At 43.3% G+C, this 239388-nt stretch overlaps 1 protein-coding gene and 1 long non-coding RNA gene across 2 annotated transcripts; one reads left to right on the forward strand and one right to left on the reverse strand.

The window, feature by feature from the left end:
- Positions 1-306: 306 nt before the first annotated feature.
- Positions 307-178517, forward strand: LOC140076571 (rho GTPase-activating protein 6-like). Its single transcript, XM_072123150.1, has 12 exons — positions 307-416; positions 580-710; positions 979-1017; positions 38034-38260; positions 90025-90217; positions 92398-92453; positions 135997-136147; positions 141521-141669; positions 145096-145260; positions 174014-174111; positions 177913-178034; positions 178128-178517. Exons 1-12 carry the CDS (start codon positions 385-387, stop codon positions 178286-178288), a joined length of 1524 nt encoding a protein of 507 aa, XP_071979251.1. The 5' UTR covers positions 307-384; the 3' UTR covers positions 178289-178517.
- Positions 12506-26815, reverse strand: LOC140076572 (uncharacterized). The gene is made up of 3 exons (XR_011849617.1): positions 26755-26815; positions 13479-13570; positions 12506-13092 (listed from the first exon to the last, which is right to left on the reverse strand). It is a non-coding gene; the product is annotated as an uncharacterized lncRNA (long non-coding RNA).
- Positions 178518-239388: the final 60871 nt, after the last annotated feature.

The raw sequence follows: 239388 nt of genomic DNA on the forward strand, positions 1-239388 counted from the left end.
ATACAGAAGTATATTGGAAAATTGTAGATCTTTTTAATAAACAAAAAATATTAATTATTAAGTAGACAACCCCTTTAAATTCTTATTACTTAAAAAGAAAACCGGAAAAATTAATTTGTCAAGTGCTACAGAATTTGATGGTGCTATATAAATAGAGATTTATTATTATTTTTACAAGTGTGTTACTTTTTTTTTATTGAATTACAGAAAATGATACCAGCTTTAAAACAAACCCAGTAAAGTAATTTCTTATGGCAAACCCCCTGCAGTACTCCTCCCTTCACTCCTCCTCTCCCTTCAAACTCTCCTCTTCTGTTTGCTTTTGCTTCAGTTCCTGTGAAGCCGTAACAGAAGAGACCTGCGGGCTGCATACTTTCTCACTTAATGGATTCAATGGAACCAAGTTACAAGAAAGGGTAAACTAGGGGGGTGGGTGTTACAGTTCTAGTTAAGCTACTTACAGGGCAGAAACCTTCCCTTATTTTATGTTTAGTTCTTCTAGTAAATTGAACTTTCATATGTGCTTCCAGAACTTTCATAGCATTGTCATTTTAATGCTCTCTGTGTTATTCTTATTAGGATGGTGGAAGCTGCTATGCATCTTCCTGCTGTTCACCTACAGAGTTTGTCAGAGCTGGAGAGGTTTCGACTGCAGGAGATTGCACTTTACACCCTTCAGCAGCGTGGATTCTGCACTGACATCAAGCCGGGTGAGATGCATATTAATATGCATAGTAATACATTTGTACCTAAAGAAAAGTGCAGCTTGTATGCATGTGTGTCGTGTATCACTACTAGAGAGACTAATGGGTAAGGGGCACTTTCCCAGACTGAAAGGAAATGATCTGTTTATTTTTGGGATTCCCTCTGGAATGTGCTGCATGCAACCATTGACAGCAATATGTTCCACATTATCTGTGTCCTACCTCTGTTGAGCTGCCTTCTGCCGCACGCTAACATAGACCAATTTTATTGTAGGTTATCAAAATGCGAAGAAAAAGAGGCAGGAGCGAAAAGGTATATTATTATATAAACTTGCGAACTTGATAGATCATATAATGTATATAGTATACAGTTCCACAGTCACCTTCTACATTAGCAGCCATCATGTTTCTTGCATAACTTCATGCATTTTTTACATTTCTCACAAGCCTAATTTTTCTTTTTTTGAAATTCATTCACAAATTTCCTTAAGCTGTTTGGTCTAATAAAAGTTTGTATAATGCATTACTATTCTGCAAGTTTATTAATACAAACTTCTGCTCCATTTTATTATGGCATTTAACTACAAGGCTTATGCAGCTGATGGCCTACAAAATGGATATTGTTTTCAATTAAAGAAGTTTTCCCACGAAGGAAAGTTCCATGGGATAGGGCCTAACTTGCTGATCAGCTGGACCTCTCGTCGCTTAGTCAGATTAATGGAGCAGACGTCCGCGCATCTCCGATCTATGGATCTCCATCAGCTCCACAGAGATTAATGGAGCAGAAAGGTCATTCTCAGTCTGAGGAGCGACGAGTTATTTGACAGCCCCTCGTTTTTGCGATTTGCGGCGGTCTCAGCACTGAGACCACCACTGATCAGCAAGTTAGGCCCTATCCCTATTGTGGGGAAACCCCTTTAAGAAGATGCCTAAAACTGATGTTGACTTTTAGAAGCCTGCAATACATGTACAAGTACAGGAGCCTCTTCAAACATCCGATCAAGACAGAAGGGGTTATGTTAGAATCAGGACATTTTGTTTGACTCCTTATTACTGATGAATCAAAATGGTTTTTCATTCATTTACTACTTTGTGAAAGTTGATGTCAGCGCCACCGCTAGGATTTTCAGGGCCCATTACTGCAGAAGTTTTAGACTATTAGTTATTGTGGCCTTCCCAAAAGTCTAGAGTTTTTTAATTATCTTATGTTTCGGGAATAAAAGCAGTACTTTAACAAAACAACAACATAACTAAATGTGGGGACCGTACAAAACAATTTTACTACATACTTCAGGGGAAGAAAGAGAAGAAAATTTGGCACTCACCACGTGATAAAATATATCTTCTTTATTACTTACATCGTAGACATCATAAACAGGTACCACATAGACAGGGAGAGCAATGTGATAGCGCGGGAGCTCCCGCGCTATCACGTTCCTCTCCCTGTCTATGTGGTACCTGTTTATGATGTGTACGATGTAAGTAATAAAGAAGATATAATCACGTGGTGAGTGCCAAATTTTCTTCTCTTTCTTCCCCTGAAGTTTGAATACTCTGTCCTGTGTCAGTCAGAATTTAGAGCACCACCATTTGCATTCACCTATATGCGACACTTTCCATTATAAGAATTGGCTAAAAGGGTCATACACACCCCGTTCATTACCGCTATAAGACTAAACTAAACAAGCTGTGCCCCATAGTAGTTTCTTTCTTTTTCAATACAATTTTACTACATAGATACAGCAGCAGAACCAAGAGTACTACGTAAATTCATTACCAATCAGCAGTAATATGACTATATAGACACAGCATCACAATCAAGCTTACTACATAGACACAAGGCCAAATCCAAAGTAACAACATAGCTACAAGACCAGAATCAAGATTACTACATAGATATGTTACCAGAACTAAGCTTACTACATAGATACTGTACAGGCAAATGTAGTTCCAATTATAGGAGAAGAATACAGAAAGTCACAGCACATGGGAGATGCTGCAGATTTGTGAGGTCATGGGTAATGCCAGCACAGGGTCCTCGCAGTAACCAATACAGTCATAGTGCTCACACATAGCCAATGTATCACAATGCCCCAACAGTCGCCTAGATGGTCATAATGCCCCCACAGTGGTCCCTTGACCAAGATAGTCCTAGTCCCAACACATGAGCCAAGATAGTTACTGTGCCAAGATAGTTACAATATTCTCCCAGCAGTAATATATATAGGAATATAGGAGGAGATTTAACAAATGCTGATGCATAATGCGCCAGAGCTTGATGTTCACCCTACCTCTTTGGTGCCACAGGATATATCAAGAGCCTCCGGCCTCTTGATATTAATCCGGCACACCTGCACGGCTGGACAACTTTATGCCAGATCCTGCCTGGTGCCGTATTGTACTATATTGGCCAGTGCTGGTAGTACCACTTGGTGTTAAAGAGCCTTGCACCAGGAATTGCAACTTTATCAAGATAAATCCTACCCATAGTCACAATGCCCCCACAGTATGCAATATAGTAACTGGGGCTCAACAGTAGTGAACCCCACTGTAAGCAATAATCACAGAGCCCCCAACAACAGCCAATAGTCACTTTACCTCACGATAACCAAGTCACAGTGAACGATAGAAGCCAAGTTACAGTAATTGCGAGAGAAGCCGACTCACAGTTCCACAGTAGCCAAGTCGCAGGGCCTTCCCTTGTTTAACTACCCCCACCCCTCCCCAATACTAACAGTGCCTTTATAGTTTTAGAGAGAAATAAAATCTCATCTTGCTTTTCTTCCATTTCATGCCTTCTTCCTTACGTAGCTACAGGAAATGCGGTTCAGGCGACATTTTATGACATCTGAAAGCTTCTGGGCAATGCTCTAAAAACTAAGAGTGTACAACGTTTGTGCAGAAACAACTCTACAAATATAAAAATGCAAATATTGTATTTTATTTTGATGTCCAGAAAAAGAATTACCACAGCCAGCAGCAACCACTAAATCTACTCTCCAGTGTGGTTTTTGCCCAGGTGGCATTGTGAGAAACCCTCACTGATTTTTCTCTGATGAAAAATTAAGCAATGCACTTTTCCTATGTTACCTACTTACATAGTTATAGTTACATAGTACTTTTAAAAAAGATATTTCTCCATCAGGTTCAACCAAGGGAGGCAAGGGACAGACGTAGGGGATAAAGTATCTAGGCCCTATTCCAAATGTGGAGGAACCAGTCCAGACGTTGATGTTTGACAAAGTCCTCCTTGCTTTAGAAGCATCTTATTGACATTACATGATGTTATGTCCCAGAAAATAAATAGCATAAGGATTATTACTCCCCAGTTTAAAAACCTTGGATTTATCCACAATCAGCGTCAATGGCAAATGGACACCCAAACATTCAGTGTGTACAATTCAGCTTTCAGCTGCTGAACATCCTCTATAGACTGCACTATACTGTAGCCCAGCAAAGAAATGTGGGGAGCACCATTAATAGCTGGTGACCATTGTGAGTGGGAATCGCTGGCCACAACTTGCTGGATACAAGCTTTCAACCAGTTTTCAAATGAAATTGAAATGCCAATTAAACCCTCTATACTAAAAGACCTTATTTTCACCATTAGATATCTATGTCGGTGTCAAAATCTTTTGCAAAGTGCAACAACCAGGGTCAATTCTATCCTTTTTGCTGCCTGAGACAGAAATTGTGCCCCCTCCCTCTTCCAATCAGAACAAGGATTGGCCCACTGCTAACATGCAAATCATGTGGTCACATATTTCATGTGTTTCAGTTTTGCTTAGGGTCAGGGTTGCGCTTAGAAACTGCAATACAATTGGAATGTGTGAATGCAGCCTTAGGACATTTGAGCTATGCACTTTACAGGGGATGGGTTATCATACAGTAACATTACATACATAAGGAGAGGAGTCTTACCACCCTTACATTTCCTCTGCATATTCCTGCCTTAGCATTTTGAAAGGCCCTTGCCTTGACATTGAATGTGGATAAATGCAAGGCTTTGCAACTAAGGACTAAAAATCCATATCCAACTTATTTTCTAGGACCTTGGTTTATGCAAACATCATGCAATGTCAATAAGCGGTCTCTAAAACCAGGGTTAGTGAGGAAAATATTCAATAATTTGCAAGGGTGGTAAGACTCCATACCACTCTGGCAACACACCAGACTAACACAGGCCTTAGATTTTACATAGAAGCTGCCACAAGACTACAGGCACAGAGCAGGGCGCACTGAGGTCTTGTTACACTACTGGTGAGTGGATCGGATCTATGTGAAGGAAGGTCCCGGCACTTTCAATTCTTTATTATAAATACATCATAGAACAAAAAATAGCAGCCATGTAGTTCTCGGACATGTTCCTTTTTCAACTTCTGCCAAACTTTTAGCAGGCTTCTGATTATATAATAAATTTGTGTCTTCATTTCTGGTCACACGTGGAAACAGTTTCTGGTACATCGCATCATCGCTATGTCACAAAGGTTCATGTGGCCAACTCCGATCATGTCATTATGTGATCATGAGCCTAAATTGTTTACTGACAAGTAATGCATAGCATCTGAACAAGCACTCCATGTACAGGCTCTGGCCACTCTCATAATCAATTATATGTATGTCTTGAAGACACAGATATATTTGATTTTATTCTGCCTTTAGGACCTGCCTTCTGGGCAGATGCAGGCTCCCCCTCCACCTCTGGTTGGTTACGCCCCTTAGTCTTACCTCAGGCAAGTAGTAAGGAGCTTGGACGGGTAGCAGACAAGTCAGAGCAGCGTTGAATCACACACAACTATACTTTTGCAATTGACACGAAGTGTGGGTTGGTTGCGGGTGGCACTGGTGGGAGGAGAGGCGCACTGTACAGTGCTCGGGACCCGATGGTGGCACCAGTTGCTATCGCAATGAGATGAGAGGTGATTGGCCTGCGTGCTGCCCCCGAAAGGGCTCTGCAATCTGCCTTTATTCCTTTTCATCTTGCCTCATGGACGATGCGGCCCTGCCTAGAACACTGTATCCACAGCTGCTCTTCTATTGAGGCGTTCGCTTAACTTTTTTTTCAAGAGATCAAGTTAGATCAGGTTTTCTAAAGACAACTTCTGTCCCTAGAAAACCATGTGAACTATAATTCATAACATTATTTGATGTTATAGACTCCTGTATATAGTCCTTTAATAGCCCCTCAAGTATTTTTGCAACAATGGAAGTGAAGCTTGGTTGCTTTCCGCAAGTCTCTTGGCAAAAGTACCTGTCACTAATGAATCTATAAAAATCATAAACGGCAGCAAAGCAACATGTAAGGATTTGTTTAATTGATCTTCAATTGGATCATAACTACATTCAGTCAGTCATTCACTTTATTATTGGATGTGTTAACAGCACTGGCACCACTTACAGATTCTCTTTTATATTGATCAAACAGAGCTAAAATTAAATCTATTCATTTACTATGCTTTTCTTGATCCCCAACTTGCCTTTTCAAGTAATCAATGGTCCTGACTGCTCTGATCTGTTTTAATGTTTTTAATATATATATTAAAGCACTAACACCTGGGAATCGGAAAAACTCAAATCCCGGGTGTTCAACCCCTTACATACGGCGATCATGCATGAGCATGGGTGTAAGTTTGCCCCCCTTGATCGGACCGCCCCAGTGTGCTTACCAGGGGATTCGATCCTTCCTGCCACAGCCCCGTGGTCCAGCTAGTGCCCCGAGGCTGCCGGCTCCTCTCCACGCCGGGTTCCGCCTGGACCCGGCTGTAAGTAACTGAGCATGGGAAGCACTGCAATACAAACTTGTTCAAGCCCATGAGTGGAAAAGTTAAAAATGTAAAAAAAATCTTTTTATAATAATTTAATAAATAAAATAAAAGTCCCATAATACCCCCAGTTATAAATAAAATCCAAATAAATGTATACAAAACACAAAAACAGCATGCATATTAAGTATCAGTGCATCCGTATTAATCTGCACAATAAATATAATTCAATATTGAACGGCTTAAAAAAACACATACTTCCCATAATATACAATTTTTCATCAAAAACCATCACAAAAATGTTTTAAAAAGTGATAAAAAAAGTAATGCACTTTAATATGATATGATAAATAAGCCCTAAACCAGATCTGTCAACAGAAAAATACAGAATTTATGCCCCTTAAAAGTGTGTTTGTATGCCCCTTGAAAATCTCATGAATAAGCTATAGACCCCCAAAATGAAGTTTCTATACAAGTGTATCTCACCCTGCAAATAATAAGCCCTCATATGTTCACATTTTATTTCATAGCCTGTACATTGTGACAATACAAATCTGCTGTGAATGGCACTGCTTCCATTCCATGCCCGGCCATCTGCCCATCCAGCAGTCACTACCACATATGGGGTGTCGCTACACTCAGGAGAAATTGGGCATCAAACGTTGCAGAGCATTTCATCATTTTATTTATTATGAAACTGTCAGTTTTGGCCTAAATAAATGTATTTTCCAAAAAAATTCTAAAGTTTCTAAATCGCAGGTCCACATTATTTTAACCCATGTGAAATGCTTAAAGAGTTAATAGACTTAATCAAAATTGTTTTCCATATGTTGAGGGGTGTAGTTTCTATAGTGGGGTAATTTATAGGATTTAACTATCAGTTAAGCCTTTCAAAGTTCTAAAGTTCTGCACCTCATAACATCCTAGAAAAATGTGAGGACGTATCATTCCAACATAAAGCAGACATTCCAGAAATGTTAGTTATCAAACTTTTTGGGTAGTTTTACACCCTGTCTGGAAGGAAGAACATTGCAAACTTGAAAATGAAGAATTTTTATGAACTTTTGCCAAATTTTCATTTTTTTCAGAACGAAATGCAAAACTTATCACTTAAATTTTACAATTTAACATTTAGCATGCTCACTTCATTTAACATGAAGTACAATGTGTCATGAGAAAACAATCTTATAATCACCGGGATATGTTAAAGCGTTCCAAAGTTATAACCAATTATTGTGACACAGGGCAGATTCTAAAAATCGAGTCTGGTCACTAAGCTTTAAACTGGCTACGTCATTAAGGGGTTAAATTCCTGACCTCATTAAAGGAGTTACCAACTTTTACTGTGTTTTATAGAAGGGCAGGTGTTATCGGAGACAGAAGCCTATCATCTCCGTAAAATTGTATGTCATCTCCCATGTCTGCCAGGCTACTACTGCAGCCAAATGCAGTCCCCAATGGTGAGCTTGGCACAAGTACATTTTCACTGCTAAACAAAAGATGAGCAGCTGCCATTAAAAACCAAGGAGTCACTAAAGGTAAAGAAGCTTTTATTTTATTCCACTTCTTTGATGTAAAACAATAACTTAAAATATTTATTGTTTTTATTATGCACAAATCTTAACATACTGTACTACTCTACAAATGACTGCATATTCCAAAAGCTGGATACGGAGGGCTATGTTATGCCATGTCATTGTATTATATGGACCATATAAGGCACCAATCTCATCTTGGACACATCTATTGACCCATACTAGCATCATTTTACAGTTCTATAGTGCTGTGAATAATAAGACTTTCTGTTGGGACTTGATATTACGCAGTTTGTACAGTTTGTTAGTTATTGCACCTGTTATTCTAAGCTAAAACCATGATTGGAGACTAGGAAGAGATAAAGTGTAATGGAGAGGTGTGTACCTGTGTGTTTAATTATTCCTGGCCAGTGGTGGATTACGATTCTCATAGGACCTGGGCTGTATGAATATTATAGGCCCTACAAGTCTGGATTTCACTTCCTACTTGTGGTACTAGAATCAATCTTCTTGGGGAATGGAGGATGCGTCCCTTTGTCCGATCTGTAGTTTCAGGACCGTTGGAGGACATTCATGTGTATTGAGAGCAGGAACAGATGTAGGATGATTTCATGGGTGAAATATAAAATGTCATATAAAAACTATTGCCCAAACTGCCTATATTATAATCCACTACTGTTTCTGGTTTTGGCTCACAATAACTGATGCAGAAATTAAATAACCTGGGTATGAAATGCCCCTCATATGTATGATAGCTGTGTGAAATGACCCTCATATGTATGATAGCTGTGTGAAATGACCCTCATATGTATGATAGTTGTGTGAAATGACCCTCATATGTATGATAGCTGTGTGAAATGACCCTCATATGTATGATAGCTGTGTGATCCAGACATATACAGTAGATTTCATTACATCGTGATTACAAAATGCTATTGTGCTAGTAATATAGAGGCATTATATTCTATGGAAATTCCATTTTGTCTTCTTGCTGTATAAGTCACCAAATGACCAAAGCTATTTGGCACTCTTTTTTTAGATTGACTTGGCAAATTAAGCCTCACTTATAACTTTCAATTTCTTGGGAATCGTTGTAAAGTTTCAAAGTTGAATCAGAAATGTCAGTACAGGGCATTTGAAGATTTGTTTTTCAATACAGAACAACTACATAGTGGCCACATTTTTATTGAAGTGGTATATAACATGCTGTTACTCTGTCTGTGTACTCTAATGGAGTAGAAATGCATTTGCTAGTGGGAGTTCACAGATGGACAGCATGACTTCTCAGCTTAGGAAGTATCCGAAAAATACTTTTTGGCATTAAATTGGTAATAAAACACTATATAACACACATATATGGCATTAAAACACTTATTCATGGACTGACCCAGTGGGAAAGTATTGGGAATTAATGTTCCTAGGAGATAATATCTGGTCATTCCAAAATATTATTCTGCATTTAAATATGATATTACGGCATATAACGGCATATCATTTTTATTTGTCGAATGCATATAACTGCATAACTACATGGTCCATTTATTGGAAAAGACTGTCCTAGGAAGTGATGTTCTAGATCAGGGGTCCCCAAACTTTTTACATAGGGGGCCGTTCATTGTCTCTCTCAGACCGTTGGAGGGCCGGATAAAAAGCGGTACATGTGACCGCATCTGTAATACACTGCCCCCCCCCAATTAATTATTTAATATGCTGCACCCCCTTGTGAACTATTTTATATATTGGCCCAATGAATTAATTAATTGGGTCAATAAATTATTAAATATGCTGCCCCCCCCCCCTATTAATTACTGGACTGTCCCTTAAAATTAATTATTTCCTATGCTGCCCCTCCACCATTAGTTATTTTATGTGCCCCCCCCCACCCACCATTAGTTATTTTATGTGCCCCCCCACCCACCATTAGTTATTTTATATGCCCCCCCACCCACCATTAGTTATTTTATATGCCCCCCCACCCACCATTAGTTATTTTATATGCCCCCCAACCACCATTAGTTATTTTATATGTCCCCCCCACCCACCATTAGTTATTTTATATGTCCCCCCCACCCACCATTAGTTTTTTTATATGTCCCCCCCACCCACCATTAGTTATTTTATATGCCCCCCACCCACCATTAGTTATTTTATATGCCCCCCACCCACCAACCATTAGTTATTTTATATGCCCCCCACCCACCAACCATTAGTTATTTTATATGCCCCCCCACCCACCATTAGTTATTTTATATGCCCCCCCACCCCGGCCACCATTAATTATTTTATGTTCCCCCCCCACCCACCATGAATTGTTTCATTATTAGGGCCCCCAGCCGGCACAATGTTTTAACTTCTATTAAAAAATGCTATACTTACCTCTGGCTCCCGCGTCCTCTTTCTTCGTGCGGCTGTCGGACAGGAAAAGGTGCGCGGCCGCGTGTTGACATCATCACGCGGCCGCGCATGCAGGTTCAAGGAGCGATGTGCGCCGGGGTTGTCTTCCGGCCACATCGCTCCACCTGCAGTAATAGTGCTCGAGCGGCCGATTCCGACCGCATCGAGCACTATACTGTGGCTGGCAGGAGCTTCCTGTCCGGAAGGACGGAGGCCCCTGCCCGACTGCCGAAGTCTGCGGTCCGATGCGACGGGGGCCGCATGGAAACGGTCAGCGGGCCGCATGTGGCCCGCGGGCCGTAGTTTGGGGACCCCTGTTCTAGATAATAAGGCTTTAGTTCAAGAATAGATACATGTAAAAAATCTTTTTTTAAAATTTTGTCTGGAGCTACAATTATGAAATATACAGTTCTGACACACCTGTGCCCCTCTCCGTGGCGGAACCTGGTCCCTAGCTCACTCATCTCTCCACGTTCCTGCTCCCGTCCTGGCTGGCTTCCTAGGATGCGCGCGCATCGGCACTCACAGTTTTAAAGGGCCAGCGCGCCACTTTCGGGTTTTCTTTAAAAGCTGGCTTCTCCCAGCAACCCCTGACGGATCTATGCCTATGAGAAACCTGTTACCTGTGCCTCATGCTAGTCATTGGATTTCCCGTTGTGGTCCCGGACCTGACACTGACCTTGCCCATTCGTTGCCAGCCCTGACCTCCTGCTCCATTCCTGTTATTGCACCTTTGCCGCCTTCCCTGACTTTCTGCCTGTTCCCGACGCCGAGACTGCCTTGTGTTTCTGTAAGCTCTCATTTGTGGTAAATTAGACCTTGAGAAAGATCAAAACGCGTTGGTATGCATGTTCAATATGCATGCATGTTATCGCCATAAATTTTAAAGCTTTGCAAACAAGTTTTATCCAAGACTATACAGTACCAGACCTATCTTTCAATTTGACCTACTGGGATCTCTGATTCTCTGGCCTTGAGCCCATGCACACAATTAAGTCTTGGTTGGTAAGGTGAACTGAGTTGTTTCTATTCTATAATACTCCCCCTCCTGCTCTATTTACAACTATAACTAGAACTATAACACTTCCCCGTAAGATAATGATGTCTGAAGTGAAACGCCCCTTTTAGCCTCCTAAAATGACTCATTTTAGGCAAATAAGACTTTGAAATACATTTTATACCCTTCGTGAGGGGCGAACCGTCTGAGAGTCTCTTTGGGAAGAGTCTGTGGACCCTCTGGACCACCGCAGGGGTTGCCTAGGCAACAAATGAAGGAGACCACCGGACATGGACCATAGGATACGGACTACCGGACACGGACCACAGGATATGGACCACAGGGCATGGACCACCAGACACGGACCACGGGATATGGACCACAGGATACTGACCACCGGACATGGACCACAGGAGGCGTCTTGAAACGCACAGGAACACGGAGGCGCCTGGAAACGCACAGGAAACAGGACCTGGGGACACACACAGGAACAGCACATTGGGAACACACAGGAGGCTTTCACTTCAGTGGGAAGATTTGAAGATCTGGCGGGGAGTGAATGGAGCTGCCTGATTCTATTGGAAACTCGGAAGTGACCAGCGGCCAGGAGGCAGGAGGCGTGCGGCCTGCATTCCGGGACCAGGAGCCTGGAGCCAGGAGAGGTAAGTGCGAGCTGGGGGACGGGGACAGGCAGCCAGCGGAGCATGAGTGTACCCGCGATCCGCGACATGGACCGCGGGAGCACCCGTGACAATATATATATTACACACACACACAATAAAGAAAAAATGCCATCACTCCAATATTTAAAAAAAAAATAAAAGGATACTTTTATTCCCACACGTCAGGCAACGGTGTGTGGGCTGTATGCTTAAATACAAATGTGCTTAAATACAAATAACACAATGGAAATGACATCAGATATTCCAAAAATATTTGACATCATCATAACATGTGTATATAACATGTGTATATAACGTGTATATGCAGTACGTATCATTAGATTACCACAATCATATATCGGCACACAATATAATAGGTAAGCATTGGTGGAAGTGTCAAAGTGCTAAAAATACATACATTATAAATAATCTTATGCCAACTGCAGTTCTAAATACACCATTAGTTATGCTCCACTGTTATAGTGTAACTAAGCATAGTGGTAGATCATGTGGCTCATTGGACCCTTGCGCATGCGTAGGTGTACTCAGTGTGACGGAACTGCCATCTTAGATAGGGGCATAAGCAAGTGAGGGACTAATATTAAATATAAAAGAGACACATAATTAAGAAGCCAAAACCCAAGGCTGTCTATTCAAATTAATGTACGACAGCCCTATAACACTACCAGACTCCTGGCAGCATGTTGGCTACTTATCAACCAACTGTGCTAAGAATTAGTCAGTAAATTACACCCCCAGATGCCAAACAGGGAAATATTCACATTGTATACACTTGGGGGCATATTTATCAGGGCCTCTGCGCCAGGAGTGCCGGCATATGATAAATATCCTCCTTGGTCTCCATATGGCCACCCCTTCCCCCCCTTCTCTCTGTAAAAATGGTCACTAATAGATCTTTACCCACCACTTATATATAGTACTTCAGGTCTTTAATATGGTAAGGCGATGATCATATCTTCAAAGCGACAAGTGATAAAGTGAATTTGTGTTCTTAGTGATTTTTCAGTGAAATCTTATCTATAAAATAAAGAGATCATATGTTAATTTAATATTTATATGTATATATATATCCCCTTGACATGTTCAATTATGTGCACTTTTAATGGAATAGTAATAGACTTTCCCAGTACGGGAGTATTGTATTACCTTTGACAATCATCTTACAATTGATGCAATTCAAACAAGGGAAACGCCCCTTTCTTTCAACAGATAAAAATATTTGCAATCTTTTCCTCTCAGGACCTAGGTCTGATCTGACCAATCGGTCCTTCAAAATATCCAACCTCTTATTAGAAAAAAGAGGGGATTTTGGAGGATTCCTGGTTTCTTTAAACCATCCCTTAACATGGACCAGTGTTTCCTAATCACATTAAATAGCATGACTAGAAGCAGTGTGTATTTACCTTTGAGGAGCTTGTCCCTTGACATACAAACAAGTCAGTTGTTAAACCAGAGGTACCCAGTGTCACTTTTACGTCCAAAAATTGTATCTCTTCTATGGAATAAAAAATTGAAAATTTAACAGAAGGGTCAATGGTAATCAAAAAGTGGGAGAACTTCAACAATGTATTGTCATCTTCTGTCCAAATTGCATATACATCATCTAACGCCAGCAGCATAAACAACTTACAAAGTGGTGCGATACATAGATTCTACTTTCCTCCAAAAGGCGCATGTAAATGATGGAGTTTGTGGATGCAACATTAGAACCCATCGCTGAGCCCTTCATTTGTACATACAATCTGTCTTTAAAAAGCAAATAATTACAGGTAAGTATTTCAGGAGAGATAGCAGGAAGGTTTGACTTTCAGTCGACATTTGGGAACCCGACAGAAAATGTTTAACACCATTGATACCATTAGTCTCCTCAATGGTTGTATATAGGCTCACTACATTGAATGATACCAAAAACACTTCAGCGTCTGTGGGTATTGTAAACCCTCTGTCACGGGTGTCCCTGCAATCCATGCTTCAAATCGCAGGCACACCCATGCCCTTCTCCGTGGAGGCGCTTCCCCGGCCCCCGGTCTGCACTCACCTCTCCGCGCTCCTGCTCCCGTCCTGGATAGGTCACACCCTTCCGCGCTCCCTAGGGCGCGCGCGCGCACAGCACTCGGAAATTTAAAGGGCCAGCGCATCGGTGATTTGCGCTGGTCACTTCCAGGTTCTACTTAAGCCGGCAGCTCCCATCACTCCACGCCGCATCTTCATCTATTTCTTGTGAAGTAAAAGCATCTCTGTGTTTCTGCGTTCCCATACTTGCTCCAGTGTTCCCGTGTTCCTGTTCCCTTGTTCCTGCTCCTGTGTTCCCTTGTTCCTGCTCCTTTACTCCCATGTTCCAACGTTCCTGCATTCCTGTTCCGTGTTGCTGTATTCCCGTTCCCTTCTGCTCTGACTTCCCCTTGCTGACCCCGGGTTGGACATTGACCTCGCATCTCTGCTGCCAACCCTGACTGCCCGATTGCCTGACTACTAGACTGTCACCTCCTAAGGTACCTCAACCTTGGCTGCCACAACGTGCTAGTCGAACCTGTGGAACGACCTGGTGGCACCCCGCCGCAGTAAGACTTTGCGGCAGGCTCTGGTGAAGACCAGGTGCCACTTAGATTCCGGTCCCGGTGGTCTAGAGGGTCCACTTGTCCTGAACTCTGATACCCTCTCAACTTGACCAAAAAGTCTGCAGTGTCTCATATGTAGGGTGATGATTCAATCACATATTTTCTAAGGGCCCTATCCAGTATATTGCAATGTTACTGAACATAGACTCTGTGACAAAACCTATAGGGCGACCCTGGTGGGATAGCCTTCATCTCCTCTCTCTACATATTAGGATGTACAAAACATCTAGATTCATTTGATTTCAATATCCCGTTTTACAGCAGTAATAAAGGCTTCTACTGCCGGTTCCAATACTAAGTTCTAGGCCGTGCACCTGAGTTTAATCTCAATCTCTCTCAATCTCTCTCTCTCTCTCTCTCTCAAACTCTCTCTCAATCTTCTTCCTGTAGTATCCTCATTGGTGCCAATTATTCTCCATCAGGTAGAGAATGTCACGAAAATTTCTCCCAGTCGTGACTTATCTCTGCAGAATTTACCACCCGGGTGACTGTAGTCTCTGGAGAAAATCTCCACACTCCGACCCTAAAAAAATCACAGTCAATACAATGTCCCCTATATAACAGCTAAGTGTCCCCTGCATATACAGATAATAAACTGAAACCCATCAATATACTATAATATATACTACAATATCATTAATCCGGTAGCCCCAGCACACTTTCCCAGTATATATAGGTAGCCCGTGCCCTCAGTATATAGCCAGCCCCATAGTATATATCCAGCCAGTCCCCTGCCCACCAGGATGTAGCCAGCATGCCCCCCCAGTAGTACCTAGCCAACGAGCCCCCCTGTAGTATATAGCCAGCCAGCCCCCCTGTAATATCTAGCCATCCAGCCCCCCTGTAATATCTAGCCAGCCAGCCCCCCTGTAGTATATAGCCAGCCAGCCCCCCGTAGTATATAGCCAGCCAGCCCTCCTGTAGTATATAGCCAGCCAGCCCTCCTGGTAGCATATAGCCAGCCTGCCCCCCAGTAGTATCTAGCCAGCCATCCTCCCTGTAGTTTATAGCCAGCCAGCTGCATGTAGTATATAGCAATGCTGCCCCTTGCAGTATATAGCCACCCTTTCCCATTAAGTGTATAGCCAGCCTACCCCCTGTAGTATATAGCCATCCTTCCCCATGTAGTATATAGCCAGCCAGGCCCATGTAGTATATAGCCATCCTGTCCCATGTAGTATGTAGCCATCCTGCTCCCATGTAGTATATAGCCATCCTGCCCCATGTAGTATGTAGCCAGTCTGCCCACTGTAGTATATAACCATGCTCCAAAAAATAATAGAATAATACTCACCCGACTGCACTTAGAACCACATGGTCCATCCCGGCTGCACACAGCGGCAACCAGCTGGTCGCTAAGGGGGCCGGAATGGCGCCCCGGGATGGGAGGCGAGGGTAGTGTCCTCGGCGATTGCCTACCCTCGCCTACCTCCCAGCCTTGATAGTCTTCTTAGTTTAGGGTGGAAATGGGAGATTCCTGCTGTCCTGCTGTCCCGTCCATAACTGCTGGCTCTGCTGTGTGCTGTGGAAGTGCAATGTTATATTACGCTGTACAATGTGCAGCATAATATATGTATATAATGGTGCACATCCTCCATTCTTTAGTGTGGCAGGGTGGGTGGCCAGGCCTACATAATAGCAGTCACTATTCCGTAGTGTGTTACATTACACATGCTTGTTCAAGCCAAGCTGTAAAAGTAAATAAAAAAAAGTTAAAAACATTGAAAAAAAACACATTTTAATTAAAAGAATTAATTAAATAGAGTAAAAGTCCCCTAAACACAAACATTCCCCACATATTTGGTATCGCCACATCCATAACAATCCGTACAATAACCCAGAAACATTATTGGACCTGCTCGGTAAACGCCGTAAAAACAAAACCCGAAAAAAATGTACATTTTTCATAAAATCTCATCACAAAAATGTTCTAAAAAGTGATCAAAAAAAGTTATGTGCGCCAAAATAGTACCACTGAAAAGGACAACTCAACACATAAAAAATAAGCCCTAAACTAGCTCTGTCAACCAAAAAATATTAAAGTTACGTCTCTGAAAAGATGGCGATGCAAAAACAAATGAGATTTCCTCTATATTAGTTTTTTTCCAGTAAAATTGTAAAAATAAATTAAAAACTATATAAATGAAGTATCACCGTAATCGTAGTGATCTATAGAATAAAGATAATATAGTATTTTTAGTATACTGTGTACGACCCCCCAAAAATACAAAAAGAAAGTAAACCAAAATTGACAATTTTCTTTTCACCCATACATTCAAGAGTTAATAAAATCTCATCAATAAGCTAATGACCCACTAAAATGAAGTATTTGTAAAGTGCATCTCATGTCGCAAAATTAGATGAATAGCGCAGCTTCCCTTTGATGCCCTGGCGTGTGCCCATATAGCAGGTTACCACCACATAATGGGGTATTGTTATACTCGGGAGAGATTGGGTATGACATTTTGTGGAGCGTTTTAGTATTTTATCCACTGAGAATTTGTAGATTTTTTTAAAAAAACACATTCATTTAGACGAAAAAATTTTACTCTCAAAATTGCATCCCACTTTGTTTTAACACCTGTAAAACAATTAAAGGGTTAACAAAGTTCATAAAAGTTGTTTTACGTACGTTGAGGGGTGTAGTTTCTATATTGGGGTAATTTATGAGGTTTTACTTTTATTTAGGCCTCTCAAAGTGACTTGAAACCTGAGCAGGTCCCTCAATAGCAGGATTTTGCGTTTTTTTATCAGAATGTGAAAAATCGCACCTAACGTTCAAATCCCCATAACATCCTACAAAAATAAGAGCATGCATAAAAAACCATGTTTTTTTGCTGTTATGACTATGTGTGGAAAAAGTAGAACATTATGAAGTTCGAAAATCGAGAATTTTTCAAATTTTCACCAAATATCTGATTTTCTCATAAATAAATGCAAAACATACCACCAAAATTTTTCAACTAACATGAAGTACAATGTGTCACGAGAAAACAATTTTAAAATCACTTGGATATGTTAAAGCGTTCCGAAGTTATAACCATTTATAGTGACACAGGGCAGATTTGAAACAATGGGCCGTGTCAGTAAGGGGAAAAGTGGCTTCGGCATTAAGGGGTTAAAAGGAGCAGCTAACATTGTTTCAGAGATTGCTCCATTAACACAGGTGTGGGTGTTGATGAGGACTGGGCTGGGGATCAATCTGTCATGATTAAGTAAGAATCACACCACTGGACACTTTAAAAGGACTCCGGTATTTCTCCTCTGTTAACCCCTTAATGCTCTGTGCCGTAGCTCTACGGCGCAGAGGTATAAGGAGTGTATGAAGAGGGCTCACGGGCTGAGTCCTCTTCATACAAAGGTGGAGGTTTTTGCATTTTGCAGAAAACCCCCACCGCTAATAACCGCGGTCGGTGCTTGCACCGATCTCGGCTATTAACCCTGTCATTGCCGCCAGCAAAGCCGCTGGCGGCGTTTAAAAGACAGCGGCGCGCAGGCGCCACCATCTTTTTTACAATCGCCGCGCCCCCGAACATCATCGGGGGGCGGCGATTGGTTGCCATGGTAGCCTCGGGTCTTCTTTTGACACGAGGCTACATGGCTTCTGGAGATTCGTTACAATGAGCCAGTAGCTTATTGTAATGAATGACCTGCAAAAATGCCATATATTGCAATACAGAAGTATTGCAGTATATGGTAGGAGCGATCTGACCATCTAGGGTTAATGTACCCTAGATGGTCTAAGAAATAGTGGAAAAATAAAGGAAAAAAAAGTTTAAAAAATAAAAAAAATTAATAAAATATTAAAAATTCAAATCACCCCCCTTTCCCTAGAACTGATATAAAACATAATAAACAGTAAATATCACAAACATATTAGGTATCGCCGCATCCCAAAATGCCCGATCTATCAAAATCCAAAAACGGTTACGGCCGGCGGTGACCTCCGAGGCGGGAAATGGCGCCCAAATGTCCGAAATGCGACTTTGACACCTTTTTACATCACATAAAAAATGAAATAAAAAATTATCAAAATGTCGCACAGACTTCAAAATGGTAGCAATGAAATCGTCGCCTCATTTCGCAAAAAATAACACCTCACACATCTCCGTGCACTAAAGTATGAAAAAGTTATTAGCTTCGGAATATGGCAAAATTTTTTTTTTCTTTTTTGTACACAATCAATTTTTGAAAATGTATTAAAACACAATAAAACCTATATAAATTTGGTATCACCGCGATCGCACCGAACCAAAGAATGAGGTGTTATTTTGAGTGCACAGTCAAAGTCGAAAAAACTGAGCCCACAAGAACGTGACGTGCGTTTTTTTTTCAATTTTTCCACATTTGGAATTTTTTTTCAGCTTCCCAGTACCTGGCATGTTAAAATAAATAACATTACGGGAAAGTATAATTTGTTACGCACAAAATAAGCCCTCACACAGGCCTATACACGTAAAAATGAAAAAGTTATGGATTTTTGAAGTTGGAGAGCGAGAAATGAGCGGAAAAACCCTACGTCCTTAAGGGGTTAAGCATGGTTATCTCTAAAGAAACATGTGCTGTCATCATTGCACTGCACAAAACTGGCCTAACACGGAAGAGTACCGCAGCTAGAAAGATTGCACCTCAGTCAACAATCTATCGCATCATCATGGAATTCAAGTAGAGAGGTTCCATTGTTGCCAAAAAGGCTCCAGGGCGTCCAAGAAGGACCAGCTAGTGCCAGGACTGTTTCTTAAGTGTTTCAGCTTCGGGATCGGGCTACCAGCAGTGCAGAGCTTGCTCAGGAATGGCAGCAGGCAGGTGTGAGTGCATCTGCATGCAATGTGAGAATGGGGAGACTCTTGGAACAAAGCCTGGTGTAAAGGAGGACAGCAAAGAAGCCACTTCTCTCCAGAAAAAACATGAGGGACACACTGATATTCTGCAAAAGGTACAGGGAGTGGACTGCTGAGGACTGGGGTAAAGTCATTTTCTCTGATGAATCCCCTTTCCGATTGTTTGGAACATCTGGAAAACAGCTTGTTCGGAGAAGACAAGGTGAGCGATACCACCAGTCTTGTCTCATGCCACCTGTAAATCATCCTGCAACCATTCATGTGTGGGGCGGCTTCTCAGCCAAGGGAATTGGCTCTCTCACAGCCTTGCCTAAAAACACATCCATGAATAAAGAATGGTACCAGAATGTCCTCCAAGAGCAACTTCTCCCAACCGTCCAAGAGCAGTTTGGTGATCAACAATGCCTTTTCCAGCATGATGGAGCACCTTGCCATAAAGCAAAGGTGATAACTAAATGGCTCAGGGAACAAAACTTATAGATTTTGGGTCCATGGCCTGGAAACTCCCCAGATCTTAGTCCCATTGAGAACTTGTGGTCAATCATCAAGAGCCGGGTGGACAAACAAAAACCAACAAATTGTGACAAAATGCAAGCATTGATGTGTAAGAATGGACTGCTATCAGTCAGGTTTTGGTCCAGAAGTTGATTTAGAGATTCCAGGGAGAATCGCAGAAGTCCTGAAGAAGAAGGGTCAACACTGACTTGCTGCATTAACTCATTCTAACTGTCAATAAAAACTTTTGTTACACGTAATATGATTGCACTTGTATTTCTGTATGTGATAAAAATCTGACAAACACACAAAAACCAGAGGGCAACAGATCATGTGATAATATAATATTTGTGTCATTCTGAAAACTTATGGCCATGATTGTACAATCAGTAAGGGGTTCACACAGACAAGTGGGAGCAGGACCCTGCCTGTGAGGGCTCACAATTTATATGGGAAGGAAGATGGATAGACGAGGTGAGGTACCAGAGCTGTAAATGTGAGTTGTAAGCGAACCTGAACAGGCTCAAGTTACATTTGAAGGTTTGGAAAGTGGGAGACAGTCTGACACATTTTGGTAGAGAGTTCCAGAGTATGGGAGCTAAAGGTCATGTGAGGAGTGGAGATTATGTGTGGGACGCTATTGGCTGATGAGTTCAGAGATAAATGGAGGGGACAAAAACAGGTGTCTACACCTGGATCAAAGTGGGATGTTGGGGATATTTTTCCTAATTATGTCATATCTTCTTACCGGGGTCTACTGAGGAGAAGATACATTAAGTTTACAAACTCCAATATACCAAACATTACTATGCAATATTTAGCCAAATACCTATTTTGGTTAAAGACAAACATCCAAAGGAAATCCAGCATAGTCACGGAGAATGCATTAAAATCCAATATCTTTCTTATTTCTTCATGTTAAAAAAGCTTGAACACATAAAGCAACACACGGACAAGTCAGACCTACGCGTTTCGTCTAAATCGTCTTAATAATGGTCCTGTCTAACAAGAGTACACCTCATCCATTTAAACCATATCGATTAACACCTGTGGAACCAGGTAAGAGTCACATGATGCAAAGAAAAAAGGGAGGGGGGTAAGAAAGAGTGATTGCCTCTTATCGTGTCTAGGCACATATTCAGACTATAGTACCACAGTATGATGCAAAAATATAAAAAAACATACAAAAGTCACAAAGTAAAACAAGTAAGAGAACAACTAATAGGAAGCATTATATTATATGTTTGTGGAGTCCATTTGAAATTCATACATTTTTAATTTTATATTAATTATTGAATTATATGTGTTTTAGTTACATTTCTACAAAAGGAATATTTTTGTTCGTTAAATGATTAGTTTGTTTTTATTTTATTTATGTTTGCCATAATCCATTTATTTATCAATTTATTAATTTCTTGAAATAGGAAAACATAAATGGACTCTCACGATATGTCCATTGTTAAAAGTTTATTAATGGGATATTTTCAGAATTTTCATCTGAATAAGTTCAGTGTCTACTCAGGAGAACTTAAGGAATTTTTGATAATGGTCACTTTTGGTTCACAATTTCTTCATTTTTGATTGTCAGTATTATTTGCAGGTGGGGGGGGGGCAATGGAGGCTCATTTTTCCCCCTCACTTGCAAATATTTATATGACCCAATGGGAAGAATTGTATCTCATGTCATCGGATAATCCCTTTAATAAATCCATCAAATCGTCCGGTCGCTTTATTGACGACTTAGTGTTCATGTGGAAAGATACAGAACAAGAATTTAATCAGTTTTTAACGTATCTGAATATTAACCATATGAATTTGAAGTTTACAGGTGTATTTGGCGGTTCAGAAATTCCTTTTCTAGACATTGTGCTTAAAGGGGAAGGCAACAGAGTAGTCACCATTCCCTATCGTAAAGAAACAGCTGGGAACACTATATTGTTAGCTACTTCGTGCCACCCACACCATGTAATTGATAATATCCCGTTGGGTGAATTGATGCGCACGAAACGTAATTGTTCAGTACAACATCATTTTTTGGTTAAGGCTAACAAAGCATGTGAACGTTTAAAAGACAGGTGTTACGACCAGAAAGTTTTGGATAAATCCAAACAAAAAGTTTCAAAAATGGAAAGACATAAGTTACTGACCCAAAGCAAACAGAATAAAAATATGGAGGAGAAAGGAGATAAAGGTAACATGCAGGTACTAATTGCCTTTGTGACTGCTTTCAGCAACCAGTTCTCCAAGATTAAAAATATTGTGAAAAAATACTTACCAATATTAGAACAAGACAGGAACGTTGCTGAGTGCATTCAGGGGGCGTTAGATTCAGCGCCAGACATGCTCCCACGATAGGAAATTTAGTTAGCACTAGCATTTTCAATAGTGCACGGAAAGAGGAGTTTTCATGGTTGTACCATCCAGGAAACCACAAATGTGGTCATAGAATTTGTAATGTTTGCTAGTTTTTGGAAACGGATAATTATGTCATCTCGTTTGCTACCAACAAGAATCATAAGGTGACATCATACATTAACTGCAACACGTCACATGTAGTGTATGTTATAGCGTGTAATTCATGTAAATTGCAGTATGTGGGATTTACACCTTGTCCCCTTAAGACCCGTATTAGACATCATTTATCAGATGTTCTAAGTACAGCATCTAATATCTCAGCTGTCTCCAAACACTTTCGGGATGTACACCTAAAGGATACATCATCCTTTTCTTGGAAAGGATTAGAAAAAATTTCACGACCAATTAGGGGAGGAGATCATAAAAGAAAACTCCTCAACAGGGAGACGTTTTGGATTTTTCTGTTGAATAGCAGAAGGGATGTTATTTTATGGAATAATTAAATACAAACAACAAAGATTCATTGTCTGAAAATATCCCATTAATACACTTTAAACAATGAACATAACGTGAGAGTCCATTTATGTTTGTCTATTTCAAGAAATTAATAAATTGATAAATACCATATATTCCAGCGTATAAGACGACCTGGTGTATAAGACGACCCCCCTACTTTCCTGTTAAAAATATAGAGTTTAAGATATATTCGCCGTATAAGACTACCCCTTTTCCAACAGCCAGCTCCCCCTGTATATTGCCAGCCTGTACCCCCAGTATACAGCCAGCCCCCCTGTATATAGCCAAACTGCCCCCCCCCCAGTATACTGCCAGCCTGTACCCCCAGTATACAGACAGCTATTATACAGCCTGGCGGCCCCCCAATTGTGCAGAATGCCGGTCCCCCAGTTTGCATCCTGCCGCCTCCCCCTCTATATAGCCAGCCTGCTTGGAACATTAAAAATACAACAGCTTCTCACCTTTCCCGCGATCCACCGAAGCTCCGCTGCTACACTCCGGCCGGCGGTGACAGCTCATTGAGCGCTGGTGGCTCACAGAATATGACGTCAGCCGCGTGCCGACATCATATTCTCTGCGACGCCGGCACCCACGGAGCTGTCACCGGCGGCCGGAGCGTAGCAGCGGAGCTTCGGTGGATCGCGGGAAAGGTGAGAAGAAACATTACCGGCGTATAAGACGACCCCAGACCAGACTGAAGATTTTTCAGTCTTCAAAAGTCGTCTTATACGCCGGTATATACGGTAAATGGATTATGGCAAACATAAATAAAATAAAATCATTTAACCCCTACGGGATTCAGCCTCTTTTGGCCTTTAGGACGCGGTCCCATTTTTCAAATCTTGCCTGTGTTACTATAAGTGGTTATAGCTTTGGAACGCTATGAGATATCCACGGGTATACATTGTACTTCAAATTAGTTAAAAAATTTGGATGAAATCTTTTGCGTTTAGTTATGAAAAAAATGAAATTTGGAAAAAATTTTGAAAAATTCTTTATTTTCAACGTTCTAAATTCTCTACTTTTGATAGCACCCAAATAAATTCATAACTTACATTTCCCAAATGTCTGCTTTATGTTGGCATGGTTTTTTAAGATTTCACATATTTTACTAGAATGTTATGAGGCTCAGAATTTAGGTATAATTTTTCACATTTTTTGTAAAATCCCCAGAACCTGTATTTAGATGGACCTGCTCAACTTCTAATTGACACTGAGAGGCCTAAATAATAGCAAGACTCAAAAATTACTCTATTATGGAAACTACACCCCTCAACGTATGAAAAAGCACTTTTAAGAAGTTTGTTAACCCTTAAGGTGTTTTATAGGGGTTAAAACAAAATGGAGGTGCAGTCTGCAAATTGTATTATTTTTTCACAATACACTCATTTTGGGTGGAAAATTAAACATTTACAATGGATTAAATGAAAAAAGGCTCCACAAAGTTTGATACCCAATTTCTCCCGAGTACACCGATACCCTATATGTGGTGGTAACCTGCTGTATGGGCGCACGGACCGGCATAGAAGGGAAGGAGGCGCCATCCAGATCAGATTTGCTAGGTCACATTGTACAGGCTATAATTTCTTTTTTTTATGTGGACCTATAGGGGCTTTTGCCACATGAGATGCACTTTTCTGGTACATAATTTTGGGGCATCTATGGCCAATTGGTGAGATTTTATTAACTCTTTGTTGGTAGAGGAAATGAAAATCATCAATTTTTAGGAAATTTTTTTTTTTTTTGGCCGTTAACCATTCCATAAAAATAGTATATTATTTTTATTCTATGGGTCGCCACGATTACGAAAAGACCTCATTTTTACTGAATAAAAAGTAATTTGGAAAAATGTTGTTAATTTTAGCATCACCGTCTTTCATATGCATAACTTTTTTATTTTTTGCCTCACAAATCTGTTTAATGGTTTATTTTTTGCGAGAAGGATTGTTCTTTTTAGTGGTCTTATTTTAGAGTGCATAACATTTTTTAAATCACTTTTTAGAGCATTTTTTATAGGGTATTAATTGAAAATTATCTTTTTTGGAGCTTTTTTGTTTTTTTTATATGGAGTTCACTTTGCGGATCTAATAACGATTCTGTTTTATTATGCAGATTGTTACGGACGCAGGGATACCAAATATGTGGGGGTTTTGTGTATTTTATTCAATTGTACTGAATAAAAACTAATTTGGAGAAAATCTTGTTCATTTTAGCATCACCATCTTTTCATATGCATAACTTTTTATTTTTCGGCTGACAAAACTGGTTAGGGGCTTATTTTTTGCGAGAAGAGTTGTTCTTTTTAGTGGGCTTATTTTAGAGTGCATACATTTTTTAAATCACTTTTTAGAGCATTTTTATAGGGTATTAATTAAAAATGATCTTTTTTCGAAACGTTTTTGCGTTTTTTTTTTCTCTGGCGTTTACCTTGCGGGTCCAGTAATGATTCTGTTTTATTATACAGATTGTTACGGACGCGGCAATACCAAATATGCAGGGTTTTTTTGTGTTTTTTATACTTTATTAAGTGTTTTTATGGGAAAGTGACATTTTAGGGGCTTATATTTTTATGTATTTATGTATTGTATTTATTCTAATGTGTTAACTTTTTTTACTTATACATACTTGAACTTGAACCAGTGATGCTCTGATTGCTGGTTCAAGTTCAATATACTGCTCTACAATACTATTTTATTGTAGAGCAGTGTAATCTGTCTGGCATGCTCGCCCATGCTCAGACAGTTTACAGTCAGACCCGGAGGGGGTCTGACTGCCTCAGACATCGGGCAGCTCCGGGGCACTTAGCAGTCCTTGGAGCTGCCCAGAAGTGGATCGGATCCCCCGGTAAGCGGCGCGGGGGATCCGGTCCATAGCGCAAACACCCTTACACGCCGCGGTCATGCTTGACCGCGGCATATAAGGGGTTAACACCCACAATTGGAGCCGGCTCCAAGGACTGACAGCCTCTACTTCTGGTGCCGGCTCCGTTCGTGAGCCAGTGCCAGAAGCAGGACTTTATAGCATGTCCCCGTGCGCTTAGCATCTAGCCGCGGGGACATACTATAACGTCCTAGTGCGCCTAGGGGTTAACGAGCAAAAATATTCCTTTTGTAGAAATGTAACTAAAACAAATATAATGCAATAATTAATATCAAATTAAAAATGTATGAATTTCAAATGGACTCCACAAACATATAATATAATGCTTCCTATTAGTCGTTCTCTTACTTGTTGATGTACACATTGTTTTAATTTGTGACTTTTGTATGTTTTTTTTATATTTTTGCATCATACTGTGGTACTATAGTCTGAATATGTGCCTAGACACGATAAGAGGCAATCGCTCTTTCTTACCCCCCTCCCTTTTTTCTTTGCATCATGTGACTCTTACCTGGTTCCACAGGTGAGGTGTACTCTGGTTAGATGGGACCATGATTAAGTCGATTTAGACGAAACGCGTAGGTCTGATTTGTCCGTGTGTTGCTTTATGTGTTGTCAAGCTTTTAACATGAAGAAATAAAAGATATTGGATTTTAATGCATTCTCCGTGACTATGCTGGATTTCCTTTGGATGTTTGCCTTATCACTGCGTGGAGGGTCCGCACGCTGAATATATCCGTGCATCGGGAGGATTGCATACTTAACCGCAAAGGTGAGCTGCCCACACCGTTTGTTTTTATTTTGGTTAAAGGGGATGGCCACTTTTTTATAAATCTCTTTATTCTGCCACAGATATACGCTGTATAAACTGGATGGAATATAGTAGAACTCACTGACATTCATTCCACTGCATTGCCATTTGCATGAAGGAAGGATGCAATGGATGTGCTTTAGGTTCAGTTCAATAGCTTTACCTTAGAAATGACATGCCATGCGGTCAAAACACATTGCTCCTGCACAGTGAAGATGAATATGTCTGCAACAGTCACAAATGGAGGACAGCATGAAGGAGGAAGTGATGCCACAGCAAGAGGAGGAGAAACTGAGCAATAGTGCATGATGGGATAGCAAGCTACATACACTCACCGGCCACTTTATTAGGTACACCTGTCCAACTGCTCGTTAACACTTAATTTCTAATCAGCCAATCACATGGCGGCAACTCAGTGCATTTAGGCATGTAGACATGGTCAAGACAATCTCCTGCAGTTCAAACCGAGCATCAGTATGGGGAGGAAAGGTGATTTGAGTGCCTTTGAACATGGCATGGTTATTGGTGCCAGAAGGGCTGGTCTGAGTATTTCAGAAACTGCTGATCTACTGGGATTTTCACGCACAACCATCTCTAGGGTTTACAGAGAATGGTCCGAAAAAGAAAAAACCTCCAGTGAGCGGCAGTTCTGTGGGCGGAAATGCCTTGTTGATGCCAGAGGTCAGAGGAGAATGGGCAGACTGGTTCGAGCTGATAGAAAGGCAACAGTGACTCAAATCGCCACCCGTTACAACCAAGGTAGGCAGAAGAGCATCTCTGAACGCACAGTACGTCGAACTTTGAGGCAGATGGGCTACAGCAGCAGAAGACCACACCGGGTGCCACTCCTTCCAGCTAAGAACAGGAAACTGAGGCTACAATTTGCACAAGCTCATCGAAATTGGACAGTAGAAGATTGGAAAAACGTTGCCTCGTCTGATGAGTCTCGATTTCTGCTGCAACATTCGGATGGTAGGGTCAGAATTTGGCGTCAACAACATGAAAGCATGGATCCATCCTGCCTTGTATCAACGGTTCAGGCTGGTGGTGGTGGTGTCATGGTGTGGGGAATATTTTCTTGGCACTCTTTGGGCCCCTTGGTACCCATTGAGCATTGTTGCAATGCCACAGCCTACCTGAGTATTGTTGCTGACCATGTCCATCCCTTTATGACCACAATGTACCCAACATCTGATGGCTACTTTCAGCAGGATAATGCGCCATGTCATAAAGCTGGAATCATCTCATACTGGTTTCTTGAACATGACAATGAGTTCACTGTACTCAAATGGCCTCCACAGTCACCAGATCTCAATACAATAGAGCATCTTTGGGATGTGGTGGAACGGGAGATTCGCATCATGGATGTGCAGCCGACAAATCTGCGGCAACTGTGTGATGCCATCATGTCAATATGGACCAAAATCTCTGAGAAATGCTTCCAGCACCTTGTTGAATCTAAGCCACGAAGAATTGAGGCAGTTCTGAAGGCAAAAGGGGGTCCAACCCGTTACTAGCATGGTGTACCTAATAAAGTGGCCGGTGAGTGTATATAGATCAAGCATAATCTTTTGGTTTAGAATGATGATAAAGCCCTACCCTCCCTTGGGTTTTTGTATAGAGGATTTTGTTTCCTTTTTAAATGTTTTTATTGGTTTTTGGTTTGGTGTATATTTTACATTTGTTGTTCATATTGAGTGGAATAAAGATTATCATTTTGGTATAGCACATGGTTGTTTCGCATTATTGCTTAGCTTTTTTCATGTGCCCAGTTCTCTATTATCATGTGGAGTTCCTCCTTAATGATTTTGGACTAGTAGTTTTGAACTGGCTTAGAATCCATCTTCAATTCTCGGCAGGCACCTGTAAAGTTGGTCCCACAGTCGGATCTCTGATTTACTCATCCTCTGATGACGAGAAATCGTCTTAGAGCATTGATAAAACTGGAAGTATCCATGGACTCTATAACTTCAATGTGTATAGTACGTACACTTATGCATGTAAACAACACTGCCCATCGTTTGCTCGCAGCGTGACCACCTCTGGTTCTGCGTGCAGACACTGACCATGGCCCAAACATCCATACCAACATAGGTAAACGGTAGCTTGTCCTGTCAATTTACAGTTGCTGCAATTTCCCTCTTGACGTGCGACATGAAACACAGTTGTGAATTATGTGAACAATCTGTCTTTTTGCTCCTACTGTCCACAGGCCTGCGGCTCTTAAAGCACCCTCGTAAAAATGTCTGCCCTGGTGCTTGACCCTTTCATGATGATGCCGTATGAGCAAATTAGTTACATGGTGATAGCCAGGTAGAATGAGTGGATTCTTTTCACACACTTCTAACTTGGCCTTGTTCAGGTGGCCACCAACCCTCAGCATACCATAATCATCAACCCCTGGTTTCATGTTGACAATTGGGCTACTTTTTGGAATGTCCTGTCTGTCACAAAGACATTTCAGTTCATTATGAAAAGCACTTTGTTGTACATTACGTATCACTAACATTTCACTCAGTTTAATGTCTTCTGAGAGAGGCTTGCAACACATGTGCCATCCACAACATTCAGTGCTATCGTTACTGGTATGAAAACACTGCGCAATGTGAACTAATCTTGCAATGGTGTGTTCAATTTTTAGCCATCTGGAAAAACGTTCAAAGCGGTGACAGTTCAGGCCGGAACTCCTTTCAGACTTGGTGATGTGGGTACTCACTTCAGGACGTATCTCAGGATCGTTGTCAGGATCTTGAAGACATCTTCATCAGATGTTTTTTTATTCTCATTCAAAGTTTCAAAAATTATTCCACAGGAAGTACTAGGTGAGAGAAGCCTAAACCAATATGAAATATACAAAAAGAATACAAATCGTGATAAAAAATTTGCTTTTACTGAAATGATTAAGAATGAACAAACAGTAATATGGCTTCAAAGAAATTGTGTAAACTAAACCCCCGCAGCATTTCAGCATCCAACTATCCTTTCCCTCAGGTAAGACAGTTACCATCAGAGGTCTTTACATATATACTCCTGTCTTTACGAGTTTACATTGTTGGTTGTTGCAGATCACCAATCAACCTCTTTCCTTATTAGGGAAACCTCCACTATCCCTGCACTATCTAACAGTGTAAGGGAAACCTCCACTATCCCTGCACTATCTATCAGTGTAAGGTAAGGACATTCATTTTTGATTATAAACCATCACCTTTATAGGTATAAGGCTATACACACCTTAACATATGTTTGTTACATCGTTTTCATTAGGGTATCCCAAAGGTGAACCTATTTATCCCCTGATGAGCCCTATAAGGGTGAAACAGGCCCTGTCGGGATTTGGTTGCGCAATAACCCTTATGACATACTCTTTTCTCTGTCTATAAAGACTACCAAATATACTTCTTGCACTTACCTGCATTCGACTGGGACTATACCTTTAGACCAGGTCCGTTAACAGGGCCAGCTATCTAGGGTAAGGTTCCTGTCGGGGTCCGTGGCCATCTAGGGCCACAACCCCGAGGTTAGGTCAACAGGGTGTTCTAGACCTCGGATATAGGGCACTAACAGGGAGAGTGATAGCCATTCTGACCCTTGCCCCTCACGCCTACAGTCATAGCACCCTGATTCCTTTTCCTCTCTTTTCTACACTCTATATGGCCATAAGGTGCCCGTAACCATCTTACTGTCCCTCTCTTTCTGGCACCATTACGGAAGAACATCCAGAAACCAGAGTGTAGTTATCAACCTTTGTTACTAAAAGATGTGTAGCCTACAAAGGTGAGCTCTCCCCCTTTTTTTCTTTACAAGACTCATCAATACTCTTGAACCTTACAAGGAGGTCACCAGGCTCACACTTGCATTGCATCTTTTTATTTTTCAGATGGGCACCATACGTTTACACAATTTCTTTGAAGCCATATTACTGTTTGTTCATTGTTAATCATTTCAGTAAAGCTAAGTTTTAATCACGATTTGTATTCTTCTTTTTTTTTAATTCTCATTCAGCAAGAACTCTGGATCTGTCAGCCAAGAAGACTTGGCAAAGGTGCTAACAGACGATGGTCTGGTACAATCTGCAGGGTTGAGGTTAGATGACACATAGTGCCATTGTTCAGTGATGGAGGATTTTCTAGTCCTTTCTAAGTCCTTTCTATGCAGTTACTGACATAGACATAGAAGCATTTAGTCTGATTGTTTACATAACCTAGGACAACTTTGCTGTCAGTGTAGAACTGATTGTCATCTACATGAGTATCAAGCTCATGCTGTATAAATTCTGCAATTTCTGCAGTATAGTACTGCGCCACACAGTTCAAGTCTTGAGATGGTGTGCTCAGGTTTAGGGGCTAGTTTAGCCTTTCCAAACAGAAATCCAAGATGAACTTTATTGCAATTGTCAATTACCTTCAGGTAGGCAACAGCTGCAATGGCCTCAGTCGATGCATCTGAGAATATGTGAACTTCCCTTCTCTGGCTTGTGATGAGAGATGCTTTAGTGTAGCAACGTGGCATGTGAATCCTGTCTAAGGCATGCAGGGTTTCTTTCCAGGATTCCCACTTCCTCTGCTTGTCATGAGGCAGTGGAGAATCCCAGTCCTCAATAGCTGAATTTGCCCTGTACAGTCAAAGGTGCTACAAATCCCAATGGATCATATAAGCTGTTCACCACTGAGTGCACTCCACATTTAGTGAACAGCTTGTCTGTACATTTGAACTGGAAGCCAAGAGAATCATTTAACAAGTTCCATCTCAAACTCAGACTTCTCTGAACTGGAGGGATGTCTATGCCTAGGTTCAAGCCTCTAAATTCTGTGGCATGGTCAGTGGATTGAAAGCCTTTCATGACAGCAGTACTGTTGGAGGCAATTTTGTGTAACCTCAAACAAGCTTTAGACAACATACCTTATGTGCTTTTTAGCAGATCTACGGCCTCTTCTGCTGTGGGCAAGGACTTGAGTGCGTCGTCCACGTAGAAGTCTCTCTCGACAAAGACAGAGTCTTTTCCATAATTCTGAATCACCAACGGAAGCAGTCCTTCGTAGGCCATACGTAGCAACAGGACTGTTACCGAACACGTGCACCTTAATACGATATTCAATCATTTCTTTGTTAGTGTCATTGTCTCTGTGCCATAGAAACCTGAAGTAATTTCTGTGGTCTTCTCGTACGATGAAACAATGGAACATTTGCTCAATGTCAGCAGTAATGACAACTGGTTCCTTTCTGAATGGCATAAGCACTCCTACCAAGTTGTCGGTCAGGTTTGGACCTGTTAGGAGAAAGTCGTTCAGGGACATGCCATGATGCTTGGCACTGGAGTCAAATACCACCCTGATCTGGTTCGGTTTCCATGGGTGATATACTCCAAAAGAATGAAGATACCAGCATTATTCCTGTTCTTGCAAAGGTGGAGCTGGCTCTTTGTGGTCCTTGCAAAATATCCTTTCCATAAAGGCCACAAAGTGATTTTTCATCTCAGGCTTGTTTCTTAATGTACGTTGCAAGGAGATGAATGTGGATAATGCTTGTTCCCAGTTGTTAGAAAGCCTGGCTCTTTCAGTCCGAAAGGGTAAGGGTGCAACCCAATGATTAGATTGATCCTTGAAGCATTCATGGTCCTTTATTTTGATAAACTCTTTATCTTCTATGGAATAAGCTACTCTGTTGTCATTTTGTGTTGTGAGAAACACTGATCCTAGGTCATCATAGGGTGTAAGAAGATGCTCCTTTACCTTGTAATGATGAGGGCATGGCCTAAAGTGAGTTGTGCGACCATAATTGAACACAAAGGTTTTAAAGGAGTTCACTTGAGATGGTCTAAGATTCTTATCCGAACACACATTGCCAATGATTACCCAGCCTAGATGAAGTCTTTGTGCATGTGGGGCATCATCTGGGCCATTGCATTGTTGACGTACCTTATGAACGCTCAGAATGTCTCTCCCAAGCAAGAGAAGGATGTCAGCATTCAAGCCCATAGGATGGATCTCTTTAGCTAGGTGTCTCAAGTGGGAATGATGATAAGCAGCTTCAGGAGTAGGAATTTCCTCCCTATCATCAGGTATCTGGTCAAAAATGATAAAAACACAGTGCAACAAGTCCCACTTTAAACAATAAAAAAAGGAGTATAAAAAACTCTGACCGGAGCTCCCAATGATCCCAATACGGCTGTTGTTCAAAATTCCTTCAAAGATCTTCAATTATATTCTACCGATGAGAAAAGTTTTGCAACAAGATGTAGGTCACTATTCAGAACGTCCTTAAGGTGCAGTTTTCTCCTTAAACTCATTCAACAGTGTGGTAGCAGAAACTAAAAGAGAAAGTAGGCACCAAATCGCATAGTACGTTCTTAAAACTTTGGATTTTATTCTTAAAAGTTATACTCACAAGAGTATGTTTAAAATGTGCATAAAACAGTATACAAAACGGGACGCCAGCTCCACTCGCTCGCCCGACCCTGAGTTTCGCCGTTCTCAGAATTAACGTTGGTAGGGATATATGGATATTCCTGTTAATTGGAGAAATAAGGTATCCAGTGGCTCTTCTGCCAAGGGTCTCTACACATACAGAGCAAGTGTTAAGGGTGTGTGGAATTGCTTCTCCCTTTATACCGAAGATCTCAAAGAACTTGGGTTTTGCCAGAGACCTGTTGCTTTGTTCGTCTATTATGGCATACATCCTGATGTCCCTTTCAGGTTGCCTTTCTGGGTAGACACTCACCAGACACACTTTGGCACAGCACTTGGAACCATTCTCCTTGCCACATACTTCCATGCAGGAGAAGGAAACAGTGGTAGTAGCTGAAACTTGAGCTGGTGGCTCCCCACCATGCACTGTGATGGCCTTAGATGCTGCTTGAATTTGTGGGTTTTCAGGAGAAGGGGTAGGGTGCATGGTTACAGCGTGTTTGTCACTACCGCATTCAGTACACTTACAGTCTTTAGCGAAATGGTTTGAAGAAGGACATTACTTGTAACAAATCCTAGTTCCTTGAGCATTTCTCTGCGTTCTTGCAAAGTCTTTGCTCTATTCCTACGACATTCATTCAGTGGATGAGGTCTTTTGTGTATGGGGCACATACAGTTAGGGTCTTTGTCTTTATGGACAGGAGCGTCCTGTCTAGTGTTTCAGGATGCAGCCTGGTGGTAGGAATCTGTCTTCCTAACAGACACTGTTCCTCTTAAGTCTCTGTGTTTGCTTTTTTGGTTTTCATACCTTGAGCATGATGATGAAGCTGGTGGAGTAGATTCTGTAAAGTCAAAGCTGGGATCATTTTTCTTCCGAGCTTGTTTGCTGAAGAATCTGGAAAAGTAGGAGAAGGGTGGAAAAGACAAATTGGACCACACTTGCTAAGGGTCCGTGGACCGCATTTCCGTCGGTTTTCCTGACTATTTCCAATTTACGCTGTATTTAACATGGGTTATTGGCGCACACGATTGGATTTCCATTATCTTATAGCCAAGGTGGCTGACTGTGTTCACTCCATGGACTACAACCAGCATACAGTATTCCATTGACCAAGCAAGATTGTGTGGTTCTGAAGATCATAATATATACACATTATACGGTACATACATTTTACAACTTCACAGGCACATCCAGCACACATACACATGTGTATACATACATATAAGTCACACATCCACGTAATACAAACATAAAATAAGCAATTGTCACAGACATGCACACTCTTTATGAAGGGTACTGGAGGAAGAATCTACATGCTGATGAGCAGCAACTGTCTGGCAGGAATGAATGATTCCTGCTGTGGCTTTAGAAATCACCCCCAGCTCTCTTAGGGTGCTGTCACACGGCGGTTCTTGGACCGTTCTTGGTGCGATTTTTAATCCATTGAGAAAGCATGCATTTTTACCATGCATTTGGCTGGTTTGAATACGTCTGACAGCTTTTTACACTTCCCGAAATTAAGAAAAACTGATTCAAACCAGGTAAACACATGGCCAGCTGTATGTTATGAGATGATGCCTTGTTCAAGTCCCAAAGGGGGACAAAAAAAAAGTGTAAAAAAAAAAACTAATTTTACAAAATTAAAGTCCCTTAAATGCCCCATATAGTGTAAAACTCCCAAACACAATAAAATGTAAAAATCACCACACAAACAGGACATATAGGGTTTTGCCATGTTCGTAACAACCCGTACAATTAAATAAAATGAACCCGTATGGTGAACGCCTTAAAAATAAAAACAAAGGCAAAATTTGTTTAAGCAAAAAATAAGCTTACAACCAAAGAAAAACCAATAAAAAGTACAACTGGTCCCGTAAAAAATAAGCCCTTAAAAGCTCAATCAACAAAAAAATATATATAATATTTAAAAATATTACACCACTTAGTAGATGGGAATGCAAAATCAAGGGATTTTTCTCTCCAAATGAGTCTTTGTTTTGTAGAACAAGTCAAACATAAAAAAGTTATATAAATGGGATATCACCTGACCCATAGAACATAAATAACATGTTATCTATGCTATTTGGTGTGTAAAACACAAAAAATTGCTGAGTAGATTTTTTTTGCGATAACACCCCAAAAAAGCTAATAAAGGTTAAACGATGGGGTATGGAACCCCCAAATATAGGGGCTTATTTACTAAGGGTCCCGCAGACTCATTTTAGCTGGAAATTCTGACGTTTTCATATTTGCATCTCTGGAACAGTAATTTAGAAGGGAATCTTGGGGCACGCAATCAGATTTTGGTGCAGCGGCGCCAACTTTCATACAACGCAAATCGGGGATCGGACGATCCGACTGATTCGGACAAACCGGGGGATTTAACTTTAAAATTGTGTCACAAGACATGCACTTACATACACTGGGAGGAAGATGGTGAACTGTGGCGGACCTGATCGGGAAGCGACACATGCAGGAAATCAGGCGCACAATCTTATTATATCGCTGCATTCAGGAAATCCTCTGGACCGGGTAAGTAAATGTACCCCATAGTGTTACTGCAATCTTGGAGGGGTCTAGTTTTTAAAATCTGTCCACCCTTTGGAGGTTTTTACTGTCCTACTATATTAGGGGCTAAGCCAATGCGACATAGCGCCTGAAATCTGTTCCAGCAAAATCCGCCAAAAGACACTTATTCCCTTCCAAACCAAACTGTGCACCCATGCAGCAGTTTGTGATCACCTGTGGGATATTACTATATTCAGGAGATACTGGGTAACAAATAACGGGGTGCGTTTACTTCTTTAACCCCTTCTAAAAAAAAAAATTAGGCGCAAAGCAGGGTTTTTTGGAAATAGATTTTCAATTACAAAAACCAATGTAAATTGTGGTGGTAAAAAGCTCATCATAAACCTTGATAAATTCTCTGGGTGCTGTTATTTTCAAAATAGGATCATTTATAGGGGTTCCCTGTACTCATGCTCTGAAACTTTTCAAATATACAATGGCACCTAAAAACAATGTCATTGAAAATTTAATGTCTCCTTCCGTCCTGTGCTCTGATGTGGGCCCCTAAAGTAGTTGACATTTACATGTGGGGTATTGCTCTGCACAACAAAACCCAAGATGTATTTTCTCATTTTATCCTGCATGCATGTGTAAATTTTAGGACTAATCATTTTATTGTCAAAATGTTAAAATTCCAAATTCCTCCATTTTGTTTTAATTCTTTTGAGAAGCTTAAATAGTTTTCACACTTAACAAAGGCAGTACTGTATAGTTTGAGGGTTGCAGTTTTAAAAATAGGACGATTTGCAGGGAGTTGCTAATAAATAAAACTTTGAAAACCCTTACGAAGATGAATTGTCCTCTAAAAATATTGAATCTGAATTTTATCTAAAAATATGTTAGCATAAAGCAGACATATGGGAATCTGTTTGATGAATATAACATTTAGAAATGTTCACCAAATTTCAATTTATTTTACAAATAAGTGCAATATATTTCGAATAAAATATAGCATAAGATAAAGTGTGCTAAAGTTATAACTGCATATCGCGACACAGGCAGATTTGAAAATTGGGCTATGTCGTAAGGGTTCAAATGAGCTTAGTCCTTAAGGGGTTAATATCTGCTATTAATAGTCGACACACATAAACGTCAGCAGGGGGACCCTTTGGGTGATGGCACATGTTGCGTTTTTGGCCCGTTTTTAAGCAGTCCGTCAAAAAACCGCATGCATTAAAAAATGCATGCATTTTTGAAAAACGCATGCCTTTTTTTGACAGGTTTGACCAATTATCTTAACTGAAACAGGTCAGAAACGCATGCGATTTTCAAAAACGCATGCATTTTTTAAGACATGAGGTTTTTGACGGACTGCCCAAAAACGTGCTCAAAACTCCCCATGTGTGAGCTGTGCCTAGTGTCTCCAGTCAGCACAGGTATCAGCATGGGGCACAGCAGGAGAGGTGACCCGGCCTTACACCCAGGAGGCTCCTCTGCAGCTCCTGATAGTTGTGGTGGGGGGAGGATGGCAGCACAGTCAGAGGTCACATCGCTGCTGCCTTGTGTGATGTCCCAGCAGCTGTATCCTCTACACTGACCATCTCCACAGCAGGGGCAAGGGAGGACAACCACTTTCATCATATAGTAAGTAAGGTCAGTGCACTGTATGATAGAAGACAGTCATCAGGTCTTGTGTGTCAGTTTTGTGACGTACAAGCCCTGCAATAATAGCAACGCCTTGCAAATCGCCAGACATTGCGATTATTTTGCTCCTCACACCTTCTCCATGCCAAGAGGGCATAAGGGAGATGCAGACAGCGGCGCCTGCGCCCTCGCTATAACCTGTGAACTTTCATGACTGAAAGTTCACATGTTACTAAGCATTTCCACACCTGTCTAATTGTAACCGATCTATTACAATGTGTGATTTGCACATAGTAATAGATGATGCGGAAAATCCCCATATACTGCCAGACTGTAGAATGGCAGTACATGGTAGGATCAATCAGACAACCTACAGTTAAAGTACCCTAGAAGTTAAATAGTATACATATTTGTTATTTAAACTATAAATATCACAAAATTATGTTTTTTTGTCAAGGTGACACACCACCCGAGTTATGATCGTTTTTTTGGCGAATTTTGACACACCAAGCTCAAAAGGTTGCCCATCACTGCTCTATACCATACCTGAGTGGCCTTTTGGATCATTTATTTTTTGGGCGGCACGGTGGCTGAGTGAGTAGCACGTCTGCCTTGCAGCACTGGGGTCCTGGGTTCGTATCCCACTCAGGTCAACATCTGCAAAGAGTTTGTATGTTCTCTCTGTGTTTGCGTGGGTTTCCTCCGGGTACTCCAGTTTCCTCCCACACTCCAAAACATACTGTTAGGTTGTTTAGATTGTGAGCCCCATGGGGACAGGGACCAATTTGACACGCTTGTGCAGCGCTGCATAATCTGTGTGCGCTATATAAATAAAAGAATTATTATTATTATTATTTTTAAAATTTCTGTAATGTTTTTTTCTAGATACTCCACATGGATTATTTGGGGTTACTCTTTTAGATGTCATTGCACAGGATCGGGTGGAACGACAGCGCATTCTTCCTGTTCGAAATAGAAGAGCATGTGCTGAAGTTGAGAGTAGTGTCTTGAGCTTTCTGGTCCAAACACAACGTGCATCTGATCCAGGCGTGTTAACAGACATTCCTCTATCATCCATACTGAGCTATGGTACAACACAGACAAGAAGAAGGGTGAGAAATCCAAATGATTTAAAATACCTTTACTATTGACTTTATCATACTGCCATGATTATTCTTCTTGCACTACTAGCAGTTTAATGAACAGTTTCAGACTACAGAACACATACCTAAATAAACTAGTGATGCTTCACTATAGGATTACCAGAGATAGCTGAGCATTGTTCCGAGGTTTCTACCGCTAATAGAAATATATCGAAAAGCCTGCGAGATTGCTTTAAATACAGCTCCTATAGCTCCTTATTCTGTGGAAAGGGCATTTGTGGTATTTATGAACCACACAAAATCCTTAAGCCTCTGCTAATGTACTTGTACCTTCACAGGCTGTTCCCTTATTCAATGACATAATGGTAAAGCCTTGCACTGTAATTAGTAAGTAATCATATTTTATAGTAGCAGCATACCATTGGGAACTACAAGTTAATGAGGTATTTTTTCTAAACTGAATAACCGCAAGTTTATTAATCTATTATTGTATTCTAATCCCCCCATTCCCATAATAATCTTGATTGCTATCCTCTGCACCATATCAGTTCTACTTTATCCTTTTTGTACACTGGTGCCCAAAACTGTACACAATGGGGTACTTTTACTAAAGGTTTTGTGCCTGTTTTCTGACGGACTTTTAGGTGTAAACTACTTGGTATTTAAGAAGTGTCTGTGCCACTATAGGGGCAGATTTATCAAGTGTCTGAAAGTCAGAATATTTCTAGTTGCCCATGGCAACCAATCACAGTTCAGCTTTCATTTAACCAGTGCTCATGAATATTCTAAAGGGGAGCTGTGATTGGTTGCCATGGGGAACTAGAAATATTCTGACTTTCAGACACTTGATATATCTGCCCCATTTTGTCCCACACAGTTTCCCACATCCATAGTAAATGTGCCCCAATATTCTGTGTGTGGTCTGATCAGTGATATGTATAAGGGCACAACTATGTCCTTATGATGAGAATCTATTATATATTTAGAACATAATTGTACTTTTTGTTTACATGGTCCACGTGCATAACTTGACATTTATCACAAGGTCATTAATAAAAATATTAAAAAGAAGGGGGGCCCAATACTGACCCCTGTGGCACTCCACTGGTAACGTCAACCCAATCAGGGAATGTGCCATTAATGACAATCCTCTGTTTTCTATCACTAAGCCAAATTCATACCCAAACTAACAATAGTACTACACATCACTCCACTTATAGTCTATAGGGTGCTCAAGTAGGGAAACCAGTCCATAGATATGTAAAATAAACACTTGGCACTCCTTTAGAATGAAAGCATGTAAACTTATTAAGTGATAAGCAATCCAAAAAGTAAATGTATGTAACATTTCGGTCTTGACTAAGACCTTCATCAGACACTGTAAACAAATAAAAAATTTAATAAATATGTGGAAAACACATAAACATATAAACCATCAGACTAAAATGAGTAGCAAAAATCATAATAGCAGTAGGGAATGGACTATCTAGACAGTCGTTCTGCCTAATATATAACATCAAATAGTGAATCACAGTAATGGATAAAATTGGTACTGACATACACTCACCGGCCACTTTATTAGGTACACCATGCTAGTAACGGGTTGGACCCCCTTTTGCCTTCAGAACTGCCTCAATTCTTCGTGGCATAGATTCAACAAGGTGCTGGAAGCATTCCTTAGAGATTTTGGTCCATATTGACATGATGGCATCACACAGTTGCCGCAGATTTGTCGGCTGCACATCCATGATGGGAATCTCCCGTTCCACCACATCCCAAAGATGCTCTATTGGATTGAGATCTGGTGACTGTGGAGGCCATTTGAGTACAGTGAACTCATTGTCATGTTCAAGAAACCAGTCTGAGATGATTCCAGCTTTATGACATGGCGCATTATCCTGCTGAAAGTAGCCATCAGATGTTGGGTACATTGTGGTCATAAAAAGATGGACATGGTCAGCAACAATACTCAGGTAGGCTGTGGCGTTGCAATGATGCTCAATTGGTACCAAGGTGCCCAAAGAGTGCCAAGAAAATATTCCCCACACCATGACACCACCACCACCAGCCTGAACCGTTGATACAAGGCAGGATGGATCCATGCTTTCATGTTGTTGACACCAAATTCTGATCCTACCATCCGAATGTCGCAGCAGAAATTGAGACTCATCAGACCAGGCAACGTTTTTCCAATCTTCTACTGTCCAATTTTGATGAGCTTGTGCAAATTGCAGCCTCAGTTTCCTGTTCTTAGCTGAAAGGAGTGGCACTCGGTGTGGTCTTCTGCTGCTGTAGCCCATCTGCCTCAAAGTTCGACATACTGTGCGTTCAGAGATGCTCTTCTGCCTACCTTGGTTGTAACGGGTGGCGATTTGAGTCACTGTTGCCTTTCTATCAGCTCGAACCAGTCTGCCCATTCTCCTCTGACCTCTGGCGTCAACAAGGCATTTCCGCCCACAGAACTGCCGCTCACTGGATGTTTTTTCTTTTTCGGACCATTCTCTGTAAACCCTAGAGATGGTTGTGCGTGAAAATCCCAGTAGATCAGCAGTTTCTGAAATACTCAGACCAGCCCTTCTGGCACCAACAACCATGCCACGTTCAAAGGCACTCAAATCACCTTTCTTCCCCATACTGATGCTCGGTTTGAACTGCAGGCGATTGTCTTGACCATGTCTATATGCCTAAATGCACTGAGTTGCTGCCATGTGATTGGCTGATTAGAAATTAAGTGTTAAAGAGCAGTTGGACAGGTGTACCTAATAAAGTGGCCGGTGAGTGTAGATCACATGCTATATGAGCAAGATAGTGGGCTACCTGTCTGTATGGGCCAATATACGTTTACATGAGTATGCATAGTAATCATAATTAGGTGAGGCAGACCATGGATACAGTTTCAGAAAATCATACATGCAATGGCTTATTTTAGATTTCATAACTTATGGTATAGGCATGATAGTGCCGAAGTAGCAGGCGTGCATATTGTAAAATCTACTGTGGGTATTAATGTGCACGTATACTGGTCATAAGTAAATAAAGCGGACAATGGATATAGTAGCAAAGCTACATATAAGCAATGACAGATTGTAGGTTTAATGGCCTTGGATATGGGCGAAATAGCGCCAGAGTAGTAAGTAAATCAAGAATCAGAGAAAAAACTAATTTTATTAATATTCAACACTGAACACAAACATGCATATAAAATCAATTAAAACTGTACCAAAGTACATACAATTGTCTACCATGTTATGCACTATGGTCGGTGCAAAAACAAGACACCTCCTGAATGGGTGGTATCCACCCAAAACCACCCCTAAACAATGAAAAGACACATATAAAGTGCAAGTGCATCTGTCAAGCTGCCATGGAAGTAAGGGTTAAGTGAATTAATGCCTACAATGTACACATGGTAAAAAGTCGAAAAAGGTAATGGAGGCAAACCCTAGTACATATAACAAGTGACCTGGCAAACAAACCAGAGAAATAGCAGCATGCAGGCAGGGTGGTGGAATGATCAGGAGGTGGAGGGCTTTCTATTGACTGAGAGTAGTAAGTAAGCGTATTGCTAAGTATACGGCAGCAAGCCCTTTTGGCATACAGGCTAGTGTATACAGAACTCATACTCACCGGATTGCAGGGGGAGCGAAAATTAGAAAAACATGCAGCTGACCATTTGTTGAAGATTGGATACAGGAATGGCGGAAGCCTTCCACCAGGGAGAAGAGCTGGTGTATGAGGTATACGCCAGCATTTATATTGTGACCAGAAACCTGGAATCCGGAAGTGACGTTCCGGCTCTGCATTTCACTGTGGAATACATCACCCAGGTAATAGCAATCTTCTGAATCAACCTGAAGAAATGAAACCAAAAATAGCAGAGGAAGAATATGTTGTACTACGGGATGTACTAAAGAAAGATGGATCAAAATCTATAATAAATAAGTGAAGATGGTATATGTGAATGAGTATGGATGTAGATAGGATATGATGGAGCAATAGGAAATATAAATGTGGTGTAAAGAGATATCTTGAGTGCGTGTATTATAATCAGTAGATGTGGAATGTACAAGTATGCATGAAGGTGTAGTATGTTGTGTATAAGGGGGTAGAGAGAAATGAGTGAAGAAAGAATGAAATGAGAGAGGAAAAAAAGAAAGAGAGAGTAAGTACGGTAGAAGAAGAAATAAAGAAAAGAAGAAAAGACATATTTTTACCCATGCAATCCGGATGGAGGAGAGTACCAATCAGCGGATCTGTAGAGAAACACAAAGATGTCAGTATAATCGAATAAATAGAATACAAAATTAATGCATCAGATGAAACCCTGGATCTCATATTTCCTATTGAGACCATGAGGAGTCATGTAGTTGAGGAGATGGATCCAGAACACCTCTCTGAGTTTTAACTGTCTAATTCTGTTGTCGCTGCATCTAGGTGGTTTGATTTGTTCCAGAACCTAAAATTTCACTTGTGTAATACTGTGCTTTGCCTGGTCAAAATGAAAGGGTAATGGTAATATTTTTTTTGCACTTGATGTTTTTATGCTTGGAGATGATCTGATCACTCTAACAGTCGAAGAAAAATCTCTAAAACCAAGGAAAACGTTACTGCTATTGTAAACCAACTATCGTCCACATTATCCAGTGAAGACTTCACTTCCCTCAACGACAAGACACAACAGTACTTAGGATACTACAAAAAAAAGTTGGGACAAAAGAAATGTTATAAAATTTATCCACGATACCGATGACTATCACCATGACAGGGTTTATAAATGGCAGGATTTCTCCTTCTCACGTCACCGTCACCGAAATCACAGGGATTCCATGGAATCGTCAAGCTCCAGCTCAGAGCAACCTGGACCATACCCATATCGGGGTAGTTTTAAAAGCCAAAGACACAGACCAGGACCACTAAGAACAGGCGAGGAGGCTAGTGCCATCGCATTACAAGGTCCAACGATGACCACGAGGTCTCAGGTAACCAAACCCCCCCTTGTCGTCAACATTTCATCAGTCAACCTAAGCCGATAACAATTAAGGTTGTTACAGAAAGGACTTTCTTCCTGCCCATCATAGAGACTCAAAACATTTCATGCATTATAAATGGACCTCTAGAGGTTCTACAGAACTTTGAGACTGAGAACTTATTTCACAATGAGGACAATTTGTCCAATGACTGTACTACAGTACAAGGAACTTTGGTTTGAGCCCAAGACTTGGGCTTACCAGCCAAAAGCACCTATATGCCATATAAGGGTGACCATAACATTGAGACCTTCATATCTCTCATTTCCAGAGATTTCAAAAAATTTATAAAAGAGGTAGAGAAAGGTAAACTCCAGGACCCTACTAACATTTCTAGCTTAGAAAAACAAGCCCTCTGTTCCCTCTTAGACAACAAAACGATCACAATAAAACCAGCCGACAAAAGCAGAGCAATTGTCATTATGGACAGACAGGATTATCTAGAAGAAATGCATACACAGCTTAACCCCCTAGAGCTCTGGGCTGTACAAGTACGGTGCTGAGCCAATGCCGGTGCCAATGCCGAACTGGCATCGGGAGCCGCGGGATGTCTACCCGGTAATCTACCGCTTATATGCCTGGGTAACATCCACGATCCAAGTGGGCTCTGTTCGTGGGTGTTTAATCCGTTTCCGGGGGATGCCATCTGTTTCTATGGCAGCCCTGAGATGCGATCAGGACCCCAGGGCTGCCGGCAGGCAGTGCCATTAAGAAGATATACCTATGCACAGACACGGTACTGAATTAAAAAAGGTATGTAGAATAAATCACCAACTGATTTATCAATAATATAAACTTTATTAAATAAACACAAAAGATAACACATGTTTAGTCACTATGACATAAATACAACTCATAAAAACACCATATGGTGAACTACAGGCACATCACAAGTCCTGATAAAAGAATATCTTGCTACAGGCCAGATTAAAATAGCAACAACTTATCAAGTGAAAAATAATGTAAGTGATATATAAATGCTTAATTCGATATAAAGTATCTGTCTTTAACACCACAGTACACAGTGCATGAAAAAATATATATTTGCATATACGACAGAAAACAGGCAGTGAGCGCCACCTGTGGGAGAAAAGGTGCATCATGCAATAAAATGAATTTTAAACTGTGCCTTTAAGATGTGACGTCATCTTAAAGGCACAGTGTCAGGCTATGCATGTGCGTCAGTATTGCAGAGTCTTATCATGAACAAGCAATCAGATGATTGCTTATTCATGTCCCATGGTGGAAACAGTAAAAAAGTTAAAAAAAAAAAAATGTATTCAATAAAAAATAAATTAATAAATCAATAAAAATGCTCATAAGCCCCAAAACATATAAAGAGACAGACATATAATGCACAAAAAAGTCTAAATCATAACACAAACCCGACATATATAATATCACCGTGTCCGTAACAACCCGTAGAATAAAAATAATTATTGAGCCCATACGATGAATGGTGTTAAAAAAAATGTTTAAAAACCCGCCAAAAATTATGATTTTTACCTACCGTATTTTCCGGACTATAAGGCGCACTTAAAAGCCTTGGATTTCCTAGGAAATCCAAAGTGCGCCTTATAGTTCGGTGCGCCCTATGTATGGCACAGGGCAGCGGACCATACTTACATAGGTCCCCGCTACCGGAGACCGGAGACAGCAGATCTCCAGCGGGAACTGCAGACCACGCGGCACGAACAACTTCTGCCGCGTGGTCTGCATTTCCCGCTGGAGATCTGCTGTCTCCGGTAGCGGGGACCTATGTAAGTATGGTCCGCTGCCCTACTCCACCTCCCACTCACCTTCCCCATTCACCTTCCCCGCGTCGCCGCGTCTCTTCTCAGCGTCGCGTCCCGTCGGGTCTCCGCTCCGCCCCCGGACCTCCGACACGCCCCCGACCCTGCGCCTTATAGTCCGATGCGCCTTATATATGGAATTATTACATATATAAGGCGCATCGGACTAATGCGCCTTATATTCCGGTGCGCCTAATGGCCCGGAAAATACGGTATTTAATCCCACAAAAATGCAATAAAAAGTGATAAAAAAACTAAAAATAAGCAAGCCATCAACCAGCTCTGTAGCCAAAAATTTAAAAATGTTATGCCACTTGGAAGACAGCGATGCAAAAAATTATTTTTTGCCCACATTAGGGATTTATTTGGCAAATTTAGTAAAACATAAGAAAAAGTATTCATGTATGGTATCCCCATAATCGTACTGACCCATAGAATAAAGATAACAGGCTTATTAGGCTATACGGTAAACACCAAAAAAAAAGTGAAAATCCAGTACAGAATTGATGCTTTTCTACTCCTGACCTCAAAAAAAAGTTCATAAATTTTCAACAATAGGATATACCAACCCTAAAATGGTAACAGTGGAAAAAGCATCTCATCCCGCAAAAAAAATGCCATCACATGGCCCCAAAAACAAAAAAAGCAAAAATTTTATAGCCTACAAAAGGGGCCAATGAGGAAACTAAAATCCTGGCAGCTGCAGGGCGCTCCTTCCCTTCTGAACCTCGCTGTGCCCCCATAAAACAAGTAATGGCCACATGTGGGGGGTCTCTGTACTCGGGAGAAATTGCATAACAAATTTTAAGATGGGCTTTCCCTTTTTATACTTTGGAAATGTGTAAATTTTAGGGCTAAATGAACGTATAAGGGAACAATATGACCATTCTAAATTTCACCTCCGTTTTGATTCAATTACTATGAAGATCTCAAGGGGTTAACAATCTTCCTAAAAGCTGTTTCTGATAGTTTGAGGGGTGCAGATTTGAAAATTGGTTGATTATGTAGGGGGTTTTTAATGCTAAATAGTTAAAATTTCTTTCAAAACAGTATTTATCACCAAAATAGTAGATTCTGAAAATGTAATCAATATTCGATTTGTAAGCCGATTTGTAATAAATTATCCAGACATTTCAAAAATTATGAAAATGTAAAGTAGACATATGGGAAATGTTATTCGGCAACTTATTTAGGTGCTAAAACTATCTGCCTGAAAACACAATAATTTTTTCTTTTTTTTTGTGCATAAACGCAAAACGTATCAGACCAACATTTGCCACTAAAATGAAGTACAACATGTGAGAAAAAAAACTATCTCAGAATCGCTGTGATAAGTAACAGTGTTCAAAAGTTTTAACCATATAAAGCGACACATGTCAAAATATTCTATAACTCCTGTCATTTACATGTACTCCCCAAAATACACATGAGAATACAAAAGCCTCCAGGCCGACCTATTGCTGCATCTACAGATTCACTTCTATGTCCATTAGGCATTTTCATAGAGAAAATGATCACACCCCTAATTAAATCCTCCCAGTCATTTCTCTTGGATACATCCGATTTTCTAAAAGAGGTCCACACCATTTGCCAAATACCCAAAGAAGCACCTGGGACGTAACTAGTTTATATACTAGTATCCAACATGAAAAGGGTCTACATGCCGTATCTAAACTGTTAAACAATTCTTCTCATCCACCACAGGTGAAAAAACTCTGTCTTGACCTAAACCATAATTATTTCATGTTCCAGGACATATGCTAAGTTATGGAAAAGATACATTGACAATATCATCTGCATATGAGGAGGTCCATTGGATACCCTACTCACATTCCACTCCCATCTAAATAATGTTTGGCCGGAAATTGGCTTCCTTAGGCTATTTATCTACAGATTTGTTCACAAAACCGACCGATCACAATAGCTTACTTCATTTCTCTAGTTCCAATCCCGTACCTTGCAAAAGATCCCTACCCAAATCACAATTTCAACGGCTACGTAGAATAGAGACAGACCCCATCCAGTTACAATCACGTTTAACTCAACTGCAACAGAAGTTCCAGGGATGGGTATATCCCAAAACAATCCTAAATAGTGAACCTTCACCATCTGTTAGACCCACCCCTGATGTCCCACATGTTACTTTTGTGCTTCACTATTATCCCTCCATCTACCGATTAAATAAACACATTTGCAGTCATTGGTCCGTCCTCAGGAATGGATACCCTGATATATGTTCCTCCCAATCTCAGGGATAGACTGGTTAAAGCTGACGAAGGCCTGGTCGGGCCCTCCAGGCGACAACGCTTCCTTGGCACCCCTAAACATGGGACCATATCTCAATTGTGCACAGTGTGGGAATGTACAGAAAGGAGATACATTTATCACCCCAGAACAGGTACAGCATATACCATTAAAGGAACCTACCACCACAAATCTACCTATAAAGGTAGATCGGGTGGTAGGTGCACTTTTTTGGTAACTTTTATCAAACTTTTATGCTAATTTTATTATGCGGCTACTGGGGCATGCAGTAGCCGCATCTGAGGTTACACGAGGCGGCTACTCCACGCCCCGGTAGCCTCTTTTCTCCTCCTACTCACCATCTTCGGCGCGCAGCTGCTTGTAGCCCTCGTCCGACGATCCTGCACATGCGCAGAACAGCAGGCCCGTGCCTGCGCAGTCACTGCTCCGAAGCCGGGGCTGCACAGGCGCGGGCCTGCTGTTCTGCGCATGCGCAGACTGCAGGATCGTCGGACGAGGGCGCGCAGCTACGCGCCGAAGATGGGTGCTGTCCATATTTGGAACTTTGAATATTAATAAAAGTTAAGTTTTAGGCCTGATTTAGGACAGTTAATAAATAACCTGCAAAAGTAGACACAGTGCTATTTATTCCTACGTCATTAATAAATAAATTAAGTAGAACTGGGCCAAGCACAGAAACCTGTGGTACACCATTTATAACTGGTGAATTGAAGACTTTATACAGCGGCACAGCAATAACAGAACTGAGTTTTTTAACTCCTTAAAGCCGCAGTCCTTTTTCGTTTTTGTGTTTTCATTTTTCACTCCCCACCTTCAAAAATCTATAATTTTTTTTATTTTTCCATGTACAGAGCAGTGTGATCGCTTATTTTCTGCGTAATAAATTACACTTCAAAATGGTGGTATTGAATATTCCATGCCGTGTACTGAGAAGCGGGAAAAAATTCCAAATGCTGTGGAAATTGGTAAAAAAAACGCATTTGTTCCGTATTCTTGTGGGCTTGGTTTTTACGGATTTCACTGTATGCCCCAAATGACATGTTTACGTTATTCTTTGGGTTAGTATGATTACGGGGATACCAAATTTGTATTGGTTTTATAATGTTTTCATACATTTAAAAAATAAAAACCTCCTCTAAAAAAATTTTTTATTCTTTGGTGTAAGGAGCTTTGGGAGGGGTAGTTTTTTGCGGATGACGTTTACGGTGTTATCATTTTTAGTACTGTACAACGTTTTGATCACTTTTTATAGAATTTTTAATTTTTTTTTAAACTGCAAAAAAGTGGCATTTTCGACTTTGGACCCGATTTTCCGTTACATTGTTAAATGCAGTGAAAAATCGTTATCATATTTTTATAGATCGGCATTTTCAAATGCGTCGATACCTAATGTGTTTATGATTTTTACTGTTTATTTATATCAGTTCTAGGGAAAGGGTGGAGATTTGAGGTTTTTTTATTTTTGTTAGTTTTGTACCGTACTTTTGATGGGTCAAATAAAGTAACCTTCTTGAGATTGTGGCTATTGCTCATTCATTACCACATTATAGGACCAGCAATTGACTTCAAGAAATAACGGTCAGGGTATTACATTGCTCATACATTACATGTGGTATATTGCACAAGCTTCAAGAAGGAAAATAAGATATCGTAGCCAGTCCACCTGTTGAAACATGAATTAACTTTGACACTAAGAAAGACCTATTAAAGCAAAATATTGACCGTTTGTGCCATAAATTACAGCAATGTTGCCACAATACAGATAGGGCACCAACAATATACAAGTTGCTAAGCTCAAAAAGCAAATAACCAAAGAAGAAACAAAGTGAGTGTGCGTTACTAAAACATGAAATTTATTGATATGTGTTAAAAATAAAACAATCACATAATACCAGGTGGTTACAAGGCAAACAGCCAAAATAGGTGCTGGGCAGCACAAATAGTTAATGGACAATAGGCAAGATATTACATAACATCATAAAGTGCATAGTGCAAAGCCCTAGAGACCAGTCAATGCTGGATGAGTAAACAGTAAGTAATAGGAGCGCAAAGATGGAAATAAAACAGTTATACCTACAAATTTAAAGTGTCAACAGCGCATGAGAGGAGAGCTGCCCAGCACCTCCCCGACACGTGTTTCGTCCTCACAGGACTTTGTCAAGGGGTGGTGCTGTGGACGGCGCAGGAAGATTAAATCATAGAAGCTGACCAATAGAAGAAGCAGGGCGCACCTGCGCCAAATGAGCGGGAGGTGAAATGTATTGGGCGCATGATCCGTGACTTGTGCGTCCGCGTGGTGGGTAGGCGGGACAAGTACGTCACCCGGAGCAAGTCACATGATCCGGATGACGACATGAGCCGCCGCCCACACGCGCAGGCGCACAGCGGTCAGCGGGCATGCGCACCTTACACCTAAGGACATCGGACGCCATGTTGAATGTGGGATGAAACAGTGTATCAACGGTATCTTGAAACGTGATGATGAGGCGTGTAAGTGTGGGAAAAAATAGGATGGAAGGCGAAAAGGATATGCATGGGCCAAGTACTGAAAAAAGAGAAAACAGGTTGAACCAACCAACTACACAAAAGATGGATATGAGGTGAGTAGTGTAGATAGTGTGCAGACTGCAGTATAAGTGATGTGGATGGTGTATGGTAAGTATACAAAAGTGGATGTGCAGACATAGGTAGGTATACAGACTGCAAAGAGAGGGGACCATCTGGGGATGGGATGCTACAAGGGCAAAAAAGCATGAAGTGCATCAGATGTAAATATGTGCATGGGGAAGTGGTGTGATGTGAAATAGTGTACAAGGACCATGTGCAAGTAGGAGGTCCTGGGGAAAAGGAGTGAAGTGAGCAAAAGTGATGCTTGGAGGTAATGTGCAACATGTGTAATCAATGTTGCAGGTGCATAGATGCGAGAAGAGACCACAGCCGTGATAAGAAAAGTGATGTGCGAGGAGTGACACTGAGTGACAAAGTAGGATGTGCCAAAGGATGATGTGCAAAAGATTGGCAAAAGGTAGTGTAGCGGGGAGTGCCAAAGAATAACATGAATAGGTGAAAAACACAGTGCGCAAGATGTGATGGACCGTGAAAGAGGTGAAAGGATGAAGTGGGGGCGAGGTGGAGAAATGGTGAAGAGAAACAAGGCATCGCGGTCCTGGTGGCTGGCAGATGAAGAAACGAAGTCATCAATAGTCCAATATCCCCGAAGGGCAGTAAACGTAAGTAGCTTCCAGATCTTCCGACACAGAATTAACGTTCTATAATACAAAGAAAATAAAAAGACAAAATGAGTTAAAATCTTTAACATACAAATGAATTAAAAACATGAAGGAGCACCACAAGAGGCGGACACAGAGAGCGGCAGAAGGAGGCAAAGGGTAAGCCTATAGGTGAAGGATATTTACAAGAAGGCAGAAAACCCGAAGTTCTCATTTAGTCCATGAGGGGACACTGTATGAAGTGTCTAAATCCATTTCGACTCTAATTGGAGTAATCTCCGTTTAAGAGCCCCACCACGAAGATCTAAATTAACGTGGTCTATTCCTATTACCTTGAAGCCTGATGGATCCGAGTGATGAGTTTGCTTAAAGTGCCGAGGTATAGGTTTCAACTTCAAGATATCCTCCTCTTGGAGCACAGCCGATGAAGCCAAGATCCCGGTGACACACGTACCCTGAGTTTAAGTTCCCGTGTCGTCATGCCCACGTAAATTTTCCTACATGGGCACGTGGCATAGTAAATTACGCCCTTGGTGGTACAGTTAATGGGCCATGTGATCTTGTACTGTCTTGTCCCGTCTGATCGGGAGAAGTGTGTTGATTTTTCCACATTTGGGCATGCAATGCATTTCCCACAGGGAAGGCAGCCCCATTTTGGTGGTTGTACTCCAAAAATTCGTGTAGGTGGATCAGGAACAAAATAACTATGCACAAGTGAATCCCTGAGGTTGCGTGCCCTGCGGGACACAATAGATGGGAAGGGGGTTATTATTTTTTCTAGAATAGAATACGAAGTAAGAATCGGCCAGAATTTCTGGAGGATATGCTGCATATCCTTCCGTCGGTTATGGTAAGTAGTGATGAATCGAGGGGGTTGTACAGTTTTCCCAGACTTCTTAGGGTAGAGGAGAGAATTACGGTCAGTAGTACAAGCTCTTCTGTACGCTTTGGAAATGCTTCTCTTGCTGTAGTCGCGTTCGAGAAAGCGGTTCGAGAGATCTTCAGCTTGTTTTTCAAATTCTTCAGAAGAAGAACAGATTCTCTTCATGCGTAAAAATTGACCAATGGGTACGGCATTGATGGTCTGAGGTGGGTGAGCTGAGGTAGCATGTAGCAAGCTATTAGTCGATGTAGTTTTCCTGAAGACGTCCGTCTGGAGATATCCCGAAGAATCCTTCATGACACGAATATCCAAGAAATCTATGGAGTTGGAATCAGATGACCAAGTAAGTTTGATGTTCCGTTGGTTATTGTTCAGCACATCAAAGAAGGATTTAAGACCGCAGAGCACGCAACCTCAGGGATTCACTTGTGCATAGTTATTTTGTTCCTGATCCACCTACAAGAATTTTTGGAGCACAACCACCAAAATGGGGCTGCCTTCCCTGTGGGAAATGCATTGCATGCCCAAATGTGGAAAAATCAACACACTTCTCCCGATCAGACGGGACAAGACAGTACAAGATCACATGGCCCATTAACTGTACCACCAAGGGCGTAATTTACTATGCCACGTGCCCATGTAGGAAAATTTCTGTGTCGGAAGATCTGGAAGCTACTTACGTTTACTGCCCTTCGGGGATATTGGACTATTGATGGAATGACTTCGTTTCTTCATCTGCCAGCCACCAGGACCGCGATGCCTTGTTTCTCTTCACCATTTCTCCACCTCGTCCCCACTTCATCCTTTCACCTCTTTCACGGTCCATCACATCTTGCGCACTGTGTTTTTCACCTATTCATGTTATTCTTTGGCACTCCCCGCTACACTACCTTTTGCCAATCTTTTGCACATCATCCTTTGGCACATCCTACTTTGTCACTCAGTGTCACTCCTCGCACATCACTTTTCTTATCACGGCTGTGGTCTCTTCTCGCATCTATGCACCTGCAACATTAATTACACATGTTGCACATTACCTCCAAGCACCACTTTTGCTCACTTCACTCCTTTTCCCCAGGACCTCCTACTTGCACATGGTCCTTGTACACTATTTCACATCACACCACTTCCCCATGCACATATTTACATCTGATGCACTTCATGCTTTTTTGCCCTTGTAGCATCCCATCCCCAGATGGTCCCCTCTCTTTGCAGTCTGTATACCTACCTATGTCTGCACATCCACTTTTGTATACTTACCATACACCATCCACATCACTTATACTGCAGTCTGCACACTATCTACACTACTCACCTCATATCCATCTTTTGTGTAGTTGGTTGGTTCAACCTGTTTTCTCTTTTTTCAAAGAGTGCAGTACTTGGCCCATGCATATCCTTTTCGCCTTCCATCCTATTTTTTCCCACACTTACACGCCTCATCATCACGTTTCAAGATACCGTTGATACACTGTTTCATCCCACATTCAACATGGCGTCCGATGTCCTTAGGTGTAAGGTGCGCATGCCCGCTGACCGCTGTGCGCCTGCGCGTGTGGGCGGCGGCTCATGTCGTCATCCGGATCATGTGACTTGCTCCGGGTGACGTACTTGTCCCGCCTACCCACCATGCGGACGCACAAGTCACGGATCATGCGCCCAATACATTTCACCTCCCGCTCATTTGGCGCAGGTGCGCCCTGCTTCTTCTATTGGTCAGCTTCTATGATTTAATCTTCCTGTGCCGTCCACAGCACCACCCCTTGACAAAGTCCTGTGAGGACGAAACACGTGTCGGGGAGGTGCTGGGCAGCTCTCCTCTCATGCGCTGTTTACACTTTAAATTTGTAGGTATAACTGTTTTATTTCCATCTTTGCGCTCCTATTACTTACTGTTTACTCATCCAGCATTGACTGGTCTCTAGGGCTTTGCACTATGCACTTTATGATGTTATGTAATATCTTGCCTATTGTCCATTAACTATTTGTGCTGCCCAGCACCTATTTTGGCTGTTTGCCTTGTAACCACCTGGTATTATGTGATTGTTTTATTTTTAACGCATATCAATAAATTTCATGTTTTAGTAACGCACGCTCACTTTGTTTCTTCTTTGGTTATTAACTTTGACACTAGACAATCAGACACTCACACACACATACCAGTATGTTCACTCTCCTTTGTTATGGTAATAGACAGAAACCAAAGAGACTTAAAGCGGTATAGGGATTCGCACACCATCTAGACGAGATGCGCTCAAATTTCCGGGGACACTTCCTGTGTCCTTACAGGGAGCGGTAGTTAGGGATTACACTGTTAATAAGCAGAATCCATCGCTTTAATGGAGGGGGGGGGGGTGGAGGTCCTTCCATGACATCACCACCACTCTACGGGCATAGTATAGGGTGAACCTGAAAAATTTTTTCTCGTAGTGGCCATTAACCCCTTCACGCTCCGCGGCGGATATATCCGCCACGGAGCGCAGTGACTTAGCGCTCAGTGGCGGATATATCCGCCACGGCGCTTATGCCGGCTCGGCTCTGGATCAGAGCCGAACCGGCATCGGGAAACACGGGGTGCCGGCTGTAACTAATAGCCGGCACCCCAGTGTAACACCCGCGATCGGAGTTGTCTCCGATCGTGGGTGCTTAACCCGTTAGATGCCGCGGTCAGCGCGACCGCGGCATCTAACAAGTATCTGGGGGGTCTTTCCCCCACGATCGGCCCCCCCGAACCGTTTTCGGGGGGTGCCGATCGTTGCTATAGTAACTCTGGGGTCCGATCTGGACCCCAGAGTTACTAGCAAGAATTGCCAGTAAGATGGCGTCTGTGACGTCATCTTACTGTCAAAGTGCCAGCCTATGCAAGTGTATAGGCTGACACTGATAATACTCTGCAATACATGAGTATTGCAGAATATTATCATGAACAAGCAATCTGATGATTGCTTGTTCATATCCCATGGTATAAAAGTGAAAAAGTAAAAAAAAAAGTTATTCAATAAAAAAATAAAGTCATAAATCACTAAAAATGCCCCAAACCCCCAAAACATATAAAGAGACATATAACTCAAAAAAAAAGTCCCCCCACATATATAGTATCACCGCGTCCGTAACAACCCGTAGAATAAAAGTAAATCATTATTGAACCCCCACGATAAACGCCGTAAAAAAAAACTGTTATAAACCCTCCAAAAATTATGATTTTTACCTTTTCAATCCCACAAAAAATGCTATAAAATGCGACCAAAAAACCATATGTACTCAGACATGATACTGGTGCAAAGTACAACATGTCCCGCAAAAAACAAGCCATCAACCAGCTCCGTAGCCAAAAACGTAACAAAGTTATGCCACTTGGAAGATGGCAATACAAAAATTATAGATTTTTCCCCACATTAGGGTTTTGTTTGACAAATTTAGTAAAACGTAAGAAAATATATTCATGTCTGGTATCCCCGTAATCGTATCAACCCATAGAATAAAGCTAACATGATTATTAGTCTATACGGTGAACACCAAAAAAAAAAAAAGTCAAAAATCCAGTACAGAATTGATGCTTTTCTACTCCTGCCCTCAAAAAAAGTTCCTAAATTTTCAACAATAGGTGATACCAACCCCAAAATGGTAACAATGGAAAAAGCATCTCATCCCGCAAAAAAAATGCCGTCACATGGCCCCAATAACGAAAAAGCTAAAATTTTATAGCCTTCAAAAGGGGCCAATGAGGAAACTAAAATCCTGGCAGCTGCAGCGCCCTCCTTCCCTTCTGCGCCTTGCTGTGCGCCCATAAAACAAGTCACAGCCACATGTGGGGGGTCTTTGTACTCAGGAGAAATTGCAGAACAAATTGTATGGTGGGTTTTCTCTTTTTATATTTTGGAAATGTGTAAATTTTAGTGCTAAATGAACGTATAAGGGAACAATTTGACTATTCTAAATTTCACCTCCATTTTGATTCAATTACTATGAAGATCTCAAGGGGTTAACAATCTTCGTAAAAGCTGTTTCTGATAGTTTGAGGGGTGCAGATTTGAAAATGGGTAGATTATATAGGGGGTTTTGATGCTAAATATGTAAAATTTCATTCAAAACTGTATTTATCCCCAAAATAGTCAATTCTGAAAATCCGGAAAAGCGATATTCTATTTGTAAGCCGCGTGACATCAAAATAAATTATCCAGACATTTCAGAAATTATGAAAATGTAAAGTAGACAAATGGGAAATGTTATTCAGCAACTTATTTAGCTGGTAAATCGATCTGCCTGAAAACGCAATGATTTAGAATTTCGAAAATGGCAAATTTTTCAAAAAATTTATCATATTTTCTTTTTTTTGTAAATAAACGCAAAACTTATCAGCCAAAATTTACCACTAAAATGAAGTACAACATGTGGGGAAAAAACAATCTCAGAATCGTTTTGATAAGTAACAGTGTTCAAAAGTTATAACCATATAAAGCGAAGCAAGTCAGAATCCAAAAAATCGGGCTGAGCCTTAAGCTGTAAAATGGCTGCGTCCTTAAGGGGTTAATAACCTTGTTTATAAATGCCATGTTTTAGGAAAACATACCATCCTATGTTGATTGACAATGAAATCAGTAGAGCCACCAGGATACCCAGGAGCCATCTTCTCCAATACAAAGAAAAAGTGAACAACAATTGTGTACCACTAGTTGTTACAATCCACATTTGGAAATACCAAGAATAACCTCAAGAAAACTCCATCACATACTCCACAAAGATGATGGCCTAAAGACAATGGGCCACATTTACTAACCAGCCCTGTGCGATCCCCGATTCGGAGAGTCTGCCGGAATGCACATCTGCCGCGATTCAAGAAGATCCTGCATGTGTCACGTCCGGCGGAGTTAATTTTCTTCTTCCCGATGTATTTAAGTGCTTGCCTTGAGACACAAATTTAAATGTTAAATCCTGCACTTAGTCTGAATCCGTCAGATCATCCGATGGCCCACTACCCGATTTCTGTTGCGTGAAAGCCAGCACCGATGCGCCAAAATCCGATCGCGTGCAACACAATCCCTTAAAATTCGGAAACCCAACGAAAATTTGGCCACGGGACTCTTAGTAAATAAGCCCCAATGTTCCCTGACCCTCCATTGTTGTGCTACAGGCAACCCGCAAACCTAAGGAATATTGCGATCAGGAGCTCCCTTCCATCTAACATACAAAAAGGAACTTTCCCATGTAGTGTCAGGAACTGCAAAACCTGCTCTCTGATTTTGATCACAGACAAGATACAGATCTCCAACACAGCAGGAATATAACATCCCGGGGAAATTGCTCCACTTCTAATGTGATCTACCTGATTGTGTACACAAAATGTCCAGTGGGGGAGTCTTTATGGTGGAAAGACAGGACAAAAACTTACTCTTGCATCCTGACAAAATCCTGGGGTAGTCACAGGGGCTGGACTTTGGTTTGCATGCATTTCAAAAAACAACATGCGACTTTTCCTAGCTGCAGGCTGCCTCCATGTTTGTGCTCCTGTACAGCTTGTCCCTCCCCCACTGATGTCAGGCTGACCAGGCTGTGATCTCTGAGAAGAAGCAAGAGGTGGGGGCCAAGCTCTGAGGAGTGGGTAACACAGACAAGCCGTTGTTTTTTGAAATGCATCAAAAACAAAGTCCAGCCCCTGTGACTACCCCAGGATTTTGTCAGGGAGTAAGAGTAAGTTATAACACACAATTATATTGTAATGCAAATGCTTAGGAAAGGCAGAAAGGCAGATTTGCACTGCTGGTGTGAAGGGCTTGTGCAACCTGCCTTTAGTGAAAATGAGGTCCCTGGTGACAAGTTCCCTTTAAAGCCCGGATAAGGTGTCATTGCCACAAAATATCTAGTATTAAAGGGCAATTCTGGTCACAAAATGAGTGATGAATTTGAAGTATATTACCCTCTTTGACAGCCTGCATACAGGACTCAATCTATCAAAGGGATGCATGACCCTCTACAACCTCTAATAAATATTATCTTATGGGTCATCAGAGACTCCAGAGTCTTTAACTTAGAGGCAATAAACCATCACACTGCCCAAGTCATCTAATTAAGAACCTGTTGTCTCTACTTTGTTATTGCTATTGTCCTTTTTCTTAGGAAGGTGGGATGTAAACTGTTTATTGTTCTTTTGTTTACATTTCGTTGGCATTACTTGTGGTTTATAAGATCTGTGTCACTTCAGAAAGACCATTATAACATGCCTGATGAAGGAACCTAAGCTGTTTTTAGGGATTTCACTGTATGCCCCAAATGACATGTTTACTTTATTCTTTGGGTTAGTATGATTACGGGGATACCAAATTTGTATAGGTTTTATAATGTTTTCATACATTTAAAAAATAAAAACCTCCTCTGAAAAATTTTGGGAGGGGTAGTTTTTTGCGGATGACGTTTACGGTGTTATCATTTTTAGTACTGTACAACGTTTTGATGACTTTTTATAGAATTTTTAATTTTTTTTAAAACTGCAAAAAAGTGGCATTTTCGACTTTGGACCCGATTTTCCGTTACATTGTTAAATGCAGTGAAAAATCGTTATCATATTTTTATAGATCGGCATTTTCAAATGCGTCGATACCTAATGTGTTTTTGATTTTTACTATTCATTTATATTTATATCAGTTCTAGGGAAAGGGTGGAGATTTGAGGTTTTTTTATTTTTGTTAGTTTTGTACCATACTTTTGATGGGTCAAATAAAGTAACCTTCGTGGGCCGAGCCCTCTCCATAGCCGGTAAGTATTTGCTGCAGCCGGTAAGGGTGTTTTCCTGCAGATTGCCGCCAGCAAAGTCGCCGCCATCTTTCTGAGGATCGTCGCTCCCCGTGACATCATCGGGGAGCGGCGATCCGTCGCCATGGTAGCTTCGGGTCTCACGAAGACCCGAAGCTACTTCGGGTTAACCCATTCATTACAATGTGCTATTAAAAAAAATAAAAAATTCTATAAAAAGTGATCAAAAGGTCGTACAGTCCTAAAAATGATAACATTGTAAACGTCATCAAAATCCGCAAAAAACGGCACCACCCATAGCTCCATACACCAAAGTTATGGCAAAATCCCCCCAAAAAATTTTGTACAGGAGGTTTTAATTTTTTTAAATGTATGAAAACATTATAAAACCTATACAAATTTGGTATCCCCATAATCGTACCGACCCAAAGAGTAAAGTAGACATGTCATTTGGGGCGTACAGTGAAATCCGTAAAATCCAAGCCCACAAGAATACGGCACAAATGCGTTTTTATTTTACCAATTTTACTGCATTTGGAATTTTTTTCCCGCTTTCCAGTACACAGCATGGAATATTAAATACCACCATTTTGAAGTGTAATTTATTACACAGAAAATAAGCCATCACACAGCTCTGTACATGGAAAAATAAAAAAGTTACAGATTTTTGAATGTGGGGAGTGAAAAATGAAAACGGAAAAAAGATAAAGGGATGCGGCAGGAAGGGGTTAAGAGGAAAATAATTATGTTATGATTGCTTTTCCCAGGGGTTTCCTGGACAGTGACATTTTGTACAATTTCTGCATTGTCTGCACAAGGTCCAACAATGCATCACCTCTTGTGGGATCTTCTACAACAGTGGTGGCGAACCTTCGGCACTGGTGCCAGAGGTGGCACTCGGAGCCCTTTTTGTGGGCACTCAGGCCATCACCAGAGATGACTCCAGGTATCTTCCTGCAGTCCCAGACAGCCCAGGACTTGCTGTGCACATTGCTATTTTAAAGTGACAGGGCTACCTGGGACTACTGGAGGAGTGGGAAGGTGTGGACAGATCTGGATTATTGTAGCTTATGCTCCGGCCCTGACAATTCTTCCTGTTTTTGGGACCTTGCAGGGAAACTACAACGATCATCCAAATGTCTTCTATTTTCTGCTTTATTGGTGTCCTCAGGGTGCTGATATGAATGAAAATTGTGACAGAGCAGGAAGTATAAATCACATATTAAATTTCTGTGCTGGCACTTTGCGATAAATAAGTGGGTCTTGATTGTAGTTTGGGCACTCTGTCTCTAAAAGGTTCGCCATCACTGTTCTACAAGGTGTAACTCAAGCCTGGACTAAGATTCTGTACTGCAACCTTGGCTGCAACAGCAGGCTAGTCGCACCTGTGGAACGACCTGGTTGCACCCTGCCGCAGCAAGACCATCCTGCTTTGCGGGGGGCTCTGGTGAAGACCAGGTGCCACTTAGATTCCGGTCCAAGATGTCAGCTAGTACCATCTCCCCTGGTGGTCCAGGGGGTCCACTGACCTGAACCCCGCCAAGGTGCTGCTTCCTATTCTGGCTGATCTTTTCAGCATTGTTGCCCAGCAGTCCCAGCTGATTGCTTCGCAAGGAGAACTACTTGGCCAAGTTACTTGATGACAGTTCTTGTGACTTCTCCAGTCACACCGGCTTGTCTACCAGCGGCTAAACCAAGGTTCAGACTCTCCATACCTGATAAGTATGATGGGGATCCCAAGCTCTGCAGTGGCTTTATTACCCAGTGTTCATTGCATATTAAACTGATGCCCTCCCAGTTTGTCACCAAACACTCCAAGGTGGCATTCATCCTCAGCCTCCTCTCCGGGAAAGCCCTCCCTGGGCTACCGATCTATGTGACAAAGGTGATCCAGTCACGGCCACCTATACCGCATTCTTGGCCGAATTCTGGTCCATGTTCGAGGAACCCGCAAAGGCTTCCTCAGCTGAAACGGTGCTGCTGAACGGAGCTCTCTTGGAATAATGTGGCGCTTCAGCAACATTTAAAAGGGACTTCTCAGGTCAAAGATGCACTGGCCGCCCGTGACCTGCCGGCTACTCTGAGAGGTCTCATCACCCTGGCCACTTGGATAGACGTGCGGTTCATTGAGCGTGCTGAAGAGTTGCGCCACAAGCAACCACAGGCCCGGTTTCCATGTCTACCTCACTTGGCTATGGTTTTGCAAGGACCGCCCCAGCCTCCGGCCACACAGTTTGCAGGGAAGCCTATGTAAGCGGACAAGGTCCGTCTTTCCACCATTGAATGTTCCAGACGTTGCAAGGAGAATCTGTGCCTGTACTGCGCCAGTCCCAAGCACTTCATTGGGACTAGTCCTGCCCACCCCCAGCATCTGGGAAACACCAGTACCTAGGGTTCATGGGTGAAGCGTCCCTAGGTTTGAATACAGCTTCTCAACGCCTGACAGTTCCTGTGCTCCTACGTGTTGGTACCCGCACTCCAATACAAGTTTCTGCTCTCTTGGACTCTGGCTCTGTGGGGAACTTTGTGGATGTCGCTCTGGTCTTTTAGCATTATATTCTGGTGGTTCCTCTCAAGAAGCCCCTTGCCATATCTTCGGTCAGTGGACAAGTCTTGTCCGATCCGGTCCGGTACTGCACTGAGCCTGTCTCTCTTCAAGTTAGAGCTCTCACCAAAGAAAGACTGTTCTTTTATGTCCTGCCACACTCCACTTCATCTCTTCTCCTGGGTCTTCCATGGCTGCAACTTCATGTCCCAGTCCTCAACTGGAAAACTGGGGGGTCCTGCTTTGGGGATCAGATTGCCACTCACACTGCATGGTGACTCCTCTACCTGTCCTGTGAACAGAGTTGGGATTTATGTTTATAGATTACACCCAGTCTAGGGCTACACACATGCAGACAAATCTATGCAAAGAGGACAAAAGAGCATGTGTAAAGTAGCAAACAAATGCAAAATCACTTTATTGATGAAATGGACAAAAGACAACATCAGCAAGACAGACAATAAATAAAACCATTTAAAAAGGAGTGCACCCGTCAATCCAAGATCAACCGGAGCCCGACACCTGATAATGTCGGGTTATCCGAACCCGAGCCCCAGAACACCATCTCACAACTCAAATGACACAGATAGGGCATGTGTCTGCGGAAAAAAGCTAAATAGCTATACCAACATATGATCCAGCCAGTAAATAAATGGAATAAGGCACGAGTGTGCGAAATGATCCTCTGTACCTGGATATGTAGTATACAGTAACGAGCCCACAAGGCACTATGCCCAACTGATATTTACCGTGAGGTGTGAGATGGACGTGAGGACTCAGGACTGGTCGCCCCACGCGTTCCGCCGCGTATCGCAGCTTCTTCTACCTGTCCTGACTTCATCTGTTTCTCCCTACTCTCTGGAGGGTCTGCCAGCATGCCACCGGGACTTTGAGGATGTTTTCTCCAAAAATCAGGCTGAGACTTTGCCACCGCATCGTCCCTATGATTGCCCAGTGGACCTGCTGCCTGAAACCTCGCCTCCTAGAGGCCGTGTCTACCCTCTCTCTGAGATGGCTGCCATGTCCAGATCCGCAAGGGTGATGAATGGAAGACAGCGTTTAACACCCGTGATGGGCACTTTGAGTACCTAGTGATGCCCTTTGGACTATGTAATGCTCCTGTTGTCTTCCAGGAATTTGTGAATGACATCTTCAGGGATCTGCTATACAGATGTGTTGTCGGCTACCTTGACGACATCCTGGTCTTCTGCCCAGACCTCAAGACCCATCAGTCCCACGTACGGCAAGATCTTGGCCGCCTCTGGGCTAACCGTTTTTCTCTAAGCTGGAGAAATGTCAGTTTCACCAATGCAGCCTTCCATTCCTCAACTACATAATCTCCAACAGAGGTCTCCAGATGGATCCTGATAAGCTGTCTGCAGTTCTACAGTGGCCACGCACAGAAGGTCTACGAGCCAGACAGAGGTTCCTGGGATTTGCGAACTATTATCAGTATTTTATTCCACATTTTTCCACCCTGGTGTCTCCCATCATGGCACTTACCAAGAAGGGTGCCAATCTTCTGCTTGGTCTCCTGAGGCTGAAGAGGTGTTCTCCAGGTTGAAGTCCGCTTTTGCCTCGGCTCCTGTTCTCACTTGGCCCAACATAGAGAAACCCTTTTATCTTGAGGTGGATGCATCCTCCATAGGAGCTGGAGCTGTGCTCACCCAGAAAAGGCCTATGGGTCGAACTCTCACATGCGGTTTATGTTCCAGGACTTTTTCTTCAGCAGAGAGAGATATTATTCTATTGGTGACAGAGAACTGTTGGCCATCAAACTTGCTCTGGGGGAGTGGTAGTATCTACTGGAGGGAGCTCTTCATCCCATTTGTGCGTACACTGACCACAAGAACCTACTGTAACTCCAGACAGCGCCTGAACCCCAGGCAACCCCGTTGGTCGCTGTTCTTCTCTCGCTTCAACCTGCTGATTCATTTCCATCCTGCGGACAAGAATATCAATGCTGATGCACTGTCCCGTGCCTTGGATGTCGTTGGAGAGGAGCCTGCTCCTCGGCATATCATCTCTCCTGAACAACTTGTTGTTGCAGCTCTGGTGGATCTTCGGCAGTTACCTCCTGGCAAGACGTATATCAGACCTGCACTCTGGAAGAGGATTCTGTCTTGGGGTTCATTCTTTGTGAGTGGCTGGGCACCCAGGGGTGCAACGTTCTGCTTTCATCTCCTGCTACTATTGGTGGCCAGGCCTGACTCAAGATGTTTGGGATTTTGTGGGATCCCGCTCTTCATGTGCCAGCAACAGAGCCTCTCATCTCAAACCAACTGGACTGTTACTTCTGTTGCCGATACCCAGTCGCCTGTGGTCTCACATGGCAATGGACTTTGTCACTGATATGCCTCTCTCCTCTGGCAATACTGTCATCTGGGTGGTGACGGACCGGTTTTCCTAGATGTCCCATTTTGTTTCCCTTCCAGGTCTTCTGTCTTCTCCATGGCTTGCCAGTTTGTTCTTCAAGCATATCTTCCGGCTGCATGGACTTCCGCTGCACATCGTGTCTGACCGAGGGGTCCACAATGTGTGTCCAAGTTCTGGCATTACTTGTGTAACCAGCTGTAAGTTCATCTGGACTTTTCTTCTGCTTACCACCCTCAGTCGAATGGTCAAGTAGAAAGGATGAATCAGACTGTTATCAGGTTGTTACCTCAGGCACTTTGTCTCTGCCTGTCAAGATAACTGGGCTGAGTTCCTTCCTTGGGCTGAGTTTTCCTATAACTCCCTGGACTCTGGGTCTGCTTGCACAGCTCAGTTCTTTGTGGTCTACGGACGAATCCCTGGTCCTCCCCTTCCGCTGTCTACCCATTCCAATGTCCCGGCGGTAGAGTATCTGGTGCAGGACCTTAAATCAATTCGGGACCAGGCCTGCCAGTCTCTTCTCCAAGCCACAGACCGCACCAAGACCCAGGCTGACAAGAAGCGTCGGCCTTCTCCTGTTTTCTCTCCAGATGACAAGGTGTGGTTATCTTCCAGATATGTCCGGCTTAAGATACCTAGTGTGGCAGGGTGGCTGCCACTAGAGAAGCTTTTGGGCATAAAATGTGCATTTTGCCTTATGAAAAGCTGAGTAGAAGACAGACCTGGAAAAGTTGGGTCTGTCTAATTAAGTTAATTAGTTTTCAGCTGGAGGGGCTGCACTAATACATGGGGCAGACTTCTCACTGGGCCCCACCCTGGGGAAGAGACAGGCTACGGCAAAGGCCTGTGGAGCGGTGGCAGTGAACTGTTACTGTGTTTTTGGGGTGGCTGGCAGTAGGCCAGCACCTGGTGAGGTAGGGAACCTCGATGTGTAGTTAGTGCCGGAGAGGCTTAGGTGTTATTTTTATGTTTTGAGTTTGTGTACTGCCAAATAAAGCTGGCTGAGGCCAGTTTTAACCTTACTCACATTGTGTGAATTCCCTGTGTGTGCTGGTCGTCTGCTTAGGAGACGACGATCCCCGGAGCTAATCCCTTACACTAGCTACAAGCTTGGTCCCTGCTTCCTTGGTCCTTTTGAAGTTATCGAGCGCATCAACCCGGTGGCCTACAATTTCCACCTTCCTCCATCTATGTGCATCCCGAACTCCTTCCATGTCTCCCTCATGAAGCCAGTCTTCTTGAACCGCTTCTCTCAGCAATCTCCTCCTCCTGCTCCTGACTCTACTGGTCAAGGAGGTATTGGACATGAAGACCGTGAGGGGTAAGCAGTTCTTTCTTGTTGACAGGTAGGGGTTCGGGCCTGAGGAGAGATCCTGGGAGTCTGAGGAGAATATCCTGGACAGAAGTCTCCTCCAGAGATTTCTTCAGGCCAAGAAGAGGGGGAAGCCGAAAGGGGGCGGTACTGTCTTAGGTGTCCCTGCGATCTTTGTCGCAGATCACAGGCACACCCGTGCCCCTCTCCATGGTGGTGCCGCTCCCCTCCAGTCCGCACTTACCTCTCCACGATCCTGCTCCTGCCCAGGATAGGCCACATGCGCGTCCCCGCTCCTGTGGAGGACGACGCATCGCTGACTTCCTGGTTTCCATATAGACAGACGGCTCCCATCATTCCTCACCAGATCTTTGAGCTACCTTGCCTTAGTGAAAGTCTCCCTGCGTTGCTGTTCCCGTGTTCCCGTTCCGTCTGCCTTGAATTCCTGTTGTGACCTCGGACCTGACCTCTGCATCTCTGCTGCCTGCCCTGACTACGTTTCTGTGCCTGACCTCGAGCCTGGACAACCTTGCCTGCCACCGCAGGCTAGTCGCACCTGCGGAATGACCTGGTGGTACCCTGCCACAGCAAGACCATCGCGCTTTGCGGCGGGCTCTGGTATAGACCAGGTGCCACTTAGATTTCGGTCCCAAGTGTCGGTTAGTACCATCTACCAATTTGGAGCACAATCAAAACATTTATTTGTACATGCCTCCAGTTGTTAGCTTGTGAGTTACTTAAGCCTAAATCCTGCTACCAGCCTCCCTGGATCTCAGGAAGAGGGATGTCCACCCTCGAAACGCGTCATTCTCATATTTATAAATAAATTATTGTGTCTATGTGGAAGTGGACCTTTGGAGTCTGATTTTTGTTTTCCAAATCCCTACTGGACCGTACTATACAGGTTACAGGACAGTGTGCAGTCATCAGCACTGTAGGCATACCATCTAGCCTATCTCGGGTAGTTTCCCACCTATTGGGACCTGGGACACCTGTGGGATAGTCCACCTGATTTGACTCCTCTTACTACTCTATGGGAGTGCAAGCTCTCTTTTTTTGTTTTATTTCCTGGGGAGAAGGGCACCTCGGGATTTAATGTTTTAAAATTGTATTTGTTTTTTAACCCTTTAACGGCCAAGCCCTTTTTAGTTTTTACGTTTTCATTTTTCCCTCCCCACCTTCAAAAGTCTATAACTGTTTTATTTTTTCATGTAAAGAGCTGTGTGAAGGCTTATTTTCTGAGTAACAAATTGCAATTCATGGTGACAGTATTTAATATTCCATGCTGTGCACTGGGAAGCAGGAAAAAAATTCTGAATGCAGTGAAAATGAGGAAAAAACGCATTTGAGCCATTTTGTTGTGGACTTGCATTTTACGGCTTTCACTGTGCGCCATAAATGACACGTCTGCTTAACTTTTTGGGTCGATACGATCACGGAGATACCATACTTGTATAGGTTTTATCTTCTGGCGCTAATAACTTTTTTATACTTTGGGGTATGGAGCTATGAGTAAATTTCTTATATTTAGCAAAATGGCAAAAAAGTGGCATTTTTGATTTTGGCCGCTATTTTCTATTGCAGGGTTAAACGCCGGGAATAACCGTTATTATATTTTGATAGATCAGACATTTTGGAACGCGGCAATACCTAACATGTTTATGATTTTTACTGTTTATTTATATTTTTATCAGTTCTAGGGAAAGGGTGGAGATTTGAGTTTAATTTAATAAGTTTTTTTTTTCTTTTAACTATTTTTCAGATCCCTTGGGGTACTTTAACCCTAGGTTGTCTGATTAATCCTACCTTATACTACCATACAACAGTATAGCAGTATACAGGCAGTCCCCGGGTTACATACAAGGTTCTGTAGGTTTGTTCTTAAGTTGAGTTTGTATGTAAGTCGGAACCGTATACTTTATTATTGTAACCCCAGTTAAATTTTTTTTGATCTATGTGACAATTGGATTTTAAAAATGTTGGATTGTCATAAGAACCAGGATAAACAATAAATGTTAATTACAGGCACCTGTGATAACTGTTATAACTGTTTATTGTAGCCTAGGACTAAAGTACAGTAAATTACCAAAATCCAGAGGTCCGTTTGTAACTAGGGGTCGTATGTAAATCAGGTGTTCTTAAGTAGGGGACCGCCTGTATGGGGATTTTGCACAGCATCTATTACAATGTGCAAATTGCACATAGTAATAGATAGCCTAAAATTTGTGTGACCTTAGTCATGGCAACTGACAACAACTCTCCGATGACGTCACAGGGAGTCACAATCCGAGCCAAGATGGCGGCGCCCACGCTCCGCCGCCGCTTTAATCCCGCCGGCAGCTATTAAAGGGTTAACACCTGATCGCGGGTGTCAACGACAGGTGCATTATGCAGCAAACACCCACTGAGTATGAAGAGGGCTCAGCCCGTGACGATGTCCGTCAAGATTGAGCGGATTCTTAATTAATAGATACTGTGTAACCATGTTTAGACATGGTAGCCAAGTTTCTGTTAAGCATAAAATATATATGTTACCTTGGCATTTCGGTACCAGCTACAAGCTACCACATGATATCAATGTAAAGGAATAAAGATGTATATCACCAAGTAAAAAACTGTAAGGAGCCTGTCGCCCTTTTGCACACCAGGTTTTGGTCTCATCCAGAGGGTCAAAGTATTGACCATTATTTAAATCATGCATCAGGAGTAATGTATGCGCTGTATTCCTATCAGGGGTAGATTAAGACTTCCATGGGCCCCAGGATGTATGAATATTATTGTCCCTACACTCACTTTTAAGTTCATTTCCTACATATGGTAATATAATGAAGCTTCTTGGGGAATGGAAAATGTGTCACTTCTGCCTGCTTTCAGGACCTTCAAGGAGAATCTTCAAAGATCCAGAAATGGCTAATGTGTATTGAGAGCATGAACAGATGATTTAATGGGTGATTTTAGGGGCCTAATTTAGGGGCATGGGTAATTTTATGAGGATTTAATGGCTGAAATTTGAGTGGTTTGTGTGGGCATGGGCCCCCTAGAAAGCTTGGGCTCCAGGCTACTGCCTATATTACAATCCACTACCAATTCCTATACAGTAGCATGCATTATGTTGGCTTAATAGGTGGTGGTAGGTTTCCTTTAAAAGCATTTTGGGCACATTTTTAGAATTGAAGTCTTATGTCTATGTATATGTCACAACTGGAGACATGGACACAGTGGGTCACAGTTAAATTTGGGATGTGACTATACCCTGTTTCTCTGAAAATAGGACACCCCTCAAAAATAAAACTAGTGCAATTTTTTCATGTTAGCATAAGGCCTCACCTGAAAATAAGACCTAGCGGCAGTCATTGCTACAGCTCCCCGCATGCCATGTATTAGTATTAGTAGATCTTTTAGATACTACAAGAGGTCCAATGATATATTGGACACAGAGCTGATGCCGGTTCAGCTCAACATCTGAGCCGAACCGGCATCGGGACACACGGGGTGCCGGCTATAACTAATAGCAGACACCCCAGTGTTACACCTGCGGTCGAATTGCCTTTGGGGTCTGATCAGTCACACGTAACGCAGGGTATGCTGGTAATACTGAGGCTGTGGTCACACCTAACGCAGGATATGCTGGTAATACTGAGGCTGTGGTCACACCTAACGCAGGGTATGCTGGTAATACTGAGGCTGTGGTCACACCTAATGCAGGGTATGCTTGTAATACTGAGGCTGTAGTCACACCTAACACGGGGTATGCTGGTAATACTGAGGCTGTGGTCACACCTAACGCGGGGTATGCTGGTAATACTGAGGCTGCGGTCACACGTAACGCGGGGTATGCTGGTAATACTGAGGCTTTGGTCACATGTAACGCGGGGTATGCTGGTAATACTGAGGCTGCGGTCACATAATGCAGGGTATGCTGGTAATACTGAGGCTACGGTCACACGTAACGCGGGGTATGCTGGTAATACTGAGGCTGCGGTCACATAATGCAGGGTATGCTGGTAATACTGAGGCTACGGTCACACGTAACGCGGGGTATGCTGGTAATACTGAGGCTGCGGTCACACGTAACGTGGGGTATGCTGGTAATACTGAGGCTGCGGTCACACGTAACTCAGGGTATGCTGGTAATACTGAGGCTGCGGTCACACCTAACACGGGGTATGCTGGTAATACTGAGGCTGCGGTCACACGTAACATGGGGTATGCTGGTAATACTAAGGCTGCGGTCACACGTGGGAGTTGTAGTTCTTCTGTCCACTGTTGTTCTATATGTATATATACATTGCAGGGATGTAAAGAGGTGCACTGTGTGTGTGTGTAAATTTGATGCACTTGAATATTGTACCTTTTTCTGGTGCTGGAAGCTATCATGAGGGAGCAGCAGCTCATCATCCATCCTGAGCTCCCGCTGCCACGCACAAGAGGGCAGCCTGTGCTGTGTCAGGGGGATGATGCTCCAGCAGTATCTGCTAGCTGATTGGTGGCCCCTGATGTCTGTCATGACCAGGAGGAAGTGATCCCACTGTGACATCTAGTGGGCCCACGTCCCCTGGTCTGTGAGCAGTGACAGCATTATCTGCTCCTTCAGTGAGGCAGCAGCATTATCATGGCAGGGGTGTAACTATAGTGATAGCAGCCATAGCAACCGCTATGGGGCCCACAGTGTCAGGGGGCCCCAGCTTCCGACCTGACACACTAAAGAGTGGAGGATGTGCATCATTATATCCACTTTGTACATCATAATATGTACCTTATATACTCGAGTATAAGCCTAGTTTTTCAGCACAAAATTTGTGCTCAAAAACCCTAACTCGGCTTATACTCGAGTCAACTAAAAACATAAAGACAAAACTCACCTTTCTGACGTCACCCATAGGTCCTCTTCTGTCTGAGACAGAAGAGAACCTATGGGGGACGTCGAAAAGATGAGTACAGTGTTATTTTTTTTCCTACTACAGGGGCTGGGCAGGCTGTATGCTACAGGGGTTGGGCAGGCTGTATGCTACAGGGGTTGGGCAGGCTGTATGCTACAGGTGCTGGCAGACTATATACTGGGAGGCTGTAACCAATGCATTTCCCACCCTCGGCTTATACTCGAGTCAATAGGTTTTCCCAGTTTTTTGTGTTGAAATTAGGGGTCTCGGATTATACTCGGGTCGGCTTATACTCGAGTATATACGGTATATAACATATATGTGATGTATATATGCTGCATCTGTGATGTGTATATGTTGTATGTGTATACGGTGTATGGCATCTGCATATACTATATGTGTGTATATATGCTGTGTGTTTGTAAATGTCACTGTATGTATGTGTATATGCTCTATATGAGCATATGTGCATAAGTGTATAAAAGTGTGATTGTAACTTGCATGTGTGAGTATACAAATATGTATAATTTTCCATTGGGAAGGGGGGCCCCATGCCGAAGCCTGCAATAGGGCCCTGACACTCCTAGCTATGCCACTAAATCAGGGGTTGAGGTGCTCCTGCAGTGAGGATTAAATGTCAGTGCATTACTCCTTCCTCACTGCCCAAGCACTGCTGGGGGAAGAGCAGAGAACCTGTGTCTCCCTCCCTGCAGGAAGTCATCTCCCCCTGTTTACCCCCTCCTCTTGCCTCAGCTGAAGCAGGCACACAGGAACTTGTGCACATGCCATGCCTGCCAGGAGGCACAGTGTGCCTTATGATAATGAGGGGCCGGAGTCAACAGCCATCGGGACCCACCAGGGTTTTCACCGGTATCCCAGTGGCCCAGTCCAACCCTGTCTATGATGTTGTTTCAGGAGAATATAATACATATAATTGGCTTGTTAAAAGAGCTTTCTAAAGAGATTATCATGATGAAAATGGTTAGCAAATGCATTGGTGGTCTTGCCTATAGCTCCATAAATTACAAGGATGATATCACAGATTCTAGAAGTACAAGCAGCATGGCCACTTTGTCACACTGAGTCTGCTGGGCCTCAAGTTAACACAAAAATTCACCAACTATTGTCAGGCAAGAATTCCCTGCTAGTGGTAAAACAAAGGTGACCCATTTAGAGCAGCCACAATAGTATTAAGTTAAAGGGAACCTGTCACCAGGAGACCATTTTTTGCACTCCCCCAGTCCCCACAGAGCATAGTACATACACTGCCAAAGTGTTTTTGTATAAAAAAAAATTGGTTATATTGTGCCTTTCATTAGCATCTGCTGTGTGACTAGGCAGTTGCCAAATGGGAGGGTCTGGAAAGGAGCAGTTTCCCCCCAATCCTTGGGAAACATGTGACCTTTTCAAATATACGAATAACTCCCCTCACTCGGGATTGGCTGTAGAGGAGCAGGGGGCGTCGCTAAGCCAGGTGTTTTCATATATTTGAAAAGTTCACATAGAGTAACTGTTCCCCAAGGGTGGGGGGGGGCTGCTCCTTTCCTCCCATTTGGCAACTGCCTAGTCACACAGCACATACTAATGAAAGGTACAATATAACATATCTTTTTTTCTGTAAAACCAATTTTTAATACAAAAACACTTTGGCAGTGTATGTACAATGCTCTGTGGGGACTGGGGTATTGCTAAAAATGGGTCTCCTGGGTACAGGTTCCCTTTAAGTTGTGAAGAGAAGCTCAGTGCAAGCTATCCATCAGCAACACTTAAAAATCAGCCATTATGTCTTTTTAAAAATGCCTGGCTAGGTAAAAGGAACTGTGAAATGTAGTAGGTTCAAACAAGGATGTAATATCTATTCCATCACTTTGACACACATGCAGGAGTGTCATCATGGTCTGCAAAAGGAAGAGGAGCTGGAGTTTCACATGGTAGAGGAACAAAGCCATCGACAGAATCCCAAAACACAGGTTCACCAAGATTCCTGTGTAAAGAACACAGAAATCATTAACCTGTCCGGCAGCAAGATTCACTAGCAGTATATTCTCCACCAACTGTGAACTTATCAGAGGATGCTAGAGTGAAAAACACTGAATTGGGGACTGTGACCAGATGAGACATACATTCCTGGCTTGCTAAAAGCCCAAGAAAAGGGTGACACTGCCAATTCATATAATACAAATAGCTATATATTGTATACTGAGACTTGGAGAATTGAGATGAGGTGCAGTTTTCATGGAGAGGGGGATAGTTTAAGGCCTTTAAGGAGACACTATTAGTTGGCGTGCAGGGCCGGTTGTAGACAAAGTGGGGCCCTGGGCAAAACTAAAAGTGGGGCCCCAAAATAAAACTATTTTATGACCAGTCACAGTCAGTAGGAGGCTCCATTTAGTATGGTAAAACAAACTGTAATATGTACAAACTGTAGAATTTTATAGGAGATAGATAGATGATAGGGAGATTGATGGACAGCACGGTTGCTCAGTGGTTAGCACTACAGCCTTGCAGCGCTGGTCAACACCTGCAAAGAGTTTATATGTTCTCTCAGTGTTTGTGTGGCTTTTCTCCGGGTCCTCCGGTTTCCTCCAACACTCCAAAAAATTACTGGTAGGTTGAAGAGATTGTGAGCCCCATTGGGGACAGGGACTGATCTGGTAAGCTCTGTGCAGCGCTGTGTAATCTGTGTGCGCTATATAACTAAAGAATTATTAATTATAATTATTATGATAGAAGATAAATATTAAAGATGATAGAGATTTCTAGATGCAGAACTATAAAGTATATACAGTAGATGGATATGAGAGATAAATACAGTAGAAGAGAAATTGATTGATAAATATATAGAGAAAAAGCGAGATATATAAATGGTCATATCAAAGGAGATAGATAACTAGACAGACAGATATATAGACAGGAGATAGATGATAAGCATCTTCACCCGGGAATTCAACGAAGGGATATTAACCCTTTCACCGCCTGGCATTTCTGGATACTTTGTCGCGTTATTGACCAGAGCAATTTGTACAATTTTTACATTTAAAAATTAAAGTAAACGCAACAAACCATATATTTTCTGAAAGCAGATACTTGCCCCATTTTCAAAATTGCATTAAAGAGTTTATAGACATAGGCACCTTAATGCAATTTTGATTCGAACTAAAACATTTTACAAAAAAATACTTAATATTTGACTTTGATGGCAAAAAAATGTGCTCCAAACAGAAAATATTTACCTTCACATCTCCGATATGTCCTGTATTGATATGTTCCCATAAGTAAATCCACATAATATCACTAAAACTGTAATATGTAGATATCTGCCTTTCAGCCACAAATTTTAAGACACAACCTGCAAAATATAGCAATAAAACAGAATAAAAAGTAAAGGCACCATAAAACCTATAGAATTTTGAAAGCAGACAATCGGGCGATGCATTTGGCAACTAACATTCAAAATTTCCTCTAAAATATGTACAAATCCAGATACTTATATAAAGAGAATATACTTTTCCTAAAACAGTAAGATGTGAGGAGATCATACAGACCCCACACCAATATATTCACCAAATTATGCAGAAAAGGGAACGTTAAATCCACAGGGGACACCAAAGTATTTTTGTAGAAAATTGCACTGAACTTCACACAGATGTATCATTGTATGCTCCTTACACAATGGTAACCCAATTAAATAACTACGCTATATATCCATAAACCGAGCTAATGAGATAGCAAAAGTCACGTTTAGATGTGCTCCAATGTATTAGCCGCACAATAACAGAACCCTCCGCACTTCATAAGAATTTGAGTGAGAACGTCATAACATAGGTGTAAATAATGGAGGATGGTGTGAAATAAAAACTTTATTCCAGAACTTGTGTGTGTTTTTGGTGTTACATATAACTTTATGGACATGTTCTGGGTCGCGGTGTTAATGTATAATAGCCACATCAGGTGAAGAGGATCGAATGTTCATCTTATCAGTCAATTTTCGCAAAAAAAAACTATCACAAAATAAAAGGCAACAAGAGAGAAAGTGTGTTCTTAGATAATTCTGTATAGAGAAGGGTTAAAAACATGAACATTACTTGATATTATCCTATTATCTGTGAGGTGCAGCAGCTCCTGTGTGCAGCAAATTCTCCCTGTAGACTGATGGCTAAGAATCTGGAGTGGGTTAACTGTTAAACAGCCATCAGGAGTGATTTTTATATATAAAAATGGCACCTGATATTCTCACCTGAATATCTCTGGATCCATAGCACCTGGAAATAAAATTCAAGATTCATTTGAAAGAAGAGATTGTCCCCTTCCATTCAGGGGCCCTGGGCAATTATCCACTTTGTTTACCCATAGCGACAGCCCTGTTGGTGTGGAGTACAGTGCAGTGGCTGCAGTAGATGCCTTCATGTTTCTATTATTGATGGGTCGTTTGGGAATTACCCAGCACAAAGAGCCGGCTTTTTCGTGTAAACGGCGGGCGTCTGCTCCCTTCAGTGAGCCAAAAGATCACCTATTCCCGCCCCTAAATGGCTCACCACGCCCCTTTAACCCAATAAAATCTGGCTGAAAGTGGTTTGGAGTTTGGGATTGGCTGGCCCGATGCTCCCTATTATATATTTAATAGGGAGCCATTCTGGAGCCAGAAGTGAGCAGAGCCCAATGATCCAGCTCACTCAGAAGAGGTGGACCTCCCATCACTAGTATCTATTTCTAGAACTTTTCTTATGAACATAACAAGTGAACACAAGCTGCAAGTGTCTCCTGACTGAAAAAAGTCCCCTGTTAGAAGCAGGCCTGGAGTGACTGAGGCAAAAGGAGCAAGAGTCTAGATTGTTACTAAGGATACATTTTTGTGTAGAGACCTAAAAAAAATTGCTTACATCCAAATTGAAGAAAGTGTGAGTGTATGATCTTTTTTAAATTTTACCCCTTGTTTCCCAGTTTTACCTGTTTGTGTACTATACATGACTATTTCTATTCTTCAAGTCTGAAAGCAAAAATTAAATTAATCTATCCTTATTTTCCACTAGTTTTTATGGAATGGTATTTATATGTGACAGTTAAGGAAATGGGATGTGGCAGGAAATTAGTTCCAGATGTTGCTGTTACAGCAGCTGTCAGATTCATGGAAATTTGGAGACTTGATGCAATATTTTCCTCAAATAATTGTACTGCAACAAATATTTTTATACAGCTCTATGACATATGTCATTTTAAGATTAATGCATATGTAGCTAGGTTGGTGTGGCTTTGCTTAGTAAAATTTACAGATACAATACATTCCACCATATTGATTGCATTCTTATTATTAATGGTGTGGTTGTATAATGGTTCATTATACCAATAGTCACTTCTCCAACTCTGATTGTGTGGTTTCTTTCTTAGGGAATTAATACATTGAAAAGTTTTCCAGGATGGGAAAAAAAAAGAACTCCTTAAAGAAGGCACTTCCCTATATATAAATGCTTCACTTTTAAGATGCTTTGTGACATGATTTGGGATGATAGCCCAACAAGTAAATTTGAAGGCTTACCTGAATTACTATTACAATCCTAAAACAACTGACTCCCCACAACAAAGCATAAAGTTGCAAACTGAAAAAGAGCTTTTTCCACCACATCCCCCATAATGGCCCACATGGAGGATTCATTTTGACCTTTTGACAGGAAGAAGAGAGGTTAAAAGTCCCCTTCCCACATCCTCTCTCCCTCTCATGGTATAGGTGGGGGTTATTGTTTTACAGTTGGAGGGAGGGGATGAAGATGTAGGTTTCTCCCTGGGGCAACCACCCTGTAGATGTAGGGATCCCTGGTGGAGGTAAATGGTAACAGCCTTGCACAGGGATCACTCAGAGGCAGAGTTTGTAAAGCATTCAACTTACAGTTTGTTTATTGGAATGGCCACAAGAGCAGTAACATTAACTGGGTCGAGATAACTGGTTGGACATAGTCCCACAGGAGATGCTCACAGCCTGGTAAAGGTAGCTTCAGGCTGGAGAGGATAGTTGGCTTCTTCAGAAGAAGGATGGGGCAGACTCCTAAAGCCAAGCCAAGTGTGTCAGGGCAACATGTGCTTCTATGAAGTCCTCCTGGACTGACCTAGAACTTTCCAGCATCAAGGGGTTTAATAAACTCCCCTTGTGAGGTGGTAAGCTTATTAGCACTCTCCTTGCATTGTAACCATAACACTGCATGTGATTGGTCAACATAAACACATAGGGGCAGATTTACTTACCCGGTCCATTCGCGATCCAGTAGCGCGTTCTCTGCGGTGGATTCGGGTCTTCCGGCGATTCACTAAGGCCGTTCCTCCGATGTCCACCAGGTGTTGCTCCTGCGCTGAAGTCCACCGAGGTCCGCCGGAGTTTATGATCCGTTGCTGGGTGCAGGTAAGCGCGTGTCCAGCGACACTATTTTTTTAAATGCGGTGTTTTTTCCGAATCCGTTTGGTTTTTGTTCGGCCACGCCCCCGATTTCAGTCGCGTGCACGCCGGCGCCAATGCACCACAATCCGATTGCGTGCACCAAAAACCCGGGGCAATTCAGGGAAAATCATGGAAAAATTCAGGTAAACCGCTGTAAAAACGCGATTCGGGCCCTTAGTAAATGACCCCCATATTCTTTCTCAAGCAAATATTGAGCAGCTGTAGTACCAAGTGGGCCAGTAGAAGAGAAGAACATCCCACATTAAGGAAAAATACTCTTTCTTAAAGGCCTTATTCTATGGAACCTATATGGATTGCAGGATTAGTGGGCGCTACTTCTAGAAGGAATTTAAGGTTCACACTTTTGTAACATAACATATCTGGACGGGATGTTAAATATGCACTCACCTTTTTGTGTTGCAATCTCAGAACAACACAAATGTATCTCTATATAGATAGTCAGAATGGCACTCCGGCAGAAGATGCTTGGTGAGAATGCTGAGAGGAACATGCCTGTCCCTGGCAGTATCATTCCAGCAACTGTCTGTACCTGGAAGTCTCATTCCAGTGACTGTCTGTCTCTGATACTCTCATTCCAGCTACTGTCTGTCTCTGGCAGTGTCATTCCAGGGACTGTCTCTGGCAGTCTCATTCCAGGAACTGTCTCTGACACTCTCATTCCAGTGATTGTCTTGGTCACTCTCATAACTGTCTCTGTCTCCGCCTGTCACTTTGTCTATGGGGAGAATTATCAGAAGTGTCTGAGAGCAGAACTACTCTAGTTGCCCATGGCAACCAGTCAGAGCTCAAGTTTCATTTTTGCACAGCTGTTTATAAATCTCCCCCTATCTCTGTATCCCTATCCATCTTACCTCACACATACGCTGTCTTCTGCTCATTGCCTGGTGTAGCCAATCAAAGCTCAGACCTGTGGCAGAACAGCAACCAATCACAGCTCAGCTTCCAACTGCCACAGCAGCAGCAGACAATGGCTCCTGTATAAGGTGGGTAATGAGTGGATTTTGGAAAGCGCGGGGTGAAAATTTCGGCTCAAAACCTGCTCTAAGATGTTCCCTGACTAACATGCAACAACAGTGCAAAATTTGGTTTATTGTAAACGCGACGGTACAGATTCCTTTTGCTAACATACATACAAACACACACATACATTCAGCTTTATATATTAGATATGATTATAAAAATCTGTTATAAAACATGTTTCAAGCCCGTTCCAGATTCTTTGTCAGTTAAATATAGCATATGCAACCAGATTAAGACAACATAATTTATAAAATGGCACAGAATTTATAAAAAGGCACAAATGAGTTGCATGCCTTGTGTGTGAACCAGAGATAAACATAGTGTAAATTTTGGTTTCATTCAGAAATCCAAAAAAATTCACAGTAAACTCATGAATAAAATAGCTAAGATTTCAATTTTATACAACATGTCTTTTGTATCCTTGACAGGACGTGGAATAAGGCAATAGATAATCTGTTATTATATGGTGAATACAAAATGAAAGTATACTGACCAATAGGGCTCGAGTGGGGAGTAAAACTACGGAAGGCGGCATGGCCGGTATGACACAGAATAAGAACAGTCATTATAGATACATTATAAAACTAAGATGGATTATTGGACCTTGCAACAGTACAGTACGAAGATAGGGATTTTTAACCCCTCCCTTCTCGATGTCCAATATATCGGACACTGAGCGTAGTGACTTGGTGATCAGCGTCTGATATATCGGATGCATGATTTGGGAACTTGTGACTAAAACTATAAATCTACTAAAATTCTTAAAAAATAAGCAAACGTAAAAAATTATGGGAATATAAAGAAGACAAACGGCTAAAGTTTTCTACAAATAAATTTGTGGTATAACTTTTTGTATGACATTGTTCCTAAATTGTTGAATTTTTCCCCCCAAAAAACACAACCAATCTGCAAAATTATACTACTAATATAAACTACAATGTGTCACGTGAAAAGATTCTCAAAATCAGTTAAATTCCAGTGAAGTCCCATAAATTCCAGTAACACCCCACATTAAGGTAGATCGGTAATCACATCTTTAAAATCAAACAACTGAGTTGCTTCCAGTACTGAAATGTTTCTCCACATGTTTTCTCATTAGTGTGCCTGTTCAGGATATTCTTGGCCTGACTTTGTCTCATATTGTATACATTATACTTTAGAATTCTTGGAAATATGCCACTGTCTACTGAGGCTTGCATAGTTGCACATGTACACCACAAGATTGCTTTTCAATAGCTGTTCCCAATTGTAAGTTTTATTTTAACATTTGAAGGGTCACCAAATTTTACCCTACCAGAAGGGTATGAAATATTCTTTCTATAATTCTCTTTTATCTCAAAATTTTGCTGTTAAACTATAAAAAATGTCCTCCAAATTCATATGAAAACGAGAAGAGTCATATTTTGGCTTAGATTAGTCAAGATTACAAGTTGCAGGTGGAGTGCTTTTGGTGTCATATTAAATAGAAGAATCTCATCTTTGAGTTCACACTAGTCTTGTCATTCATTATCTGTAGCTCACATTTCCAACTTTGTCTATAATCTGCCTTATCTCAGATAAAATATGACTCTAAAATCAAAACCTTGTGTGAAACTACACAAAGTGGTAAACCAAGTGGTAGACCAATGCTAAAATGTGCCTGATAAAAAAAACAAGCAAGAAAGCTATTTTTTTCCCATAGATCACTGGTGGCAAACCTATGGCACGGGTGCCAGAAGTGGCACTCCAAGCTCTTTCTGTGGGCACCTGGGCCATCGCCCCAGCACACCAGACAGGACTCAAAGAATTTTCCTGCAGTTTCAAACAACTTAAAGATGCTACTTTCAGTGATATTTTAAACTGATACTAACTTGGCTACTTGGGACAAAGAAGAGGGAGAATGTGCAGGCAGGGCCAAATTATCTTTGGAGGACACTTGAAAGAAGCTACAATGATGCAAAAGTTCCCATTCCTTTCTATTGTGTTGGTGTCCACGTTGTTGAAGAACGGAGCAATAAGTTACTGCATTAATTTTTGGTTGGCACCTCGGGATAAAAGAGGGGGGGTTTGGTGTTGCAGTTTGGGCACTCGGTCGCTAAAAGGTTCGCCATCACTGCCATAGATCATTGATAGCATAAAGCAGTGGTGGCGAACCTATGGCACGGGTGCCAGAGGTGGCACTCGGAGCCCTTTCTGTGGGCACTCAGGCCATTGTCCCAATTTCACCAAACAGGACCAAATCTTCCTGCAGTCCCAAGCAACTTAAGGGATGCTGCTCTCAGCGCTATTTTAAAGCAACACTCTACTGGCTGTTTGAAACTGCAGGAGAAGTAAGGTGTTGTCTTTGGAGGTCCTCCTGCTGGACCCACCATTCTTCCTGGAGAGAAGCTACAATGATGGTCTGAATTTGCCCACCTTCTTTCAACTATATTGGTGGCCTTAGGAGAGCCAATACAATTGAATGATGTTGAAGAACTGATATCAATAAGTTACTGCTTGAAATGCCATGTTGGCACTTCCTGGTAAATAAGTGGATTTTGGTTGTAGTTTGGGCACTCGGTCTCTAAAAGGTTCGCCATCACTGGCATAAAGCATGAAAAATAGCCAATTTGCAAAAACATGGAACAGGAGAAATTTAAAAAAAGCTTCTTTTGAAATGCATTTTAGCATTTGTATGTATAAAACATTTGTATGTATACTCATGGGACCAAAAATTGTAAGGCATTTTAATTTGCCAAGGATGCCAGATGTAACATAAGTCAACCAGATTGTTGTTCTGCTCCTGTATTGCCCCGTGTTCACGCTATCTTTCCCCTGGTCTTGTAGCTGGTGCTTCAGTGATTGGGGTCATTAGGAGGTGGTGTATCCCACCATGTGTCATCTTAGATAATATAATGATTCATAGATGATTGCAGCTCTGTATGTGAATTGTGAATCAGAAATGATCTAATGGCACATACAAGGCTGCTGCTATGGATGTGACTGGAGCGGCAGAGATAATATAATGATCATATAAGATAAGACTGTAACTTTGGATGTCACTGAAGTATCAGAGATGATCAAATGCCTCAACAACAATGTTGGTGAAATGTATGGTAAAGATAAAACTGCAACTCTAGATGTGACCGGACTATCAGAGATGATCTAATGACTTTACAACAATGTTGGCTAGGTGTCACAATTGATATACTGGTTCTCACTGGGGCAACCTCTTAGTGGCTGTAATATGGGTAATGGCTGGGTAATGGATGAGGAGCCCATGGTGGTACAGCCTTATCCATGGAACTGATGGAGGCAACGTAGTGCAAAATAACTCACAGTTCTTTATTGGAACAACTGCAGGCAAACGGCCAAAACTATCTCAATGCAGATTCCGGATTCCTGGAGATTCCGGATTACTGGAGTGGTCATGGAGAGTGGTCCTCAGGATTTGGTTCACCAGACTAGTAGTAGGTGAAGGCTGGGATGGAGCTTTGTCCAGTTGTGGATGCCGCAGCTTTTGTCCTGGGTTTAGCTGAGTGTCAGTGCTGATGGTGCACAGACACCTAGGGGGATATTTATCATACGCTGGCGCTGCAAATTCGCAGCCCGATTCATGATGAGGCTTCTGCCTCTTCGTGTATCGGGCTGCCAGCTGCGCAGCGTTTTTCCTACGCCAGGCAGGGCCTGGCGTAGAAAAATACGCAACCGGCGACTTTTCACATATGAAAAGTCGCCGGCAGCACCGAGTGCGCAGGCGCAGGGACAGTAACGCCCCGCGCCGGCCCACTCCAGTCCGGACGCGCCCCCCGCTCGGCCGGCCGCCCCCCCCCCCTTCACGCCCCTTCACGCCCCACTGGCGTGAAGGTGGCGGATTGAGAAAAATAATCGCAAAAGCTAGCAATAAGCTAGCATTTGCTATTATTTCAGGGCCTTTGCGCCACTGGCGGTGCGCAGAGGTCCTGATAAATATCCCCCCATGTCTCCCTTCACTCTGTGACAGGATGTGCTCTCTGCTGGGAGCTAAGGTCTAAGAGGCCAAAGAGCTTGTTCAGGCTCTTGAGAAGGAGCATGAGGTCCAAGAGGCGTGTGCTCCAACTGCACAGGGGTTTTATTATTTTCCCTGGTCAGGTGGTAGCACCTCGCCAATCACACTCCAGGTTACAATACAGCCAAACTCATTGGTCAATAACTTACACATAGTTAACTGTTGCCTTTCCAGGCACTATTTCCAGGCTGTAATTACTAAGTCTCTCCTGTCAAAGCTTATTGCATGGAGAGGGACACTTTCGCAACACCTACTTAACCCTTTGCACCCGCAGGGGTGTTGCACAAACAATCAGAGCTCATATTATTGCTGTGCAGCAATAGAATCGGAGCTATGATTGGTTGCTCTCCAGGCTAACTGCCTCAACTGCCTATATTTTGTTTTTATGTTACTAAGCATATGTTGGAAAGTGCAGGGTGAAAATTTCAACTCAAAACATAGGCTGTGTGACAGGAAGCAGCTGTGCAAAATGTGAGGATTTTAAATCCTATGGCGCAGATTCCTTTTGCAGACATACTGTACATACACACTATAGTGAGACATTTTATCAGAATTATCTGGGAGTGAAACTGTTGTACTTGCTCATGACAACCAATCAAAGCTCAGCTTTTATTTCAGGTTATCATGAACTAAGTCTCAAACAAGGTATCATGCTAGCTAAGAATAAGTATAACTAGAAACCTAGGAAGCGTGAGCAGGAATCTCATGTGATCTCATAGCCCAACCTCAATAGTGATTGGGTTCAGAGAATTAATCAGCATCGGGAGCATGTCACTAGTGTGAGAAGCTGTCATTCCCAACTATGAACCAGAGCTAATGCTGCAGGAAATTGATGGATGCGGTACTAATAAATACAAACAACATACCCAGCTAATCCCGTGTTCACACTGCATAGTTCAAAAAGCCACAAAGGTGCAAGCAGCACCTTTTCAGCCACATACCACGGACAGACAATGATGCTAACACAGATGTTACAGTACCACCCTTTTATGAGAGGCCACCGGATCCAGGTAAATGGTGTAAAGTGTTATCCAAACAGTTGGCTGTATTGCAAACTGGAGTGTGTTCGGAGAGGTGCTACCACCTGACCAGGGGGAGTATAAAACCCCTGTGCAGTGGGACCACATGGTCCTTCAGAGTGTGTCAGCAGTCCAGACCACATGGTCAGAGTGAAGAGAGAGTCAGTCTACAGCACACCTTTAGTGCTGTCACAAAATCCAATCCCAGGAACTGAGTCAGGAGACTCTGATCCAGAGCTGCAGCTATCACACTTTGGATACAGCTCCATCTCCATTATCCCAGCCAGGGCCGGCTCCAGGTTTTAGTGGGCCCCTGGGCGACAGAGCCCTAGTGGGCCCCTTTATGGGCCGCCCTCCAGTAGTCACACTGCCCCCCCCCCCATCCCCGTGTACACATTCCTCCCCTCCCCCTGTATACACACTGCCCCCTTCTGTATACACACTGCCCCCCTCCTGTATACACACTGCCCCCCTCCTGTATACACACTGCCCCCCTCCTGTATACACACTGCCCCCTCCTGTATACACACTGCCCCCCTCCTGTATACACACTGCCCCCCCTCCTGTATACACACTGCCCCCTCCTGTATACACACTGCCCCCTCCTGTATACACACTCCCCACCTCCTGTATACACAATGCCCCCTGCATACACACTGCCCCCCCTCCTCCTGTATACACACTGCCTCCCCTCCTGTATACACACTGCCCCCTCCTATATACACACTGCCCCTCTCCTATATACACACTGCCCCTCTCCTGTATACACACTGCCCCTCTCCTGTATACACACTGCCCCCCTTCCTGTATACACACTGCCCCCCCCCCATGTATACACACTGCCCCCCCTCCTGTATACACACTGCCCCCCTCCTGTATACACACTGCCCCCCTTCCTGTATACACACTGCCCCCCCTCCTGTATACACACTGCCTACCCTCCTGTATACACAATGCCCCCTGTATACACACTGCCCCCTCCTGTATACACACTGCCCCCCTCCTGTATACACACTGCCCCCTCCTGTATACACACTGCCCCCTTCCTGTATACACACTGCCCCCCTCTTGTATACACACTGCCCCCCCTCCTGTATACACACTGCCTCCCCTCCTGTATACACACTGACCCCCTCCTGTATACACACTGACCCCCTCTTGTATACACACTGCCCCCCCCCCCCCTCCTGTATACACACTGCCTCCCCTCCTGTATACACACTGACCCCCTCCTGTATACACACTGACCCCCTCCTGTATACACACTGACCCCCTCCCTGGCCCCTGTCATGTCTCCCCCTCACCTGATGCAGCTCTCTCCATGTTGTTACTGCTTTCCCCGGCATGTCATGTGACCATGACATCATCAAAGGTCCTTCAGCCTTCAGCAGTGAGTGCAAATGCTGGGGAAAGCAGCCTGTTAGGATAGGGTACACACAAGACAGGGGAAGGTGAGCCCTGAGCTTACCCCAACCTCTGTCCCTTCCTATAGCCCCCCCACGCTAAACCGTGGGGCGACTACTTGAAGACTCGGAATATACTGAGTAAGTGTGGATAAGGGCAAACACAAACAGACTGACAAACATAGAACATGAAAGAATAGTAAACAAGCCGGAGTCACAACTAGAGGGAACGTCAAAGGCAGAATCAGTAAGCAAGAGTCAAAGTCCAAAAACTAGCCGAGTTAACAACAATATAGATACAGATACTGAGCAATACAAACGAGCAGCAACCAGGGAGAAAGGGATTTTCAAACACTGGCACTGGGAACTAGTGAAGCTGCAATTTATGCAGCCAGAACTCCACCTCCAGAATCTGATAGGAGCTGGACAGTACCTGGGAATTAACCCCTCACGGTGCAGAATAACCAGGCACCCAGCAGAGGTTCAAAGTCCCAGCCCCTCCTAGACAGCGCGAGATCTTAGCAGCCGCTGCCCAGGACGAGAGGTGGAGTTTGCGCGGATACGCGCCGGGGTACGGAGAACGCTGCTGGCACCACCAGAAGAACCAGAAGTCCCAGCAATCTCCCTAGCGAACCTGACAGTACCCCCCCCCTGACGGGGGGCCTTCGGACCCCTAGATCTTAAAGATGGCTTCTGAGGGTTGGCCTGATGAAACAACCTGAGCAATACAAACGAGCAGCAACCAGGGAGAAAGGGATTTTCAAACACTGGCACTGGGAACTAGTGAAGCTGCAATTTATGCAGCCAGAACTCCACCTCCAGAATCTGATAGGAGCTGGACAGTACCTGGGAATTAACCCCTCACGGTGCAGAATAACCAGGCACCCAGCAGAGGTTCAAAGTCCCAGCCCCTCCTAGACAGCGCGAGATCTTAGCAGCCGCTGCCCAGGACGAGAGGTGGAGTTTGCGCGGATACGCGCCGGGGTACGGAGAACGCTGCTGGCACCACCAGAAGAACCAGAAGTCCCAGCAATCTCCCTAGCGAACCTGACACAGCCAGTGCAAATGCTCTCATCGCGATCTGTGTCCGGAGGACACAGATCGCAATGAGAGAGGAAAGGAATCTCCCGGGCAGCAGCGCAGATGTCCTGCTGACCCGGGGAGATCCGTGGGCCCCTCCAGTACCCCGGGGCCCCGGCACTTGCCTGGGTTAGCCGGGTGCTGGCGCCGGGCCTGATCCCAGCCTGCATATACCATCAGGCTGGTGCCTTATCCTGCGGAACACTCTCCATAACCACTCCAATACCAGAATCCGAATCTGCTGTTTGACCGTTTTGGCTTGTTGCCGGCTACCTGTTGTTCAATAAAGAACCGTGAGGTGATTTGCACAACGTTGCCTCCGTCTGATCCCTGGATACGGCTGACTACCACCACGGGCTTCCCCATCCATTACCCAGGGACTTATCTTGCAGACACTCAGGGGTTGCCCCAGGGAGAAACAAGTACTTCAGCCCCTCCCTCCTTATTTCTTGCACACACCACCTGCTGGAGCCCTGCCAGGCTGTAGGGCAGCCCTCCGGTCCCCATACCAAGCACCGTGACATCAGCACGCCATAGGCCGCAATAGCCAGCCACTTCGGTATTCTGGGTCGCGGCTGCCTCCAGGCCCCAATGGAAAGGCTAGGCCCCGGTGGGGGGATGTTGCACTTCTATGACACAAAGGCGAAAAAAAGGGGGTACAAATAATTTATCCACAGGGATGCTTCTGGTGCTCTTAAGAGTTAGCAATGAAGGTAGCAAGATCAGAATCTAGGGTGGCAGGTATGACAACAGGAGTATATTTTGAGATATTGGAGGGACAAAGACAACTATCAATGAGCATTTGCCCATGAAAGAAAGTTTTCAAATCTTCATCCCCTAGTGATGTTAAGTTTACTCAGTTGTATTGCTGCTTTTGCTTCTATCTCATTAGCTGCTCAGTGTACGATTGAGCTGTGTGGGAGGCAGTAGCCGAGCAGACATTGAAAACTACACCAGAATAACTGAACGAGTGAACACAGCCTAAAAGTCAGCGCACAGGGCCTTTAAGGGTGCGGTCACACATACTGCCATCGTTGTGTTTAGAAATGCAGCGCTAGAGTACGGTGGCAGGCCGAGGCACGATCGTGTATGTGTTTCTATGGAAATGCAAGTGATCAGAACCAAAAATCGGGTTCTGATTACGATCGCATAAGTTACCATAAAAAGGCATACATGATCAGGCCGAGGCCTTCCCCCGTACTCTAGCACTGTAAACAGTGTATGTGTGACCGCACCCTAATAAATGTGGACCATTTATGTTCAGGTACTGCATGTATTTGGATGCATAAATGAAATAAAGTGTTGGAAAATGTTGCTCTGTAGCTGATGATAAGGCTAGGTGACAAATATTTAAGGTACTGTGGCTGTCACTTCTGTGGGGTGGTACTGCCTGCACCAGCGCAGACGTATGTGCATGGCCAGCAGCTTTGTACTTTGCTCCTAGTAGTTGCCATCCTGATCACTTGTGACATGAAGGCTGAAGCCTGGAATCCTCCACTCACCCAATAGGACAGTGATGGCAAACCTTTTAGACACCCAGTGCCCAAACTACAACCAAAACCCACATTTTTTTCGCAAAGTGCCAATGCCACAATTTAAGCAGTAACTTATTACTACTTGCTCTGTCACAGGTTTAAAATCTATAGTCACCTGAGGACACCAATACAGTAGAAAGAAGGAGAAGAAGTTTGGATCATCATTGTAGCTTCCTTCTAGGGTCCTGGGCTGCCTGTAAAGATAACAGATGACTTCGGCACATGGTACCAAGGGGTCAATCATGCGAATACTCTAAGTCAGTTAGAAATTGAGGCAGGTGGCGTACTAGAACAGAGGGTCATGACAGGCAACAAAGGATCACAATACTAGCCATGGTCGTATACTAGGGAGCACAAATCAGAGACAGAGTCAAGAACAGAGTCAAGAACATGGCGGGGGAGGGCACACAAAGAAAGTCAGCAGGAGAAATCACCAAATAGCAGGACTAGCAAGCTAGGAACCTTTGCTCAGTCGCTGGACTATATGGCTACTAGTGCACGATGATGTGAGAGAGATGCCACCTGCACCCTAAGGGTGCATCCACACGTTCAGTTTTTCAGATGCAATTTTTAGAGCCAAAAGCAGGTGTGGATCAAAATGGGTGAAGGTTTATCATTGAAGAGAAGCTGCTCTTCCTCTATTTCACTCCAGTTCTGGTTTGGAGATCAAAGACTGCACCTTAAAATCTGAAAGTGTGGACGCACCCTCAGGGAACTGGAGGAACTAGGATACCTTACAAAGGACTACGTTCACTGAAGGGCTATGCTGGAACATGGTTGGACAGACCAGCTAAAGGTTAACTTGCTATGGGGAACATGACCAGGGGTGGAACCCTTTGCCATTGTTACATCGGGCAGCATTTCAATGTTCACCTCAGGTAGCATAAAAGCTACCCTGTTTCCCCTAAAATAGGACATCCCCCGAAAATAAGACCTAGTACAATTTTGTTTAATCTTAGAAAACATGAGAGATTGGGGCCAAAAATTCCAATAGTTCAGAGTTTGGAGAGTAATAAGGATGTTTTAGAAGTTTATTTTTTTTTGTTCACCAATAAATGTAAATTCTTGTACATGGAAAAATAAGACATCCCCTGAAAATAAGACCTAGTGCCTCTTAAGGAGCAAAAATTAATATAAGACACTGTCTTATTTTCGGGGAAACAGGGTAGAATAGGCAATCTGCTAGGCAGAGATCCAAGCAACACAGGGAGCACCTGACTAGTGTTTGGAGCTGTCAATCACAATGGGTTAACTAACTATGAGCCAGAGCTAATGTTACAGAAAAGAGACGGGCATGGAACTTATCAACACAAACATTATAGTTAGCTAAACTCATGTTCATGCTGTTGTTGTTCAGAAAGGCACAAAGATGCCATTTGCACCTATATTAGCTGCATGCCACAGTGGATGACGCTGACACAGAATGTTACAATTTATTTCTAGCATGATCTGGTATATATGGTATAAATAAATATAGTCCTATAGGTAAAGTGTCTATGGATATAACTCACTAAGCAAATCTTAACGTGTAACACATGCCCATGTATACAAGCAGGGGTGCGTCTGCCATGAGGCATATTGAGATTTCCATTTAGGGAGGCAGGAGCAAAGGCCCACATCACTAGCTCTACAAGAGAGAGAGGGACGCCTTCACTATCCTTCACAATGTTTTCATTGCACTTTTCAAAGCGGTTGCGATTTTGAAAACATTTACATTTGTGGTCTACATTTTGAAACACTTGTGATTACATGCACACAGCAGGGAGAACAAGGTCACTGCAATTTTACAAATTTCAAGTAACAAAGCTGCATGTAATTAACGCACATCAAGCATTGCGTTTTTAAAAACGTAAAGCAAAAAAATGAAAAATGCTGGCGTAAAAAGGCAAGTGTTTTCAAAGCGTTCATAATCGCAACAAAAATGCATCAAAAACACCACGTGTCACTGGCCTTACAAGCAGAGCACAGAAGAAAGGAAGGAAAATGCAGAATTGGTTAGTAAAGAGTTAAAGTTGCATGCAGTTAGTGAGTGTGATAGGCCTGCCCAAATAAATTAGTAAATTAGCAGCAGCACGTGTTTAGACAGCGTAATATATGGACAGTCACATCACAGGTCCTCCCTCCTTCCGAGCGACTTATGCGGTCGGCAGGGCTGGGGGGAGGGATGCAATACTCTGCATCCAGTCCCCATAGCTGTCAAATGCCTCCACTGAGCGCATACATCTGCATCCTTTTTGACTTACCAGAGGTATTGTGGCTAGACGGAGGCAACAACTATGCCTCAATCTGCCACTATCTGTCAATGTGTACTCTAAGCGTATACATCAGGGGCTTTTCCCAGGTATACACTTAGTGCATACAAAAAAAGTGATCTGCCTTTAGACACAGCAGAAATTTAGAAGTAGACTGTTAAGTTTGTGTCTGGGTCTTCTGCTGTTATTATCAAGCTGAGAAGACGCTGAATTCTATCTGGTTCTTTTGAGTTGGCAGTGCTCTATGCCTGCACTTCTGATTATATATACCTCACACGGCTCTCTGCAAACTTTTTTCTGAACCAGAAAGGGTTAAGGCTCTCATACTCAGATTCATACCCCTCCTTGGAGCAGACTTCCTACTCTAATAAATTCCCATGTGTGCTATCCCAATTGCTGGTTAAAGATTTTCTTGCTAGCCTTCTTGTCTTCGCTTTGCTTGCTATACATTTGTATTTTTGTTTTTTGATATTTGGCTTACTTTCTTGACTATTCTACGATTCAGTACTTTATATGCTATCTCAGTTGTGAACCAGATTGTGTTATTTGTTTGTCTGTCTAATTACGCGTCAACACCATCTTCGTGTATATCCAATATCACATAAGATATGCAAGCAGTCACGGTTGGAGTTTTAAGGTTCACTGTCCTCTCTGTTGTTCCTGAGTCGTGTGCCCAATACAAATACTAAATATGATATCAATGTGTGAACATGCATCTTTACATTGGCCTTGGTGAAATATAACTGTGCCATTATACACATACATTCCTGTGGCTGAGGTAAATAAATGGAGAGATCAGAAAGTAATGATGAGAAAACAAAATAGATTTTCCTATTACCGGTATATTACATCATGTAGGGGCTACTGTATATATATTACATTGTGTAGTGGTCGTTGTTAGAATTTGTAACACACATTTATTTTCTCAACATACTTTGTTAATCCATAAAAATCAATATTTTAATTTATAAGCAAATTAATGTCTCAGTGCACAGTGCATAGCTCGCCTGCCAGTAGCACTTGCTGTTGTCACTGATTGTTTTTCATGACCGTGTACCATCCCTTAACACCTTGGAGATTGAGCCTGCATTGCAGTTCAGCGATTTAAATGCAGCGTATGTGATGTAGTATGGATACTGTAAACACACAGTGTATGGATTACAGACAGAAAATTCCCTGTATATAGCAGAACCATTTGGATCTATGGGCGTGCTGCAAAAGGTTTTAGCCTGGAAATTGACGCAGGGTTCTGATTTTAAAATCTGTGATCAAAACCATTTTCTGTTCCAGATTTCAAGTCTATTAAAGGTGCATGTGACCTGGAAAATCTGCATGCAACAAAAAAAGACAATTATCATTGTGTGTATTCACCCTAAACATGACAAGACTAGACACAAGGAAAGCAGAAACTTGAAAATACATCAGTTTGGAGGGATAGGAATAGATTGGAAATAAACCACAGTATGCTGAAACTGGGAAGGAGACGTGTCACATCCTAACCCCATTAGTAAAGATTTTATACAAACATATGTTGGGTTTAGGGCATCTGTATAAGGAAAATGCATTAGCTATATACAGTAACATTGTACAACCTTTTTACTAGATACATTTTCAAGTCTTTATTGGCGCATGTTGTGTGCTCATAGAAATAGATCTCCATTATCTGAGCATTTCATGGTGTGTAAATGTCAAACTCCTAACTCATTGATCAATACTTTATCAATGATTATATGCTGAATGTAGAACTTATAAAATATGACAGACACCTTTTGTTTACATTACGTGCAGTATATACTCATATAGTGCAAGGATTTAGGTTCAAAGAGGTTCATATATCTAAATCAATTCATATTTTTGACAGGTACAGTCCCCCTGTTACAATCTGGTTTGTACTTCTTTCATAAAAATAGGAAAATAGGTAAGATATCCATAGTTAATTGCATACTATTGTTTTTTAGGGGGCGCTTTGTGTTGATTCTGTTGCCGAGCTGGATGATGGAGATGATCGTCTTCTTGAAGCACTACAGCTGTCCCATCCTGCAGAACTTCCTTCCCACCAGGAAGACAATAACTATTGTTTAAGTTTAAATCCTATTTACAAGCAAGTGCCTCGAATTGTAGAGAGATGCTGCTCTCACATTGAGAAGTACGGTAAGATTTGTCTGATAATAGTGAATTTTATGTAGGAGCATATGTATCTTGGTATATGTCAATATTTCAATATGTTTTTCTATTATTATTATCTCAGGTGTTTTGCAACTGCTATATAATGAGTTTAGGAGTTTCTTATGATTAATTCCTTAATTTGCCCAGCATGATATAGCAACGTACGCATATTTGTCACATTTAAATCTTGGTTAATTTAAATCGTGCAATGACATTTATGCCTCCTGCCAGTACTCCTCTGCTCCTCATATTCACACAAACCATTAATCACTCACAACTCAACCCAGGGGTCTGACATGCTGCACACCAGTGAGTCTTTTTGGCAGCAGACTTCTATCCTTTCTTTGTTCGCACACCTGCAGAGGGTGACTTCTACACCAATGAGCAAAAAGCCGTAATCGGGAACGGGAAGAACTCAAGTTTTTCTACAGGCTGCTCATGGCTCACATAGGTTCTGCTCCAGTGCTGATCTTCTAGTTGCCTTTCTGCAATTATGCCTTATAAACAATAAGCACTGCCTTAGCTTAGTTTAATAGAACTGTGCTCTGTAGAAGAACTCCGAGGCTCGATCTGGTTCTGCTAGAAAATATTTGCACTTAAAATTGTGTCTAAATCAAGAGTCACAGTTAATGGATCAGCTTTAGGTGCTTTAAAACAGCTGGGTTAATACAATAAATGCTGAGTAAGTGAAAGTCAGTTTTATGTGAAGAAGCAAATTAGGTGCAAAGACACAACAAAATCTGCAAAAGTCACTATAACGGAAGCAAAAAAACAAAAAATAAAATATAAATAAATAAATATACAGGCAGTCCCCGGGTTACATACAAGATATGGTCTGTAGGTTTGTTCTTAAGTTGAATTTGTATGTAAGTCGGAACTGTATATTTTATCATTGTAATCCCAGCCAGAACTTTTTTGGTCTCTGTGACAATTGGATTTTAAAAATGTTGGGTTGTCATAAGAATCAGGATTAACAATAAATCTTCATTACAGACGCCTGTGATAACTGTTATAGCTGTTTATTGTAGCCTAGGACTAAAGTACAATAAATTACCAATATTCAGTGGTCCGTTTGTAACTAGGGGTCGTATGTAAGTCGAGTGTTCTTAAGTAGGGGACCGCCTGTGTATACACACATATGCAAGTAACTGTTTGCTCTGGCAAGTACTGAATTTTGATGACCATAGCAAAGAGGACTTGTTACCTTGATTTCATAAAAGTAGCCAAGATTTTATAAATATAGAAAGTGACTGAATTTTAAAAATTCTGAGATCAAAAAGGATTTTTAATGATGAAAACTGTAACCAGAAATAGTCCTTTAACTGTTACCGTTGTCTATCCTCTGTGGGAAATTGCTCTGGTAGATGCCTTATAGCAGTGCAGGAAACAGGGACACACGCAGGGTTAAAGTCCAAAATCAAGTGTTTATTCACACTTCTGTGTCAAAACACAAATTCAGCCTTGGCTAAGGCACATACAAAATACAAAATAAACCCGCCCTGGCTGAGCACTGCCTAATACAACAACAGCACCTAACTATACACTTACCAGGCTGCCTAGCACATGCTCTTGGACAGCAGAATATCAGGAGGCACTCAATTACCTTTGCTGTGTGAACACGGTCCAGCCTTCAGCTCTCCAGGTAGTGCCTTACCTACTGCTTCTGGCCTGCAGTCTAAATCAGGCTCTAACGAGGTCTGTGGCCTGCCCCTGTGGGCTATACAGAAACCCCGGACCAAAGTCCAGATGGAGTAGGAGTCCCACTACCAGCCTACCCCTGCTCCATAATAAGCAGGCCCAGTACGGACATTGCAAAGGGGTCTATGCTAGCTGGGCCAACATAGACCAAACAGACTTCTCCTGCTTACTACAAGTCTGCATTAACCATTGGGTTACTGCAGACAAATCCAGGGCTTTTACCATGAGCTTTTTATCTGTCTGTAGGGCAGATAGCGGTTCTCCCACACGATCCCTCTCACTTTCTCAAACCTCATAAAAAATAGTATTTTGATAACCACTCCTATACCAATCCCTTTGGGGGATTATTCTTGCATTCCACTTCTACATTTAGTAGATTAGTAAAATTAAGGGGACAAGTAAATAACATGATCAATGTGACTTTATTCCCATGATATTACATGATACCTGTGTTTTTTTTGCTTCAGGGCTTCAAACAATTGGAATATTTCGTATAGGGAGTTCAAAAAAAAGAGTTGAACAGGTAAGTTTTAAGAGTTTAGTTGTTTATTTAGTATTATCAGGCCGTTTATGGGGAGGGTACCTAGGGCACATACCAGGGCCATAATTTCCAACAGTTGGCTGAACTGGCTCATCTATGAATAAGGACCAGAAAAGGTCTAAAACGCATCAGATGACATCTTTTATTGCTGTATACTTTTACTGCTTTATGCTGGACTAATAAAGACTATTCCACGTTTTACATGAAAAAGAGAGTGCTAATCGAATTGCTTAAGGGTGTGAAAGGCATCTCTAGGGTACAGCGGATTTGTGTTTCTTGGATTGGACTGAACTTGCTGCCAGCCAAGTCCTAGCCAATCAGTGTTAGGTTTGCTTGCTTGATCAGTAGCCTAGGCTAAGGTTGCCTTGGGCTAAAATCATGTAAGTAGGAAGATTGAAATGAACAATAAACGTAAAGGATATTTGTTGGTAATTGTTTAACCCCCACAGTCAGTTATGAGTGGCATGAATAATCAAGTGTTTATGAATTGGGTATAGGGGGTTCTCAGACAGTTATGAGCTATATTATTGACACATGGTTTGGTCATCATATAACACATTATGGATCCATGACTCCCCTACACTCACATTTACACATAGACTCCCCCACACTACCGTAAACTGACACCATACATTTACATCTCCATTCTGATTCTGTTGCTCCCACCCCAACTTTATTTATCCCCCTCACTCATTCTGATTTGATTTGGATAAGTCTTCTCACATTTAGAAAAAAAACTGTTAATAGTTAACCCTTTCCGCTGATACCCTTTTCCATTTTGTATTTCCATTTTTTGCTCAGGTAATTGGAAACTTTATAACTTCTTAGTTTTCCGTGTACAGAGCTATATGTTGGCCTGTTTTCTGCAAAACTGTATTTTTTACTCTATATGTGGGCAACGGTATTTAGTATTCCATACCATGCACAGGGAAGCTGAAAAAAAATTTTCAATAAAGAAAATTAATGAAAACCTAATTTACACCATTTTCTTGTGAGCTCCGTCTTTTATAGGATTTATTAGGTTTTAATATATTTTTAATAAATTAAACCTTTTGTACAAAAAACTGTTTTCATTTTGACATATTCTGATGTCAATTATATTTTCATACTTCAGTGTACATACCTGTGTAAGCTTTCATTTTTTTGCTGGTCATGCAATCACAGTGAACTTTATTCACAGCATGGATTCATGGGACTATCACTTTCTGTTCTGATTAGTCATTCTGGGTGTCCCAAACTCCCAGAAACCACATAATCTGAGCTCTATTCCCTAAGAGAGAATAGAAAATTTGAATTACATCTTATGTTGGGACAAGCCGTTAAATATACAGCCGCAAATATTAAATGTGCGCCACTGTCAAGGCTTTATTCAGTGGGGGCCTCCAGCCCTTTATGTCTAGGCCTATAACTGATGCAAAAAAACGTATAAATATAAGATTTGTGAAATGTCCTTAAAGGGCATCTACCACCGGTATGAAGGTCTATATGCATACAATCTTTCATCAAGGTGGTAGATGTCATTTAAGCTTGATAACTTCAGGACACCAAACTGCTACAGTATTTATACCATGATTGTGACAATCTATGACACAAAATGGGCGGTCCCCTACTTAAGGACACCCGACTTACAGAAGACCCCTAGTTAAAGATGGAACTCTCTGCCCCCTGTGGTGAAGCTCTCTAGATGATTTACTTTAGTCCCATAAAATAGTGGAATCCAGTCACACTGATTTTTGTTGTTATTTAAGTCGTTTTATTTAGAAATGCAAAATCTGTGTAACGTTTCGGTCAATCACTGACCTTCGTCGGACACTGCAATATATTAACATAGTAGTGCATAGGTAAGTAAGTGTCAACAAGAGGTGTAGTTAAACATCAAGAAAGTAGAGGTGTGACACCAATGGATACATATATTCATATATACATATATACATTACATTCAAGAGTTACAAAAATGGATAAATGTTCAGTGCAAATAATGAAATTACAAAATCGGTATTTGGGGATTGATATACTCTCAATGGGGTCAAGCAACGTCCATGTTGAATACATCTGGCATGATGTCATCATCGTATGTAGAAATTCCCCAGGGGAAAAAAAGATTGTTCATGGGGTAAGAGAGACAATTAACTGGCAGGTAGCCAGTAATATCGGCAATACTCCTGTGAATAAAAGTATAAGGAAAACGGTAAGTCTTACCAATTAGATGATGTTAGCAATGTGCATTGCTGCTGTGCAGGCTGTAGGCGCTTAGTGAATAGGCGGAGAGTCCGCTCTGTAAGGGGGGAGCGCTGGAAATGGCAAGCACAAGTGAGGTTTAAATGTAATTGGAGATGCCGCGTTGTGACGCGGGAACTTCCGGTTTAAACCGGAAGTACGTCATCGCGTGCGTTCCACCGCAGGATCGCGGTGGAACGCATGTCGCGATTGGAGCATGCGCTGTGGGGGAGGTAAAGGGATATATGACGGAACCATATGTTGGAGGAGCGTTATTCAAGAATCAGTAAACGGAGCATAAATGGGAAAATAGTAGGGAATAGAAGTGGACATGTAGGAGAAATAGAAAGTTATAGAGGGGATTGCATCTAATTATAGATGCAAATGCAGAGTACTAAAGATGATAGAAGTTTGAGAAAGAATCATAGTTATAGGCAAATATACAGAATTTTGTTAGTGCCAACATATTGTACATATGATGTGAATTATACAATACCATATCGTTGGTACAAGACTGGTAAATTTTTTCAACGTCTCTGAAAGGGAATTGAGAAATGATGACATGTTAATAAAGATTAGCAAAAACTTTGAATATTGTAGTCCCTGTTGAGTCCTTTGGGTGACAATGTCTCTAGTGTATGAATCCAGTAGGATTCACGTTTCTTGAGGATTGTAACTCGGTCCCCGTTGCGTCTCGGGGTCCCTACTTGTTCAATTATTTGAAACTTAAGTTGGTTAATTGAATGTTTGGCCTCAAGGAAATGGGCCGGTACTGGTAATAAAGTGTTCTTAAGTCTGATTGTGGACTTATGTTTAGAGATTCTCTCTCTTACTGGTAGAGTGGTCTCTCCCACATATGCAATACCACAAGGGCATTTGATCAGGTAAATTACGAAGTCTGAGTTACAGGTAAAGAAGTCACGTATCGGGTATCTTTTACCAGTTTGTGGATGCGTGAATGTGTCACCCTTTTGCACATTGTTACATTGCGCGCATCTCAGGCATGGAAAGGTGCCCTTTTTCTGAGTTCTCAGAAAAACTTGTTTTGGTATTTTGACTCCTGAACCTATGTCTGCTTTGACTAACTTGTCTCGCAAGTTATCAGGGCGTTTGAAGCATGGTAAGAATGGTTCTTTAAATTCCTGGATATTGGGATGTCCTTTTTGTAAAATTGGCCAGTGTTTGCGTATAATTTTATGGATTTTAAATGAGAATGGGTGGTATGTATGTGCAAACGGTATCCGTTTCTTAGAGGTTTTGTCTGGTCTGGGAGGTTTTCTTTTGTATTGTGTCAGTGTGTCGAGGGGATATCCTCTTTGGGAGAATTTCAATTGCATTTCCTCTAATCTAGTGTTGAGGACTTCGGGTTTGCTGACTATTCTCTCTAATCTCTTGTATTGGGAGATAGGGAGTGAGTTTTTGGTGGCTGTAGGGTGACAACTGGTAAAGTGAAGAAGATTGTTACGGTCCGTAGGTTTAGTGTATAAATCTGACCATAGAGACCCGTCTGGTTCTTTAATGATCAATGTGTCAAGGAAATTAATTTGATGTTCATCACTATGTAAGGTGAATTGCAGTTCTGGCCATACTGAGTTAAGATCACATAGGAATTTTTGTAGGGAGTCCAATGTGCCCCCCCATATGCAGAACACGTCGTCAATATAACGTTTCCAAATATGGCAGTGGGTTAGAAAAAGGTGGTTAGTATATACATAGGTTTCCTCAAAGAAAGCCATGTATGTGTTTGCATATGGGGGTGCTACATTGGACCCCATGGCTGTGCCCTGACGTTGAATGTAAAAGGAGTCCTGGAACATAAAATGATTTTCGGTTAGTACTATATTTAATAATTCCAGGCATAGGTTAATCACGTTGGTAGGATGCGTAGTTTGTTTGAGTAATTCACCAACAGCTCTAATGCCTTTATCGTGGGCTATGGAGGTATAGAGACTGTTAACGTCTAGGGTGACTAGAAGATCTGTGGGATTGATTTTATTGATGTCTTTGATAAGGTCGAGGAAGGTGTTTGTATCTAGAAGAAAAGATTTTGTTGAGTGTACTAATGGGGTGAGGATTTTTTCGAGAAAAATGGATAGTGGTGACAGTATGGATTCAGTGGAAGCTACTATGGGTCGGCCTGGTGGTTTAGTGAGATTTTTGTGGATTTTGGGGAGAGTGTAGATTACCGGAATGATGGGTGTTTTCTTGGTTAGAAAGGTTTGGGTTTGGAGGTCAATAGTACCTACTGAAAGGTGTTTAGTTAGAGTGTCTTTTATTCTTTGACTGATCCTAGTTGTGGGATTCTTAGTCAATTTTTCATAGATATTGGTGTCACTGAGTTGTGAAAGTATTTCTTGGGTGTAGTCTGTTTTATCCTGGATAACTATTGCTCCGCCTTTATCGGCTGGTTTTATGACAATATCTTTGGATGTAAGAAGATTCGATAGAGCCAGTTTGTCTGTACTGGTCATATTATTCGGTGCATGTAGTCTACCTGATTGGATGTCTTGTCTAAGTTGTATGACCTCTCTGTCTACTATGTTGATAAAAGCTTCCACACTATGTGACCCTTTGGGTGGCATATATTGGCTTTTATTTCTTAGTCCTAATGTTGTTAGGCTAATTGGAGAGCTAGATTCCCTGTTTTGTGGAATCGAGTTCTCAAAGTGTGTTTTCAGGCGTATGTTCCTGTAAAATCTCTGTAGATCCATCTCAAGATCAAAGGTGCTAAATTTATGGGTGGGACAGAATGATAGGCCCTTTTGTAGTAGTGATACTTCGGCTGGACTAATTATTTTGGAGGAAATGTTAACAACTAATGGGGTTTCCCTACCTGGGACCGAGTTGTCATCGTTGCCATGTTTCCTCTTGTGTTGCCCCCTCCGCGTCTTCCTCTTCCGTGACGTCCTCGTGTTGTTCCTAAAAAAGAAGAAGGTTGAATGTGGTCCTGAGGTTCTCCCTCGATGCTTGAGGCCGAGGAGTTGGCTGACGATCTGTAGTTTCTTCGTTGGAAATATGTTTGAAAGTTGTCCTGCCATCTGTAGACCCTATCGTTGAGGTAGTCCTCCGCGTCCCTGAAGAACTTTTTCCTTTTCTTGCTTTCTGTTTCTTTCTTGAAGGTGTCTAGATAGTTGTTAACTCTGGTTTTGAGTGTAGTGAAATCTTCTGAAGGTAGGGTATTCTGTAGTTGTGTTTCAATATTCTTAACTTTATCTTCTAGATTTGTAATCTCTTTGTGTAGGAAGTCGATTGTGAGGGTTATCAGATCTAAAGAACACTTGTTTAGAATGTGTTCGTACCGAGAACAATAATCCTTGTTATCTTTGAAGAAAGTAGGACGTAATGGGACTCGTAGTCCCCTAGGGATTCTTTGGACCCGTAGGTACTCCGAAAGAGTGGCGCAATGGAGTTGGGAGTTAAGTAATTGTTTGGAGGATCGTTCAAGATCTCTGGTTTTAAAGTCGTTTGTAGGAATCTGTAGGAAGTCAGTTGGTAGTTGTGTCTGGGCTAGAATGCCAGCTACCTCTTCTTGGTTGTATGAAAATATCGGTAATGACATATTCTGCGGGTGCTGGTAGTCGTATGGGTAACACACTTTTTGTCTAGGAGTCGTACCGCACACCGGGTTATGGTTACTTCAGGTGCTCTGGATAGGGACCCAATCCCGTATATACATAAAATAGTGGAATCCAGTCACACTGATTTTTGTTGTTATTTAAGTCGTTTTATTTAGAAATGCAAAATCTGTGTAACGTTTCGGTCAATCACTGACCTTCGTCGGACACTGCAATATATTAACATAGTAGTGCATAGGTAAGTAAGTGTCAACAAGAGGTGTAGTTAAACATCAAGAAAGTAGAGGTGTGACACCAATGGATACATATATTCATATATACATATATACATTACATTCAAGAGTTACAAAAATGGATAAATGTTCAGTGCAAATAATGAAATTACAAAATCGGTATTTGGGGATTGATATACTCTCAATGGGGTCAAGCAACGTCCATGTTGAATACATCTGGCATGATGTCATCATCGTATGTAGAAATTCCCCAGGGGAAAAAAAGATTGTTCATGGGGTAAGAGAGACAATTAACTGGCAGGTAGCCAGTAATATCGGCAATACTCCTGTGAATAAAAGTATAAGGAAAACGGTAAGTCTTACCAATTAGATGATGTTAGCAATGTGCATTGCTGCTGTGCAGGCTGTAGGCGCTTAGTGAATAGGCGGAGAGTCCGCTCTGTAAGGGGGGAGCGCTGGAAATGGCAAGCACAAGTGAGGTTTAAATGTAATTGGAGATGCTCCGTTTACTGATTCTTGAATAACGCTCCTCCAACATATGGTTCCGTCATATATCCCTTTACCTCCCCCACAGCGCATGCTCCAATCGCGACATGCGTTCCACCGCGATCCTGCGGTGGAACGCACGCGATGACGTACTTCCGGTTTAAACCGGAAGTTCCCGCGTCACAACGCGGCATCTCCAATTACATTTAAACCTCACTTGTGCTTGCCATTTCCAGCGCTCCCCCCTTACAGAGCGGACTCTCCGCCTATTCACTAAGCGCCTACAGCCTGCACAGCAGCAATGCACATTGCTAACATCATCTAATTGGTAAGACTTACCGTTTTCCTTATACTTTTATTCACAGGAGTATTGCCGATATTACTGGCTACCTGCCAGTTAATTGTCTCTCTTACCCCATGAACAATCTTTTTTTCCCCTGGGGAATTTCTACATACCATGATGACATCATGCCAGATGTATTCAACATGGACGTTGCTTGACCCCATTGAGAGTATATCAATCCCCAAATACCGATTTTGTAATTTCATTATTTGCACTGAACATTTATCCATTTTTGTAACTCTTGAATGTAATGTATATATGTATATATGAATATATGTATCCATTGGTGTCACACCTCTACTTTCTTGATGTTTAACTACACCTCTTGTTGACACTTACTTACCTATGCACTACTATGTTAATATATTGCAGTGTCCGACGAAGGTCAGTGATTGACCGAAACGTTACACAGATTTTGCATTTCTAAATAAAACGACTTAAATAACAACAAAAATCAGTGTGACTGGATTCCACTATTTTATGTATATACGGGATTGGGTCCCTATCCAGAGCACCTGAAGTAACCATAACCCGGTGTGCGGTACGACTCCTAGACAAAAAGTGTGTTACTTTAGTCCCAGGCTGCAATGATCAGCTGTAAAGTGTCTGTAAAGAAGTTTTATTGATAATCCTTGGTCCCAACACATTTCAAAAAATTTTGAAACTCCCATTGTAATTTTGAAACTGGATCTACAATTACAAAATATACAGTTTTGACTTACATACAAATTTAACTTTATAACAAACCTATGGAACATATCTTGTACGCAACCCTGGGACTGCCTGTACCTGACTATACCAGCTGAATAGGTCTTTAACAGGGCCAGTTATTGCAGGGTCAGGATCCAGTCGGGACTTTGGTTAGATAGGACCACAGTCCCGGAGCTAGGCTACCAAGGTGTGATAGAATTTTGGTTCCGAGCCCCCACTGATATCATCTATCACCAACCCCTTTGTTTTCCATTCTATGCACTCACTACGGATCTCCTCGCACTTAACCTATACATTAACCAACTCTTTTGACAGTCACACATACCAGGGTGAATTACTCTTGGTAACTTCCTAAGGAGCTTCATAGATAGCCTACTTGTGATTCTTGAGACGTAACGACAACCTACAAGGTGAACCTTACAGATGCCTTCACCACACAAATGAGGATACTTTTAGCAGGTTCTTACATGCTCGATTATCCTTCCTCTTTCTAGACTGGTCACCAGTGCAGAAGAACAGAACATATCTACAGCACTTCACAACAATTTTTATGTAAACATTTTTAGTGAAGTAAAAGTTATATTTTAAATCACTAATTGTACTCCTTTCCTATATTCAGAAGTGATTTACGGGCCACCTCATCAAGAAGCTGAGAGTTCCCTTTTTCTATTATTTGTATGGTAAAATAAGTTGAAAATTCTAAACAAGTATTAATGATTTTATTGTCATACACCCAGAAAGAGTTAATAAAAAAAATCTCATCAATAAGACTGTAGTCATCCCAAAATAAAGTAACTGAAAATAAAATCTGATCCTTCAAAAAAGCCCTCAAAAGCCCTCAAATGTCCACATTTAAAAAAAATAGCCTATACAATCTATACAACTATGTAGATATGCTCTGATTGGCATTCCTTCTGTCATATGAACTGTCGTGTACCTATACAGCAGTTTACCAACACATATGGGGTATTGCCATACTAAGGAAAAATTGGTTATCAAACATTTTTTAATCATTTAATTTATTGTTAATGTGTAATAAGTGGGCCAAAATTAATGTAATTTCCCAAAAATTACAATTTCGAAATTGCACCTCCATTCTGATTTAACCCCTGTGAAACACCTAAAGAGTTAACAAACTTCTTAAAAGTTCTTGTACATACATTAAAAGGTATAGTTGGGAAAAGTATAATTGGGAAATTTCTGGGGTTTTACGGTTATTTAGATCTCTCATACTCACTTGAAAGTTAAAAATTAAGTTTTGGTGATTTTCATGAAAATGTGTAAAATTGCACCTAAAGTTTTAAGCCTCAGAATAACCTAGAAAAATAAGAGCACATATAAATAATCATGCCAACACGAAGCATAGCAAATGATTGCTATCATGTTATTTGGGTGGTATAAGTATCATTCTGGAAAGCAGAACATTCTGAAACTTTGAAAATGTAGCATTCTATTTATATTTCCATTTTTTTCATAGCTAAATGCAAAACATGTCACCCAAATTCTTCTACTAACATAATGTTTTATGAGAAATAATCATAACCACTTATAATGAAACATGTTATAATAATAATCTTTATTTATATAGTGCCATCAAGTTCCTCAGGACTTTACAAATCATAAGGACAATTACAAATGTATTGCATTGCAAAGTACAAACAGTCATATGGAACAATAGAAGTGAGGGCCCTTAGATTCTAAAAATAGGCCCTGGGCTCAGAGGTGAAAATTGGCTTGGGAGTTAAAGGACACCTGTCATCAGGTCTCTGCCACTAGTCCTGTCACCTCTACCTGTTGGAGCAGCTCACAAGGATCCCATCCCAGCCTTTATCTAGTTATTTCATACATTAATCATTGTAAAATCATCTATTTTTTTTTATCATGTAAATGACGCTGGTCACATGGTCAGAGGCAGTGATGTCACCCCTGTTAACCCTCCCCTCTCCTCCCCCTGCTCATGTCTGTGTGTAATGTATAGTAAAGTATAGTAAAGTCTGTGCTGCATCTGCTGACATGCTGCATCCTCCTAATATATAGATGAGAGACACAGACATCATCTACACATGAATCTGACATGTTCTGCTGTAACACACACACATGCACACACAGGCTGCATGGGGTGCGGCCACCAGCACCAGGAAGCACATCATTATACAGCCTCATGTCATTATACAGGCTGTCAGTCATGCACTGGGGGTGTGGCTGTGCCTCCCACTCATGAATAAGGTGGACAGCTTGAATATGCTAATGCTTCATTGGACATTTCACAGGTCATTTGCATACAGCTTTAGGACCTCATTGCTTAGGTTTACAGGCATGTAGAGGGACAATGAAGGGATAGAGGCAATGCTCTCTAATGGCAGTTTATGAAAATATATTTAGTTTAGGGGGGTTATTTTGCATGACGGGTAGAGATGAGCGAACACTAAAATGCTCGGGTACTCGTTATTCGAGACGAACTTTTCCCGATGCTCGAGTGCTCGTCTCGAATAACGAACCCCATTGAAGTCAATGGGAGACTCGAGCATTTTTCAAGGGGACCAAGGCTCTGCACAGGGAAGCTTGGCCAAACACCTGGGAACCTCAGAAAAGGATGGAAACACCACGGAAATGGACAGGAAACAGCAGGGGCAGCATGCATGGATGCCTCTGAGGCTGCATAATCGCACCATTATGCCAAAATTATGGCCAACAGCATGGCCATGACAGAGTGACAGAATGAAGCTAGATAGCATCTAAAACATCCAATAATTGACCCTGACACTATAGGGGACGGCATGCAGAGGCAGCGGCAGCAGCGGCAGGCTAGAGAGTGGCATGGCGACATACCCTAAATGGACTCAGGCTTCAAACCAATGGGTGGCAGAGAGGAACCAAAGGAGGTGAGCAAGAAGCGCTCAAATAATATCGGTACATGATAAAAGTTTGCCAGTATATTTTGTGGATTACACAGCAGGGTGGCGACAAAGTTAACATGGAAGCCATGAAAACAACCCAAAATTCTGCCTGACACAGCTCGTTTGATAAGGGGACCATGTATGGAGGCAGTGAACTAGTAGTAGATTAAAGGTGCTGCAGTTAAAACTATGTTAGTTGGATCTTGGCATGGAGCTGGCGCTCCGCTGCCAGGCGAGCTTTCGCCAATCCAAGCCCCTGTCTATAGGCTACTCCCCAAACAGCACTTCTAAGAACCTTTTGTATAAGATCAAGTGTAGTAGCGTTCTTATAAGTTTAGGATATGGCGGGTGAGGGGAATGTAAACAGATGCGCAAGAAGCGCTGAAATAATATCCCTAAATGGTAAAAGTTTGCAAGTATATTTTGGGGATTACACAGCAGGGTGGCGACAAAGTTAACAACTTTGATGTGGAATGCCCTGTAATAGCTCTTGGGCGGTGTGCCTTTTATCGCCTAGGCTCAGCAGTTTCAGCACCGCCTGCTGTCGCTTAGCGACGGCACTGCTGCTGTGCCTAGAGCTACCGACTGATGGCGCCATGCCCACGGATGGTAATTCGGAGGAGGAGGAGGTGGAGGAGGGGTGGGAGGAGGTATAGTAGGCCTTTGAGACCTGGACCGAGGTAGGCCCCGCAATTCTCTGCGTCGGCAGTATATGACCAGCCCCAGGGTCAGACTCGGTCCCAGCCTGCACCAAGTTAAGTGTAGTAGCGTTCTTATAAGTTTGGGATATGGCGGGTGAGGGGAATGTAAACAGATGCGCAAGAAGCGCATGATGCGCATGGAGCTGGCGTTCCGCTGCCAGGCGAGCTTTCGCCAATCCAAGCCCCTGTCTCTAGGCTACTCCCCAAACAGCACTTCTAAGAACCTTTTGTATAAGATCAAGTGTAGTAGCGTTCTTATAAGTTTAGGATATGCCGGGTGAGGGGAATGTAAACAGATGCGCAAGAAGCGCTGAAATAATATCCCTAAATGGTAAAAGTTTGCCAGTATATTTTGTGGATAACACAGCAGGGTGGCGACAAAGTTAACAACTTTGATGTGGAATCCATGAAAACAACCCAAATTTCTGCCTGACACACCTCGTTTGATAAAGGGACGATGTATGGAGGCAGCTATATGGACGACTTTTGGAGGTAGCAATGGAGACAACGTGTGGAGGCTGCTATGGAGACAATTTAATTTGGATAGTGCCTGTATGTGGCAGTCCCAAACATTTTTCAAACCAGAGGAGCAGGTAGGTGGCCCTCCAGTAAAATGGGATAGATTGAGTGCCTGTATGTGGCAGTCCCAAAAATGTTTCAAACCAGAGGAGCAGGTAGGTGGCCCTCCAGTAAAATGGAATAGATTGAGTGCCTGTATGTGGCAGTCCCAAAAATTGTTCAAACCAGAGGAGCAGGTAGGTGGCCCTGCAGTAAAATGGAATAGATTGAGTGCCTGTATGTGGCAGTCCCAAAAATTGTTCAAACCAGAGGAGCAGGTAGGTGGCCCTGCAGTAAAATGGAATAGATTGAGTGCCTGTATGTGGCAGTCCCAAAAATGTTTCAAACCAGAGGAGCAGGTAGGTGGCCCTCCAGTAAAATGGAATAGATTGAGTGCCTGTATGTGGCAGTCCCAAAAATTGTTCAAACCAGAGGAGCAGGTAGGTGGCCCTGCAGTAAAATGGAATAGATTGAGTGCCTGTATGTGGCAGTCCCAAAAATTGTTCAAACCAGAGGAGCAGGTAGGTGGCCCTGCAGTAAAATGGAATAGATTGAGTGCCTGTATGTGGCAGTCCCAAAAATGTTTCAAACCAGAGGAGCAGGTAGGTGGCCCTCCAGTAAAATGGAATAGATTGAGTGCCTGTATGTGGCAGTCCCAAAAATTGTTCAAACCAGAGGAGCAGGTAGGTGGCCCTGCAGTAAAATGGAATAGATTGAGTGCCTGTATGTGGCAGTCCCAAAAATTGTTCAAACCAGAGGAGCAGGTAGGTGGCCCTGCAGTAAAATGGAATAGATTGAGTGCCTGTATGTGGCAGTCCCAAAAATTGTTCAAACCAGAGGAGCAGGTAGGTGGCCCTGCAGTAAAATGGAATAGATTGAGTGCCTGTATGTGGCAGTCCCAAAAATGTTTCAAACCAGAGGAGCAGGTAGGTGGCCCTCCAGTAAAATGGAATAGATTGAGTGCCTGTATGTGGCAGTCCCAAAAATTGTTCAAACCAGAGGAGCAGGTAGGTGGCCCTGCAGTAAAATGGAATAGATTGAGTGCCTGTATGTGGCAGTCCCAAAAATTGTTCAAACCAGAGGAGCAGGTAGGTGGCCCTGCAGTAAAATGGAATAGATTGAGTGCCTGTATGTGGCAGTCCCAAAAATGTTTCAAACCAGAGGAGCAGGTAGGTGGCCCTCCAGTAAAATGGAATAGATTGAGTGCCTGTATGTGGCAGTCCCAAAAATTTTTTAAAACAGAGGACCGGGTAGGTGGCCCTCCAGAAAAATGGAATAGATTGAGTGCCTGTATGTGGCACTCACAAAAATTGTTTCAAACAGAGGACCGGGTAGGTGGCCCTCCAGAAAAATTAAATGCATGAAGTACTATAGCAAGAGCCAGTGGGCCCTGTCAAAAAATAGCCATTTTCCTCTGCTTTACTGTACAAAGAGGAGGAGAAGGAGGAAAATGAGGAGGAGGAGGAGGAGTGGATCAATTATTCAGGTTGAGCTTCCTTCACCTGGTGGAGATTGGAAATTCTGAGAAATCCAGCCTTTATTCATTTTAATAAGCGTCAGCCTGTCAGCGCTGTCAGTCGACAGGCGTGTACGCTTATCGGTGATGATGCCACCAGCTGCACTGAAAACCCGCTCGGACAAGACGCTAGCGGCAGGGCAGGCAAGAACCTCCAAGGCGTACAGCGCCAGTTCGTGCCACATGTCCAGCTTTGAAACCCAGTAGTTGTAGGGAGCTGTGTGATCATTTAGGACGATGGTATGGTCAGCTACGTACTCCCTCACCATCTTTCTGTAAAGATCAGCCCTACTCTGCCGAGACTGGGGACAGGTGACAGTGTCTTGCTGGGGTGACATAAAGCTGGCAAAAGCCTTGTAAAGCGTACCCTTGCCAGTGCTGGACAAGCTGCCTGCTCGCCTACTCTCCCTCGCTACTTGTCCCGCAGAACTACGCACTCTGCCGCTAGCGCTGTCAGAAGGGAAATACTGTTTCAGCTTGTGCACCAGGGCCTGCTGGTATTCATGCATTCTCACACTCCTTTCCTCTCCAGGGATGAGAGTGGGAAGATTTTGCTTGTACCGTGGGTCCAGGAGAGTGAACACCCAGTAATCGGTGCTGGAATAAATTCTTTGAACGCGAGGGTCACGGGATAGGCAGCCTAGCATGAAATCTGCCATATGCGCCAGAGTACCAACGCGTAAGAATTCACTCCCCTCACTGGCCTGACTGTCCATTTCCTCCTCCTCCAACTCCTCCAACTCCTCTTCTTCTGCCCATACACGCTGAACAGTGAAGGACTCAACAATGGTCCCCTCTTGTGTCTCGCCAACATTCTCCTCCTCTTCCTCCTCATCCTCCTCCACCTCCACCTCCTCCGATATGCGCTGAGAAACAGACCTCAGGGTGCTTTGGCTATCAACAAGGGAATATTCTTCCCCCGTCTCTTGTGACGAGCGCAAAGCTTCCGACTTCATGCTGACCAGAGAGTTTTTCAACAGGCCAAGCAGCGGGATGGTGAGGCTGATGATGGCGGCATCGCCACTGACCATCTGTGTTGACTCCTCAAAGTTACTCAGCACCTGACAGATATCAGACATCCACGTCCACTCCTCATTGTAGACTTGAGGAAGCTGACTGACCTGACTACCAGTTCTGGTGGAAGTTGACATCTGGCAGTCTACAATCGCTCTGCGCTGCTGGTAAACTCTGGATAACATGGTCAGTGTTGAATTCCACCTCGTGGGCACGTCGCACAACAGTCGGTGAGCGGGCAGTTGGAGGCGGCGCTGCGCTGCCCTGAGAGTGGCAGCATCTGGGCTGGACTTCCTGAAATGCGCACAGATGCGGCGCACCTTCGTGAGCAAATCAGACAGATTGGGGTATGTCTTGAGGAAACGCTGCACTATCAGATTTAACACATGGGCCAGGCATGGCACATGTGTCAGTCTGCCGAGTTGCAGAGCCGCCACCAGGTTACGGCCGTTGTCACACACAACCATTCCCGGCTTGAGGTTCAGCGGTGCCAGCCACAGATCAGTCTGCGCCGTGATGCCCTGTAATAGCTCTTGGGCGGTGTGCCTTTTGTCGCCTAGGCTCAGCAGTTTGAGCACCGCCTGCTGTCGCTTAGCGACGGCACTGCTGCTGTGCCTAGAGCTACCGACTGATGGCGCCGTGCCCACGGATGGTAGTTCGGAGGAGGAGGTGGAGGAGGGGTGGGAGGAGGAGGAGGCATAGTAGGCCTGAAACACCTGGACCGAGGTAGGCCCCGCAATCCTCGGCGTCGGCAGTATATGAGCAGCCCCAGGGTCAGACTCGGTCCCAGCCTCCACCAAGTTAACCCAATGTGCCGTCAGCGATATATAGTGGCCCTGCCCGGCAGCACTCGTCCACGTGTCCGTGGTCAGGTGGACCTTGTCAGAAACGGCGTTGGTCAGGGCACGGATGATGTTGTCTGACACGTGCTGGTGCAGGGCTGGGACGGCACATCGGGAAAAGTAGTGGCGGCTGGGGACCGAATACCGAGGGGCGGCCGCCGCCATGAGGTTGCGAAAGGCCTCGGTCTCTACTAGCCTATAGGGCAGCATCTCCAGGCTAAGCAATCTGGAGATGTGCACATTAAGGGCTTGGGCGTGCGGGTGGGTTGCACTATATTTGCGTTTCCGCTCCAGCGTCTGGGGTATGGAGAGCTGAACGCTGGTGGATGCTGTGGAGGATCGTGGAGGCGACGATGGGGTTTTTGTGCCAGGGTCCTGGGCAGGGGGCTGACTAGCAGCTGACACAGGGGAAGGAGCAGTGGTGTGCACGGCCGGAGGTGAACGGGCTTGTTGCCACTGAGTGGGGTGCTTAGCATTCATATGCCTGCGCATACTGGTGGTAGTTAAGCTAGTAGTGGTGGAACCCCTGCTGAGCCTGGTTTGGCAAATGTTGCACACCACAGTCCGTCGGTCATCCGGTGTTTCCTTAAAGAACCTCCACACTTCTGAAGATCTAGCCCTCGCCGCAAGAGCCCTCACCACGGGAGCTTCACTAGTTGACAGTGGCGCTGATGCACCAGCTCTGGCCCTGCCTCTCCGTCTGGCCCCACCACTGCCTCTTCCAACCTGTTCAGGTCGAGGACTCTCCTCCGTCTCAGAAGCACTGTGTTCACCCGGCCTCTCAACCCAGCTTGGGTCTGTCACCTCATCATCCTCCGATCCCTCAGTCTGCTCCCCCCTCGGACTTCCTGCCCTGACAACAACTTCCCCACTGTCTGACAACCGTGTCTCCTCATCGTCGGACACCTCTTTACACACTTCCACTACGTCAAGAAGGTCATCATCACCCACAGACTGTGACTGGTGGAAAACCTGGGCATCGGAAAATTGCTCAGCAGCAACCGGACAAGTGGTTTGTGACTGTGGGAAGGGTCCAGAAAACAGTTCCTCAGAGTATGCCGGTTCAAATGCCAAATTTTCCTGGGAGGGGGCAGACTGGGGGGGAGGAGGCTGAGGTGCAGGAGCTGGAGGAGTGGGGATTTCGGTGACATGGGTGGACTGCGTGGAAGACTGACTGGTGGTGGACAAATTGCTCGAAGCATTGTCAGCAATCCACGACATCACCTGTTCGCACTGTTCTGGCCTCAACAGTGCTCTACCACGAGTCCCAGTAACTTCAGACATGAACCTAGGGAGTGTAGCTCTGCGGCGTTCCCCTGCTCCCTCATCAGCAGGTGGTGTCTCACCCCGCCCAGGACCACGGCCTCTGACCCCTGCAGTAGTTGGACGCCCACGTCCCCGCCCTCGTCCTCTACCCCTAGCCCTCGGGTTAAACATTTTTAAAATGAGAGTTATAACTTTTTTTTTTTTTTTACTTCTTTTTTTTTTTTTTGGTGTTTTTTTGTGTGTTTTTTTTTTTTTTGTGTTTTTTGTTTTTTTTTGAGTTTTTAAAACCAAACAATCCTATCCTATTGCTATGGCTATTTTCTAGCCAAGTATCAAAGGAAGCACACTACTATGCCAGATGAGATGACACTGAGTTATTGCCTAATAGAAATCCAACCCCTACTGAATTTTGCCACTTCGGCCTTTGCTATGGATATGTGCGCCACTAAGCGCAGAACACAGCGGTCGCAAGTCTCACTACAAATTGCTCAGAATTGGCAAGTACATGCACTGCAGAAACTACAGCCACCAGCAGATCAACCAGAAATCAAATATATAGAACGCTACTGTAGGCTTCAAGAAGCTGTTTGTATTCTCCTATGGCTATTTTCTAGCCAAGTATCAAAGGAAGCACACTACTATGCCAGATGAGATGACACTGAGTTATTGCCTAATAGAAATCCAACCCCTACTGAATTTTGCCACTTCGGCCTTTGCTATGGATATGTGCGCCACTAAGCGCAGAACACAGCGGTCGCAAGTCTCACTACAAATTGCTCAGAATTGGCAAGTACATGCACTGCAGAAACTACAGCCACCAGCAGATCAACCAGAAATCAAATATATAGAACGCTACTGTAGGCTTCAAGAAGCTGTTTGTATTCTCCTATGGCTATTTTCTAGCCAAGTATCAAAGGAAGCACACTACTATGCCAGATGAGATGACACTGAGTTATTGCCTAATAGAAATCCAACCCCTACTGAATTTTGCCACTTCGGCCTTTGCTATGGATATGTGCGCCACTAAGCGCAGAACACAGCGGTCGCAAGTCTCACTACAAATTGCTCAGAATTGGCAAGTACATGCACTGCAGAAACTACAGCCACCAGCAGATCAACCAGAAATCAAATATATAGAACGCTACTGTAGGCTTCAAGAAGCTGTTTGTATTCTCCTATGGCTATTTTCTAGCCAAGTATCAAAGGAAGCACACTACTATGCCAGATGAGATGACACTGAGTTATTGCCTAATAGAAATCCAACCCCTACTGAATTTTGCCACTTCGGCCTTTGCTATGGATATGTGCGCCACTAAGCGCAGAACACAGCGGTCGCAAGTCTCACTACAAATTGCTCAGAATTGGCAAGTACATGCACTGCAGAAACTACAGCCACCAGCAGATCAACCAGAAATCAAATATATAGAACGCTACTGTAGGCTTCAAGAAGCTGTTTGTATTCTCCTATGGCTATTTTCTAGCCAAGTATCAAAGGAAGCACACTACTATGCCAGATGAGATGACACTGAGTTATTGCCTAATAGAAATCCAACCCCTACTGAATTTTGCCACTTCGGCCTTTGCTATGGATATGTGCGCCACTAAGCGCAGAACACAGCGGTCGCAAGTCTCACTACAAATTGCTCAGAATTGGCAAGTACATGCACTGCAGAAACTACAGCCACCAGCAGATCAACCAGAAATCAAATATATAGAACGCTACTGTAGGCTTCAAGAAGCTGTTTGTATTCTCCTATGGCTATTTTCTAGCCAAGTATCAAAGGAAGCACACTACTATGCCAGATGAGATGACACTGAGTTATTGCCTAATAGAAATCCAACCCCTACTGAATTTTGCCACTTCGGCCTTTGCTATGGATATGTGCGCCACTAAGCGCAGAACACAGCGGTCGCAAGTCTCACTACAAATTGCTCAGAATTGGCAAGTACATGCACTGCAGAAACTACAGCCACCAGCAGATCAACCAGAAATCAAATATATAGAACGCTACTGTAGGCTTCAAGAAGCTGTTTGTATTCTCCTATGGCTATTTTCTAGCCAAGTATCAAAGGAAGCACACTACTATGCCAGATGAGATGACACTGAGTTATTGCCTAATAGAAATCCAACCCCTACTGAATTTTGCCACTTCGGCCTTTGCTATGGATATGTGCGCCACTAAGCGCAGAACACAGCGGTCGCAAGTCTCACTACAAATTGCTCAGAATTGGCAAGTACATGCACTGCAGAAACTACAGCCACCAGCAGATCAACCAGAAATCAAATATATAGAACGCTACTGTAGGCTTCAAGAAGCTGTTTGTATTCTCCTATGGCTATTTTCTAGCCAAGTATCAAAGGAAGCACACTACTATGCCAGATGAGATGACACTGAGTTATTGCCTAATAGAAATCCAACCCCTACTGAATTTTGCCACTTCGGCCTTTGCTATGGATATGTGCGCCACTAAGCGCAGAACACAGCGGTCGCAAGTCTCACTACAAATTGCTCAGAATTGGCAAGTACATGCACTGCAGAAACTACAGCCACCAGCAGATCAACCAGAAATCAAATATATAGAACGCTACTGTAGGCTTCAAGAAGCTGTTTGTATTCTCCTATGGCTATTTTCTAGCCAAGTATCAAAGGAAGCACACTACTATGCCAGATGAGATGACACTGAGTTATTGCCTAATAGAAATCCAACCCCTACTGAATTTTGCCACTTCGGCCTTTGCTATGGATATGTGCGCCACTAAGCGCAGAACACAGCGGTCGCAAGTCTCACTACAAATTGCTCAGAATTGGCAAGTACATGCACTGCAGAAACTACAGCCACCAGCAGATCAACCAGAAATCAAATATATAGAACGCTACTGTAGGCTTCAAGAAGCTGTTTGTATTCTCCTATGGCTATTTTCTAGCCAAGTATCAAAGGAAGCACACTACTATGCCAGATGAGATGACACTGAGTTATTGCCTAATAGAAATCCAACCCCTACTGAATTTTGCCACTTCGGCCTTTGCTATGGATATGTGCGCCACTAAGCGCAGAACACAGCGGTCGCAAGTCTCACTACAAATTGCTCAGAATTGGCAAGTACATGCACTGCAGAAACTACAGCCACCAGCAGATCAACCAGAAATCAAATATATAGAACGCTACTGTAGGCTTCAAGAAGCTGTTTGTATTCTCCTATGGCTATTTTCTAGCCAAGTATCAAAGGAAGCACACTACTATGCCAGATGAGATGACACTGAGTTATTGCCTAATAGAAATCCAACCCCTACTGAATTTTGCCACTTCGGTCTTTGCTATGGATATGTGTGCCACTAAGAGCTAAACACAACGGTAGCAAGTCCCCCTGCTAATTCCTCACAAAATGGTAAAAGATGCAAATTAAAATAAAAAAAGTAGAACGTTATTGTAGCCCTAAGAAGGGCTGTTGGGTTCTTTGAGAATCACTCCTGCCTAACAGTAAGCTAATAGAACACCCTAACGCTTTCCCTGACCAGCAGCAGCTCTCTCCCTAGCGGCATCCAGAGACAGAATGATCCGAGCAGCGCGGCCAGCGGCTAGTCTATCCCAGGGTCACCTGATCTGGCCAGCCAACCACTGCTATCGACGTGTAAGGGTACCACGTCATGCTGGGTGGAGTGCAGAGTCTCCTGGCTTGTGATTGGCTCTGTTTCTGGCCGCCAAAAAGCAAAACGGCGGGAGCTGCCATTTTCTCGAGCGGGCGAAGTATTCGTCCGAGTAACGAGCAGTTTCGAGTACCCTAATGCTCGACCGAGCATCAAGCTCGGACGAGCATGTTCGCTCATCTCTAATGACGGGTTCTCTTTAAGGGGATAAAAAGAACAACCTTGACTAGCCCTTTTATTATAGTTGCTGTGCATTTGCTTTCCAATCCACTTTTTATCAATGTAATTGCCCAAGTACTTATAATTCTCAACAACTTACACTTCCATGTCATTGATCATGTCTTGATCACAATTATGGGGATATCCTCTGTATTCTCTGTGCCGTAATTATGAATTCCTTGTTTTCACCTAAGTTTAAAGAAAACCTACCACTTTCAAATTGTACTTCTAAGCATCACATATTGTGCACCAGCTCAGGGTGAGCTGCTGCCAGAGCATGTCTTCGTTATTTTCATTATGCCCTGTATTGCTTTTAAACACTTTTTTAATCTTTATATTCAAAGCATCTTTGGTGCTCGGTGGCACGCGCTTGGCGCACCATGCGCGCGACCGCATGTGCACCTGAAGAGGAAGTGCCAGAGAGTCGGTGACTTACGCGCGCATGGTCACACGCATGGTGCAACGAGCGTGTACCACCGTGCGCTGAAGCTGCTTTGAATATAAAGATTAAAAAAGCGATCAATACAGTGCGGGGGGCTCTTCTTAAGACCTTCTTCAACTCTGTAGTGGCACCAGCCATCTTCTTTGGCATAGTCTGTTGGGGAAGCAGCATCTCAGCGAGGGAGAGGAGCAGACTGGACAAATTGATTAGGAAAGCCAGTTCTGTCCTGGGGGGTCCTCTTGACACAGTGCAGGTGGTAGCTGAGAGGAGGACACTGTGTAAGTTGAAGTCTATTCTGGAGAGTAGCTCCCATCCCTTGCATGAGACTGTGGTGGCATTGGGGAGCACATTCAGTGACCGACTGCTTCACCCCAAGTGTGAGAGGGAGCGTTATCGTAAGTCCTTCCTCCCCGCTGCCATCAGGCTGTTCAACAAACAAGGCCCAAACTGAAGTAACCTGCGCCCCCCACCTAACCAGTCCCTGCAGGTCCCATCCACAGACTAAACATCAAACTGCCGATCATTGCTTGTCTCTTTTTTGTCTTTTTATCCCCATTTTCTTTTTGTTCATTTATCCCTAATATTCTCTGTACCCTCTCTGCTGCTGTAACGCTGTGAATTTCCCCACTGTGGGACTAATAAAGGATTATCTTATCTTATCTTATAATGAAAATAACGAAGATATGCTCCGGCACCAACTCACACTGTACAATTGTACACAAGTACAATTTGAAAGTGATAGGTTTCCTTTAACAATGGACCATTATCCTTACTTCAGTTAACAAACGTATCAATAGCCTCACAATAATCCATGTTACTTTCATTGTTATTGCTGACTCTCTGCAAATGCCACTTATGTTGTCAGTACAACATCTGTGGTCACAAGTATACAGGGAAAAAATAAATGCGGACAAAACTGTCCTATGAAGGACCCCTATGTTACTTCTTCATACTGTGGATATACATTTACTCATACGGACTGCCTGTAGACGGTCAAATGGGTAGTTGCTAATCCAATTCATAGCACAGTTATGTACTTCCATTGATATCAGTTTTGCACAAAGAAATTCTGGTTTTATAGAATCGAAGGTTGAACTAAAATAAACCGAACCAGGGCAAAACGCTCCTCCAGGTAAAAGAACAACTGGTGTAATAAACTACTGTGTCCTCTGCTCAAAGTTTTTCTGTGTAAGCAAATTAAAGATTGGATCGCAGTTACCACCTTTTACCACCTGAGCACCAATTTCTAAATCACTCTCATTGGGGCAGATTTACTTACCCGGCCCATTCGCGATCCAGCCGCGCGCTCTCTGCGGTGGATTCGGGTCCGGCCGGGATTCATTAAGGTAGTTCCTCCGACGTCCACCAGGTGGCGCTGCTGCTCTGAAGAGCATCGGAACGCACTGGAGTACACCGAGCCGGGCTGAGTGAAGGTAAGCGCATGCCGAGGGACACATTTTTTTTTTAAATGTGGCGGTTTTTCCGAATCTGTCGGGTTTTCGTTCGGCCACGCCCCCCGATTTCCGTCGCGTGCATGCCAGCGCCGATGCGCCAAAATCCAAACACATGTGCCAAAATCCCGGGGCAATTCAGGGAAAATCGGCGCAAATCGGAAATATTCTGGTAACACGTCGGGAAAAACGCGAATCAGGCCCTTAGTAAATGACCCCCATTATCTTTGACTACAGGGCTATATGAAGTTGCAAATGCTGCACACTGCACATTTTGTCAAATGTCTGTGTTCACTTTCGAGACCTGCCTTTTGTCCAAACCATAGGCTGTTATATATTCCTAGTTGCCCACAGAAACCAATCACAGCTTCCCTTTAAAATATTCATGAGCACTGGTAAAATGAAAACTGAGATGTAATTGGTTGCCATGAGCAACTATGAATATTCTGACTTTCAGACAGCTTGATAAACCTGCCCCAATATATTTGGAACTATAATGGCATATTTGAGAGAAAAATGCTATTTTTACTCTGTACACTCCTTCATACATTTTTTGAGGGGTGTAGTTTCCACAACGGGGTCACTTCTCAGGGGTTTCTATTGTACCTCAAGGGCTCTGCAAACCAATTTGGTGAAAATGGAGCTCCAAAAGCTAAATTTCATTCCTTCCCTTCTGTGCCCTGCCATGTGCCCAGACCATAGATTAACCGCATATGGGGTATTGCCGTAGATAAACAAGTTTTTCCTGCACTACCCATGAGAACGTGAATTAGGATTGTTGAGGTGACTGTTTCCACTGCCATGAGTTTGTCACAATACATTTAATACTAAAATGGCATATTTGAGAGAAAAATGCAAATTTTTACTCGGAAACATTCACATTATATTACATTTGGGTCAGCACTTTGGGAGTTAAACTGCTTATTATAGCCATAGATATATTCTTTGAAGGGTCACTTCTCATGGGTTTCTATTATACTGGTACCTCAGGGGGTCTGCAAGTACAATGGTAAACCCAAAAAGAATTGTAGCCAAATCGGCCCACCAAAAACCAAATGGCACTAAGCTGTGTGCCAAATCAGCAGGTGACATCCACGTTTGGGGCATTGGCATACTCTAGTGGCACACTGTCACTATAGAAGAAACTGCTGAATAAATTGGAGAATTCATTTTTATCTTCTGAATGTCTACACTTTAGAGCTTAATGGGGATATTCATTTAAAAAATGAAAAAGTTAATATTTCACCTCCATCTTTGGAGAAAAACACTTAAAGGAAATCAAGGAAATCAAAAGTTTACTATCGGGCAGTCCTCTGCACATCACACAGGCTACCAGACACTTGCTCAGCTTCTAATTATGCATGGTTCCTGCTTGTGATGGCTTCCACCCACTCCCTATGGACAGCCTGTGTGACATACACAGGAGTGCCAGAGGGTAATTAGCATCGAGGAAGTTGGTGGTGGTGGCGTTGAGTAGCAGCTACTGGAACAAGTGCCTCAGGTTGGTCAAGTCCCAGCCAATCATTCAGGGAGGAGAGCTCTACCAGCTCCTGATGCATGTGCAGGTTGGGCTTTTTTGCCTTGTCCCTGCTCTTCCTCACCACTATGTTCCTCACATGCTCTCGCCTCTGACTGCGCTCAGGGTTCAAGTGGTCCATGTTTTTATTACCATGCAGAGTTGGCAGGGCTTGAGGGCTCAGAAAAAATGGTAGCTGTTGCTCCACCGGGGGATTACCCAAGGCTCCATCAACTCCTAATTATAATATCCGTAAATACCTGAAGATTTTAAGAAATTAAGTAAAGGAAAAGAAGACTTATGACAAAAGTTTTCTATAAAAAAAAAAGTCAATATGACTTTTTGTCTAAAAATAGCTTTAAACTTTTGCCAATTGTTAAGTTTTTAAAATTTTCAAAAAAGTTTTTCCCCACAAAAAAACAACCAATCAGCAATAACTAACTACTTACATAAGATACTAAGATAAGATTAGATACTATACTATAAGGGTAATTTTCATGTTTACCTGGAACCTCCACAATAGCGCTGACAGGGGGAGTTACAGAGGGATCAACTCAGTGTGGGACTACTGCAAAGAATATTTTCTTGCAAAAGATAGTGTTGGGTCGGCCCTACATTGAGCTTATAATGCTGATGATGTTCTCCTGATGGTAACAAATGGTAATTGATAATCCATCTGACTATTGTGGGTCTGCTGACAGTAGCCCCTTTGTTTTTCTCCTGGAACTGTATAAAAAAAAAACTTGGATGTTCTGAAACAAGTTGTAGCTTGTAAGTATTTTAATCTACACCTTTTGACACCCAAGCAATGATATTCTTCATTTGTTTTAGAGGATTGTTGATTACTAAAAGATGATAGAGTAATCTCCTGAACAAGGTGGATATTCAATACTACCTTTGGTAGTAATGGGGAATGTTTTTTCAGTATGATCTGATACTATGGAGGTTTGCAATTAAAAGCATGGATTCCACCTATCTTCATGTCTGTAGTTATTGCTAGAAGGCAAGCGGTTTTTAGGGTTTGGTGCTTCAATCAAGCTCTATCAATGGGCTCAAAAGATGGTTTCATCAGTCTAGCAAGCACTAGAGAAAGGTCCCAAGAGGTGTGATGGAGAGGAGGATGAGTACAATCTGTGGCAGTAAATTTATTAATCCACGAATAGTCTGGTATCTAGGAACACACTGAGGGCTGCCACTTGCACTTTGGGGACTTCAGACTTTTTGCCAGTGTCATCTGCCAAAAATCTAGTATTGAGGCTGCCCAATAAGTCAACCTGTTTTAGAAACCGTTAAAAGCTTTCCATAATTTCCGGTAGATTTTAGATGTGACTTCTTTCCTTCTTTTTAGTAGGATATAAATGACTGATTCAGAGAACCCTTTTATTTTCAGGATGTCCCTTTCAGTTTCCATGTCGTTGGATTCAGCACCTTGGATTTGGTTGTAGAGACAGGCCCTGAGATATTAGATCATAATAATCCCCCTTCTTGTATGTTATGTGCTGACTATTGCAAGCTCTGTCTAATGTATTGTGAGTTTTTGTTCTACAATGTTCAATAAAATTGATTCAACATAATAATCCCCTTCTGACATCTGAAGTAGTGCTGTAAACCATAGTCTTTTTATCCAGACGGGAGCTATGAAAAATTTTCTATTTGCCTGTTCTGCCTGGTTGCAAATATGTCCAGAACATACTTCCTCCATTCCTTTGCCCAGGGAGTCTGCTTTCTGGTTCAGTACCCTTTTTAGGTGAACCACTGACAGGGATATTCTTTTTGCCTACCTGAAGATCTGATCCACCACCTTGTTCAGGCTGATGCTCATTCTGCCCTCTTGCTTGTTTAAGTAGCCCACCGAGGTGGCATTGTCTGTGAAGATGTTACCCTAAGATGAGATGAGAAAAAAAAGCAGGGCATCTTTTACAGAAGTTAATTCTCTCAGGTTGGAGGCAGCTTTTGCTGTGACAAGGTCTCGAGGCCCCAATGCCACCCTGGATTCCAGTTAGGCAACCACAGTCTCTGCTACTGGCATTGATAGTTTTGGCTACCCCTTCTATTAGGCTTTTCCTCAGGAACCAATTCAGACTTATTATATCCATTGGAATTGTTACTTTCTCTATGTTTATCCCAAACAGAAAGGTCTGACATGGATCTGTGCCAACTGTACTGCTGGCAGAGATGAGGTCATAAACCCTATCACTTTTTATAATTTTCCTGATGGAGGGGTTGTTTGTGCTTTTGAAGGTGTAAAAAGATTTTTGCTTTTTCTCATAGTTTTTATTGTTTTATCTTTGTTCTAGGGCTTGTATGTAGCAGGGAGGACTGCATTGGTGTGGGTGGTAATGCCTAGGGTGCACTGTTTGGGGGGCACTAATAGTGGATTATGATATAGGCGGTTTGGGTGGTAACCCAGGCTCAAGCCTTCTAGGGGGCCCAAACCACCCACCTAATCATATACTGAGAAGGAACTTCACCCATGAAATCTGCAATAAATATAATCCTTCTCTCAATAAACATGTACATAAGAGCAATTTCCTTACCTTATTTGTATATAATATTTTTGTAACCAACTCCCAGTGTGATTTATACTTCCGTGACCCCTCAGGACGCCACAGTAGGTGGCGAAACATGTTGGGGAGGTGGCTACTATTTTAATGCAGCAGGGCCTGAGTATGTGAACAAGACAAATCATGGGGTACCGTGTGTGAATAAGGGGATCCCCTGAGGAAGCCCATATAGCGGGCGATACGCGTGGGGCATTCCTACCTCTTCTCCCACAGGACCCAGATCATTGGTAATATTACTTTACAACATATCTTTGACTTATGCACTTTATCTATTTATTTGCACTTTAGTTGCTAGTTGTTTTGATGGCACATCTTGCACTTTAGCTACCATGCAGTGCTCTGTGTAACTTGACATATTCTCATGTACAGGAACTTTTATTATCATGATATATTCTTTTGTTGTAAAATTATGAATTTTGTTGATACCTGTATATATACCTGGGGGTCCTGAGTTTCTTACCCACTTCTAGGGTATTTTAAGTGTTTTTATCATGTATTGAAATTAAATTATAGTGGAAGTTGTAATCTTAATCAACTTCACAGTGGGGGGAGGGGAGGCAAAGCATACTGTAATGTTTACAACCTACCCCCCCATGCCCCCCCTCATCCTTACCTTATGTACTATCATTATCTTAAGAAGTTTTATATTACAGTTTGCATACTTGGCATGCTTAAAGCCTGGGTGTTATGTTTGTTCTATATCTGATAGCTCATTGAGAAGCAATTTGTTAGTTAGGTGCTATGTTTGCAATGTTTGGGCTCAGCTTTCCATTATTATTTATTGGTACTTATTCTACAAATTTCAGTATCATTAGTAATAAAACTGCAAGGTATCAAACAGTAAAAAACTGTTGTAAGTGAGAATACAGAAGTGAAAAACTTTGATTCCTATACTTTTTCTATAAATATTTTTCAATACCGTAATAATTTTTTGCAAAAGGTTAAACAGAGTAATGCCAGAAATACAGTTATTCAAAAACAAAGATATTACTGATCTATTTTGATCAGCCTAACAATAAAACCAATATAACTTGTGAAGCCAAATCAGTGAGTTATAAAATCCACAAGACTTATGCCAGAGAATAGTTGGACGGCATTTCTTTTAACTCCTGTTTTTTCAAAAGGCCTGTTTTTCAAAACTGATGTCGCTTTATTTGGTAATAACTTCAGAATGCTTTAAAGGGGTTTGCCCATGAAAGAAAATTCTGAGGGTGCAGTCACAGGTTGCGTTTAAAAACGCATTGAAACAGCTGAAGTGAGATTTGCCTAATTAAACAACTGTTAACACTTACGTTTACAAAACACAACCATTAACACATCGTTAACACATGCTTTAACGCATTTGTTTATTAACGCAGTGTTAATACATGCATTAACGCAATCGATAACATTTGCATTTTGTAAATGCAAGTGTTAACAGCTGTTTAGTTAGGAAAACACACACTTATTAAATACCTGTGCAAGCCATTTTAGCCCTGAAAAACATGCACAGTCCGACAAAAGTGCGCAGCACGACCCGTAGTAAATGAGCCCCATTATGATTCTTGTGTGCTGACAATGTGGTTAGATTATCAGAGTACAGGTTTATATAGAACAACAAAATAAATGGTCTAGTTGCAATAAGATTAGGTGTATTTCCAGCTTTATTCCAGGTTCTTGTGAAACGTCCACAGTTTACTTAACACATTTCTGGCATCTAAGTGCCCTTAAAGGAGTAGTCACATTAAGTTTCATTAATCTGCCATATATAAACATTTCTTCAATTAGATGTTATTAAAAAATGTTCCTGTGTGAAGGTAATTTCCCATAAATGTAGTTATATGGTCCCTTAGAAACAAGACTGTGTCCTTGGATACGGCCACCTCTGCTGGAGGAATTGCACAAGGAAACAAAAAGTTTCTGTATATGAAATGTCCGGGAGTTACTGCAGGTCCTACAGCCATCCCGTGGTAATGATTTCTGAAGCCAGGTGGTCAGGCAGAGTTCAAAATGTGAAGTGGTCGTATCCGAGGAAGCTATCTCGTTTCTAAGGGATAACTTGGCCACATTTATGAGAAATTATCTTCACACAGGAACATTTTTTTAATAACATCTAATTGATGAAATGTTTAATTATGGAAAATGAATTTAATTAAATGTGAATGCCCAGATGGGAATACCCCTTTAATCCATGACTACAGTTCTGTGGAAGAGGCTGCTATTTAAAATACTAGCAGCCAATCAGCATGTTACGTGTCATTCCACAGCAGGTATACTTCTAATTATAGTATAGTTATTCCATAACATAAAACCTCCACATATTTATAAACACATATTTCATAAGTGACTCTTCCACAGGATAATTAATAAACAGACTAGTAACAATCTCGATTATTTTGAATATACTTGATGAAGCACAGATGAGCGGTGATCGGTCATGTCTGTTGTTTGCAAGCAGGAGTAATTCAGCTTGTTGCTCCAGTGACCTTTCATCCTGTTAAACATTTGTTTGCTGGTGTAGGAAGACTTGTAGTGAGTAGACAGATGCACGCACCACCGCTTGCTCAAGGAACCCATCTGAATAAATAATCATTGGTACATATTGCCTATGATATTACTGTGTATAAAATTTTATTTTAACAAGGTGAATTTGACAACCACCATCTGTTAATATATGAGGTGCTTTTAATGTTATATTGCATCCTGTAAAATATACTTATATATGTAAAAAAATATAAATATGTTCCTTTGACAGCAGTTGTGATTCTGAACTCATTAGTGTTTGATTTTCCTGATGATTAAGATGTTCTGAGAAAATAGGGGATCATTGTTGGTGATCCCTGGCGATGTAATATTATGTATAAACAGAATTTTATTACCTCTGGTGTTCATGTCCAAGGTGTATTGGTGCTTATAATGGTTGTGAACATGGATACCTAATTTTTAATTATTTTATTATTATTTTAATTATTATTTTGTTGATCTCCTGACTGCCCTCTTGGCGACGTTTGTTTTCATGATGAACAGGATGTGGTTTCCTCAGATGTGGCGATACACATGGGGCCTCTCCCCCTAAATGCAGGTTTGATCTTGTTGATATATGTTGGATATGGTGGTCGTATATGCTGTTGCTTATGCATTGCACGGCTATTAGCCACCATAAGGACACACTATACTGTGACTAAGATGCATTATGTGACAAGCTAATTTTTATATGTTTATTGTTGCCTCTGCAATGCAGTAGTGTGGATGGATGTAATTTTTGTTATCTCATAACCATTCCCTGATCGTACAAGTGACTTGGTACGTGTATTTTAAGTGTTTTTACTGGTATATCAATAAACTTTGTATGTTTCTGCAAAAAATACTATCTGACAGAAACTTCTTACATACCACATCTGTTGTTTAGAGTTCATTATTTTCTGCATTATGATGACCTTATTGTTGATCTTGCTACAACCGGTCTCTCATTTACACTAATCCAACTTCCTCATCACACCCCACTTCCTGTCATGTGCATTGGACAGGCAGGGGAGGGAGGGGATGGTGTGAAGCAGAGGAAGAATGCATGAGGAGACACAGGCACGCACAGGCTGCAGCTGCCCCTCCCCTGGGAATTACCACATGCTGATGTCAGGTAGTCAGGTAATGTAAATTAAACTAATATATAGGGTTGAAACAATCCATAGATATTTTTAAAATCAGCATAGCATAGGCAATTGGAAGCTAACACCAGCAAAAAATTACATTCTTCGTGCAAAGGAAATCTACCATTAAAATCAAGTATGATAAACCAGGAACACTTACTCATAGATCCAGGCATGTGACTGCGATAATCTTCTTATATTTGTTTTCCATGGGCTCCTTCCTTCTAAAATTGACCTTTACAATTATTCTAATGAGCCTGAAGGGCCCTGAAGGGTGTTTCCAGAGCCTCTCAGTGTTGTTTCTTCAAAGGCTGTTACAATAAGCCTAGCAGGTCTCTCCTGCACTTCCTGTTGCTACACAGTGTGAAGAAGGAGAGAGAGTGCACGGGGTTGGTTGATACACGTTCTGCTCATCTTAACAAATAATTTTAAAAGTTGATTTTTGAATATTGAAGTATAAACAACGAGGCATGCGCATCTGTGTTACATTTATAGAGACAGGTCCACACACTAAAATACACCAATGAAAATTACCAAGAAAGAGAGTGTGCTTCATCGGAAAGTAAAGTGAAACAAAAAATCTTTATTAATTCATAGAGATACAAGTACATATGACATTTAAAAGTTCAAAAGTACCACAAAGAGCAACATAGGTTAGAAGGGGTAAGATAACTCCACTCTGTCCACCTCCCCCGACCAATAGTGTTGAAGTAGTTAAATAAAAAACAAATTCACGGGTCAGAACCCAATTGTAGAAAAACTACCTGTTGCTTTAGTCCCTAGTATTGTAAACATGCATTAGATGTAAATCAAGTATTTAATTGCTGACATAATCAAGCTGGCACCGCTTCCGTTCATATAGTACATGAAATAGGATACATGGAAAGTAAAGTGCATGTGCATTAACTCCATTCTTGTGACACATCAAATAAGAAACTTCAAAGATAACATGCAAGTGCATTAGACCAAAGTAAAGTCTCTACGTAACTGCAAAACATAAATCTGCAGCAGAATGACACTAATGCACTGATGCACAAACAAACACCATTCCCTAGTCGGGGTGGGAGGCTCCCCACGCGTATCATCACCTGACACCCAATGCGACTTTGTCAGGGGTATGAAGCCTCATAGCCATGTAGCTCACCTTTTAAGCTTCTCATCTCTTGTCAATCAAAGTACCTCTAATCTAATCTGGATTAAAGCTATGCACTGCTGGCAAATAAATAACATATTAGTAGAATTGTATGAATATAATATGAATTATATGATTTATATTATGAAGACAATTATATCCAAATCGTTGCATAAGGGTACTGCATTATGGCAGCCATCTCTTCATTAGATGATCACATAGTCATAAAATTGGAATTTATGCCAAAGTGGGGACATATACTAATACATACTAATGTAGGGATTATCCCAAATATCCAAAGCATAGATGCTTAAAGGGGTTGTCCGAGTTCTTGAAAAAAAAGTTAAAAGTGGCCGGGACAGGGCTGCTTAAAAAAAATAAAGATGTACTTACCTCCCGGTGCCCTCCCGTATCCGGCTGTGTATAGGGACGGATAGGCGTGCCTGGCCACGGCCGGCCGGAAGCTGAATCCAGCGCTGCTCCGGCGGCCATGTTTGTTTACATGGTGCCCGGACTGGAGCGACAGCAGTGCAGGATATGGGAGGGCACCGGGAGGTAAGTACATCTTTATTTTTTTTAAGCAGCCCTGTATCGGCCACTTTTAGCTTTTTTTCAAGAACTCGGAAAACCCCTTTAAGCATCAACAATATAACAAAATATTATCATTATTAAGAATATTATGACAGTCACAGTGCCTGGATCTAAGAGTAAGTGTCCCTGGTTTATGATGCTTGATTTTGATGGTAACTTTTCTTTAACTTACCAGTCTATTTTTGAAAACAAAAACGTATCGCACAGGCTACCTAGGTATGATTTAGCTGCAGCGTCCCCTGGTATCCAAAAGTTTTGCCGATTAAATAAAAGGACCCATATGCCTTTTTACATCAAAATAACATTATATATGTTGTATATAGAATTGTTTCCCTTGCATCTCTTCTTTGGTTGTACGTGATGGACATATATTCAACCGTATTAACTATGTAACTTTGTATCAATGTAAATAGGATATGAATTGATTTAATAAAATCAGAATTATAAAGTGAGCGAGCTCTGTGTATTCCCATTCTGAGCTTACCGTAGGTGCACTTGGGTGCGGGGACATATCTGGGGTACTGTGGGGACATTACTAGGGAGGCTGTGGGGGTCATTATTAGGGGGGGGGGCTGTGAGAACATTCCAAGAACCCTCCTGTGGACATTACTGGGAATACTGTGATCACATTCACATTCTGGTGCTGAAATCTTAATGCATGTGATCACATTCTCTAGGGATGCTATAAGCACATTGCTGGCGGGCTGTGAGGAAATTGCTGTTGGAGCTGTGAGGACAGTACTGGGAGGGCTGTGAGGACATGATGGGGGGGAGGGGCTATGAGGACATTATGGGGGGAGGGGCTGTGAGGACATTTCTGGGAAAATTACTGGGGCACTGTGAGGACATTACTTGGAAGGCTTTGGGGACATTACTGGGGGCTGTGTGAGGACATTACTGGGGGCATTGGGGATAATACTGGGGGTGCTGTGAAGAAATTAGTGGGGGTGCTGTGAGGACATTACTGGGGGGCTGTGAGTACATTACTAGGGAGGGCTGTGGGGACATACACTCACCGGCCACTTTATTAGGTACACCTGTCCAACTGCTCGTTAACACTTAATTTCTAATCAGCCAATCACATGGCGGCAACTCAGTGCATTTAGGCATGTAGACATGGTCAAGACAATCTCCTGCAGTTCAAACCGAGCATCAGTATGGGGAAGAAAGATGATTTGAGTGCCTTTGAACGTGGCATGGTTGTTGGTGCCAGAAGGGCTGGTCTGAGTATTTCAGAAACTGCTGATCTACTGGGATTTTCACGCACAACCATCTCTAGGGTTTACAGAGAATGGTCCGAAAAAGAAAAAACATCCAGTGAGCGACAGTTCTGTGGGTGGAAATGCCTTGTTGATGCCAGAGGTCAGAGAAGAATGGGCAAACTGGTTCGAGCTGATAGAAAGGCAACAGTGACTCAAATCGCCGCCCGTTACAACCAAGGTAGGCAGAACAGCATCTCTGGTGCCACTCCTTTCAGCTAAGAACAGGAAACTGAGGCTACAATTTGCACAAGCTCATCGAAATTGGACAGTAGAAGATTGGAAAAAAGTTGCCTGGTCTGATGAGTCGCGATTTCTGCTGCGACATTCGGATGGTAGGGTCAGAATTTGGCGTCAAGAACATGAAAGCATGGATCCATCCTGCCTTGTATCAACTGTTCAGGCTGGTGGTGGTGGTGTCATGGTGTGGGGAATATTTTCTTGGCACTCTTTGGGCCCCTTGGTACCAATTGAGCATCGTTGCAACGCCACAGCCTACCTGAGTATTGTTGCTGGCCATGTCGATCCCGTTATGACCACAATGTACCCAACATCTGATGGCTACTTTCAGCAGGATAATGCGACATGTGATAAAGCTGGAATCATCTCAGACTGGTTTCTTGAACATGACAATGAGTTCACTGTACTCAAATGGCCTCCACAGTCACCAGATCTCAATCCAATAGAGCATCTTTGGGATGTGGTGGAACGGGAGATTCGCATCATGGATGTGCAGCCGACAAATCTGCGGCAACTGTGTGATGCCATCATGTCAATATGGACCAAAATCTCTGAGGAATGCTTCCAGCACCTTGTTGAATCTATGCCACGAAGAATTGAGGCAGTTCTGAAGGCAAAAGGGGGTCCAACCCTTTACTAGCATGGTGTACCTAATAAAGTGGCTGGTGAGTGTAAGTGCAGGTTTCTACTATTAAATCTTAGGCCACTTTTGGGAAACATTGTTTCACCTGTGTTTCCTGTAGCTGAAAATTATAAGTATAGTTGTTTTTATTGCAAGCACAAGAGGTGGGTTATGTAAATTTGGTACATATGCACTGGGGCCGTGCCCCGGATCTTTTACTACCCTTGTAACGCCCTTGACTAGGGGCCTCTAGCAAAGGATGGAATACCAAATGATCATCCGTTCTAAGATGCTTTAGGATCTGCCAGAGCATCCGGGTGTAAGCAAATGCTGTCCTTCACTGGGCCCCCACAATTTTATTTTTGGAACGAATTAATGTAGAAAATCGACTGCTCAATTTGTTATGAAATTTCTCCTATATTCAAAAATACCTCACATTCTGTCAGAAATTGCTGTAATAACACTGAAAAGAGCTGGATGGGAAAACACTGGCTTTGGGCTTTTGGAGTGACCAATTCATTAGAACTGTTCAGTAGTAGTGTTAGGTATTTCATTTAGTTTGTTGTTCTTGGTGGCAGCTTTTCTTCAAATAAGTTGTATATGTGGTATAAACATAAACTCAAACAGCATTTAATAAAATTAAAACATAAAAAACGTTCCCTCCTTCCTGAATTACTCACCAATTTAGTCATTCAACTCAAGCAGTTCTTGACAGCCTCTGTTTACCGATGAACAGCCATGCTTTGCTGTACAATGACTAAAATGTTCCCTGCACTTTCTTCAAAATCTCAGACATTACCTACAAGTATTAGTTTAAGTGTAATTCTTTTTTCCATTTTTCCTTTAGTGTTTCTTTTTTGCTAATATATCAACTATATTATGATAATAACACATCTACTTACTATCTTCATAAAGATATAAAAATTTGAAAAGTGACTTTACACAGCAACTCTAGGGACATTAAACCCCATTCCCCCTCCGTGGGAAACCATCTCTTCTTGGGCCCAAAAAAACAAGAACAGTTTGGCAGGCATTGGAAAAGTTGAGAGGCCTAATCTAGGTCATGGGAACCCAAGAGGACATACATGGATTTTTTTTGCAAAAATCAGAACTTTTATGCAGACTTCAAGCCAACATTAAGAGAATATATAATTTTAGATTAATACCACAGGTTAGATAATTCACAATTATTCTATAATTATTATACAGGGTTAGGGTTTATAAAGCTTTAAAAAGTAATTATGGAACATCCCTGGTAGCATTTCAAGCTTCAGTTCAAAATCGCTGTGCACTGGTTTATTCAAGCTTGTGTAAGGCTCAGGCCCACAGAAACTTAATCATTGCAATGGTCACGTATGAATAAAGTATATTTGACGGGAAAAATTGTGCAATTACGGACATGCAACTTTACGGTTTAAAAAAAACAAACATCACATGCCCTCTACCAGCACTGACAAAGTGTTTCACACAATCTCTGAGAGAGCAGAATGACTGCTGGCTATTGGGGACATTATTAATGGTTACTAGGGGCATGACTGCTGGCTTCTGGGGTCATTGTTAATGGCTACTAGGGGCATGACTGCTGGCTACTGGGGGCATGGCTAATAGGGCCATTATGGTTGCTACAGCAGACATCACTGTGACTAATGGCTGGCCAATTTGGCCCCAGCGGGCCATCACTGTAACTAATGGCTACTAGGAACATCACTGTAACTAATGGCTACTGGGGACATCAGTGTGACTACTGGGGTTGACACTGTGTCTACCAGCTACAAGGGGGCATCACTGTGATTACCAAGGACATCATTCTGGCTGCAGTGCGCACCACTGTAGCTACTGTAGGTTTCGCTGTGACTAATGGCTACTGGAGATTACTATGATTCCTGGCTACTGGGGGTGTTATTGTGTCTACTTGGGGCATTACTGTGGCTAATGGCTACTGGAGGCTGCATGAAGCTTTACCTCACCACGTATCAAGCCATCAGCAAAACCATGCAGCACCAGACATCACCTTAATGGTAAGAAATACTTTATCCATCATTGGTTAGCAACAGCATAACAATCTTATTAATAATGTACTTGTATTAAAGGGGTTTTCCCACAAAATTTGGTTAGGGAACCTTTTGGAGCTGACGCATCGCTCGTCAATTTCCGTCAGCTCCATTGAGATGTATGGAGCAGAACGTCATGCGCAGCCGCCTGCTCCATTACTCTCATGGAGCGATGAGGGGTCCGACTGAGGTACGCGTGACCCCTTTGGACCCCTTGTTTTCGTGATCTGAGACCCCCAGTTTTAAACATATTGGGGCACATTTACTTACCCGTCCCTTTGACGCCGCCGATCCAGAATGTCCGACGAGGATTCGGAGCTGCCGCAATTCACTAAGATCATGCTTCCAATTTCCTGCATGTGTCACTTCCCCACTGAGGTCCGCCGGAGTTCACCTTCTTCTTGCTGGTGCATGTAAGTGCTGATCTTGCGACACAATTTTGAAAGTTAAATTCCGCGGTTTTCCGAATCAGTTCGGCTGTCCGACATCCACACCCCCCGATTTGTGTTGCATGCAGGCCAGCGCCGATGTGCCACAATCGTGTGAGCCAAAAACCCGGGGCAATTCAGTGCAAAACGGAAAAATTTTCTAAACCTGACGGAAATGCGCCCAACGGACCCTTATTAAATGTGCCCCATTGTATGGCTCTCACAATATTAAATTTTAATATATTTGTCATTCATAGCTAAAAAGGTTCCCTACCCCAAATTTAATTGGTGTCAAAAATATTTACTTTCATCTTGACATCCAAATCTGGGGTATGTATTAAAGTGTAAATTATAGTAAAGTGCAGCTTATAGTCTGAAAAGTGTACAATATCTTCAGAAATTAATGGAAATGTACCAAAGTTATATCCCCAGGATTTCTTAATTAGTGGTCCAAAGTAACGCAACAATAAAACATTGGTTTTCAATTTAGATGTAGCAATTTCAAAGCAGAAACTGAATGAACAGCGCATGCTGCAACAAAGGCCCCACTTGTTAGTGATTGGTTGCACACCCTTTGGCACTCATGACAGCCTCCATGACAGTGTTTCTTGCACTTGTCTGCTGGTATTTTCGCCCACTCATCCTTTGCAATTTGTTCAAGCTTTTGAATGTTTGCATGGTTCTTTTTCCTATTGGTAGATTTTAACTTACCACAAAGATTTTCAATTTTCAATTCAGGTCAATACTCATTGCTGGCAATTTTAAAACCAACCATTTTTTCTTGTTGAACCATTTTCTGAACTTTTGAATGAGTGCTTTTGGTCACAACTCCTGTGATAAGGTGAAGGATGTTCTTTTCCTTATAAGTGTATGGATGACACATAATAAACTTTATTAGTACAACATTTAAAACACACTTAAAAACCCAAAAATGGGTGCATATCACAAAAGCTCCCCAAAAACATAGACAGAAAGGATGACAAAAAATTGCCATAATAGGTAGTATAAGGGTAGGTAATGGTCTTGAAAAATGCACAAATTTACCTAGGACCAAGAGTCAAAGAAATTTCCTACACAGAGGGTGTATATTATAAACATGAGGTCCAGTGCAAATAAAGTGCAGACAAATAAGGTGCAAATCTACATTACCATATAAATAGATCCGGTCTGGGGAGGAATAGGTGGGGCACTTTACATGCATTTCATGGTGCCATTTTTGCTTTTGTCCATGCATCAATTGGTCAAAACTTCTCAACAACACACTGTTATCCAAACAGTAAAAGGTAAAAAAAATCCAACCATATGCATAATATTGTCTAAAAAAAATTGAATTTAGCGACAAAAAAAGTTTACTGTCCACATACAAACTCCACTCAGCAAAATATAATAATTATATATTTCTGGTATTAATCCAACAAAAATTGTTATTCTTTTCATATGTTTAATAATGTACTAAAAAAACACCAAAAGTTTCCAACATGACCTCTATTATTTATGTTTTATGAAAAACCTGTTTAATGAAATGTAATTGAACATGAAAATGGGAATACAATTCTAATTTTCCATAGTTACTATAGTTACTAGTGTTGTGTGTGGCAGGCAAATGCCAGTGTCGTGTGGGCCCGCTATGTTGGATGGAATTGTCTCTCCCTGTGATGTCATTGGGGAGAAAAGATCTGTATGAGACTCCAGGAATTGTAATTCTGCAGGACCTATAACAGTGTAGCAAATTATCAAATTACATTGCAAAACTGTAGTATTGCAGTATATGGTAGGGGGTATAACATCTCCTAGGGTTAAAGTACCCTTGGGGTCTGTGAGAAAGTGAGAAGTATTGTTTGGGAGGACCTGTATCTGTCCTACAGGCAGATGAAAGGTACATGGTAAAGGCCCTGGATTTGTCTGCAGTAACCCAAGGGTTAACCCCTTTACGCACCTTGATGTGATTCTACGTCATAGGATGTGGGTCGTTCCCGCACCTTGACGTAGAATTACGTCATGGCAATCGCCCGCGCTCAGTAGATGAGCCCGTGCGATCGCCGCGGGATCCCAGCGGTACGCGGTAGCCGGGATCCCGCAGTAACAGCCGATCGTTACCATGGCAACCCTGAATTCCGATAAGGACCCCAGGGCTGCCTATAGTAGCTGCCTGTTAGGATCGTGCACTGTGCACGATCTAACAGTGCAGCTGTCAGCCTATGCAGAATGCATAGGCTGTCTATGGAATATGCTGCAATACATTTGATCACTTGTTGATGTCCCACCCTAGGACAAAATAAAACAGTAAGAAAAAAGTTTAAAAATAAAAGTGAAATTGAAAAAAATTATTAAAAAAGAATAAAAGTCCCTTGAAGTGCCATCCGATGCAGTAATCAAATAAAACATAAAAAATACCAAGAACAAATACAGCTAGTCCAGCAGAAAATAAGCTCTAAACCAGCTCTGTAAACAAAAAAATATAAATGTTCTGCCCATTGTTACTTGGCGATGCAAAAACAAGCACATTTCTCACAAAATGAGTTCTATATTCTGCAAAACAAGTTAACCATAAAAAGCCATATAACTGGGGTATCGCCGTAGTCGAGATGACCCAGAGAATAAATATAACACATTATTTTTATGGTACAGTGAACGTCTGTCAAAAAAATGCTAAAAACCATAAAGAAGAATTAATGATCTTTTTAACCACCACCAAGAAAGAGTTAATAAAATTTGATTATTAGCTATTGAACCCCCTGTAAATGATGTACCTGAAAAGTGGACCTCATCCACAAAAAAATAATCCCCCCACATTTTATAGCCTGTAATATGTGACATTGAAGATCTGCTCTGAATGGCGCCTCCTTCCGTTCTATGCCCGGCCATGTGCCCATACAGCAGTCACCACCACATATGGGGCATCCTCATACTGGGGAGAAATTGGGTTTCAGACTTTGTGGCTATTTCGTAATTTAATACTTTGTAGCGGTTTAATTTTTGGCCAAAATTACAATATAAACCAAAATATGTATCTCAGCACTATCCCAATACGGTTACCGGACTATTGTGGGTAATAGATGCACAATTCTTCCCAAAAATTGTGTTTAAAAAAGTAAAAAAAAAAAAATATATATATATATACGACAAATGAAGGTATATCCGTGGAGGACGCCGAAGATAGCTAGATGGACAATTGGCAGTATAGTTGTGAATGTCCAGATGTGGAAAAAATGATGACAGTCTATATGTGTTATAAAAGTGGCGACTGGTAGTAGAAAATTAGTGCAAGCTTATATAGCATGTGGAGTCAATACGATGTATTGGTGTAGCACTGGGTTTTTATCATAGATTGTGCTTGCTGCTGAGAAGTAAACATGGGATATTGCACTCACGCTTTCACCCCGCAATTATTAAGGGGTTCTTGAAGCTAGCCATCACGGATGTTGCTTGTGGGAGCGATCGTCTTGACTCAGCGTTTGTTGTGCACATGCGTGAGCCCGCTGTGCTTGGTGGGATTAACTCTGCCGTATCCCAACCAACGCGCCTCCCAGTAGTCCAAATCCACAGGTGGAACGGAGGTAATCCCGTAGATACAAATAAATGTTAGCACCTGTTGAAAGTTGTCTTAGATGCTTCATATAATAGAATGTCCTCTTTTTTTGGCGTCTTTTTCTGGCGTTAATCTCCATGGTAACCGGCTAAAGAGATAGTTTAAGATAAAATCGCTAAACGTGTTTCAAAGCCTCCTCTTGGATTTTTCCTCAGTAGCTGAACTGTAAAGTAATAAATCAATAAAAATACCCATAAGCCCCATAACCTATAAAGAGACATATAACCCAAAAAAAAGTCTAAATCATAACACAAACCCCACATATATAGTATCACGCATTTGTAACAACCTGTAGAACTAAAGTAAATCATTATTGATCCCTCAGGATGAACACCGTTAAAAACCCACCAAAAATTATGATTTTTACCTATACACGCCCACAAAAAATGCAATAAAAAGATCATTAAAAATGTTCAAAAAACATATGTACTCCAGAATGATGCTTTTGCAAACTACAACATGTCCCGAAAAAAAAAAAAGCCATCAACCAGCTCCATAGCCAAAAAATTAAAAATGTTCTGCCACTTGGAAGATTTTTCCCACATTAGGGTTTTATTTGACAAATTTAGTAAAATGTAAGAAAAAATATGCATGTATGATATCCCCGTAATCGTATCAACCCATAGAATAAAGATAACATGATTATTAGGCTATACTGTGAACACCCAAAGAAAATTGAAAAACCCATTACAGAATTGATGCTTTTCTACTCCTGCCATCAAAAAAAATGTTCCTAAATTTTGAACAATAGGGGGTACCAACCCCAAAATGGTAACAATGGTAAAAGCATCTCAACCCGCAAAAAAAATGCCATCACATGGCCCCAATAACGCAACAGCGAAGCCTACAAAAGAGACCAATGGGAAAACTAAAAGCCTGGCAGCTGCAGGGTGCTCCTTCCCTCCAGCGCCTTGCTGTGCGCCCATAAAACAAGTAACAGTCACATGTGGGGGGTCTCTGTACTCTGGAGGAATTGAAGAACAAATTGTAAGATGGGTTTTCTCTTTTTATATTTTGAATATGTGTAAATTTTAGGGCTACATGAACGTATAACTGACAAAATTTGACCATTCTAAATTTCACCTCCATTTTGACTTGATTACTATGAAGATCTCAAAGGGTTAACAATCTTCCTAAAAGCTATTTCTGATAGTTTGGGGGGTGCAGATTTGAAAATGGGTGGCTTATTTATGGGGGTTTTGATGTTAAATATTTAAAATTTCATTCAAAACTGTATTTATACCCAAAATAGTCAATTCTGAAAATACAGAAAAATCGATATTCGATTTGTAAGCCGCGCGATATCAAAATAATTTATCCAGACATTTCAAAAATTATGAACATGTAAAGTAGACATATGGGAAATGTTATTCAGCAACGTATTTAGATGTTAAATCTAAAACGCAATGATTTTGAATATGGAAATTGCACATTTTTCAAAAGAATTCATAATTTTTTCTTTTTTTGTAAATAAACGCAAAACTTATCAGCCAACATTTACCACTAAAATGAAGTACAACATGTGGGGAAAAAACTATCTCAGAATCGCTTTGATAAGTAACAGTGTTCAAAAGTTATAACCTTATAAAGCGACGCAAGTCAGAATACAAAAAATGGGACTGAGCCTTAAGCTGTAAACTGGTTGCGTCCTTAAGGGGTAAACTCTGCGTGTGTCCCTACTTCCTGCACTATAATGTATGTACCAGAGCAATTCCCCACGGGTCTAAAAAGTGGTTTCCATAGAACTGATATAAAAATAAACAAAATCATAAAAATGCTAGGTATCACCTCGATCTATCAACATATAAAAACGGTTATTCCTGGTGGTGAACCCTGTAACTGAAAATAGCTCCCTAATGCCTGAAAAACACCACTTGTTGCCATATTGCAATACATAAAAGATTTTATAAAAAGTGATTACGGTCCCCAAAATGATCCTGCAAAAAATGACACCTTCCACACCTCCATAACCCGAAGTATGAAAAAGTTATAGGACAAAATGAAGACATTTCTTTATTTTATACAAAAGGTTTACATTTTTGTAAAAATATATTAAAACATAACATAGCCTTTATAAATGTATTATTCACGCAATTTTACCCACCCAAAGAATAAAGTACAGGTGACATTTGCACGGTGAAAAGTTATGGATTCTTAAACATAATAACATAAATAAAAAATGGAAAAGCAAAAAAAAGGAAAATTATCTGGTCCTTTAACCCCTTAACGCACTGCGCCGTAGCTCTACGGCGCAGAGGTATAAGGGATGTATGAAGAGGGCTCACAGGCTGAGTCCTCTTCATACAGAGGTGGGGGTTTTTGCATTTTGCAGAAAACCCCCACCGCTAATAACCGCGGTCGGTGCTTGCACCGATCGCGGCTATTAACTCTCTCAACGCCGCCGGCAAAGTCGCCGGCGGCATTTAAAAGACGGCGGCGTGCGGGCGCCGCCATCTTTTTTCCGATCGCCGAGCCCCCAAACGTCATCAGGGGGCGGTCTTCTTTTGACACGAGGCTACATGGCTTATGCAGTTTCGTTACAATAAGCCAGTGGCTCATTGTAATGTATGACCTGCAAAAATGCCATATATTGCAATACTGTAGTATTGCAGTATATGGTAGGAGCGATATGACCATCTAGGGTTAATGTACCCTAGATGGTCTAAAAAATAGTGAAAAAAAAAAGAAAAAAAAAAGTTTAAAAAATAAAAAAAATTAATAAAATATAAAAAATTCAAATCACCCCCCTTTCCCTAGAACTGATATAAAACATAATAAACAGTAAAAATCACAAATATATTAGGTATGGCCGCATCCCAAAATGCCAGATCTATCAAAATAAAAAACCGGTTACGGGCGGCGGTGACCTCCGAGGCGGGAAATGGCGCCCAAATGTCCGAAATGCGACTTTTACACCTTTTTACATAACATAAAAAATGAAATAAAAAATGATCAAAATGTTGCACAGACCTTAAAATGGTAGCAATGAAAACGTCGCCTCATTTCGCGAAAAATGACCCCTCACACATCTCCGTGCGCCAAAGTATGAAAAAGTTATTAGCGTCAGAAAATTTTTTTCTTTTTTGTACACATTCGTTTAATTTTTGAAAATGTATTAAAACACAATAAAACCTATATAAATTTGGTATCACCGCGATCGCACCGAACCAAAGAATAAAGTAGGAGTGTTATTTGGAGCGAAGAGTCAAAGTCGTAAAAACTGAGCCCACAAGAACGTGACGTGTGTTTTTTTTTCAATTTTTCCACATTTGGAATTTTTTTTCAGCTTCGCAGTACATGGCATGTTAAAATAAATAACATTACGGGAAAGTAAAATTTATTACGCACAAAATAAGCCCTCACACAGGTCTTTACACGTAAAAATGAAAAAGTTATGGATTTTTGAAGTTGGAGAGCGAGAAATGAGTGGAAAACCCGCGTCCTTAAGGGGTTAAAGAATCCAATACAATTTGATTAAAGAAATAAGAAATATATATATATGGGCGTGTATGCGAAGTATCGGCATGTATGTATTTTTATCAGATTGAAATGAATTTTAAAAAATGACCACGGCTTAGCAAGCTTTTTTGTCTATTTATAATAATAATTCTTTATTTACATAGCGCACACAGATTACGCAGTGCTGCACAAAGCATGACACATCATAAACTGATGTGAGTGCAAAGGTTGATCAGCCTTAATAAATTTGGTGCATCCCAATTTGTATAAACCCCCCTATTTGTTTTCTTGATTAATTATTTGTAGTATTTTTTTTTTTTTTTACTATAGCTGCGACAGGAGTTTGCTATTACTGGAGATATGCTTCTTGGAGAAGACAACTGTGTACATGACGTTTCTGCTGTTCTCAAGGCATTTTTGAGAGACTTAAAGGAGCCCCTTCTACCTTGGGAGCTGTACACGGCATTCATACAAACTGCCGGTAAGTACCTACTAATATACAGGCAGACCCTGGGTTACATACAAGATAGGTTCTGTAGGTTTGTACTTAAGTTGAGTTTGTATGTAAGTCGGAACTCTATTCTTTATCATTGTAACCCCAGTCAAAAACTTTTTTGGTCTCTGTGACAATTGGATTTTAAAAATGTTGGGTTGTCATAAGAACCAGGATTAACACTAAATCTTAATTACAGACATCTTTGATAACTGTTATAGTAGTTTATTGGAGCCTGGGACTAAAGTACAGCAAATTACTAAAATCCAGAGGTCCGTTTGTAACTATGGGTCGTATGTAAGTCCGGTGTTCTTAACTAGGGGACCGCCTGTACTGCTGTTTTAAACCACAGTGATATACTGTACATCATCATGTTATAATTGTAAGGCAGAATAACAAATAATATAGGCTGACATTGGCTGTAAACATTAACAATAAGTTTAGTATAAATAAGCAAAAACTAAGTACAGTACAATGCACAAGTCCTCCTATTCAAAATATCGTCTTACGTATATTGAAACACTATATAAAGAGCAGTCTTCATAATGGTCACCATTTTGTGCATAACCCTCTCTAAATATATAAAGTGGGTACAGAAAGTATTCAGACTTCCAGACTATAGCATGCATAACTTTAAATCGGCTGTATTGTCATGTACTGGAATGTTATGTTTCCCAAACCTTCTGTTTGTAAAATGAAAACTTCAATAAAAACTATTGAAAGTAAGTAAAAAAGTATTCAGACTGCTTTACATTTTGTACACTCTGCACCCTATTTTGACAGAAAAAAACCAAGAAATGCAGGTATTTTTGCTAATTTCCATTTTTTTTTTACTCCCCACCTTCAAAAATCTATAAATACTTTATTTTTCCATGTACAGAGCTGTGTGAGGGCTTGTTTTCTGCATAACAATTTAATTTTCCATGCCGTGTACTGAGAAGCGGGAAAAAAATTCCAAATGCAGTGAAATTCGTGAAAAAATGCTTTTGCACCATTTTTTTTGTGGGCTTGGATCTTATGGCTTTCCCTGTGACAAATAACTAATAACTTTTTCATAGTGTACATCGGTCTTTATGGTGATTTTTTTGTGACTTTTGATGACGATTTCAATGTTACGATTTTAAGGACCGTGTGGCCTTTTGATCACTTTTTATATAATTTTATATATTTAGCAAAAAAGTGGCATTTTTAACTGTGGGCGCTATATTCCATTATGGGGTTAAACGCCAGGAAGAACTGTTATTATATTTTGATAGATCAGACATTTTGGGATGTGGCAATAACTAACATATTTATGATTTTTACTTTTTACTTATATCATTTCTATGGAAAGAGGGGGTGATTGAATTTTTATGCTTAATTATCATTTTTATTTTTTTTACTATTTTTCAGACCCCCTAGGGTACTGTAACTTTAGATTGTCTGATTGATTCTACCATATCCTGCTACCATAAACTGGCATTTTACGGAATGGCAGCATTTGGGGATTTTCCACTTCATCTATTGCCATGTGCAATATGCACATTGTAATACATGGGTTAAAACAAGACAGCCTCGGGTCTCTGTCTCGAGGCTGTCATAGTAACTGATCACCGGTGCCCTATGACCTTACAGGGGGTGGTGACCGAATCCAATATGGCGGCACCCATGTGCTGCTGGAAATTGAATGCCTCCGCTGGCTTTGTACTCACATGGTTAACACCTGCGATTGGTGCCAGCACAGGTGTTATCGGTGGGTTTTTGCTGCACTATGGATCCCTTTCCATCCTCCCACTCCCGATGCATGCCATACTATTACGGCAGGCACTGGGAAGGACTTAAACAAGAATTTAAAAAATTTAAATATCACATGGTCATAAATACTCAGACCCTTTTCTCAGTATTGAGTAGAAGCAACCTTTTGAGCAAGTACAGCCACGAGTCTTCTTGCGAATGATTACAAATGTTTAGAAGAATATAATCTATCCTTGGCCAGATCTGTGCCTTGCCACAATTCTTTCTCTGAGCTCCTTGGGCAATTCCTTAGAACTCAAGATTCTCATGTGCTCTGAAATGCTAGGTCATGAGCTCCGTGAGGTCGTATATAGACGGGTGTGTGACATTCCTAACAAAGTCCAATGAGTTTAACCATTTCACTGCCATGCATTTCTGAACATTTTGTTGTGTTATTGGGCAGAGCAATTTTTTCAATTTTGCCGAGTAAGCCGAAATTACAGCATAAAGAATTATACTAAACCCCAACAAATGATATATTTTCTGAAAGCAGAGGCTTTCTTCATTGTAATAAAGAGTTTATAGACATAGGCACCTTCAAAATTTCCTCTAAAATATGTACATATCCTGAATACTTATACAGGCAGTCCCCGGGTTACATACAAGATTAGGTTTGTTCTTAAGTTGAATTTGTATGTAAGTCCGGACTGTATATTTTATTATTGTAATCCGAGCCAGAACTTTTTTGGTCTCTATGACAATTGGATTTTAAAAATGTTGGGTTGTCATTAGAATTAGGATTAACAATAAAGCTTCATTACAGACACCTACGCTACTGTTTTTTGTAGCGTAGGACTAAAGTACAATAAATTACCAATATCCAGTGGCCTGTTTGTAACTAGGGGTCGTATGTAAGTCGAGTGTTCTTAAGTAGGGGACCGCCTGTATAATGAAAATCTACTTCCCTAAAAACAGTAAGCTGTGAGGATATCATACATAACCCACATGTGTATATTAACTAAAATATGCAGCAGTGTTAAATCCACAGCTGGCGACAAACAGTTTTGGCACAAAATTGCACTGAGCTTAACACAGATTTATTATTGTATGCTCTCTTACACAACTGTAACCCAAATAAAAAAACTATAAATCTGTAAACCAAGCTAATGACATAAAAAAATTTCTTTTAGATGTGCACCATTGTATTAACAGAACCCTCTACGGTTCATAAGAATTTAAGTAAAAACGCCACAACATAGGTATAAATAATGGGTATAAATAATGGAGGGTTGGTGTGAATTCAAAACTTTTTTTCAGGAACGTGTGTTTTTTGTGTTATATATAACTTTTTGGACATGTTCTGGGTTGCATTGTTTATATGTAGCCACAGAAGGTGCAGAGGATTAAATATACTATTTTTATGCTATGGGAAATGGCCAAAAAAAAAACCAAAAAATCTTCCAAAAAAGAGTTAATAAAATCTCACCAATTATCTATAGATGCACAAACTTTGTGGAGCCTTCTTTCATTTAATTCATTTCAAATGTTTAATTTTCAAAAAATATTACAATTTGTAGACTACACCTCCGTTTTGGTTTAACCCCTAAAAAAAACCTAAAGGGTTAAGCAAACTTCATAAAAGTGCTTTTTCATACGTTGAGGGGTGTAGTTTCCACAATGGGGTAATTTATGAGTCTCGCTATTATTTAGGCCTCTCAGTGTCCATTAGAAGTTGAGCAGGTCCATCTAAATACGGGTTTTGCTGATTTTCCAAAAAATGTGAAAAATGGCACCCAAATTCTGAGCCTCATAACATTCTAGTAAAATATGTGGAATCTTAAAAAAACATGTAAACATAAAGCAGACATTTGGGAAATGTAAGTTATGAATTTATCTGGGTGCTATTATTATATGCATCAAAAGTAGAGAATTTAGAACTTTTTGAATTTTCAAAATTTTTGCAAAATTCTTTTTTCATAACTAAACACAAAAGATTCCATCCAAATGTTTAAACTAATTTGAAGTACTATGTGTCACGAGAAAACAAAATCCTCAAAATCCCCTGGATGTCTTATAACGTTCCAAAGCTACAACCACTTATAGTGACACAGGGCAGATTTGAAAAATGGGACCGCATCCTTAAGGCCAAAGCAGGCCAATGATCTTTCTTTACATTTGGCTGCAATGAAACAAAAAGTGAGAAATTTAAATGTGTAAGCACTTTATGAGTGGGAATTTATTACAGTCTGCTGTCCTCCCCTCTTGTCACTATTTTCACAACACAACTTTTGAATACAAGAACTAGCTGAATCACTACATTGCCAAAATAAGGTTGTTAAAGGAAGTGGTGTTACAAGGCAAAACATAAGTGTAGCTTGATAAGAGCACTGCTCTGTGGCACCCTGTCACATGGGTTTGGAGACTGCTTTGCAGGCATGTTTTAGTTTATGCCAAATTGTAGAATTATTAAAGGGGGACAGATTAATAATTTTTTATGAACCTTTCACCTTTCTGTTTTATGAAATGTATGCATTTCACAACCATTAACACATAGTTGGCAATTTACCCATACACTTATTTGTAGGAATAACAGCACAAAGAGAAATAGAAATAGATATAACAAGAATAATCCAGAATTGTTATTCAAGCAAAAAGCAATTATATACTAAAACATATAGGACTGGTGACAAGATAAGATAACTTTGTAGACTTTGCCTCTGATGCCCTTTTGTTGTGCTTCTGTTTTTTGCTTCCTTCCACTCAAAAGGCAGAAATGTATTTTTCAGTATACTTTGCTGTATGAGGGCTTATTATTTGTAGCATCGATAAATATTCTGTGCAGTGTACTGGAAAAAAAATTCAAACAGTGGAATTGCCAACTAAATGCAGTTGCAAATTTTTTTTTGCTAGCTTTCTCTTGCAGATGGCTAGAGTGATAAGCAATTCTCTAATTTACCCTAATTAGCTATCTGCAGGTGTATAACTGCTAGCAGAGGTTTCTCTCCTTTTCCCCCCAGGCTAATCTCCATTTTCTATGCTTCCTGGTAAACATTAGTGATGTGTTGTTCACGAACGCCCATAATGGCTCACCCCCACAACCCAAGTGGAGTGGGGTGATTGACTGGCCTGCAGAGCCGTTCTGGAGCCAGAAAAGCCGGCTCTTCTTAGTGAGCGGAGCCTAATGAGCCATCTCAATAAGAAGAGCCAGAATTCCCATCACAGGAAACATAGGAATTCATACAGGACAGGTCGAGATGAGATGAGGCTTGTTGAGAGTGGCAAGCATGAGACTCATAACAGGCTTCAGGTCGGCCAATTACAAACATTCTGTCCTGATTCATATGAATGCCCTCAGTGCTCTTGCATCAGTGCCCTTAACTGATGTCATAACCGGGAAGTGCTTCAGGACTATCAGAATATTATTTTATAAAAAGGGCTGCTATACCAAGATATACTAAGCTGTATCTAAGGCTAGGAAAATGCCAGCAGCATGTTGCAGGTATTGTAGGAATTGTAGTCAAAGGCTAAGTGCAGCTGTGCTGACTATTTTTATCAGTAACTTTAGTTATTCTCTAACATGTATTTCTTTGTTCTCATAAAATGAGCATGCATAAAATATTTACTAAATTCACATTCTTGTTTCTGTAGACATGAATCCAGATGAACAATTACATGTTCTGCAGCTTCTGATATGCACTCTGCCTCCCTGTAATGCTGACACATTGCTTCGGATCTTACAGCTTCTTAAAAAGGTTTCTCTTTATGAAAAAGACAGTGTTACCCATACAGGAGAACAGGTGAATTCCAGTGTATCACTTTATTAGATTAAATGATAGATACAATAATTGTTTGACAATTTAACTTCTGTGTTGGAATTGTGCTTATGCAGTGCAGCCTCACTTCTCTCTCTCTCTAGGAATCACTACATCAGACTATCATGTGGGATACTCTTTCCCCTCTCCCCAACAAATTGTACTTCCCAGTGGCACCATCTGATATGCTGTGCAGTGTGCCTTACACTCAATGCTGTGTAAGCAGGGGCGTAACTAGGAGAGGCTGGATCCCATAGCAGAATTCTGAATGGGGACCTTCTTCTCCTTAAATGGGGTTGTCCAGTTCCAACCTTTTAGGATAGAGGCTAATTTGCTGATCGGTGGGGGCTTCAGTGATAGGAAACAGCCAGTTGTGCATCTCTATGGCACTGGCGGAGATGGCCGAGTGCAGTATTCAGGTATCTCTGTTAGCATCATAGAGATGAATAGAACAGCCGGCCCATGCACAACGGGCTGCTCCGTTAATCTGGGGTACAACAGAACCCTGTTTTTGTCATGCGTGGTGGTCCCATCACTTTTGTGGAAAGGGGCTAACTTGTCACTACAGAAACCATTTAGACATCAAATAACACATATTTATGTACACATTTTTACATTCATACACAGATGGCAAAAGTGCCATCTAAGTACTTGTAGCATGTCTTCTCCTTTGGTTCAAGAACTGCATAACAACTTCTCCAGATTGTGACTTAACCATGCAGAATTTGCTGCCAGCTTCTACACACTATGCCCCTAAAGATAGCACATTTTCTTAGTATAATGTCCCCTAAATGCACCCCTAATCTATATATACCCTCACAAAACAAGTGACCATGACGTGCCCCCCCATATCATATACAATACCATATACCCCTCAAAACACATGTCCAAAAATACATTCTGCCCCTATTTATATAAAAATGTTCTTGTGTGTTTAAAATATACAATGTTAACCATCAATTTTGTACTTTCAATAAAATAATGACTTCTCCCCAGAATGGATTATTATTGCCTATATATAAACTATATATTGTCCTCTCTACAATAAGTGGACCCCCATCAATAATTATAAACAGGGTCTCCCCAATGTAAATTATATGCAGGGCCCCCATAATAATAATACTAATTCAAAAAACTAATTAAATCCAGCTTCCAGCCCCCTCCCCATTATCAAATATATAAAGCTGGATGTATGTGTGTGTATGTCCGCTAAAGGAATCTTTACCATCACGTTTACAATCACCAAATTTTGCACAGTCGTTGCCTATGACTCAGGGAACGTCTTATTCCAAGTTTTGAGCTGAAATTTTTACCCTCTGCTTTCCAAAATCAACTTATTAACCACCATATACAGGAGCCATTGTCTGCTGCTGGGGCAGTTGGAAGCTGAGCCATGATTGGTTGCTGTTCTACCACGGGTCATTAATATGAGCTCATGGAAACCAATCAGCTGTAGTTTTATAAACAGCTGTGCAAAAATAAAACTTGAGCCTTGATTGGTTGCCAAGGGCAACTAGAGCAGTTATGCTCTAGACACGTCTAATAAATCACTCCATAGACAAACTGACAGTCGGAGACCGAGACCGTTCCTTGAAGGAGGGTGCCCGAGACGGAGACAGTCGTTGGAACGAGGGTGCCCGAGACGGAGACAGTCGCCGGAACGAGAGTGCCCGAGATGGAGACAGTCGCCGGAACGAGGGTGCCCGAGACGGAGACAGTCGCCGGAACGAGGGTGCCCGAGACGGAGACAGTCGCCGGAACGAGGGTGCCCGAGACGGAGACAGTCGCTGGAACGAGGGTGCCCGAGACGGAGACAGTCGCTGGAACGAGGGTGCCCGAGACGGAGACAGTCGCTGGAACGAGGGTGCCCGAGACAGAGACAGTCGCTGGAACAAGAGTACCCCACTTGAGCCTTGATTGGTTGCCAAGGGCAACTAGAGCAGTTATGCTCTAGACACGTCTAATAAATCACTCCATAGACAAACTGACAGTCGGAGACCGAGACCGTTCCTTGAAGGAGGGTGCCCGAGACGGAGACAGTCGTTGGAACGAGGGTGCCCGAGACGGAGACAGTCGCCAGAACGAGAGTGCCCGAGATGGAGACAGTCGCCGGAACGAGGGTGCCCGAGACGGAGACAGTCGCCGGAACGAGGGTGCCCGAGACGGAGACAGTCGCCGGAACGAGGGTGCCCGAGACGGAGACAGTCGCTGGAACGAGGGTGCCCGAGACGGAGACAGTCGCTGGAACGAGGGTGCCCGAGACGGAGACAGTCGCTGGAACGAGGGTGCCCGAGACGGAGACAGTCGCTGGAACGAGGGTGCCCGAGACAGAGACAGTCGCTGGAACAAGAGTACCCCAGACCGAGGCAGACAGTCTGAGACCATTCCATCTGCCCAGACTCCACAGCCATCGACTACACAGCCAGCACGATGATATCATCATATCATATTGCCTAAAGGAAGCTACTGCTGGCCACAGTGTATTAGTACTCTAGAGGCCCTCAATGGCCGAATCAATAACTATATACAGAGGGCCCACAAGGCCATTTGGAGAAGTTTGCACCCAACATCGCCAGCCCTGCCAGGATCACTGAACCTGTGCGCCCCTGCTATGTGTAGTTACACCCCTATGTGTAAGTTATATTTTTATTATGAAATTATATAATATCATTTTACCTTTTTTAGTTCACTTGACAAACGCTTGTAACAACACTTCTACATTTTTTCAAATTACCTATATTCTCTACCTAGATCGACAGGTCATAGTGCTGAAACTATCAATTTGATGAAGTTATATACATATTTTTTTTTGCAACACATGCATGATGGCTACCTATTTAAAAACAAAAGAACCAGGCACTTGAACATTAACGTGCTCACTCTTTTTCTGCCATCACAGGAGACTTGGGAGGTCACTTGCACATTAAAATGTCAGCTGGATCAGAGAGGTATTTGGAGATCTGAGCCGGCGCTAGGGCAAGACAAAGTGGGCAATTGCCCAGGGTCCCCTGGAACTGACCTATCATTTATAAACGTATAATTTTTCTTAGTGAGACCTTCAATAAGCGCAATCAGATCTCCCCAACACTCTTGTACATTGCATTATATAAACATGCACATAAACACCTCTTGTCTCGTCGCAAACATGCATTTCTTTATCTTCGTTTTCATATCATACAACAAGGGCCTGGGGTAGAAATAAACGCTGCGCAGCACCCTGCCAAATACATCACATCAATAATGGCTTATTCTTGCCAGTTTTCCATATAGGGCAGATTTGTAGAGAACGAGACTAAGGGTACATTCACACGATGTATATTCGCCTGGGCTGTAGAACATGAGCAGGAGGGGGGAGCGTTTCATTATGTTCTGTGTATAAATTTTAAGTCTATTGAATTTGGTGTTTCACAGATTCCTGGAAATAAAATGTCTATCTCAAACCTTGCAACCATATTTGGCCCAAACTTGTTGCAGAATGAAAAAAGTTTGGAGAGTGAAAGGCAAAGTTTCCACGACAGTGCTGCTCAGATCAAAGTGACAGAGATGCTGATACAGTATTATCAAGAAATTTACATGGTGAGTATAGATTTCTTTACCATGACTACTGTACTATGCATACATAAATGGGTTGTGCCAGTGGAACATTGTTCTTAACTGGATACTCTGCTCTATATATATATCTATGTATATATATACATATATATATATATATATATATATATATATATATATATATATATATATATATATATATAATATATATTGCATACAGGGTAAATTGATACAGTATATACTTACAGCAGTCACTGATATTCTGTGGTGAGATGTCAGTGTGTACAGAGGCCATTTGGTCATTAACCCTTTAATGACCTGGCCTTTTTTTGTTGTTTTTTTCATTTCTATTTTTCACTACCCACCTTCAAAAATCTATAACTTTTTTATTTTTACACAGAAAGAGCTGTGTAGTGGCTTATTTTCTGTGTAACAAATTGCACTTTATATTAATGGTATTTAATATTCCATGCCGTGTAGTGGGAAGTGGGAAAAAAATTCCAAATGCAGTGAAAATTGTGAAAAATCGCATTTGCGCCATTTTCTTGTGGGCTTGGATTTTACAGCTTTCACTGTGCATCCCAAATGACATGTCTACTTTATTCTTTGGGTCAATACGATTACGGGGATAACAAATTTGTATAGATTTTATAATGTTTTCATACATTTACAAAAATTAAAACCACCTGTACAAAATTTTGCCATCTTCTGGCGCCAATAAGTTTTTTATACTTTGGTGTACGGAGCTGTAATTTTTGCGACTTTTGATGACTTTTTATTGATTTTTTAATATTTTTCAAAGGGGCAACATGAGTCAGCCGAGGCTGTCATGGCGACGGATCACCGCTCCCCGATGATGTCAAGGGGAGTGACGATCCTTGTCAAGATGGTGGCACCCAAGATGGCAAGACACCGCCAATACTGCAGTGCAAGCACCGATTGCGGGTGTTACCGGTAAGTCTTTGCTGCAATATGCAGCAAAGACTTACCGGCTATGGAGGGGGCTCCACATCGCACGTCGGTAAGGGGTTAACATAGCAAAAGGCTTTGAATAGGAAGAAGCCACCATGAACCAGGTGTGAGATTCTCTACAAACTGGGGTCTATACTGAGGGGTCTTAGGTTGGGGTTCTGGGAGTGGGCAGGTGCTGCCCAAAGGGATATTTAGGCTGGTGAAACCAGAAATCTGTCTCTTTGTTTCCTGACCCCCCTGGACAACCAGCACCTAACATAAGGAACTAGGTTATATATTGTGTGTGCTTTCTGTGTATGTATATGACTATATTAGAGTAATTATAAGATAGTACTTATTATATTATAGTAGACTTTATACATTTACCTATAGATGTTCCAGGTGTTCTGTGTTTTACCATATATATATACATAACTAAGTAAATTTAAAAAACGGGGCTACTCAAGGGGTACCGTTCCACCTAATAGGGGTCCAAAAACATGTGCTCACAGATAGTTGAGGTATCAGCAACAAATAATAATACATTTTAAAGTGTCCAGAGCACCAGTTTAAGGCACACCCAATTATAGTTGCAAATAAAATATATAGAATATATTTCTCAATAAAATACAGTTTTATTAAAGCACTATTGTACTAGATGCCCAACATCCCATCCTTGCAGATAACATAAAAACACATGTATATATCAAAATAGTACACATAATAGTACACCTAAGAAAATCACTAGAAACATAAGTAAAACTATGGCTACATAAACTGGTTTGCAAAAGAGGTATAGAAATCCCTGAGACAATTGTGTAATTGTGCAGTGTTCACACTGTTGGGGTATTTGTTACTTGGATGACAATGTTTCTCAGAAAAGTCTTGATTATGAGATGAATACAGGATATACAAATCAAGATATATCAAAGTAGAAATCTTCTTTTCTTTTTTGCTTTCTTATATGTAATGTCCCAATTTAAACGCAGTAGTTAGTTAAAGCGTAACACACATTTGTCATCACTTTAGTTGGATAAGATGTAATACACATTTGTCATCACTTTAGCGTCTTAGTTGGATAAAGCATGACACACATATTAGCAGTCTCTTATCTGGCTTGCAAATGGAGAGAGCAAGATTGTAATGTTTAATTGAATGATGTTCACTGGATGTTTGTGAGAAATGTAAGATCATATAATACTCACACACCGTTCAGTTTTCCACTCTACTTGCAAGTTTATGTCTCCTTTGGCGTCTGATCAGATTTACTGCACAGGCGTGGAACCAATGTGCGCTTAATAGTCCGGAGCTCAGTAACTGCTGGTTCCTTTAGTTTTTTCCACGCTTACCGAAGTTGTCCTCGCCTGGCCTGGTGTAGTAATTTCCTTTGTATGTATGGTACAAGAAGAGTCTTAACCTTGGTAGGGTTTAAATAAACCCACTTGTTCTTTGGTGTCTGTACATGTATGTCTTCTATGAAGATGCAGTAAAGTTCAGTATAAAGATGCAATAAGATTCGGTCGCAGTCAAATTCACCAGGCTAGACTTGTTTCAGAGGTTCTCCCTCCTTTCTCAATAGCTCGGCTATTGTTGGGAAATATGCAAGTGGTCATACACGAGGAAGTATGTACTTCCTTAAGGAAGGTATCTAAAAAAGTTGAGTAATGTTACTGATTCTCCAGGACCCTCTGAGGATTCAGAAGAAGAGGATTCTGGAACACGTTGTTTCCTTTACAAGATACGGACCATCTAATAAAGTTGATAAGATGCACAACAGAAATTAAGGAACAGAAGGAATGCATGACATTTGGGCTCATTTACTTACCGGGTCCACGGAGTTCACCAAAAGTGCATTCTCGGACATTAATGCGCGGTGCGGTTCACTAATATTGTGTGACCGATATTGTGTATGTGTCGCTTCCCTGCCCAGGTCCGCCAGAGTTAACCTTCTTGTTCCTGGTGCATGTAAGTGCATTGTCTTGTGACATCATTTGAAAGTTAAAATCCTCGCTCAGTCCGAATCAGTTGGATTGTCAGATGGCATGCCCCCCAATTTGTGTCGCATAGAAGCCAGAGCAGCTGCACCAAAAATCGATCCCGTGCTACACAATCTCAGCACAGACACCTGTTAAATACCTGTCAAAGCCGTGCAAATCCTGAAAATGGTGCAAAGTCCAATGACAGTGCGATCTGCAACTCTTAGTAAATAAGCCCCATTATGTTCTAGGGCAGTGGTGGCGAACCTATGGCACGGGTGCCAAAGGTGGCACTCAGAGCCATTTCTGTGGGCACCCCAGGACAGAGCTAACCAGACAGAAACAAATCCACCAAATCTTCCTGCAGTCCCAGGCAACTTAAGAGATACTGCTCTCAGCGCTATTTTAAAGTGACACTTGATTGGCTGTTTGGAACTGTGGGAAAAGTGAGAAGGTGTGGAAAGGGCTGCACTATCTTTGGAGGTCCTCCTGCTGGATTCACCATTCTTCCTGTACAGAGAGACCTTGTAGAGAAGCTACAATGATAGTCTGAATTTGCCCTCCTTCTTTCAACTGTATTGGTGGCCTCAGGAATTGATACAATTGAAAGATGTGGAAGAACAGGTAGCAATAAATTACTGATTAAAATGCCATGTTGGCACTTCACGGTAAATAAGTGGATTTTAGTTGTAGCTTGGGCACTCGGTCTCTAAAAGGTTCGCCATCACTGTTCTAGGGCCTAAGGGAAAAGCACAGACCATTTTTTCCCTTTTCATAAGAACATCTCCTCCCTTATCCATTCGGGGGGGAAGAAACCCGAGTAAAAAGGCTTCATTCCTCGGGCTGTCAAGAGTTTTGGGACAGACCCCCAAAGATTGATGTTGTGATTTCAAAAATCTCGAAGAAGTCTGCCCCTTTCATTTGACGATGCAGGGAACCTTAAAAATCTGATGGATAAGTGAGCAGATTGTCTCCTTAAGAGATTGAAGGAGGCTTCTCTAGCTGGTTTTAAACCTGAATATAGCTGCTACGTGTGTGACAAGGTGGCGATCGCAACTGAAGGAAAAAGTAAGACAATGTACTCAGAGAGATAAGCTGCTATCGGATATCACCACTTTGGAGAAAGCATCTGAATAGCTTGAATAGCAATGTAGCGTCTAAAAATCGCTTGTGTGCCATCCCATGTGAGGCAGAGTACCTGTTCGGGTCTATATTGGATACAATACTGGACTAAGCCTCACACAGAAAGAAGACCTTTTCTGGCAATCAGGGGTTCAGAAGTAATCCTTTTTGTCCACACAGTAGGTTTCTGCCCACTCAGAAGCCTAGGGACAAGAGGGAGGGTAGTTGGAAGTCATCTAGAAAGCCAAGGGGCTTTATGGTCAGTCAGCCCTCAGACCCTGCAAAAAGACCAAGCCAACATTGACGCCATGTTCCGGTGAGGGTAGACTCTCCTGCTTCTACTCAAAATGAGATAAAATATCTAATAATAAGTGGGTGTTAGGTGTCATCCGTGAAGGCCTGAGACTTCCGTTTCTGTCAAAGGTTTAAGATCATTCATATGTCAAATATCCAAGCTCAGCTGGCGCTAGAGGCAGAAGTCAATACCTTTCTTCAGAAGTCGGTCCCAGTAAAGGTCTCATCGGAGGAAGAATTAGGGTTCTATTCAACCTTTTTTCAAGTTAAAAAACCTCATGGTTGTTAAGAATTAACATTAACTTGAAACCCCTAAATACATTTCACGTATATATAAGATCACATATATTTCCTACTGTAAAACATACAATTCCCTCCTGGGATTTGACAATAGTATTACATTCTGTTACTCATCATGAGTTTGAACCCATTTCCATCAGGTCTCTTAAACTTAAAGTACTGTTATTGGTAGCAGTAACCTCAGCCAATTGCAAACCCAATTATACCAAAATTCTGGGAGACAGATGCGGCTCTCCTTCATTAAATAGTATCTAAGTTCTACCGGTCCCAGGAAGTAGTCCTGTCATCTTTTTGTGCCAATCTTTCAACAGAAAGGGAGAAGGAATTTAAAAATTTCCACAGAGCATGTTATACAGGCTCTGTTAGAATATCTAGACAGAACTGCCTCTTGGAGAAAAACGGATAGCCTCTTTGTTTTGTTTGGTGGGAAGAATAAGGATATGAAGGCCTCTACCATAGCAAGATGGATTACATTTGCTTTTTCTGCAGCCTATTCAGAGGCCTATCTGACTGTGCCTTCAAACCTACAAGCCCATTCCACCAGAGCTGTAGCTACCGCTTGGGCAGAGTTTAGGGAAATGTCAATAAATCACATCTGTAGAGCAGCTACATGGTGCTGTCATGGTGAATGGGTAATAGTTAATTACAAGCTATGGGTCCGCTTAGAAGAAAAGTTGGCTAAAATAGTTAATTACGTACCGGTAATTTTCTTTCCCAGAAGCACAACAGCACCACTTAGTTCCCTCACAGTTATTTCCTTTGTATCTGATTTTCTCACATTGTAAAAAAAGGGGGGGAGTGGTTACCCGTTATTATGAAGTCACTTGGTGTTATGTGGGAGTGGTTGTATATCATAAATTTTGTACAGTTCTCTGAAACACACTGAGGCGGAGGAGGAGGCGCAGAAATTTAAAGTCTGTATTTCCTGTCCCTGGGACCCCTCTCTCTCAGCTGGTGCTGTTGTGGTTTCAGGAAAGAAAATTACTGGTACGTTATTACCTATTTTTGTTAATAACAGTGAATTAGATAATGTGTTATTTTGTTATCATGAGCATAACTTATCCTGAGAGTATCTTTAAAGGTGTATTCTGGGAATATGAACTTCTGATTCCATAATGTTATAAATAAATGAATGCAAAACTCATTGGCACACGTTTACTAAAAACATAGTGCAGTTTTCCTGTGTGGTGTGCAGGCAAAGTCACAGGATGGATTAAAGGGCCAGTAACATTTTAATTCTCCATCCTTTTTTCTGCCAAGGGGAACAAAATATTTTAAAAAAACAACTAATTACATATTAGCTTAGATTTTAATGACCCATTTGAATATAAATTATGCTTATTCCTGGAATACCCCTTAAACTTTTATTAACAATTATTCAAAGAAAGAAGTTACAATCATAAAAAAATGTTTTCCAAAAATGTGTCAACATTTTTCCATTTCAAATATCCATCAATATAAAAAATCTGAGAATAAACCCCATTCCATCTCAGAGAGACTAAGAGAAAATTCATATCTCAACCTTACCCAACCCACCCACTACCTCCCACCAATAACCCAAAAACCCTCCCACCCAGAGAAGAGGAGAGGGAGAGAGAAACACAAGGAGAGAAATAGACACGGAAAAAAAAACCCCCGATGCTCTTGAAGTTCGGCCTGTCCAACATCCATATCTTACTCCATTTTTCCACGTACCCATTCCGTTTGGCCAATATCATTTCATAGTGCTTACACCTTCGGACCTCTGCCATAAATTCATGAAACGAAGGGGCCGCAGGACTACCCCATTTACCTGCGACACTCAACTTAGCCAGAAAAAGCCAGAAAATTTTATATATAACTTGTCGTTTCCTCAAGTAGACCATGAATAAGGACCACAATGCAAAGCGTCCAAAGCGCGTAGGTCCGATTACCGCTTTTTAGACTTGCCAGCTCTAAAACTTTTTTCTATGTCGCTGTTTAAACCCCTTTTTTAACCAGAATGAAATAACGTTTCAAGAAATTTTATCTTACCTTATATACGAGCAGGGCCGGATTATAGGCGGGGCTCCCGGGGCTCAAGCCCCGGGGCCCCCACCATCTTGCCCCCCCCAGGGGGCCCCCACCAGATCACGCCCCCCTGGGCCCTGGCTCCTTAGCCGCCACCTCTCAGAGCTGTCCACCCGTCCACGGCACCGGTGACCGCCTCCCCGCATATCCCCTTGCATGGCCGAGCCGTCCACCCCGCCGGCACAGGTTCCCGCCTCCCTGCCCGCCCAACACGCTGCATGGATAAGCCTCCCCGCCCGCTCGTAACCCCACTCGCGCTCCCTCCTCCCCAGCCCAAACAAGCGGCCGTCCTCCGCTCCCCAACCCCGCAAAAAAAAAAAGCGGCTGTCCTCCGCCCCACCCCCCACCGGTGGAACAAGCGCCCTTCCTCCGCTCCAAACCCCCAACCCCCGCCCGAACAAGCGCCTGTCTGCCGCTCCAAACCCCCCCTCCCCCCGCTGGAAGAAGCGTCCATCTTCTGCTCCTCTCCCCCCCCCCTGGCGGAACAAGCAGCGGCCGTCCTCCGCTCCTCCCCCCCTTCCCCGGCAGAACAAGCGGCTGCCCTCCGCTCCTAACCCCCCCCCTCCCCGGAACAAGCTGACGTCCTCGGCTTGACACCCCAACCCTCGCCCGAACAGGCAGCGGCCCCTCGACCCGCTCTCCCTGGCCGAACATGCGATCCTCCCCCCCGCTCCCATCCAAACCAGCAACCAACCGACCCCCCCACGCCGAACACCCGCCTGACGCGACGGCCGGTCATCCTAAAAGGGTAAGTATACACTACATATGTATTTATTTGTGTGTATATATGTATTATGTGTATATAGTGTATGTACAGTGTATATACTGTGTGTATATATGCATCTACTGTCTATATATTTATATACTGTGTTTATATGCATCTACTGTCTATATATGTATATACTGTGTATATATGCATCTACTGTGTATATGTGTATATACTGTGTATATGTGTATATGCATCTACTGTGTATATACTGTGTATATGTGTATATGCATCTACTGTCTATATATGTATACACTGTGTATATGTGTATATATGCATCTACTGTGTATATACTGTGTATATGTGTATATATGCATCTACTGTCTATATATGTATATACTGTGTATATGTGTATATATTCATCTACTGTGTATATATGTATATACTGTGTATATGTGTATATATGCATCTACTGTGTATATATGTATATACTGTGTATATGTGTATATATGCATCTACTGTGTATATATGTATATACTGTGTATATGTGTATATATGCATCTACTGTGTATATATGTATATACTGTGTATTTGTGTATATATGCATCTACTGTCTATATATGTATATACTGTGTATATATGCATTTACTGTTTTTATACACGCATATATTTGTATAAGCATATATATGTGCACATTTAAATATATGCATGCATATATATATATATATATATATATATATATATATATATATGATGTATGTTTATGTTTATATGCTGTGTATATGGTATGTATGTATATGCTCTGTATACTGAATGTGTGTGTATTTCCCGTATGTCTGTGAAAATGCTGTATATACTGAATGTGTGTGTATTTGCTGTATGTGTGTATATTAGGGGCGAGGCGGCTGTATGTAGCTGTGTTACTGGGGGGCGAGGCAGCTGTATGTAGGTGTGTTACTGGGGGGGCGAGGCGGCTGTATGTAGCTGTGTTACTGGGGATGAGGCGGCTGTATGTAGCTGTGATACTGGGGATGAGGCGGCGGTATGTAGCTGTGTTACTGGGGGCGAGGCGGCTGTGTGTAGCTGTCACTGGGGATGAGGCGGCTGTATGTAGCGGTGTTACTGGGGGCGAGGCGGCTGTGTGTAGCTGTCACTGGGGATGAGGCGGCTTTGTGTAGCGGTGTTACTGGGGGCGAGGGGGCTGTATGTAGCTGTGTTACTGGGGATGAGGTGGCTGTATGTAGCTGTGTTACTGTGGAAGAGGCGGCTGTATGTAGCTGTGTTACTGGGGATGAAATGGCTGTATGTAGCTGTGTTACTGGGGATGAGGCGGCTGTGTGTAGCAGTGTTACTGGGGGCGAGGCGGCTGTGTGTAGCTGTATTACTGGGGATGAGGCAGCTGTATGTAGCTGTGTTACTGGGGATGAGGCGGCTGTATGTAGCTGTGATACTGGGGATGAGGCGGCGGTATGTAGCTGTGTTACTGGGGGCGAGGCGGCTGTGTGTAGCTGTCACTGGGGATGAGGCGGCTGTATGTAGCGGTGTTACTGGGGGCGAGGCGGCTGTGTGTAGCTGTCACTGGGGATGAGGCGGCTGTGTGTAGCGGTGTTACTGGGGGCGAGGGGGCTGTATGTAGCTGTGTTACTGGGGATGAGGTGGCTGTATGTAGCTGTGTTACTGTGGAAGAGGCGGCTGTATGTAGCTGTGTTACTGGGGATGAGGTGGCTGTATGTAGCTGTGTTACTGGGGATGAGGCGGCTGTGTGTAGCAGTGTTACTGGGGGCGAGGCGGCTGTGTGTAGCTGTATTACTGGGGATGAGGCAGCTGTATGTAGCTGTGTTACTGGGGCGAGGGGGCTGTATGTAGCTGTGTTACTGGGGATGAGGTTGCTGTATGTAGCTGTGTTACTGTGGAAGAGGCGGCTGTATGTAGCTGTGTTACTGGGGATGAGGCGGCTGTATGTAGCTGTGTTACTGGGGATGAGGCGGCTGTGTGTAGCAGTGTTACTGGGGGCGAGGCGGCTGTGTGTAGCTGTATTACTGGGGATGAGGCAGCTGTATGTAGCTGTGTTACTGGGGGTGAGGCGGCTGTATGTAGCTGTGTTACTGGGGGTGAGGCAGCTGTATGTAGCTGTGTTACTGGGGATGAGGCGGCTGTATGTAGCTGTGTTACTGGGGGTGAGGCAGCTGTATGTAGCTGTGTTACTGGGGGCGAGGCGGCTGTATGTTGCTGTGTTACTGGAGGCGAGGCGGCTGTATGTAGCTGTGTTACTGGAGAGGCATCTGTATGTAGCTGTGTTACTGGGGGGCGAGGCGGCTGTGTGTAGCTGTGTTACTGGGGATGAGGCGGCTGTGTGTAGCTGTTACTGGGGATGAGGTGGCTGTGTGTAGCTGTTACTGGGGATGAGGCGGCTGTATGTAGCTGTTACTGGGGATGAGGCGGCTGTGTGTAGCTGTTACTGGGAATGAGGCGGCTGTGTGTAGCTGTGTTACTGGGTGCGAGGGGGCTGTGTGTAGCTGTGTTACTGGGGGTGAGGCGGCTGTATGTAGCTGTGTTACTGGGAGCGAGGAGGCTGTATGTTGCTGTGTTACTGGAGGCGAGGCGGCTGTATGTAGCTGTGTTACTGGAGCGGCATCTGTATGTAGCTGTTTACTGGGGGTGAGGCGGCTGTATGTAGCTTTGTTACTGGGGATGAGGCGGCTGTATGTAGCTGTGTTACTGGAGAGGCATCTGTATGTAGCTGTGTTACTGAGGATGAGGCGGCTATATGTAGCTGTGTTACTGGGGGGTGAGGCCGCTGTATGTAGCTGTGTTACTGGGGATGAGGCGGCTGTATGTAGCTGTGTTACTGTGGAATAGGCGGCTGTATGTAGCTGTGTTACTGGGGGCGAGGCGGCTGTATGTAGCTGTGTTACTGGGGGCGAGGCGGCTGTATGTAGCGGTGTAACTGGGGGCGAGGCGGCTGTATATAGATGTATTACTGGGGATCAGGCGGCTGTATGTAGCAGTGTTACTTCGTGAATAGTGAGCAGGAGGGCGTGTATGCACGCTGCACTTAGTGGGGGCCTCCACCAGATTTTGCGCCCAGGGGCCCCCACCAACCTTAATCCGGCCCTGTATACGAGTGCTGGACATCTGTTTTTTTTCGTCTGGACTATCGCCTGCATCGGCACAGGATCCTCTTTATTGCTCCGGGCAGCGTTCACACTGACAAGCAATCAAGGAAATTGTCATCCGGGCATGTGGTGAGCTGTGATTTTCTTTTTTCCTTTGGTTATAGGAGAAGCTTCTTTTTCCTTATAAACATTGGAGTTGTTTTCTATATTGTTTCCTCAAGTTATCTCTATTTAACTCGAAAAGGCTAAGCATTGCAACCTGAGCCGAGCCACTGATAATCTTTCACCAGTAAAATAAAATATCTTCCCCCAGTAAGCCCTCAGCTCCCGACATTCATAGGCCACATGTACGAAGTCCGCATTCTCCAAGCAGCATCTATGGCAGCCCAAGGTCTCTTTCAATGAACTCCTCAATATCACATAAGTGAGGATTTCTAAGAATCTGTGAGAAAAATATTTCCCCCTTTTGGATCCAATCCGCTATCCGGGATGGTTGTGAATTCCGTAAAGTGAAAGTTATCCCAAATTGGTGTAAACCTTAAAATCCCCTGAATACCCATTATTTTTTTTACAAGCAACCCAACATCTAGGAATCCCCAATCCTCCAGCTTCCGGTGGTCAGTATAAAGCAGACATACCGATCCTTGCTCGCCTCTTTCCCCAGATCAAATCATCGAGTATCCCCTCCAGGGTTCTGAACCATTTATTAGGGAGCCAAGTTGGAGAGGCCGATAATGGATATAGCAGTTGAGGCAGTAAGATCATCTTGAATATGCCCACTCTATATGACCTGGAAAAGGACATCTCTAACCAACCCGCAATATTCTTTCTAATCCTGTCAATGAGTAGAGCTATATTTAAATCGGCAAATTGGCCCAGATCTACTGATATCCTTATCCCTAAGTATTTAAAAGAATCCTCTTTTTCAAGAACAGATATCCCAAGATATCCCATAGGAGATCCCACCTCCTATCCAATATCATCAAGAGAAAGCAAAATGGATTTTAATTAATCCTTAATTAATCCAATTAATCCTTAACCCGAGGAGAATTGGCCGAATCCGTTAATAATTTGACTTGTGTCTTGAATTGTTAACACGATGTCGTCTGCGTACAGGCATATGTTATCCCCCCCCCCCCCCCACTTCCCCAACCTCTTATCCACTCCGACTCCCGAATCAATATTGCTAAAGGCTCAAGAAACAGGGTGAAGAGAAGGGGAGAGAGGGGACACCCCTTCAAAGCAAAGGGCTTTGAGTATAAACCATTTACATACATCCCTGCTATGGGTAACCTATACATAGTCCTCACCTATCTGATAAACACATTACCCAGCCCAAATTGCCCCAGAACATTCCAGAGGTATCGCCACTCCACCCTGTGGAATGCTTTAACAGCATCTAAAGACAGAATGGAGTGGCCCTCTCCCTTCCCTAGCTGAACATCCCAGAATATCCTGTGTAGATTAAAACTCATCCCCCTAGCAGGCATAAAACCGTTTTGGTTTGAATGTATAATGCTAAAATTTATATATCAGTATTTAACAAAGAGATGGGTCTATATTAACTCATCTCAGTTTCTTTTTTGTTCTTTTTTTAAATCAGCACTATAGATGCCTCTGTCATAGAGCCGTATATGGCCCCTGCGGAGAATGTGGCAGAAAATACTTTTACCAATATTGGGACAAGTACCCTAAAATATTTTTTTTATAAAAGGCAAAGGATAATCCATCTAAACCAGGGACAGAATCCTAGAGAACTTATTGATGATTTTAAGAATTTCAGAAGCAGTGATGGGAGCCCTCTGCTCCTCAGACAGGCACGGAATTGGCACGGATTCTAAATTCTGATTTAGCTCATTATCCATAAATTCTACCTCTGATTTATATATAGACTGATAAACAGACCTAAAGCTATCTAGGATTTCCCCTTGTTCTTGAACAAGGGTGCCCCCTAAATTAACGACTGCATTATTGCAAGGTATTATTGTTACCTTTTCTTAATATATTTGCCAGAAGCTCACCTGGTTTACCCCTTTCTATATAGTGTTTTTGACCTGTAAAAAGGATTTTTTTTGGGGGCCTTTTCCTCCATATAGGAGTCATAAGCAGTCTTAGCCTCTATAAAACAATCTCTATTTGATTCCGTAGGAGTGGGGCCTATTCATCCTGACCAGACTCTAGGGCCTTCTTGAGTTTTATTTCCTTCTTCCTGAATTCCTTTTTTTCCCAATTTATTTCTGGAAAAAAAATTCCCCGTAAGTATGCTTTTAATGAATCCCATACCAACCCCGAATCACCATCTTTAACCCCTTAACGCTGAAGCCACTTTTCACCTTCCTGACACAGCCCATTTTTTCAAATCTGCCCTGTGTCACTACAAGTGGTTATAACTTTGGAACGCTTTAACAAATCCAAGTGATTTTAAAATTGTTTTCTTGTGACACTTTGTACTTCATGTTAGTTGAAAAATTGTGGTGGTATGTTTTGCATTTATTTATGAGAAAATCAGATATTTGGTGAAAATTTGGAAAAATACTTGATTTTCATACTTCAAAATGTTCTACTTTTTATGGAAAAAGTAGAACATTTTGAAGTTCGAAAATTTTGAAGTAGTCATAACCGCAAAAAAACGTAATAACTAACATTCACTAAATGTCTATTTTATGTGGACATGGTTTTTTATACATACTCTTATTTTTGTAGGATGTTATGGGCCTTTGAACGTTAGGTGCGATTTTTCACATTTTCATAAAAAACGCAAAATCCTGCTATTGAGGGACCTGCTCAGGTTTCAAGTCACTTTGAGAGGCCTAAATAAAAGTACAACCCCATAAATTACCCCAATATAGAAACTACACCCCTCAACGTACGTGAAACAACTTTTATGAAGTTTGTTAACCCTTTAATTGTTTTACAGGGGTTAAAACAAAATCGGATGCAATTTTGAAAGTACATTTTTTTTAGGCTAAATTAATGTGTTTTTCAAAAAATGTACAAATTCTCAGTTGATAAAATACCAAAACGCTCCACAAAATTTGATACCCAATCCCTCCCGCGTATAAAAATACCCCATATGTGGTGGTAACCTGCTGTATGGGCACACGCCAGGGCATCGAAGAGAAGCTGCGCAATTCAGAGCAGATTATGTATTGTCACTTTTTATTGGCTATACAATCTTTATTTTTTTGGCAATTTGGACATATAAGGGCTTATTTTTTGCGACATGAGATGCACTTTACAAATCCTTCATTTTAGTGGGTCATTAGCTTATTGATGAGATTTTATTAACTCTTGAATGTATGGGTGAAAAGAAAATTGTCAATTTTGGTTTACTTTCTTTTCGTATTTTTTGGGGGTCGTACATCGTTCACTAAAAATACTATATTATCTTTATTCTATGGGTCACTACGATTACGGTGATACCTCATTTATATAGTTTTTCATTTATTTTTACAATTTTACTGGATAAAAACTAATATAGAGGAAATCTCATTTGTTTTGCATTGCCATCTTTTCGTAGACGTAACTTTAATATTTTTTGGTTGACAGAGATAGTTTAGGGCTTATTTTTTACGTGTTGAGTTGTTCTTTTTAGTGGTACCATTTTTGCGCACATAACTTTTTTTGATCACTTTTTAGAACATTTTTGTGTAGAGATTTTATGAAAAATGTACATTATTGGCGGGTTTTTCGGGTTTTGTTTTTATGGCGTTCACCGAGCGGGTCCAATAATGTTTCTGAGTTATTGTACGGATTGTTACGGACGCGGCGATACCAAATATGTGGGGTTTTTTGGAGATTTTGTGTTTTTTTCACTTTATTGCATGTGTATAGGGAATATTTGTGTTTAGGGGACTTTAACTTTATTTAATTTAATTCTTTTTATTAAAAAATTATTTTATGTAATATTTTTAACATTTTTTATTAACTTTTACAGGTTAGCTTGAACAAGCGATCCACTGATCACTTGTTCAAGCTCTTCTTCACATTACACAGTGTAATACTGCGCATGCTCAGTGTGTTACAGCCGGATCCTGCTAGAAGGCAGGGACCCGGCACACAGAGGAGGATCGCGCAGCCCCGGGCACCGGCAGTCCGGCAGACCGGAGCAGCGGACCCCCCCCCCAGGTAAGCGCCCCTTGCACGCCGCGGTTAACACCCGTGAACGGAGAAATCTCCGATTGCGGGTGTTAGAGGCAGGTGTCAGCTATATATTATAGCCGACACCTGCCTCTAACACCCGCAATCAGAGATTTCTCCGTTCACGGGTGTTAACCGCGGCGTGCAAGGGGCATTTGAGAAGAATCGGACCCCCCCCCCGCGGCGCTTACCTGGGCGCTTACCGTTCAGGAGCCGTTGCCAGAAGCATGACGTAATAGTACTGCATTTTGTGGGAACGCACCTCCCGCCATGCAGTACTATTACGTCAAATGTCAGGAAGCGGTTAATACTATGATCCCAAAATTCCTGAATTAAGCCTGAGATCTTTTCCACGTTATCTAGGATCAAGAGCCAATGAGAGTTTAGTTTAAAAAAACCCTTAACCAATCTCAACCTTTTCTCCATATTCAAAGATATGAAGATTGGTCCCTGATCTGAAACTGAAATAGATTTGTACTTCATTTTTGAGATATATCGAATAAAGCCATCATTGACTAAACATAAATCGATCCAAGACAACGTGGAATGGATTCGATTAAAGCAAGAAAAGGCAGGTCTGTCCAAATACTTGATACGCCATACATCTCTCAGTTACTTGACCCCGGGGCCTTCCCACATTACATCTATCCAAGATAGGGTGAAAACTGCATTAAAATCCAGTATCAATAATGGAGCATCACCCCTATCAGAAGCTAACTGAATTAAAGAATTTAAAACATCATAAGGGAAAGGAGGCTGGACATAAATGAACGCGAGAATACATGGGACTCTATATAACAAACAGGATAGAAAAACAAATCTGCCTCCTTTATCAACCCACTGGGTGGAGATTTTGATATCCACCTTATTATGGACCAACACGAAGACTCCCCTGGAGAATGCAGAGCCGCATGAGGGAAATGAGAAGGACGCCCATCTCCTATTCAACAAATAGGTGGTTTCCGGAGTAAACCAAACAAATAATACCCGGGAGATGACAAACACTAATGTTGTTAACTATATATAGTTTACGCCGATCATTCAGCCCTCTTACATTCCAATGAAAAATTCTCACTAACATATTCTAAGAGAGGGAAAAAACAACAACAAAAAAAACCACAAAGGGAAAAAAGGGTTCCCCCTCCTTTCAAACCCCTCTCCCACCCAACCCTCCCTCCTCCTTGACCTATCCAAAAACAGGTCTCTTATCTTCCACTTTATCCCACCCCTTCCCCCACCTTCACCCCACTTAACAAAACAACCAAAACATGTTACATATTAACAATGTTGCTGTCGTATCCATAACTATTCCTCTAGAAAACCTTAGATTCCAGGCAGTTAGAAGCCTCACTACAACTATTAAAAAAGCATGTATGCTCATTAAAGACCACCCCCAGTCTGGCTAGATACGATAATGAGTACTTCAGCTTCCCTCATATGTTGTTTTACATCCTTGAATTTTACTCGCTTTTGCTGCGAAGCCACCGAATAATCTGGGAATATAAAGATCTTAACCTCATTATAAGTAATATCTTGTCTTGAGCAGGAGAATCTTAAAACTTTTTTCTCGGTCCTAGGAAAAGAGAATTCTTGCCAGAATCACCCGAGGCGGGGCACCAGGGACGGTGGCTTGGAGGGGACTCAATGGGCCCTCTCCACCATAAATAGTGGGGAGAGACCATCTATCCCTATAAGTTCCAAGAGCCAAGATTGTATCCAAGCTTCAAGAGGTTTATTCACCAACTCCTCAGGCAGGCCGATGATCCGAATATTACAGTGCCTTGAGCGATCTTCCAAATCGATCAGTGCCTGTGCCTGTGCCTTAGACAGTCCCCCCATTTCCTTCTTCAAAATCTTATTCTCCTCCTCCAAGGCCCTAACCTGGGATACCACGTTAGAAACCTTGTCCTTAATTTTGGATAGATCTTCCCTTATAAGGACCATATCGGAGGAGAGACGGGCAACTGTCATACTAGTTTTCTGAATAACATCATTGCTACAATCAATAGCCGACTTAGAGAGACGTCATAAGGACTCAGATTCTAGCCGCCCTTACATTAAAGAGAGAGGCGCTCCACTCCCTGCTCGATTAACCCCTTAACGACTTGGCCTTTTTTAGTTTTTTCACTTCCATTTTTCACACCCCACCTTCAAAAATCTATAACTTTTTTATTTTTCCACATAAAGAGCTCTGTTATGGCTTATTTTCTGCGTAACAAATTGCACTTCGTAGTGACGGTATTTAATATTCCATGGCGCATACTGGGAAGCGGGAAAAAAATTCCAAATTCAATGAAAATGGTGAAAAAACACATTTGCGACGTTTTCTTGTGGGCTTGGATTTCACAGCTTTCACTCTGCGTCCCAAATGACAGGTCTACTTTATTCTTTGGGTTGCTACGATCACAGGGATACCACATTTGTACAGGTTTTATAATGTTTTCATACATTTAAAAAAATTAAAACCTCCTGTACAAAAATTTTTTTTTTGATTTTGCCATCTTCTGGCGCTAATAACTTTTTCATACTTTGGTGTACAAAGCTGTGGGTGGTGTCATTTTTTGCGACTTTTGATGGCGTTTTCATTGCTATCATTGTTAGGACTGTGCTACCTTTTGATCACTTTTTATTAATTTTTTTATATTTTCCAAAATGGCAAAAAAATGTCATTTTTGACTTTGGACGCTATTTTCCGTTACGGGGTTAAACGCAGTGAAAAACCGTTATAATATTTTGATAGATCGGACATTTTCGGACGCGGTGATACCTAATGTGTTTATGATTTTTACTGTTTATTAATATTAATATCAGTTCTAGGGAAAGGGGGGTGATTTGAATTTTTAGGTTTTTTTAATATAATTTTTTTTTTTTAAACTTTTTTTTACTTTTACTTTAACTATTTTTCAGACTCCCTAGGGTACTTTAACCCTAGGTTGTCTGATCGATCCTACCATATACTGCCATACTGCAATATGGGTAGCACATTGTAATGAATAGGTTAAAACAAGACAGCTTCGGGCCTTCGTGAGGCCCGATGCTGTCATGGCAACGGATCACCGCTCCCCGTGACGTCATCGGGGAGCGGAGATCCGCGCCAAGATGGCGGCGCCCATGCGGCGCCATCTTTTTGAAGCCTCCGGCAGCATTGCCGGAGGCGATCGCGGTGAAAGCACCCGCGATCGGTGCTAGCACCGATCGCGGGTGTTACCGGTAAGCCTTTGCTGCAATATGCAGCAAAGACTTACCGGCTATGGAGAGGGCTCGGCGCGCGCCGTACTAGTACTAGTCGGGAAGGGGTTAAAACCCACTTAGATCACAATTTACTTGATATCTCTATGAACATGCAGATAAATGCGTTAAATCACTAGCTCGCCACCTGCACCCACACAGCTTAGCCACCTATGTCCCTAAAATTAATAATCCTGCTGGTGTGATGACTCATAACCCTCTTGAAATTCTGGACACTTTCCGTACCTATTACGCTGACCTGTATCATATCCGCCACCAGTTTGCGGATCTGGATGAGCCCCAGCAAGCGAACCGCATTGAAAACTATATCTCAGAGACGGCCCTCCCAACGTAATTAGATGAATCAGTGGAAGCTCTAGAATCTCCCCTGGAAAGAAAACACTAACCTCCATACCCACCAGGATGCAAGAAAGAGCTTGTTATAGTCCAGTACCTGACCGTCTATGGTCGGGAACTGCGGCAGCTCCAGTCTGGTATTATAGAGCTGTGAGCGGCCTTAATAAACATGGGCCCCCACACCTCAGGAATATCAGGCTGCAGCTGCTTTATTGTATCTGGCTGGCTCTAGAAAATCATGGGGACCCATTAAAAAAAATTACGTGCACCCCCCCTTAATTTTCATAACCAGCCAGCTACAATACAGCAGCAGCACCATGACATTACAGGAGTGTGAATGCCCACTGTTTTTGGAAGGTCACAGCCCAATAATACCAGAATGCAGCCGCCCCAGAATCTGATCATCTATAGATGATCGGGTACTGGATTATACCCGGCTCTTCCCCGCACCCCTGGTGGCAGTGATAAGGGGGTTAGTATTAGCCTTTTTTTACTGGCTAAAACACTAGGCCCAGTCCTAGTAATGGTTGCCGTCTATTAGACAGCACCATTACTGAGGTAAGTTTTGAGTTAAAATAAACACATGTTTTTTCTTAAATATATTTTATTAAAATAAAAACTCCCGACACACCCTTGTTAACCATTTTATTAAATGAAATAATGCAGGTCATCAATGTAGTCCACCGCATATACATCTGAAAAACATAAATTAAAAAAAGGCGTTATTTATATATATTTATTATATACACATACACTCACCGGCCACTTTATTAGGTACACCTGTCCAACTGCTCGTTAACACTTAATTTCTAATCAGCCAATCACTGGCGGCAACTCAGTGCATTTAGGCATGTAGACATGGTCAAGACAATCTCCTGCAGTTCAAACCGAGCATCAGTATGGGGAAGAAAGGTGATTTGAGGCCTTTGAACGTGGCATGGTTGTTGGTGCCAGAAGGGCTGGTCTGAGTATTTCAGAAACTGCTGATCTACTGGGATTTTCACGCACAACCATCTCTAGGGTTTACAGAGAATGGTCCCAAAAAGAAAAAACATGCAGTGAGCGACAGTTCTGTGGGCGGAAATGCCTTGTTGATGCCAGAGGTCAGAGGAGAATGGGCAGACTGGTTCGAGCTGATAGAAAGGCAACAGTGACTCAAATCGCCACCCGTTACAACCAAGGTAGGCAGAAGAGCATCTCTGAATGCACAGTACATCAAACTCTGAGGCAGATGGGCTACAGCAGCAGAAGACCACACCGGGTGCCACTCCTTTCAGCTAAGAACAGGTAACTGAGGCTACAATTTGCACAAGCTCATCGAAATTGGACAGTAGAAGATTGGAAAAACGTTGCCTGGTCTGATGAGTCTCGATTTCTGCTGCGACATTCGGATGGTAGGGTCAGAATTTGGCGTCAACAACATGAAAGCATGGATCCATCCTGCCTTGTATCAACGGTTCAGGCTGGTGGTGGTGGTGTCATGGTGTGGGGAATATTTTCTTGGCACTCTTTGGGTCCCTTGGTACCAATTGAGCATCGTTACAACGCCACAGTCTACCTGAGTATTGTTGCTGACCATGTCCATCCCTTTATGACCACAATGTAACCTGTAACATCTGATGGCTACTTTCAGCAGGATAATGCGCCATGTCATAAAGCTGGAATCATCTCAGACTGGTTTCTTGCACATGACAATGAGGTCACTGTACTCAAATGGCCTCCATAGTCACCAGATCTCAATCCAATAGAGCATCTTTGGGATGTGGTGGAACGGGAGATTCGCATCATGGATGTGCAGCCAACAAATCTGCGGCAACTGTGTGATGCCATCATGTCAATATGGACCCAAATCTCTGAGGAGCTTCCAGCACCTTGTTGTATCTATGCCACGAAGAATTGAGGCAGTTCTGAAGGCAAAATGGGGTCCAACCCGTTACTAGCATAGTGTACCTAATAAAGTGGCCGGTGAGTGTATATATACATACAAACACACGCATACATATATATACACACGCACAGAAACATATACAGTATATATACTCGCAAACAAATAAACACACGCAGAGGTACATATATGCATACACATAGATATATATATATCTCACATTCACACACATAAAGATACATGCACATGTATTATGCTCACCTCCAACTGGTTCCAGCGCTGGTCTCCTGTTGATAGCAGGCACCAGAGTTTACACAAGAATGCCTGCTATCGACAGAGGGAGATATTGACTTACCTCAAGTCTCAGAAGGTAGATGGCCTTTCTTCTAAGGAAAATGGTGCCAGCAGCAGTTCCTCGGGCTCCTTTCGTGATGTTGGGTCTGAACGTAGCAGGGTCACGTGATGTGACCTACTGACCTGAGTCACGTGACCAGAGGCTGCGTGGACCAAGAGGAGGATAGAGTGTGCCAAGCAGTAAGGAGGTGAGCGATCATGCGGGCCACAGATGAGGTGGGCGGGAGGTAGGCAGGTTGGGGAGTGTTAGGGCGGGTCAGTCAGTGCTGATCTGTGCAGCACAGCAGCGGCAGTGGGACGGCATGGACATGGACGGTGGGCCCCCGTTGCCGCAGTGCTGATACTACGGCCAGGCGCCGTTATCATCAGATCGGGACAAATGTTAGTTCGGCTGTTCATCCTGGGCCCCCATGAGGCCCGGGCCCCCGTGGCAGATGCTACGGCTGCTACGGTGGTTGTTACGCCACTGTCTAATATCTAAAGCAAAATCCTCTAATACTCCCTTATGCTCGCTCTCCATCGATGCAGAAAAACCATTCAATCGGGTCCACTGGTGCTTCATGCACGCTGCACTAAAGCAGCTGGGCATTGGCCCTAGTTTACGGAATAAATTGCGGCTCTATATTCTTCACCAACAGCCTGAGTCAGAGTCAACGGCGCCCTGTCGAACTCACTGTCCATTCGAAACGGAACCAGACAGGGGTGTCCGTTGTCCCCTCTCCTGTACGCCATGGTGATGGAGCACTTAGCAGTGGCAATCCGTAAGAATCCAAACATACATGGAATCTGCGTTGGGGAATCAAACTGTAAGATCTCCTTGTATGTAGACAATCTACTGGTATGCGTCTCGCAGCCCAGGGTTTCTTTCCCTTCCCTGCTCTTGGAATTTAACCGTTATAGTCACCTGAGCAATTTTAAAATAAACTACTCCAAATCGGAGATTCTCAATATATCGCTGCCACAGCGCAGAGCAGTATCCATTCCGATGGCGTACAGGAGCCTTAAAATATACAGATTCCCCCTGACCCACACTCTATTTACTCCCTTAATTACGCCCCACTGCTGGAGAAAACTGTGAAAGATCTCTCCTCTTACGACAAAAAAAATATTATCCTGGTTTGGGTGTAAAATGGACGTTCTCCCCCCGGTTCTTGTATTTATTCCAGGGGGCTCCATTTCCCCCCCCCCCCCCCACTTCCTTCTTCAAGATGTTGCGCACTGGGATGCTTACATTTTTATGGGGCTCGTCCAGACCTAGAGTGGGGTGGAAAATACTAACGCGCCCCAAGGCGATGGGAGGAGCTGGACTCCCAGACCCACAAATCATTATCATTGGGCAGCAGTACTCCAAGCAATGGGTGCGTCTTGAACAACACTCCTCACCTCTCCCGTTAAAATACCTTCCCTGGGTCCAAGGGGATACGATTCAGACTCCCACCGAGGACGCATTTTTCTCCAGGGCAGCGCTGGTCCTGTGGTGCAGTTTGCTCCACAGGGGTCTTCTCTCTCGTCCTTTAGGTCCTCTGACTCGATGACCCTCGTTTCCAATTGCTTATGCACAATGGAACCCCTTTACCCTTTTCTGAAATAGCTGCGCTACACCCAGGAACTAGATTATTGTGGTGGGAACACGCCCAGCTGCAATCATTTATCCGCACACAGGGGAACCGGGAACGATTTTTGGACCCCCTACAGCATTTGAGGATCTCCTTGACCTTACCCTGATGCTGACCCATGTTATATCACAGACATACTCTATCCTTCAGAATGAGTTACATACAAGGGATCCGGGGTTTGTGAGTAAATGGGAGCAGGAGCTGGGCCTAGAATTCTCTCTACAGTAGAAATGAAAAATGTTCACTTTTACTCACAAACTCTCCATGGCTTGTGCTGCCCAGGAGAAAAACTACAAGATAATATCACGGTGGTATCATGTACCCGTAGTCCTTAATTCAATCTACCCTGAGGTGCCAGACGTATGCTGGCGATGTAACAACTCCAGGGGCACAATGGCACACATTTGGTGGGAATACGCTGACCTACGCTCCTTCTGGGATAAAGTATTCTCCACTTATCACTAGGTAGTATTGGCACGCAGAAAAAGACCCTCCTTCGCTCATTTCTCACTGCTGCATGATCAGTGATCCCTCCGCCATTGGAGAAACACCCCCCCCCTTTGGTTGGGTACAAGAATTAATAAATATATGTAGAATGGAAGAGCTCATGGAGAAGCGAATCTGACCACCGAAAAGTTTACCCGAATATGGCAACCCTGGTTCCTGTATGCAGGGACACCTGCATACACTGCACTGTTTACTTGATCCCAACTATTTAGGGACCTTGGTGGGGAATTTTATTATTCTTTCTACTCATCAGATAGTCTCTCACTCCCCCTTCCCTCGTGTGTTTCCCGTCCTGTACTCTTCCCCCCCCCTTTTTTTTTCCTTTTCTCTACTCTTCTCTCTCTTCTTATTCTTTACCTATTATTCCAGTACTGAACATTATGCAACAATATGATGGGCAAATCCTTTTAAAAAACAGTACTTTAAACCTATGTTATGTTTTATTGCCTTGTATCCACGAGGCTAGTTTCTTTCACTTCGATAGAAAGGTTGGACATTTCCTCAGCTCTCCATTTTCTCTGGGCAGAATCAAGAGCTACTAAGTTCAAGCCCAGTATTATATTTTTATGTGGGACTGTTACCAATCAACCATGTACACTTATTGTGATCAGATCCTGTGGGATCCCTGATATGTGTGCCTTGGAATTGGTATGTACATGCTGTTGCAGTTTGTTTGCACTTTGCCTTTCTTCTCAATAAACTATATTGAATATACCAGTTTTCTGAACTGTCGCCAGGATTTCCACCCAGATAGGAAATAAATGAGGTATCAAAAAACAGAAGCATCCACGCATTAGGCTCCTCAACAGGGCCAAAAAGAACTGCGACACAGAGGTACCTTGCAACTTGATCAGATCGGTGCTGAAGGGTTCTTCTTGTAGGAGGACCATGGCGTGCTGAAGCAGCTTGTGACTGAAGACATCACATTATAATAGCCTAGGCAGCAACAGCCAGAACAGCAGCTGAGAGGACCACCGAGTGACTGAAGATAACTTTGCACCCAATTACCCGGGCAACAAGCAGCTCCTCTGCCTCTCATCAGCGATCCAATGGACCAGCATCAAAAGACCACTCCGGAGCTCCGAGAGCAAGCTATGGGGCAACAAGCGCCAGACGACTCCTCCTCAGCGATGCTCCACCTCAACTCGGCAGTCAGCAATCCAACGAGCTGGGCCACGAGCCGTGCCCCTCCACCATCCAGAAAACAAAGCAGCGACCCGGCATCAGACCTCGGTGTAGCATGCACAAGCGGCACTCAGGGTAAGGAGGGCATCTAGACCGGCGAGGGCGTCAGCGATGCCAAACGATCAGCAAATGGGTGAGCCAGGAGCGGGAGGTGGGTCTGGAAGCATCATGCTTTCATGTAATCCCAATCCAATGAGAGTGGAATACTTCTTTAATTAAATAAAAAAGCCCTCTTGCTAAGACTTGGTGCTCCAATAATTACCACTTTCCCTCAAATGGTTCCATTGCAGAATTTTGTGTTGATCTAGGTATAGTGCAGCTGCGACACAAATGTGTCATGGACACTTCTGAAATATATGTACATTCAGTTTGCACTGAAAAGAATATGCAAAGTCAGACAAAAAATGGTGCAGGGGCTTTAATAAATGTAGGCCATTGTACTGCACTGTTCTCTGCCGCAGGAGGTTGTTATGGCGGACTCTATGTACATGTTCAAGAGAGGCCTGGATGCCTTTCTGGAGAGCAAAAATATGACGGGTTATGGGGATAAAACATTTATTTAATTCTTAAAGGTTGGACTTGATGGACTTGCGTCTTTTTCCAGCCTTATATACTATGATACTATGATACTACTTCATGTTAGTGGTATAAATTTTGGTTAATATGTTTTGCGTTTATTTAAAAAAAAATTACATTTGGAATTTTTTGAGAAACTTGTCATTTTCAAAATTATCTGCTGTTAGTAACTCATTTAGGTGATAAAACTAACATTTCCCATATCTCAACTATTTGTTTTCATTTTTTTAAGTTCTTTTTATTCTAATATGACATTACACAGCTTACAAATCGAACAGAGATTTTCATTATTTTTCTGAATAGAAATTTTTTGGATAATTTTTTCTTTAATAAGTTTTAAATTTACAGTAAATGATTAGAATCCCCCCAATTTTCAGTCCTCAAACAATTAAAAACTGCCTTAGATATTCTGCGCTCAATAAAATTCTTTGACATTAAAAACTGCTGCAAAGTGAAGGTGAAATTTTCCAGCAATATCCTAGTTTTGAAGATGAACTTTTTTGGTGGGCGGAGAAGTAGAAAAGCATCAATTCTGTAATAGATTTTTAACTTTTTTTTGTTTTCACCAAAAAGCCAAATAAACATCACATTTTTTGAAAGAATTATCTGAGATCACAACTGTTCTAGTTGTTCATGGCAACCAATCAGAGTTAATATTGTATTATCCCAGAGGTTGTCATGGGCAACTACCGTAGAACAGTTCTGCTCTCAGTAACAGCTGATAAATATCCCCAATCAGGGAGACTAATCAATTGTGTCTGAAGGAGATGCAGTGGAGATGAGGGAGATGAGGGAGACCCGCTGGAGAAATGATTGCACCCGCTTTTCCTCCTTTCCACTTGCGCTCCAGCGGTCATAGCACCGCATCTCATCTCCATTTCCTCTTATACCTTGCAATCCGTGCCTAAGGAAGTTCTGATTTTATAAGACCGAAACATTGCAAAATAATAATTTTTGTTGGATTGCTATACTGTTTATTCTGGATTAAATAAATTCTCCTCAATTTTTGACCTATAAGGAGTAGTGCCAAGTTATCTTTTCTCTATATATATTATGTAGTAACCTACTTGTGCACCCATATACTCCGAAACATCGAGTGACGTGTATTTTTTCCAATAAAACAGAGCCTACACAGAAAACAAGCCCTCACACAGCTCTGCACATAAAAAAATTAAAAAGTTATAGATTTTTGAAGGTGCGGAGTGAAAAATGAAAACACAAAAACAAAAAAGGGCCTGGTCGTTAAGTGGTTAAATATGCATGTATCTACTACACATATAAGCCAACCTGGGTATAAGCCAAGACCCAGCTTGCTGACATCATACTGTGTGCCGATGCTGGGGCACATAGTAGAACATCAGTGAGCGGCTGACGTCACGATCCCTGCGACGGACGGCGCAGGACACAGAAGATACCAGAGCATCGATCAATTGAAGAGGACCTGCCGGGGGGGGGGGGGGGCGTCGGAAGGTGAGTACACGGTCTTGACTCGAGTATACGCCGTTTAAGGGTTTCTCAGCACATTTTTTGTGCTGAAAAACTCTGCTTATATTCGAGTATTTATGGTAATTACAAATACGCACAAGCATTACACATAATTACTCACACACACAGGGGTACAAATACCCCTCCACACAAACATGCTTCATATGCATATAAATAGGTACACAGCATATGTTACTTAGCATACATACTGTCCGTACATTACTGAACATACACACTGTCCATATAGTACTATACATACATACTGTTTATACATTACTGTCTACACAGTGTCCATACATACCGTACATCACTGTACATACTGTACATTACTGTACATACATACTGTACATACATGACTGAACATGTTTACTATACATACACATATTGCACATCTTCACACAAACATTCATGGTCTATATGTACAAATCACATATGCTGTACATACAGTTACTTATCTCTCCAGCTGACACACTGCTAACATCCCAGCAGTGGAGATCCACAGCTTCCGACCCTCTGTTATTAGCAGAGGAAGCTTCCTGCTCAGCAATATCAAGAACGCTGAATGTGACAGATGGGCCCGCGTCTGCCACAGTTCATCCGGATGTGCTTTCTGAGCTGCATGTGGGTCACACCCTCTTTGATCCCCATTGTTCCACCACTGCTTGCCCAGGTATGCCAGGTACGGTCATGATGGGGAGATAAATCTCCCCTTCTGTTATTTATTCCCTAAGGGAACTATGTCAATCATGAAAGAAACCCTTAACCCCTTATCACCGACACTAGTTTTCAGCTCAATGACCAGACTCGATTTTTCAAATCTGACATGTCTCACGATAATTGGTTATAACTTCGGAACGCTTTAACATATCCCGGTGATTTTGAGAATGTTTTCTCATGACACATTGTACTTCATGTTAGTTATAAAATTTAAGTGATAAGTTTTGCATTTCGTTCTGAAAAAAAGGGAAAATTTGGCAAAAGTTTGTAAAAATTCTTCATTTTCCAAGTTTGAAATGTTCTGGTTTCCAGACAAGATGTAAAACTACCCAAAAAGTTTGATAATTAACATTTACAGAATATCTGCTTTATGTTGGGATGATAATTTATGCTTCCAGTCATTTTTCTAGGATATTATGAGGCGCAGAACTTTAGGTGGGATTTTTCTTATTTTCATGAAAATTGCCAAAACTCACATTTTGAGGGACAACTCAGCTTCCAAGTGACTTTGAGAGGCCTAAATAATAGTAAAACCCCATAAATTACCCCACTATAGAAACTTCACCCCTCAACGTATGTAAAACAACTTCTATTAAGTCTATTAACCCTTTAAGTGTTTCACATGGGTTAAAAAATATGGACCTGCGATTTAGAAACTATAGAATTTTTTTGGAAAATACATTCATTTAGGCCAAAACTGAAATTTTCTGAATAAATTAAATGATGAAACGCACTGCAACGCTTGATGCCCAATTCCTCCCGAGTGTACTGATACCCCATATGTGGTGGTAAACTTCTGTACGGACGCACGGCCGAGTATAGAATGAATGGAGGCGCCATTCACAGCAGATTTGTATTGTCACATTGTACAACCTATAAATTTTTATTTTTTTTGGTAATACAAACATATGAGGGCTTATTTTTTATGAGATGAGATACAATGTATAGATAATTTATTTTGGGAGTCTAAAGCTTATTCTTGAGATTTTATTAACTATTTCAAGGGGGACACAAACAAAATCATCAATTTTTATTTTGGATTGTTAGCATTTTTTTCCCCCCGCTCACCGTAATGTAAAAATAATATTTTATCTTTATTCTCTGGTTCACTACGATTGCGGTGATACCTCATTTATATAGTTTTTCTTATTTTTGCTTAATTTTCCTGAGCAAAACCAATATTGGAGAAAATCGCATTGTTTTTACTATTGACAACTTTTCATGGCCATAACTTCTGTATTTTTCTGTTGTCAGATCTGGTTGAGGGCTTATTTTTTGCGAAAACAGTTGTTCTTTTCAGTCGTATCATATTAGGGAACGTAACTTTTTTGATCACTTTTTAGAACATTTTTTGTGATGGTGTTTGATGAAAAATTGTATATTATGGGAAGTTTTCCGAGTTTTTTTTTTTACGTAGTTCACCGAGTGGGTTCAATATTGATTTAGATTTATTGTACAGATTAATACGGACGCGGTGATACCAAATATGTATGTTTTTGTGTTTTATTTACTGTATTTGCATTTTATGTGTTACTGGGGAGATTATGGGACTTTTATTTTATTTATTTATTTAATTATATTATAAAAAGATTTAATTTTTTTTTTTAACTTTTTTACATTTTCTACTTCTTGGCTTGAATAAGCGATCATCCGATCGCTTATTCAAGCCTTTACACTGCAATACACTTGTATTGCAGTGTATAGTGTAAGTAACTGAGCATGCTGCGCATGCTCAGTTACTTGCAGCCGGGTCCTGCCAGGAAGGCAGGACCCGGCGAGAAGAGGAGCCGACAGCCTCGGGTCACTCGTCGGGACCCGGGGCAGCGGCAGGAGGGATCGGATCCCCCGGTAAGCACACCGGGGGGGTCCGATCCACGGGGGACACACTTGCACGCCGCGGTCATGTTTGACCGCGGCGTGTAAGTGGTTAAACACCCGGTATCGGAGTTTTTCCGATCCCGGGTGTTAGAGCCGGGTCTGGGCTGTGATATCAAAGCCCGACACCGGCACTATACTGACCCGATGTCTCAAAATCTTCTTCTGACGCGGCGCCGTAGAAAGGCGTCGCATCAGAAGAAGTACCCTTGATGACCGCTGTAGAAACCCGATAGGGTGGTCATTAAGGGGTTAAAATGACAATAACAATGAAAAGATTATTTTTAAAAGGTTTTGTACTCATTTCTGTTCTTACCAGTTACATTTGTTTTCTACAGATCCCTTCCCGAATGCATGGTGATATTATATTAAGTTTGCTGAAGACAGATCCAGAAGTTGTAGACTATTTATTGCGCCAAAAACTGTCAGTAATTCAGTAAGTGGAAAACCTTAGACAAAGAAAGTTTAAAATATAAACCTTGATCAAAGCGTAACTATAAAGCTATAGTAAGTTTACCAAATTATTGTATGGGATTCCCCCTTTAAAAACAGAATGATGTCTACTTTGTGCTGCCCGCCCTTTTCTTTCTAAAGTTATCACATTTTCCGTCCTGAAAGTGTATGTATATAATATATATATATATATCCAGCCCCTGAAAGTGTACTCACCTTCTGACCGTCCACCCCCCCACCCCACCCCGGCAGGTCCTATTCTATCCATCGCTGGGCTGGCATCGGCTCCGCGCTTCCGCGCGGTCTGACGCAGGCACCATGATGTCAGCGGATCGCTGACATCATAGTGTGTGCCAATGGCAACGCACACATTAGAATGTCAGCGTGCAGCTGACTTCATGATGCCTGCGACGGACCGGGACAAGGAAGCCGAAGCCAGGGCCGTGATGGATCGAAGAGGAGCTGCCGGGGATGGGCATCGCAAGGTGAGTACACTTTCTTGGCACGATTATAAGCCAAGTTAGGGTTTTTCACCATATTTTTTGTGTTGAAAAACTCAGATTATACTCGAGTATATATGGTAGTTTCCCACAAGTAAATCCAGTGAACACTTCACAGTGCATACACAGGATGTATATGGTGACAGCCTGGCAGCTTCCATCACATGGAGGAGCAGGGAACATGTAACAAGTGGAAGAAATCATTAGTACATAAAGACTATAGCCTGTGCTGTGTGAGCACTAAGGGTTAATAGCTTATCTGTACAGTGCAGATGACAAGGTGGAGGAGCAGTATAGGGCGCAGAGACAGACAGAGAAAGTTCTGTAGAATCACAGACTAGGATGGAGGGGCTGATAGGGAACAGGGAGATCTTGTACCTCACTATTCTGTGCAGGAGACCTCTGCATTCACAGTCATCCAGCTCTGCTTCATACACAGTCACATAACCTCCTCCTTTATGAGCAGGAAGCTGCAGCTCCTTCACTCCCATGAATCTGAACAGAAACAAAGTGTAAACAAGATACAGTCTCATAGGGCTTATCAGCACATGGAAGCCATTGCAGCCATGAGGTAATCTGAGGGAGCTAGCAAGCAAACTGCTGCACATAGGTAACAAAGATAATTGGCAAAGTTGTTTTACATCCCAAGAGCTATTGATTTGTAGGGAAAATTCCTTTACAGTTACTCTTTAACCTTGTGCTTCAATGTTTATTCACGGTACATGTATAATAAGTAGAACGCTATCTATCCCTACATGAATTACCTAGCTAGGATTCTTGCTACAGGCAAACAACACTTTTGCAGATATATTTATGCATCCCAAGCTATTTATATATATATATATTTTTAAAAGCATATAAAAAGACTGGGACTAGTGGACATGGTAAATATGCAAAACATGATATTTGTTATTATATTTTATAGATTTAATAAGATTTGATAAAATAAATTGAATTACAGGATAATTAGCATAAATATTAATCACAAACTCACACTTAACGTTAATACATATAATGAATTATTGTTGAGACTTGAGAATTGCAGGTTAACAGATTTGTATTTTATATCTGTGTGCTATATTTATAGCTCAGTGTTAGCCCTTATATATGTTGATCATATATAAAGACTTGGATTTAAACTTGAAGTGTAATTAGATATAGGTACTTATAGTCCCCTTAATAAGATGATACGAGAACTAACACAAAGCATGCCAGCACAAAGGATATAACTCTGTGATGTGTTTATGCAGAATCATTCACATTAGTTTAGCATGTTGGTGCTTATACATCGTCTGCCGACACTCAATAGTGGTGTGGTGACAGTATTCAGTGTATGCGGGTTAGAGATGTTTGGCACACCACAGGTCACAGGAGAGCAATTCCAGCACACAAGCGGTCACTCTGAATTTGCCAGCATTGTGTAATCGGAACCTTGCGCATGGGTGATTGGCTTAAAGGAGGTACCAGAAAAACGGTAACTGAGTTGGCTCACCGTATGGAGGAGTCCATTAACAACTGAATTTCTATAGGTGGACTGGCACTGCGGTGGCATCCAGCCTCCCACAAAATAAAAAAATAGAAACAATTTATATATACAAACTCCCAGCTGTTGATGCAAACAATCGGCCACTTGATGTCATTGGGGCATGCCTATTGGTTGCCAAAGAAGCCAAATGGCTTAGTTAGCGGCATTTAAATGGTTAACACCTGCAATCGATGCCAACACCCATCCCAGGTCTTAGCGACGTGATCAGCCTGTGAGTCCTCTTCATACCTTCCCTACTGCAACAAGACATTCAGGAATGTCTGAATGCAGGAAGGGGATAAACAGGCTCCAGGGTTCCCTCATTTTGACATCTGTATTCCAGCCTGTATGGTGTGAGTCTATGGAAGCTGAACATTAGTTTACTTCTAATCTCCCAGTGTTTATTTACATAGCTGAGGGCAGTGAGGATTAACCCTTTAAAGGAAACCTACCATTTGATTTGATGCATTATGAAGCACACATATCTTAGGAATGCTGTAGCTACACTGATGCAAGATCATTTCTTGGTTAATCCCTGAGCTTAGTGGTTTTGCTGAAAACAATTATAAGATTCAGGACCTTGGGATAGCTGGGTCAGGCTGGCTAACACATTACATATGAACTTGTAATTACAAATGGAGGTGACTAATGAAGCATGACTAATCAACCTGAGCTTTAAGATTCATACACAGCAGCTGGGGGATGGTGCAGCAATTGATTATTCTGCCTCCAGACACAAGCCAGATTACATCATCCTCTCTGGCAGTCACGTGCTAGGACAAGAGTTGAAGGAGCCGCAGAAGCGAGACAACTTAATTATCATAATGTTATATCTATTTTATCAGCAAAACCACTCAGCACAGGAATTAACTGAGATATGAGCCTGCATCATTGTAACTACAGCATTCTCAATGTATGTTTGTTTCATAATGCATCAAATCAAATGGTAGGTTTCCTTTAACTTTCAGCTTGATTTTGAATAATAATGTTTAGAATATGCTACAGTCAGCGAGTAAGTAGAAAGGCTTAACACTTACTGCTCAGAGTTGTGTAAACAAACAAGAGAGCAGAGGAGAGCAAATCTTTACAACCTTATACTTCTAATTTCTAAATTAGGTATTTTAGAAAAATGTTCACAACATGCCCCCACACACATAGTAAGTTGAAAAAAGACACATGTTCATCAATTTCAAACAAGGAAGGAAAAGGATCACATGAGGAAGGGATGCATGTGATTCTTACTATATACTTTATACTTTTCAGTTCAATAACCAATGTTATGTCATGTAAAAAGGAATCTAGGCTCTTTTTGAAGGTCACTGCATTCTCTGCTTTGCCAGCTCCTGAGACAGGCTTTTCCACAAATTCACACTTCTTATAGTAAAGAAGCCTTGTAACTCTGGAGATTTAACCTTGTTTTCTCCAGACTGAGACAGTGCCCCCTCGTCTTTGATTTAACGTGGTTCATTTAACTTTCCATTATATATTTTTGTATGGACAACTTATATATTTCTATAATTGAATCATGTCCCCCCCCCCCCTTAGTCATCTCTTTTTGTGACTAAGTAAATCTAATTCTTTCCTCAGAACTGAGATCCTCCTTGCTTCTTATGATTTTTTTGTTTTTTTCGTTGTACCCTTTCTAGATCCAGAGCATCAATATTAAAAATGATCTGAAATAACAATTACTCTTTAAATTAGAAACTACAAATATGTGATAACATGTGATTTATTAATCTGTGTGCTGTATTATTTATAGGAATAAAGTCGATACAGATGAACAAGACAAGCAGCAGTGGAAAATGCACAGTACTGCTTCACTGGTTTCTTATAGCCCTCTTGCAACTCTTATGCAGCTGCTGAGTACTAGAAAAAAATCAGGTGAGATGTTGCAAATCTAAAATGACACAAATAGACCATGTATATGTTATTCAGCCTGTCATATCTCACCTTTATTGTGATGCTACTTTTTAGGATTTCTAGAGAGTTCTTTACCGCTGTGTAAGCGCCGTCCATCCCGTTCACAAGAGGATCTGACAATGCTCCCAGCTACCACAACTCAGAAGAGCTTTCTGCCAGTTCTGCCTCGTTTCTTACCATTATTCACCCGTGGATCATCTTGCCCTGCACCATAACAATACTGTCTTATCATCAATGTCTACTTTGGTACTAAACTAAAACAACAAGACTTTATGCATATGTACATAACAGTTTAATGTTGTGTGGATCTCTTGATAACACCATGCTTTTTGCTTTATTTTTATATACAGCATCCAGTGTAGGATGTACGATTTGTTTTATATTTTTTCTTTCTATATATCAGTAAATAAAAACACTTTTAGCAGGTAAAAACTTTGGCTACAAAGTGCCTGTATCTTCTAGTCCACAGTCAGGGAGATACTGCAGTGGATGTTATTTGGATTGGTAATACATAAAGTAAGGGGTCATATGCATCCATAATTGTGCGCTGTTTTATTCCAAGCCTGAAAATATAATCAGTGCAGGGTCATTATTGGACACCACTGATCACATAATATCCTTCATCTTTATAAATATAAGATCAATTGATCTTATATAAGATCAATTGACTATAAAATACAAGCACTTCTGAGAAATAATTTGGAACACACTATGCGAGAAACACAGCCATCCGCATGCTAACAGTCCTCAGAATAGCAGCAGCAGTAAAAAGGGAATGAAAGGTCCTATACCAGTGATGGCTAACCTATGGCACTGGTGCCAGAGGTGGCACTCAGAGCCTTTTCTGTGGGCACTCAGGCCATCACCTGAGATGACTCCAGGTATCTTCCTGCAGTCCCAAACAGCCCAGGACTTGCTGTGCACAGAGCTATATTAAAGTGACAGCTCAACCTGGGACTATTTTCTGCCTTATTGGTGTCCTCAGGGGCTGGTATCAATGAAAACTGTGACAGAGAAGGGAGTATAAATCACAAATTAAATTTCTGTGTTGGCACTTTGCGATAAATAAGTGGGTCTTTGTTGTAGTTTGGGCACTTGGCCTCTAAAAGGTTCGCCATCACTGTCCTATACTATAAGTCCTTTCATTATGTCACAATCATGTAATCTCCATCCTGTTTGTGTGCTGTGTTTGTACATAATATGCTGCTGAGCTGTTTGAGCATGTATATTGCGTGTGTAAATGACCTGTGTGCAGAAGAACTGCCTGTGTGTGTAGCAGAGATGTGTGTTCTTGCCTAAACCTGGACTGCATCTTATAGAAAGATGTGTCTAATAGTCTAAAAATATTTTTGTTAAATTATTGTGTAGATGCATGGTAGCTGTATTCTGAGAGCGCTATATAATTAAAGATTATTATTAGAGATGAGCGAGCACTAAAATGCTCGGGTGCTCGTTATTCGAGACAAACTTTTCCCGATGCTCGAGTGCTCGTCTCGAATAATGAACCCCATTGAAGTCAATGGGAGACTCGAGCATTTTTCAAGGGGACCAAGGGCCTGCACAGGGAAGCTTGGCCAAACACCTGGAAACCTCAGAAAATGATGGAAACACCACGGAAATGGACAGGAAACAGCAGGGGCAGCATGCATGGATGCCTCTGAGGCTGCTTAATTGCACCATTATGCCAAAATTATGGGCAACAGCATGGCCATGACAGAGTGACCGAATGAGGCTAGATAGCATCTAAAACATTCAATAATTGACCCTGACACTATAGGGGACGGCAAGCAGAGGCAGCAGCAGCAGTGGCAGGCTAGAGAGTGTCATGGCGACATACCCTAAATGTACTCAGGCTTCAAACCAATGGGTGGCAGAGAGGAACCAAAGGAGGTGAGCAAGAAGCGCTGAAATGATTTCCTATGTCAACAAAAGGTTGACGGTATATTTAGTCGATAACACAGCATGGTGGCGACATAGTGACCAAGTTCCATAACGTATCTGGTGAAACACCCAAAAAATTAGCCTGACACAGCTCGTTTGATAAGGGGAAGACATGTGGAGGCAGCCATGGAGACGACTTCCATGATTAAGAGTGACAGTATTGGGCATTCATATTGCGCTGCTATGATTGCAACTTCAGGTCTCCAGCATGGCGGCGACAGATGGGCCGAGTTCCATTATGTATATGGTGAAACACCTGAAAATTCTGCCTGACACAGCTCGTTTGATAAGGGAATGATGTGCTGGATATCCTCTCGTGCTCCAGCGTCTGGGGTATAGAGAGTTGAAAGTTGCGCATGGAGACATTGGTGGACGCTGTGGAGGATCGTGGAGGTAAAATAGACAGGAAACAGCAGGAGCAGTATGCATGGATGCCTCTGAGGCTGCCTAATCTTGGGATGGAGCTGGCGCTCCGCTGCCAGGCGAGCTTTCGCCTGTCCAAGCCCCTGTCTCTCGGCTCCTCCCCAAACAGCACTTCTAAGAACCTTTTGTATAAGATCAAGTGTAGTAGTGTTCTTATAAGTTTGGGTTATGGCGGGTGAGGGGAATGTAAACAGATGCACAAGAAGCGCTGAAATAATATCGGTAAATGATAAAAGTTTGCCAGTATATTTTGTGGATAACACAGCAGGGTGGCGACAAAGTTAACAAGTTTGATGTGGAAGCCATGAAAACAATCCAAAATTCTGCCTGACACAGCTCGTTTGATAAGGGGACGATGTATGGAGGCAGCTATATGGACGACTTTTGGAGGCAGCTATGGAGATGACGTGTGGAGGTAGCAATGAAGACAACGTGTGGAGGCAGCTAAAAAGACGACGTGTGGAGGCTGCTATGGAGACAATTTAATTTGGATAGTGCCTGTATGTGGCAGTCCAAAAAAGCTTTTCAAACCAGAGGAGCAGGTAGGTGGTCCTCCAGAAAAATTAAATAGATTGAGTGCCTGTATGTGGCACTCCCAAAAATTGTTTAAAACAGAGGACCGGGTAGGTGGCCCTCCAGAAAAATTAAATACATAGAGTACTATAGCTAGAGCCAGTTGGCCCTGGCAAAAAATAGCCAGTTTCCTCTGCTTTAGTGTACAAAGAGGAGGAGAAGGAGGAAAATGAGGAGGAGGAGTGCATAAATTATTCAGGTTGAGCTCCCTTCACCTGGTGGAGAATGGAAATCCTGAGAAATCCAGGCTTTATTCATCTTGATAAGCGTCAGCCTGTCAGCGCTGTCAGTCGACAGGCGTGTACGCTTATCGGTAATGATGCCACCAGCTGCACTGAAAACCCGCTCGGACAACACGCTAGCGGCAGGGCAGGCAAGAACTTCCAAGGCGTACAGTGCCAGTTCGTGCCACATGTCCAGCTTTGATGCCCAGTAGTTGTAGGGAGCTGTGTGATCTTTTAGGATGATGGTATGGTCAGCTACGTACTCCCTCGCTGCGCTGCCCTGAGAGTGGCAGCATCTGTGCTGGACTTCCTAAAATGCGCACAGATGCGGCACACCTTCGTGAGCAAATCAGACAGATTGGGGTATGTCTTGTGGAAACGCTGAACTATGAGATTTAACACATGGGCCAGGCATGGCTCATGTGTCAGTCTGCCGAGTTGCAGAGCCGCCACCAGGTTACGGCCGTTGTCACACACAACCATGCCTGGCTTCAGGTTCAGCGGTGCCAGCCACAGATCAGTCTGCGCCGTGATGCCCTGTAATAGCTCTTGGGCGGTGTGCCTTTTATTGTCTAGGCTCAGCAGTTTAAGCACCGCCTGCTGTCGCTTAGCGACGGCACTGCTGCTGTGCCTAGAGCTACCGACTGATGGTGCCATGCCCACGGATGGTAATTCGGAGGAGGAGGTGGAGGAGGGGTGGGAGGAGGAGGAGGCATAGTAGGCCTGAGAGACCTGGACCGAGGTAGGCCCCGCAATCCTCGGCGTCGGCAGTATATGACCAGCCCCAGGGTCAGACTCGGTCCCAGCCTCCACCAAGTTAACCCAATGTGCCGTCAGCGATATATAGTGGCCCTGCCCGGCAGCACTCGTCCACGTGTCCGTGGTCAGGTGGACCTTGTCAGAAACGGCGTTGGTCAGGGCACAGATGATGTTGTCTGACATGTGCTGGTGCAGGGCTGGGACGGCACATCGGGAAAAGTAGTGGCCTCGGTCTCTACCAGCCTATAGGGCAGCATCTCCAAGCTAAGTAATCTGGAGATGTGGACGTTGAGGGCTTGGGCGTGTGGGTGGGTTGCACTAAACTTCCTTTTGCGCTCCAGCGTCTGGGGTATGGAGAGCTAAACGCTGCACATGGAGACATTGGTGGATGCTTTGGAGGATCGTGGAGGCGAAGATGTGGTTTTCGCACGGGAGGTGTTTGGGCCGGGGTCCTGGGCAGGGGGCTGACTAGCAGAGGCAGCAGATGACACAGGGGAAGGAGCAGTGGTGTGTTCGGCCGGAGGTGAACAGGCTTGGTGCCATTGAGTGGGGTGTTTAGCATTCATATGCCTGCGCATACTGGTGGTAGTTAAGCTAGTAGTGGTGGAACCCCTGCTGATCTTGGTGTGGCACAGGTTGCACACCACAGTCCGTCGGTCATCCAGTGTTTCTTTAAAGAACCTCCAGACTTCCGAAAATCTAGCCCTCGCCACGGAAGCTTGGCGTGAAACATTTGTCGCTGATGCACTAGCTCTGGCACTGCCTCTCCGTCTGGCCCCACCACTGCCTCTTCCAACCTGTTCTTGTTGAGGACTCGCCTCCGTCTCAGAAGCACTGTGTTCACCCGGCCTACCAACCCAGCTTGGGTCTGTCACATCATCATCCTCCGATCCCTCAGTCTGCTCCCCCCTCGGACTTCCTGCCCTGACAACAACTTCACCACTGTCTGACAACCGTGTCTCCTCATCATCCGACACCTCTTTACACACTTCTTCCACAGCTCAGCAGCAACCGGACAAGTGGTTTGTGACTCTGGGAAGGGTCCAGAAAACAGTTCCTCAGAGTATGCCAGTTCAAATGCCAAATTTTCCTGGGAGGGGGCAGACTGGGGGGAAGGAGGCTGTGGTGGAGGAGTGCTGATTTCGGTGACATGGGTGGACTGCGTGGAAGACTAACTGGTGGACAAATGGCTAGAAGCATTGTCCGCAATCCACGACATCACCTGTTCGCATAAAAGTTAAAAAAAAAATCAGCAGACTGTGCCTAATTCAATCAAACTCCTAATAAATTGTCCCACTTAAGCCCCTTCTACACTGGCGTTTTTCACGCGCGAGTTCTGCGCGTGCATTTGACGCGCAGAACTTGCATTGCACTCTGTCCCTTTGTATTCAATGGCTCTTTCTTCATTAGCGTTGTTTTTCACGCGCGTGCTTGCGTTCGTTTCACGCCCCATTCAAGTCTATGGGGACGTATCAAAAACGCATTGCACTCGCGAATATTGCAAATGCAATGCGAGTGCAATGCGTTTTAAACGTAAGGGTTGCTAGGTGACCAGAATAACAGTATTTCCCCTGCTCGCGAACGATCATTTAATTAAAAAAACACAATGAAGAACAGTGAAGAATAGAATAAAAACAGTGAACACAGTGAACACAGTGAACACAGGATCATTTAAGAGAAAAACACAGTGCAGAACACAGTGCAGAATAGATTACAGATGTTCGGCACATCTGCTTACTTGTCGGGAGATACGCGCGGAACGGTGCGCCCAAAATAGCATGTGAAGAACAATATATATGTGTGAAGAACACATTGCAGATGTATTTAAACATCTGCAATTTGTTCTTCACACACATATATATTGTTCTTCACATGCTATTTTCGGCGCACCGTTCCGCGCGTATCTCCCGACAAGTAAGCAGATGTGCCGAACATCTGTAATCTATTCTGCACTGTGTTCTGCACTGTGTTTTTCTCTTAAATGATCCTGTGTTCACTGTGTTCACTGTTTTTATTCTATTCTTCACTGTTCTTCACATCTGCTAACTTGTCGGGAGATAATATACACGGGGAACAGTGAAGAATAGATCGCAGATGTTTGCAACTTATCAGAAGACATTATTTTTAAATTAAATAACCCATTTTAATCCCAAACCATGGTCCCTTTGAAAAATGCTCGATTCTCCCATTGACTCACGCGTGAAAAATGCGCCGAAAACGCAAAAAAAACGCTAACAACACGCGCGTGAAAAACGCAAAAACGCTAATTACTCCAAGGAAAAATGGAACAAAAACGCAGCCAAAAACGTCAGTTTTTCACGCATTGCACCCTGACGTGAAACGCAACGCTAGTGTGGAAGAGGCCTTAGGTGTTTGAGATGTGTGTGTCACTAAGAGCTGAATATAACGTTCGCAAGTCTCCCTGCAAATTCCTCACAATATGGTACTAGCTGCACTACTAGTGCCAGCAAGGCCAGCCACAAGCAAATCAACAAAATATATATATATATAACGCTATTGTAGGCCTAAGAAAGTCGTTGGGTTCTTGTATGCCTAGTTTCTAACAGCACACAAGAACTGGATTTTAAGTCACTTTAAGTTTTGAAAAAAAAAAAAAATTGTCAGACTGTGTCTAATTCAATCAAAACCCTAATAAATTGTCCCACTTAGGTGTTTGAGATGTGTGTGTCACTAAGAGCTAAATATAACGTTCCCAAGTCTCTGAAAATTCCTCACAATATGGTAAGCTTGCTCAGACAGTTTACACTGCTCTACAATAAAATAGTATTGTAGAGCAGTGTATTGAACTTAAACCAGTGATCAGAGCATCACTGGTTTAAGTTCAAGTATGTATAAGTAAAAATATGCAAAAACACTTAACACTACACATTATAATAAATAAAAAATAAATACATAAAAATATAAGCCCCTAAAATGTCACTTTCCCATAAAAACACTTAATAAAGAATAAAAAACACAAAAACACAAAAAACCCCGCATATTTGGTATTGCCGCGTCCGTAACAATCTGTATAATAAAACAGAATCGTTACTGGACCCGCACGGTACACGCCGTAGAAAAAAACCCGCAAAAACATTCCGAAAAAAGATAATTTTTAATTATACCCTATCAAAAAATGCTCTAAAAAGTAATTTAAAAAATGTTATGCACTCCAAAATAAGCCCACTAAAAAGAACAACTCTTCTCGCAAAAAATAAGCCCCTAACCAGATTTGTCAGCCGAAAAATAAAAAAGTTATGCATATGAAAAGATGGTGATGCTAAAATGAACAAGATTTTCTCCAAATTGGTTTTTATTCAGTACAATTGAATAAAATACACAAAACCCCACATATTTGGTATCCCTGCGTCCGTAACAATCTGCATAATAAAACAGAATCGTTATTAGATCCGCAAAGTGAACACCGTAAAAAACAAAACAAAAAAAAGATCCAGAAAAAAGATCATTTTCAATTAATACCCTATAAAAATGCTCTAAAAAGGGATTTAAAAAATGTTATGCACTCTAAAATAAGACCACTAAAAAGAACAATCCTTCTCGCAAAAAATAAGCCCTTAAACAGATTTGTGAGGCAAAAAATAAAAAAGTTATGCATATGAAAGACGGTGATGCTAAAATTAACAACATTTTTGCCAAATTACTTTTTATGCAGTAAAAATGGGAAAAAAATAAAAAATCTATATAAATGAGGTCTTTTTGTAATCGTGGCGACCCATAGAATAAAAATAATATACTATTTTTATGGTATGGTAAACGGGCAAAAAAAAAAAACCCATAAAAATCTTCCTGAAAAGTGATGATTTTCATTTCCTCCACCAACAAAGAGTTAATAAAATCTCACCAATTAGCCTATAGATTCCCCCAAATTACGTACCAGAAAAGTGCATCTCATGTGGCAAAAGAAATAAGCCCCTATAGGTCCACATTAAAAAAAAAGAAAAAAAATTATAGCCTGTACAATGTGACATAGCAAATCTGCTCTGGATGGCGTCTCCTTCCCTTCTCTGCCCGGCCGTGCGCCCATACAGCAGGTTACCACCACATATAGAGTATCCGTGTACTCGGGAGAAATTGGGTAACAAACTTTGTGGAGCCTTTATTCATTTAATCCATTGTAAATGTTTAATTTTCCACCCAAAATGGGTGTATTGTGAAAAAATATTACAATTTGCAGACTGCACCTCCATTTTGTTTTAACCCCTATAAAACACGTAAAGCGTTAACAAACTTCTTAAAAGTGGTTTTTCATACGTTGAGGTGTGTAGTTTCCACAATGGGGTAATTTATGAGTCTCACTATTATTTAGGCCTCTCAGTGTCAATTAGAAGTTGAGCAGGTCCATCTAAATGCGGGTTTTGGTGATTTTACAAAAAATGTGAAAAATGATACCTAAATTCTGAGCCTCATAACATTCTAGTAAAATATGTGGAATCTTAAAAAACCATGGCAACATAAAGCAGACATTTGGGAAATGTAAGTTATGAATTTATTTGGGAGCTATGACTATCTGCATCAAAAGTAGAGAATTTAGAACGTTGAAAATAAAGAATTTTTCCAAATTTTTTCCAAATTTTGTTTTTTTTCATAACTAAACACAAAAGATATCATCCAAATTTTTAAACTAATTTGAAGTACAATGTGTCACGAGAAAACAATCTCAAAATCCCCTGGATATCTCATAGCGTTCCCACGCTATAACCACTTATAGTGACACAGGGCAGATTTGAAGAATGGGGCCGCGTCCTTAAGGCCAAAATAGGCTGAGTCCCCTAGGGGTTAACGTTCCCAAGTCTCCCTGCAAATTCCTCACAATATGGTACTAGCTGCACTACTAGTGCCAGCAAGCCCAGCCACAAGCAAACAAAAAATAAAATATAACTAGAGATGAGCGAACATACTCGTCCGAGCTTGATGCTCGTTCGAGCATTAGCATACTCGAAACTGCTCGATGCTCGGACGAATACTTCGCCCGCTCCAGAAAATGGCATCTCCCGCCGTTGTGATTTTTGGCGGCCAGAAACAGAGCCAATCACAAGCCAGGAGACTCTGCACTCCACCCAGCATGACGTGGTACCCTTACACGTCGATAGCAGTGGTTGGCTGGCCAGATCAGGTGACCCTGGAATAGACTAGCACCTGCCCGCGCTGCTCGGATCATTCTGTGTCTGGATGCCGCTAGGGAGAGAGCTGCTGCTGGTCAGGGATAGCGTTAGGGTGTTCTATTAGAATAGTGTTAGGCAGGAGTGATTCAACAAGAACCCAACAGCCCTTCTTAGGGCTACAATAACGTTTTATTTTACTTTTTTTTGGTTTGCCTGTGGCTGGGCTTTCTGCCATTAGTAGTGCAGCTAGTACCATATTGTGAGTAATTTGCAGGGAGACTTGCTACCGTTGTGTTTAGCTCTTAGTGACACACATATCCACCTCAAACACCGAAGTGGGACAATTTATTAGGGGTTTGATTTGAATTAGGCACAGTCTTCTGATTTTTTTTTTTTTACGTTTATTTCTTTTTATAACTCAAAGTAATCTGGCAAAGCAGTGTGCTTTCAGTGTAAGCTAGAAAATAGCCATAGGAGATCCCCAACGGCTTACTTAGGCCTACAATAGCGTTATATTTTACTTTTTTTTGTTTGCTTGTGGCTGGGCTTGCTGCCACTAGTAGTGCAGCTAGTACCATATTGTGAGGAATTTGCTGGGAGACTTGCGACCGTTGTGTTTAGCTCTTAGTGACACACATATCCACCTCAAACACTGAAGTGGGACAATTTATTAGGGGTTTGATTTGAATTAGGCAGAGTCTGCTGATTTATTTTTTTTTACGTTTATTTCTTTTTATAACTCAAAGTAATCTGGCAAAGCAGTGTGCTTTCAGTGTAGGCTAGGAAATAGCCATAGGAGAACCCCAACGGCTTACTTAGGCCTAAAATAGCGTTATATATTACTTTTTTTGTTTGCTTGTGGCTGGGCTTGCTGCCACTAGTAGTGCAGCTAGTACCATATTGTGAGGAATTTGCTGGGAGACTTGCGACCGTTGTGTTTAGCTCTTAGTGACACACATATCCACCTCAAACACTGAAGTGGGACAATTTATTAGGGGTTTGATTTGAATTAGGCACAGTCTGCTGATTTATTTTTTTTTACGTTTATTTCTTTTTATAACTCAAAGTCATCAGGCACAGCACAAAGTCCAGTTGTGTGCTGTCAGTGTAGGTTAGAAACTAGCCATAGCAATAGGATAGCATCATTTTGTTAAAAAATAAATAAATAAACACAAAAAAAAATAAAAAGTTTACACTTTAATTTGGAAAATGTTTAACCCGAGGGCTAGGGGTAGAGGACGAGGGCGTGGACGTGGGCGTCCAACTACTGCAGGGGTCAGAGGCCGTGGTCCTGGGCGGGGTGAGACACCACCTGCTGATGAGGGAGCAGGGGAACGCCGCAGAGCTACACTCCCTAGGTTCATCATGTCTCAAGTTACTGGGACTCGTGGTAGAGCACTGTTGAGGCCAGAACAGTGCGAAGAGGTGATGTCGTGGATTGCGGACAATGCTTCTAGCCATTTGCCCACCAGTCAGTCTTCCACGCAGTCCACCCATGTCACCGAAATCAGCACTCCTCCAGCTCCTCCACCTCAGCCTCCTTCCCCCCAGTCTGCCCCCTCCCAGCAAAATTTGGCATTTGAACCGGCATACTCTGAGGAACTGTTTTCTGGACCCTTCCCACAGTCACAAACCACTTGTCCGGTTGCTGCTGAGCTTTTTTCCGATGCCCAGGTTTTCCACCGGTCGCAGTCTGTGGGTGATGATGACATTATTGACGTAGTGGAAGAAGTGTGTAAAGAGGTGTCGTACGATGAGGAGACACGGTTGTCAGACAGTGGTGAAGTTGTTGTCAGGGCAGGAAGTCCGAGGGGGGAGCAGACTGAGGGATCGGAGGATGATGAGGTGACAGACCCAAGCTGGGTTGATAGGCCGGGTGAACACAGTGCTTCTGAGACGGAGGCGAGTGCTATACCAGAACAGGTTGGAAGAGGCAGTGGTGGGGCCAGACGGAGAGGCAGGGCCAGAGCTGGTGCATCAGCGCCAAATGTTTCCCGTAGTCAAGCTCCCGTGGCGAGGGCTAGATTTTCAGAAGTCTGGAGGTTCTTTAAAGAAACACCGGATGACGACGGACTGTGGTGTGCAACCTGTGCCAAACCAGGATCAGCAGGGGTTCCACAACAAATAGCTTAACTACCATCAGTATGCGCAGGCATATGAATGCTAAACACCTCAGCCTCCTTCCCCTCCTTGCTGCTGAGCTTTTTTCCGATGCCCAGGTTTTCCACCGGTCGCAGTCTGTGGGTGATGATGACATTATTGACGTAGTGGAAGAAGTGTGATTTGCTCACGAAGGTGCGCCGCATCTGTGCGCATTTCAGGAAGTCCAGCACAGATGCTGCCACTCTCAGGGCAGCGCAGCGCCGCCTCCAACTGCCCACTCACCGACTGTTGTGCGACGTGCCCACGAGGTGGAATTCAACATTAACCATGTTAACCAGAGTTTACCAGCAGCGCAGAGCTATTGTAGACTGCCAGATGTCAACTTCCACCAGAACTGGTAGTCAGGTCAGTCAGCTTCCTCAAGTCTACAATGAGGAGTGGACCTGGATGTCTGATATCTGTCAGGTGCTGAGTAACTTTGAGGAGTCAACACAGATGGTCAGTGGCGATGCCGCCATCATCAGCCTCAGCCTCATCCCTGGAGAGGAAAGGAGTGTGAGAATGCATGAATACCAGCAGGCCCTGGTGCACAAGCTGAAACAGTATTTCCCTTCTAACAGCGCTAGCGGCAGAGGGCGTACTTCTGCAGGACAAGTAGCGAGGGAGAGTAGGCGAGCAGGCAGCTTGTCCAGCACTGGCAGGGGTACGCTTTACAAGGCCTTTGCCAGTTTTATGTCACCCCAGCAAGACACTGTCACCTGTCCCCAGTCTCGGCAGAGTAGGGCTGATCTTTACAGAAAGATGGTGAGGGAGTACGTAGCTGACCATACCATCGTCCTAAATGATCACACAGCTCCCTACAACTACTGGGTTTCAAAGCTGGACATGTGGCACGAACTGGCGCTGTACGCCTTGGAGGTTCTTGCCTGCCCTGCCGCTAGCGTGTTGTCCGAGCGGGTTTTCAGTGCAGCTGGTGGCATCATCACCAATAAGCGTACACGCCTGTCGACTGACAGCGCTGACAGGCTGACGCTTATCGAGATGAATAAAGCCTGGATTTCTCTGGATTTTCATTCTCCACCAGGTGAAAGAAGCTCAACCTGAATAATGTATGCACTCCCCCTTCTCATTGTCCTCCTTCTCCTCCTCTTTGTACACTAAAGCAGAGGAAACTGGCTATTTTTTGCCAGGGCCAACTGGCTCTAGCTATAGTACTCTATGTATTTAATTTTTCTGGAGGGCCACCTACCCGGTCCTCTGTTTTAAACAATTTTTGGGAGTGCCACATACAGGCACTCAATCTATTTAATTTTTCTGGAGGACCACCTACCTGCTCCTCTGGCTTGAAAACTTTTTTGGACTGCCACATACAGGCACTCAATTTATTAAATTTTTCTGGAGGACCACCTACCTGCTCCTCTGGTTTGAAAACTTTTTTGGACTGCCACATACAGGCACTATCCAAATTAAATTGTCTCCATAGCAGCCTCCACATGTCGTCTTTTTAGCTGCCTCCACATGTTGTCTCCATTGCTACCTCCACACGTCATCGCCATAGCTGCCTCCAAAAGTCGTCCATATAGCTGCCTCCATACATGGTCTCCTTATCAAACGAACTGTGTCAGGCAGAATTTTGGGTTGTTTTCATGGATTCCACATCAAACTTGTTAACTTTGTCGCCACCCTGCTGTGTAATCCACAAAATATACTGGCAAACTTTTATAATTTACCGATATTATTTCAGCGCTTCTTGCGCATCTGTTTACATTCCCCTCACCCGCCATAACCCAAACTTATAAGAACGCTACTACACGTCATCTTATACAAAAGGTTCTTAGAAGCGCTGTTTGGGGAGTAGCCTAGAGACAGGGGCTTGGATTGGCGAAAGCACGTCTGGCAACGGAGCGCCAGCTCCATCCCAAGATCCAACTCACATAGTTTTAACTGCAGCACCTTTAATCTACTATTAGTTCACTGCCTCCATACATGGTCCCCTTATCAAACTATCTGAGTCAGGCAGACTTTTGGGTTGTTTTCATGGCTTCCACATCAAACTTGTTAACTTTGTCGCCACCCTGCTGTGTAATCCACAAAATATACTGGCAAACTTTTATCATTTACCGATATTATTTCAGCGCTTCTTGCGCATCTGTTTACATTCCCCTCACCCGCCATAACCCAAACTTATAAGAACGCTACTACACTTCATCTTATACAAAAGGTTCTTAGAAGTGCTGTTTGGGGAGTAGCCTAGAGACAGGGGCTTGGATTGGCGAAAGCTCGCCTGGCAGCGGAGCGCCAGCTCCATCCCAAGATCCAACTAACATAGTTTTAACTGCAGCACCTTTAATCTACTACTAGTTCACCGCCTCCATACATGGTCCCCTTATCAAACGAGCTGTGTCAGGCAGAATTTTGGGTTGTTTTCATGGCTTCCACATCAAACTTGTTAACTTTGTCGCCACCCTGCTGTGTAATCCACAAAATATACTGGCAAACTTTTATCATTTACCAATATTATTTCAGCGCTTCTTGCGCATCTGTTTACATTCCCCTCACCCGCTATAACCCAAACTTATTAGAACGCTACTACACTTGATCTTATACAAAAGGTTCTTAGAAGTGCTGTTTGGGGAGTAGCCGAGAGACAGGGGCTTGAATAGGCGAAAGCTCGCCTGGCAGCGGAGCGCCAGCTCCATCCCAAGATCCAACTAACATAGTTTTTTTTTTTTTTATCATTCTTTATTTTATTTTAGCATTTAAATGCAACAAAATAGCAATAAGCATAGATTTAGGATATAGGACTCGCAGGTCCTGACAGTGTAACATGAACAACAAAATGTTACAGTAGTGTAAGAAAAAACAATAAGCCCACATTTTACAACACTCCAGCAAAGCTCAACCAGATTCTTAAAACATCTATGTGGTAAGAGCCATAATAGGAGCTCCTATATTCGCTGACCATACCGTGTGATATATGTGAATCGGAGTCCATTGGAATAGCCTGTTATTAGAGGGCAGTTAACTTAGTGAACCAAATAACATATCCATGGGGGAAGCTAATTGGGTGAGTTGGGGGGAGGAGGGGGGGGAGTATACGGGAAGCATGGGGGGATCTACCAGAGCAGTCTAGTTGAAGGTAATACACAGTCATAAGTTAAGTAAAGGTGTTAAATTCCGGGGATTGTCTAAAAGTGAGCCAGGGGCCCCAAAGAGTTGTGTTAGTTTCTTGAGTGTTGTGATTTGATGCAGTCAGTTCTTCTAGGCTATGTAGCAGAGTAATCTCTCCGAACCAGTCCGACATTCGGGGGATTCGGGTGGTTTTCCACAATCTTGGGATGAGAGCTCTGGCTGCTATTAACATTTTGATGTGGGAAAAATCGACAAGAGTAGAGCTGAGGGGTCGTCCTCCAACTGGATTCCCGTCAACTTATTGATTAGTTTACGCACCTGAGACCAAAATGGACGGAGCAGGTGACACCCCCACCATATATGCGTCATTGTGCCTGGTGCCTGAAGACATCTCCAGCAACGGTCTGAACAATTAGGATATATAGACCGAAGTCTGTAAGGCACCCAATACCAACGTGACAAGATTTTGTAGTTAGTCTCTTGGGATTTACAGGATATGGATAATTTATGGCATAGTTCGAATGCTTTAGACCAGTCTTCAAGCGGGAAGGACTTACCCAGTTCCCCCTCCCACGCTTTAACAAAAGGGATATCTCGCTTGCTCCAATTATCCAATAGCAGCCCGTATATCTGTGAAATTGAATGTGGGATCGGGTCCTTTGCTGTACACAAGGACTCGAACGGAGTCAGGTCCCTGTGCAGGCCTATTGTAGGTTTTATCACTCTATAAAAATGTACCAATTGATTGTATTCCCATAACAGGCGTGCAGATCGCTGGTCACTAGAAAATATTTCTTCATAAGGCTTTATTGCATTGTTTTCAGTAACTGATTGAAATCGCAGTGGACCCTGACTTTGTAATGGGGCTAGATAGCTTGTCGACATCCCTGGCGGGAACTCTGGGTTCCCGGTTATCGGGGTCAGAGGGCCATCTGGTGTGAATAGTACTGTGGAACCAAAGGAGCGTTTTAGTGTTCTCATAACCTGTGTGTATGGCAGGTTTGTCAGAGGGCCTGAAGGTGTAGTGTACTTACTAGACCACGGTAGGGTCGTGAGGGGGGATTCTGACAGCTGTTCTTCTATTTGGACCCAGAGCTTATGTTTCCTATTGTGAAACCAGTCCAGTACTCTCGTTAATGAAGAGGCAAGAAAATATCCTTTAAAATCCGGCAATCCCAAGCCCCCTTGCTGTTTTCTACAAATTAGAGTATTTCTGGAGATTCGAGGGTGAGAGGCCGCCCAAAGAAAGCGGTTGAGAGTGCTATTGAGCTTACTGAAAAAAAGTTTTGGGACTGATAAAGGGATAGTCTGGAACAAGTATAGAAGTCGGGGGAGTATTGTCATTTTGACACAGCTCACCCTACCCACCCATGAGATTTTCTTGGTAGTCCACTTTGCTAGATCTGTTTTGAGTTTTTCTAAGAATGGGCCATAGTTGAGTTGATACGTTTGGGAGAGGTCTGACGGGATCCTAATCCCAAGATAAGGTATTGCCTCCCTCCTCCAAGTAAATGGGTACTGGCTGCTCAGAGTCTGAGTGGTCACAGGGTCAAGTCCAACCCCCATTGCCACACACTTTGACAGGTTAATTTTATGGTTGCTAAAGAAACCAAACATGTTTAGTGTCTCCATTACTGCAGGAAGGGAGGATTTGGGGTCAGATAAGTAAAGAAGGACATCGTCCGCAAAGGCAGAGCATTTGTGTGTATTTTCCCCGACTCTTAGCCCTTTGATATTCGGGTTTTTGCGTATAGCTATGAGTAAGTGTTCTATCACAAGAGCATATATCAATGGGGATAATGGGCATCCCTGCCTAGTTCCGTTAGCTATCATGAAGGGGGTAGAAAGTGAGCCGTTTACTCTAATTTGAGACTTCGGGGTACTGTATAGAGATTTAATGCGTGCCATCATTAGTGGACCCAGTCCTATCTGCCTTAGTGTCGCATCTAGGAATCCCCAGTCCACCCGATCAAACGCCTTTTCAGCGTCAAGTGAAAGTGCCAGGAAAGGCGCAAATTATTTTTTTGCATTATGTATCAGCGAAAACGTTTTAAGGGTGTTATCCCTTGCCTCTCTAGAGGGTATAAACCCAACCTGATCCGGGTGGACTAGGGAACCTGCCAGTCGAGAGATGCGTGATGCTATTAGTTTGGCATAGATCTTGGCATCAGAATTTATTAAGGATATCGGTCTGTAGCTGGGGCATAATTGTGGATCCTTTCCCTCCTTTGGAAGTACTGTGATGTGTGCATGTAGAAATGATGAGGGGAGAGGTGTGGAAGAGGATATCGAATTGAAAACATTCAGTAGTGGAGGGGAGAGTTCTGTCAGTAAGGCTTTATAGAAGGCTGCTGTGAAACCATCAGGGCCCGGACTTTTACCCGCTGGGAGGGATTTTACCACCTGTTGCAATTCTTCTGTAGAGAAAGGAGCCTCAAGTTGCTCAACTCCCAAATCGGGTATGGTAGGGAGCGCTGTGCCAAAAATATACTGTTCCAAAGTTTGCATGGGTCTAGGGGGAGGAAAGGATGTGGAGGGGGCAGGGAGATTATATAGAGAGTGATAATATGCCGTAAAGGCTTCTGCAATCTCTTCAGTTTTGTGTACCGTTGACCCCAAATGATTTTTAATTGAGGGTATGTAAGTGGATGCTTGCCTGTCTCTTAGGGCCCTAGCCAACAATCTACCCGGCTTGTTACCCCACTCGTAAAAAGAGCGGGAGCATAATAACCGCAGATTTTGTTGTTTGGCTTCTAATAAAGAATTGAGTTCATGTCTTACTGAAGTAAGCTGCCTAAGAGTAGACTCCTGCCCAGATTGTTTATGCTGTGCCTCTAATGAGTGTAGTGAAGAAAACAGGGAGGTAATTTTGAATCCTGATTCTCTCTTAATTCTAGAACCATGTTTGATGAGAATCCCCCTTAGGTTTGTCTTTAACATTTCCCATTTTGTGGTTTCCGGGGTAGAGTCTGTGTGGTGATCTGTTCTAAACTCCTGAACATATTTTTTAAGTTCCTCATTACAGAGGGAGTCGCTTAGAAGTGACTCGTTAAGCCTCCAATTAAATGTACTCCGTTTAGGCGGGGACAGTGCTAAAGAGCAAAAAACTGGGGCATGGTCTGATAGATAGATTAGACCAATCTCAGTGTGAATAGTGGTTGACAGGAGACCATGTTGGAGGAGGATATAGTCTATCCTACTATACATGTTATGTACCGGAGAATAAAATGTATAGTCACGATCGTCTGGGTGTTGAGTTCTCCATGCATCGCATAATTGCAAGGAGTGCAGACTTTTTCTAAGCCTGTTAATTTTGCTGTATGGGATGGAGGTCCGGTTTGTGGAAGAGTCAAGTAGGGGGTTGAGAGCCATATTAAAATCCCCGCATAAAATCAAAGACCCCCTGGCAAATGAACATAAGTGGTCCAGTGCTCTGAGCAGGAAATTAGTCTGACCTGAGTTTGGTGCATAGACATTGGCTATGGTATACATGGAACCCTGTATATCACATTTCAGGAATATGTATCTGGCATCTGGGTCCACAACACTGTCAAGAATCCTACATTGTATATTTTTGTGTATAAAAATGGATACTCCCTTGGATTTACTGTCTGGGTTGGTGCTGTGGTAGTGGATGGGGTAATACCTGCTATTGATTTTTGGTTCATGTCCTCTCTTAAAGTGTGTCTCTTGTACACACAACACATGGACCTTTCGTTTGTGAAATGTATATAGAACTTGCGACCTCTTTTCTGGGAGGTTGAGGCCCTTCGCATTAAAGGATGCAACGTTCAAGGTAGACATATCGGGAGAAGGGGGTGACTGCTCTGTATAGATAAATGGGAGGGGAGTGTAGGGGTGAAGGGGAACGAACTATCCGACCTGAGGGAAGGTCAAGAGGTCAGAGCTTAACTAGAAAACTTGAATGCAGCTAAGCAAAAAGGAACTATGATGTCTTATCGTAGTTCCACCTATTGGGGGGAAGGTGGTTTTACCAGATAAGAGATACAACAACTACTAATAGCCTGGATTCGTAATAAAGATCCGGGCCATATGGAAAAAAAAGGTTTAGAAAAGTGTACAACACAATAGGACTTTTGTGTTCAGCTATAAGGGGAGATCGATTGATCCCTACTACCACATGTATAACTTGCTGATTAATATCCTATGTATACAAGTGATAGTCAGGCTTATATAGAATGTCTCATTGCTTCAGTGAGCCATCAGAGCAAGCAAGAGAGTTGGGTGTACTTCAAGGGGGGTAGCAATGTTAAACTAATAGTTAACAACAGACATTTTAATAATAACATCACCTAAGCTTCACAGGGGCAACTTTTCAGCATCAGTCCTCCTGTAGGCGCTCTTCTGATGGGTTTCTTCTGGCTCTTTGTCTCTGTGGTCTTGGTGGAGCAACAAATGGGGTTGCATCCACGTTCCATTGCGATTGCCTTTTTTGTGGTAATTGGTTATCTAGCAGAGGCGCATTCCAATCCGGAAGCCGCACGTCCGGCAGATCCAATTGCTGCAAGAAGGACTGGAGTTCCTCATGCTGTGTAAGAGTCACTGTTTTGGTGCCTACGCGAGCATGTAATGCAAATGGGAATCCCCACCTATATGCTATATTTCTGCTTTGCAACAGGGATAGCAAAGGACGCAGTGCCGCTCTCTGTCTCAGCGTCCTCCTAGATAGATCAGGAAATAGTGTGATCGAGGCACCATCAAAGTCAAATGCCCCTTTCATTCTTGCTTTCTGCATAATCTGCTCTTTAATATTGAAGTGATGAATTCTGCATATGATGTCTCTTGGGCGTGTTGGATCCGAGCTTTTAGCTCGCAACGCTCTATGCGCTCTGTCCATTTCAATGGGGGTGTCCACAGCACAGTTCAGCAGACTGTTGAATATACCCGTTAGCGTCGGAATTATGTCTGATGACTGAGTGGCCTCAGGTAGGCCCCTGATGCGAATGTTATTGCGCCTGTTCCGATTTTCCAGGTCATCCATCTGGAGCATAAGCTGGCGCTGCTGAGAGATCGTTGTTGATACTTGCTCACGAATATCTGTTATTGTGGCAGACATTTCTGATTTAAACATTTCCAAATCATCCACTCTCTCCTGCAGCTCAGATACTTCTTCCTGCACTTGTTGGAGGTCTTGGCGCCAAGCACCCTTTAGGTCAGCAGCAAGCACATCCATATCCCTTTTAGAAGGCAAGAGGGCTAACAGGGCCTGCAGTTCTGGGTGACCCTTCAGAGTATGAGCTGCAACCTCAGGAGGAGGTAGGTCAGAATGATAAGTAGCGTTCTCATTCACAGAAGTGGGTTCTATTTGTAGAATAGTAGCACCCTGTGCCCTTGGAGACTGGTTGGTAAGGGTTGATTCGCCCGATGAGGCTGGGGATACAGGCATTGCAGGTGGGTACAATGACTTTTTAGAAGGTGGACTGTGCGTGGGTTTATTTTTATCCCCTGCTTTAGGGGGTGCAGATGTGAGGCTTGTTTGTAAGGTGCTCAGCTGCACAACCCTCGTCTTCTGTGGGATAGCCATTGTAGCTAATGCAGCTGGCTTATGGTGGGACCCGATAGATTCTGTCTGGGAGTTCACCTGTTGTGATGCTTGGGCTGAGTGGGCTGAAATCGTCCTTACCGGTGAAGGTAGCTGCGAGGCTGGATGGACCGTGCCCTTGCTGCAGTGGCTGATTCTCCCAGTTCCCTCCGGTTCCGTCTCTGGCAGGCTTGGAGAGACTGCAGATGCGCCTCGGGTGGGTGAAATCTCTTGCCGCGGTGCGGTGGTTGGCAGTATAGGGAGCAGTCCACTCCGCTTTCGCTCCGACTGCAGAGCTCTCCCAGATCGCTGGCTGCCGGATCCCCCGCGATCAGCTGCCGATGGCCGCGATGCTGGTGCAGCCGCGCCTCGTGGCGCACGGCAAGATGGCGTCGCCCGCGATCTCAGTTCGCGGGAAGTGCTTCCCGATGAGGGTGAGCGCTGCTGCAGGGGATAAAAGAAGTTGGAGATCGGCGTGACCGGAGCGGTGCCCTCCTGCATACGCTTAGAAGTCCTTCGGTGTCCCGATCTCCCCATTAAGGTAGGTGCTTTCGTCCTAAAATGCTAGGCCCGGAGCGGAGCTTCTCTCACACGCGTCCGGTCCGGCTCATGGCTAGCCACGCCCCCCGACTACTAACATAGTTTTAACTGCAGCACCTTTAATCTACTACTAGTTCACTGTCTTCATACATCGTCCCCTTATCAAACGAGCTGTGTCAGGCAGAATTTTCAGGTGTTTCACCAGATACATAGTGGAACTCGGCCCATCTGTTGCCGCCATGCTGGAGACCTGAAGTTGCAATCATAGCAGCGCAATATGGATGCCCCATACTGTCGCTCTTAATCATGGAACCATTTCCGTAAAAACAATTAAAAATAGAACCACTATGCTATTCCATTATTCCTAGGTGAAATATTCAAACGACCCGGCCTGCTTTGAAAATTATAATTTTTTCAAAGTAAACGCTTCTGTCCCCCAGGCCCATTTTGGGTGGGGAGGAGCCGAGAGACAGGGGCTTGGACAGGCGAAAGCTCGCCTGGCAGTGGACTGCCAGCTCCATCCCAAGATTAGGCAGCCTCAGAGGCATTCATGCATGCTGCCCCTGCTGTTTCCTGTCCATTTTGCCTCCACGATCCTCCACAGCGTCCACCAATGTCTCATTTCAACTCTCTATACCCCAGACGCTGGAGCACGAGAGGATATGCAGCCCATCATCCGCTTATCAAACGAGCTGTGGCAGAATTTTCAGGTGTTTCACCAGATACATAGTGGAACTCAGCCCATCTGTCGCCGCCATGCTGGAGACCTGAAGTTGCAATCATAGCAGCGCAATATGAATGCCCCATACTGTCGCTCTTAATCATGGAAGTCGTCTCCATGGCTGCCTCCACATGTCGTCCCCTTATCAAAAGAGCTGTGTCAGGCTCATTTTTCGGGTGTTTCACCATATACATTATGGAACTTGGTCACTATGTCGCCACCATGCTGTGTTATCGACTAAATATACCGTCAACCTTTTGTTCACATAGGAAATCATTTCAGCGCTTCTTGCTCACCTCCTTTGGTGAAGCCTGAGTCCATTTAGGGTATGTCGCCATGACACTCTCTAGCCTGCCGCTGCTGCCGCTGCCTCTGCATGCCGTCCCCTATAATGTCAGGGTCAATTATTGCATGTTTTAGATGCTATCTAGCCTCATTCGGTCACTCTGTCATGGCCATGCTGTTGCCCATAATTTTGGCATAATGGTACGATTAAGCAGCCTCAGAGGCATCCATGCATGCTGCCCCTGCTGTTTCCTGTCCATTTCCGTGGTGTTTCCATCCTTTTCTGAGGTTCCCAGGTGTTTGGCCAAGCTTCCCTGTGCAGAGCCTTGGTCCCCTTGAAAAATGCTCGAGTCTCCCATTGACTTCAATGGGGCTCGTTATTCGAGACGAGCACTCGAGCATCGGGAAAAGTTCGTCTCGAATAACGAGTACCCGAGCATTTTAGTGCACGCTCATCTCTAAATATAACGCTATTCTAGCCCTAACAAGGGCTGTTGGGTTCTTGTAGACTCACTCCTACCTAACAGTAAGCTAATATAACACCCTAACGCTATCCCTGCAGCAGCAGCAGATCTCTCCCTAACGGCATCCAGACAGAGAATGATCCGAGCAGCGCGGGCAGGGGCTAGGCTATTCCAGGGTCACCTGATCAGGCCAGTCAATAATAATAATAATAATAATAATTCTTTATTTATATAGCGCACACAGATTACGCAGCGCTGCACAAGCATGTCAAATCAGTCAACCACTGCTATCAACGTGTAAGGGTACCACGTCATGCTGGGTGGAGTGCAGAGTCTCCTGGCTTGTGATTGGCTCTGTTTCTGGCCGCCAAAAATCAAAACGGCGGGAGATGCCATTTTCTCGAGCGGGCGAAGTATTCTTCTGAGCAACGAGCAGTTACGAGTACGCTATTGCTCGAAAGAGCATCAAGCTCGGACCAGTGTGTTTGCTCATCTCTAATTATTATTTTTATTATAATAATAACATAGGGTTGTTTTCAAGGTTTACTAAAAGATTGTCCTTTCAGTGACCTAAATCAAGGTTGGTAAAGACATTTTTTGGCAAATTTGTCTACTTTTTTGATAACCGAAATGGCAACTTCAAGCTAGGCCTTCCATCCGTGTTAATTAGGCTAAATGGGCCACAGACACTTTTTAACATCTTGTGAAAAGCCTTCCAAAATAGTATTGAGGCTTTTTATAGGCGAAAAGGGGACACCTCTACATAATACACACATGGACTACACTCCATGTACACATTATGGAATGTAAACTTGTTTAACTTGTTCAGGTGTCATATAATGGCACAAAATGTGATGCACTGACATCTATACTGTACAAACACATTTAATGCAATAGTCGAAAATCAACCAGTGTTTACTGTGTAAAAACTAGTATTTACATGTTTATGTACTGTGTAAATAAATATGATTATTTATTAATATATATAAGAATTGAAAGCCATAATAAATGACATAATAAACATAATTTAGACATTTTTTGTGCCTTTGCAGTAAAGATTTTACAAATATAGATAAAAACAATGACAGTCTAAGATATATGCTATAAAAGCATCAATATAAATCAATGTAGAAAAGAAGCACGCTTGTTACCAATCACATCCATTTCTGTCGAAGCGCATATGCGATCGGGCCAAGCCCATCCCATCCCACTTGGATTGCATTTTACAGCACAAGAAATAACCTTATGTGGATACAGCACCTTAGCCAAGCTTACTACATAGGTACAGTACCAGAACTAATCTTATTACATACTGTTACACCCATTCCGGAGTGCATGTAGTTACAGCAAAGCAACCTCGTATCCGAAGACGGAGATATTGCACATGTGACATGTCACATTACACAATGAGCTGCACACTGAAGAGAGACCATAGGAGGTATCAAAAGAGGCTAATAGGGAGTGGAGAAGCCATACCTCCCACTCTATAAAGCTACTCCACTTTTTTTTTTTAAATAAAGCTTTCCTCAGGCCCACTTGTCTCCTTCCCCAATGCATGATACATCACAGGGACATAGGGGTGGTTGGACGAGCCAGGTGCCTGGAAGTGGCCACAGCGGAGCTGTCATGTCCCTGTAAACAGAGGCACACCCATTACTGAGTGCATGCAGCTACTTCAACATGACCTCGTCCCCAAAGCCGGACCTATTGAGCATGTGCAGAACTCCACCTTTACAGACGAATGCACGCAGCTGAAGATAAGCCATAGGAAAAGGAAAGAAGCTACTGGGGTGTGCAAAAGCCATAGCTCCTATACCACACCCCCAACAGCCTCTCAAGTAAATTTGAATTTATATATATATTGTGAGACACTGAAGGGGTTAACTGTGGATGGGCGATATGTTTCCGCTGGGTTTTCCTACTATGCAAGGCCTTAGTGCTGAGGTTGTGTTGTCCAGCACCTTGGACCCAGGTGGTGTGTGCAGCCTAATCAGGCTGCATAAAGCTGCTGAGCAGAGCTGAGAGGGAGGGCTCTGAAAGGAGGCTGGAGAGCGAACTACAGCCCTGACTTCCGGAACTACAACCAGAACTTTGGTGTCACTGTCTTGAACTGCATCCAAACCTCGCTGTCTCTGCTGAACCAAATCTCCCATATTATATATAAGATTTTTATTCATTTCTGGGGTACTAAAGTTCTATTAAACAAAGGACACAACTTCTATGTATTACAGGTAGGTCGATCTGTGATGGTAGGTTTCCTTTCAGGAGTTTAAAGACAAAGCAACCATCCTGCAATTGTGATTCAAAGTGTAAAATGTTAAAAAATACATTAAAATTTACTTTGATGGCAAAACATTTGCTTCACATCTCCTAAATGTAATAGGTGAACATGTGCAGAGTTCATAGATACCTCAAAGTCATATATTCACATGAATAAATCATTATAAAATCACTAAAACTGACATAACCAAAAATCTGGTTGTCAGGATCAGTGGATCCTCTGGACCGTGGGAGATGGAACTAAGTGGCATCTGGTTTTCACCAGAGCCCACTGCAAAGCGGGTTGGACTTGCTGCGGCAGGATACCACCAGGTCGTTCCCAGGTGCGACTAGCCCGCAGTGGCAGCCGAGGTCGAGGTACCTTAGCGGATGACAATTTCGTAGTCATGCCCAGGCACAGGGTCAGGGCAGGTGGCAGAGATGCAAGGTCAAGTCCAAGTCCGGGGTCAGCAACGGGAGATCCAGGCAGGTGGGAACGGGAACACAGGCACACGGAATACAGCAACACGGAGAAACTCGGGTAACACGGCAACACAGGAGCAGGGACACACAGGAATGCAGGAATACACAGGATCTTTGTGCCTTAGGCTATAAGGCACAAAGATCCGGCAGCGCAGGAAGGAAGGTGGATTATAAAGTGGAGGTTTTCAGCCAGTCCATCAATTAGCGGGGTGCTGGCCCTTTAAATTTAGGAGTCGGGGACGCGCGCGCACGGCAGGGAAGAGCAGTATCCGGGAGAGGTAAGACAGATGGCGGGGCTGCAGTGGGGGCACACGGAGGACCACGGGTGCACCCGCGATCCGAGACACTGATATTCAGCAAAACATTTTAACACAGTCACAGCCTGCAAAATATAGTACCGTATATATTCTTAAATATAAACTGACTCGAGTATAAGCCGAGGCCCCTAATTTTAACACAAAAAACTGGGAAAAACTATTGACTTGAGTATAAGCCAAGTATATAGCCAGAAGCTCCTTGTCCCCAGTATAAAACCAGCCCTTTGCCCCCAGTACATGTCCAGCAGCCGCTGCCCCCCAGTTTTTAGCCTGCAGCCCCTGCCGCCCAGTTTATAGCCTGCAGCCCCTGCCCCCCAGTTTATAGGTTGCAGTCCCCAGTATATAGCCTGCTTCCCCTGTCCCCCAGAATATAGACAGCAACCCTTACCCCCCCAGTATATAGCCTGCAGCCCCCAGTATACATCCTGCTTCCTGTACACCCCCCAGTATATAGCCTGCAGCTCCCCCCCCCCCCAGTATAAAGCCTGCTTCCCCTGCTCCCACCAGTACATAGCCTGCTTCCTCTGCCCCTAGTATATAGCCATTAGCCTCTGCCACCTCCATTATATAGCAGCCCCTCCCCCCCTCCATTATATAGTTTGTAGCTCCCTCCTCGAGGTATGCTCAGCCTACAAGGAAAAAAAAGTTTACTCACCTTTCGATACACCCCTTCCCCGACAGGTACTCTTCTATACATCGATGCTCCGGCATAGGCTCAGTGTCCCCGCGTGGTTCATCACACACACCATGATGTCAGCCGGAAGGTCAGAAGGTGTGTACACATTGGGGCAGATTTACTTACCTGGTCCATTCGCGATCCAGCGGAGCGTTCTCTGCGGTGGATTCGGGTCCGGCCGGGATTCACTAAGGTAGTTCCTCTTACGTCCACCTGGTGGGGCTGCTGCGCTGAAGTCCGCCGAGGCCCGCCGGAATGCACTGAAGTTCACCGACCTATTCCTGGTGAAGGTAAGCGCGAGTCCCGCGTCACTTTTTTTTAAAAAATGCGGCGGTTTTTCCGAATCCGTTGGTTTTTCCCTGGGGCACGTTGGGCCACGCCCCCCGATTTCCGTTGCGTGCATGCCGATGCGCCACAATCCGATTGCGTGCCACAAAATCCCGTATGTACTAATTCAGAATACTTATATAAAGAAAATGTTCTTTCCTAAAAACAGAAAGAGTTCATACATACCCAATGTCACAGGTGCTCCTGCGACCCATGTCCCGGGTCGCAGGCGCACCCATGTGCTTCTCTGTGCCCCTGGATCCTCTATGCAGCCTCACTTACCTTCCGCGCTCCATTGCGCGAGTCCCCACCTCCTAGTGTGCATGTGCAAGCTCTGTAAGATTTAAAGGGCCAGCTTGCCAATAATTGGCACTAGCCGGCTGTCTGCCCTGATAAATTGCCAGCCCCTTCCTGTGTCCCCTGCCGGATCTTCATGCCTTGTGCCTTAAAGAAAGCTTGTCTCCTGTCTCCCTGCGCATTTATAGTGATTTCCCGTTGAGACCTTGATTCTGTTCCTGACTACACTCCTCTACTGCCAGCCCTGACCTTCTGCTTTGTTCCTTTCTTGGAATCCCGTGCCACCTCCCCTGACCTCCAGCCTGTCCACGAGTCAGTCTCAGCCTTATGATTCTGTACCTCGCCTTGGCCACCACCGCGAGCAAAGTTGCGCCTGTTGAGTAACCTGTGGCAGGCTCTGGTGGCTCTCAGATTCGTCTCCCAGGTGCGCTTCTCCAAACAATTGTACTTTGATTTAATCTAACAATATGACATTCTGCCAATAGTCTTTTGGAAAATCGAAATTCTCTCTAGCAAACTTCAGACGCCCCGGAGATGTACTGGCTTAAGCAGGGTGACATGTCTGGCACTGCAGGATCCGAATCCCTGATGATAGCCTTTGTTCCGCTGGTCCCAGCTTTCTGCAAGTCATTAACTATGACCCCAGTGTGGTAAAGGGATTTTTGCTCACAGTTCTTGTATGGCTTCCATTTTCTAATTAATGCTTCCACAATTGATTCCTGCACACCAAGTTGCTTGCCTATTACAGAGTCAGTCTTCCCAGCCTGGTGCAAGTCTACAATTTTGTTTCTGTTATTAAAAATAACTGTCTGTCTATAACGGTACATAGTTCATGCAGAACCCGGGGGTGTATCTATCTTAGTGGTTACTAGGTGGCGCCGTACCTATTCCTGGGTTAAACCGTTGACATTCCAAAGAGAATTTACATCATTCCTCATTGTGTCACCCACCAGGGGATTTTCCTGAGTAAAGACAGTCGAGAAGGCGACATTCAGTAGATTGTCCTTTTCCTCATCTCCTTCCACCATGAGCCTTTTCTTATCATATCATTTATATGCTTGAAAAATAATTTGGGATTATTTGTCTTTGAGAACATTGTCCCAGTTTATGCCTATAAGGTCTTCCCTTAGTTGCTGAAAATTTGCCCTCCTGAAGTTTAGAGTGTTGGTTGCCCTTCCACTAATGCTCTAATACAAAACGCGTAATACAAAATCAATGATTTTATGATAACTATTACACAGGTTCTCCCCAACCTGTAATTTTGATACCCTGTCAGGTCTGTAGGTTAGGATAAGGTCCAGCAGTGCCCCCCCTGTTGTTGGCTCCAGGACTAGTTGTGACAGGTAATTGTCTTTTGTTGTCGACAAGAACCTGCTTCCTTTGAAGGACCTGCAGGTTTCTGCCCCCCAGTCAATATCTGGGTAATTGAAGTCCCCCATGATAAGTACTTCACCTTGCTTTGAAGCTGCATCCATTTCACTTATCAGCATTTCCTCTGCTGCCTCCATTATATTTGGAGCCTTATAACAAACCCCTAGTAATATTTTATTATTCTTTTTCCCTCTCCACCCATAGGGACTCCACATTTTCATTTGGTCACGGGTGTCATCTCACAGGACAGGCTTGAGGCATGAATTCACATATAAACAAACCCCTCCCCCTTTTTTATTTATACGATAATTTCTAAAAAGACTATAACCATCTATAGTAACAGCCCAGTCATAGCTACTGTCCAGCAATGTCTCGCTGATACCCACTATATCATATTTGCGCTCCAAAATTAAGAGTTCCAGTTCCTCTATTTTGTTTGTGAGGCTTCTGGCATTTGTGTACATGCACTTTATATGGTTTTCCCTATCCCTATTCCTTTTGTTCTTATTCCCCAATCTTATTCCAGCCCCCCTTCCTCCCCCATGGACTATGACTCTTCCCAGCTCCCTATCTACACTGTCTTTTTGCTCGGCACAAGTGTATAACACCAAAATACTTGAACAAAGCACACAAACAGTATGTGGCTATCAAAAATTATCAACTTTATTTAAATATAACATGTAGAGTAATGGATAAAATACAATAATTCGACAGTACAAGCTGAATATGGACAGTACAATGTGTGAACTACACAGAGGAATACTACAATAAAAACGTGTGGGTACCCGAGTAACGCCACTGAAGGCTAAGGGTAGGTTACAGCAGTCAAAAGTACAAACAGTATAGCAATAGGTATGCAGCGGAGTGCTGTTTTAACCAAATGAGGAGTACATGGACCAAGAGACAGATACCATACCACAAAATGGGACCACACACGTGAGACCCCGACACGTGTTTCGCCGTCGCACTTCTTCTAGGGAGTGTTGAGTGTTGGGAGGAGTGGAGTATATAAAGGAACAGCTGGCCAATAAGGAAGCTCGCAAGGTGGTCTGATAATGACTGGGTTTGGAAGGGCGGACAATGAAGGACCGCACATGCGCAGGAAACTGCGCGTGTGCGGGATCTGAAGACACATCGCGAGATCGCCACTTAGGATCCGAACATAGCGTACGCCAAAAATGGCGCAGCCTCATATAAGGGCAAAAAATGGGCGCACGCATTGTGTGTGTCATGAACCAAGGGAAACTGCCAGGTGCAGACCAACATGTCGAGTGGGATAAATGTATAAAAGTGCAAGCAATGAATAAAGTGCAGAATATAAGCAAATATTTATATCAATGTATCAAAAGGCAATATGTATCAATAGTGTTGTAATTAATAAATATAAATGACAATCACAGTAGTAAGGGTAAAAGTACAAGTACAATGAATCATAAAATGTACAAAAAAATAAAATGTACAAAAGATCACAACATGTGTAAAGACAGGTATATAATTCTAATTGTATAATATATAAAGTGCAAGTGAAAAAACAAAACGTGCGCTCGCAGTGCAAAGTGAACACTCGTGAAAAAAGGTGTTTGTGTTTGTGTGTCTTTCACGTTTGCCATTCTTCTCTCATTTCAGAATTGTATTTTCCATGTGTCTCCGCTGGCCTCATATTTGGATCCTCACCTTTGTCCTTTACCCCCTTTTTTCACGAGTGTTCACTTTGCACTGCGAGCGCACGTTTTGTTTTTTCACTTGCACTTTATATATTATACAATTAGAATTATATACCTGTCTTTACACATGTTGTGATCTTTTGTACATTTTATTTTTTTGTACATTTTATGATTCATTGTACTTGTACTTTTACCCTTACTACTGTGATTGTCATTTATATTTATTAATTACAACACTATTGATACATATTGCCTTTTGATACATTGATATAAATATTTGCTTATATTCTGCACTTTATTCATTGCTTGCACTTTTTATACATTTATCCCACTCGACATGTTGGTCTGCACCTGGCAGTTTCCCTTGGTTCATGACACACACAATGCGTGCGCCCATTTTTTGCCCTTATATGAGGCTGCGCCATTTTTGGTGCACGCGCGTACGCTATGTTCGGATCCTAAGTGGCGATCTCGCGATGTGTCTTCAGATCCCGCACACGCGCAGTTTCCTGCGCATGCGCGGTCCTTCATTGTCCGCCCTTCCAAACCCAGTCATTATCAGACCACCTTGCGAGCTTCCTTATTGGCCAGCTGTTCCTTTACATACTCCACTCCTCCCAACACTCAACACTCCCTAGAAGAAGCGCGACGGCGAAACACGTGTCGGGGTCTCACGTGTGTGGTCCCATTTTGTGGTATGGTATCTGTCTCTTGGTCCATGTACTCCTCATTTGGTTAAAACAGCACTCCGCTGCATACCTATTGCTATACTGTTTGTACTTTTGACTGCTGTAACCTACCCTTAGCCTTCAGTGGCGTTACTCGGGTACCCACACGTTTTTATTGTAGTATTCCTCTGTGTAGTTCACACATTGTACTGTCCATATTCAGCTTGTACTGTCGAATTATTGTATTTTATCCATTACTCTACATGTTATATTTAAATAAAGTTGATAATTTTTGATAGCCACATACTGTTTGTGTGCTTTGTTCAAGTATTTTGGTGTTATGCACTTGACGGACGGCGAAGTGGCCCACGCTGATCTGTCTTATTTTTTGGTAACTTGTATTTCCTGTAAATTTTACAGACGTTCTGTGTCCTAATATGGACTTTCGGGCTAGAAAATCCCAGTGGTGTCGAGACGCTGACGCAGTATTCGGCAACAATGTTGGACCCTCAGAGGACCCAAACTTCAAGAAAACAAAAGAATTGAAACAAACACTAAGAAACTCATTACATCGCCGTACGAAACTCTGGTGGAATCGATTGTCTCTAGAAAATTATATCTCCAAAAACATGATACCGAGGGGATTACGGATTCAAATTGCTCCATCCTTTGGTCTAGAGGACGTTACCTTCTGTACACGGTGGGAGGAGATATGTAATAAGAGCTCACAAACCCTTATTCAACTGATAATTGAACAGAACACCAAACAATTGGAAAAATTGGATACGGATATCAGTGAGGCTGAATCACAGGTGAGACAATTACTATCCACAGAGGAAATGGCGACTTTCACTACAGAACTAGATGAGTTATTTAAGATATGGGAGAAACAAATTAAAGCTCAAAAAACCAAGAAATTTCAGCGCGATTCACAGGACATCACTTTGGGTAGAGTGTACAAATGGAAGACCTTTAAAACTGCTCTTCAAAACCGGAGCCCCTCACTTTCCTCTTTGTCTTCCCTGGGAGGGGCCTCCCTAACCTCCTCAGAAGGACCAGACACAAGACCAAGAAGGGTAGGTAAGAGTAGATTTGAGCCCTATCAGCGACAACAACCCAAAAGATGGGCCCGCGGCGACTTTGAGAATGGTACGACAAAATCTACACTCAAGGTAATCAATTTATCCAATCTAAAATTTCCAAGGCTCAACTCGATGTTTTGAGCCTGGGCCTTTCTTTTTCTCCAACTGAATATTTCGATTGTTTTTCAGCCATAAAGGACCTACATCTCTTTGCACGCAAACTTGTTTTTAAAAATTTTTTAAAACATTTGGCCTTGCAGGCTTTGGAGGACTTATTGGAAGAACAAGAGGAGACCACTATCAAAGGTAAGATTCCCCCCCATTTACTTCCACGTTCAAAGAACTTCCCCAGTTTTTCCATTTATCCTAATATAGACCTTTTTGTCAAATTGGTATCACAGGAATTGAAGCAGATACCAAAGAACAACATGCATAATAACTGCACGATGGTCCAACGGAAAGCTATTCTTGAGCTGAGTAAGTTGACAGATGTAGTTATTAAACCATCTGACAAAAGGTGGAAATGTAGTCCTATGGCCAACTCTGGAATATGAAAAAGAGGCATTTCGCCAACTAAGAGACAGTACATGCTACAAACGACTCACGTTTAACCCTTTAAATAAATTCAAAGAGGAACTTAGTGTCATTCTAAAGGAAGCTGTTGAGAATAACACTCTATCCAACAGAGACGCTGAAAGCCTCATTCCTAGATTCCCTAAAGTGTCTTCCTTATATTTGCTTCCCAAGGTCCACAAACGTCTAAATAATCCACCAGGACGCCCCATTGTATCTGGGAATGAAAACCTATGTGAACCAGTATGCAAGTTGATTGATCACTACTTACGCCCTCTTGTTGAAACTCTGCCGTCCTATTTAAAAGATACAACGGACGCCCTAAGGAAATTTGATGGCCTACATCTCGATCCCGACATGTTGATTGTTACCTGTGATGTGGAGTCGTTATACACCTCTATACGCCACAGAGATGGACTTCTCGCGACCAGATTCTTCTTGGAGACATCAAACATCGATTAAGACTTTGTGAGTTTACTTTTACGCTTACTAGAGTTTGCTTTGTTACACAACTTTTTCCTATTCAAGGACCTCTTCTACCTACAGCTCCAGGGAACGGCAATGGGGGCGGCTTGCCCCCCTCATATGCCAACCTCTTCCTGGGGCTGTGGGAGAGAGAGGCCTTCATCACCACCCCTCCCAAATTTGTGGAGAAGGTTCATCTATATGCCAGGTATATAGATGATATTATCATGGTGTGGCAGGGAGACGAAACTGAACTTCAGGAGTTCATTGAAATTCTAAATAGAAATGAACTGAATATAAAACTCACCTACAAAGTAGGTAGACACGCAATGGAATTCTTGGATATCCTTTTTGATGTCGATAAATCTGGTAACATTTCCTCCAATGTCTACAGGAAAGAAACCTCAAGCAACGCCTTGCTTCATGCCAGCTCTTCTCACCCGCAAAGACTCATTGATAGTATCCCGGTAGGGCAATTCCTACGTATCCGCAGATTATGCTCGAATGACAATAACTTTGAGAATCAGTCTAAAGACCTCCAACTAAGATTCCGTGAACGCGGCTACTCGGACCGTGCCATCATGCAAGGTTACAAAAGAGCTAAACGTACAAAGCGAGAGGATCTTCTCCTACCAAAACCCCAGGACAAAGCTGTGGACCAGAAGGTGAGATTTGTTACCACTTACAACTCTCAGTGGACTCAGATGAGAGAAATTCTATCTAAATACTGGCAGGTACTCAGAATGGACTCCTCATTGTCACAGTACATACAAAAAAATCCGTCCATCACATATCGTCGGTCAAAAAATCTGAGAGATTGCCTGGTTCGTAGTTCCCATACGTGCCAGACCTCCCGAAAGATTTTCGGATCACGTGGCCCAAAATGGGGGTGTCGACCCTGTGGGGACTGTGTGGCATGCCCGAATATCGAGACTACCACAGTATTTTTTAATTCCTCCAGGCAACACAACTACGAGATCACGCACGCTATATCCTGCACCACCACAGGAGTTATCTATTTTGCCACCTGTCCATGCGGTCTTATATATGTGGGCCTCACTTCTAGAGAACTACGCCGGCGAATTCGAGAACACGTCTTGGGCATCCGTGCTGCTAAAGACTAAGCTGACGTATGTAAATTGAAAACAATCCCGCGCCACTTCAGGGAACACCATGATTGTGACGATACCTTGTTTAAGGTAAGAGGCATTGATAAAGTACATGTGGACGCCAGAGGGGGCAACTGGCGGCGTGTCCTCGCTCAGCGGGAGACAAAATGGATTTATTTGTTGGACACAGTGACACCCAAAGGTCTCAATGAGAATTTGAGCTTCGCTCCATTTTTGTAAACTCCCCCATTCTGTCTTATATATATATATATATTTTTCCTGCTTTTCCTGTTGTTTGGATTTTTATCATATATAGACAATAATTCTTTTATATTTAGTGTTTAGGAGTTTATTCAGTATTATTATTTTTACGATGTCTGTATATTCTGTTTGTGTTTCCTATTTTAGGACTGCATAACTGTATTGTTTATTTTGTGTGTCTTTCACGTTTGCTATTTTTCTCTCATTTCAGAATTGTATTTTACATGTGTCTCCGCTGGCCTCATATTTGGATCCTCACCTTTGTACTTTACCCCCTTTTTTCACGAGTGTTCACTTTGCACTGCGAGCGCACGTTTTGTTTTTTCACTTGCACTTTATATATTATACAATTAGAATTATATACCTGTCTTTACACATGTTGTGATCTTTTGTACATTTTATTTTTTTGTACATTTTATGATTCATTGTACTTGTACTTTTACCCTTACTACTGTGATTGTCATTTATATTTATTAATTACAACACTATTGATACATATTGCCTTTTGATACATTGATATAAATATTTGCTTATATTCTGCACTTTAGTCATTGCTTGCACTTTTATACATTTATCCCACTCGACATGTTGGTCTGCACCTGGCAGTTTCCCTTGGTTCATGACACACACAATGCGTGCGCCCATTTTTTGCCCTTATATGAGGCTGCGCCATTTTTGGCGCACGCGCGTACGCTATGTTCGGATCCTAAGTGGCGATCTCGCGATGTGTCTTCAGATCCCGCACACGCGCAGTTTCCTGCGCATGCGCGGTCCTTCATTGTCCGCCCTTCCAAACCCAGTCATTATCAGACCACCTTGCGAGCTTCCTTATTGGCCAGCTGTTCCTTTATATACTCCACTCCTCCCAACACTCAACACTCCCTAGAAGAAGCGCGACGGCGAAACACGTGTCGGGGTCTCACGTGTGTGGTCCCATTTTGTGGTATGGTATCTGTCTCTTGGTCCATGTACTCCTCATTTGGTTAAAACAGCACTCCGCTGCACACCTATTGCTATACTGTTTGTACTTTTGACTGCTGTAACCTACCCTTAGCCTTCAGTGGCGTTACTCGGGTACCCACACGTTTTTATTGTAGTATTCCTCTGTGTAGTTCACACATTGTACTGTCCATATTCAGCTTGTACTGTCGAATTATTGTATTTTATCCATTACTCTACATGTTATATTTAAATAAAGTTGATAATTTTTGATAGCCACATACTGTTTGTGTGCTTTGTTCAAGTATTTTGGTGTTATGCACTTTACGGACGGCGAAGTGGCCTACGCTGATCTGTCTTATTTTTTGGTAATCTGCACAAGTGTAGTTACTCTCTCCCCAAGTCTCTAGTTTAAACTTTCTCCAACATTCTAGCCAATTTTTCCCCCAAAACAGCTGCACCCTCCACATTGATGTGTAGCCCATCCCTACTGTAGAGCCTGTAGCCGACAGAAAAGTCAGCCCAGTTCTCCATGAACCCAAAGCCCTCCTTCCTACACCAACTTTTAAGGCACTTTACCGCTGCCTTTCTGGTGTGGCACCGGTAGTATTTCGGAGAAAACTACCTTTGTGGTCCTTGCCCTGAGCTTATGGCCTAGATCCCTGAAGTCATTTTTAAGGACTTTCCACCTACCTCTTACTTTGTCATTAGTGCCAATGTGGAACATGATCGCTGGTTCCACACCAGCCCGAACCGCAACATGCCGAACCCGAGCACCCGGCAAACTCTTCCCTCTACCCCATTTTATACACGTTACCCAACTAGCTTCCCCCTCATTCTGCACCTCCATACTTCCCTCCCCACACCCATCTTCCCCAGAGAGTTCTTGCTCCAGGAGCAGCAAACTTCGCTCCATATTGTCAATTGCCCGCAGCCTTGAAACTTGCTCATTTAGATCCAGAATATGGGCTTCCAGGTGAGCAATTTTCACACATGCCACACAGCAGTATTCTCCCTCAAACGGCTGTTCAAGGAAAGCATACATGGCACAGGATGTACGATGTGTAGCATTGCCACTTATGGAGTCCATTGTGCTAATGGGGATTACAAGAGAAGAAAAGAAGATTTCAAAGTAAAGTAACACAAAAATACAGCAGTTACCTACTAACATCCCTCAAACTTAAATCCCTTAATCCTAAATCCCACTTTGGACACTGCACACACTTAGTATCGCTGCACACTCGCTTTTCTGAATGTTTTTAAAAAGTTTATTTGCAACAATAATCTGCTGTGTTCACTTTTATACTGATAATACTGACTGGGGACCTGGGTTTAAGTCTCAGGGTCAACATCTGCAAAGAGTTTGTATGTTCTCTCCCTGTATGCGTGGGTTTCCTCTGGGTCCTCCAGTTTCCTCCCACACTCTAAAACATTCTGGTAGGTTGATTAGATTGAGAGCCCCATTGGGGACAGGGACTGATTTGACAACCAACCTCTGTGCAGTGCTGCGTGCGCTTTATATCATTATTGGGGATCAGTGCAGTATGTCCAGGAAATACATCTGCACCCACCACCATCTCTGGCCCCTCTTCAGCACCCTTCACCTCCTCTGCTTTCTCTTCTTTTTTGACATTAGGCCCCATTCGACCTCTGAGGAATTGTAACCCCAGACATAGATTCTCTTGTCAGGGTCAGTGGTGGTGGACCCACAGGCTTTAGAAGGGAGACGTGGAAGGAGTTCGGGATGCGCCTGCTAGGAGGATGATGAAGCTTGTAAGCCACTGGATTAATGCACTTCAGCACCTCGAAAGGACCCAGGAAATGAGGACCGAGTTTGTAGCTGGAAATCTTCAGCCGGACATATCTGGAGGATATATGGAGGATTTTGATTTTGGGTTTTGGTGTGGGTGGATGCCCAAAGTAGAGACTGACGAGTTTACTCCCAGATAGACTTGAGGTCTTGCACCAAGTCTTCCATGGCAGGAACATCAGATGGTATGGAAAGAGGTAGGCGTGGATGTCGTCCATAGACAATAAAGAAGGGAGCAGCACTGGCAGATTTAGAGGCTGGGGAATTATAGGAGAATTCTGCCCAAGGTAACAGGGTGGACCAGTCATCCTGTCGAGTGGAAACAAAGTGCTGTAGATAACAGCCCAGAGTCTGATTGACTCTCTCCACTTGCCCGTATGACTGTGGATGATAGGCAGAAGAAAAGTCAAGCTTTAATTGAATTAGGTTGCACAAGGAACCCCAGAACCTGTAAACAAACTGGACCCCTCATTTCGAGACAATGTACAGAGGAAGTCCATGAAGCTGAATGATGCGGAGAAACAACAAGCTAGCAAGACAAGGAGCTAACAGCAGAGGAACGAAGTGGGACCACCCAGATCACAGTATTATAAAAAAAAAAATAGAAGGTCTGTAATAAAGTCCATGGCCTCGGGAGTCTACAGGCACCTGGGTATAGGCAGTGGCAGGAGCAGACCTGCTGGCTTGAGACGTGATGATTTATTTCGGACACAGGAACTCATATCGTACATCCTTGACCATACGTGACAAGAGATGAAGGCAACAGATCTCTGCAGCCCAGGGTGCCCAGCAACACGAGCGCAATGTCCCCAAGATAATATCCTCTTCCGAAGGGCAGGTTGGACATAGGTCTTGAAAGGAGGAATTTGCTGTAGATCCACAGGAGCAGCAACAACAAGCCTTTTTAGGAGGAACAATATGTCGAGGAGCTGGTTCATCCCCTATAACATCTGAGGCACGAGAGATGGCATTGGCTTTGGCATTCTTCTCTGCAGCACGGAAATGGATCTGGAAGTTGAAGCGAGAGAAGCAGAGAGACCAAGAAGCCTGTCATGGATTGTGGCGTTGAGCGGTCTGGAGATACAGGAGATTTTTTGATCAGTATAGATACAGCTGCTTCTAAGGCAGGCTTTATGGACAGAAGTTCCCAATAACCTATGGAGTAATTCTTCTCTGCGGCCAAGAAGGTTTTCGAATATAAACCGCAAGTGACAGTTCAGAACTTGGGACCTTTCTGGGTGAGAATGGCACCAGCTCCCACCGAGGAGGCATCAACCTCTAGCAGCAACGGTTTCTCTGTACCAGGCCAAAAGAGTACAGGAGTGGAGGCAAAGGCAGACTTCAACTTGGAGAAAGTTTCTTCAGTCGTCGGAGGTGACAGTTTAGGATTACATTTGTCTAAGTCAGCGCCACAATGGGAGACACGAGTTAGTAAAAATGTGGTATAAACTGCCAGTAGTAATTATTGAAGCCCAGGAATCTCTGTCACGAAGTCCCACTGAATGCGGCATCCATTTGTAGTCCCTTGTCAGAGATGATGTAGTCGAGGAAAAGAGGACTTCACAAGCTTGGCGTATAGGCAATTGGCTCTTAGGCGCCGGAGTACTAGATGTACTGAAGCCTGATGGGACTCGAGATCCGCAGAGAACACCAGGATATTGTCCAGGTAGTACATGACATGACCATGAGTCCAAAACAGCAAAAAGAGATACTTGAAGTGTCCATCATGAGTATTGAAGGCGGTCTTCCATTCATCGCCTTTGCGAATGCGATGAGATTATACAACCCACATAGGTCTTATCTGGTGAAGACCTCGGCTCCACGTAAGCGGGCAAAGAATTATGTGATCAGAGGTAGTGGATAGCGGTTCTTCACTGTAATACCGTGATAGTCCATGCATGGACAGAGTGAACCGTCCTTCTTGGACATGAAGAAGAACCCAGCACAGGCAAGACTTGCGTATGAACCCTTTCTGCAAATTATCCTTCACATAGGCTGATATAGCTGCGGTCTCAGGCACAGAAAGTGGGTACATCCAATCCCGTGGAGGAGATGTACCTGGCAACAGGTCTATAGGGCAATTGCAGCCACAGTGCAGAGGCAGAGTCTCCGCTTGCTTCTCTAAGAAGACATCATCAAAGTCCATATATGGAGCAGGGAGACTCACAAGAGGCTTGGAGGACAGCAAAGAAGACATAATTCAAGCAGGATGAAGTGCCGCCAGACAGCGTGACGTGCACTCCGGTCCCCAACAAAGAACTTCTGCCATTCTGCCAGTTGATCACAGGAGCAGGACGTTGCAACCACGGAAGGCCCAGAATAACAGAGGAGGTAGACCGAGGTAGCACAAAAATCGACAGTCTTTGTGCAAGGCCCCATCTTGCAGGCACAAAGGCTCAGTGCGGTAGCGGACCAAATCGCAGAGGATCTGCCCACTGATGGATGAGGTGACCAGCAGCTTCTCAAGTCGAACCACAGGCTGGGAGACCAGAGCAGCATCCACAAAGTTCCCTCCAGAACCCTCCAGAATCCAAGAAGGACGCTGTGGACAAAGTGGACACGAGGAAGTGCTCCGGGCTGGCACAGTAGAGACACAGATTCTCCTGTCATCTTCTGGAATGTTCTTGGGGGTCAGACGAGCTTTATCCACCTACATGGCCTCCTCTGCCACAGACAAGGAGGATGGCTGCGGTGGTCTGTGGAAGACTGGAGCCAAGCAGGGCAGTCGATGGGTCCTGACCTGTGCTTGTTCAAGACGCTTCTCCTCCAGACGCTCTGAGAACTGGATGTAAATACGAGTTACAATGGAGATGAGGTCACTCAAGGACGACAGCAGGTCCCGTGCAGACAGGGCGTCTTTGATTCGAATAGCCAGTGCTTTTTTAAAGGTGGTGACCAAGGCCGCTTCATTCCAAGAAAGCTTGGAAGCTAGAGTGAAGAATTGAACTGCGTATTCAGCAAAAAAACAAGTGGTAAGTTAAGCAGGTGTGGGAATTTGGCCCAGTAGAGACCGTGGTAGCGGGGTGCTGTGATGCAGTTCAAGACAGTGACACCAAGGTTTAGTCCAAAACAGGTCTCGCCTGCGTTTATTGTAGCAGCAAAATAAAACAGCCTTTACATTCAGGCATTAAATAAACAAAAATCCTACCCGTCAGGGTGCTAACTATACAGGTGTTCACTAACTCACCACTATACAAAATCACTTGGCTGCTCCAGGCACAGAGTTCAGGGCTGTGTGCTCTCCAGCCTCCTTCCAGAGAGAGACAACACTATCAGCTCTGCTGAGCGGTTTTAAAAAAAACTGATTGGGCTGCTCCCATCACCTGTGTCCAAGGTGCTGGACACCCAACCTCAGCACTAAGGCCTTGCATAATAGCAAAACCTAGGGGAAACATACCGCCCATCAACAGTTAACCCCTTCAGTGTCTCACATACCCTCCCCCTCTGTTTGACCCTGTGGGGGCGAACACTTTTGGCCATCAGACAGTGGGTACGAGACAGGGCATCGGCATTCCCATGCAGCTTTCCTGCTCGATGTTCTACCGTGAATTTGAAATTCTGCAACATTAGGAACCACCTTGTGACCCTGGCGTTCCTCTCTTTGGCCTGACTCATCCAGGTGAAGGGAGAGTGATCGGTCACCAGTGTAAACTGTCGCCCTATCAAGTAATACCTCAGGGATTCCAGAGCCCATTTTATCGCCAAGCACTCCCTCTCAACTATGCTATAGTTCTTCTCAGGAGGTGTGAGCTTGCGGCTCAGGAATGTCACGGGATGTTCCTCACCCTCCACTACTTGGGACAGGACAGCCCCTAAGCCCACGTCCGAAGCGTCAGTCTGCACAATAAAGGTCTTGGTGAAGTCAGGGGTGATCAGTACCGGTCCCTCGCACAAAACCGTCTTAAGTCGCTGAAACGCCCCCTCAGCCTCTTCACTCCACTTTACCATCACCGCCCTGCTACCCTTAGTCAGGTCAGTCAGGGGTGCCGCTATGGTAGCAAAATCGGGGATAAATCGGCGATAATAGCCCACTATGCCTAGGAAAGCCCTCACTTGCTTCTTGCTCATAGGTCGAGGCCACTGCTGGATCGCCTCCACTTTATTTACTTGGGGTTTGATGACACCTCGCCCAATACGGTACCCCAGGTAACGGGCCTCTTCCAGACCCAGTGCACATTTTTGGGGGTTCGCTGTCAACCCTGCTGCCCACAGGGAGTCTACCACTGCTTGCACCTTGGCCAGGTGACTCTCCCAATAGTTACTATAAACTATGATGTCATCCAGGTAGGCCGAGGCATATCGCCGGTGAGGTTTTAGGACGAGATCCATTAACCTCTGGAATGTGGCGGGAGCCCCATGTAGCCCAAAGGGGAGTACCACGTACTGAAAAAGCCCATCAGGAGTAACAAAAGCGGTCTTCTCTTTGGCCCTGTCAGTAAGTGGTACCTGCCAATACCCTTTCGTCAGGTCAAGGGTGGAGAAGAATCTAGCCTGTCCAAGTCGTTCTATCAACTCGTCAACCCTGGGCATGGGATAAGAATCAAATTTGGACACCTCGTTCAACTTCCTAAAGTCATTGCAGAACCGTAGGGAACCATCAGGTTTGGGAATCAACACAATAGGACTCGACCAGTCACTTTTAGACTCCTCGATAACCCCCAGGTCTAACATCTGCCTGACTTCTTCGGATATGGCAAGCCAGCGCGCTTCAGGGACCCGGTAGGGTTTTTGGTGTACCCGGATGTGGGGTTCGGTTATGATGACTGCTTGATGACTGAAGTACGTCTCGGTAACTTAGAGAACACATCCACATTTCGGAGCACAAACTCCTTCGCTTCCTGAATCTGGGCCCTGGAGAGGGACTCCGAGATCCGTACTTCAGGCACCTTGGCATCGGGTACACCTACCTCCGGTGTCCCCTTCTTGGGGACAGACGCTTTTTCTACTCCCACGGCCATCAGGGACTCTCTTTCCCTCCATGGCTTTAGGAGGTTCACGTGGTATATCTGTTCGGGTTTCCTCCTCCCCGGCTGAGATACCTTGTAGGTTACCTCCCCTACTTTCTCCATGACCTCATATGGTCCTTGTCATTTTGCCAAGAACTTGCTCTCAACGGTGGGCACCAGAACTAGCACTCTGTCACCTGGGTTAAAGGTCCTGAGTCTGGCTGACCTATTGTAGACCCTAGACTGGGCCTCTTGTGCCCTTGTCATGTGCTCCTTTACAAGGGGCATTACCGCCGCTATGCGGTCCTGCATAAGGGAGACGTGTTCTATCACACTACGGTGGGGGGTCCTTTCCTGTTCCCAGGTCTCCTTGGCTATATCCAAAAGCCCACGTGGGGATTGGCCATATAACAGCTCAAAGGGTGAGAAACCCGTGGAGGACTAGGGAACTTCACGTATGGCAAACATCAAATAGGGCAACAAACAATCCCAGTCCTTCCCATCCTTGCTGACCACCCTCTTTAGCATCCCCTTCAAGGTCTTGTTAAACCTTTCGACTAGGCCATCTGTCTGAGGATGATACACAGAGGTGCGGAGCTGTTTAACCTGCAGTAACTTACACATCTCCTTCATTACCCTAGACATGAATGGGGTACCCTGGTCAGTCAAGATTTCCTTGGGGAGGCCTGTGCGTGAGAATACCTGGAACAGTTCCCTAGCAATATTTTTGGAGGAGGTGTTCCTTAATGGAATCGCCTCGGGATACCGCGTAGCGTAGTCCAGGATAACCAGGATGTACTGGTGCCCCCTTGAGGATTTGACTATGGGGCCAACCAGATCCATTGCAATCCGTTCAAATGGCACCTCTATGATTGGTAGCGGGACCAAAGGACTCCTGAAGTGGGACACCGGGGCAGTACGTTGACACTCAGGGCAGGAGCTACAATACCGGTTTACCTCCTCCCACACCCCGGGCCAGAAAAATCTCTGCAGGATCCTCTCCCGGGTCTTCTCAGCACCTAAGTGCCCTCCCAGCACATGTTTGTGTGCCAACTCTAGCACCAGCCTACGGTGAGATTGGGGTACTACAAGTTGCTCAACCTCCTCACCCCGTATCTGGTCGACCCTGTACAAAAGCTCCCCAACAATCACCATTCGGGGGTATATTTTGTCAGCCCCTGGTATTTGGAGTACCCCATTTATCACCTTAACATTCTCCCCTGCTTTAAACAAGGTAGGGTCCTGTAGCTGTGCAGCCCCAAAATTCTCACGGGAAAACTCAAGGTCCGGCATGTCGGCCACCTCCTCGTGGCCCTCGACCTCACCAGCTAGGACCTCTAGGGGAGAGAATTCATCACATGGGGTCACCCCTACTGCTGGTTTGGGTACATCGGCCTCAAAGGGTTCAGGGGCCAAGGCCGGACATACCTGACGTCCATTATCTGCAACAGCACCTGAGGTGGGTCTTCGTCTCCAGAGGTCCCAAAACACCGGTAAGTCTCTGCCGATAATAGCCTCATCCACTCAGCCTCATCCCCACCACCCCCACTTCATGGGTAATAGTACCACAAGGGGTATGTAGGTTGATGACAGCAGTGGGATATTCGCGAGTGTCTCCATGTATACATAACACTCCCACTTTACGCCCACTGTACAGTCCAGGATCAACCAAAGTTCCCCGCACCAGGGTAACCAGACTCCCTGAGTCTAGCAAGGCTTCCACCGTGTGACCACCGATTGTGACCATACACACTTGGGGTTCTGCATCCGTGACTGACTCGGCAGCCAGAACCGGCCGGGCAAACAGTGACATTCGCCGGGTCTGGTTGCAGTCCATTGGCTCCACTGACAGGGGACAGTTGGCAGCAATATGGCCCATTTCGTGGCATCGCCAGCACTGGATACGGCTATGACCTCTGTCACGAGCCTCACTGGGTTTCTGTGTATCCAAGCCCCCCAGTGTACCCCCTCCCAACCTGACCTGTTTCCCTTTTCCTGCAGTAGCAGTCTTACCAGATGGTTTAATGGCCTTGTCACTGGCACTGCTTCGTGTGGGAGGGATAAGTAGAAGATCCTCCGTAGCCCGATATCTCTCTACTAGGGACACGAGTTCCTCAGCATTTGTGGGACCGGCCTGTCCAACCCACCGCTGGAGCCGAGAGGGCAGAGAACGGGTGAACTTGTCAAGAACCACTCTCTCGACCATCTGTGCTGGGGTGCAGTCCTCGGGTTGTAGCCACTTCCGGACAAGATGGATCAGGTCATGCATTTGGGAGCGCGGGGGTAGTTTTTCAGAGTATGCCCACTGGTGGACCCGGCTGGAACGAACTTGAACGGTGACCCCAAGACGAGCCAGAATCTCCGCCTTTAGCTGGGGATACTCACGGGCCTCCGTTTCACTCAGGTCGTAGTAGGCCTTCTGCGATTCGCCTGTCAGGAACGGCGCCAGGACATCTGCCCACTGCTCAGCTGGTAACTCCTCTCGCTCAGCTACTCGCTCGAACACAGTGAGATAAGCCTCCATGTTGTCGGTCGCCGTCATCTTTTGTAAAGCCTTCTGCACTGCAGCTCGTGCGGAATGCTGGACAACCGGGTACCCTTGCAAACCAGTATGGGACCCCTCAGTAGTCGTCGCTTGCGGTGCTGCCATAACGCCAGAAAACTTTTCCATCATCAGCTGGAACATGGCTCGGGACTCTTCCTGCTGTTGCTGGAGCATGGCTTGCTGCTGTCGGGACCTCTCCTCCTGCTGCTGGAGCATGGCTTGCTGCAGCTGTCGATTAGCCTGGGACTCTTCCTGCTGCTGGCGGAACCTCTCCTCCTGCTGCTGGAGCATGGCTTGCTGCAGCTGTCGATTAGCCTGGGACTCTTCCTGCTGCTGCAGCCGAGTAGCTCTGGCCTCCTCCTGCTGCTGCTGCCGATTAGCTCTGGCCTCCTCTTGCAGGTATTTAATCAAGTCCTCCATCTTGGCTTTATCCTGCAATTTGCCTGCTGCTTTCACCCAGGCCATGCAATGTTGCAGGATGTAGCAAGCCTTTCAGGTGTATGTCTTTTGAACTGCCCGCAATCCGAAGCACCACATGTGGGAATTTGGCCCAGTAGAGACCGTGGTAGTGGGGTGCTGTGATGCAGTTCAAGACAGTGACACCAAGGTTTAGTCCAAAACAGGTCTCGCCTGCGTTTATTGTAGCAGCAAAATAAAACAGCCTTTACATTCAGGCATTAAATAAACAAAAATCCTACCCGTCAGGGTGCTAACTATACAGGTGTTCCCTAACTCACCACTATACAAAATCACTTGGCTGCTCCGGGCACAGAGGTCAGGGCTGTGTGCTCTCCAGCCTCCTTCCAGAGAGAGACAACACTATCAGCTCTGCTGAGCGGTTTTAAAAAAACTGATTGGGCTGCTCCCATCACCTGTGTCCAAGGTGCTGGACACCCAACCTCAGCACTAAGGCCTTGCATAATTGCCTCCAACTCGGCCCGGAATTGGCCAGCGCCAATCAGCGGTGTGCTGGCCCTTTAAATCCTTGAGAGCCTTACATAGCGGGGATGTGCGCGCCGGCTCTTAAGGATTTAAAGGGCCAGCACACCGCTGATTGGCGCTGGCCACTTCCGGGTTTTCTATATAAGCCGGCTGCTCCCATCAACCCCCGCTGGATCTTTGAGTTATATGCCATCGAGAAGGCTACTTCCCTGCGTTCCTTGTGTTCTTGTTGTGACCTCCCGTTGTGACCCCAGACCTGACTTTGCACCTCTGCTGCCTGTCCTGAATATCTGCTTGTTCATGACTCCAAGATCGCATTCTGTTCCTGTACCTCGACCTTGGTTGCCACTGCGGGCAAGTCGCACCTGTGGAATGACCTGATGGCAACACGCCGCAACAAGACCATCCTGCTTTGCACAGGCTCTGGTGAAGACCGGGTGCCACTTAGGTTCGGTCCCAGGTGATGGCTTGTGTCATCATCCGCAGTGGTCCAGGGGATTCACTGACCCTGAGCCCTGACATGAAGATCCATCCATTGACCTTATTGTGGTCCAGCAGTCCCAGCAGATTTCTTCGCAACAGTTGCTTGTCACTCAGATTCAGATTCCTGCAACCACTCCTGTGACTACTCCAGTGACTTCTCCTGCTAAAAAAAACAATTTTTTCCTCAGATGAAAGGCCAGACTGAAACACAAAGAGTATACAAAAAAAATCTATCAAAATGTATTAGCATAATTACATACACAAGTAAGTAAACAGTGGAAATATTAACATACAATGATAAACAAATGCAGTATTCTGGTGGTAATACACAGATAGAAGCAGACATCCCCAGACATTGCTTGGAATTGTGTAATCAAACAATGCACAACTGGTAAATAGTTTTAAAACAACAAAGTTGCGCCAAGAATTTGTAAGCCTTGGCGCTCGGTAAACACAACTATGGGAAGAAGGCAGCTAAAGTGAGGATACTACTCCTTACCAAAGTAACGCCTGGCATGTATGCAATAGTAGCATTACTATCCACGGCTTAGCGCAAGGACCGCGACCTGTCGCACGGAGCCTACACAGAAAAAGTGAGAAGAGCAACCAAGAAGTAGAAGGTAGGTAACTAGCAAGACTCATAGAAGGATAATTAAGTATTTTTTTGTCGTGCATAAATGAGTGTACAACCTCAGATGGTGTATAGCAGCATGATGTCGAAGACAGAAAAAATCTGTAAATATATTGTGCCTATTAATAATTACCTTAAGGTTAAATAATAACTTAATAAAGTGACATGTGATATATAAATTACGGATTATCCATGAAATAAAAAATAAATAATAAATAAAATATAAAAAATATATAAGTACATAGTGCCTGTTTTGCATTGTGCCATAGCCTGATCAGGCATGAGTGAATGCAGTGACAGTTATAATGAACATATAGATGTATCATATTTTTTCATATACTACAATGGATAAGAAATAATATAAAACTGACATGATTGTGTAAAAAAAAATATATAATAAATTTATAAACATACACCTACTGACAGGAGAGTGATGAAGAGTTCTGTACGAGCTGCAATAGCACAAAAATGTTAATTATAATGAGCAGTACAGGGGCATGGCCTCACCAGTGATGTGATCAGCCGCATGCTGAGGGAGCTCCGATGCCGTACCTTCATATCATCCTGTGTCCTGGCGCCACACAGGAGCGACACCAATAACGGTCCCATCCCACCCTGTGCACGCTGAGAAACTCCGGATGCCAGCACAAACCGCCGCAACTCGCAGTAAAGGTGAGAAGGAGAAGGGGAGGCAGCAGGAGCACACAGCCAAGATGACGCCAACATGTGAAAACAAACAGAAGGAGAGGAGTGAGTCGGCTGCAGCAGGAGTGCACAGTCAAAATGGCGGTGATGCGCGAAAACAAGCAAAAGGAGAGGAGTGAGTCGGCCGCGGCTCGGCTTAGTCAGTTTGCCCACACCTTCCCCCAGATCTCTTCAAAGGAGAATATGATCCCTGTCAACCCTTAGCTCTGCAGCTAATAATGGGGCATCAGATGCAGGACCCTCAGGCCCCAGTGTACCAGAGCCTACCCAGGGATATTTAACCCCAAATAAAGGGCCTGCCCATGATAAGGGCAGCTGCACTCCTACACAATCTGCAGCAGCCACAGAGGATCAGGAACAGTCAGTACCAGAACCTACACTACAGGATGTCCTATCTGCACAAGGGGGCCTTAAAGAAGAACTCACACGCATGAGGCATGATGTGTACAAGATTAATGAAAGAGTTAAGGAGATGAAGGGAAGTATTAGCACGGTTGAAGATGCTGCCCCCCCTATGCAAAGAAATATTAGAAGATGTAACCAGGATGTTCGTGCACTATTTGACAAAACTGATGACCTGGAGAACAGGCTCAGGAGAAATAACGTCCATCTAGTGGGCGTTCCAGAGAGGGCGGAAGGGAGAGAGGTAGTGGTTTTCTTTGAACAGTGGCTATTTTCCACCTTTGGGCGGGATCAGTTGACGCTCCTGTTCGCCATTGAAAGGGCACATAAGCCCCCAACCTACCACTGCCAATAGGAGTGGCCCCTAGACCCATCCTGAACAAGCTGCTTCACTTAAGGGACCGGGACCTGATACTCCGCCACACGCTGGATCGCGACTGGACCAGGTAAGTAAATGTGCCCCTATGTGTTCAGTCGCTACAGTTTGTGTTCTTGAACTTGATCTGATGCCATGACTACACGTCTATAAGCAGCGGAGTGGTTTACCTCAGATGACTGATGGATTACCAACCAGGAACTTTCACAGTGAAAAGGTTCAGGATCTTGGATACCCCAGCGTCCAGAGTTGGAAAGGCAGTCAGGAGTGGTATATGTTGTTTCTATGTTTGTCTCTGTTGGGGATGGGTAAGGGGGATTGTTTTACCTGTACAATTCTGGTTAAGAGTAAGGCTTATATGACTGCACCACTCCCTAGGGCAGTGATGGCGAACCTATGACACGCGTGTCAGCACTGACATGCGTAGTCATTTTCGCTGACACGCAGGGGCGGACTGACCGTGGCTGTCGGCGGCCGACTGCCGGTGTCTGCGGGCGGGCGGCCAGGTGGGCGGTCGGTCAGCCGGGCAGGTGAGCGGGCGGTCGGTCAGCCGGGCAGGTGGGCGGGGGTCAGTCAGCCGGGCAGGTAGGTGGGCGGTCGGTCAGCCGGGCAGGTAGGTGGGCGGTCGGTCAGCCGGGCGGTAATACAGTGCTGCTCCTGTTCTCCCATCCTGCGCTGCAGAGGCCGCGCACTGACGTCAGAGTGTGGAGACAGAGCAGCCCCAACGACCTGTGCTGTGCCTGCGCGGGAACATCTGCACACAAGGAGTTACGGAGGCCTCGGGTGTCGTTGGAGCCTGTGTAAGTTAATTTACTGAGCTCTCTACTAGGCTGTGCAGTGATGTGATGTACACTGCTTTGGGGGGCACTTCTCAGGACACAAATGTCCTCAAAACTAGTTAAAACACTGCTTTTTTGTTATTTGTTGGGGGGGGGGGATCTCAATTGAGGAATTGAGCACTGCCAGTCCTGTCTCTGACTAAGGGTGTTAAAGGGGGTTAATGTGCACTGCTTTAGGGTGGGGGGGTCAAATTGTGTCAGTTATACGTTCATTTAGCCTAAAATTTACACATTTCCAATTGATAAAAAGAGAAAACCCACCATATATTTGTTCTGCAATTTCTCCCGAGTACATAGACCCCCCACATGTGGCCGTTACTTCTCCCGAGTGCAGAGACCCCCCACATGTGGCCGTTACTTGTTTTATGGGGGTACAGGAGGCGCAGAAGGGAAGGAGCCCTGCAGCTGCCAGGATTTTAGTTTCCTCATTGGCCCCTTTTGTGGGCTATAAAATTTTTGCTTTTGCGTTATTGGGGCCATGTGACGGCATTTTTTTTTGCGAGATGAGATGCTTTTTCCAGTGTTACCATTTTGGGGTTTGTATCTCCTATTGTTGAAAATGTAGGAACCTTTTTTTCAGGCAGGAGTAGAAAAGCATCAATTCTGTACTGGATTTTTTACTTTTTCTTTTTTGGTGTTCACCGTATAGCCTAATAATCATGTTATCTTTATTCCATGGGTCGATACGATTACGGGAATACCATCGTTTTTTTTTTTTCTAGAGGAGACACACCACCCGAGTTATGCTTGGTTTTTTGGCGAATTTTGACACGCCAAGCTCAAAAGGTTGCCCATCGCTGCCCTAGGGGAACATACAAGGCACTGTCAATGCATAGGTGACTGGAAAGATATGGCGGATACCTTTCACATTATAGCATGAAATGTGCGGCGTATCGGAGATGCCAACAAGCGCTGTGCTGTATCCCAGCTACTTAAAGAAATACCAACCGGCGATGGTGTTTCTGTCAGAGACCCATTATGCAGCTGATACTGTGGGAACATTTGGCCAGTCATGGGTAGGGCAGCAATTCCAATCCACGTACTCCACTCATGCCAGGGGAGCCAGTGTGCAGGTCCACAAGTCTATCCCCTGTCAGTGCTCTAGACAAGTCATTGACTTGGAAGGTAGATATGTGTGCCTATACTGAACAGTATATATTTATACAGGTTGGAAAGTTAATTACCAAAAACCTGTATTGTAGAGGCAAATCGGTTAATACTTTGCCACATTTCAAAGGTCACAATACTTAGGTAAAAATAACAATATATTTGTTTAGGTTGGAATACAAAATACCGAAGAGATTTAAACTGCACAGTGATAAATTACAATTATAGACATTATATTGTAATAGCAATAGGTTAGTACTTGGCCATATTTCAAAGATCACAGTACATAGGTGCAGGACACTTCTTGGTGCAACCATCATGAAAATCTCTGAATTTGGGTACACTGTTATTTTCTTCAGTTAATAGTGCCGTTGCTCCCAATAGAAATCATGATTTTTCTTAGGTCATGCAGACAAATTGCGGACCCAATGTATGTAATTGCTGAAAAATTGCAAAAAGTGAAAACATAAAGCAGTTATGTAAAAACATTTAAAATAAAATACAAAGATGCCAGTCGTTTCCATGCAGAGCAAACTAAGAGAGTAATAGTAATGCAACACTTATATTATGAATATGGATCAATGATATCTATACCAGACTTGAAGTAAACTTAGAAATGGGAAGTGAAAGAACGGAGATCTACTACAGGATGCGAGCAAAACTTAAAGTTTCGTTGACACTCCTTGGTCGAAGTGTGTCAAGGGTCCAGATCCACAGTGCTTGGCACTATTCCAACCTCTTCTGGACAGGTCCCCCTCTGAGGCCCAATGCAATTTTGTCGATACCGTGTACTTTCAATAAGCTCCGATCCGAGTTCTGTTGATCCCTAAAATGCATTGCTACAGGCTTTCCTTCAGGATTAGAGATGAGTGATTATTAAAATGCTCAAGTGCTCGTTACTCGAGTCAAACTTTTCTGAAGCTCGAGTGCTCGTTTTGAATAACGAACCCTATTGAAGTCAATGGGAGCTTGGCCAAAAACCTGGAAACCTCAGAAAATGATGGAAACACCACGGAAATGGACAGGAAACAGCAGGGGGCAGCATGCATGGATGCCTCTGAGGCTGCTTAATCGCACCATTATGCCAGAATTATGGGCAACAGCATGGCGATGACAGAGTGACTGAATGAGGCAAGATAGCATCTAAAACACCCATGACGCTGTGGAGGATAATGGAGGCGAAATGGACAGCAAACATCAGGGGGAGCATGTATGGATGCCTCTGAGGCTGCCTAATCTTGGGATGGAGCTGTCGGTCCGCTGCCAGGCGAGCTTTCACCTGGCCAAGCCCCTGCCTCTCGGCTCCTCCCCACCCAAAATGGGCCTGGGGGCCAGAAGCGTTTACTTTGAATAAATTATAATTTTCAAAGCAGGCGGGGTCGTTTGAATATTTCATCTAGGAATAATGGAATAGCATAGCGGTTCTATTTTTTTCGGAAATGGTTCCATGATTAAGAGCGACAGTATGGGGCATCCATATTGGGCCGCTATGATTGAAACTTCAGGTCTCCAGCATGGCGGCAACAGATGGGCCGAGTTCCATTATGTATCTGGTAAAACATCCGAAAATTCTGCCTGACACAGCTCGTTGCTAAGGGGACGATGTGCTGTATTTCCTCTTGCGCTCCAGCGTCTGGGGTATAGACAGTTGAACGCTGTGCATGGAGACATTGGTGGACGCTGTGGAGGATCGTGGAGGAGAAATGGACAGGAAACAGCAGGAGCCGCATGCATGGATGCCTCTGAGGCTGCCTAATCTTGGGATGGAGCTGGCCGTCCGCTGCCAGGCGAGCTTTTGCCTGGCCAAGCCCCTGCCTCTCGGCTCCACCCCACCCAAAATGGGCCTGGGGGCCAGAAGCGTTTACTTTGAAAAAATTATAATTTCCAAAGCAGGCAGGGACTGCAAACAGCACAAGAACCTTTTGTATAAGATCAAGTGTAGTACTGTTCTTATAAGTATTTGGCCTGGTTATGGCGGGGGAGGGCAACGTAAACAGATGCGCTAGTAGCATTGAAATAATATCGGTAAGTGATAAAAGTTTGGTGGTATATTTTGTGGATAACACAGCAGGGTGGCGACAAAGTTAACAAGTTTGATGTGGAAGCAGTTAAAACAACCCAAAATTCTGCCTGACACAGCTCGTTTCCTAAGGGGACGATGTATGGCAGCTATGTGGGCGACTTTTGGAGGCAGCTATGGAGATGACGTGTGGAGGTAGCAATGGAGACAACGTGTGGATGCAGCTATAAAGATGATGTGTGGAGGTTGCTATGGAGACAATTAAATTTGGATAGTGCCTGTATGTGGCAGTCCAAAAAAGTTTTCAAAACAGAGGAGTGGGTAGGTGGCCCTCCAGAAAAATTAAATACAAAGAGTACCTGTATGTGGCACTCCCAAAAATTGTTTAAAACAGAGGACCGGGTAGGTGGCACTCCAGAAAAATTAAATACATAGAGTACTATAGCTAGGGCCAGGTGGCCCAATTCCTCTGCTTTAGTGTACAATGAGGAGAAGGAGGAGGAGTGCATACATTATTCAGGTTGAGCTGCTTTCACCTGGTGGAGAATGGAAATCATGAGAAATCCATGCTTGATTCATCTTGATAAGCGTCAGCCTGTTAGCGCTGTCAGTCAGCAGGCGTGTATGCTTATCGGTGATGATGCCACCAGCTGCACTGAAAACTCGCTCTGACAACACGCTAGCGGCAGGGCAGGCAAGAACCTCCAAGGCATACAGCGCCAGTTCGGGCCACATGCCCAGCTTTGAAACCCAGTAGTTGTAAGGAGCTGTGTGATCATTTAGGACAATGGTATGGTCAGCCACGTACTCCCTCACCATCTTTTTGTAAAATCAGCCCTACTTTGCCGAGACTGGGGACAGGTGACAGTGTATTGCTGGGGTGACATAAAACTGGCAAAGGCCTTGTAAAGCGTTCCCCTGCCGGAGTTGGGCAAGCTGCCTGCTCGCCTACTCTCCCTCGCTACTTGTCCCGCAGAAGTATGCCCTCTGCCGCTAGCGCTGTCAGAAGGGAAATACTGTTTCAGCTTGTGCATTAGGGCCTGCTGGTTTTCATGCATTCTCACACTCCTTTCCTCTACAGGGATGAGAGTGGAAAGATTTTGCTTGTACTGTGGGTCCAGGAGAGTGAATACCCAGTAATCGGGTCCCAACGTGCAAGAATTCACTCCCCTCACTGCCTTGACTCTCCATTTCCTCCTCTTCCAACTCCTCTTCTTCTGCCCATACACGCTGAACAGTTAACTGAGGACTGAGCAATGCTCCCCTCTTCTGTCTCTCCAACATTCTCCTTCTCTTCCTCCTCCACCTCCTCCGATACGCGCTGAGAAACAGACCGGAGGGTGCTTTGGCTATCAAGGGAATCTTCTTCCCCATCTCTTGTGACGAGCTCAAAGCTTCCAACTTCATGCTGACTAGAGAGTTTTTCAACAGGCTAAGCAGCGGGATGGTGAGGCTGATGATGGCGGCATCGCCACTGACCATCTGTGTTGACTCCTCACAGTTGCTCAGCACCTGACAGATATCAGACATCCACGTCCACTCCTCATTGTAGACTTGAGGAAGCTGACTGACCTGACTACCAGTTCTGGTGGAAGTTGACATCTGGCAGTCTACAATCGCTCTGCGCTGCTGGTAAACTCTGGATAACATGGTTAATGTAGAATTCCACCTCATGGGCACGTCGCACAACAGTCGGTAAGCGGGCAGTTGGAGGCGGCGCTGCGCTGCCCTGACAGTGGCAGCATCTGTGCTGGACTTTCTGAAATGTGCACAATTGCGGCGCACCTTCGTGAGCAAATCAGACATATATATCAGACGTATGTCTTGAGGAACTGCTGAACTATGAGATTTAACACATGGGCCAGGCATGGCACATGTGTCAGTCTGCCGAGTTGCAGAGCCACCACCAGGTTAAGGCCGTTGTCACACACAACCATGCCTGGCTTCAGGTTCAGCGGTGCCAGCCTGAGATCGGTCTGCGCCGTGATGCCCTGTAATAGCTCTTGGGCGGTGTGCCTTTTATCGCCTAGGCTCAGCAGTTTGAGCCCTGCCTGCTGTCGCTTAGCGACGGCACTGCTGCTGTGTCTAGAGCTACCGACTGATGGTGCCATGTCCACGGATGGTAATTCGGAGGAGGAGGTGGAGGAGGAGTGGGAGGAGAAGGAGGCATAGTGGGACTGAGAGACCTGGACCAAGGTAGGCCCCGCAATCCTCGCGTCGGCAGTATATGAGCGGCTCCGGGGTCAGACTCAGTCCCAGCCTCCACCAAGTTAACCCAATGTGCCGTCAGCGATATAGTGGCCCTGCCTGGCAGCAATCGTCCACGTGTCCGTGATTAGGTGGACCTTGTCAGAAACGGCGTTGGTCAGGGCTAGGATGATGTTGTCTGACATGTGCTGGTGCAGGGCTGGGATGGCACATTGGGAAAAGTAGTGGCGGCTGGGGACCGAATACCGAGGGGCGGCCGCCGCCATGAGGTTGCGAAAGGCCTTGGTCTCTACCAGCCTATAGGGCAGCATCTCCCGGCTGAGTAATTTGGAGATGTGGACGTTGAGGGCTTGAGCGTGTGGGCGGGTGCAACTGTATTTCCTCTTGCGCTCCAGCGTCTGGGGTATAGATTTGGATGCTGCGCATGGAGACATTGGTGGATGCTGTGGAGGATCGTGGAGACGAAGGAGTGGTTTTTGCCCGGGAGGTGTTCCGGGGTCCTGGGCAGGGGGCTGACTAGCAGAGGCAGCAAATGACACAGGGGAAGGAGCAGTGGTGGACCCGGCCGTTGGTGAACGGCCTTGGTTCCATTGAGTGGGGTGTTTAGCATTCATATGCCTGCGCATACTGGTGGTGGTTAAGCTAGTAGTGGTGGAACCCCTGCTGATCCTGGTGTTGCACACCACAGTCCGTCGGTCATCCGGTGTTTCTTTAAAGAACCTCCAGATTTCTGAAAATCTATCCCTCGACACGGGAGCTTCACTACGTGAAACATTTGGTGATGATGCACCAGCTCTGGCCCTGCCTCTCTGTCTGGCCCCACCATTGCCTCTTCCAACCTGTTCTAGTATAGGACTCGCCTCTGTCTCACAAGCACTGTGTTCACCCGGCCTATCAACCCAGCTTGGATCTGTCACCTCATCATCCTCCGATCCCTCAGTCTGCTACCCCCTCGGACTTCCTGCCCTGACAACAACTTCACCACTGTCTGACAACCGTGTCTCCTCATCGTCCGACCCCTCTTTACATACTTCTTCCACTACGTCAAGACGGTCATCATGACCCACAGACTGTGACCAGTGGAAAACCTGGGCATTGGGAAAGAGCCCAGCAGCAACCTGACAAGTGGTTTGTGACTGTGGGAAGGGTCCAGAAAACAGTTCCTCAGAGTATGCTGCCTCAAATGGCAAATTTTCCTGGGAGGGAAGGAGTTTGAGGAGCTGGAGGAGTGCTCACTTGGGTAACATGGGTGGACTGCGTGGAAGACTGACTGGTGGACAAATGGCTGGAAGCATTGTCCGCAATCCACGACATCACCTGTTCGCACTCCTCTGGCCTCAACAGTGCTCTACCACGAGTCCCAGTAACTTGAGACATGAAGCTAGAGAATGTAGCTCTGCCGCGTTCCCCTGCTCCCTCATCAGCAGGTGGTGTCTCACCCTGCCCAGGACCACAGCCTCTGACCCCTGCAGTAATTGGACACCCACGCCCTCTACCCCTAACCCTCGGGTTCAACATTTTCAAAATTCAAGTCTATTATATAGACAAAACAGAAAAATAAACTGTACATTTTTTTGTGTTTTTTTTTATTTTTTTTATTTATTTTTTTATTTTTTTGTGCTTTTTTAAATTTTTTTGTTTTTGTGTGTGATTTTTTTATAGAACACAACGTGCAGAAGAAATCAGACAGCAACCACAGAAGATGATTGCTATGGCTAGTTTCTAACCTACACTGACAGCACACAAAAGGATTTTGTGCTGTGACTGAGTGTGTCAGTTTAACTTTTGAAAAACTCTAATGTAGCCTTAACAAGGGCTTTTGGGTTCTTGGAGAATCACTCCTGCCTAACAGTAAGGTTCTTGGAGAATCACTCCTGCCTAACGGTAATCTACTAGCACCCTAACGCTATCCCTGATCAGCAGCAGATTCTGAGTGTCATCAGAAGAGAAGGAAGTGTGGAGGAAAGCAGGAACCCAGATGCCGATGGGACCTGGATGCTGGGAGAGAGGGTGTGCCTGCCCGGTGTCCTGCATCCGACATTAAGTCAAGTAGCCTACGGACACACACACATATCCAAAATGGCCATGCTAGTGTTCATAAACCGCAAGTGGTTTTCCCCGGGCATTACTACCCCTGTCACTAGACTAGTGAAAGCCTGTATAGTCTGTGCCCACCACAAACCAGGTAAGGTGGCAAAGACCCCACAGAAGGTGAAATCCAAGCCGCTGTATCCCTTCCCAAAGACTTCATATGGATTTTATCCAGCTACTAAAAAGTGGTATGTAGGAACGCTTGTATGCTTGTGTGCATTGATCTCTTTCCAGGGTGGCCAGAAGCTTTTCCCATGACCAAGGCTTCTGCCAGAGCTGCAGCCAAGAAGTTGGTGAGTGAGATTTTCTGCAGGTTTGGCCCACTTCACTGGACAGGTAAAGACAGAAACCTTGTCCCTCCTGGGTGTAGAGCAGGCCCTAAACACCCCTTACCCTCCCCAAGTTAGTGGTAGGGTTGAGAGACTAAACGGCACACTTAAGTTAGAGATCCAGGAAGGCCATGGAAGTAACAGGGAAACCATGGCCCGAGTGCCTTCCTGCTGCCCTCTATTCAGTTAGGACCACCGCTAACAGAAAAATGGGGTTGCCACCTTTGAGATACTTTTTGGCTGTGCACCCAGACTAGGCCTCTACTTCCCACAGACCCTGTATCTGATGGCAGGAAGCCAGGTGGAACATGCCATATAGTTGAGCCAGGCCTTGGAAAAGGTCCGCAAAAGTGTTTCTGATTCCTTTTCAGATCCAGACAGAGACCTCAGGACACATACCCTGAAGCCTGGAGACTACGTGGTGGTAAAGAGACACACCAGAGAGTATGGAGCCTCACTACGACAATCCTTTCAAAGTCCTGCTGACCACGTCTGTGAAGCTAGAGGAAAGCCAGCATGCTTCCACGCTTACTATTGCAAACTTACTTAGTCTTCTTGCTAGCTGGTCTCATCTGACTGACTGTATGGTCAGGGACACCCCAACCATGACTATCAATGTATCCATAGGGCTGACCAGGATGCCCCCAGGTAGGAGACTTTACCTACGGTGGGTGCAACAAGACAATGACCTTCTTTAACATTAACAGCACAGGTAACCCTGTATTAGCAGTGTCTGATGTGTACTGGATTTGTGGGGATAGGAGAGTCACGTCAAGCCTAGAGGCTGGGAAGGTGAGTGTGCTGTGATAAAATATGTGCATTTCTTCCTCGTGATACCCACAGATCAGACACATAAAGAAAAGGTAGAGAATCCCAAGGGATTCTGAAGGTCTGTGAGAGAAGCGCCTAGATGACGTTTATATAGATACACTGGGAGTAACAAGGAGGGTCCCAGATGAGTTCAAGGCCCACAATCAGATATGGGCAGGTCTAGAGTCCATTATTCCCCAAAAAGCTATGAGCAAAATATTGATTGAGTTAACTGTTTTTATTGTAATCAACAGAGATTTGTGAATTATATCCGAGATGCTTTCCAGAACCACAAGGCTTTGGACATGACCTTTGCTGAGAAGGGAAACTCAGGAGTGGACACTATGGGGCAGGTTTACTTACCTGGCCCGTTCGCGATCCAGCGGCCCGTTCTCTGCGGTGGATTCGGGTCTTCCGGCGAATCACTAAGGCAGTTCCTCCGACGTCCACCAGGTGTCGCTGCTGCGCTGAAGTCCGCCGAGGCCCGCCGGAGTTCACGATCCTATACTTGGCGAAGGTAAGTGCGTGTCCCGCGACACTTTTTTTAAAAAAATACGGCGGTTTCTCCGAATCCGTCAGGTTTTTGTTTGCCCACGCCCCCGATTTCCGTCGAGAGCATGCCGGCGCAGTTGCGCCACAATCCGGTCTCTTGCGCCAAAAACCCGGGGCAATTCAGGGCAAATCGGAAATATTTGGGTAACACGTCGGGAAACCGCAAATCAGGCCCTTAGTAAATGACCCCATATATCCTCCACTTTGTGGTTGGGGGATTGGAAGGGTTTCCTTTAAGTGGGGGTGATATTGGGGATTGTGAATTTGCTCTTGTTATTTATTGCGTGTTGTGTGGCCCCCCTCATCAAGTCCACCAAGTATCATGGGTATCAGGAATTAGACAAGCCAAAGACCCCTTACTCAAGTTGCCTAAATTTGCATAAAAAAAAAATAAAAAATATCCCTATGAGATCAACCACCCCTGAAACATATCAAATAGCCCTCTGGAGTAGGGAAAGGTAGGGTAGAGATTTGATTCCCATATGTGAAAGTCCACTAAATGGGGACACATCCAACAGGGGTATGTGTCATCCAACTCGTGAAGAGAAGAACGATGCACATATGGGCAGATCTGAAGGTCCTTCTAGACTAAGAGTAGCTGAGAGAAATTCCAGCATTTAGGGGGGACTGTTAAGGTAAACCTAGCTGATAAATCAAATCCTGACATTTCTATTTGTCTTATTTTCCTGAAATATACTGTAATAGAAACAATGAACTCAATGAAGACGGCGCTGAGATCTTAGAACGCACCCAAAACATCAATGCTAAAGAATTTCAGAAATCCACTATGATATCGTCAATGTGCGACAGCAGGGAAGTTCTCCAACAAGAGACTACATGCGCTGGGAACTCATGTTATGATTTGTATTCTCCTCCTTTTTTTTCCCTATTTTTCTATATAGACTTGTGAAACCAAATAAAGCTTGCGCAGTGCTGATCTGTCCCAGGCAATAGCATGAGCTTGTCTTGCATCAGCAGTGGTCTGATTCATTTCCTTGTGACCGTGCACACATGCAATAATATAATAATTTGAAACACAGCCAATGCACACTTAAAGAGGATATCTTAAATCTTACCCTAACAATCTCTTTTGTGAGATTCCTCCAGCCTTGAAAATAACTCATCAATTTCTTATTTGGTGGACATAGCCATCTGTAGGCGCTATATAAAGAATTATTATTATTATAGCTCTGATATGTGCTTTCCAGTCCCAGACTTCTGCTGCCATGGGAGCTGCTGTGGCCCCCTGGGCTGTTGGAGGGGTAGGCAGCAGGGAAGTGGAAGGCCATGATGGTGGAGAGGGGGCCTTGGCCTGAGGAGGGTCCCTGTCGCCTCGCCTCCCAGGAGAGGTTCTCACGTTGGAGCCAGGGTAGCACTGGGCTGGCTCATGTGATGTAGGCAGCGGCGGCCAGATAGAGGAAGGGGAGGTGGTGAGAAGTAGGGAAGTGGCGGCCATCTTGGACGGCACGTGTGCCGAGTCCTCCGTTTGATCCGTAGACCGGAGGAATTTGGTGATGGCGCCGGGAGAGTTCTCCACTACGGCCGTGGTCCTCCTAGACCAGTGATGGCGAACCTTTTAGCCACCGAGTGCCCAAACTGCAACCCAAACCCCCCTTATTTATCACGAGGTGCCAACCAAAATTTAAAGCAGTAACTTATTGCTCCCTGTTCTTCAACAACTTTCAATCAGATTCGCCTCCTGAGGACAGCAACACAGTAGAAAGATGGAAAATTGGCATCACTTTAGGTTCTTTCCATTGTCCCTCTGTACACAAAGAATCCTCCAAAGATAATTCGGCCCTGTCTACACATTATCCCTATTCCTACAATTCTAAGTAGAGAAGTAAGTATCAAAATATGTCTGAAAGCAGCATCTTTTAAGTGGCTTGCAACTGCAGGAAGATTCTTTGAGTCCTATATGATGTGCTAGGGCGATGGCCCGGGTACCCACAGATAGGGCTCTGAGTGCCACCTCTGGCACCCGCGCCATAGTTCCACCACCACTGTCCTAGACCCTCTCCTGTGGACCATGCCAGACTGGTGCACGGTGTGCGCCTAAAAGGTAGCGATTCAGCAGTGATGGCCGGGAGCTCGTCTTACTCCGCCATCAGCTAGCCACGCTTCCCTAGATCCCCAATTTTAACACAAAAAAATGGAAAAACCTTTTCACTCGAGTATAAGCCGAGGGTTGGAAATGCATTGGTCACAGCCTCCCCAGTATATAGCCAGAAAGCCCCCTGTAGTATATAGCCTGCCAGCCCCCTGTAATATATAGCCTGCCAGGCCCCCGTAGTATATATACTGCCAGCCCCTATAGTATATAGCCTGTCAGCCCCTGTAGTATATAGCCTGACAGCCCCTGTAGTATATAGCCTGACAGCCCCTGTAGTATATAGCCTGACAGCCCCTGTAGTATATAGCCTGACAGCCCCTGTAGTATATAGCCTGACAGCCCCTGTAGTATATGGCCTGCCAACCCCCTGTAGTATATAGCCTGCAAGCCCCTGTAGTGTATAGCCTGCCAGCCCTTGTAATATATAGGTCTGACAGCCCCTTTAGTATATAGCCTACCAGGCCCCTAGGATATAGACTGCCACCCCCTTGTAGTATATAGCCTGCAGCTCCTGCCCCCGAAATAATACCTATAGGAAAAAAACAAACAGTGTACTCACCTTCTGATGCCCCCCAGCATGTCCTTTTCTATACAGCAAAGTTCCAGCATCGGCCCTGTGTCCTCGCGCAGTCTGTTGCACAAACCATTACATCAGCCGCTCGCTGGCATCATATTGTGTGCCGATGCCGACGCACATAGTAGAATGTCAGCGAACGGCTGACGTCACGATCCCTGCAACAGACAGCGCGGGGACATGGAGACAATGCCGGAGCATCGCTGTATAGAAAAGGACCTGCCAAGGGGGTCATCAGAAGGTGAGTACACCGTTTGTTTGTATAAGCCGAGGTGAGGTTTTTCAGCACATTTTTTGTGCTGAAAAACTTGGTTTATACTCTAGTATAAACGGTATATAAATCTGAGTCTGACAAATTTAGAATCTTTTGCTAAAGTCAGCCATGATGAAGAGTTTTTTTTACTTGAAACGCATAGCTGTTTGTGGATACCACTATGTGCTGATCGATTTTATATGATGATTTAATAAAGAAGCAATAATTTTTTCATTAAAAAAGTGCTGGATCATTTGAATCTTTTTCATTAGGGGCACATACATTATATATACTTAGTTCTCCTAATGGATTGTCTGGTATTGCATGGGTTACATGTTTATCCTCTGAAACCTCTTTATGTGAATAGACACATTTTTGCTTATAATTTCTTCATGAGATTAATATCACTATCCATAAATGAGATTCTTGAATAGGTGCAATATCGGCTTTAAGCCCCTTAAGGTGGCGTAAGACCAGAGCACGTTTATAGGGTTACTGTAGGCCCTTAAAGGGAACCTACCACCACAAATCTACCTATAAAGGTGGTAGGTGGTTCAATGGGACGTCAGGATAGCCCTTTTAAGGGCTAATCCTCACGTCCCCGCACTTTTTTAGTAACTTTTATGCTAATTTTATTATACGGCTACTGGGGCATGGAGTAGCCGCATCTGAGGTTACACGAGGCGGCTACTCCACGCCCCGGTAGCCTCTTTTCTCCTCCTACTCACCATCTTCGGCGCGCAGCTGCTTGTAGCTGTGCATCCTCGTCTGACGATCCTGCAGTCTGCGCATGCGCAGAACAGCAGGCCCGCGCCAGTGCAGCCCCGGCTTCGGAGCAGTGACCGCGCAGGCGCAGGCCTGCTGTTCTGCGCATGCGCAGACTGCAGGATCGTCGGACGAGGGCGCGCAGCTACGAGCAGCTGCGCGCCGAAGATGGTGAGTAGGAAGAGAAAAGAGGCTACCGGGGCGTGGAGTAGCCGCCTCGTGTAACCTCAGATGTGGCTACTCCATGCCCCAGTAGCCGCATAATAAAAGTAGCATAAAAGTTTGATAAAAGGGCTATCCTCCCGTCCCATTGATCCACCTACCACCCGATCTACCTTTATAGGTAGATTTGTGGTGGTAGGTTCCCTTTAACGATCCATGTTACTATTCTCATGGAGACTTCTAGTACTGCATCCCACCAGGCCTGTCCACTCATCTTGTTATGGTAACAATGTTTTCCTACAACAACCGTATTTTGAACAATACAGTCTTA

The sequence above is a fragment of the Engystomops pustulosus genome, chromosome 9 (genome assembly GCF_040894005.1).
Source record: "Engystomops pustulosus chromosome 9, aEngPut4.maternal, whole genome shotgun sequence".
Classification (NCBI taxonomy): domain Eukaryota; kingdom Metazoa; phylum Chordata; class Amphibia; order Anura; family Leptodactylidae; genus Engystomops; species Engystomops pustulosus.

Excerpts from the sequence above, each read along its gene's own strand:
- LOC140076571 (XM_072123150.1), top strand. The coding sequence starts at position 385 with ATGGATTCAATGGAACCAAGTTACAAGAAAGG. Across the intron at positions 417-579 it reads GAACCAAGTTACAAGAAAGG|GATGGTGGAAGCTGCTATGC; the intron begins GTAAACTAGGGG and ends TATTCTTATTAG. Across the intron at positions 38,261-90,024 it reads CAACACAGACAAGAAGAAGG|GGGGCGCTTTGTGTTGATTC; the intron begins GTGAGAAATCCA and ends ATTGTTTTTTAG.